This window comes from Protopterus annectens, chromosome 14.part0 (assembly GCF_019279795.1).
Source record: "Protopterus annectens isolate FY-2018-M chromosome 14.part0, PAN1.0, whole genome shotgun sequence".
Taxonomy (NCBI): Eukaryota; Metazoa; Chordata; order Ceratodontiformes; family Protopteridae; genus Protopterus; species Protopterus annectens.
In genome coordinates this window covers 199,512,448-199,800,805 of record NC_056748.1, presented here as the reverse complement: position 1 = coordinate 199,800,805, position 288,358 = coordinate 199,512,448, and positions in this window count along the sequence as shown.

The following is a 288,358-nucleotide window of genomic DNA, read 5'->3' as shown; positions in this document are numbered from 1 at the left end:
CATTAAAAGTGCTGCTCTTACTTACTGCATAAAAAAACTAAATTATACATTAAATTATTATAAATTAGGTTCATAGGTTCATAGGATGTTACTAGGCTATTGACCCAATGGTCTTTACAAGCCAAGATATAATACTATATGAGAGATATGGTCTATGCCCAAGATTTTTCTAGCAAGGATTACCCATGTCCAGGAGAGAAGCAGGTTTAATGCCCAGCAAAATCTATGGCTTCCATCCAGTCATCCAGGTTGTGCTTAAATAGGGTTCTAGAAGTGCTCTGCTTGACATGAATTAGAAGCCTATTCCAAAGGAGTGGCAACCTCTGAGAGATGTATCTGTCTCTCCAGTAGGTCCTTTTTGTGTCACAGGCTAGACTGAGGTCCCTGGAATTGGTGACTCTAGTCCCATTTGACTTATGATGTGCAGCATTTTCATTAGATTTGGGTCAGAGATAGCCCTATAAGCCAGATACAAGTTGTCTCTAAGTAGTCTGTATGCTACTGAGTGCAACAATAGTGACTTCAGTCTGTCTGCATAAGACATGTGCTGGAGCCCCTAAATTTTCTTAGAAATCTCTGAGGTCTTTCAAGTTGCTGCAGGTGCCTGGTATGGTACATACCAAAGGGTGCATTATATTTAACAATAGGCCTAATGAGGGATGAGTACAGTGGAGTTATAACATCTTTTGCTCTTGGGGCGATGCCTTTACTAATCAGGTGAGTGATGTAGAATGCCTTCCTTATCACAGAAGACACATGATGATCTCAGTTGAGGTCACAGTTAGCTTGTGTTCCCAGGTCTCTCACTACAGAATTGCTATTTAGTGTATTATTGTTTATTTTATAATAAGCAGGGACATTGTTTTAACTGAATGGAATGACAATGCATTTTTTTGCATTTAATTTAAGACCATGGCTTTGGCACCAATCATTGGTCTGTGTAAGCCCCTTTTGAAGATCGCTGACATCACTAGGGGATTCAATGATAGTACCTAATTTGCAGTCATCTGCAAACTTGGTTATCCGCAACCCCTATCTTTTGGCCTGAACTTCAAAGAAGTATATGCGTAACAAGAGGATGCCCATCACTGACCCTTGTGAGACCCTACTGGTGATAGGTCTGCTGGTAGAGGTGAAGTCTCACACTTTAACTGAGTGTTGTCAATCTGTGAGCCAGTCTGGAACCCACCTGACAACTGGGTTAGTTTGTCAATGATGCCCAAATGTGGGATTGTGTTGAAGGCCTTAGCCAATTCAAGATAGGCTGTGTGGACAGCTTTGCCTTTGGCTATGGTTCTGGTCACACTCTCAAAGAAGTCCACCAGGTTTAGCAGACATGACCTACCCTTGACACAACTGAACCAGGATAGGGTTTGGAAGTCACCAATATCCTTATTTATGAGATCCATGATGATTCGTTCTATTGCCTTACAGATGAGGTTGGTTATACTTATGGATCTATAGTTAACCGAGTCTGTTGCCAAGGCCACCCTTGTGGAGGGGGACAACAGTCACTGTTTTCCATTCAGTGGGGACAAAGCCAGTACTCAAACTGTGGTTGAATAGGGTACATAGCAGAGTACCCCGAATGCCATCTGGTCCCATGTAGGATTTGTTCTTAGTCTTGGAGATGGCATTGATGACTTACTCTTTGGAGATGCAGGGAGGTGGTGATGTTGAAGACATAGTTTGTGGTATTTTTGGGGGGTATAAGGGGGTGAATTTTTTTCCACACCTGTCTGCTAGCAGGTTTGCAATTTCTACAGGGTCACTGTGTGCAATAGTAAAACACTAGTGGCCAGCATTCGCAGTATATAAACACTTCTACACAAATAAGATGAAAATAATTATTTTCATCTTATTTGTGTAGAAGTGTTTATATACTGCGAATGCTGGCCACTAGTGTTTTACTATGTAATGGTTTGGCCAAGTATACCGTACCTGCGAGGCATTTGGTTTCTACTGTCACTGTGTGCAATACCATCCACAATTAGTTCAGCACACATCTCAGTCGTACCTTTTAAGTTGCAGACATAGCTGAAGAAGGCCTTATGGTTATCTTTGACTGTGCTTGCTGAATTTTTCTCATAATTGCTCTTTGAGGATTTTACGAATCATCTTATTTGCTTATTTAGGCGGAGGAGGGTGCTTTTCCAATTCTGGGTTCTCATATTTGTATTTTTCGCTACCTTCTGTTTAAGTATACATTTGATATATACCGCATCATTTAAACTTGGCAGCATATTGGCTTTAAACCTGACTTGCCAACAAAGTGCCTTAATGGCAACAATATTTGAAACCCCCCTTTTGTAACTTTCCTGACATAATAACACAGAAATTAAATTTCTAATCAGAACACATTTATTTGACTTAAATGCATAACTATGTTCATATAATCTTTGTGACATCTTGTAAGATGTTCTGCTGATGCAGAATGCATCAGTTATCACACATTGTCACATGTATCACACATGCTGAGTTTCAGTCATAGGTTCATAGGTTCATAGGTGTTTACTAGGCTAATGACCACAAGGGCCTTTTTAAGCCTAGCCATGCATCCCAAATCTCTGAGAAATTCTGATACCCTTGATAAGTGTAAGCATGTGCCTGGAGATGAACCATTTACAGGTTACCTCTGTCCATTAGAGACATAGGTGCCAAACCAGGGATGAATTTCCGGTTTCCCATCCAAATGTCTAAGTTGCATTTGAATTGGGTTAGGGAGGAACTCTGCTTCACATGGATGGGGAGCCTGTTCCATAGACAGGGTAGTCTCTGGGATACATACCTATCCCTCCTGCAGGTCCTATTTATATCACAGGCAAGGTTTAACTCTTTAGAACAGGTAATTCTGGTGCTGTTTGTTTTGTGGATAAGCAGGAGGCCCATCAGAGTGGGTTCTGACAATGCCCTGTATGCCAGGCATAAATCTCCCCTCAAAAGCCTGTAAGAGACAGATTACAGGGACAGGGCATTGAGGCGGTCTGCATAGGACATATTACTTATGCCCTGTATTCTTTTAGTGAGAAACTTCTGTGGACATTCCAATTGTTGTATATGCCTGGTTAGGTACATACCAAAGGTGGCATTGTACTCAATGATATGTCTGATGAATGCAAATGCAGTGGAACAATGACTTCCTTGGACTTAGATACCATACCTTTGTTTATAAGTTGTGCAACATAGAATGATTTCCTCACCACTGTAGACACATGATGATCAAAGGTTAGATTATTATCTATGTGTGTCCCTAAGTCCCTGACTTCTGGGTCAAATCTAAGGGGTGTGTTGTCAATATGATAGTTACCAGGGATGTATGACTTCCCAAAGAATACTATTATGCATTTCTTGGCATTTAGTTTTAGTCCATGGCTCTGACACCAGTTGTTTGTCTGTGTCAGCCCCTCCTGGAGTACATTTGTGTCAGTGTGAGATTCAATGACAGCTCCTAATTTGCAAAATGAGTCAGTCAGAGACCACTGACATTGGCCTTGACTTCTGAGAACTAAATGCCAAAAAGGAGCAGTCCAAAGACTGATCCCTGATGCATTCCACTTGTGATTGGCCTCTTTGTAGAGGTGGACTCCCCAATTCTAACTTCCTGGATCCTGTCTGTGAGACAGTTGGCTATCCACCGGGTAACATACGGGTTTGAACCTAGCCTCTTGAATTTGTCAATAATACCTGAGTGAGGTATTGCGTCAAATGCTTAGGCCATGTCAAGGTAGGCAGTTTGAATGACTTTGCCCATATCCATTGCTTGTGTGACCTTCTCAAAGAAGTCCACCAGGTTGAATAGGCATGATCTACCCTTGACAAAATCAAACTGGGTCGGGTCCAGTGTCTGGAGGGTTACTATATCCCTGTTGATCATCTCCAAGATAATTCTTTCCATGGCTTTACATATAAGACTAGTGAGACTTATGGGTCTGCAGTTTCCGGGGTCTGTAGGTGGCCCACCTTTGTGCAGAGGGATGATTGTTGCCTTTCTCCATTCATGAGGCATGAAACCTGTTTGGAGGCTACAGTTAAATAGTAATTCCAGAGGCCCTGATAGGTCATGTTTCATGCTATTTAGAAGGCATCCTCGGATATTGTCTGTGTCCATTGATGCAGTGTTCTTGGTCTTGGAGAGAGTATTAAGGACCTGTTCCCTAGTGATAGTAGGGGGAGTTATATTTGATGTTATTTCCTGAGGGAAGGTTGAGGGGGAGAGAGAAGTAAAGCTGGAGCTGAATTTATCAGCCAGGAGGTTTGCTATATCTTCTGGCTCAGTATAGGTGGCTCCATTTCCAATTAGCTCTGCACACAATTGTGTATTGCCTTTGAGTTTATGGACATAGCTAAAGAATGCTTTGCTTTTGTCCTTGACCTGGGAGGCCAAACCTACCTCAAATTTGGCTTTACTAGACTTTATTTGTCCTCTGAGTTGTTTGTTTAGTTTGATGAGAGTGCTTTTATTCTGCTGGGTGATGCACCTCCTAATTTTTGCCATGATTTTCTTCCTCCTGTTATAAAGCCAATTGATTTTGTGATCCCACCAGGGTGGCTTGTTTTTTGAATTAGTTCTTTACTTCTTCTTGGTGAGTACAGCTGCCTCTTTGCAGCTATTAACATGCTTGTACAGGGTTTCTGTGAACAGTTCTGCATAGGCAGAAGTGTTCTCGGGGTTTATGGAGGCTTGAAATTTTGCCAGGTTCTCACTTAATAGCAGGAGGTTAGCCTTAGAATAGTTCCTGAATATTCCAGGTTTAGCTGGGGGTGCAGGTTTTAGTTTTATTTCAAAGGAGACCATTTTTTGGCCTGACCTTACCAGGAAAGGAATTACATTAGGGGGCGTGCAGCAGTCTCCCATATTAGTGAGGACCAGATCCAGTATGGTTGCACCCCTGGTTGGTGCATTGACAATCTGGTCCAGGGAGTTTGTGTCTAGAAAATCCAGGAATCTCTGTGCATGTATGTTTGGTGTCGTATAGGATTCCCAGTTAATAGTGGGATAATTAAAGTCACCCGTGAATATGGTATTAGGTTGAATGGTTAGTGTTTCTAATAAGTTTAAATACATGGTATGGGTTTCCTGGGTCATAGGGGGGTCCTATAGCTTGCAAGGAAGTAGTACTGGATTTTACCTATGGTGATTTGAACATGGATCGGCTCAAGTACATTGTCATGTTTGAACAGCCTTGAAGTATATTTATTTTTGATGTAAATAGAGACACCTCCACCTTTAGTCCCTACCTGTGAAGTAGCTGGCCTAAATGTGTGGAAGGCATTATAATCTTGTACTGTAGGTGTGCTCTCTGTGGCTTTAAGCCATGTCTCAGTTACCACACAGACATCAGCATTCTCTAGGGTAAAGAGAGCTTCTAGTGAGTGGAGTTTTTTGTTTAGACTCCTAGCATTGAGCAGTAATACCTTTAGATTTTCTTGGTTTTGATTTGTTATGTCGGTAGTACTTTCAGTTTGGCATTGTCTAAACAAGGCACTATGGGGGAAGACAGTGTTTTAGCTAATATTCGAAAGCCTAGAAGGGAGAGATACAGACCATCCCTGTCAAAGCAGCATGGTCTATTGACCATCTCCTTCCATGCTGACAAATATTGCACCCTCTTAAAATGATGCCAGAAACTAAGCCAAGTATTAAAGTCAATCCTCTTTTGTTCATATTGTGGCATCATCCTTAGAGAAGGTAAAATGCTGCTCAATGCTAGACTCATACCAGCCTGAGACACATATTCTGAGAGCTCCATGATGTCTCTCTTCATATAGTCTAGGGAGGTATGTCACATTTCATTTACTACCACACGGACTATGACTTAAGTCATATTGGTAATTGTGGTCCAATGACCTGAATGCATGCGTAATGTGATGGATCCTAGCCGCTGATAAGCAACTGACCATAACTTTCTCCTTAGCCTGAGTGGGACATCAGTGTGTCTCACAATGGAGTCTCCAATGACTAGAATGCTGGATTGTGTGGTAAATTGCCGTATGGGCTTAGAAGCAGAGGCTCCATGAGATGTTGCTCTATGTGTTGATGTGGGTGCTGTTTTGAAAGCGTGCATTTGGGGCTGCTGAGGGTATTTGTTTTGTGTACTTTGTCTAGAAGGTCTTTGGGTTTAGGAAGGTTATATGTAAGTGCCTCAGCATATGCGAGTCTATATGCCTGCTTTGAATTTTACGTGATGGGTGCAGAGTGTGGACTACTGACAACGTTATTGACATTAGGAGTACTTTTATGTGAGAGCTTTGCCTCCAGTGACTATGTATAAATACATCTCTCACATACCATATCAGTTTGTTTGAGAATTAACTGGTTGTCAGTAAACATGAGGCAATTTCTACATTGCCTCAGGATGCCCATGTCCACCAAGCCAGTAATGGAGACAGTAGGAAAGTTCATATCCATGGCAACAGACCTTTTTTTTAATTAGACGGTTGGAGTGAGAATATCAATCACTGTCAGGAGTATCCGGTTTGCAACTATGTCAACAGTATTTGTCACTGCAAACTAGTTGTCCTGTATGCAACTAGGTATTGGAGAAATTTCAACTGTGCTTTTACCGGAAAAATGCCACTAAAGGTGTCTGAGTCTGTACAAAGCACTGACAAACACTTGAGGGGAAACTAATACGTAGACCTAGAAAATTTAAGGATGAAGTATTTAGGCACACATTCTGAAGTTAGAAACAAATCAAGCAGTACTTAATGAAAACAAAGAATTAGCTTGTCAAGTTATATCTTATGTTAATATTGTACATAAGATGGTTACAGAGGGATGTCTCATTAACAAAATAACACCATTTGCAGCAGACACATTTTTAAGTGCTCAATTTGGTCTTCTCTGATTAGCAAGTGACATGTTTGATTTATGCTTATTCTCAAAGATAGACTACGTAGACACATTAAATCTACTTTAAACCTTAAATGTGAAAGCACATTTAACCTACCCTTAACACAGGCAACATCTGCCTTTGAGTGAGCAAGTGAAACAGAACTTAAAAACTCCCTTAATGTTACCAGTGACAACAAGTATTTTAAGTTAACTCCAGGTGTGAGACATAAAGTTCATTTTCCTTCTGTTAACACAAAATTAGGAATCATGCGAGCTGTTAAATGGGGAGGAGTAGTTCTAATGTATCAGGGGCAACAGTTAAGAGATTGAGCAGAGTTTGAATTGCAGTGGCTACTATGAGCAGGTGTGACTATTCAACATTAACAGATCATACAGTGGTATAAACCTGTGTTTACTGTGAACAAGTGTGACTATTCAACATTAACAGATCATACAGTGGTATAAACCTGTGTTTACTGTGAACAAGTGTGACTATTCAACATTAACAGATCAAACAGTGGTATAAACCTGTGTTTACTGTGAACAAGTGTGACTATTCAACATTAACAGATCATACAGTGGTATAAACCTGTGTTTACTGTGAACAAGTGTGACTATTCAACATTAACAGATCATACAGTGATATAAACCTGTGTTTACTGTGAACAAGTGTGACTATTCAACATTAACAGATCATACAGTGGTATAAACCTGTGATTATTAGAGTTGCTGCAGACTGAAAGTATTACAATGGACATTTATGGATTTTGCTTGACAAATCCCAACTCCACCTTTTATATGGATTACACAAAATACACAAGTATACTATGGACTCACCTTTCACACCAAATAGCTTAACAAGGTTAGGAGTTATGTGAATGGTATGATGGTATGGGAATTCACTACTAATATTTCAGTGGAGGTTCTATGGGAAATGTATGACATAGTACTTACAAATAACTTTAGCTTTAACAAAAAATATTACATAAAATGACAGTTGTAGCAATGTCAGGAATACCATCCACATTTGTCAACACTGTACTGACAAAAGGAGAATGGGAACACATTTATGGTTAATTGATTTGAGACAACATTAGATTTTGTCTATAAGCCTGCACCCCCAGTAACACATAAAATACACATAGCCAGTGTGACCATGTTTATTCATGTCAACACCATAATTTGTACTGTCTTCAAATTCAGATATGTTCATAGTGTTCCAACTTCAAATTCACCATGCAACAAATAAATAAATTCCACCAAATATGATGGCTTGGTGCTGGGTGGCTTGTCCCACTGCTCTTTTAACTGGTACATCCTACTAAAGTGCTAAGCATTACACCTTCCCCGAGGTACTTGAGCATCATGGAATGGCACACACTCAAAGCTTCATATGTAAACTAGTTGGCCGAAGAAAGAAGGGAGGAATTAAATGGGGACAACCACATATTCCAAAGAGGAGGGTGGGAGGGTGAAGCAGTCACTTTGTCAAAGTGTTAAACTATCAAGCATAGCCCAGGGATATGTGCCTGTTTGTGAGTGCTGGCTAGTGACAAAGTGTTTCACATGCAAAATCTACTTTGCATGTAAGTCTTTTCCCATGATAATACAGCAAGCAGATAGCTAGTGCAACCATGTTTATTCATGCTGGTGCCATAATTTGTACTTTTTTTCAAATTCAGAATCATTTTCCAGCTGAAATTCGCCATGTAACAAATAAAGAAATTCCACCTAACAGGATGGCTCAGGGCTGCCCACCTATCCAACCAAAATGTTAAGCATCATATCGTTCCCAAGTAATTGAGCCACATAGAGTACCTCTTATTTGGAATAATGCCAAGGTAATTTCCTCCTAGTTAGATAAAAAGCATGCTAACATAATCTAGATGCCATCAAACCAATTCCAGGACCAAAAGCAGGGTTTTCGCCAATGACTGGGCATCCTTTCCAGACTACTGCAAAAAGGGAGGGAATTAGGCCCAAATTGCCATAATTTGGCCAAGCCATCACCACAAAGGATGCTCGGACAACAAAGGAATAGCCCAGCTTCACAATCCCGCTGACACCTATTGGAAAATAAATAAAGTTAGCTAAATGGTGACAAGACAAATGATTAATGCACATAACTCAAAAAGGAGGATGAAGACAAATGTCCAATTTTTTTTGTTGAATTGAAAGGACTTCCTTTTTCTGAACAAGTTTTAGGCCCAGCCAATGAAAAGGGAATGGGATACGTATCACCATTTAGGAAGCCCCTGGTTACTTACAACTACCTCTAAAACGTAATCTAAATCCCAATGAATAATAAAGGTGAAGGACAAGAATGATGAAGTGTAAACAAGAAATAAACAGGGCAAAGTCTGTAAAAGGGTAGCTGTTCTTGACCACTTCTTGACACGTATAGGCCAGATCCATGTTGGATCTGCAGATCCATAGTCTGACAGAATCCTGCATAATCACTACTTTGTCGTAATGTGGTGTGAGGTGATGGTTGGGGGTTGTAAGTTGGTCTTGAGCTCATTAACCCTAAAAGCCTCCAGTATAAGCACAAGAATAAAGAAACCCAAACTATGAGGGTCAAAGTATCAGTATGTAGAAAAAATGCCATGTAGACCGCAATCCCCAAATAAATCCAAGATTTTATTTCACAAAACACTGTAAGCTCTTTCGTTTGGTAGATTTCACCAAACTTCTTCAGACAAAGTAACAGAGCAAATGCAGTCATATTTATACTGAACATACCCTACCTAAAAATCAATTAACACCAATTAATAATGAACACTAAAACCTATATGCATTAAGAAATGTTCAACTTACAAATCAGTACATACATAAATATAGATTTATAAAATTCCAATTTTCAACATATCAAATACAAAAAACTATAAATATAAAAAACACAATAATATTTTAAATTCTAATAAAATGAAGAAATCCATACTATCTTGAATAAATATTATGATGCTTATACCAAATACCAATAACAGAAAAAAAAACTAATCTATCAAAAACTCTTAGTTTTACTTTACTGGAATTAGACACAACATCACTTAAACCTGGTAGCAGGTAAGCATTAAGAAATACCTGCCACTAGGTTTCTTTCTCCTCGAGGAACAGTTTCCAGGGACCCCCTCTATCCCCACATTTCACCTGCTGTAACACTACAGATTTAAAGGAGTGGTCAGGGAAAGCCTGTAGATGCCTAAATAAAGCATTTTTTTCATCACCTTGACGTATATGATACCCATGCTCATAAATTTGCTGCGCCAACTTACGTTGTGTCTTGCCTATGTAAAAGGCAGAACACTTGTTACAGACAGCAGCATACACTACAGCATGGGTATAACAACCTGGTTACTTAAAACAACCTCTAAAATGTAATCTAAATCCCAATGAATAATAAAGGTGAAGAACAGGGTAGCTGTTCTTGACCACTTCTTGACACCTATAGACCAGATCTATCTTGGATCTGCAGATCCATATTCTGACCGAATCCTGCATAATCACTACTTTGTCATAATGTGGTGTGAAGCCTCCAGTATAAGCATCAAAATAAAGAAATCCAAACTATGAGGGTCAAAGGATCCCTTATACCAGTTAGGCCATTTTTATCATGATCTCAAAAACACCCTTTCCAATTGGCCTCCTGTTGTCACCTGCCTAACTTAGGACCTTATCTCCTCCTTTAAGGTCTCTGACAAAAATTCAGAATTGTGTCATCTCAGAGGTCAAATTCATATAAGGCAAGTGAATATGTATAGACCTACCCACCTGCTTGCATCTGGAGGCTATATAGTGGGTGATCAACACCAGTGTATATCCCACTTTCTGGTGAGGTAAACTGAAATAAAACTTCCAAAAAGATAGATGGGGCAAAACACAAGCCTTCATAGTGTTGTCTGCCCAGGATTTACTGACCAAACACATCATCATTGTTCTCCACTCAGCCACAGGTTTGTAGAGATGGCTGATTGTTCCAGCTGAGCCACCAGAAACAAGTTGAACAACAAATGGATCTGTAAATGGGACAAAGAATCAGCTTTCTTACTGAATCTACCAGGGACACACTTACCTGGGAAACACAGTTTCATTTGTAAGCTGTACAAAGCTAATAGCCTGAGCAATGTCTGGACTCTTTTAGATTTAGAAAAAAACTTCTTTTTGAGAACTGGTACCGTGAAAAATTGTCTGATTAAAACATAACATTCTGGTTGGTTAACAAAGTCTACCAAACCATAGAAGCAACCCACATTGGCATTAGTTCCAAGAAGGTGATGTCCTTCTTAACTCCCTTGGACAAAGACCTAAGCCAAGGGGCTGAAAACCTTCCATGTCTAGTGTAAGCCTTCAAGTTCAGGACATCACAAGCATCCATGAAGAAATGTAGGACCTGTAAGCAGAACCACTTACCTTGCCAGAAAAAAGAGCCCATTGATGCCTTGTGAAAATTGGTTGCAAATACATAGGTCCTCCTTCACTCTCATAGACACTCTGACCCAGTGATGTTTCTGTGTACCACCCTTAAAAAAGTTTTACAAGCTCTAATAAAAGTTATTTCAGTTAGTATGGCTTTGTATGTAAAAATGAGGTGGCCCAAAAGCTCCTTAAATTATTTGATTCTGACCTTCCTTGCCTTAATCAAATTCATTATAATGCTGATCATCTTCAAACGCCTCTCTAGGGGCAAATGAAAACACAATGCCCCTGTATCAGCATCTAAACTGAGGAAAATGATAGACTTAGCTGGACCCATCACCTTATTTCCCACAAAAAGCACCTCTAGCTCCTGAGAAAGTTGAATGAAGATCTCCAAACTTTCTTTGGACCCATCATAACTGGAACTGTGCACTAGAAATTTAGGGGAAAATCTATATTAAAATCAACACACACTGTGGGTTTTATAGACTCCAGTGCTTCAGAGATTTCCCCTAACCTACCCACTACAGACACTGATAATGATTTTGGAGATACGTTTGAGCAGATGTTGCCAGTACATAAAAGAACTAAAGGGAGAGAAGGCCCTTTAGGAGAGAGGGGGGGGTGTAAACATCGGAAAGCAACCAGATTTCAGAATAGAAGTGGTGGAAAAGGTGTTCAGGGACAGATTGAAGTTGCCAATGTAACTGAAACTTCTCAGCAAGCTAATTTGATTGTTAATTTAATAAATGTGAAATTAACAGAAAATGAGAAATGTATATTAAATACAGGTCTGAACTATGTACCTTCAACTTTTGTCTCTGAATATGATATTAAAAATGATGTAAAAAGATTTTGCAGATTGTTAAATTTGAAGCACGTTTTGCTAAAACAGAGGGAGGTTGTGTTCCACCCCCTGTGTTTAGGATAAAACAGTCCAATTTTAATCCACCATATGAAGCTAAAGTAAGATTATTTGAAGAACTAGTTTTGAGAGACTTACATAGTCAGAAAACCACTATTTTTAAACATCATGGCTCAAACCTTAGTCTTGATGAGAGACAAGCATTAAAGAGCCTTAGAACTAATAAGGATTTAGTGGTTGTTAAGGCTGACAAGGGGGGTGCTACAGTCATTTGGAATACTTTGGAATATACTAAAAAAGTAATGAAACAACTAAGTGAAAGCAAGTTCTATAGAAAACTAACTTGTGACCCCCATTAAAGAATTTAAAAGAAAGATTGATGGTGTACTCTCTTTTTATAAAGAAAGGGATGTTATTACAGATAGTTTATATAAGGAACTTTTGGTGACTGAGTCAAAAAATCTGAATTTTTATATACTTCCAAAATTCATTAGACAATAGATTCCCCACCAGGTAGACCTATAGTCTCTGGTAGGGGATTTTTGACTGAACCTATTTCAAAATATCTAGAATTTCAGTTAAAACCCCTTCTTACTATGATTAGAGCTAGATTAAAAGATACAAATGAATTTCTTCAATTGATGGATAATTTACAAGTCCCTGTTAAATCCTATCTATGCACCTTAGATATACAATCATTATACAGGAATATTCCTTATACAGGTGGTATTATGGCCATTAGATATTGGCTAAAGGAATATGGGAAATATTCTGAAGTACATTGTAATTTTCTAATAAAGATGATTAGTTTGGTACTAGAACATAATGTATTTTATTTTGGGAATGATTGTTATTTGCAGTTAAGTGGTACAGCAATGGGTACAGCATTTACCCCAACCTATGCTGACCTTTTTATGGGCTTTACTGAATGTAGTTTGCTATATGGAGATCAAAATATACATCTTAAACACCTTAATATGTGGCGTCATTTTCTGGATGATTGCTGGGGTGTATAGACTGGTACGTTGAAAGATTGGCATTTATTTGTGGAATATCTGAACTCTAATGAGTTTGGTATGAAATTTGTAGATAGGATAGAACCATGTACCATTGATGTTTTGGATGTAAATGTGACAAAGGTGTTGGATGGTACTATGGTTACAACACTATATAGGAAACCTTTTACAAAAAATGCCCTTCTAGAAGCCAGTAGTTGCCATCCTAAACATACGATTACTAATATACCGATGGCTCAGTTTCAGAGACTACGCCGGATTAGTAGTAGTGATGTTGATTTCATAAATGAAGCACAAGATATGAAAGATAGGTTTTTAGCTAGTGGTTATGATAGAACTCATATTGATTTAATATGTGATAAAGCTTTGCAGCTTAAAAGGGAGTCATTCTTGTACACTTCACAATTAGATGACACTAAGATGAATTCTTATCTTGCTCCCAAGATAAGATTTGTTACTACATATGGTACCAATACTTACAAGATTAAGAAAATCATAAATAAACACTGGCATATTTTAAAATCAGATGATTTATTGAACCAATGTTTGGATGATACTTGTTCCTTTAGTTATAAACGAGGAAGAAATATTGGTGAATTTCTATCCTGGTATAAAAAATGGATAGAAATTATAATTATAGACAAGGTGGACCTAAAGGAAGCACATATTGTGGTAACTGTACATATTGTAAGGTCATTTCAAAACCGAAATGCTTTACTTCAATAAATACACCTAAAGTATTTGAGATTAGATATCTGATTACCTGTCAAACAGAATGGGTGATCTATATGACCATATGTCAATGTGGTGCTTTCTATGTGGGTCAAACTTCTAGGTCTTTTAAGACTAGAATTACCACTCATTTGAGTGATAGTAATTGTAGAAAACCTAGAAGTGCCCTATTTAAACATAAACTTGAACATGATACAGCCCATTTTTTGTTTGTAGGAATTAATATGGTAGTGGGGTTATACCTGTCGGACAATAATAAACATAAGATTTTAGATACAAAAGAAAGATTATGGATTACAAATCTGGGAGCCTTGTATAAACCTGGATTAAATGGATATTGGGGATGAACTAGGTGGGTTTATATACTGCATTCTTTATTAATTATTTTGCTGTGGGATGCTTTTGTGTATATGATTTATGGTGTAATAAGGAAAAGTATATGCCATTTATGTTTAATATATGTATGTTGGCTGTAGGAGGTTATTTTGTAAGATTATATATATACATGTGCATATATGTATATATGTGCATGTGTATGTATGTGTATATATGGTTTTGTGTACATTAATTTGACTTTTTATAATATATTGTGTCATAATGGTACTGTGATTTTAAAATGCTTGTGTATTTAAACCAAGAAGAAATAGAATGTAATTATACACTGAGGACGCCAGAGGGTGAAACCCGATACCAATCTGTGTTTTTTTCATTAGTTCCACTGCTGAGAGATGGTGTAACAAGTAAAAAAATATAGAGTTATTTTTGCTCATTTAAAAGTGTCTCCGAACTCTTTTTTTTTTTTTGCCTGTACTAGGCATTTTATTGTTGAAAGCTTTGCTGGGTCGAGTGCTGGTATACTTTTTGGTGTTTTATATATATATATATATATATATATATATATATATATATATATATATATATATATATATATAGTTCAGAAAAGGTACTGATGCTATTGTTTATAAAATCATGCCAAAGTGCTCATTGACACTTGTTCAGCGATGTCATAAGTCATCATATAACAAATAATTAAATTTTTAACTGTTTTGCACAATAAATTCTGCTTAGGTGGTATTCTTCAGTATGCACATACTAAAGCTCCTGCAGTGGTATTACATCTAATCTTTCCATTTCATCATTTATTTCTCTATGTATCATTCCTTTATAACATCACAAACCATCACCCTTTATATGCTAACCCTGTACTCTCATCAATTTGGCTTTGTCAAAGCATGGTCTTGTCTCTTTAACCTAGTTAATTTTTTTGAAAATGTCATTGAATCAGCAAATAGTGGTTACACAGTACATTTAACATATCTGAACCTAGCCAAGGTGTTTGACATAATTCTCCATGCAGACATTACTAACAAATGTTTGCATTTAGTCCAAATATTTTTCATATACATTGTAACCACTAGTTACTAAACAAAGTTCCCTAATGTTTTAATCCTGTAGACTGGTACCCTTCTTTTAGGTACTGTATCTGCCTTTAACCACTAGGCTTTACCTCCCCTGCCTAGATAGAAGACCCTATTTACTCTAGTTGTGACTGCAATATGCTACGTTATTCCCAATAATTTTGCTGCATCTTTGGTACACTCTGTTGGAACTCCCGCCATAACTGTAACAGTATTTTGAGTTTAATGTTCTAGCTTACCTTTTATTGCAGTTATCATAGTAGCTATAGTATTTATACTACTGATATTAAGAATAACCCGGCTAATATCTTACACATTTTATATGTAGTTCTATAACTTTCTCTTATTACTGTATCACTGAAGTGACTTGGATACAATTTAATAATTATGTGTAATACCAACTTGTTCATATGAGGGTTGATAAATACGCTACCTAGATTTTATATTCTGTTAAGCAGATTTATGTGTTAGATTGATAGATGTATTTGCTACTTCACCATTGTTGGCCAATGTGAATTTTTTATCTGTTAAGCGGTTTTATGTGTTAGATTGTTTGATATTTCTTCTGCTTTACCACTGTTGGTCCTTGTTGAAAATTTTCGTTTATACCTTTAAAATCGAATACCTATGCTAACTCTGTTATTTTTTTTCCTTCCTACCTGCCTACCTTTCCCCCTAAAGTTCCTAGCTCAATCTCTACTGATTCCTGTCCTGACTTACGCCCTACTGGTGTCGGACGATCCTGGCCCTGCCTACAGTGACTGAAAGTCTGCTTGTCTCCTATATTACTCTCCATTCAAGGAACTGAAAGTAGGTCATGGGCTTTGCATTGTTGGTTTAATAGCCTCCTATCAGGTCTACCTACAGAGTCCTATAGTTTGCCTGCACTTGTGTGCCTAGCATCCAGTACATCTCCTTCTCTTAACCTCTACTACCCCCTTCACACCCACCACTTTTCCTGCTCTTATACTATACTCTTTTTCCCTGTAACTTTTCTCTGTCCTATTTCAGCTTCCCCTTTCTCCCTCTCATTTACCTGCACTATCCACTAGGTGGCACTCTCCTCTCTCTGTTTCTTCTCTGCTGCTTCTTCTGCCTCCAATTAGCCCTTTTTAGTCTGTAAAGTTAGTATTGGTTTTCCTATCTCCCTTAACCTCTATATCTACCTTGCTGTCTGTCTATCTCCTTGCTAACTGTATTGTTTTTACTCCTGTAACCTGCCCAACGTTTTTCCTGCTACACTTTCACCCATTTCCTCCTTACCTCCTACTGTATGATTTTTCTGACCTAATCCTCCTTAACTTTACTTATCTCACTGGTGCACTTTGGTTTCCATCTTACCCCTTCCTTTTATACACTTTCCGCTCCTACCATACTCACCTGCATTTCTGATTGTCTCCTGTTCTAGCCCACCTTCAGTTGTTTCTACCCACTCGGTTCGCCCTGCGGGCTCACTCCACTCCCCATCCCTACCCCCAATTCCCACCCACCCCCCAGGGGTCCTTGCCTTATAGCTCTCTTGACACACCCCTATCCTACCCTTCCAATCCTTCTCCTTCCCGCTCTGACTTCCTCCCACCCACACACACACCCCTTCACCACCACACACTCCCACTTTATTTTTTCCTATCCTCCTCTCTAGTTTCTTTCACTTTCCCATCCCACTTTAACTTTTATTCCTTTCTCTGTTTACTCCTATCCCCTCTTTGCCTATCCTTTTATTTCCATATTTTTACTCAACAGTAGAATACCCCTTTCTACTTCATTCCTCTCATACTTTTTTACATCCATCTCTAATTACTCTTACTCCTCTTACAATGGCTCCCTACCTGCCAACCCAGCTTTTACTCTCATTCCTACTTTTTTCCAACCTATGCTCAGTTTATCTCCTGTCCTTTTATGAGAAATCACTTGATGTCCAACCTTTCCATCCACACAAACACACTACAACATTTCTCATTCCACTTATTTCATATCCATATATTTCTTCTATCCCTAACTATCAACTACCTAAATTCCACAGACTCACACATCTCAACTATGTCTTGCCTTCTGATAACAAAACTAAAATACTAACCCTTCAAAAATGTAACCTCATAATCAAACCTATTAATCCTACCCTTCAAGATGGAGACATCCACCCTAACCCTGGTCCTACTTTCCCTTCTCCCCTGGTGTCTATACCCAAACCCAATAATACCTTCCTAATAGGACATCTTAATACCCAAAGCTTAAACAACAAAGTACCGTACCTACATGCCCTCCTTCACACACATTCATTTGATAGTCTCTGCCTCTCAGAGACCTGGCTAAAACCTATCACTAAAGACACTGAGATTATTCCCCAAGGCTACAATATAGTAAGACTTGACCGTCCCAAATGCAAAGGTGGTGGTGTTGCAATTCTTTTTAAAAATCATCTGAATATCACTACCCTTCCAGCCTCTCCAACTCAAGATAGCAAGATAGAAGCCATCATTACCAAACTCCAATTAAATTCCAAAAAATCCCTTTATATCATCTGTATGTACCTGCCTCCTGGTAACAATATACCTATCCTAGAAAATTATCTTAGTTGGGTATCTGCTACTTATCCACAAGAAACCATCATACTAGGTGACCTGAACATAGACTGGAATAGTATTAATGCTGAAAATCCCTCATCTCATATCAACCTTCATGGTTTTACCCAAACCATTACCTCAACTCCTAGGCTCAACAAATATAGTAATAGAGAAAGCATTTTAGACTGGATACTTATAAACAGAGTCAAAAATAATTACAAAGTAGGAAACTTGCCAGATGATGTCAGTGATCACTCTTTAAGTTTCATAACAAGAGAAAAGGCTGATTGTGTAAACCCCCACATTATAAGAAAAATACACACCATCAAACATTTTAATCTAGACCTGTTTCAGACTGAACTTAGTGCATGTAACTGGAACCCCTTAAAAACACTTCCTCCTGAAAATGCAGTACTATATTTTAACACAATTTTTTTATCCATTCTTGACATACATGCTCCTGAATGTATTATTAGAATGAAATCTAATACAGCCCCTTGGCTCTCTCATTAAACCAAAAAACTTATTCTCACTAGAAATAAAGTCTGGGCCACATGGAGATCCCACAGAAATAACCCTGATCTTCTACACTTCCGACAGCTTAGAAATCTAACTAAAAAGGCAGTAATATCTGACAAAAAAAAATTCTACTTCGAACTACAACAAACTCATCTTAATAATTCTAAACTTTTCTGATCTTCAGTCAATAAACTCCTCTCCCCAGGAACTTCCAAAACACCTTCCCCACTTAATGCAGACCCTGATACCCCACAACAAACTGCAGATGCTTTTAACTCTTTCTTCACTGAAACTATACAAGCTCTAGCTAAACAACTTAATGCCAACAACTTCTGCCCACCAAGTAACCTAACAAACTCCTCCTTTAAATTCTCTCTACAACCTATCTCTACATCTTACATTTACAGACTTCTTCTCAAACTAAAACAATGTATCCCCTCTGCTGATAAGCTCCCTTCACTTTTTCTTCAAAAGGCTGCCAAGGTCATCGCATATCCTATATCTATTCGCATAAATGGGACAATCAAAGAAGGAACCATCCCAGATATCTGGAAGGTCTCTCATATTATCCCACTTCATAAAGGTGGAAACTCCATTGACTATTCTAACTATAGACCTATTGCTCTTCTCTCACCTTTGGCTAAAATTATGGTGAAATGTATCCACCATCAACTTGTACAATATCTCTCTCTTCACAACATAATAGCAAACTGTCAACATGGCTTTAGACCGCATCACAGTACTACTACTGCCTTGCTTTCCTTTGTAGACACTATTAATCAGAACCGTAACAACAACTTACTCTCTTCTGCCCTCTTCATTGACCTCTCCAAAGCATTCGATATGGTCAACCACTCTTTATTAATTAATACTCTTGAATCCCTCTCTTTTGATATCCCAGCCATTAAATGGTTTAAATCCTACCTTACAAATAGAAAACAAGCAGTTCTTTGGGATAACCACACTTCTTCTCTTTTGCTCGTTTCTATCGGAGTTCCACAAGGCTCTATCTTTGGCCCACTTCTCTTTTCCCTCTTCATTAATGATCTTCAAACAATAATCCCTCAAGCAACCTGCATTCAATATGCCGATGATTCTACGCTCATCTGCTCAGCATCTTCCACCCCAAAACTTATCTCTCTCAACCAAAAAGTGTTTAATACCATAGAAACATGGTTCTCAGGTCGATTCCTCTTACTAAATGCTAAAAAAACTAAACTTCTTCTTTTTACCCCCACTTCCAGGACCTCCCCCTTACATTTCACCATCTCCTCCAACAGTGCCCCTGTCATCTTACCCGACACTTCAACTAAATTGTTAGGTATTACCTTTGACAATAATCTCTCTTTCGACCAACACATTAACAACTTCATAAAACTAGTCAACAGAAAAATAGGATCCTTATATCGAATTAGACCATTTTTTACACCATCTACTAGAACTAGGATTGCTCACTCCCATCTTATTTCTACTCTTCTTTATGCTTCACCCATCTTTACCAACCTCAAAAAAACCAACCTTAACAAACTGGCAACCTGCTACAACAACATTGCCCGCTTCGCTACCGGTAACCCCTACAAAACCCATCATTGTCTTAACTTGAAACTACTAGGCTGGCTAGAGTTTCAGAACTATCTTACAATCCATCAACTCACTATTGCCCATAAAATACTGTACCAACCAAATAACACCCCATATACTCTCACAACTCATAATCCCCTATAAGAATCTCAACTCTCTCCGCTCTTCTAGTAAACTCTTGACTAGTTCGAAAAAATCAAATAACACTGCTGGTGACTCCCTATTCACCAATTCTGTAGGTACAAAATAGAATTTGTTACCTACTAACATAACAAAGATTACATCATTGCTTCTCTTCAAACAAAATATTAAACTGCACTTCCAAAATCACTGGCTTTGTTCCTGTAGTAAACCTGATTAACTTTCCACTAGTACTACCTAACTTCAAATCTATCTCTCTTACTCCTTGTTTGACTCTATTCTCTACTTGGCTTTCTTTTCTCCTCCCACTGCATCCTCCCACTGCATCTTTACCTGTTAACTGTCTTAACTTGCTCTCTTTTCCACAACTAATCTCCTATCCTTGTTAACTTTATCTGACAAGTATTTTTTAACTTGTATAATGTTATTTTGGACTGTAATTGTGTGTGGTAGTAATTAACTCATGTAGTAGTAATTTAAATTGAAGAGTTTGCTTGTTTTTTGTTTTTTTACAAACTTTTTTACTAATTCTCTTATTTTTTGTATGCTGGTTTTTCTGTATGTATTTTACTTCTGTGGAGCTTTTCTCCCCGGGCCGCTACTGAAAATGGAAATATCTCCAGCTAGACTAGCCCGGTCAACAAATGTAAAATAAATAAAAAAAAATTATGTCACTAAGTGCATAACTAACTGGCTCTCTGAGTGAACCAAACTGGTTAGATTCACAGGTGCCCCCTTCAGAAAGAAAAATGTTACCAGTGCTGTAGCCACATGGTTCATTGTTGGGCTTTTTTCTATATGGCTCCTCTTTCTTGGACCTTCAGGCCGGCACTCTTGGTCTATAGTTATCTAATTTTGTAAAGAACTGTAAATTGGGAGTTTTTATTCAATCTTCTACTAACTCACAATTGCTCCATAATGGCTTAAGTCATGTTAGCAACTGAAGTAAGGACAATAGTCTTAAATTAAAAGTGAAAAAAATGTAATATAATTACTTTTCGTAGGCAATATATTTTCCCATACTAGATGGGTGACACACTTCTCTAATCAGACACTATTGCTAGATATCCAGGCTTTCTTGCTGATTATTGCTCTTCTTTTGACCATCATGTGTCTGCACTTGCAAGGGCACCATTTATCTGTCTCATCTAATTTTTAGACATCTCCTCTAGATCCCAAAAAGTCTTAATTCCTCTTTACTCATATCACATCAGACTCATTGCAGAATATAATCTCCCTTTTGGCATGTATTTGTCGAAATCCATCAGTCAACTTAATGACATTTGTACTAAGCGCTTGCTACTATTATTTAACCGGGATATACATGACATTTCTAAATCATACTTTAACTGAAGAAGGCATTAGTCTCCATGACAGCATTTTTTTTCAAAACTCTCTACTGTTACTGCTATTATATATGATGTTAATTTGTTACATTTGAGTCTGAACTCTGATGAATGGTACCTTGTTGAATTAGTTAATTACTTAAATTATTATAAGTAAAATCAATGAAAAATGAACAAGATAAGTATTCATTGAGTTCAAGTAGGGGAATAGAATCTTCTATGTTTGTATTATATGTTGCGCTGTTTGGCTTATATATAATATAAATAGTAACCCATCTTGACCTACCTTTGTTTGTGAAGAATTATCAGACTCTTTGAACATTCTGAATAAATCATTACTGTTTCTCAGTTGTTTAAGCTTCCCACCTTTTTTAAAAATAAAAACAGATGACAAGTGATGTACCATATCAGTTGATACTTTGAGAGATGTAGTTGTAAGAGTTATTTTTTTGGAACAGCTATCTTGGAATCATTTTTTTGTTTCTTCTTTCTAGCATCAGTCCAAGGGTTTGTTTCTTCTATTCTTTTAAGAGTAGGAGCCATCCATTCCATTTCGTCTGGGATAGACACTATGTCGTTGTTTTTTATGAATATAGTAGCTTCTTCTAAGTCATTAAAGGTTCTCATCTCATTGGCAAAAGTAATTTTATCTTGGCTAGAAAGGCCAACTGAGCTTTAATGTTGTTTTGTTTCAACAGTTTTATTATTGGCCAGACTTTTTTCCTTTGTTCTAGAATTCTGGAAGAATAATCATTGTCAAACCTTATCAGGTTTTGATTGTATTTTAAGGGTGATTTTCTCCAATCAGATTTTAATAGTTCCTTGTCCAGAAATGAAAGAAATTTTATAACTACGGATCTAGGTGGAGTATTTGTTGAGATGGAAGCAGATTTCCTCAGTGCTCTATGCGCCCTTTCAATCCCAAATCAAAGTCCCTTTTTCAAGTCTAAAAGTTCAGGAATCCAGGTTGGTAAGAATGAAGTAATGTCTTCACCTTCAGTATTTTCAGGCAGACCAAAGATCTTTATGTTGTTTCTCATTTCCCTGTTTTCTAAGTCATCTATTTTGTTAAGCAGCCATGTATTCTGTTTAAGCAGAAATTCTTTTTAAGTTCCTCTTTGAGTCTCCCTTCAATGTCATTTACAGAAGTCTCTATATTTGTTATTTTTGTATGGTGTTGCTGTAATAGTTCCTTAAGAGTATCACTCTGTTTTTGAGAATTTAATTTGAGGTTTTCCAAGTCATTTTTAAACCCATCCATCTTCAAAGACAGTTCCTGTACGGTAGATGTCATCAATTGCAGTTCATTTTTCAAAGCAGCATCTGGATGAGAATTCCTTGAGTTGTTCATATTCAGTGACTCAATATAACTCCAAGTTACCTGACAGAAACATTTTTGTATATCTCCACCAAAATTGATATTTATGTAGTTTAGTAGTTTATCTATAGAGTTCTGATGTTTTAAACTTGAAATAATACAATGTTCCTATATTATTATACTAGTTTATGGAGCTCTCAAAAGTCACTGCTCTCAGTTAGCCATCTAGGATCTACCACCCCCTGTTGAAATTCAGAAGCTCATAAATAAAGGTCCTTGGAGCAGCACAACTGCAAGATCAAGTAAAACAATAGGACTTAACTTCCTTAATCACATGTTTCTTTCCAGGTCAAATACTCTACTAATACTAAAACTAGGGATGTAAATCTCCACTGTCATATAAATAAAACAACCTGGAGATACACATGTATTACCCAGCATCTACCCTCATCTATGGAACAGCCTTGGTCTGAAAGTAAAACAAAGTGACTCCCTCATATAGTTCAGGTTACAACTGGCTGACTAGATGGGTACCCATAAATTTGCTTCAGTAAAAGCAGAGGTCATTTTGGCAGGAGCAGTTCAGTCTAAGACACTCCAGGGGTGACCTGCTTTGTCCTTCCTGAGACAGGGAAGTGCAGCATAACAGTGAGTCTTGGCCAGGTATAAAGGGTCTTGGTAATCAACTGCCTTCTATTTCCTATGATCCTATGAGCATATACTAAGTCTGCTGTTATAGTATCTCAAAACTACGTCCTTTGTCAAAAGATCAGTCATTTAGAAGTTAGTATAGATACATAGAAGGGCTGTGAGGGTACAGAGCTCTTCAAGTAATAGTGTGCAGATTGAAAGACACCTCTGCAAAAACATTGTAATGGTATAACAGAAAGGTTTAAAATTCTCTGTTTGTGATTGAACAGCATTTTTTTCAGAACTGTGGAACCTGTACTTTTTGGTCATGCGCTTAATCGGAAGCTTTTAATAAACCTCATTCAAATAGAGCATATATCATTTTATTAAAAAGTTTAATAATATGGATTATAAATCTATCTTAGCAGACATGAAATATTGGCTTCAACAGTTTTTTTAATTCTAAAATAGTACTGTGGTTAGTAAAAATATCATTTTTATTTCATATCCTCTCAATAATGTAATCTTCTGGCATAAACTTTAAAAAGACATCAAACTCCAAACATAATTTCTTATCTCCTAAGCCCTCTTACCCAACCACAGCACTTGAGAGTGACAAAAAATATTATATATATATATTCAAGAATTTTTATCCAGCAATTCCCAAACTTCATCTCACATTTGCAGATATTAGTACTTTCCTATAAAAAAGTCAGGAAAGCTGTCTTTACTATGGGATGCAGATTACTTTAATTTTGTAATATGCTAATGGTACTAAAATTTGAGAATTGATAAACATATCCAAGTTTAATAATATATCTATGTCTGGTGGTCTACCAATAGAGCTATACAAAAAAAATTCTACCTGAATGCATAGCCTTATTTCATAATTTAATTTCACTCGTCTTGCATGCACAAAAACAAGGTCTTCTATCCTGGAAACAGAAGTATCTGGAATATTACTCAAACCAAAAATAAGTTTTGTTTCCTCTGTGTCATACAAGCACAGTTCCTAATGGACAGCAATTATAAGGTGCTTATGCATATTTTGGCTTAAATAACACAGATGATCCAGCCTACAGTTTTGTAGAGTTGTCACAATAGCTTTATTAAACATTGAACCACACTGAATTGCATCATTAAATATCTCTTAAATATTCCACACATCAGTAAATATCAACATAAAATGCTATTATATTCCTGGATGCTAAAAAAATGATAAGATGTATTTGCCTAATCTCTTCCAAGTTCCAAGATTTCCAAAATTCTTTCATCTTTAATTACTTTTTTTCAGCTGCTGACTTTAATGTCATACCACCTGTCATGAACTGGCAATTTTTTTAAAGCAGTTATTCTAGGGTGCATTGCCATGAGATACTCCTATTTTCCCACCTTTAATTGAACCTAGCTTTGGAGCCAATGTCATATGTCCTTATCTCACTCTTAAAGTCCTTAAAAATGAACCTAAGCCATATCTTATGCATAGATATTATGTTCACTTTTGTTTGTCTGACTACAATTATTCTGTTCTTTTGGGGCATACACATTGCATTCCAAATTACTTCTGTGTATACAATTAATCTAAATCTCTTGCCCTAAGACATAATTAAGTACTTATACAAAACCATAGAGAAACGTATCTGCATTATTTGATTTCTTTAATATCACTCTCTGTTTGATTATGCTAAGCAATTCTTTGACAAAAAAACTATGAGGCTAATATATATATATATATATATATATATATATATATATATATATATATATATATATATATATATATATATATATATTTATTTATTTAACATTTGTTGACCGGGAATGTCCGACTAGGTTCCACAGAGCCTGTTTTCAGCGGAGGCCCGGGGAGAAATGCTCCAGAATATATATATATATATCTATGCATCTACTTTGTTTCATTGAATCTCATTTCACCCTGACCACATTGCTGAAAACTCAAATTACTGAAAACTCATTTCAATTAATCTCATTTCACTAAACTGAACTTAGTATATATGGCACTGTGTAGAGTACTGCAAGGCAAGTAAAAGGTATATGCCCTTTTCCCCACTGTAGTGTGATCCTGGAGTTGGTATACATAGGGGGGGTGTGGCGGGCACAGCCCTCCACAATGTGGGGTGTGGCAGTCATAGTCCCCCACTTATTTTGAGTACATATTGTCTTGGAGAGAGTTAGTCATTGGTGTTGTAACTATGCATGTCTATTGTTTAAAATGTACTGTTTTAAAGTTTTTGGTAAAATACAATGTAAAACAAATAAGATGGGGGGCTACAACCCCCCCAATGCGAGGGTCTGTGCCCTCCCACAACCCCTAACTATATATAGTAACTCCAGGATTGCACTACAGTGGGGAAAAGGGCATATACCTTTTACCTACCCTGCAGTACTCTACACAGTTTCATATATACTAAGTACAGTTCAGCGACATCTGATAAAGCAATCCTTAGTTGTATTGTGAAAGCGCTTATGATTAAACTTTACTTGTGTGATTTTATTATACTGGACTACTATATTTGTTGTCGCATTGGATATATGACTTGACCTATATTGGTACCTTCAGTTATTTGTTTTTTGTAAATCTGGATCTTACTAAAACCAATCCTATCTGCTAATCTCTGGTCTTTTCTCTTCAATTATCTTATTAAAAAAACAACAGGTCTGAGCTTTCACATTTTGAACTTATAGGTTATGACTAATAATCCCAGATGATTCCCTCTGGGGTGAATTCCATCTCTTTAAGAAGTGGAAACTTTAGAAATTGATAAAAATAAAATTCATAATACTTTCCAAATATACTCACAAATATACTAACAAATAATAAAACATTACCTCCAACAAAATATTTAAAAATCACATAAACCTTGCTGTAAAGCATTCATCTTTTTATATGCTCCTTCGTGCAATTCTTAAAGGGTACTCCAAATGCATCTAGATGTCTAGCCCTCATCTGTAAATGTTTAGTCATAATATGGATAGTGTCTCTGAATCTCCTTCCATAAACAAACATGCTTGGGTATTTTTCTTTTCCGCAGAAGAAAACAATTTGAAATTCTACCTTCCAGTTATACTGTAATCTCCTCATTTGAGTACAGACTGTATACCTGGAAAATACTTCAGAGACTGCTTTACACACTCCATAGATTTTCTACGATGTCTCAGATAGTGCATCCTGTATGTCAGAATTGTCACTTTAATGTAATGGAGTCACATGGGTAAATGTTCATGGAATTTCTTAAAATATCACCCTTATGGCAAAATTTGGAATATGCATGAGAAAACTATATGGGAGTCCTCAGCTTCATCTTTTTCATGTGTTGATCTTCATCTGTCATGACACGTTAACGCCATGCCAAAAGATATAGCTGTTGTTTAAAAACAATTATACAAAAATGTAGCTTTTATCAGATCATCTAGAGATGCAAATCTTTGCCACTTCTGTCTGTATAGGAGATCAGATGCACTTATTCCATTGAATTAAATATGTAACCTAAAAGATAAACCCAGGATAAAGCCCTCCAGTAATGGATTCCAGTTATTGACCATGTTGAGAGATTATCTATCAAAGCAGATGTTTCTGTTTATATCCTCAGATTTTGCTTGCCTGACCTGACACATGCATTTTAATTTTAGCTCTAGCACATTTTCCTTAGAAGATATACATTAGGAAAATCTGGGAGACATTATCTCTATTGCCATTCACTGTTTCTTTTTTGTATACTGTATTAGGTTCCATCTCCTTTATTTCTTCATCTATGCATATCTATAATTCAGAACGGAGTACACTACTAATGTTCTATTAGGTATCCTTTGATCCAAAGGAATCATGGGTTTGTGCCACTGTTGGACTGATTCAGGCAGTATATTCTGTGACTGTGGAATCCAATCTAGGAGTCACGGTCCTTTCCACATTCTGAGTAGCGGTAGATAGATGTTGGTCTAGTATCATGGGCATAGATCTTCCTGAGGGCTCTCTTGCCTCTGCTGTCTTTACCTAGGTGGTTTCATACATAGTGAGAGTGTATTCTGTGGCTGTGCAATCCAATCTAAAATTCACAGTCCTTTTCACATTCTGAACAGCAGTAGACAGATGTTGGTCTAGTATCATGGGCATAGATCTTCCTGAGGGCTATCTTGCCTCTGCTGTCTTTGTGTAGGTGGTTTCATACATAGCGAGAGCTTCCTTTATGTCCTGTTTCCAGGCATTCTTGTCTGAGGAGAGGGAACGCCAGATGTTCACACTAATGGAAATAGTGCTGAGTTCATGCTTGCACATTTCTTTGTAGCACAGTTTGGGTCATCTTTTCGACCTCTTCCCATGCTCCAGCATTACATGGAGGAGATTTTTCAGTATCTGGCGATCCATCATGCATGAAACATGACACAACCAGTGCATATGCCTCTATTTCAGGAAGGTGGAAATGGAGGTGGTGTCTGTCCTCTCAAGCACTGCACTGTTGGGGATCTTGTCCTGCCATGAGATGACAAATATGGGCCTGAAGCAGTGCTTATGGAATAGATAGATCCACTCTCCTGTTTTTAGTGCAAGTCCATGTTTCATTGGCATACAATAGTGTGTTCAAAACCCAGGTGGTGTAAACCTGCTCCTCGGTGTGCACAGTGAACTTATTATAAACCCATGCTCGCTTTGATAGCCTGGAAAACACTGTGACAGCTTTTCCAATGCACTTGTTGATCTCGTATTAAGCAACAATTTGTCTGAGATAGACCATAGGTGCACAAACTCATGGACAACCTCCAGGTCATAGTCATTCACCCTGATAGATGACTTACTGCCCATGTCTTTGCCCATAACCTGGCTTATCTTTAAGATGATTGTGAGGCCAAATTGCAATCATGCATCTGTAAAGCGAGTGCACGAGTGTCTGAAATTTCTGCTGAGTGTCAGCAGCAGTAGCTGCATTGTCAGCAAACAAGAACTCCTTTAGACACTTCCTAAGCACCCTGTTCTTTGATCTAAGCCTTGACAGTTTGAATAGGTTACTGTCCATTCTGGTTTGGAGAAAGATACACTCTGCAGTAGTTATGAAAGCAAATTTCAACAGAACTGAAAAGAAGATGCTGAACAACGTTGGATCCAGTAGACAACTCTGCCTCATTCCACTGAGAATTTCAAAAAGTTCAGATTTGGATCCACCGTACACAATTGTCCCCTTCATGCATTCATTTAAGGCCTTGATAATGCTAAGTAGTGTTGAGGACAGCCGATTTGCCAGAATCTCAAACTGACCTTTTTGTATGATGAAGTCGAATGCCTTAGTCAGGTCAATGAAAGCAATATACAGAGGTTTGTTCTGCTCCCTGCACTTTTCTTGTAGTTGCTTAATTGAGAAAACCATGTCTATGGTAGGCTGTTCGATTCTGAACCCACACTAAGAGTCAGGATAGACTCTCCCTGCAAAAATGTGGAGCTTGTTCAGGACAACACATGCAAACGGCTTCCCCATGGTATTGAGAAGGCAGATGGTGTGATAGTTTTAGATAGTAGGGATGTTACCATCCTTCATGTCTTGCAATACCTTGCCTTCTCTCTAGCAATGACAAAGTATTGCATGCAGCTTTGAGATTTGGGTACCAGTTGCAAATTTGAGGATTTCTGAGGGGAACACGATCTTTCGGAGGGACTTTTCCAGAAGAAAGTACTTTTAGCACTTCCTTGAGTTCCTCCATGGTGAGCTCAGCATTGAGCTCAATCATGGTTGGCATTCAGGGCTCTGTCTGTGACTACAGTCTCCCTGGCATACAGCTGTTAGTAGTGTGCCATCCAGTATTCCATCTGCTTGGCTCTGTCCTTCAAGACCTCACTGTGGCCAACCTAAGTGGGGTGATCTTCCTTTGTGATGGACTGATGGCTTGCTTGATCTCATTGTACATTCCTCACATGCTACCAGTGTCCACATCCTGCTGAATTGTGAAGCAGAGTTGGAACCAGTAACCACTGGCATACTGCTGAGTTACTTGTTGCACTTGACTTCAAGCACAACAGAGCTCCTGCAAGGTCCACTCATTGGGAGAGGCCCTGTAGGCAGCCAGTGCCTGTCTGTTCTTCTCAATTAGAGGCATTAGTACTTCATTATGGGCTTCAGACATATCAGCACACTTGACTGTCTTCTTCCCAGAACTAGATTTCAGAGTGTTATACATAACATCCCACAGTTTTCCCATCCCTTGTTGATATCATTGCAGTCTAGGCAGGTTGAGGCCACTTAAAGTGCTTGATCAAACTCACATACTTTTGAAGGGTCACAAGTCTTGTTTGTATCAGTGTGGCCTTTCTTCCTTTTCAGAGTGAAAGAACCTCCATGGCTGCATGCTCACATTACTACATACAAGCAAGTGATTGGTATCCGAGTTCATGCAGTGGTAACTGTGTGTTACCCTGACACAACCTAAACTGCTGCATTGGTAAGGATGAGGTCAGGCTGGTGCCAATGTTTCAGTCTTGGGTCTCACCACAAACCATTGTGTTGGGGATTGATATTGAAAATGATGTTGGTTATGCAGTGATCATATTAGGAACAGAGTTGAAGAAGAAACTATCCATTTTCTTTTATTTTCCTGTTTCAAAATGTCCCAGACAGGATGGTCAACTGTGGTGGTCACTGCCAATTCTAGCATTAAAGTCACTAAGAATGAATAATAGTTCATGGGAAGGGACCTCACTGATGGCAGCACTAAGTTCAATACAGAACTTGTCCTTAACTTCCTCGGCAGAAGTTAAAATAGGTGCAGAGATGCTGAAGATGTTGACCATGTCGACTGGTGTTTGTAGCTGAATTGTCAGCATTCTCTCAGTTCCCATATTTGGTGATATGACTGAGCCAACAAGGTTGCTTCTAAGAGTGAAACCAACAACATGTTCCCTGATCTCTTCTGGATGCTTCCCATGCATGAGACATCCAAAAAATGGCAGCCTTATTTCCTGGAGGGCAACTATACCCATCTGCAGTTTGCTCAGTTCATTGTTAATGACTGTTGTTTTCTGACTACTAACGTTATGCACCCCCTAATCTACTAACATAGCTACTAAGATTATTTAAGATTGTATAGGAACAATTATTTATCAAATAATTTGATGAATAATTGCTTTTATACAGTCTTAAATAATCTAAGAAGCTATATTAGTAGATTAGAGGAAGTGTGAATCTTAAAGATATTCTTAAAAAGAATTAAATTACTGTCTCTCTTTTTGTACTGTCTAGACCTGAAAGCAGTATTCCACGTTGATGTTAAGATGTATTTGCTAATAACTGCCATAATTAGTACTTGTTGCCATGATTTGCCATGGGATAGTTGAGAACTCTGTAATAAAAAGTTATGTTACATAAAACTTTAAGATGAACACCATGCCTTCAGCAGTAAAGTTTGTTTTGTAAAGTACATCTATATGCCTAATAAACTTCAAAATAAGATGAGGACTGTTGGGTACACAGAATGAATTCTTGTTTGATCAGTATCCTCATTTATTTCTAAGGGCAAAGCTGTATTTTATTGCATCTCAATGTTTATTTTCAGTGTCTAAAATTTTAATTAAAAGTTTTAAATTATCTAGATTTATTTATATTTGTTTACGAGGGTAGTGCACTAATAAATACTGACCAATTTCAGGCTCAGCCTGGGAAGACAGATAGATAGATAGATAGATAGATAGATAGATAGATAGATAGATAGATAGATAGATAGATAGATAGATATATAGATAGATAGATAGATAGATAGATAGATAGATAGATAGACAGATAGATAGATAGACAGATAAATAGATGGTTTACATGTCACTTGGTCAGTATAAAAACATGAACAGGTTGATCATTCATTATATTGCACACAAAACACATCAACAGTCAGTACATCAAAAAAGTAAACAAATTTCCTTTTCTGAAGCACTACTCATAACCTGACCATATTCATCTCAAATTTGTCTGAATAGTGGTAGTGTTATGGATAGGGCTATTGTTTTAGTTCAGATGCATGTTAAGGTTAGGGGCAGGGTTAGTGTTAGCACACATTATTAAGGTGGGTGGGAGCTTCTCCCCCCAACTTCACTTAGTAATATATGCTAACGCTGACTCTAAACCTGCCCCTGATCCTAACCATAAAGTGCATCTGAATTTGAAAAAAGCCCTTCCTATAACATTACTACTACATTAGACATCACAGACGCTCACTGCACAATAAATTAAACACAAACACACACACACACACACACACACACACACACACACACGCACACACACACACACTCACACACATATGTATATCTATATTTATATATCTCTATATCTATATATATATATATATATATATATATATATATATATATATGGGTCTACTACACATTGCCGACATCTCAAAATGCTGACAACCATATGGCTGACACCATATGATCGACATTTGAAATGCGGACAATGGAAGTAGACCGCGAAAAGGAAAAACAAAAACTTTCTGTACACTGGGGCTCCACCCCCCACACCACCCGTAAGTTTAATATACCAACTCTGAGATAGCACTACAGTGCAGGAATGGTAATTTTTCCATTCTGCACTGTACTGAGATGCCAGTTCTGCATTGTCGGCATTTCAAATGTCGATCATGTGGTGTCGGCCATATGGTTGTCGGCATTTTGAGATGTCAGCAATGTGAAGGAGACCCATATATATATATATATATATATATATATATATATATATATATATATATATATATATATATATATATTCACTTTAGAAAACTGAAAGCTCATAACACTGAAATTCAAAACACTGAGCAAAAAATCTTGAAAATTCAAAACACTGAAAACTCAAAACATTGAATCCCATAACATTGAAAATATTTAATATATTCCAGCACAACTACATACAGAAACAAATAAAAAAAAAACCATATGATACTTCTCCAACTTTAAGCAGGGAGGCAAGCACCCCTTCACCCCCTGCTGCTTAAATATATCAACTCAGAGATTGCACTACACAGAACAAAACAGTAAACATACCATTCCGCTCTTCATGACTGCCTGTTTAAATTGTAAAAAACTATTTTCAACCTTCTCTTACAAACACTACTTCACTGTTAAAACATTACATATTACTATATATCTCTGCGATACTTAACGGAGTTTCATAGGTGGCCTCAGTCATGTTCCCTTCTTGCTTGCTATACTACAACATAACACATCTTAGTGTAGTGTAGTGCAATCTTGGAGTTGATATATTTAAGTAGCAGGGGGTGTGGGGGGTGCAGTGGGGGCTTGCCCACCTAATTATAGTTGAAGAAGTGCAATATGGTTTGTTTTTTATTTGTTTCTGTATGTAGTTGTGCTGGAATTTAGTACATGCTGATTTCCTATGCATTTTCAGTGTTATGGGATTCAATGTTTTGAATTTTCAGTGTTTTGAATTTTCAAGATTTTGGTCTCAATGTTTTGAATTTCAGTGTTATGGGCTTTCAGTCAGTGTTCTAAAGTGAATATATATATATATATATATATATATATATATATATATATATATATATATATATATATATATATATATGGATCACCTTTATATCCTCAAAATCGCGTTTCGCCGACACACTAATCACCGACACCAAAAGACTGACAACAAAAAACACAGACAACGCAAAACACCGAAAACCATTACACCAACACACTACACGTAAACAACACAGTACACTACATAACATATCCACTATCCCTAACCCAAACCCTAACCCTAAGGTCCGACACTACCGCACACTCACCCTACCTGCACCCTAACCCTAACTCACTTGCCCACCCCTAACCCCAAGGTCCGACACTACTGCACACTCACCCTACCTGCACCCTAACCCTAACTCACTTAACCCACCCCTAAACCCACAGTCCCTCACTATCGCACACACACCCTACCTGCACCCTAACCCTAACTCACTTAACCCACCCCTAAAGCCACAGTCCCTCACTATCGCACACTTACCTGTCCGCTCCCTAACACTAAATCCCTCACTCGATCGCACACTTACCAAGTCCGTCGGGTTCTCACCTTGTCGGTCATCTGCGTTGTCGGTGTTTTCGTCCCGTCGGATTCCGTGTCGGTAAAACGCATTGTCGGGCATCTGAAGGTGACCCATATATATATATATATATATATATATATATATATATATATATATATATATATATATATATATATATATATATATATATATACACATACACACACACACACACACACACACACACACACACACACACACACACATATGTATATATATATATATATATATATATATATATATATATATATATATATATATATATGTACGCAGATAGGGATCCCCTTCATAGGATCAAAATTTCAGAACATCAAACCTCTGATCATCAAAGAAAAGAGGATCAAAGTTCTAAAATATCGAACCTTGTGAATGGAGATCACTGTACAGTGCGTACCGGGAACTTTACCATTCTCTTCACTGTAGTAGTTGGCATATTTAAGTAGCAGGGGGTGTGGGGGTGCAGTGGGGGTTGCCCCCCCTGCAAAAATGTGAAAGCAGAAGTTTTCACATTTTAGGAATTTTTTTGTCATGGGTTTGATATTTCAGAACTTCACTTCTCTGGTCTTTAATGATCAGAGGTTCAGTGTTCAGAAATGTTGATCCTATGAAGTAGACCCATAGATAGACATAGATATATAGATATAGATATAGATATAGATATAGATATAGATATAGATATAGATATAGATATGAATAAACATATGTAAGTTTATAGGTACTTATTAGACTATTAATCTGTGGAAATCTTATGAAGACTAGCCTTACATTCTCATTTTAGTTTTTATCCCTTATATTGTGTGTATGAATAATCCAGAGGTGTGCGGAACAAGGCTTTGTTGTGACATTTACTTTTGCCCCTACCCATGAGGATCATGGGTGCTAAACCAGAGGTGAGATTGTTGTTTCCCATTCATTCATGCAAATTACATGTAAATAGAATAAAATAAGTACTTTGCTTTATGTGCAGTAGAAGACACTTTCATAGAAGAGGTGATCTTACCAGCATGGCACCCCAGTGTACAATGACCACAGTGGGTATAACAGCTGTTTCCATATTCTCCTTTACTTACTGTGGTATTGCTGGGGCTGGTCTAGATTCTAAAGGCATCCTGGGAGTTTGTCTGTTTTTGCATCTGTTCGGGAGATTCTTTATATGCCCTACCCACTGCCTTCCCTGACCCACAGTACTTGTTGGCTATATCCAACGGCAACTCCCCTCTTTTATCCATGCCTCCCTATAGGGACCATCATTGATGAATGGCCTTACAACCAGAATGGGCATGCCAATCCTTTACTGCAGCTCTGTCAGTTGCCTAAACTGCTAACTGAGCCCAGGTCACCTACACATATTTAGGACTTTATTCCTCTATGCCACCGGAGTAGTAAAGAGGTATTCATTTTTATACATAATTATCACTCCAACATAATCTGTTTATGCTGCAGAAGAGTTTGAGATCCCTTTGGCAGGTGTCAGTTCTACTATTGGACTTGCAAATGTAATAGGTTTGAAAGGATAATGTCTTCTGAGGCTCTATACAAAAGGCAGAGGACATATCTTAATAGTCTTTGTAAAACTGAGAACAGATTCAATGTTTGAGATGTTCTGCATTGTTTTTGTGATTTCAGCCATTGATATTTTTAGTGAAAAAGTATTATATTCAGTGATTAACCTGATGAACATCAACTAAAGGGAAAAACTAAGTTCTCTGGACCTGGAAGCCATGCCTTTAGATATAAGGATTCCTCACAATAGTGGATATGTTGTGATCAAAGTATATGATAAATAAAAAAGTCTTGATAAATTAGTTGAGTATAAAACTCAACAGCTTTTCTGCCTTTTGCATTTAGTTGGCAGGAAAACTAATCAACTTTTGAGGAAGATCACTACTTTCTAGTTTTATTCAATATATACATACAAACATAGACACACGGACACACACAGGTATATATAGGCATAAGCACACACTCATACATGAACATGTATACACACACACAGACACACACACACACACACACACACACACACACACACACACACACACACACATACACACACACACACACACACACACACACACACACACACGCGCACACACACGCAAAACATACCTCTATACTCCTAGAGCAAGAAATCTGGACAAAGCCATAAATAAAAGTGGGACAAAGGACCAAAAATAGGGACAATTATTAAATATTTCTCTTAGAAACTTAGAAAGTTGATAGACTAACAGGTTTTGCATTAACATGATTTTTTCTGAAGGATATGGTCTGAAACTCAAAAGTCTGTCATACTTTTCTAACTTCAGTCTTTAATGATTTGCCACTAATTTGCCAGAAAACCACAATTTTGTGAAAAACGTAGAAAAAATATGAGGCAAAGATCTGGGCTTTCTGCCAAAATCTGTACTGTTGAGAGGTGTCACCCACACCCACTTCCACAGATACATTTACATGGACTCAGCCCACCACATCTATGCCAATATTTACTCCATTAATAGACACTGTGATAATAACAGCAAGGCATTACAGAGTGCACAGAATACAACTAAACAATCAACTTCTTGAAGAAATGGGAAGGAAGCATAAATAAATTAGAATGAATTTACCAGCTATATAAAACTCAAGGAAACAATTAACTGGAAAAAGAGCTGGAAGAGAAAACTATTAGTCAAGCTATATAATGAGAAATATTTAAGAAAAATATAATTCTCAGATGACAAGAACAGAAAATGAGCTTCTTTGCATCATTTAAACATCCCTTGTTGGTTGTCAGCAGTTATATTGTTTATTTTCTGTGGGCTTCCAAAACATTACATTTGCAAGTTCTGAAAGATATATTCACTCTTCTGATATGTAATACAAATACCACTATGGAGTAAAACAAGTATTTCCATGTAAGTTTCATAAGTATTCCGCAATCTGTGCCTCAGCTGTTTTAGTCAGCCCTTTATCCTGATTGCCAAGACCAATTTGAGTTGACAACTCCTGCCGGCAATCTGAAATTACATTTTATCTTTGAAATCAGCATGCTCCATTACTGTTCCATGTAGCTGGCTTATAAAACTGATGCATAAATGTTACAGTGCAACACTCCAACTAAAATGTTTTGAGATATTTTCCTATTCTGTTTTCCAAAAAATAAACATTAGGTGAAGAAAAAATATCCATTCTGATGTGTTGAATCTTACTCACATTTTTTTTTCATTTATTTACAGATTTTAGAAATGCAATGTTGACTTATTTGAAAAGTTTCTCAAAATACTACAGCAGCATCTGCTGGCAGAACCTGTGCAGTTTTGCTCTTCTGCAAGTCTTGCCACATTAGTCTTCTGCAACTAGTTTGTATTGTGATCTGTTTCATTGCAGAAGTGTGTGTATGTCTGTGTGATATCTACCTTTCTAACTATCTGTCTATCTATATATCTGGATAAATATAGTTGAGTAAGATATAAACTATAGCTAAGGTAAACATAAAGACAGCATTGCAAAGCCTGTCTTCTAAGCTATGTCACCTAAAAATGACAACATCTCTGTTTTGAGTATGTTTGCATGATACAGTTATAGGCATATAAGTGGAAATATAGGTCAGGAATGTCCGTGTTTTCATTATATGCCCATTTTGTGATATTCCAAGCTTTGTCTCAAACATAAAAAAGTAATGCCTATGTAATTTTTCTAAATAATTTATTATTACATGTATAGAGTGAAAAACAGCATTTTCCCACTGGAATCTCCACAGAGCTATTGTTAAAGAGATTGTCTACAAACTATTTTCTGTAGGAATTTACCAAGCAGTGATTATCTCTTAAAAAGATAATCGGCTGAATTTAGAAACAGAGAGCACATTGCATTATGTGACATAGCAAGGTGAGCGAAGTTTACAGTGAGAGATCAATTCAGGTATGAAGTGGTACAACCACACTACCCTGTGTACCTCTTAACTATCCAGATTTTTTGTAGAATGTCTAAATTTTTGCCTCATATTTTTGATCTGTTATTCATACAATTGATGGTTTTCTGGCAAATCATAGAGGACTGAAGTCATTAAATAATGACTAATATTAAGTTTTATATTTAAACTCATTCAAAAAATACATGCTAACACAAAACATGTTATTCTATCAACTTCCTAAGTTTATAAGAGTACTATTTAAAAGCTGTCCCTATTTTGGGGGCCTTTGTCCTCCCATTGTTTTTGGATTTCTCCAGATTTCTTGTGCTAAAGTTGAGCAGTATGCTACACTGGTTACTAATATGGCATGCTTAACATGTAAGTGACTACATAATGATATACAAATGAGTGTCAACATGCTAATGAAGACAACAGACATGACTGCACAATCCAGAAATGTATAAAATAATAAGACTCGCTGCAGTGATCAGCTTTTCTGTGCTCTAGAATTTCGTGGTCAACATGATTATCACTTGCTAGGTGATGATGATGTTAGGAGTAACATCTACTTTTGTCACTCACAATGAATTAGTAGTCCTATTAAATGCTAGCGTTCATGATGTCACAGTCACCCTACACATCATAGAAGAGTCCATCAATGTCTGACATACCATCACTTCCAAGACATTCATATAGATGAGCCATGTGTTCACCATCCTCACATAGGATCAAGGGGAATGCATTGCATACAATGCCCATCCCAGAGAAATAGAAGTTTGATTTGCTTTTACCATTCTTGCTGTGGGGAACATCCAACATCCATCCGGGGATACACTAGGAATTTCACAGCCATGAGCCTCATGAATTCTGTACCAGATCCTTGATGTGATTCTTGTGCATGTGCAGGAGAAGATGTAGTTCCCCACGTACAGCAAAAGCAATAGCATGTGCTCATTTTATTAGATAACACATTTCTTTGAGGTCCTAGGGATGACTGGATGTACCTACAAGGCCCCAGCTAATACAAATGCATCAGGTATGTCAGTTGATAGAATTTTCACTTCATCACCTGCCAGGTGGTGTGCAGTGCACAAGGTGTGATATATAATGTGCAGTGTACCATCTAAGTAGATCCTATGATTCACACATCTGGCACATATGTGACATATAATGGAATTTCCTGCGTGGGGAATTTCCACATAGACATCTTTTTCTTAGTTGCACAAATTGCCAACGCCAGACTCTATCACACTCCAGTTACATGATAATATGCAGCAGTCTACTTAAATATTGTCTCTTGTTGTGTTACAGGTGATGTCACATATGCCTTGGAGCTATGACTGATGATCCCCATATACATCCCCCAGTCACAGTGAGACAAGATATACAATACTGTACTGGTACAGACATAGAACATCATTGAACATGTGTATGGAGTGTTGAAAACTAAATTTTGCTGCCCGGATACATCTGGCAGTGCACTGCAATACACTGCAGAGACAGGCAGCAAAATATATGTGGTTATGCCATGGTATAGATAGCTAGAAAGCATTGGTTAACACTGGCGTGCCAACAGTGGAGAAGGAATTGTATGAGGATTCAGAGAACGCAGATGCACCTGACTCCTAGGCAGATGCAGGTATGATATGTTGTGACATCAGAAAAGAAGTGGCATCTGGTTCACAACCATTGAATGTGTAGGGACAAACACAAAACAAAAATGATGCATGAATTTACACACCCAAACTATGCAGCATAGTGCACATACTTAGTAATGCTGTGTATCAGATATTATCAAACCCATTTGAGTCACAGGGTGGGCAAACTACAGTCATCATCATTTGCATTGGTTGCGGGCAGTGTGATATGGGACAACAACACTAGTACAGATGGAAGGGGCATGGGTATTACCTGTGGGAAGCCTGCACATGGCTATGGTGTTGTGGGGTGTCAGAGTGGAACTTAAAAGAGTGGAGTGCTGAAAAGATATACCAGCTCTCCCTGCAGTAGCATGTACACAAGGTGATGCCACAGACTGTAGGCTCCTTATGTGAGATTGTGGCCATGATCCCTGCAGTGTGATTATGGCAGGTGGATTGCTTTCAGTACAGTCATCTGACCATTAGTGTGGGAATTTACCAAGGAATATACTGCTCTATGACTCCGGAATACTGGCAGAGATGTGTTGGATGAACTCCCTGAGACTCAGAACTAACATGGTGCACATCCACAGGACCTTCCATGGTCAGGGGATCAAGGTGGTCATGGAACCAAAAGAGTATCTTCCATGTACACATCAGTGACCACAGTGTGGTAGCAACAGTGGAAGCAGCCACATATACAAAGCAGCTGTACTCACCTGTAATATGCAAACCTTTCCCTACATCCACATTGATTGCCATGAACAAGGAACAGCAGGGACATACTAATGGCTGCCAATTGGGCTGTCATTCTCTACAATGCTTGGAGATAGTCATGGAGGTCATAGAGGTCATGGATGTCTTCACCATGTTACTATGTATATTGACCACCTCAGACATGGTCTGAGTAGCATACGCCTCTGCCTAACTTACACTAACTTGCACATTCAATGGCTGATGTCTTGGGTAACACCAACTCCACATAATACCCATGTTTCCGACTGGCAACAGTCTCCCATTTACCTCTCCCCAATGCCATGTGTGTGTGCTCTTCAGAAGATGTGCATCTCTAGAGTATTGTTAATGCTTCTGCCACCTCTGAACCATATTAGGGATGCAAATAGACAGGATGTCCTTCACTAAACTCTCATAATCCAGTCTGGCCATCCTGTTCCCAGCACAAAGGACTACATCCTCCTGTGTTTGGTCAGAGAGGCATGGATATTTACTTCCATCAAATGAACAGCAACTAGTCTGTCTACTCCTGTGGTCTTCATGTTTGGATGTGCCCAACACTCTCCATTATTACGGTATTTGATTCCTTTTCCCTGTGCCCTAACCATGCAGCTACCTTCACTCCTATACAGTGCTATATCTCCACTGTGGCCATTGCATTGTTAGCATACAGCAATCAGTATGGTGTGACAGCTGTGTGAGACAGCCATACATGCTGGGGTTGTCTCTGCAACGGTGTGCATTAACAGTACTTTTGTCCGCTTTCCCTATAGTTATGCATATAGCAATATGTTATGGTTTCAATAATGTTTCCTCTTCTCTTGCATAGTCTCTCACAATACCGTTATTGTAATGCTAATAGAGCTATATATGGGGTCATAACTCAATGGTTATGCTAATGAGGCAGTATAGCATGACATTCTCTGAATCTTCCAATAGTACAATGCATTGTCAGCCTTATTCCATGCTACGTTGGGCTGAAACACTTCCAGATTTATAGTGTGGTAACGTTCATGGGCATTGCATCACCCAGCTGCCTATCAAGAGCATATTCAGGCATGCTAGCCATGTAGGGTGTGCAGCCTGTGGGATATGAATGTGCAGCTGTCACCAGGGATGAGCTACTGATCATATGTATTGCACTACCATATAGATGGCCTTTGCACTACTGCATTGCCCAGCATTGCCCATCATGTGATTTCTGCAATAGTCCGTGTCTCACCTTAGCCTTCACTTTCATTCCTGGGCTTGACCTTGTGAGTGGCTGTGGCTTCTGAAAGATATTTGTGTGACAAGTCTCCATCAAAACACAACAGGAATATCAAATCTTTCTTCACTTGTTGCACACCCAGCACAGGGAGTGCTTGCTGGAGAACTCCTCTGTGATGGTGCCCTATTCAAAGTTGATGTCTGGCACATGCTTACTAAGGTAGTGAGTGATGACACATGGAACATCCACTCTGGTGAGCAGTCCCAGCATAGTTATGGTGATATGAAGAGGCACCACCGTGATCTTTTCTACCAATGAGAAGAGTTTAGTGAGAGACAAACAGACTGCTATAGTGACAATGAATAACTGCTTTGTCATGTTACTGTAGTTCTTGCTATATGTGGAGGGTTATACTTTGCTCATTAATGGTTTTGTTTGTGTTTTGTAGCCCACTGGAAGATTGCAGAGAAATGACTTACCTTCCAGAGGGGGCAGGCCCAACTCAGCTGACATTGGGGTAAATGTAGAATATTGTTTCTAGAACTGCTAATCATAGTACTGATCACAGTCTGATTTCTGTTTAAAAAGTAATTATTTTGTAGGCATTCACTGCTTGCATGACTGATATAGGTTTTAAATGCATTTGTAATTGTTGCACTGACCTTCCTTGTTGCAGTTATTCATGACATTGCCATATGTATGCGGCTGTATTGACCTTCTGTGTGCCAGTGCAGGCAGGGTGATGTTCCCCTCTGTAGCATTTCAACATTTTACTGTTCAGTGCCTGATAGGTATGTGATTACCACTGCATATGTGTGCATTGAGCTTGTTAGACTGCTCTTTTAAATGCATTTGTGCCCATACAACTATCTTTCACAGTGCAAGTTATACCCAGCATATAATGAGTATGACAACTGTCATGAAACTATGTACCATTCCATCAGGGCTTTTAATGTTCCAGTTACACTATTTCTACAGCAATTACCTGTCTGTGTTCTTGTTGTTGTAAGGCATGTTCTATGTAGTACTCTGCCGACTTGCTTGACACATCGATGATAACTCCGTATAGATTTGCTTTCCAGAGGGTTGTACATTTCATTTTTATATTTCAGTTATTTCTCTCTTGCTTCATTGTCAGATACACACACATTTTACTATCCATAACCGTGCCACTGTCATATGCAGAGGTTATAGGGGCGCATCTAGTCATATTAACTAGGATTATCTTCCAGTCTTATCATAGGAGTTCTCCAGGCATTGACAGCACCATTGCTCTGCTGACTGTATTTTTCTCCTTTCAGAATCTGTCATGTGAAAGTGCACCACATCATTCTGACCATTTCTGCTTTTGCCCTCTTCTCTTCCTCCCAGCCATCTTCTTTTTATCATTTTCTGCGTGTTGGTTTGTTTTTCTCCGTTTCTGTTCACTTATTCTGTAGTATCAGCTGAGGAACACGATAAGGTGCAGCAGTTCATCCCACCCTGGACTGACCAAACCAGCAACTGTTGGGTCCTTCGCAGGCCCCTGGCAATCTCTCTGCAGTTTATCCTGTGTGAACTGACCAGGAAGGCTTGCTGGTGGCCTCAGGTGCTGCTTCTCCAGTGAGGGACATAGGCTTCTCATCAGGTCGTAGAACAGAGACGTCTTCTTGAGTCAACCAGTATGAGATGTAGTAGCTGGACAGGACTGAGGTGGATCAGTGTCTCAAGATACATATTGATCCTCTTGACCACAAAATCACATAGATGCAAAGCCATGACCATTCTGACTGATCTCTGGGCAGGTGGACATCACCTCTTCCTATCCCCTATCATGGTATTCTCCTTCATGTCCATCATTGTCTCTTTCTTTTGTTTTCTAGTAATCCCCACCACTATTTATCCATCCTTTGTCTGTCTAAGTATCTTCTTTGTGGCCACTCCTTTTGTATCGCTGCTTCTCCAAACAGTCCTTGGCTGAGATAGTTAGTTAGTTAGTTTAGTTAGTTAGTTAGTTAGTTAGTTAGTTAGTTAGTTAGTTAGTTAGTTAGTTAGTTAGTTAGTTAGTTAGTTAGTTAGTTAGTTAGTTAGTTAGATGTCTTTGTTTAACAGGAAAGTCCAGCTGGGTAATATACATTTTCTGTGGAAGACTGGGCAGAAAAGCTCTGTTTATCTTTACAATGCCATATAATCGGAAAACAAAGATATGCATCATAAGGTACAGTCCAGTCAAACAGTTTTGAGATAGAAGTTGATACACTGGTATAAATACATCTTTATTTGTTTACAGTAAGCAGGGTGTATAGAGAGTAATTACTCCATCTTACATTCATAGGTAGATGTCGCTACATATGGTTGACATATATAAATCGTGTTTCTTCACATTTAAGATAGAAGTAATTATTATTTGCTGTTTTATGTATATATATATATATATATATATATATATATATATATATATATATATATATATACACACACACTCACACACAGACTGAGACTTGACATTTGTCATTGGGGTGTAGTTATGTGAGTTAGTGAGAAGGGGAATTAGGTAGTTCAAGGAAGGTACATTTTTGAGAAGAGTGTGACAGCCAAACTGAGTTGTATTAGTAGTTGGTAGGGCAGAATAATGACACGATTGTCACTGTTGAAGTGACACCACAACCCCATGTGCGAAAACGGGAAGAGAGGCTGAGGATGCATGGATGGATTGATAAGTGGTTTATGCAAGAAATGTGAGAGGCCGGTTTACTAGGATTAGAGGGGTGATGCATTTATTAGTAATATCATCTTAAGTGGATTAGAGGGGTGATGCATTTATTAGTAATATCATCTTAAGTGGATTAGAGGGTGATGCATTTATTAGTAATATCATCTTAAGTGGATTAGAGGGGTGATGCATTTATTAGTAAAATCATCTTAAGTGGATTAGAGGGGTGATGCATTTATTAGTAATATCATCTTAAGTGGATTAGAGGGGTGATGCATTTATTAGTAAAATCATCTTAAGTGGATTAGAGGGGTGATGCATTTATTAGTAATATCATCTTAAGTGGATTAGAAGGGTGATGCATTTATTAGTAATATCATCTTAAGTGGATTAGAGGGGTGATGCATTTATTAGTAATATCATCTTAAGTGGATTAGAGGGGTGATGCATTTATTAGTAATATCATCTTAAGTGGATTAGAGGGGTGATGCATTTATTAGTAATATCATCTTAAGTGGATTAGAGGGGTGATGCATTTATTAGGAATATCATCTTAAGTGGATTAGAGGGGTGATGCATTTATTAGTAATATCATCTTAAGTGGATTAGAGGGGTGATGTATTTATTAGTAATATCATCTTAAGTGGATTAGAGGGATGATGCATTTATTAGTAATATCATCTTAAGTGGCTTACTAGGATGAGGGGAAATGATAAATGTATTGGTAATATCATGGTAAAGGAAAAATGTGTTGCTTATTTTGTGCTATGGTGTATTGCAGAGAGTCTCTAGTATTTGGCAGGTAAACAGATATAGAAGATACAGATATAAGACATGAAATTATAGCAGTTGAATACTGTGCTTAGAACAATATAAGGTGACATGCAATGACTGTTGTAATCAAGGTATAGAGGACAGAGAGGAGACAAGTAGAAGTGTAAAATATATTGTGCCCCTGTAGGTCTCAACATGGTGATAAGCATGAGCAGGCCTACTTTTGGCTAAGCTATTGTTTGAGCAGTAATTTAAAGCTAGAGAATTTATCAGTGAGTTTTATTGGTACAGGAATGGTATTCCAGAATTTAGAAACATAGCGGGAGACTAATGAATCTTCAGCAGAGTTGTCTGACCTATTAGTGTTTAGTAATAATTTTTGACTGCTGAGAGGGTCCTCTGTAGGGCAGTAGGGCAGAAGTATACTTTTTATAGCGGAACATTTCTATAAACAATTAATGAGTTTGTAAGGCGTGCTTAATTGTGAATATGACAAGTAGTTGTGCAGTCTAAGCAGATTTAGCTCCTTTAAGGCATGGAAATGTAGGTCCGATGAGAGACATTAGTGATATATATATATATACACACACACACACACACAGACTGAGACTTGACATTTGTCATTGGGGTGTAGTTATGTGAGTTAGTGAGAAGGGGAATTAGGTAGTTCAAGGAAGGTACATTTTTGAGAAGAGTGTGACAGCCAAACTGAGTTGTATTAGTAGTTGGTAGGGCAGAATAATGACACGATTGTCACTGTTGAAGTGACACCACAACCCCATGTGCGAAAACGGGAAGAGAGGCTGAGGATGCATGGATGGATTGATAAGTGGTTTATGCAAGAAATGTGAGAGGCTGGTTTACTAGGATTAGAGGGGTGATGCATTTATTAGTAATATCATCTTAAGTGGATTAGAGGGGTGATGCATTTATTAGTAATATCATCTTAAGTGGATTAGAGGGGTGATGCATTTATTAGTAATATCATCTTAAGTGGATTAGAGGGGTGATGCATTTATTAGTAAAATCATCTTAAGTGGATTAGAGGGGTGATGCATTTATTAGTAATATCATCTTAAGTGGATTAGAGGGGTGATGCATTTATTAGTAATATCATCTTAAGTGGATTAGAGGGGTGATGCATTTATTAGTAATATCATCTTAAGTGGATTAGATGGGTGATGCATTTATTAGTAATATCATCTAACGTGGATTAGAGGATTGATACATTTATTAGTAATATCATCTTAAGTGGAGTAGAGGGTGATGCATTTATTAGTAATATCATCTTAAGTGGATTAGAGGGTGATGCATTTATTAGTAATATCATCTTAAGTGGATTAGAGGGTGATGCATTTATTAGTAATATCATCTTTAGTGGATTAGAGGGTGATGCATTTATTAGTAATATCATCTTAAGTGGATTAGAGGGGTGATGCATTTATTAGTAATATCATCTTAAGTGGATTAGAGGGGTGATGCATTTATTAGTAATATCATCTTAAGTGGATTAGAGGGGTGATGCATTTATTAGTAATATCATCTTAAGTGGATTAGAGGGGTGATGCATTTATTAGTAATATCATCTTAAGTGGATTAGAGGGGTGATGCATTTATTAGGAATATCATCTTAAGTGGATTAGAGGGATGATGCATTTATTAGTAATATCATCTTAAGTGGATTAGAGGGGTGATGCATTTATTAGTAATATCATCTTAAGTGGATTAAAGGGATGATGCATTTATTAGTAATATCATCTTAAGTGGCTTACTAGGATGAGGGGAAATGATAAATGTATTGGTAATATCATGGTAAAGGAAAAATGTGTTGCTTATTTTGTGCTATGGTGTATTGCAGAGAGTCTCTAGTATTTGGCAGGTAAACAGATATAGAAGATATAGATATAAGACATGAAATTATAGCAGTTGAATACTGTGCTGAGAACAATATAAGGTGACATGCAATGACTGTTGTAATCAAGGTACAGAGGACAGAGAGGAGACAGGTAGAAGTGTAAAATAGATTGTGCCCCTGTAGGTCTCAACATGGTGATAAGCATGAGCCGGCCTACTTTTGGCTAAGCTATTGTTTGAGCAGTAATTTAAAGCTAGAGAATTTATCAGTGAGTTTTATTGGTACAGGAATGGTATTCCAGAATTTAGAAACATAGCAGGAGAGACTAATGAATCTTCAGCAGAGTTGTCTGACCTATTAGTGTTTAGTAATAATTTTTGACTGCTGAGAGGGTCCTCTGTAGGGCAGTAGGGCAGAAGTATACTTTTTATAGCGGAACATTTCTATAAACAATTAATGAGTTTGTAAGGCGTGCTTAATTGTGAATATGACAAGTAGTTGTGCAGTCTAAGCAGATTTAGCTCCTTTAAGGCATGGAAATGTAGGTCCGATGAGAGACATTAGTGATGAAACTTGTTGTTTTGTTGTAGTTGGTGGCTGTTTTTTTTTCTTTGCTCAATATTTAAGCTACTTAGAATAAGGGAGGCATATAAGAGGATTGAAAGTAGGAAGGTGGAAGCAGGAGTTTTTCTTGCAGTGTCAATGAGATATTATTTGTCACAGTAAACAAAATGTAGTTTTTGGTTATCTTTTTGAAGTTTTCTTGTATGTGTTCATTAAAATTAAGATTATTATCTACTGTGATGCGTAGAAATTTACTGTGGGTTATGATTCAATGACAGTATTATTTCCTTATTTTACAGTAAATGATTGATTTTGATTATGACATTTATTTTTTTTTTTTTAGTAAAAAGTATTTTTAGGCTTGAGTAGCAGATTTGACTCTTTAGCCAGGTTTCAACCGAGGAGAATAAGTTTTGGATGATTTCCTGGAGCTTGCTTATTGCTGGGGCTGCACACATTAATGCTGAGTTGTCTACAAACTGGACTATGTAAGCAAGGTGAGTGGTAGTGTGAACTTTATTAGTGAATATTTTGAAAAGGAGTGGGCCTAAGATGGATCCTTGTGGGGTCTTACAGGGAGTGGTTTAAAGGAAGAGTAATTTTATTACCATTTTACTGCTTGCTGTCTTCTGGATAGATAACTGAAGATGCAATGTAGGGAGGGTTATGAGAGTCTGATTGAGGAAAATTATATCAGTAAACAGATCTAAGAACATGGTAGAAACTAGTTGTCTGTTAATTATATACTGGTTTCTTGTACTGGAAGAATGTAGGAGAGTGGTAGTAGCGCTGGGATGGGACCTAAAGCCATGTTGTATTTCTGAGAGAAGGTGCTATTGTCCTATACTTATTGTATCATCAGTGCACAGATACATTTCTCTAGAATTTTGGAAGGTGGGGAATAATTGCTATTATCCTGCACTTACTGAAGTCAGTGGATGTGTCATGTTTATGAAATGGTATAATATAGGACTGTTTCCATAAAGATGGAACATATATTCTGCTAGAGACCTATTTATCAGTAGGAGGATGGGGAAGGCTATTGCTTTTGTGGTTATTTTTAGGTAGCCTGGAGGTAATTCATCTGCAGCTACAGAGGTATGCTTTAGTTTCAAGAAGGAGTTTCATTATAGTAGAAGTGGGAAGTGGACTAAAGTCAAAACGTTGTGAGTGGTTTTGGCCAGGTGGAGGTAGAGCAATGGAGGTGGAGGCATTATTACCTAAGAGCGATAATATTGACTGTATAAAGCAAGAGTTAGACTGTGAGGGATGGAGTTGGTAGTGTTGTCAGTTTTTCGAGAGGGAATAGTTGCTTTTCCAGGGTGAAGTAGTCTAGTTAGGGAAGACCAGAAACGGTTTGGGCTGCTTTGGTGTTTATGTTGCATGTTTGTATAGTATGTATGTTTGTTTGTCCTGTTTCTCTCATTCCTATCTTTCATTTTCTTTCCTATGAATATGACGAACTAGATGCACTTTGAAACGTCAACGTACACAAATATCGAATAACTAAACATTGATTCTGAAAGATTGAAAGACAAAAAAAAACAAACAAAACAAACAAAAAAAAACCCACTATGGTCAAGCCCCCCTACACTCCCTGATAATTACATATACCAACTGCAAGATCACTGTACAGTGTGGAAAGGGCAAATTCCTCAATCCCTGTTGTACACAATGTTGCATGGACTTAATGCAGGTAGAATGAGTTTCGATCACTTTTGCCACCGTAAAGAATGTTCAACATTACAAATGTTCGATAAAGTGTATGATTTGCAATGAACTTATTTCACACTTTGTTGTGGTGCCTGTGTATAGTTTACTCACAACATCATTTTTTTTGCTTTGTTGCACATGTAAATGGGGATTTCATATGGTACACCACTTCCTTGTGACTCTTATACTAGTCACGTCACCGTACATAGTGCAGCACAGCAGAAACACAATGGCTATTAACATGATTGTGATCATTTAATATCCAGCCTGTACCATGGTAAGTCAGAGTTATGTTAGCTGTCATACCTACTTAATCAGCTTTGGACCATAATGTATGACATCTGCATTATTTAATCCAGCATCATCGTATTATGAATCTTTCTGAAAAATCCCAGGTAGCAGTGTGCAAGTAAACCAACCTTGCAACAAAAAAACACATCATTCAAAAAGAAGAAAGTAGCAAGTTGAAACAAAAAATGCATCCACCCTCTCCCCCCAGCACGCACATGTAACACCATCATGTACATAGCAGAAGAGTCACATTCAGAAAATGGTAAATGGGGAAATAAAATAAAATAAAAAATAAGTAGCCATTGCTTATGCATAGTGTTTTTAACTTCAACAAAAATTCATCCTTTTCGCAGTATGCCATAGACTTATTCAAGATCTGCAAACATTACTAGTGTCAATTTTCCTTCTCTTCTATAGTAGTGAGGTTGTCTTAGACAATTCATAAAGAAAACAGTCCTAGGACAAAAGTAGTTCCAGGACACAAATGCCATAACAAATGTTTAATACTTTATGTATTTCTAAAATACACACAAAACAATTGTTAAAAATATTAAATTATACAAAACTGACTTTTCGGCTGTGTGGCACATTTAATCTTCCTCAGACATGATCAAGTATCTCAAGTCAGCTGTTTAAATTCCGTTATACACAGACATTATTTTTTCCTTCAGCGGCAGCTGCCTTGAAACAGCCTGTCTGACACAGTTCTTTCATCACCGAGCTACTTATGAAGTCCAGTGGAGATCATTAAAAAGTTTGAATTTTTTTAAATTGAGTTTGAAAACTGCAGGTTTTGCAATAGTCTGAAACCCCTGAAATCAAAACAACACTGAGTCAGGCTATTTCAATAAAAAAATAAAAGGTGCTTATACATATGACTTTATGAGCAAGAATGTCCCATTACATGAATTAGTTTCCTTCCCACGTGATGCATTCCCAGGAGTTTTCTGATAATTTACTTTACCATGTTCAGTATCACTGGGAAACTGAATCTTGTCAGTACTCACTGGGCATAAAGCATTTTGAAACTAAACATTTTGAAACTAATTTTGAATCCTGACTCATTGGAGCAAGTATGCCACACTGAGTTTTCTAGGTGAAGTGCTCCTAACATTGAAGTATAAGAGGTTTATCCTCTCAAAAAAAATATTGACTTTTCTTGCATACTGTTATTACAAGAAGTTGTTTTATTTCTGAATAAATGCATTTAGATCTCATGTCTTCTTGAATATGTAGTTTTGGTTAATCAAGGTCACAAATTTGTGTTTTCTGTTTTGAGGTATTGCAAAAGATGCCCTTCTAACAAATTGTTAATATTATAGTTCAAATCCCCCTCCCATGTACATTTTCAAAAATGTTTTCTTATAGGTTCTTAGGTTCATAGATAAAGTGCTAGGCTAACTGCACTTGTGGGCCATTTTAAGCCCAACCAGTGTCCGTTTTTGTGCTCAAAATAACCTATCTTATTTAGTTATAGATTGGCCTTACCTATCCCACGGTCAATAATTATATATTATCCTAAATCTAAATTTATTAGCCAGTAAGCTCACTATATCTTCAGCCTAAGTGTAGGTAACATGATCCGCAAATAGCTGAGTGCATTGCTGCGTTGTACTTTTGAGATTACGAACATAACTAAAAAATGCCTGGTGATTGTCTTTGTCTTGGGTAGCTATTTTAGCTTCTTGGTTTTCTCAGATTTCATTAAGCTCCTCAGTTGTTTGTTGATTTCAGTGACAAGGGCTTTAACATTCTGAGAATTAATCTTGTCAGATGAAGTTTTATAAGGAACATATACAAACCGTATTATTTCAATGGCTTTCACTCCCACTGAAAACTACAGATAAATTTCTCTTGGTTCTGACTACAAGTCTGAGACTCGTTTTACTGATTTGGTAGCAGTACAAAAAAGAATATAAGGAAGGCTAGGGTAGCCAAGCCATAGTATGCATTTTACTGTGCATCATGCCTATAAAAATGTCACCTTAAGCTCTCCTAGATGCAGCAAAATCTTCGATATTTTGTATCGGAAAAATATCTGGCAACTTATTTCTTGTCTGGATTAAGCTTCTATACATCAATATTTCTTATATTGATAAATCTACAATTCTTCCACCAATATAATGCACTCATTCTCATGTACATAGTTAACTGTAGATCCAGTAGATAGTTATTTTATTCCTAATATACACATTGTATATACCATTTGTTTTATGTCTTTTAACCACTGATTGCTGTATTAACACTCTCCTAGGGTTTAATTTCTTTAATTGGTTTCTAATACCATGATGGGAATGGACCCCGTTCCTAAGTCAGGGTATAATTAAAGCTTGTGAAATTAGCACTATTTAAATATTTCATGTTAGTGAAGTGTTCTTCTTAGGACATGCAATGTGCCCAGAACTGACTCCTTATGAAATTCATATAAAGATACATGTTTAAACATGATAGTAGATTCTTTTTCATTTGACCTATTGCTCTTACTACTATTGGAACTGTCTAGATGTAACAATTTTGATTACCAACAGTGCTTTTATCTTTTTCGTGGACTATTATATCTGGTTTTCTCACATCTTCTTTTTGATGAGTTGATAATGGGTGAACCCATGTGATTTACACTTCATCATTCTCTATAATGCTTTGTAGTTCATGTTTCCAATGCTTCTCAGCTACTTCTATATTGTAGTGTTTCCACAATCCCTAATGCAACAGTCTTGCAACATTATTGTGTTTTTCAGTGTGCAGGCCCTCTGCCATGAGTATATCACACTTAGCAACATGGTGTGTGACTGTTTCCGATTCTTTTTTCACAGAACCTTCATTGATCTGTTTTTCCCATGTGTTCAATAGATTTTATAGACTAATGTGAACATAATCCACTATCCTTTGATTTCAATACACCTCTCCTTATCCATTTTTGTGTCAAATCCCAATCATCATAAGTTTGTTCCAGGAATTCTTTATACTTGCCACTATATTCGTGGCATTTCCACATTTTTTTCCTTTTCCTCTGATCCGTCTCCTTATAGTCTTTCTTTTTTTTGGCACATTCAGATATCCTATTTTTGTCTTCTTCTTGTCTGTTTTCCATTTCTGCTTGATAGAGAAAAGTGTCTGCTAAACTAAGCACAGAGGCCATCTTAGTTTTCTTTTTCCCTTGTTATTTTCACTATGTTTGGATCTGATGAGGTCAGCAGATACGTATGTAATCCCATGACTGCAGATCCTTACATGTAATCAGTTTTGAGAAGGTGTACACCTCCTTCAGAGGGTAGAATATATATATATATATATATATATATATATATATATATATATATATATATATATATATATATATATAATCTTGGTACACATGTCAATTTTATATATCATTTGATAAGCATGAAGCATTTTTCTTGTTTTTTTTGTTTACCTGATCCAATAGCTTTAGGAGCCAGTCAATCATTCCAACAAAGTAAGTTAGAACAGGAAGAGTAAACTGGATAACAGCTTGGACTTTATTTATAGACAAACTATGTAAAACAACAAAAACAGAGCAAGTTGAATGAATGCTGTACTGGAACCCCCAAAAAACTTTTTTACAAAAGGACTTAATAACGTGAGCACTTTTATTTAATAAGTCAGACAAATTCCCTATAATAAAATGTTCTTAAATACATTTAAAAAGCCAGACAAAATGTATAGAACAGGAAATTATGTAATCAATATGTCCACATATAAAAAGACTTAATGCAGTAACCTCAAAAGCGTAATACATTAAATCTATAATTAATCAACCATTAATAATCATTATGTTCATAACCAAAATTCCATATACTACATGTTAATCAAAATAAAAACCCAACAGTTATTTCTACCAAATTAAAAACTTGTAACTTCCAAAACCAGTGACATTATTAACATGAAAATTGCTTATCTACATTTGAGTTTTAAAATACTGTTAATAGAAATATATTTCTTAATTCCAGGCCATGTATGAGCTTCTTTCATTTAGGCAATGGCAATTACAATATTGAAGAACATCAGATGCCAATTATTGTGCTTAATGATGCTCATGATTTTAAAGTATATTATTTTTCCAATACACATATTGACAGAATAGCTTTTGTTCCTGCAGGAGCTTTAAATATAGAGACAATTCTAATTGATCAGAAATTGTTCTTGAGAAAATTAAATCTTAGAATATGTCTTGGCAATAATATGATGCAAAGTAAAGATCTGCATGTAGCAAGTACATATAACCCACCCCTTCATCCAGTACTATCTATATATGGAAAGGTATGTGAGCTAGATATTAGATATTAAAAAACAAAGAAAGGTACAAGTTTTAAGGATAATCTAACCCATGAAGAGAGCAAAATATTAGAATAATGAAACCGGATAAGAGTGGGGGTCTGGTTATCATGGATGTCTTAGATTATAATAACCATTTAAGAAACATATTGTCTACTGACACATATGACTTAGTAACAAAAACTGAAGTGCTTATGCCTTTTAGGAAAATTGCTAATTTGTTGCAAGACATGATTTTTGAAAAAAGAATAGATAGAATGTTATATAATTATTTTATTATGATATCACCAATGATACCAGCTATGTTTGGAGTGTTAAAAATACACAATAACTTAGGCAATCCCCCGTTGTGACCAATAGTTGATGAAGAAATTCATTATATATGCCTGTGGTAAATATCTGGATAAGAAACTTAAGAGTGTTTATAGAAAAAGAAAAACAAATTTGTAAAGATTCAGGGCAATTTTTACAATTGCTAAATGATACTGAATATTGCGATGATTTTGTTTTCTTAACTATAGACGTCAAAGCTCTGTTTTCCATCATTCTGCAACAGCAAGGTATAGAGGATATTAACAAATATTTAATTGCACAAGGAATATCCCAGGTGGAAATAGATTTATATGTTGATTTATTTGAAATAGTTCTATATAATACTTACATATTTTTTGATGGTAATTATTATTTGCAAAACATAGGGGTGGCAATGGGATCACCATGTGGTAAAGTATTCACCAACCTAGTAATGGTTTGTTGGCAAAGAAGGTTTGTGATGAACAATAAAGAATTTAGCAGGCATATCAAGTTGTATGCCCATTATCTGGATGACATTTTTGTGTATGGACAAGCAGCCAACACAAGTTACAGCAGTTTATGGAATTTCTTAACACTACCATAGAATTTTAAACATTTACTTATGAGGTTGGGATAAATAGCATTGACTATTTGGATGTTAATTTGAAAAAGTATGTAATGAAAAGAAGATTATTATCTAGTATACATAGGAAAAATACTTATTCCAACTCATTTTTGCACCATCAAAGTGCACACCCAATGCATCATAAAAAATCAATAGTAAAGGGCCATTTAGTTTGAGTGGCCAGTTTGTTCACCTTAGACATTGAATTTGAGGAAGAATGTGACAAACATAGAAACATTTTCATTTCTAGAGGTTATCCAATAAGATTATATAATGAATTATATCTGGTGGTTAATACTAAAAGACAGAAGGATTATTTTCTCCCAGTATTGAACAATAGACATATAAATGCTTCAAAAAAGGATAACAATGATAAGGTTAGTGATAACCTCATGATGAATTTTATTAGTACTTTGACTACTGATTATGACAGTATTATAGCTATTCTTATTAAATATTGGATTTTTATTGAGGTGGATCGACAGTTGCGAGAAACATTAAAGGATAAACCAAAAGGGACAGCAAGAAGAGGTTCCAACATAAAAATATATATTAGAAGGGAAGAGCAAAAAGTATAACTATAATATAAATATAGGGGGATAAATAATGTGGGATGTGCAATTTTTGTAGTGTGATATTTGTACGTGAACAATTTCATATAAGGGATATTACATATCTCATAAAAGGATCATTCAATTGTGCTACTAAGAGGGTCATTTATTTGTCTTTTCACATAAAATGCCACTGTTATTATGTTGGAAAAACTGAAAGGAGTTTGAAAGAAAGAATATATGGGCATTAATATGCAGTGGAAAAAAAGGTAAATTGACCAATGCATTAGCAAAGCATGTTGCCAGTAAGCAGGACCACAAGTGAAAGGCAATCCCAAGCGTGGCCCTTGGTCTCTGCAGGTGGAAAAGTATGACTTAACATGGCAGTTAGATTTAGAAGCTTATACATGCCCTGGAATTAATGAATATATTTCTATTAACAATATTTAAAAACTCAAAGCATTATGTAGATAGAAATTTGCGTGTTAATAATGTCACTGGTTTTGGAAGTTACACAGTAGAAATAACTGTTAGGTTTTTATTTTGATTAACATGTGGTAAATGGAATTTTGGTTATGAACATAATGTTTATTATTAATGGTTGATTAATTATAGTTTTAATGTATTAAGCTTTTGATTTGAGGTTAATGCATTAAGCCTTTTTATATGTGGATGTATTGATTACATAATTTCTTGTTCTATACATTTTGTCGGACTTTTTAAATGCATTTGAGAACATTTTATTATAGGGAATTTATCTGATGAAGTTCAATACTTACTAAACGAAAGTGCTCACATTAAATCCTTTGTAATAAAGTTTTTTTTTTGGGGGGGGTTCCAGTACAGCGTCCATTCGTATAGATCTGTTTTGTTGTTTTACACAGTTTGTCCAATTTTATTTTTATTTGTGCTTTATTTTTAGATGTCAAGACTGATGTTGATATTAGTTTTAGTCTTCTGAAGTGCTCCTTACTGAGTTTTATTCACATTTATTCATGTTTTATTGCCGATCCTTCATCAATTTCCACATACTTATACACCTCTTCCTGCTCAAGTTCCTTTATATTACATTCCTGTCCCAGATGATATTTGCTTAGTACAGCAACTTTCCAGCTTTAAGAATTCCTTTTGAATATTTATCAAGAACAAATCTCATTTTATGTCATCTGATGAAGTTTTAACTACTTGTTGTGTTTTCAACTCCTCATCTGATTAACTATATAGTTTTAAGTTATCCACAAAAAGTAGATGAGAAGTCTTTAAGTAATGCTGTTTTCTGACAACCACATTGTAAGAAAGACCTGATCTGTTAAGTAAACAGATTAATGGGTTAAGGGCAATACAAAGCAACAGGGCTGACATAGAATCACCCTGGAATATCACCCTTTGAATTTTTATCCCTGGGATAATAATTTTGCCTTTGTCATGGCTTAATTGCAAGTTATTTGCCACTGTTTTATTGTCACTGAAATGTAATTAATCAATGCAGGGTGTATCTTATACATCTGTGAGCATCCCTTTATCCATGAATGTGAGATACTGTCAAATGATTTTTTTGTAATCTCTCCATGCCATAGATACATTCTTCCCTTTTTTACAATTCTCCTATAAAGAATTGTAAGCACTCCTTTATCCATGAATGTGGGATGCTGTCAAATGCTGTTTTGTAATCTATCCATGCCATACTTAGATTCTTCCCCTTTTCACAATCATCCTATGAAGTCTTGCTCATAATTAAGAATATTACACAGCTGAAATCACTTCTGTACAGTGCGACAAAATTCCAGTCACAAGTCTCCACTCAGAAATAATTTTTGACACTATCATAAATATCCTTAAGCAAAATATACTTGTTGGCTCCAAAAAAGCAAGGAGGTAGGAAAGGCTCCGAAGTGTGTGTTGCTGTACTTTGCACACATACACCTCACCTAATACTGAAATAACAAATTTTGTACATTATTTGTGATTAAATAAAATTTTAACCCTCACATGATCATTCCCCTACCTGCCCTAGTGGCCTACTAGTTATTCATATTGTGAGAGAGGGTGATTGCCTGGACTATTCTGACCTCAGAAAGGGCGAGAGATAAATGACCCAATCATTCTCTGATTGAGACAAGAACTTATCATCATATTTATTCCCTTCTAGAGGTGGGTGGTAGTTGATAGGGACCCAACTATCCTGACAATCATACAGATCCACATCTCAGCCTAATCCCATCCATGGTGTTTTGTAACATGCAGCCTTTACTGTCTGGGAGAATGCATGTATGACTTACATACATAGTCAGCCCAACCAGTTGACTGACAGTAGTGCATGCAGTTGACCCAGATACTTCAAGCTAAACCACACATTCTTATTGTGGTATGGCAAGGGAACAAACTGCCTCATAGCTACAGGGGTGGGCAAGTCAACAAATGCCACTCACTATCAGTTGTTCCAAATTTCTGTGCACTGGTCAGTCATGGGATTTCTGGGTAGTTAGGGCTTTATCCCATTATCATGCTGACATGGACATTTGCATTTACACTTTTGAAAAGTAGGCATACAACAAAATGCATGTTTATTTTTATTTTTGTCTTTGTGCTTTTTATGCAAACAACTAAGCAGAAACATGACGTAAAATTAGTTAGCATCATATCATTTAATTTTTTATTTTAAATGCCCAGTTCAGTTTGCCAGCAATGCCATTTCTGAATGACTGGTTATTGTTCGCCTTTCATCAATAAGCTCATTTTATTTATTTCTAGTTGATTAACTTGCATAATGAAAGTTTTTTGTTTGGTTAATTTTTGTAATTCTTCATAAGGAATGATGACTGGACATTTAGCCTAAAGCACAGTGACTGATCAGGAGTTTTTTATTGACTGGAGGTTTGATGACATGTACAGAATAGTGATATAAATATGGAACATATTTGAATTTGGTAAATAATAAATGAAGTTTGTTGCAGACATAGCTTGAGGAATGAGTAGCAGAAGCATGAGTCCCAAGCTGACTTCACTAATCTTACAATGTTCATTTTTAGTTAACATTTGTTAAGCAGGATACTGTGTGCACCTTATTCTGTCACAGCCCAAGTAACAAGAACAAATACAATGCACATATCATGAGGTTGGAGTAGCCAGACAACCAGCATGTTTTTGAAATGAAACCAGAGTAAACCCGGAGAGACAGTGTAAACAGGCCAGCCAACCAGCATGCTTTTGGAAAATGGAAAGAAAAGAACCTGGCATATACTGACGTTTGAGGAGAATATGCAAAACTAATGTAAACAGTAACCATAAATTATCCAGAATGAACCCCAGACACTTGAGCTATGAAACAAAAATATTACCACTTAGCAACTGTGCTGCTGACAGGCTTTCTGCAGACACACACACACACACACACACACACACACACACACACACACACACACACACACACACACACACACACACACACACAAACACACACACACACACACACACACATATGTATATATATAATATATATATATATATATATATTTATAAATGTATATATAGATATATATATATATATATATATATATATATATATATATATATATATATATATATTTAGATATAAAAGATAGTACACAAATCAAAAACCAATGTATTTCATTTATGTAATTCATGTATTATTCCTGATTAAGGGTGGAGTTACTCTTTCTCCCTGGTATCAATGTCTAAAGCTTTAGGAATTTCATGTTTTTATTTTTATTTATTTGTTTATTTATTTTTTAATAAATAGAACATCTCATTTCCGATTTCCTTCTTCAGTTCTGACACACTATTTATTAATTTTAATAGCAGATCATTTTCCTCACACATTTCATTAAATAATCAAACAGTAACAACAGACCGAAGAAAGAAAAAAGGTTTCCAAATATGAGCTTTTAAAAGTGATACTAAACTTAATAGAAACTATGACAGTTTAATAACCAAAAAGACTAATAATATTAACATGTTAATGAAAAAAGGTATTGAGATGTAGACAGTACACTCTGAGTTACATAAAAGTTCGATCAAGTGATAAAGTCCTGGCCATGTTCTGATATGGCTCATTTCTGTGACATCACTCTTTTTGTTCTTGATTCTGTGGCACACTGTCCCAAGTCAGTGATGGAGTCCATCAGTTCCTTAAGAATTATAAAGTCTGTGAATTTCTTGTCTTCCACCTTTTTGTTATACACATTCTGGCAAGGAATATATGTCCAATCCCCTAGTTCTTAAAAAGAGTACCTCCAGCATGTGGGGCTAACATTAGGATAGATTTTGTAAAGTCAAGATGGCGTGCAGAAATATCTGAGCCAGCACTGCCAGCTGAAAAAATTTAATTTGCATAATCTGGCTGTGAATCCATCTGAGGCAATGATATTATTCTATGTAATCCTTTCCAGCTCAATAGAAAGCACTTTATCCCACATAAATGTATATTTGTTCACTACCTTTGCCTTTGTATATAGGGAACTAATTATTCCTTTATATGTGCTCTCAAGATTTCAGAATGGATCCAAACATTTAAAAAAATAATAATTTGATCCAACCAGAAAATCCACTATGGCTAGTCAGGTCTGGGAACCTTAATAATGTCATTGTTTTTACACTGAACCATTAGTTTGGTACAGATCCATTTCTTTTCATCTGGAAAATTATAAAGATCCCAAGTTTTCTCAGCTCATCAGAGTCCCAGTTGGATCCAGTTGTTCCCAGAAACATACAGAGTGACATAATCTAAGATTGCTATAGATTATCTTTACCTACATCCTCCAGTAAGAAGGATTGCTAATGGGTAACACCTCTTATATCCACTTTAAAGTTCCAGTACCTTCAAAACCTATCCTGACTGGAGGTGCTAATAAAGTAAAGGTCTTGGGCTATCAAATTAGCTGTGATGCCTTTTTATATAATAATGTGCCAAAGACTTGCTCTGTTCTTCCCAGGACATTCGTCAACATCTTTGACCAGGGTATCTGTTTTCTTGGTGCTATATGCAAATCTAAGCTTGGCATTTCCAATTCTCTAAAGAGTTATTGGAGGGAAAGCTGTTCCCACGATACCCTTGTCCACCCTCTCCCCCCATGAAGCCCTAATTGCTTAACTTTAATTCAGAATGATTAGGTGGAATATAGCAATGGCTTTTGAAGCACATAGGATCAGAGGTAGCATCATCTTTGTAACCACCTGTATGCGTTGGGGCATGTCTAGACATAGGTGCTTCCAAGGTCGGCAGGAAGATTTGATTTTGTTGCTTATTTCAAAGTAGGTGGCCTCCATCGTAGAAAATAAAGAGGACTCTGTTTTTTAATGTCCACATATTTAATACAAGTTTCACCATGTAAAAATGAATACTTTAGAACCAAGGCAAGAGACAAGTGAAAATGTATCCAAATTACCTTTATTTTATCTGTGTTTACTTTATATCCTCCCACTTTCCTTAAATCCTTCAACTTCATAAACAAGTCTGACAGTCCCTGTTCTGGGCTGGTAAGGAATACTAACAAATTATCAGCAAATAATGTCACTTATGGGACAGACACCCTAGATGGTAAGATGGCCAACAGAGCTTTCTGAGATGAATCACCAAAGGCTTTGAGTAAAGTCCAATAGGAGTGTAGAAACAGAAGACCTTTGCCTTGTGCCCTGGGACACCAGTATAGGGATAGACAAGTCTGAAATAATTTTAACCTGAACAAATGACTCAGCATATAAGTTCTGCAATAGTGAAATGATTTGGGTGGGAAACTTCATTTGAGCTAGAAGCAGCCAAAGAAATGTCTACCTCACATGATTGATTGCTTTTCTGCATCAAGGCTTATAACATGCAAGGGTTAGCCTGTACTCCCTGTATCTTCTGACAGCAGAATCACCCTAACCAAGTTAAAAAATGTACTTCTATTTTGAATAAGACCAGTTTGATCTTTATGTATGAGCTAAGGTAAAGCCGTAGCCAGTCTTGGAGGCATAAAGGCCATGAAGAATTTATAATCATGCTTCAAAATGGAAATTGGTCTACAAGATAGGACCGGGGAGGGGGTCTTTTCTTGGTTTACATATGAATTTCATGCCAAGATTGTGGAAGCTTACCTACTTAAAGTACATGGTTTGCTAAACTAGCAAATCTAGAAACAAATCCTAGTTCTTCCTATATATAAGTTTCAAGGAGAATCCCAACACTAGTTTTCCCATTGGAAAGTTGTTTTTTTCACTTGTTCTATCTCTTTACAGGTAATCAGTGACAATAATTCTTCCTGTATGAGGTCAGGTGATGGAAGTACCCTCAAGAACTCACTTCTGTTAATTTTTTGATTTATTAGAATAATCCAGACAAGGCTATGTGAATATTTGTTAGTTTTATATTTCTACAGTTGGTTTAATCTTAGTTTAGATAGAACTGAATGCCTTTTACTAAGAGTACCTTTACCAATAGCCACTTACAGTCAGTGGCTGGGATTCAGAAACAGCTACTGCCATTCGTAAGCACTGACATGGTCAGTTTTTCACTTGTGGGCATACCTATCAACTGTACAGATTTTTGCAGAATGTCCAGATTTTTGCCTCATGTTTTTGATCTGTTTCTCGTACAATTACAGTTTTCTGGTAAATTAGTGGCAAGTCATTAAAGATTGGAGTTAGAAAATAATGACAGACATTTAAATTTACAACTTCATACTCTTCAGAAAATTCATATGAATGCAAAACCTGTTATTCTATCAACGTTCTAAGTTTGTAAGAGCAATATTCAAAATTGTCACTATTTTTGGATCTTTGTCCCACTTTTATTTATGGCTTTGCCCAGATTTCTTGCTCAAAAAAATTGAGAGGTATGCTTGTGGGAGCCTTTGTGATTCCAAGACAGACAAACTTTAGTGATTTTGTATGACTGGTAGAACAGTGCAGAATCACTACTGTGGGCTGTTTGCAACAGAACTAAATAGCAATGAGGCATTCCAGGAGAGTAGCTTACGCTAATTAGTTATGTGCTTATTGTTATGATCGTCGTCGACCCCCTTTCTTCCATTTTCTACTTTTGGTTGGGGAGTCGCTTCAACTATCGTCATCTCTCTTGATTCGGTGTTATCTCCTACCTTCTTTGACAGTCATGCTTGACAGTTGCAGGCCTTCTGTCATGCAATCCATCTATATCTTTGCTGAACGCCATTGTTTCTTCTTGTTTTCTTCCTGTTTATCCAAAATCTTCGTTAACACATTGTTTTCTACTTTCCTGCACATGTGCCCAAACCACCATAATCTGTTGTCTTTACCCTTCACTGCAACTGGAGCTACTTGTTTTTCTGCTTTGATGTCATAATTTCTTTGTCTGTCCCTCAGCGAAGATCCTGCCAGCATCTCAGGTACTTCATCTCCATCAGCTTTAGCTTCCTAAACTGCTCTGTCTTCACTCCCCAGGTATCTGTACCATAGAGTATTTCTGGTCACATCACTGTTTTCTACACCTTACTTTTCAACTTTTTTGGTATTCGTCTGTAATACATTAACCCTGAAATTCTGTGTCAGTTGGTTTCAGTCCCTCTGATTCTAGTTTTGACCTCCTTAGTCAGACTTCCCTTGACTTTAACCACCCCTCCCAGGTATTTGAAGCTGTTAACTTGTTTCACTGTTTTACCTTCGATCTCAATTCTCATCTTCTTTTGATTTCCCAGTTTTCTGCCATTACAACTGTCTTATCTATACTCAGTTTCATCATGTGCCTTCAGTTTTACATTCCATTCCCCTAACCTTGTCAGAACTTTTTGCTCAGAGTCTGCCTGTAATGCCATATTGTCTGCATACAGAAATGTTGTTGATTTCTCCCATTCTTCCTCTTAACTAATGAAGTCCATCACCAGTATGACCAGCAGTGAAGCGTTGACCCTCTGATGGATGTGCGCCCACTCCCACTGGGAACCTCTTTCTGAAACCAAACATTGTTTGTTCTTTTGTCATCAGGTCCTTGTACATAACCTGCTCTAATTTCTTGAAATACTTTTGGAACTTAAAATCATCTCAGGGCTGCACAAATCAGCTTTCTTGGGACCTTGTTATTTGTTTTCTCCAAGTCTAGGAATGCCCAGTTGAACTCTTTCCACATCCCTGGCTTTTTCTCAACTATTTGTCTCACTGCAAACATCAGATAGGTTGTACTACATCCTGATCTGAATCCAAATTGCTCATCTCCCTTCTTACATTCTACTTTTCTGAGTGTTATTTTATCAATCATGCAGTGTGACAAGAGTTTGATACCTCTATATAGCCCACAATTGTCAAGGACCCCTTTCTTCTTGTACACTGGCACTTGTATGCTTATTATCCCGCCATCTGAGATACACCTTTTTTCTCCGTATTGCTATGAGTACCCTCAAGATCCATTTCTCTCCTAACACAACCAACATCTTGATTATATCTATGGTGATCTTATCTCAGACAGCTGCTTTCCTTGACTTTATTTTCCTTAATGTTGTTCTTATGTCTTTATTAATCCTGTGCTCTTCCTGGAAATTCCTCCACATAGGATAGTTAACCAGCAGAGTGATTCGGAAAATCACTTGTCTTTGTGAATTTGCATAGCTTGCAATTTTAATTAACCCAGCCAAAATTCTGCATTTACCTATTAAAGTCAGTTGTGGAGACTGCATAAAAGGTAAGTGCGGGTGAGCTGGAGAAGAGGTGGTGTGGTAGTGTTAGTGTGTATGTGTGTGTTTGTAGGATTATGAGTGGTCAGTTGTGTATAGGTGTATGTGTGTCTGTAGCTGTTTCTGAGTTACTATGTTTCTACATTTGTGATTTACTATGTTTCTACACTTCTGGTCTGTGTTTTGCATGTGCAGTTTGAAAACTTTTACTTTAGCTTACAGTAAGTGTCAAAACTATCATAAATATGATTGGATTAGCTGAACGTTACAGCTTAAATTAACTGCCAAGGATGTACAGAAACTACAGTGAGATATAAGAGATACAGATAACACTCTTGATAATGCAGGATATGATGCTAAACAAAAAATATCAAGTTAATGTAAATGACGTGCTTTTGCCACACTTTTATCTAAAGTTTATATTAAGATACCCCTTTATTAATGTATGAAATCAGGATAAATGCATATTTCCCTATTATCTACTTATCTCTATCAATAACTCTAAGTCTGAATGAATATTAAAGTTTTGTCTTAAAGAATATAATAATACTTGTATAAATATCTAGGATCATAGGAGGTTACTAGGCTAATGACCCTGGGGCCCTTACAAGCCTAGCCAAGAGTTTATCCCCAAAAAAGAAACCTTATTCAGCACCTGTCACCTCTGTCAAAGAGGGACAATGTTGGAACCCCTGGGACAAATTTGTGGTTTCCTATCCACTCATCCAGTTTGTGCTTGAAGAAGTTCAGTGAGGGACTCTGTTTGACATGTATGGAGAGTCTATTCCAGAGATGGGGCAGCCTCTAGGAGACAAACCTGTCTCAACAGCAGATTTTGTTGATGTTGCATATTAGATTTAGGCATATTGAGTGGGCAACGTGCGAAGATTTAGACTTACAGATATGGACCATCTCTAGTAGGGCATGGTCTGATATTGCCTTGTAGGAGAGACATAGATCATTTTGTGCAATGTGTATGATACAGAGTAAAGTGATAGTGACTTGGGCCTGTCTGCATAGGACAGGTGTTGGAGACCATGGGTTCTCATTGTGAGGTATTTGCGTGGCCTCTCCAGTTGATGCAGATTTTTGCAGAAATGCATACCAAATGGTAATAACCTCCTTTTTTCTTTTTTATTTTTTCAAATACATTTGAATGAATTCCATTGTATTTATACATAACATCTTAAATAACTATGTACACTATTTGCATTAGCCTGACACTATAACAGATCTTAATGTATACAGCTACTTTATAAGTATGTCCAATCCATTATCAGAGTGTCTGATCAATTATTGTATAGTATCAATCAACGATAAGACTTTTCCCCAAGGGTTGTTGATAAATGGCTTTGGATAAATTCTTAGTTCTTTAATTTTAATTTCCAATAATGCTGTGGTCTTCAGTAGGCTGTAGTATACTTCCAAAGTTGGTATTGTGTTTGTATTCCATCTTCTTGTTATACAGTTCCTTGAAATTTCAAGTATAGTCCATACTAGATACATTTTTGACCTATTCAAATGAGGGCATTTGTTCACATTTAATAATACAAGAGATTTAGTTAAATAACATGATTCATTAAATAAAGCATGTAGAAAGTTATTAATACCATTTCAAAATGGCTTAATTTTAACACAATCAAAGAAAATATGGTTCCAATCTGCATTGTATACTTGCTCACATCTCCAACATATTCCTTTTATGGAAGAACAAATTTTACTGATTCTGTCTGGGGTTAAGAATGCTCTGTGCAAGCATTTCTAATTAAAAATTTTCCAGTATTGTGTAAAGGATGCATGAACGAAAACAGCAATATATCAGCTGTTTTAAAACTAAGAAGCTATCTTAGATAGGTTACCATGTCACTTGTATACTCAAGAATAGATATGTTAAGTTTTAAAATATGTTTTGAACATTTACGTATCATTGATACTTGAAAGCGTTTTACATCAAGTTCCTATCAGTACACACTTACAGGGTTTTATTGATGAAATACATACAAACATTTGGATAATATCCAATTTGTACTTCCTAAAAGTTGTTGATTTTATACTGAAAAGTACTGTACTTTGTTTTTTTAATATCAAGATGTCATGCTGTTTTGTCACTTCCTGTTGGTATAAAAAGCGCATTTTTTAATTGAAATTTATTCTTTCTGAGGAAGTTGCTTTAGTAAGGCGGCGAAAACGCTACTTATTTTTTATTTAATAAATCTGCGTTAAAAGAACTTGAGAGAGACTTCTTTTTGGGCTGTTGACCTAAGGATACCTGCACCTTTCTTTTTTATCGATAATAAGATATTTGTTTTAATATCTTCAGTTAACTACATTGAGTATCCTTTTGTTATATAATTCCAATATGAGGTTTTGGGTGTTGTTTTATAGTTTATCAATATCTTGTAAAATTTCCAAATACTGTTTCCCATTCCAAAGTCATTATATATGATTTCATATATGTATTTTGTAAATGTAGGTATTTCTTTAAATGAAAAATTGTTAATTATTCTACTTAAATCTTGTGAATATGAAAGAATACTCTGTAAAGTTAGCCAGTCATGTTGTGGAATTTTGTATGTTATTTTTATTACTTGCATATCTAAAACTTTTAGTTTTTTGATAGAGTGGAGCCAACAAACAAATCCTTTCTGTTCACAGGAATTAATAATTTCTCTATATAGTTTATGTGAACAGTTCTTTGTGACTATAAATGGTGTTAAAAGACCAAACCAGATTTTTAAATCTATATTTGCGTTAATAATTTTCCTAAATGAGTCAATGTAATCATTTATCATATGAGTTTTAGTGTGTTTAGTTATGTTATATTGCATAGTAATACATAATATGTGCCATGGCAAATTGTTTTTATCTGTTATTTGAAATTTTTTTTGTAAATCAAATTCATTTACGGATATTACAGTTAGTAATTCTTTTCAATTTGCAGAGTAATTTGGACTTAACCAATCTGAGATTGTTTTAGATATTGGTGCTTTTATATATGTTTCTATATCATGAAAGATTAATCCTTACTGTTTCCATGGTCTGATATGATGTATTAAAGCTATTCTGTTTCTTTTGGGAAACCATAAAAAATGTATTAGGCATGAATTTATTTATTTAAGTATATTCCTTTTTGGTAACAATTCTATTGCCAAGGCTATATATAGGATCTTGGGCAGTAAAACCATTTTTATTAACTGTAGTCTATCTTCAAATGTTAATATTATTTTGTTCCATTTTCCACAGAGATTTTAATTGTATTGATGATATTATTGTAGTTTTTGAGAATAATTCATTATTATGCTTGCATAACTCTATTCCTAGATATTTTAAGGTAGATTATTGTTTCCCTATGATGTGATCCACCTTAGTCTGCAGTTCTTTTTTTACTTAAAAATAAAAATGTTGATTTTGATTTATTGAAATGGAGTCCTGAACTCATTTGAAATTTGTCCACTAATATATCTAATTCTTCTAAAGTCTCTTTTGTATTAGATAATGTTAGTAATTTGTCCTCAGCAAATAACATTACTTTAGAATTGTATTGTTCATAAACATCTATCCCTTTGATTTTTATATTGTTATGAATTGAATATGCCAAAATTTCAATAGCCAGAGCAAATAGAATCGGTGATATGGGACATCCTTGTTTGCTGCCTTTTGTGATATGTATAGATTCAGAGATAAAAGATGATATATGCTAAATTATTTTGTGTATATATATATATATATATATATATATATATATATATATATATATAAATATATATATATATATATATATATATATATATATATATATATATATATATATATATATATATATTCTTTAGGAGATGAATAAAGGGTGCAAGAAATTCAAATAGCATTAGGATTTTGAATAAATAGTCCCAATTTAGGGAATCAAAGGCTTTCTCTATATATAAGCCAATTATGAGTGTTTCTTTATTTTCTTTATTAAAATAATCAATAAGAGAAATTATCCTTTTAATATTATCATGTGTGTGTCTGTGATGTATAAGTCCAGTTTGATTATTATTTATTGTTTTGAATAGTGGTATTTTCGTTCTGTTAGTTAATAGTGTCATAAATATCTTATAGTCATTATTTAATAATGATATAGCTCTATATGAGGTACAGAGATTTGGGGATTTGTTTTCCTTTAGGATTGGTGTGATTAAGGAATATCTCCGAGATGGTGGTATTAAAGCTTGTGACTGAATTTCTAGTAGAGTTTTATGGAAGAGGGATAGTATCTTTGAAGGAAAAAGTTTATATATTTCCAAAATTATCAGCAACAACTCAGGAACTAAGAGGATGGTAGTAATACGGAAACTGCTCGTACAACAGGACAGTAGTCACCAAAGATTTATTAAAAAACACATACAACTCCAGGTTAAGTGCTTTTGACTGTATCCCAGTCTTCATCAGAACAATTAAAAGTATGACCTTGTGATATAAATACACATGTCCCTTAATCATACAATAAAATAATTGATGAAATTGATGAAAAAGCCGCCAAAATGTTTAAAGAAACATGGCCATTATTCACATATGCTGTATTCTATTCTCATACATTAAAAACAAAAACAAACCACTAGTTGTAAATTACATACATACAAATTTGTAATAGTATGAATAAATGTATACATTAAAAATATGTAATAAAAAGGAATGATGAAAATATTAAAAACTATTCTGATATCTAAATGCACAATACTAGTAGGGTGCCAACTGGATGTACTAAATGTAATGATGTTTAAAAATGTATTAAGAATATTAAAAATGTAAAGATGTAACAATATAACAATATGTATGCCCATCACATATTCTAAAATATATGAAAATGTTGTTTAGAAAATGTTGTTTAAAAAACAACTAAGCTGTAGGTGGTGTACATCTATGCATTATTCTAAAGCTAAAAAAGGTTTAATGCTAATAAAATCATTGAGACCGGGTGGTCTCATAGAATCTGTTAGGATCTGCCATTTGCTCTCACACAGTGCCAATCTCATTTTCCAGTCACCTCCAAAAGGAGTGACCTCCACCTGTTCAATAATAGAAAATAAAAAGCTGTGTTTGTCTCCCTTCTCTAATATATGCCTATATAGTGCATTTTTGGTATCATGTTTTCCTATTTTATAGAGATGTTCATAAATACGCCTGTTCAGCTGTCTCTCTGTCTTACCTATATAGTGTGCATTACATTTTATGCAGACAGCCAAATAGACCACTTGCTTTGTTTTACAATTTCCTTTCCTGCATTTGATAGAAGTGTGACAGATATCATCCAATTTAATTATCCTATTCAGGTTAATGTATTTGCATTGTTTGCAATTTCCACATTTGGCTGTGCCCTTAAATATCTCATGTGTTTGTGTATTGTAACTAGCTCTTTCCAATAACATTTTCATGTTTGGGGCTGTCTTATATACACATCTTGGTTTGGCACCCAATAAGTGTTCCATGTCCATGACCATTAGTGTCATCCAATATCTTTCTAAAATTTCCTTGATGATATATGTACTCGGGGTATACATGAGTACACAAACCCTGCCTAATGAATCACTGTGCATCCCCTCATGTTTGTCCAATTTATAAGAACCTAATAGGGGTTTGTATTTATTTCCCCATTCGTTCTGTACATAGCTGATTACTTCCATAACCATCTTTTCTGGATAAGCTCTACTAATAAACATTTCCTTAATGGTGTTAAGTTCAGTATCCAAAATCTGCATGTTTGATGACATTCTCGCTGCACGTATACTTTGCCCTTTAATCACATTCTTAAATACGTGTGGAGGATGGTTACTACTATAATGGACATAATCATTGGAGAATGTGGGTTTTCTGTATATTCTGGAAGTGAACCCCCGAGTGTCGTGACTCAAAAGTACATCCAAAAAGGAAATCTCTTTATAACTGTAATCATGAGTGAATTGCAAAAAATCGACAGTGTTGTTTAAATATAGCATAAATTCCTGTAATCTGTCCACAGACGCCTTCCATAAAATAAAAATGTCATCCAAATACCTGACATATAAAACAATATCCTGAAAGTATACACTCTTGAACACATGTTCAGATTCCCACTCAGCCATAACCAAGTTCACAAAGATGGGAGCACAAGCTGCTCCCATCGCCACTCCCTTGGTCTGCCTGAAATACTCTCCTTGAAATGAGATGTAGTTGTAATCTAACACCAGTGACATCATGTCATATATTAAACTAATTTTCTCCCATGAGAAATCGGTATACTTTTTTAGACTTCTTTCGAAGTATTCTAATCCCTCTATCTTAGGAATACTGGAGAAAAGGTCGATGACATCCACTGTCAAATAAATCAAGTTGGTATTCCATATATCATTGGTCATTACACCTAAAAATCTCCAGGAATCCTTAATTATATGGGGGATGCTGTCATATACCTTCTTGAGCCATCTGTCAATCAATTTCCCTATATTGAAGGTTTTTGACATGGAACCTGACACAATTGGTCGAAAAGGGGGGTGTTCGATTGATTTATGTATCTTGGGAATACCCACCATCTTTGCTAATACCGGATGGTCTACTTTCACATAAGAGTATGTGTCATTAGATATCCTGTTGTCAATAAGGTATTCTTCAATAATAAGATCAATACGCTTATGACCGATGTTGACTTGATTAAGTGAAATGTTCTCATAATTTCCTGAATTGTACAGGATATTGTGAATCTCTTGGTTATATTCGTCGGTAGGGAAGATCACAACTCCACCTCCTTTATCGGGTTTCATTACCCTAATGTCTCTATTATTCATGATGTCTAATAAACTTTTTCTTTCCATACAAGTTAAGTTATCTGAGATATGATTCCCTTGATTTTGCATCCTATTATATGTCCAGTAAATATCATTGCACACTAATTGCTCAAAATTATGAACATGGGAGTTAGAAATCGGTATGTATGTGCTTTTTTTAATGAGATCGGTTCCTGCTATGCCTTTGGCCCTAGTGTTAGAATCCATGTTTTTATCAAATTGTAATGCCAAATTCAGCTTCCTGCAGTATTTTTAACCTCCTTAATACTATCAAGTATATTCCATCCTCTCATAGGTATAAACTTCATACCTTTACTTAACAATTTGGCACTAGTGCTATCAATCTCTGTAGTAGTGTAATTAAAAACCTTAAAGCCATCATTTGATATAATTCTAGGTTTGAGAGTATTGGCTTGTTCGTATATCAAATTCAGATTATAGATATCCATCTCCACAAAATTATTAAGCTCAGTCGTCTTAGATGTATTAACAGTCGTCAACCGGGGGTTATCACTTTTGATGATACAGGACAAGCTTAGGTCCTGTGCCATTGTTTTTGGACCTTCCAAGCTGGATAAAATCTTCCCCCCTGAAAATTTTCTTCCCTATAAGAGTTCTTAGGTTCTTTTCTCTTGGGTGGATATTTATTGTGTACATCTGGACCTTTGTAACTTGGCCACACATAGGTCCTGTCATTCTTATATGCCTCCAAATCCCGCTGCATTTTCCTGTTTTTTCTATCTACAATATTATGCACGTTGTTGTCTGCAAATGAGTACTGTTTCATATACAAATCTTTAAAACACTCATAGTCCTTATGCTGAGTGATTGTATGGTTCATGTGTTCTAATTCATCTGCTAATGTACTTAATTTTTCATCCTGATGTTTAATTAATAATTTCATGAACGCATATCCAAATCCATCAAATAACTCATTAAACTCATTCATAACACCAGATGTATAGCTAATACCTAATGGTAATTTGAAGAACCTTAGGCCTTTTGGCACAGTTTTCAACTTGAGACACTTAGATAGGTAACTGCAATCAATTTTAGTATTCTTAAATGCAGTTAATTTTTTACCATAATCTAAAATGTGCTCCTTCAGTGATGAATAACTACATTCAGTATTACAGTTTTTACCATTGGTATATCTCATATCAGATTCAAAATAATCTCTATTATCACCTAAAAATTGTTCGAACAAATAGTCACCATTACACATATTGTCCTTCAAATTCTTTCTACTAGCATTGTGTACATAATCAAATTTACCACTGTATTGCACTCTAGTGGGACTCGTAGTACCCTGCTCCAAGTTATGTATAACAGTACCTTTTTTGTCCGGAGCATACTTGGTTCTGCTACTTATATCCTTTGTTGCTTTGGGGCGGGCACCACCATATTGTTTGTCCATATGCTTCTTGCAAAAACTGTAATCAAATGTGAAATCATGTTCAAAAACGTTGTGGCGTTCGCTCAGCAAATGGTCGTCCTCGGTATGGGCTAAATCCAAAGTCCTAATACTATCCGCCCTACATACCTCCGATGTACCTTCATTGATACGCGGGACAGGAAGTTAATCAAAGACACCATCCGTGTCTTGTAGGGCTTTAGGAAAGCCGCAGTCCGGTGTGCTCACATTGCCACATCCCTGTGGTTTGGATCTAAGGCTTCGCGCCTGCGCATTTGATGCCTTAAGTACGTTATTGACGTCGACTTCCTCGTCAGAGCATATGGGAACCAAGTGAGCTCTGACAATCTCCGAAGATGCTCGAGAATTAACTTCTTCCTTGTTGGTGTTGTTATTGGTGTTAGAAACCAAGTCGGAGATAAGAGTCAATAATTTGTGCACCTCACCCTGAAGTGCTGTTAGATCAGCTCTCAATTCAACAATACCATCCTTCGACAATGAAGCAGAGGATTCCATATTCTCAGCCATCCTAAATGAACTCACTACGAAAACAAACAGCAACAACTCAGGAACTAAGAGGATGGTAGAAATATGGAAACTGCTCGTACAACAGGACAGTAGTCACCAAAGATTTATTAAAAAACACATACAACTCCAGGTTAAGCGCTTTTGACTGTATCCCAGTCTTCATCAGAACAATTAAAAGTATGACCTTGTGATATAAATACACATGTACAATAAAATAATTGATGAAATTGATGAAAAAGCCGCCAAAATGTTTAAAGAAACATGGCCATTATTCACATATGCTGTATTCTATTCTCATACATTGTAGTTTTTGAGAATAATTCATTATTATCCTTGCATACCTCTATTCCTAGATATTTTAAGGTAGATTATTGTTTCCTATGATGTGATCCACCTTAGTCTGCAGTTCTTTTTTTACTTAAAAATAAAAATGTTGATTTTGATTTATTGAAATGGAGTCCTGAACTCATTTGAAATTTGTCCACTAATATATCTAATTCTTCTAAAGTCTCTTTTGTATTAGATAATGTTAGTAATTTGTCCTCAGCAAATAACATTACTTTAGAATTGTATTGTTCATAAACATCTATCCCTTTGATTTTTATATTGTTATGAATTGAATATGCCAAAATTTCAATAGCCAGAGCAAATAGAATCGGTGATATGGGACATCCTTGTTTGCTGCCTTTTGTGATATGTATAGATTCAGAGATAAAAGATGACATATGCTAAATTATTTTGTGTATATATATATATATATATATATATATATATATATATATATATATATATATATATATATTCTTTAGGAGATGAATAAAGGGTGCAAGAAATTCAAATAGCATTAGGATTTTGAATAAATAGTCCCAATTTAGGGAATCAAAGGCTTTCTCTATATATAAGCCAATTATGAGTGTTTCTTTATTTTCTTTATTAAAATAATCAATAAGAGAAATTATCCTTTTAATATTATCATGTGTGTGTCTGTGATATATAAGTCCAGTTTGATTATTATTTATTGTTTTGAATAGTGGTATTTTCGTTCTGTTAGTTAATAGTGTCATAAATATCTTATAGTCATTATTTAATAATGATATAGCTCTATATGAGGTACAGAGATTTGGGGATTTGTTTTCCTTTAGGATTGGTGTGATTAAGGAATATCTCCGAGATGGTGGTATTAAAGCTTGTGACTGAATTTCTAGTAGAGTTTTATGGAAGAGGGATAGTATCTTTGAAGGAAAAAGTTTATATATTTCCAAAATTATGCCATCTATACCTGGAGCTTTATTATTTTTGCCCTCTTTTATTTTATCTGTAATTTCTTTGTAGGATATGGGTGCTTGCAGATCTAGTTTAAATTTTTCTGGTATTTTTTTATATTAGAAAATTTTCATTTTTTCATCTAGATTTAATTGATCAATATGTATATTTTCTTTTTTGGAAATGCTCCATATAGTGATTTCTATAGGCATCAATAATTTCACCTATATCCAAGACATTTTTTCCTTTTCTTTTCATGGAAGATACATTTACCATTATTAGAGTTTGATTGTATTTTGATTCTTGTGGCTAAATTATGTAGATATTTGGGAGAAGTGGCCAAGGTATTAATTTTTAGTTTTTCTAAAGCTAAACTAGTTTTATGTCTTAGAATTTCATTGTATTTGTTGTTTAATACTTCTGCTTTCTTTTTCATCTGCATATGATTTTGATTTTTTTCAGCTTTTACTAACAAAATCTTGGATTGTAGATCTAATAATTAAGAATCCCATTCTCTGATTATTTTATATCAAGTTAGGGTTTTACCATATATGTAAGCTAATGAGTCCCATAACATTATTTTATTTTTCTCTGTGGTGTAATTAATATCTAAGAAGAACTCTTTAATTTTAGTTATATATGCTGGAATTCTGGAGTTAAAGATTAATGGTTTGTACCCATTTTGAAGTTTTAGTATCAATGAATTGTGGTCTGCAAAGGGGCAGGGAGTGAGTGAGAAGTTAATGATTTTAGAGTGTAAGTCAAGCAAATATTTTATCTATTCTAGTTTGGGTATCAAATCTGTGATTATGATAGGAAAAAAAACACAGATTTATCTTCTTTAAATTTGAAAGTATCTACAAGATGAAATGATTCTACCCACTTGTTTAAAGTTTTTGATACAGTAGATGTATGCAGCAAGTTTCAGAAATATCAAATATACAGTTAAAATTTCCTCCTAATATTAAGTTGCCTTTATAATTATTGGAAATAAAATACAAGTATTTTTAACATCTCCTGTTCCAATGTCTGGGAACCAGTATAGTTTGGCTACGGTCCATATTCTGTTATTATATTTAACTATTACTAATGCCATAATGCCTTCTTTATCTTCATACTTATAAATGATTTCTGGGTTAATCACATTTGTTTTCCATAAAATTGTTACCCCTTTTGTCTTTGCTTATAAGTGGTTGTGCCAATATCATATATTCCTTAGGATTTCATTTGTAATTGTCATTTATTTTGAAATGAGTTTCTTGAAGGAAAACAATTTGTGCTTTGTTCAGTTTTAAATATTTCAGTAGATTTGATCTCTTTTTAGGATTATTTATGCCATTGATATTTAAAGATAATGAAGTTAAATCCATCTTAGGTTATTTAGACTATGTATTTTTTGTTTTATTGTGACTATTAAACATTTTCCTCTGATAACTATAAAGTATATGTCTGAGCTTTTAAAGGAAATTATCAGTTCTATACTTTGAGTTTTTACCAATAAAGTAATGTTTTGGTCAGGCATACTATGTCCTCCCCGTGGTCAAGTGGCCTCCGAAAGACATGCGTGAACAGGTGTGCCTTCGCTGAAGGTTGGGCGTCAGGCTGGCAACTTGGCACTGTAAAAATCTAATGCCAATCATTAGCGGACCGGATTTCCGCTGTGGCGACCCCTAACTGAGAAAAGCCGAAAAGACAAACAAACAACTAAAAATGTTTTTGTGAAATAACAAATTTAAATGAATAAATGTTAACAAAACTAAGTTCCGCACTAACCATGGAATGAAAATCATTCCTAATCTGATGGAAAAATCTAAGTCCTTTAGATTATCACTTATACCTTGACAATCCAGAATATCTGAGCTCCATAAATTGAATTATCATATGGAGAATATTTGTAATAGGAATAAGTAATATTTATATTATTTTGAACAGATATAGTACTGTTGTAGAATAGACATAATTCTAATACAATATATATGTCTACTTAATGTAAAAGGAATTAATATTTACATGAAAGATAGATGTCAAACCAATCATAGTAAAGTAGGATGTATCATATATAAAACCTCAGAAAAATATTATAGCACATAGATATTTAAAATATTCACCCTTATTGATGAAGTCTTTCAAAATGTATTACTTAATATAAATAGATGGTAATAATATTTATACCTAATGTTTATAATGCAATGTATTTTACTGGATATATCAGAAGTTATATTTCATTGTTTGCCAGCATTTAAGTGATCACTTTGTTGGTAACTTACTTAAAGCATCAAGTTTGTTTTATGTAAACATTGATGAAAGTTAGTGCATTTTAATTATCAGTGCATCCCTGTTCCCCCATTTCCTACACATAAGGATTTTCATATCTGTCATTTCTTATTATAAAATGAGTGAAATTATAGGTTAAAAACAATTTCACATATTGTGATTAATGATTACAAGTTCTCTTTCCATATTCAAAAATTGTGATTTTATGTTATATACTGAAAGTTTTTAGATTTAAATGGCAACATTCTGTTTTGTTTAATCAGCAAATGTTAAACTGAGTGATTATTTTCAATTTAATACTATTTGGTCAAAATATGATTGTTACATTCTGTGACATCCATAGTTCAGGCTTCTATTGTTTCCCTTGAACAACTTTATCAGTTTGATGTCATGTATAAAATATTAGTTACTTTGGTAACAGCTTAAGTATTAAGTATGGTCAGGATGAGTTACAAAATCAAAATTCAAGTTAAAGCAATTATATGACTTGGACATTTACTTATATGAGAAAATCATCATGCTTCCCCTTGATGTTCAATATAGTGTATGTCATTTATGACAATTTAAAACAGTAGTGTTATTATACACAAGCCCATGTTATCAAACTGAGTGTCTATTGTCAATTTAATACTATTTGTTTACAATATGCTTGTTACATTCTGTGACATTTCAAGTTCATGCTTCTATTGTTTCTCTTGAACAACTTTGTTAGTTTGATGTTGTGTATAAAACAGTTACCTTGGTAACCGTTTAAATATTATGTATGGTCAAGATGGGTTACAAAAACTACAATTCAAGTTAAAGCAACTACATGACTTGTTATGCATATTTACTATATAAGAAAATCATCATGATTCCCTTTGATGTTCAATGTAGTGTATGTCATTTATGACTAGTTAAGACAGTAGTGTTATTATACGCAAGCCCATGTTATTAAAGCCTGTCTTTAATATCTAAATTCAGCAGACTGCTTCATCTTATATGACGATTATATATTTCATGTCTAGATTTACTAAAATGATACATTACATAACTATTGTGTGTGTTTTTCTTTTTTTTTTTGTCTGTTGCTCAGTTATTTGAGAGACCACAAGCTGTAATGCTTATTCTTATTATTAGCTCCTTCCAAGCATGCTTATACAGTCCAGAGACTTTAAATTATGAGACCCTTCTAGTTTCTTATTTGTTATAAGTATATTTCCATACTTACATACACACTTATCAGTACTTCAAGCACAGGCAACAATGCCCATCCAGTTTGGCCACAATACCATTTGCTAGTTTGTGTGGTGTGTTTCCAGGCTGTTATTAAAATATCCAAACCAATATTTGTCCTGTTCCAATTTACCAGCCTGTTCCATGAGTAGTCATTCTGCTAGTGAACCACTCACGACACCTTCCATTCCCACAGATATTTCCACAAAGGAAATCTGATGATGGCCTACCACTTCCCGGCAACCCTAAACACCACTAGAATAAGCTATACCCATATGCCCAACACATCCGAGCAAGCTCACCTCGCATACCACTGCAAAGGGTACTGCACAAAACCAAGTGCTCTTAGTCTTTCACAATAACTCAGACTTCCACTCTTATGTAAGTCCTTAATGTGTTTAGACCAAAATATAAAATTGCGCTTATTTTTTTTTTATCAAGAATCAAATTAATAAGCTAAACGAAGTGTTGGGAGATCATCAGTATGTGTACTTGTGGTTTAAAACAGCTCTTTTATTATTAATATATATATATATATATATATATATATATATATATATATATATATATATATGTATTTGGATTCACTTTATATCCTTGAAATACTGAAATATTGAAATTCAGTATTTCGAAGCTATAAAGTCAAATTTTTGAACCCACAAAAACTCAGAACTGTGAAATTCAAAATCTTGCACACCAGAGATTTTGAATTTCGCACTTCTACTCTTCTACTGCACACACACGCACACACACACACACACACACACACACACACACACACACACACACACACACACACACACACACACACACACACACACAGACACACCAGCCTCCCCACACACAAACACAAGCTCTCTACTACATAAAAGCAGGGGGTGAGCCCCCCTGCACCAACAATGTGGGGGGGCTGCGCTCCCACTCCCCCCTACTTAAATATTTTCACTCTGAGGTTGCACTACACACAAACACACACAAAACACCACCACACAAGCTACATTCTCCACACACACACACACACACACACACACACACACACACACACACACACACACACACACACACACACACACACCACAGCAACAAAACACACTGACACACACCATAGCCCCTACCCAAAATCCTTAATACACACACACACTTACCTGAATCCATAACCACAGTGAAACCTCAGAAGTGTGAAATTCAAAACCGCTGGTATTTGAGGTTTTGAATTTCACGCTTCTGAGCTTTTGCTGTTCTCAGGATTCCACTTTATGGGCTCGAAATACTGAATTTATATATATATATATATATATATATATATATATATATATATATATATATATTTTTTTTTTTAAACCAAAAACTTCATTGCCGAGTATCATCTCGGAGGCTCCTCAGAGCAACTAAGCATTATCGTCACTCTGTCTCCATTACCATAGCAACCTGGGAACATTTGTTTCTGTTAGTGTATCTGTGTACTGCATACCAGAGGCTCACGATGCACCTGAAGCAAAGCTTCACTTCATTGCAACTTCAAGCCTAAATTCCCTCCCTTCCAGTGAGACAGCAGCCAGGAAAAGAATGGAGAGCAAACAGATAAAAAAAAAAAACTCCCAACAAGCTGCCACAACAAGAGATAACACATTCTTCCAGCCTACCCACCTCTCACTCAGCAGATGTATAAACAAAGTATTCTGCCAAAATATCCCAAATCACAGTTTTATCCACCCCCTGGATCCAGGCTAAAACACCAAATATCTCTTCCTAATACACAAGCATCAGTAAACCTTGATCACAAGCCACAACACACAGCTTCCCGGAGACGCAAACGGCAACATACAACAGCTGCCAGATGCAGCTGCATCCACACACACCATGTCAGGCTTAATCAAACAGCACTCACAGATACCTGGCATAATTGATATTAACTATGTTTAGACAGAATAATAATTACCTTAGTACTAGCTGCCAGACACAGCTGCATCCATGCACACCATGTCAGGATTGAGCAAACAGCACTCGTACCTGATATTAACTATATTTAGACAGAGTAATGATGACATTTGTACTAAGCGCTTGCTACTATTATTTAACCGGGATATACATGACATTTCTAAATCATACTTTAACTGAAGAAGGCATTAGTCTCCATGACAACATTTTTTTTCAAAACACTCTACAGTTACTGCTACTATATATTATGTTAATTTGTTACATTTGAGTCTGAACTCTGATGAATGGTACCTTGTTGAATTAGTTAATTAATTACTTAAATTATTATAAGTAAAATCAATGAAAAATGAGCAAGATAAGTATTCATTGAGTTCAAGTAGGGAATAGAAACTTATGTTTGTATTATATGTTGCTTTGTTTGGCTTATATATAATGTTAATAGTAACCCATCTTGACCTACTTTTGTTTGTGAAGAATGATTGGACTCTTTGAACATTCTGAATAAATCATTACTGTTTCTCAGTTGTTTAAGAAACCCTCCTTTTTGTTTTCAAATAAGAACAGATGCAAGTGATGTACCATATCAGTTGATAAATTGTAAGAGTTATTTTTTTGGGACATCTATCTTGGAATCAGTTTTTATTTCTTTTTTCTAGCATCAGTCCAATAATTTGTTTCTTTTATTCTTTTAAGAGTAGAGGTCATCCATTCCATTTCTTCTGGGCTAGACAACCTCCTTTTTTTCTGGATGCAATCCCTTTAATTATGAGATGAACCAAGTACAAGGCTTTTCTGACCCCTGCTGCCACATGATGGTTGAATGTGAGATTGTTGTCAACCTGAGTACACAGGTCTCTCACCACGGGTTGTGTGCTTAGTGGGTTGCCTTTGATGTAGTAATCAGTAGGGGCTGTGTTTTTGTCAAATGGTATGATAATACATTTATTTGCTTTTAACTTAAGGCCATGACATTGACACCAGTTATTTGTAGCTGTGAAAACCTCTTGCAGTATGTTATGGTCATTTGGAGAGTCAGTACATCTGTAGCTAGCTATATCTTTTCACACACACACACACACACACACACACACACACACACACACACACTTATTGTATCCGATGCTGAGAATATCAATCACATTTGCTGCTACTATTTTATTTTGAATTGTCAAAATTTAGAAAAATGGTGGTAGCTGGTTATATGAGATGGAGGTACAGTGGGGAGTAGGATTTTGCCCTTTTCCCATCTGTAGAGCAATCTTAGAATTGTTGTACATAATTAACAAGGAAAGGTGTTTAGCAGGGGGAGGGGGCTTGCCACCCTGCATTAAAGATGAGGTTCTTTCTTGATGTGATTTTCCATTTTTTTCTGGTTTCTTTATTGTGGGGACAGTGTATTATAATTTGGTGTTGTATGTTGTATACACAGACTTACATGCACACACGCACACACACACACACACACACACACACACACACACACACACACACACACACATATATATATATATATATATATATATATATATATTTTTTTTTTAGAGAGAGAGGCACATAAATGTAAATGAAATGCATATACAGATAGATATGGATACAAATGAGTCCAAATCTTTTTTTTGAACTACTGTATTTGTCAAAACAGGTGTGGTGAACATGTTTGGTCAATTCCTTTTTTGTCACTGGGTTTGCAGCAGTTAATGTGTTAAATCAGAGAGCAGTGCGGTTAAAGGAGTTTGTCCTTTCCCCTACTGCTGTGCAATATCTGACTCGGTATATTTAAGTAGCAGGGCTAGACATGGTAAGGCCTTTCTGTGTCTAATTATGGTGGCTGTCAAAAAAGGAATTACTAGAAAATGGAAAATCTAATCCAACTGTATTAGATAGTAACAGAGATAAAACAACTGAAAGTGAGATCTTTCAAAAAGGGTGGGAACAAACTACATGGCTACAAATGGGAATTCTGGGAACAGCACATACAGGAGAGGAATGAGGTTTAAAAGAAGGCAGGACTTAAATGAGCTATGTAATGTTTGACTGAAAATGATTGGGTAGATTATAAGGGATGTATAATGTTTACAAATAGGAGTGTGTCAGTATGGTTTGTGATGTAAAATGCTTGCAACTAGGATTATGTCATTGTAGTTTGTTTTCATTTATATAAATGTATAATTGCTTATGTAGTAAGTGATGGTTTAATAAAGATGTTTCTTGTTTAAAAAAAGGGTGGCAGGAATTGAATAATTTATTTAATGTTGCCTAGGTTATATGCTATATAGCAATATAGCAATATATGTGAAGTATAACATTTGTTAATGTTAATTTGTTAATACAGTTTGAATACATTTGTATAAATGTAAATTTGCCTATGTCACAGGTGATAATTCAATAAAGGTGTTTAATGAAAAAAAAATAACAGGGTTTACCAAAGGTAACAATGATTACCTCTAAGAAAAAAACATATGTTTTAGTGTTTATTATTCAGTTTTCAACTTACCATTCCATCAATTTATTTGACTGACAGAATATTGCTCAACATAATAAGCTTATATATATATAGAGCATAAGACTAGACAGTACCATGTTTGAATACCAAAATATCAGTCCTGAAAGATTAAAACTGTAAATGCCAATAAACAAAAACATGTTTTATGCATGGGATAAGCTCCATTTTGCCACCCACATCCTTTACAACTTAGATATACCAATTATGAAATTGTAGTATAATAGGAAAAAGGCACATTTCTACTATACTCTGTGCCATGATTTTCCACAAATACCTTACAATCAGACTTTTGAACTGTGCACAGCAGTAGCTATGACTACTGTGTGGGTGAGGGGGCTGTCTGTGAATGAAAATAGATGACCCTGTTGTTGTTTTCTCAATTTAAACAGTTATTAATTTGGCTTTTCAGGACTAGTGTATAATTGTGTGACATATGACGGAATACTGTTATGTGTGTGTCTGTACATTACTTGGATATGATTACTATTAATGTATGTTTACCATAATCCGGCATCTGAAGTGCACAAACTCAGTACAGTAGCTGCAATTGATAGGTTCTTAGGTTCAAGGGTTCATAGGAGATGACTAGGCTAATGGCTTAAGGAACTTTATAATCCTCGTCAATATAATCCAGTTTTATCCAACACATCGTCCCTAGGTGTAAGAATATGGCATGGATTTGTGCCTGTGCATTGAGGATCATACAGATTGCCCCTGTTCATATGGGACATAGACACTACCCCAGATGTGAATTTGTGATTCCCTATCCATTAATTTAAATTTCAGGGGCAGGGAAGGGCTCTGATTAGTGTGAATAGCCTGTTCCAAAGAAGGAACAATCTCTTTGACACATATCTTAATCTCCAATATGTTTTGTGTGAATCACTGACTAAGTTTAGATCCCTAGAGCAGGTGGCCCTCATCCTGTCTGACTTGCAGATGTAATAGAAGCTCCATCAGGGCTGGATATGTGAGTGCCTTGTAGGTCAAACATAGGTCATCCTTAATTGCCGGTAGGAAACAATAAAGGGATAGGGCTTTTGGTGTACCCACAAAGTTAGTGTTGTTTTCCTCCTGTATTTTCTTTATGAGAAACCTCTGAGGTCGCTCCAGCTGCTGTAAGTGCCAAGTCAAGTACATGCCAAATGGCACTTTGTACTTTATTGGTAAAATGAGGGGTAAATACAGCGGGACTCTAATTTCCTCTTGAAGGATATCTACATTACTGTGGGATTCAATAATTGCCCCTGACTTGCAGTCGTTGGCAAACTTTGTCATCCAGAGGCCTTCCACATTACCCCTGACTTTAGAGAAGTATATTGAGAACAGGAGTGGTCCCAACACTGAGCCTCATGGCACAGCACTAGTAACTAGCCTCTTGGTGCATCAGGATTCACTCAGTTTTACCACTGGTGTTCTGTCCCTGAGACAGTTGGCTATGCATCTGGTGATGTAGGGATTTATGCCCAGTTTTGTGAGTTTATTTATAATACCCTGAGTAGAGAATTGTGCCAAATGCCTTGGCTAGGTTGAGGTAGGTGGCATTTACTGTTTTACCCTCATCCATGGCCTGAGTGACTTTCTCAAGGAAATCCACTAGATTCAGTAGGCATGACATGCCCTTGACAAAGCCAAAGCAAATGTGGTTGGGTCCAGTGTTTGTAGGTTTCCTCTGTCATTATTTATCAGGTCCATAATTATTCTTTCCATGGCGTTACATATAAGACTAGTCAAACCTATGGGTCTGTAATTTCCCTGGTCAGTAGCTGGTCCCCCTTTTTGCATAGCGATGACTGTTACTCCCCTCCCCTCTATCAGGACAAAGCCAGTCTGATACTTTGGTTAAATAGAGATCCTAATGGCCCTTTAAGGTCCTGATTTAAGCTATTTAAGACACAACCTGGTATATCATCAGGCCCCCTGAAGCCATGTTTTTAGCTTTAGAGAGTGCAGTGACAACTGTTCTTTGGTTATAATTGACAGTGGAGTGATGGAAGATATTTCTTAGGGGAGAACTGGGGGTGATGGGGAGGTGAAGTTTGAGCTGAATTTGTTGGCCAGCAGATTTGCTGTATCTTCTGGATGAGTATAGGTAATGCCATCTACAGCTAATCCTACACATTGTTAGGTGTTGCCCTTAATATTGTGGACATAACTGAAAAATGCCTAATGGTTATCCTTAGCTTTGGAGGCTGTTTTTAAAATCTGCTTTCAGAAACTCGGCTTGTTCCCTGATTTGCTTGTTTAGATTAAGGCGAGACATTTTGCTCTGTTGTGCACATTCCCTCTTATGTCTCAACAGGATTTTCTTTCATTGGTTCTATAACTTGTTAATAAGAGGGGTCCACTAGGGTGGCTTGTTTTTTCAGTTTGACCTGGGTTTATTTTGGTATGGTACTGCAGTTTCTATGCAGTTGTTGTCTATTTGGTCACGCAGGACTTTTGTGTGCACCTCTGCATAGGTTTCTGTGTTTTCCTGATTTGCGGGAGCTTGGAAACTAGCTATGCTATCCCTTAATAGGGGGTTATTTACCTTACAGAAGTTCTTAAAGTTTTTGGGTTAGGTGGGGGGACTAGGTTGATATTTATTTAAAGGGAGAGCTCTTTGCAATCTGATCTTACCAGTGAGAACATCACACTGGGGATGCAGCACTCTCCTATATTTGTGAGTACCAGACCTAGGATATTTTTTCCAACAGTAGACATGCAGACAAGCTGCTCCAGGGCATTTCAATTTACAAAGTCAAGAAATCTTTGGGCTTGCATGTTAGCAGTTGTGTATGCCTCCTAATAAATGGAGGGTATAGTTAAAATCACTCATGAGTATGGTATTGGGCTGGATGGTGAGTGACTGTAGTAACTTTAGGTATGATGTATGGGTTTCCTGGTTCATGGTGGGGGGCCTGTGGCTAGCAAGAACATGGTAATGAATTTTTCCCATGGTTATCTCCCAGATGACATTAGTGACCATGTTCTAACCTACATAACAAAATGAAAGGCATACGGCCCTAATAATAACAATTTTTTAACCTACCATTCTAAAAAACACTTCCAAACCGAGAGCTTTCAAAATGAGCTAAAGACCTGTAACTGGTCACCTCTAAAGCAACTTAAACTGGATGAAGCAGTTTCTTACTTTAATACTAAATTCCTATAAATCCTAAACTTCTATGCCCCCCTCTGCCCTTCCCGAGTTAGGACCAAAATAGCCCCATGGCTAACAAAACAAACCAGAGAAAAAATGTTCCTACGGAACACAATATGGGCCAAATGGAGAGCATCTAAGAGCTCTACAGACCACCTATACTTTAAACAGCTAAGAAATGCTACCAAAAAGGACATTATCTTAGACAAGAAAAACTATTATTCCCACCTTCAACAATCACACTCAAAAAACCCTCAAAAGTTTTGGTCAGGCATTAATAAACTTCTCAAACCAGGACAGGCTAAAACTCCAACCCCATCCTCAATTCCCCATAATAGTCCTATGCAAATAGCCGATGCCTTTAACAATTACTTCACTGAAGCTATTCAAACTCTAGCAAAAACACTTTCACCCATTACCCCCTGTCCTTTACAATATGCAAACAGTTCAGTTCCTTCCTTCCATGTACAACCTGTGCCAACATCCTTTATCTGCAAACTCCTTCAAAAACTCAAATCTTGCACCCCTTCTGCTGACCACTTGCCAGAAGAATACCTTCAAATAGCTGCCATATTCATAGCATATCCCATATCCATCCTTATAAACAGAACAATCACAGAAGGTACCATCCCTTCCATATGGAAAGTGTCCCATATAATCCCCTTACATAAAGGAGGTAAATCCACTGATATCTCCAACTTCTGACTCTCTCCACTAGCCAAAATAATGGAGAAATGTATTCACCATCAACTACTTCAACATCTGCTCCACAATAATTTACTTGCTAACTGCCAGCACGGCTTTAGGCCCTTTCATAGCACTACTACTGCCCTGCTAACCTTTACTGACTGTATAAACAGGAATTGAAACAACAACTCTCTCTCTTCCGCACTATTCATTGACCTATCAAAAGCCTTTGATATGGTCAACCATAACCTATTTATCAGTGTGCTAAAAGCCCAATCTCTTGACCCACAAACAGTTCTTTGGTTTAAATCCTATCTAGAAAATAGACAACAAGCAGTGCTCTGGGACAATAATCTCTCCACACCCCTCCCTGTGAATATTGGAGTCCCTCAAGGCTCTATCTTAGGCCCTCTTCTTTTTTCCATTTTTATTAATGATCTTCATACTGTTTTTCCTCAAGCCACCTGTATACAATACACTGATGACTGTACTTTAATCTGTACTGCTAAGTCAACAACCTCTCTCCAGACCCTTACTCAAACTGTATTCAACTCTGTTGAAAATTGGTTCACTCATCATTGCCTCCTCCTTAACCCCCAAAAAACAAAATTATTACTTTTTGCTCCCACCCAAAAATCACCACAGATCCACTTCACAATTACCTCTAATAATGGAACTAGTATTTCCCCTGATACTACTGCACATCTCCTGGGCATAAGCATTGATCATAACCTCAGCTATGATGACCATATCAACAATACTATAAAAAACATCAATAAAAAATTAGGCTCCCTGTATAGAATCAAACCCTTCCTCACACTACTAGCTAGAACCACCATTGCCCAGACTCATCTCACTTCTACCCTATTCTATGCTTCTGCCATATATACCAATCTATCAAAGCACAATCTTACCAAGCTTGAAACTAGCTAAAATAATATAGTCAGATTTGCCACTGGCTCCCCTTATAGAACCCATCACTGTCTCAACCTTAAACAACTCGGATGGTCAGAACTACAAAACCAACTACTATTTAATAAACTTGTGATCACACAAAAAATTCTTTATCACCCTAATAATACTCCTATCCTCTCTAACCTGATCTCCCCATATAAAAATCTTACAACTCTATGCTCAGCTAATAAGCTACTAATTTCCAACATTAAATCTAATAACAAAGCTGGGGACTCACTCTTTACCAATGTTGTGGGCAGAATCTGGAAAAAGCTTCCTAGAACACTCACATCTCTCTCATCTACACCACTCTTCAAGAAACATCTCAAAGAACATCTAAAAATACATTGGCTTTGTCCCTGCTCTAAACCTGACTGAATCACACTTATCCTCTTATTCTTTCTTCTTGCTATACCCCTTCCTCCTGGGCTATGGCCCCTCTGCAGCATTAATCAATACAAGCTAACCTTATACTAGTACTTGTGTTTTCCTGCCTTTTCTCTTTCTCCTTCTTTGACTTAATGAATGATAATTTTCAAATATTGTGTAAACTTGTACTTGATTGTATCTTAAACCTACAAAAGACTTTGTACTTGACTGTTTCTTAAACCTATGCAAAGACTCTGTACTATTGTTCACAAAAACAATTTTTATATTTATTTCCAAGCATTTTTACTGTATTTGAATCTAGTCATTTTTTAATTATTGTATTCCGTAATTTACTTATGCTTGGAGCTTTTCTCCCCTGGCCTCTACTGAAAATGGACATGTATCCAGCTAGATTAGCCCGGTCAACAAATATAAAATAAAATAAATAAAATAAAATAAATTATTTGAGCATGCAGTAGCTCAAAAGTGTCATATTGTTTGATCAGCCTTGAGGTATGCTTATCCTTCATGTAGATCAATATGCAGGCTATCTGTGGATAAAAGCGACTTACCACTGCTGTTGTCTGATCACTAATAATCAACAGGCATTGATCTGGGGTGGCAGACGTAGTGTCACACAATATGCCATATTTTTGAAATAAGTACAAAATTAGTGTTCATGGACATATTCACTATTAGTATGGATAACATTAAAAAGAGGATTGCACAAATTGCTATCTTTCCAACATAATTCATAAATTGCATCACAGAATATCCAGAATGTAAGAGATTTTGGTGGCCTTGATGCCCCATCACCACAGGCTATGTAAGTGGAATTTGGCACAGGCTAAAAAGTGGCTTATGCTTGAACCCCATCTTCTCTAAAAATGTCCATGTTCAGAGCTGTGTAAACATGGTCAATGTAACTTGTTTGTGGGACTTGAGATGGCATGGTCATTATTTTTTTAATTCCTTACAGACCTCAGAAGTGTGCACAGATTGTCACTGTAGCTTGTCTGGGGGAAGTGCATTGCTTAAGTTGGACTACATTTCCCTGATTGTTATTTTTTTCCACTTTCCTCACAATTAAACATTAGATGCCTATTCAGATGGGTATATTTTTATGAGGAAAGGAGGCATGCTGTTTATGTACGGGTTCATAGGTCCATAGGTACATACTAGATTAATGACCACCAGAGCCTTTATAAGCCTAGCTGTGTAACCAAACCCAATTGTGTCCGTATGTATCATGAGTTTTTATTAGGACGAGGTATGTTAGGAATGTTCTAGAGGTTATGTGGGTGGGTATGTTATTTTGGGCATTGCTGTCTGCCTTTGTCTATCAGAGACATAAGGCCAGACCCAGGGCAAATTTCCATTTTTTCATCCATTGGTCAAACTTGCACTTAAATGGAGTTAAGGATGGACTCTGTGTGACAACAAAAGTTTGGAATATGTTGCTGTGTTCTGTTTGTTCTTAAACTGTTGTCCATGTCTGACATTAGACTCATATATATATATATATATATATATATATATATATAGAGAGAGAGAGAGAGAGAGAGACACACACATATGTGAAAACAGTTACTTGAATTAAATGACTGTGATCATTTGTACCATAACTTTCATCCCAATCTACCATCTTAGGTATACACAGAAGGTGAATATTTTTCTTTGGGCGGTACGGAGGTAGACACAATTCACAAATATAATTTGTGAATCCTCTCAAACATTTGTCTTCTTAATTTATTCAACTTATTTCTTGGATGAAAGAAAAAGAAAAAAAAAGCAAATAATACCTAATTTCTTTCCTTACGTATGCTTTTTTCTGAGCCCATCCCTGGATCAACAGGTTGGAAAAAAAGCCTTAAAATGCCCCACAGAGCAGCTATAACTCATGCCTCCTGGAACCTAGTGTCCCAGCACACGCTTGACTTAATCCGACCACTTATTCCACAGTTGTTCCAGTACTCTCGTGGCCATTTAGGGTATGTTGAAAGGATGTAGAAGAAAGGAAAGTTGTTAGAATGAATTCTGAATTCCTTAACCTTGATCATACTTCCAGTTTATGCTATCATTGACTGAAAATGTTTATTTACAAAACTCTAGAAAAACATGGATATTGGAAGCTCCCAGACCCCAAGCTTAAGTCAGTTATTTGTCTCACAGTTATTACAGTGCAGTCATAGTAAATGTAGTGTGTTGAAAGGACGCAGGAAAAAGATGAAGAGTACAGGAAAATGTGTGGTAGGAGAAAGCAGGAGAAACACCATGCAATATGCATGGCGGGAGAGAGCAGTGGACAGTGTCTGAGGCACCATGGATCCCTTCACTTAGGGTGCCTTTTCACCTAAGGCTGGCCCTGAGTACATGTCTTTCTCTTGGTCTTAACTTGCCCTTCTTCTACATACTGTGCCTAATTGTACAGGTCCTCCATCTACATAACAGAACCAGTACTGCAGAGTGCCTGCCTACAATACGAGTTCTAACATACATGTCAAGCAGCATGGCCATGAGGCCATCCAGGACAGCACCTCCACCTGTGAGAGGACTACTGAATGCAGGCCCAACATCCAGAATGGTTTTCATGCCTGTAGTTACTCTATCCAAGAAGAGGTATGACAAGCACGGCACTACTCTATGAGGTAGTTAAAGATGTATATACATTTGTTTACAAAACAGCAATATGAGCCACCCCCAAGGGGTTCTTGGGATGGTTCACACATCGCACATCCACACATTTGCTTTCACCCCATCTCCAGACACCTGAATTACATCTCTGTTTTTGCATCTGAAACTAGGTGGTGCATGCAGATGCTGCCTGCAGTACCTCGTCTCACATACAAATGGACTGCTACATCACCAACACTTCACCTTCATTTGAAAGGGATTGTCCATTAAGTCAGCCTCATACATTGGTGGCATTCAGTTCCTCCTTTGGAATCAGACAGCAAGCCTTGGTAATTGTCAGTTAGCTTATACTGAGTGAGTACTGCTAGAGTTATCTTGTAGAATTAGACAAGGAGTAACTGCTTGACGCAGAGTATTGAAGTCCATCTGGAATCCAGTCCATAGTACTTCCTGCATGGAATACACATGCAAATGACCTCAGCAGGATTATACATGATTCACAAACATTACACCACTTTATGCAGACTATTCATTATTAACATTTCTATCAATAAGTAGGTATGATATTACTGGCTTTTCTGCAACTGTCCCCATCAGTTAGTATGGTAGCTGCATGTATATCTGTTTACTGCACAGAGAAGATGGTCTGTAATGCCATTCCCATGTAAAATAACAGTTGTATTGTAAATATAATATATAGGTATATATTCATAGTCACATTTTTGAGTGGTTAATGTTGATCATGAAAAGATTTTACTTTCAGCTGTAGCAGATTGCTGTGTAATAAGAGTTGATTTTTTGTGTAATATAGCATGGTTTGCACTGAGTTTGCAGTCTCTCAAGTGAAACAGGCCCTGCTTTAGGAAATGCATACTGATGGCTGTATATGCAACTCTTATCATTCATGTTATCTGATTGATATTTGTGTATCTGCTATGCTTTCACTGGTGAAAGGTCTTTTAGGTGAATAACATAACTCATCTGTCAAAATGATGCATAAAGTAGTGTCGTCTCCAAAATATACATCATGTGCCATCATTTGACAATTACTGCAAACAACTGCAAATACGTTTTGAAATCAGCCATTTACCAGTGTGTTAGCTGTTATCATACCTCTCAGTCCCTCAGCTTTCAAAATTATAGCAGGGGGGGCCACCAAAAGTCATAGCAGGAAGTCCAAAATTATAATGCTCAGCATTTGATCATCTGTACGTTTGCATACCTTACATATCAGCAACATAATGCATTAAATTGCCTGCTGTGGAGGCATGAATGATAAAAGTAAGACTGTGTTGGTGTTAACAGATGCATAGCTACATAGCTGAACCAGAAATGTCTCCTTATTGCACATGTCAAGGCAAGTGGTGGCCACCCTTACAAATAGTTTCACCAGTAGAGAACTCAGCTGGGCATCCATCTAAACTGCAGGTGAGGTCTGATTCCCAATAGTCATATTACTATTATAGTATTAATGGGTCCCTATTAATTATTCAAATATTTTAAAGTTCGAATGTCATATGGTTGACAGCATATGATCAAACTTTAAAAAGTTCAAAGGTGAAAAGAAATGGCTCTGTATGGCACAGAATGGGAAAATTTCCCTTTTCTGCACTGAAGTGCGATCTCTGAGTTGGTATATTTAAGTAGGGGTGTGTGGGGGGATGCAGGGGGGCTTGCCCCCTGCTCAGAGTGTTGAGGTAATTTTTTTAAAAATGTTTTTTTTTATATTTTCAATGTTTCAAACTTCACTCATATGTTGTCGAACATATGAGGTTTGAAGTTTTGAAACTTCAAATATATAACATAGACCCTATTATGAACCTCCCCTTAAACACAGAATATATTATTTTAAACAGGTGGACATCAGAGAGAGAGAAAGGCAGAGTATAACTACCATATGAGAACTATTAAAAGAGCACCAGTGGGGTAAATAATGGTTCACCAAAAAACAAACAGCTAATTCCACAAGAAGATAGCGTAAAAAAAAACCCACTAAAAAACGATGTCACGTTGAATACATCTTGTTTTATGCTGGGATAACGTGGAAAAAATATCTTTAGAGTAAAATGGAGATGAGAGTACAACATCAAACACTCTATATAAAAGTGTTTGGTAAGAGCAAACTTTTACCCACTCATTCTCCTGTTGAAATAGTTAGACGAGTAACTCCCTAGCAAGCAACAGACACTTATGTAGTCACAACTCACACCTGATACTATGTAACCTGAAACAGAATGGTAAATACAAGAAAGCAGAGGAAGATCTTCTCAGTGGTTTTAGATGCCTTTGAGCTAGCAGAATGGAGCATGTGTGGCCCTTCTAATACAGTTAAAGAAAAACAGCTGTGTGGGAATTCTAATCAGCTCAGTGTGGTCACATTTTTGAAGAAACCATTCTATTATTACTGCGTTGTTTTTTTATGTACCATGTGCTATTGGTCTGATTTGACTTTGACAAACTCCTGTAAGTCTCTCTCTGATTGTCATTACAACTGAGCCAATGAAGCACCAGAAAGCACATCTTTCTAAATTCAAATCAGAGCAGCAGGGTTGATATAAATTGTGAGGATAAAAATTGAGCACTCTACCAAATGCTGATCAGTTTAGAGGTATAGCTGCTGCTATCTGTATAAATGTCCAAGGTCTGTACTGCACCTGCGTTGGATCATAGGAAGCATGTTCTGGATTAGCTAATACACGTAGAGATACAGAAGCATGGCATGGTCATTACATGCTAGGTCATGCATCTAAATCTGCACAGTTGTCTCTGTTGAAGCTTTAAGCAAGATGACCCAGTTTTGCTAGGCAATGTAATGATGACTGACTCTAACACTGTTGTCCAAATAACGCAATATGTCTGTAGATGTGCTGTAACAGGTATGTGTTTGTATTCACACATAATCACTTGAGTCAATGTAGATTGCACATGTAAGTGCATATATACTGCATGGGTCTTGCACCTAAACATAGTGGAAGACTCTGCATGTGTAAAAAAGGACTTGTTAAAATTTACCTCATCATCTTTACAATCATTAAAGAGATGTCACAGTATATTCTGAGCATTTTATGTTACCATGGTGATCATGATTGTTACACTGACATTCTCAGATGAGTGCCATCTGCTATTGATGGAATTGTGTGACAAGTACAGTCGTCTATATATTTTAACATTAACATACAGTTGCACTGTTCCAAAGCACCAGCAATTACTAATAGGTTGATATGCCAAGGTCTGCAGTGAATGTCCGAATTAACTAATATATAGAGGATTATGAGCAAATCTCCAACTGTAACCACTTTATTATGCATTCAAGACGTAGATGTTAAGAAAGTCACCTCAAGAGTGAAGCTCCAGTGGTGAATCTAGGCATCCTTGTCAAAAACACATACTGCAGGCTTATGATTGGAAACCTGATCATAATTCTTTGTAGTGCATGGAGCTTTATCTGTTCCATGTGCAACTATTTAGAGTTAAAAAGAAAGCAAGAAAAGAAGAATGTTTTCTGCTGGCTTTCAAAGCCAGTAAAGCACTTAGTGAGGGGCTGCAGCTGGACAGAAACACACATCAGGATAATATTTTGTAAGAAAGTTAGAGATAGATTGCAGCATAGCAGGCAGAAACAAAGCTGTTTTTTAAGTCCCGCACCTGTGGTTTTCTGGCTGGCACTATCATTTGTTAGTGAGCTGTACGAGACCTGATTTTAAAAGTGCTTAAGAAGATTGCATAATAGTGGTTCAGATCAGGTCTTGTGCTGCTGAAGTGCTTATCTAGTTTGTCTTTTTGCTGATATTGGAGCATAATCACAGCACGCCATGCACAGCATACATATTACATAGAGCTACAGGGTATTGTTACTATTCAATGAGTCATTCGCATTGAAAAAGCTGTCTGTGCTGAAACTATAAGCAAGGAAAATGTAAGTATATAGCTGAGAGCAATGGGATTTTGTTTTGGCTGTTAACTGTAACAGTATGTGTCATGACACTGCTCTCTTATGTGTTAAAAAAAAAGCTGGATGTAATAATTCTCAGAAACAAAAATGTCATTCTCCATCAGAACAGACTGCACATTATTCTGTGTATATAGTGTATGGGCCTGCCTGTGTCATAAACCTGGACTTTGGGATATGCTGCATATATTTATGCAAGGGAGTGTTAAAGTTCACATCTGAATATTTGAAATGGCTAATGACATTGTAGAAAGACCACAATAAGTCTATATTTTTGCATCTTTACATACAATATTACTACTGACAACAGAGAGCAGAAAGTGGAAAGATGGCAGTATGTGGTATTATTGTCATATAGCTAATTTATGGATGAAAGGTATGAGGCCTTGTATGTGACCAAGGTCTGTGAACAACCCTGATAACTATGTCCCTACATAGATAGCTGCCGTTATGTTATGCATAACTGAGAATATCCCACAATGCATACATGCCTTAAATGATTCTGGTGTGGAAGGAGCTAAACACAGTTATAAAATGTGAATATTTGTTCCTATGAGTTACAACAGAGCAGGCATTTCTTTACGGGGTGAGAATACACCATTTACATGTGTGTAGGGTGATTACAGGATTAGAACTCTGACAGGTAGATATGGGTGTCAAAACAGAGCACCACTCTCCTAGAGAGTGACATAGCTACATGGGACACAGTAGACATAATATGGCAACAGCTGCAGGTAATGCTAGTATGTCATCTGTCAATGTATTCAGTCAAGGGACAGGTGATGAAAGGATGTAGGGGAGTGTACTGATGCATGGGATTGTGATATACAGAACAGACTGATTATAGTTTATTCATATAAATATGCCATTACCTGTGGAGCAAGCATCAGCAGCACTGGACATGCATGCAATGGAGGGATAAATGTCTTGAGTAATATCAGTGAGCAGCGAAGCTTAGAAATGAAGCACTGTGACCACCCTGACGTTTACTCAGCTTAAACCATCAGATAGTGGACAGAGTCCAACTATTCAGGTCAAAACAATTAGAAAATATATGAAATATTTTTACTGAATATATTTAATATCACTGGGCACACACTGTAATCAGAACACACTTGCATAAAAGGAGTATGTGTGATTAATATCATGCACAGATGATACTCCCTGCAAATAACACCTACAAAGCTGCATTGAATACTATATGCAAACAATTGCCAATTCTGGAGATATATATGTGCTATACATAGCAAGAATATGGCAATATAGATGATATAAATCTTACCCCTGTGTGACTGAAGGGACTCTGTCTATGCAAATTGCTGGTATGATGTTTTACTCTATTATTCAAGGCAAGTCTGTAACAGCCATGGACAAGCATATCTCCATAGCTGTGCATAAATGTTCTGTTGGTCAGTTGTGACAAGACACATTTTATTTAGTTTTTATTTTATTTTATTTATATTTTGCTTATTGGGGTAGAGCACTGATTATGGCATGACCAATCACAGGCTCAGTCCAGGAGCACCTTTATCACATGACACCACTCAAAGGTTAGACTAGCTGGGGTCTTTCACCCAAAATAGATAGCAAAAAGATGCTACACTTATATAGGATGGTTTAGGGACTTGGAGGATTTTATAAAAAAACATGATACTGGTAGAATAAGACATGTTAGCATAACATATTCTTAACCTGTCCACTAACTGCAGTGTATGTGTCTGTCTGTCTGGCAAATGGCACAGAGTACTAAGGCTGTGAGCTGTAGTTCAGGTAGTACAGCCCTTATTGGCCTACTGTGTGACACTGAACAAGTCACCAGACATTGTTCTCAAGTTCAAAGGTTCATAGTTTGTTACTTATCTGTTGGCCCAAGAGACATTTCAAGTTTAGCCAAGCTTACACCACGTTTACTAAAATATTACCGATCTGTGTCAATATCCTAAGGAATTTTACAGTTACAATATAGGCTTGCATACACCATATGTTCACAGGCTGCCTCTGTCCATTAGGGACATAGGTGCCAAACTGGGGTAAGTTTGCAATTTCTGTGGTTGATAGAGGGCAAAATTGGAGCTACATTTATCATACAGCAGATTTGCTGTATTTTCCTTACACATGGCTCCATTCATGATTATACTTGTGGAAGCATGGAGGTGAAATGGCAGTGGAGTTTTTAACTAGATTGTTTAATGAAATCTTGGAAAGTGAGAGGATGCCTGAGGAATGGAGAAAAAGTGTTTTGGTACAGATTTTTAAGAATAAGGGTGATGTGCAGAGCTGTAGTAACTACATAGGGATTAAACGGATCAGTCACAGCATGAAGTTATGGGAAAGAGTATTGGAAGCTAGGTTAAGAAGAGAGGTGATGATTAGTGATCAGCAGTATGGTTTCATGCCAGGAAAGAGCACTACAGATGCGATGTTTGCTCCGAGAGTGTTGATGGAGAAGTACAGAGAAGGTCAGAAGGAGTTGCATTGTGTCTTTGTGGATTTAGAGAAAACATATGACAGGGTGCCTAGAGAGGAGTTGTGGTATTGTATGAGGATGTCGGGAGTGTCAGAGAAGTATGTAAGAGTGGTACAGGATATGTACGACGGTAGTATGACAGTGGTGAGGTCTGCGGTGGGAGTGACAGATGCGTTTAATGTGGAGGTGGGATTACATCAAGGATCAGCTCTGAGCCCTTTCTTATTTGCAATGGTGATGGACAGGTTGACAGACGAGATCAGACAGGAGTCCCCGTGGACTATGATGTTTGCAGATGACATTGTGATTTGTAGTGAGAGTAGGGAACAGGTGGAGGAGACCCTGGAGAGGTGGAGATATGCTCTAGAGAGAAGAGGAATGAAGTTCAGCAGGACTAAGACAGAATATATGTGTGTGAATGACAGGGAGGACAGAGGAATGGTGAGGATGCAGGGAGTAGAGGTGGTGAAGGTGAATGAGTTTAAGTACTTGGGATCAACAGTTCAGAGTAATGGTAAGTGTGGAAGAGAGGTGAAGAAGAGCGTACAGGCAGGATGGAGTGGGTGGAGAAGAGTGTCAGGAGTGATTTGTGACAGACGAGTACCAGTAAGAGTGAAAGGGAAGGTCTACAAGAGGGTAGTGAGACCAGCTATGTTATACGGGTTGGAGACAGTGGCATTGACAAAAAAGGCAGGAGTCAGAGCTTGATGTGGCAGAGTTGAAGATGTTAAGATTTGCACTGGGTGTGACGAGGATGGACAGGATTAGGAATAAGTATGTTAGAGGGTCAGCCCAGGTTGGAAGGTTTGGAGACAAAGCCAGAGAGGCAAGATTACATTAGTTTGGTCATGTGCAGAGGAGGGATGCAGAGTATATTTGGAAAAAGATGCTAAGGATGAAGCCGCCAGGTAACAGGAAAAGAGGAAGGCCTAAGATAAGGTTTATGAATGTGGTGAGAGAGGACATGCAGGCGATTGGTGCGACAGAACAAGATGCAGAGGACAGGAAGAAATGTAAACAGTTGATCTGCTGTGGCGACCCCTAATGGGAGCAGCCGAAAAAAGAAGAAGATTGCTGGGTGTTGCCTTTAAGGTTGTGGACATAACTGAAGAAAGCCCTGTGGCTGGCCTTAGCTTGGAAAGCTTTGTTGGACATGATTAGTCCCCTGAGTTTCTTGTTCAGATTGATGTAGAGGTGTTTACTTTGCACCTTTACCCTTCTTTTTGGACATGATTTCATTTATTTCATTATGCAACCTATTTATAGTAGGATTCCACCAGAGTAGCTTGTATTTGGAGGTTGTCCTATTTTTTTTGGGGGGGGGGGTAGGTACAGCTGTATCTGTGTAGCTATTTACATGACTGTATCTGGATTCTTTGAAAATTATGCCTTGGCAGCTGAGTTCTCAGGGTTTGCTCAATTGTTGCTTTGTGGGAGGTAGGTAGTTTTGGAATTTTGTAAATGTTCCGGGGCTAAAGGTCACTCCTGAAAAGGAATGATTTGTCCAATATTATTATTATTAGCAATGGGTTCAACTGTACCACAGATCTTAATATGTGATGCAAGCTAATGTGCCAGGAGCCCATAGATCATGCTATTGTAATTCCTGTAAAGGTATATGCAGTTACATCATGAGGGACAATCCCACTGTACCTTTACATGTCTATGATGAATGGAGGTTTAGATGAGTACCACAGAGGTACAGGAGGGGTTGTCTTGTCACTATCAGATGCATAGATGTAGTGGCATAGTGTAGAGTATTTCCAATGTGCGAGGTCCTGTCATGTTATTCAACACTAGATATGTACTTTTATGTGACTATGAGTGTGGTATACTCATGTATGACTACTGACAAGTCATTGAACACATGGCACTGTGCATTCCTGTCCCTCCTTGACATAACTGTGCAGAATGAGTTGTTGGGTGACATGCATGTGCTGACTGTGACTCCATACTCTTTCATGTATGGTATTAGTATTACTATAATGTTCAGGCAGGTTTTGTGATAGCACTGTGTAATACCACATGCATAGTAACATAAAGGTAAATAACAAATATAATGATCATATACAGAGCTGTATGAGAGAGATGTTAACAAGTTAATGTCACAAAAGAAGAACAGGGCGGTATGGGAACTGGCAATCCATGGAAGGGTGGAGACTATGAGGTTCATTGAAAGTCACATGTATACAGGCATGCTGAGTACATAGCATAATATGTGATACATGGTACTATGTGCAAAATGCACCACAACCAGGCTGCAAATACTTATAGTAGTACATCAAAAGCCATGTATATGTAATAGAGAAAAAGCAGAAACACAACTGTTGTACTACACAGCCTTGAGGCAGATGAACAAGGCTATGATGGTTTTATTATGCCCATGTCCCTATCACCATTATCTATACAAGCCTAGGAGTAAACTATGTGGTGCAAGGGTGGTGGCACAAAGAGTGTCAAGGAAAGCATGGCAAACAGTGCCATAATGGTTGACATAGAGCATACCAGCTTACCACAGTGATAACACATATTAGTGCAGTCCACCTGTCAATTATCTCCTACAGCAAATTAACTTCATTACAGTAAACATGCAAGGATGCCAGTAATGTAAGATTATAGGGCTACACTATTCACAACAGTACAAAAATACGGCAAAATGACAGCATTGTACACTTAACCAGGCTGTTGTCATTTTCATGAGCTTTTGTCAGTTGGTATCCATTGATATATAATGATATTGTGGACATCAATAACAGTTTTAAATATTGCGTCATATCTCATCACAGAATGTATTCCAGATACCCGTTTTAATGTTGTTAGATTGGTAAGACACTAAAGGACTGTTGTACTTTAGCTGTCTTAGAGTAAGTTGTGTTCTAGTCTGATGCTGTATGGTGTACTTTGCACTATCATAGGTTCATAGGTTCATAGGTAGGTACTAGGCTATCTGCCCAAAGGCATTTATAGGCCTAGTCAGAATGTCTTGGTTTTCACTGCCCCCTTAGATTAGTTCCCTGTGCCTCTGTCCAGCAGAGCCACTGAAGTGATCCTCGGGGTAAACTTTCTGTTTCCCATCCACTCATCAAGGTTTCTCTTGAAGAGTGTTAGCAAGGAGCTCTGCCTAATGTAGATTGGAATCTTGTTCCAAAGCATGGGAAGTCTCTGGGACAGGAATTTATCTCTCCAGCATGTCCTATTTATTGTTGTGGTGAGGTTTAGATCCCTAGAGTGTGTGGCTCGAGGGGATATGGTTTTCTTTAGGTGGAGCATGTCCATCAAATCTGGGTTGGACATGGCCTTGTATGTCAGGCAGAGATCACTTCTGAGTAGGCAGTATGCAACTGAGTACAGCTGGAGTTTCTTCAGTTGAGCTGCATAGGGCATCTGTTTGAGGCCAGTGATCCTCTTGGTAAGGTACTTCTGTGGTCTTTCCAGTTGTTGCAGGTGTCTTGTAAGGTACATCCCAAATGGGGCATTGTACTCTATGATGGGTCTGATGAGTCATGAGTAGAGGGGCCCAATGACCTCTTTCGATCTGGATGTAAACCCGTTTGTGATTAGGTGGGCCACATAGAAGGATTTTCTAACCACTTTGGCAATGTGATTATCAAAGGAGAGATTACAATCTACTTGAGTTCCCAGATCCCTTATTATGTCTTCAGTATTTAGGGGACTACCACCTATGTGGTAGTTTGTGGGCACTTTGTTTTTTCCAAAGGGGATGACTATGCACTTTTTGGCATTTAGCTTGAGGCCATGATTTTGACACCAGGTATCCATCTGAGTGAGACCCTTTTGGAGGATGTCTGTGTCAGCCAGAGAGTCCAGTATAGCCCCTAGTTTGCAGTCATCTGTGAACTTGGTCAGTCATAGTCCTCTTGTGCTTGCCTGTACCTCTGAGAAGTATATGCCAAACAGGAGGGGTCCTAGGACTGAGCCCTGGGGAATGCCACTTGTACCTGGTTTAGAGTCAGACCTAGCTCCCGCAACTCTCACCATGTGGGTTCTGTCCATGAGCCAGTTGGCAACCCATCTTGTGACGTAGGGGTTTATGTTCAGGCTGGTGAGCTTGTCTATAATACCAGAATGAGGAATGGTGTTGAAGGCCTTAGTGAGGTCTAGGTAGGCTGTGTGTACCACCTTTCCCTCATCTATAGCCTTGGTAACTGTCTCAAAGAAATCCAACAGGTTTAGGAGGCATGATCTGCCCTTAACAAAGCCAAACTGAGTACGGTCCAGTGTTTGGAGGTTCCTAATGTCTCTGTTAATGAGTTCCATGATGATGTGCTCCATAGCTATGTAGACCAAGATAGTCAGGCTTATAGGGCTATAGTTCCCAGGGTCTGTTGTGGCTCCACCTTTGTGGAGTGGAATAACTGTTGCTGTGCACCACTCTATGGGTACGTAACCTATGGAAAGGCTGAGTTTGAACAGTGTGTTTAGGTGAGGGGTTAGTTCATCTTTGAGCTTGTGTAGGATGCAGCCTGGTACACCGTCTGGTCCCATTGATGCTGTGTTTTTGGCTTTGGAGAGGGCTGTTTTAACCTGAGTGTCTGTGATTTCAGGGGCTCTACATTCTTCTGGTATGGTTATGGGCCCTTTTGGGGGTGAGAGAGGGGTGAAGTTTCCACTGAACCTGTCTTCCAGGATGTTGGTGATATTGGTCGGTTCAGTGTATTTTGTGCCATTCTGCACTAACTCTGAGCAGATCTGAGCATTGCCACTTAAATTCTTGACATAGCTATAGAATGGCTTGTGGTTATCTTTGGAGACCTTGACAATTTTTCTTTCGAAGCTCGCCTTGGATGATTTTATGAGGGATCGTAGTTTCTTGCTGATACTGATCAGGGATGTCTTCCCTTATTGGGATTTTACTCTTTTCTGTACTAGTTTCCTCCTTCTATTGTATAGTTTGTTTATGGCAGGGGTCCACCAGACTGGTTTCCTTTTCTTGGAGGAGTGAGTCTTGATTTTGTTTGGGATAGCATGATCCATGCATTCTTGTAGGTGCCCATAGAATGCATTAGTAAAGGATTTTGCAGCTTGGACAGCGTTATTCTTTAGCATGCAGTTTTTAAGTTGGAAAATTACTGCCACAGTTTGATTCAAGTTACCTTGCCATGCCCAGTGTAAAGAAGTTAATATATTACTGCAAAACTCATATTAAATACATATTGGCATCACTTGTAAAGATGACTATAATGAGAATGCTCATTAACAGCCTATAGACAGAATCTTTAATTATGGAATGATTGTATGTGGATGATAGTGTACATCTTCTGATGATAGGTAAAATTTCCATATTACCTGTACATATACTTCTGTATAATATACATGCATATTTATTTTGCATATTAAAATACCTGCATACAATCATAAACACATACATTACATAAACCAAACAGTAGCAAGACATGTCTTTCATGGGTTGCTTTGCCCCCACTACCCTGATGTGAAGTTCTAGCCCCACATCCCCATGCCTTAAATATACCAACAGCAAGGTCACTCATCCATGAATGCAATGAATTTTTCAGTACATTGTTATAGTTGTAGAATGTCACTTCATCTATAGAAACTGCGACAAACTGTGTGTGTGTGTGTGTGTGTGTGTGTGTGTGTGTGTGTGTGTGTGTGTGTGTGTGTGTGTGTGTGTGTGTGTGTGTGTGTGTGTGTGAATACATATGACCACAACTGCAGAAGATTTAAACTTTTTTTTTTTTTTTTTTTTGCAGAGGAACAACCCCCTTCACCCCACCAATGTGGGGGATAAGCCCACATACCCACAAACTTGCATTTACCAACCTCTAGATTGCCATACCTCAGAGACAAGGGAATATTCCAAAAAATGGTCATCTCAAACTTGATATATACAAGTCCATTTTTGAGCCATTCAATCTCTTCATTTTGAGACTCACTCATGCGGGTCCCAACATTTCAGATGGTTACTGTGTGTCTGTGTGTGTATAGGCACACACATATTGTCCTCAGACATACTACTGCATGCCAGTACTTGCCATTTATATGGTAATGCTGTTGCCATGGCATGGTTTGCAGTCTGTACATGCTGTCGATAGTTATGTTGGACTGGGCATGCTTATACTACCTCTGTTTACCTTAGAGACAGTTTGCTGACATATTACCATAAGAGTGACTATATTTCTGTGGTTGTTGCTACGTGCTGGCCTGTTGACTTTAAGTGCCTCAACCTTTCAAGCAGGTATACCTATTTTTCTTTACAGTAACTTCATGCTGTCTGTATATAGTCATGTTTATAGCTGTATATAAGGTATCCCACTTAATTACAGATATTCTATCTTATGAAGCCCACAGTTGATGCTTTTGTAATGTCATTTAGCCCACCCAGCATCCAAGCTGTGCCATAATATGGCTGCATTCTCATACTATCTGCCACTTCCCTAGGAAAGCTTACCATGGCTGTCACAAGTACAGTAAATAACCCAGATGGCTTATCCTTTGTATAACTGTTTGCTTAATTAATATGATGCCCTGGGGGCATAAAGCTTGCATAGTAATAATAAACTAAATTATTTGATTGGACAAATATTAACAATGACAGTTTTGTAAATAACAGAGCAGCTAGCATTGCAGCGCTGAACATTTCAACTCAGAGTTAGAGGGCTCATTCTTTGCGGAAATGTTCATTGTGTAATAAATTCAGTGGATTTATCCTATTCATACATGGTTAACAAATTAGTATTTATTTTATTTTGCTATAAGTAAATCATTTTGAATTGATGTAATCCATGAATATGGTCAGGTGGTAGGGCTACATCTTTTATACTCTGATTGCTATTAATGAAATTACTGAGAAGATCAATCTGTTATGCTAAACTGAATGACATAAGCAATATCACAACATGTTTGAAATAATTGCTGTCTGCAATGAATGGCTTGAATACAGGACTAATATGCAGAGACAAAGACTAACAAACTGCAGCTTGTCAAGTTACATACTTATTTTATCTAGCTAGCTAGTTAGTTAATTTACTTTGCATTTGTTTACCAGGAAAGTCTGACTGTGCAAAAGTTTCCTTTTCAGCAGAGATTTCTGGAGAAAAGCTCCAGGAAAATTGCAATGATTTGCAAACAGAAAACAATGAACATTATGGAGTTTATACAGAGTACATAGACAGTGCAGTTGTTACACACTTTTTTCAAAGGTGTAGCAATTATTTCTAACCTCACAGCAAGTTTATAAGTAGTTAACTCAAACAGATACAATTTTCTGATATATTACAAAAAAAAAAAATCTTGCTATAATGTATCTTTGTATAGGTCCTCCATTCGCACAGGATTAATGTGCAGGCAATCACTGCCGACTGATGTGCTGGCAGGTTTTGCAACACATTTTTTCTGACATACCAGGAAATATAGTATGTACTTCAAAAAATTAAGAACTGCACAAGAGGAAAATGTCCACACCTGAAAAATAAAAAGACTTATTTTTCCTGGTGCGGCCATATTCCTTCTGTGCACTTCTTAATTTTTTGAAGTCAGTTCTGGTTCCTGCTCTTTTTTGTGTTCCAAACATAACATGTAACTGAACAAAGCAGCCTGTGGGAAAAAATTGAACACAACTGAGATTGTATTGACTTTAAAAAGCTCTTCCATCCCCATTTCCCTTTGTAAACAAGTTTTAGAAAATTGAACAGGCAACACTGGCTCACTCCTCAGGCGACAGAGGGAGACATTGTTGTTTGAAGAATCATTGCCCCTTGCAGGAACGTGTCATCACAACATGACTAACATAGCATGCCACTGCTGCAAACAGTGTGCTGCTTGCTTAGTAGGTTGTATATGCACAGAAGCACACATGCACCTCCCAAAGCAGCTACAGCAGAGCCCAAAGGCTGCAGATTAGTGGGCATAGAACAGTCTGCAGGATCCATAGACTGGCCTACTCCCTATCTTCCGAATCTCACCTCCTCTGGGAAATGATTGTGCTAGACAGCTCTTGCCCTGATGGAGGAAAAAATGGATCAATTACATGCAAGAAGGGAAGCCATTGGGCTGACAAATACAAAAGCACACAAAAATGACATAGCAGAACCAATATCAGTTTGTCATAGTTGGCTGTAATCTACTGTTCCCCACACTAGTATGTATGTAAGCATATTGTGTTTGATACCCTTTATGTTGGATTATGAACTCATGAATCTTCACTTTTTTGCAAAACCGAATGTAGAAATTTTGCAAGATATAAGTTTTACAGTCTAGGAATGGCAAGCCTGTATCCAGTGTTCAGTCATACATTTTTGTTGACATCATTGTTTTCCACAGAAAATATAATGATGAAATAACTTGAACAACTAGGAATTTAAAACATGGAAAATTCATACTGATCACTTTATCAAAACAAACACTGTAATGGACTCTGATTCTGTGTTTATTAATCACTAAATTGTGAACAGTCACATAGAATATGTTCCCTTTTACCTTTCCATGTTGTTACACTTCATATCAGAGTTGATGTCCTAGTATATGCATCATGGAGATTCTGCTGGTTATATAAAAACAGCCTTGGCCAACATTTTTTATGCAAACAACCTCATACATACAAATACAGGATATATATATACGTATCTGTACTATATAGTTGTGATTCTCAGTGTGAAAGCTTTGTAAACACAAAGTTTTTGTTTTCTTTCTTTTTTAATGTATTTAACAGAGTAAACTTTTCCTCTCTCAATTCTTTATATAGCAAAGAAAACAAATCCTAATGTGATTTCCGCAAATCAGCTTGTGTTTTCACCAATGTACTAATGAACTGTGGAAAGGCAGCTTTGTTCACTAGAATAACCAGCAAATACAAGATTCAATAATGACAATGCTGCTGAACAAATAGAGAGATATTTTGTGACACCTGCCCATTAAATGATTTATATTTGTGACAGTGACACTAAAAATATAAAAAATGGAGCACTGAATGCTTTGGACCAGCAGATGATGACTATTAAGTTATGAGAATACATAGATGCTTATGCTGGGGATATTAAAAAATCCAATATTTTAAGATTAGAATGTCAATAATTGTTTTCCTAACGTGTATTACATTAATTTTAAATCTTCATGTGAATATGAGGTATTCAAGACTCCGTGAGCTTACTAGGACAGGGGTACTTCCCCTTTAACTACACTTCAGAAACTGTTTTGTGAAGTCACACTGCTGAGTCATGTCACATGTTTACAGTCAGTATCAAACATGGCTGATTACTGCTGTCCTATAATACAGAGGTATGTCTACAAACTCCAACCCCTTCCCATTTGCTATGTGTGATGTGTGATACTTATCCTAGACTTAAGATGTGCTATAGATATTTGTACTGCCATTATCAACTTGTCTCAAGTGTTTAGCACTACGAGTTTACTATATCTATACTCCACAGGATTCATGGGATTGATTTCCAAAGCCTCTATTTGTTACTGTGTGATACTGAGAAAGTTGCTCACCTAGACATTGTTCCTGTATTACCCCTAAAAAGGGACTGTGTGTTTAGTAGGCTTGCATGATTAATAAATATTGATGTATATATATTTTTCCTGTACAGACTTTGCTCCTCCACAGGTGATGAGTGCTTACATTTATTTGGACTACAGATGACAGAAAGGTGTCATTCATCTGATTTTCTTAGCTGAAACATTTCAGATGCTGCCGTTGTTTTATTTTGCTGCATCTATAGGAACTTTAGCACCTTGTTTTGTACCCACCCTTTTTTGACTGAGAAAAGTCAGCACCAGTCTATTTGTTCCTGCCCTCTATAAATTACAGCTATCCATTATTCAGATATCTTGCATACTTCAGTGCAGGTATGCCTTCTTTTTTCATATATTCATTAGAGTGAGAGGAATATTAAACTATAACGCATAAGATAGTGTTTGGTATTATTATAAACATGATACTCAGTATTAACCTTTTGATACATGATGTCACAAGATGTATAGTATCATTTAGAAACCTTTACACGGCTACATCTCTCATGTATAGTAACACAAGTGTTTAGCATTATTTATATATAATACTGTTGCTAAGTAGCAGACTGAGATAATCAGAATTCATGATTACAACTCAGTATTCCCCATAAGTCAAAGTAGTATCCAAAGAAGCCCTTTCAATATCACAGTTGAGAGGAATAAATGATAAAGTGACATGACTCTACTAGTCACTGAAAATAATATTCTGTAAGAAAAAATAAATCACTTGTATTTATGCAGACAAAAATGAAGCAGAATTCAAGTATGGTACGCAGGACACAATTCCTTATATGCAGTTGCTGAACATAGCGGCTAAGTAACCTGCATCTATAAAATCAATTCTTATGCTATTTCAGAAGAATTATGAAGTATTGCCTCATAATGAGAGGCATTTTAACATAACATAAACACATACAGATAGAAAGATACTTTACTATAAGAAAGCTGAAACATTGCAGTATAACAGGTTTTCTGTTTGCCTGCTTAGAAAGGAGAGGGATGACGACGAAAATGTAAATAAGTGCTGTATAATTTGTAAAACATGTCAGCTTCTTGCAAATAGAGCCTTTTAAAAAGCAATTCATTCCACCAGAGTTTCTAAACCCCTTGGATGCAGTATCTGCATGCACCTGAGCATTCTAATTCCAAATGGTTAGAGCTGCCTGTGTGAAAACCGGCATGTCCTGGATAGTGACTGATGAATACTCTACCGAAAGATTAACAAGCCATTAGTCTTAAAATCCAGCAAAGTACAATTTCTTTGTAAGAAACTAAAAGACATAAAATAACCAGTTTTAACTAAAAACAGGAAAGCATCTCCCACCTGATACAATGGTGCCATCTAATGGTACATAAATACTAAAAAAAAATATGCCTGGATAAAATAATTGTGCAACTTTAATATAAATGCTTAGGAATTTTACTAATTTTTACTAATATCAAACACCAATGGCATCACTATAGATAGCTTGCACATCATAATATTTCCTTAGCTGTATAAATATATAAAACTATTTATTTATAACAGTTGGATGTAGACAATATGCCCTCCAGTATATTAATGATCACATAATGTGTCTGCTTTGATGTTCAGATCCTACATGACATTGCATATCTCCCACTTCATTTAGTAAGGTTTTCTGATTTATGTTTTAAACTCAGTAAACAAGAAAACCCCCTACAGAATATGTAGTTAAAACTAAAATTTGTAGCCTTCCAGTTGAACCTTGAGCACACTTAAAAGTTTCTCATTGTAGACTTCCTGCTAGTTAATAACAAAGCCCTGCTACAATAAATGTAATATAGATGTTGGCATGAGGTGTGTCTTGTCAGAAGGGAAGCTACAGAAATAGTAAGGTATGGCACATACATGACAGAAGCGATTACTTGTGTGATGAAAGGGCACTGATGGCAATTTATATTTTAGCATTATGTTGTGGGTTTGTTGTCTGTATTAGTGCTGTGTGGTATTTCCATATATAATGCTGTGCCAAGGAACAGGGAAACCACAGAGAAACACATTCTACTTCATAGCTGGTTTTGGTTTTGCAGTTCATAGTCAGTTGTCTTTCCTGATTCGTATTTTATAACTACTAATCTTTTTTTTTTTTTGCAAGCACTGTGCATACCCATTTCACCATTAGCTGGTATGCATAAAATGCAAGGAAGAAGAATAACATGATCATGAAAATGTAGCTAATGGACATTTAATCAGAAAACATTTTAAAAAAGAAATAAAGAGGCACCATTATGTACTTGGCCAAGCTTTCATTTGTAAATCTATATCTTACTCTAAAATTAAGCACTTAAATTGTTAATAATATATAGGGGAACAGTGATATTTAAATGAGCATTTTTTGGATGTATAGTTTAAATAGTTAGTTATGAGGATCTACTCAGTCAAATATAAGAAATAACTGGCCATTTTAAGTAATTTAAATGAGAATGGCACCGCTGACATTAAAACACTCATCAATACAGTCAGCATTTTGAATTTTCTATGAATACATTAAAAATAATAAAACTGTAGCAACAAAACATGAATAACTGGATCCATGTTTCCATTAATGTACTGCTATGATGGGTTTAGGATAAGGGACCATCGGAGAGAAAGATACTTCAGTATAACAATATATGTTTATATGAGGTGAAGCTAGAAAGATAAACAACACAGTGTAAACCTTACACTATGGTATAAAATTGCACAGGGCACATTCATATGCAAATAGGACATGTTGTGATGTACTAAAATGAAGTTAGAAAAAGCCATCCTTCAAATTTGACTCTTTACAGTAAGCGGTGGATGAAGGCATAAACATTAAAAAGTAAATCAAAGCATAATTTACTGGTTTGTGTAGCAATGTATAACTGAGACTATATATGAGATGAAAGAAAAAGAACATTTGAACTTAACCACAGATGGCATATGCAAGTCAGTAATCTCAATTATTAATGCCATTAGAAAATATCATTGCTAAGTAGTTTTTGTTTTATTTTTTATAATTATCTATCCATCCATCCACCACCCTTGCAGCAGTCTTTGGACTCTGTGCCTTTAGAACAGTTTCCACTACTGATTATGAAATATATGATGAGATACCTTATTCTTATCAAGAAAACACATGTAGACTCTGCCGACAAAAGCACATAATGTCACCAATATCAACACAAATACAAAGAAATGATCTACTGACCCATGGCCAAGATGGACTCCACATTGCTGCTTATGAATAAGAGGCTCCATTACAAGAATGACATTTATTTTTAGTTCCCCCAAATTTAGTCTTCCAATGAAGATGAGAAGCATATTCCTTCTATTAATGGAGCATACTGTCCTGTTCACCTTCCTGAAAAAGAGAAAGATTTCCAAGAGGTACAGGCCTCATCTGCATACAACACTGAGAAATAGCATTAATCAAAACAGCTCACATTACCAATGCTTTCAGAATTTGTTGTCACATCTCATCTAAGATAACCTAGCCAAAGCAAAAAAGGTGTAATAGCTGCAATGGCTTCACCTACAGAAATACTTCTAATTCTACATTTTTTCTGTCATTGTCTCCTTTAGCTACTAGTAGTAGTCACAGTTTAAATCAGTGTTTATCCACACTTGTAGAAAACAGATTAGTAATGTCCTGCCATCAAGTCACCTAATGGATTGTCAGAGCCTTTCTGAGGCCATTCAGAAGTCATCCTCTGTGGTTTGACAAAATTCTTCCTATACTTATAATTCCCCACAGTGAGTGTGTCAGCCTCTGTCTTCTCCAACTGTTAACTTAGGAACTGAACCTTGATAGCTAACTGCTAGTATTGCATTAAAGAACATGCTAGTTTTTTATTAACAGTGGTGCCTACTAGCAAGTCTTATGTTTACCATCAGGACAAGCTAGTAATCAATTTTTGGCCACTGATCCTTGCTTCTGTCTCACCTGATGAGGTCATGAGTAAACTCCATTTGGATTTCACTTTCCCATAGTTCCCTGCCATATGTAAGAGGTTCTTCCCTAGGGAGAATTTGTTGTCACCCCACCAGATGAATCTGCTTATTTCCATGACATCCTCACTACACCTGTGTTTCATGGGTATGTCCTGCTCCATCTCTGGCTATTTGATCTCACACAGTACAGTCATTCAGTTAACAGCTCAGCACCTACCTTGACCTTATTGGACAGAAAATATAGTCTCTAGTCTGAAGACAAAAGTATAAACTGATCATCAAACTTTGACATAAGACTGCCTAATATCGGTGGTAGTGTAGTGTACTGGCTCACCAGATGCGCAGTAGCAAGCACTGCCCAAAACCCTCCCCTGTTGTTGTACGTCAGTTGGAATTATTAAATTTTCATCCAGTGTGAATGAATATTTATTGTTTCCAAACTGTACAATGCCACAATTTTTTTATATGCCAAACATGAAATGACAGCAAGTTTTAAAAACAAAGAAAGTATGCCTGTAATCATATTTAGATCTGTATATTTAGGTTGAATTCATTTATTTGCAGTTGTTAGAGGCCTTACTTATTTTGGTCCAAAATATTGCTTAGTTTGAAATGGTGAATGCTGTGTACTGAACAGACAGCAATGGTTTTGCATTGTTCAGAAATATATTTCCCAGTTCCTCGTAACATTGGCGATTTGGGTAGAAAAGGTGGAGGGTTATGCTTAACAAGTAATGACAGTAACTAAAGTTGTACGGTTTCACATTCTATTGTTCTAGCAACTACAGTTAATAGTAATAATATTTTTACAAAAGTGTCCCCCATTTGTCCGTGATTTTGGAAATTAAGATGTTGCTTTCTATGCAGAGCAAAATAAGGAGGCACAGATAGGGAGCAGTAATGCAAGGTAAAATATAATTGTGTTACTTTATCAGTCTCCATGACTGAGAGTTAAATGCAGCAGGTACCCACATCCTCAAGCCCTCGTTCCTCGAAGTTCCACATTGAAAGGATATGAATGGCATGTCAACCATGCTTGATTTCATATGCAATGTTTCACGCCAATCACCGGAGCCACGCCCACTCCTGTGCAGAACTGAAGGTGAGCCAGTACACTATACTATCGCCAAGCAAACTTATGAGCAGTCATGTCACTGTACCTAAAATTTGTTATGGATAAATCATGACTATCAAAGAAGTCTAATAATAATTTTGCACCTGTGCTCATACCAAACAAGACATATCTCAGTTGTGTCGTGAGGTATCTGTCCATTCCACAGATGAGTGGTGAAGGATTTCATTAAGAACTCATAGTTCATTGGTACAATCCAGTTAAGTACTAGTTTTATGGTTTCCAAGAAGTCTGCATACTATGGACAGATTTTTAGTTCATATATACAAATAATAGATACACCTTCTTTCTTTTCTGCATATTTAAGAGGCAAAAAACCTCTCTGCTAGTGATAAAGACAGCAGCAATATGGCACTCAACTAGAGCCATAAGTATAGTCACACCTGTCCAGAGCTTCTCGTAAGAGATAATACTAGACTAGAAGCAAACCACACCCCATCAAACTTTCTGGTTCCAGAAAGAACATTTAATGTATAGGCAAGACTAATGATGCCTAGCTGGTAACATTCTCCCTTCAGTATATGGCCTTGCTCTTTTTTGTAGCAGTTGGGTGACATTATTTTTTATCCAAGGAACATGTTTCTTGTTAATTTCTAATTTATTATAATCTGACTCATTCATACTTGCTACTTGACGAACATACTGCCTGACTCCACTCTTTCCTTTGCTGGTAGTAAACATAATGAGAGTTCCACACATTTGTTTTGATCTGTGACTGACCTCGCTAAACTGGTCAGCTATCATCCAGGTGCTGTACAGTGATCAGCACCTCAGATACTCAAAAGTCTGTTCCAATATTCCCATTTTAGGTGATAGTCTATTCTTCTTCAAACTGAGTCATCAAAGGGCTAATAACCGACTGCAAACCAAGACAGCATATACAATCTCAGAAGCTCTCAAAACATTGTGTTTTCCCTACTGTGCCCATCGTTTAAAACTGCTGTGAGGCAATGAGCCTTTTCCAGACCCGGACTCACCTGCCTGCCAAAATCAAGAGACAACAAACTACAAAAGTCTTTAAAAATGCTATTAAAGATCTTCCTCTCAAAGAATCCATCTGCATGTGTTTCCATGACAATGGTGAAGAGTCTAGAAGTTCAGATATCTACTATTTTAGAATGCTGAACTTCTAATATTATAAATATGTTACTGTGCGTTAATGTTACAATCTAAGACTGCTTAAATGACTTTTTACATCCACTATATGTTGATCAATGTTTATTCTTTGTACTAAATTTTTGTGTATATGCTATCTGAATTCCATTTTGCATTTGTAAATATGCACTTACAAAAAAACAACTGTTTCAGTGCTCTGTGAGCCCAGGTCTTGGCTGAAAATGGTCAGAAGACCACTTCACTTATTTGGTTATCAAAAAGCAGTAAATAAAAAAAAATGCAAAAGAATATACAACTTGGATAAGCAGATAATAATTCAAAGCAGTAAAATGTAAGAAAATTTAGCACATGATCATTGGTGTCTTAAGGGACTACATGTTGCATTGTGATAGTTATGTATTTCAATATAGGAAACACAGGGATTAGCATCTGAAATTAAAACAAAACACAAATGGTCCACATTCATCTAAAAGCAAAGCTTAGAGGGTCTAGCAGTGAAACCTACATAGCAGTGCAACAAGGGTAAGATTAACAATGTTGCTTAATGCATGTTAGAAATAAACATTTAGCAATAGCTGCTACAACTGGAGCCGAAACACACTATTTGGGAAGAGATAATGCAGCATCAAACGTTGATGTCCATTAATCAAATTTATACAGATGTACAGTTGGAAGAGATGTGAGGAAAACATTAGTATGACAGGGAGTGATGTGCAATCAACATGAAGAGAAACTGGGAATGGTTGTCTTCTGTTTCTCTGATAATGAGTATCTTGGAAATCACTTGCATGTGCATCTTTGATTGAGGAGTCCCAGATACCATTTTGGTGTTTTGGGGAGTTTCTCTGGTTCTTATTGCTGTGTGACTAAGAAGCTGGTCTGTATAAGTTAATTGGGGAATTAAAGAGGCCTTGTCCTCGTATAAGGAGGTTAAAAAAAACAACAATTTTTTTGATGTACCATTAGGCACACATTATTTTCGATGATTCATTATGTCATGATCACTGAAATCAGTTTCTAATGATTGCCTCTCAGCATTACATAGCAATGCTTTAGGTATCTTGCATACCAATGAAAAAGTATTCTGCAGGGGAACAGGTAAGTAGTACCTATGTATGGCTGAATAACTTACACATGGCTTTGTTATTGTCTGCCTTAAAGGCCTTTTGACCCTCCTAACTTTAGTTTTATGCCCTTGCAACTGTCAACACATGTGACACATGACAGTCAATGTGCTGAGTGTGCACCTGTGATTGCAAAGCAGACAATTCAGGTCATAAGCCATCTGTGTCCATGACTGAGGCATACCACTTAGAGTTGTAAGGGCTGATGATGCAGCTCCACCCACTATTTTATTTGTTAGTCCATTCCTGTGTGTGCTGTATAATGTGTTCTGCATTGCTAGATGATTGCGGAGGCTACCATTATGTCTGAGAATCTGGGGGGGGGGGGGCACTTTCATGACACAGTAGAATAAATACTAGATTACAGCAATGATGTTTAGGATTCAGTTAAGGGCTTTTGTTCTGGAGGTGTTGACAAATAAAAAAGCAGAACAGTGTGGTAGATGCTGCTGTCCTCTTTGTCTGAGTGAAGGGTTTGGGTGCATTACTGGGGTGTGGACTATATTCTGATTCCCTTGTAGACACTGTGGCTCTATGGATGCATTGCAGAAATGATGGCACTGCTCCTAGCATCTGGCCCTTGCTCCTGGGAAAAAGAATGTTCTATATTACCTTGCTTTTGGTGGAACGAATGGGTCAATAGGGAATGCAGGAAAGAGGTTCGTGGTCACAAAATATCTGGAGAACACTACAGAAGCGGGTGATTGTAGTGCACTGTACCATTTGGTCAGCAGCACCCCTTTCACCCCTAATGCTACCAGAGCCATCAATAGACTGTCCCTATCATTCTCACCCTAATTTCCATCAGTAGACTCTCCCTATAATACTCGCCCTGATTTATAAATAGAATTGATATATAGAGTCTCTGCATTCTGCTCTGTAGAAATAGAACGTCAAGCATAATAAATACCACTGGAGCAGGTAAATAATAACAAGAATAACCTGACATGCCATTATTTAATACTATAAAGTACCTTACATCCAGTGCTGTTACAGAGTACCTTACATCCAGTGATGTTACAGTTGTGCACAATGCTATTACAACACTGCATTATCACTTTAATGGCTCAGCTTAATTTTAAAAAAAAGTTATGGCAGTTGTAAGCACACCACTACAGTAACAGCTGCTGGCCACAGTCCAGCAAACAAAATTTGGTGTGTAATACCCATGTTCCCAATAAGTGTCATAGCCTTAACTTAGAGCAGCAACAGGTCCACCGTCACTTACACACATATTACCATCACTTGGGAAATGACAAAGCCTTTGTGCTAAACATGATAGGTTACACACAATAGCACAACCCTCAACTCATTTTAATTAGTGACAACATCCAAGCATCTTGCAAAGTAGACAACTGTTGAGCAAGTTTTACCAATTTTGTCCTACTGAGAACATGTACACTGGCAATATCAAGCTAATAATTCTCTAGACGCACAAGTACTCAGTAGGCAAGGCAGTACTCCAGCCTAGCCATCCCTTCATCAGTCAGTGTGACACATATTGCTAAAACTGTGCACTCTATTCTGTCTCATACTATTATCAGACTTAACAGCTTGTGAAAAAAGTGCACAATATTTCCTCATTCCTGGGGTATCAGAGAACATTGTGCAGTCCTTCACATGCTGTAGCAGTCAGAAATGTACAGAATCAGTTATTACCAATACATTTGATTAAACTATTCATTACCTAGAGGCTGTTTGAATGCCCTTATGGCTAGGATGCATAAAGGCACTGTTATCCTGGTTTCCGGTAAGAGAGGCCAGCCATGCATTTTTGCAAGAGGAGAGTCTATACAACATTTCACACAAGATACATACCATAGTCTGACCTATCCTTTACCTTTCAATTAATTATTATTGATTAGGTGAGAGAGCTTTTTGTAGCGCAGAACTGCTGGCATTATAAGAATGTATCTGGTTTGGTGCCAGCAGTGTTTTATCAATTTGGCCTCATTTATATTGCACTGTTTTTCATTACATTTGTGCATTCTAAATATATCCTTGCAGAACTGTTTTGTTGTTGTTGTTGTTGTCTCTGTGCAAGTCAGTTTTGAATTATGCATTAGATGTGTGGCATGGAATCAGAAATTTGTTGTATAACTCAGAAAAATCCCATAATATTCATCACGTCCATACATTTTAAAAGCTATACTTAGAGAATGTTATACAAAACCTCGCAGAGTTTAATCACAAATTAATGAAAATTAATGGACACAGCCCTTATAGGTGATATATTCAAGAATAATTGCACAAAATATGAAAAAAAATATTAGAAATTGAAGCTGCAGTACTAAAGTATATTGTTGTTCTTGTGCATCTGCATTCTACAGTTTTTTATTTCTGAGTATAAACCCATTCTGTGATTTTCCCCCATCTGTTGGTCCAGACTTTGCTTATTAGTCTGGTATGTTGGGAAGAATGACAGCAAGCACAGCCCTCCCACACACTCATATATGCTCACAGCCCTCTAACCACTTGATTGTGCATGTACACACACGCACACACACACACACACACACACACACACACACACACACACACACACACACACGCACACACGCACACACTCACACACCACTAACATATCTAACACTGCTTCCCAGGCAGACACACACTTACACATATTCACACTCACACACACACACACACACACACACACACACACACACACACACACACACACACACACACACACAAACACACATGCAATCTCTCGCGTACACTCATGCACACACTTCCTAATCCTTCCTTGCTACTAAACTCCTCAGCGCTTATCTCTAGATGAACACAGTCTTTTTGCCATGTTTACTACTGCAACATGGAAGGGGTGTCCATGCTTATCTACAAACCTGAATGATTCTTTAAGTCACTCAGCGCATAGCTCACTTCCCTGGGACAGTTCTGGGGAGAGAAAGTGCACAGCTAATTATCATATGCCTCTTCCCAGGACTGCCTCCTTAATGTGTAGCATAGTCATGGAGACAATCCACCATGGGGTTGGACATCTTCATGCAAAAGCACCATGGTAAGGCTGTCTATGAATACAGAAAGGATACCTTGAGGTATACACATCATGTACACCTTGCTGTAAACTTTATGATTTCCTCCACAAAATTGTTTAGAGGAACAACTATTTATTTACATTATGGCTTAATTAATAAAGCATTGCATGGGTTAATTTTCTATGTACATATGTACGGCATTCCACTTGTGAAACATACTTGATAAACCAATGTTGCTACACGCAGCATGAAAAAAAGTAGCTTATATACTCATGTAGGTAGTGAGCCACTATGGGTTCAGTCTTTCAGGATGTTACGTCAGGAGTTTTCATATTCAAGAAACGTTTTAAAGGGCTGTCATTATCAACAATATTAATTACAAAAATAACAGTTTTTACATTAAACACTGAAAAATGTCAATAGTGTATATGATAAGGAGATTACTTCCATCATTAAAAGTTTGTTGTGGAAAGTATGTTTTATGTTATGGTAGTGCGTTCAGAGAGCGTACTTCACTAGACTGACGAATATGGCATTCAGAATGATAAGAAGACCGATTTTTTAATGGATGAAAGAAATTCATGCAGGGGGGTATTTGTCTAATAGTGTAAGAGCATAAGAGCACCAGACATGAATGTAATGGAATAAATAAATAATCAGCAGACACAATCATTAACAGAGTACAGATATTGTTATTGTGGCATTCTATACAGGTTTCCTCAAGAAGAGAAAGTAGGTAAATGGGTAAAGTTCAACATATTGCATAAATCACATAATGCAATTATCAGATTCTTTAATGCTTTAAAGAAAAGACTGGATTTTATGAGTATTGGAAGCCAGTTACATTGCAGAGCTATTCAGTCAGACAATCATTCTCTACATATAACCTCTACACTGTACATACTGCAATCAGAGAGTATATTTCTGCACTTGAGATGACTAATCAGATTCAAAGGTAATACACAAAAGCACTCATATATTGCATTATATGGGAGTTCTCAGGCATCTTATGACTTAGATGTTATTGCAGTAAAGAGAAATGTTATCATGTTTTTTATTCTCACAATTACATGCTGAAAATGGTCTTGAGGATATAGACCATTGTTCACTAGGATGCCAAAAAATTTGTCATACTTGCCTCTTTAAATTCATGTTTGCTAGTCTGATGAATCTTACAAATGGGTATCAGTCTGAGAATAAAAGAGAGGAACTTCTTCAAACTAAATATATTCTGAAGAGAAATGTTTTTGTATTAATTTGAATATATTTATTTTAATGAATTGTGTGTTTGTGCATGCACAGGTGTACACTGACTTGTGCAAACTTGTGCACATGTGCTTGTGTGTGCTTGCACCATCTGCAAACGTGTGTGTGTGTGTGTGTGTGTGTGTGTGTGTGTGTGTGTGTGTGTGTGTGTGTGTGTGTGTGTGTGTGTGTATAAGTGTGTGTGCACTTGTGTCTATGATCAAGCATACTTATGACTACTTTAACCAAGGAAATAGTGCACTAAACTTATGTCTATATCTTGACCATATTAGTCTTTCATGGGTGTAATGTCATGTGATATCTGTTTCAATACTATTATCATATATGTGTTGACGCATGTCATATGGTGTAGTTTTGCAGTATCTTAAAGTGTGTATTTTAATGTTGGTGCAAACATTTTGCCTATAAATAAGTACTTATCCCATTTCCATTTTTTATCTGATATTAGTTTGTGGTCTGAGTTATGATTATCCATTTCCCTATTATTGTCGTTTTATGGCTGCATTATTAGTGATGTATTTAATTTCAGATTCATCCACAATTGTACAAAATGCGAAGGTTACATAAAAAAATTAACCTCTAATGGCATCATTTTTTTTCCTTCCTTTCATTTTTAAGAATCTAGTGCTGTGTTGTATCTTACTGTGATTAAATCTGAAACAGGTTAGATGAAAACGATTTAGCATTTTTACAACTTAGAGAGTGCTGCTGTCCTTTTGCATGTGGATTCCCATGGCGTCAGACATTTTGTTTCAGTAAACCACTTGTTCATTAAGTGGCTTATGGTATTGTGGATTTTTCTTTCTTTCTTGTTTGTTAATCACATCTTCTCATTACTTCCTTTATCATTTATTAACCAGGTCAGCATACCAACTGACATACAAAAATGTTCATATGATTGTGCTTTGTAACAAAAATATTTTAGCACCTTAAAAATGTGAAATTTATAGGAACACATCTGAGATATTTATGCAGTTGTCTTTATTTTTGTTTCCAAACAGCAAATACAATTAGCAATTACATAATTTGATGTCTGGAGCAAACCTACTAAAGGAATCTAAACTCTATTAATTATTGGTTTCTTATTAACTGTTGAGGAAGAACTTGACTGGAAATGCATGTTTTTTAATATAAAGTGGTTATATATGGACAGAAAAATCAAACATTTTAAGTTGCCCAAAATCTACACTTAATCAAAACACCATGAATAGTTCAGCACATAGAGCAGTTTCAGTAAATAGGTGCAGACGTGTGCTGCTGAAAGGCTAAGTATTGCCAAAGGTTAATTCTTTATATACAGGTTCATAGGTTCATATGTGATATTATCTAGTGGCTTATTCCAGGTGTTACAGAATAAGAAATGTTTGAATGAATATGGCATTAATTGCTTCAGTAGCTACAAAACCACTTGTTTAAACTTATAAATAACATCTTGTATCAAAAAACATAAAGACCCAGGACATGTGGTATACAATACAGAAATATTTTTATTATTGGACTTCCTCTTCATCCTTGATGATGGTAATAGACTGCTCAATGCTAGGCTCATACCAGCCTGAGACACACACATAGTTGGAAAGCTCCATAATGTCTGTTCATATAGTCCGGGAAGGTGCACCTCAGGTCATGTACACCTGCACAGACTATGATGTAATCATACCGGTACCTGTGGTGTAATAACGTGAATGCATGCATGATTTACCAGATTCTGGGTCCAGATAAGCAACTAACCATCATCTTCTCCTTATTCACCCTGGTTAGAGGGGCATCAGGATATCTAACAATGGAGTCCCCAATGAGGAGAGTCCTGGGAGGGGCATCAGGATATCTAACAATGGGGTCCCCGATGATGAGAGTCCTGGGAGGGGCATCAGTATAACTAACAATGGAGTCCCCTATGACTAGAGTCCTGGGAAATGGGTTTGCTTGTCTGAGGCGCTTAGTGTTTGGGGATCCACTGAGAGTAAAAGTATGTGTAGTGTCAGGTGGTGTTTTTTCCTGAGTGCCTTCAGGCTTCCTGAGACATAGCTTTGACAACGGGTGGTCTAGGCAATCTTTTTCTTTAGGAATATTGTTTTTAAGCACCTCAGCATACATTAGTCTATGTCTGTGTTGTTTGTTATGTGAGGTGGGTGTTGTGTGCATGGCTTTGACAACCTTATTTGCATTTTTATATGAGACTCTAGCCTCCAGCATTATGTCTCTGCTTCTTAAGGATTAAGAGGTTGTCACTAAATAAGAAACAATTGCTATGTTGTCTCAAAATGCCCATATCTACCAAGCTGGCTACAGGGAAGTTAGGAAATTGCATATCCATACTGTCCAGTCCTTGGATTTGTGAGCTAAATTGGGGTGATGTATTGGGGTTAGAAATCTATTAAGGGTGTTTTCTTTGTGCAGAGTAATAAGGGTGCTTTATTGGAGTAGATTATGCTAAATACTACTAAATTTATTGTTTACACAATACAGAATTCTTCTAACTCTGCAGGTATTGCCACTTGATTTCCAACTAGTTGCTATAAGCTAGTCAACACACAAGGTATTTGCACCGTATTGCAGCAGAGTACAGTTTTCTGGACTATTCTACAGGGAAAATTTGCTTTCTAGGTGTTTGGTACTGTATGGGGCACTGCTAATCCACACAAATGCACAAAATTTATAGCAACACAGAAAAAAAAACAGAAAACTATCTACTGAGTCCTCTGGCCAATAAACAGAGTATACTGTGAGTCCTTTTGTGTATTTCCCAACTCAGACCAGAAAAACACCTCCTGCCACAAGATGAATAAATTCAGTCCTCCTAATGTAAAAACACAATAGATGAGATCCACAAGTGCAATGCTATCATAAACCACTTAAATAATTAGCTGTAAATCTCTTGCTGAAGGCAATTTCAAGAGATAGTGTTTCAGAAGTAACAGTGAAGGGAAGAGCAACATTTTTTTTACAAAAAAGTCAGTGAAAAGCACAAATAAAAGCAGGAAATAGTAGAAGTCACTCAAAATAACTTAAGCGTGATTTAGCAATCAAACGCACTTAACTTCGGCTGAATGGCACTGGATACAAGAAAAGCCCTTCTGGAATGCAGGCTAGGACGCCAAGCTTTGCTGAGCCACTGGAAGGGAGTCAATATGAGGCAAAGGAGGTTTCATCAAGAGCAATACTGATTTTCGGGGTGGGTGCTCAGTATTATGGATCTGTGGAAAACAATGGGTGGGAAAAGTACATAAATAGTTTAACCACCAGTCAACAGGAATTAAAAAGAGAAATAATTTAAGTTGAAAATCAGAATATCATAAAGGATGGAAGCCAAAGACAGCCTTGCAAAAGAAAGAGTGGGAGGGTTGAGTAGAATAAGCAAGCTTGCTAGAGAGGCGTCTAATCAAATAAAGGCAATACAGGATTTCTTTCATTAACTTTAGCTTAAGTGTTTGTGGGAGATGGGGCAGATACAGGATGCAACTTTAGGCAGGTAAACGTTAAGCAGAATGTAAAAGCACTGAAGCACAACCTGGAGCAGAGACAATTCTCTCATTATTGACCATTTACTACAGTTTAAGGCACCAGACTATGCAGAAATTTACAACTAACACTGTTTATGGAAAAAAATGATAATTCCATATTTATTGACATGTTCAGTAGCAAAGGAGTTATACTGTTTTTGCAGGAGATATAGCAAGTTTTTTTTTTTTTTTTTTTTGAGGAAGAGAGGGATACCATTGAGAGGTGCTTGACAGGCTGAATATGTGGCTAATAGTCAGCCAAGCATGGGCCCAGAATTCAAAATGATAGAAAGATGTCAAGTCATTAAATCTGTTGTACTGTTAGGCTTTAAGTGATTGCACCGCATCTAACAAGTTTTGGCATTACATTTCTAAAACAGAAAAAGAGCTTTGTCAACACTGCCCCAATTTATACTTGGACAGGGTGGGTTTTTTGTGATGTGTGGAAGGTGTTAACTTTGTTAATATGGTATTTGAGTAATTTAGTAGGCTAGTAGTGGTACTTTTAGTTCTATATTTTGTGCCTTGCTTCTTAACAGAAGCTCATGTTGAGTCAAAAATGGGTGATTTGTTTATAGTATTTGTTTCTTTTTTTGGTGACATAGGTAGATTAACTTACATTAGTTTCTCATCATTTCTTGTAAATAAAAGAAATTCTTACATTCCTTTCATTTTCTCAATACCTAGGGCCATAATCCAAAAGCTATTTGTGAACAACTGCGGACGCGATTTCAGAAGATGCACTGAAAGTAGTCCAAGTACTTAACTATTAAACATATGATAATTATGGATTCTGCACACACCCTTGGGTTTGAAAACACATTGTGCCTACCCAAGGCAACTCGAATGTGACAAACTACAACACTGACATTGTTTCCAAAATCCTTGCCATATGATATTCAGCCTCACAAGGAATGGAAGCTGCTACTATAGATTCTGTCATTTTCAATAAGAGTACTAGACAAAAAAAAAGAAAAGAAAAAAGCAAACTGCAGTGAATGAATTGAAACAAGCTGCAGTAATATAAGCCATGGATGAGGATGTGGTTGTGTGCCCTCGAAGGCAGCCAGCTAGAGTGAGAGCAAGGCTGCATCTAAACCAGTGGTCAGACCAACAAATAATTGACAGGTACTGCCTAGACAGACAGCTTGTGCACGTTGACTGCAATATTTGTGGCCAACATGTCTGTGTGAACCCTGCAAGGAAACCTAATCCTTTTTGAAACCAAATTGTATTTCAGCATGGGTGCACTTGCATTTGGGACATTCCAAAGACACATGGAGGTACTGAGGAATGCTCACAGACATTTGCCAGTCATATCCTGGCAAAATTCCTGATAGGAATGTGGTTGACTACATACACTTTCCATCCACACTTATGGAGTGGAGAACTGTAATGCACCAGTTCTATAACATCGCAAACTTCCCCACATGAACTCAGTGCAATAGATTGCATACACATCCCTATCAAGACCCTAGTACATCCTGAAGCAGAACTGATATATAAACAGAAAGAGCTGGCCATCCCTTAGCAACTGGTTTGTGTGTGCAGCAGATGGCAGTATAAAAAACCTCACTGGAAGTAAGTGTTCATGATGCTGCCATATGGTGGGAAAGTGGTCTGAAGGCTGCATTCTAGCAAGATGATATACCTGAGGGACTATTAGTGGTAAGTACATGAGCACAGCTAGAATGTAAGCTAAGGACATCCCTTCCAATAATATCCATGCTGACAAAGTGTTTGTTTACTCATTACAACAGCTTATTGTGGTTATCCACTCAAGCCACGACTAATGACCCTACACTGTGAACCATGCAACCCTGCAGAGGAGACCTATAATAAATCACAAGCAACAACCAGAAATACCATAGAACATGTGTCTGGTGTACTGGAAGCTAGGTTCAGATATCTGGACACATCCAGGGGTGCACTGAAATACACACCTGCGAAGGCAGCACATGGTGTGTGCCATGCTACACAGTATGCAAAGTGGAGCACATAGCAGTCTTACAACTGCAGCTGTGGGGGAACTACCCCAAGAACCCCAGATGTCTGAAGATGACATCCTGCAGGTATCAGAGGAGGAACATAAGGACATAGAAGGCAGAAGACATAGGCATTCACAACATAGGGTGCAACCACAAGTGGAGCCCCAGGATACATGGCAGCATCTCATCCACAACTTTGAGTCATGGCAATCCACATATACAGAAATGTACAGATTAAACATTAATGTTCAAGTGTTGCCCCACCACAGCAGCATGGGTTGCATCTAATGGCAATTGCCTACTAGATGTACACAGTGAGCATCAGACATAACAACATAATCATAACATATAAAATTATGAACATATTCACAACAGGGATCATCATTTCAGGGCTCAACTGACAGTGGTATGCATACAGACTCATATTGTTGTATCTGTGTATGACACACAGTAAGGAACACACATCCATGCAAACCATTCCTGTCTGTCCACTAAAAAAAAGCTGCAAGCAGGTAAACAGCTCAAGACATAATGCTGAACTGTTGTTGATATCACAAGCCAAATATATCACTGTAAAATATGGATAAAATGATGTAATAAATGGGGTTGTGTATGTTTAGTAAAACTGTCAGACTCCTGTGGCATCAGACTTGTCAACAAACACAGACAGATGACATTGTCAATCCGCTGTACAGCAATCATCATTTGACATGGGATGAGGCTGACACTACCGTACAGAGTGGGGTCAACTGTCTACATTACTCTAATGCAGTTTAGGGCACCTGCACTGACATGTTACATCACAGTCTGGTCTGTCCCTACCAAGTATGGAAACAATTGGCCCAGTCTGCACCATAGGAAGACTGATGGGGTGATGCCAGCATTTGGAGGAGAAAGGCATGACTGTGACTTGACTGCCTTGTGGTGACTGCTGGGCTTATAGCACATGGATCAGCAGTGGAAGTGTGTGTGTGTGTGCACATCTGAGTATAGACATTGATGCCCACTGGACAAGATTGCTTCTGCTGAAAGTGGGCCTGTATCTCCCATGTGGCAATTGGCTAAACATAGGGCACGTAGAACCCCCTCTTGCACTATGGCACTGCTGTAGCACTGTGGAGGCCAAGGATTCTATTGTCCATGCTGCAGATAATATACTTTCATTATGTGAAGCCAATGACACCATTACCTCACCATTGTTATGTTCCTGTTTTTCATGCAGCACACCCAGATGGTGTGCAACATACTCTGTGCCACGTGCAAGTGCATGGATGTCAGATACATGATGTTGATGGGAACATTTATTTTCCTGTAGGAGGAGAGGAGCACTCTTTGACATGTGCCCATGCATACCAACTGCATGTTTATGTATACTGTGATGGGCATTATTAATGTGTTGTGTGGGAACTGTCAGCCTCAGTGGAGCAGTCTCAACATGGGCCTGTTGCTCACTGGCCTCATCCTGTCTACCATGTGGTGTCCCCTCATTGTCAGAGTAGCTGGACACATTTTTCTTCACATCTGAGACTATACAGGTGCATCCACATGACTGCCACCATCTTGGCTGAACTGTATCACCATGCCACTCTCCTGCATGCTAGATGCCATGCTACCATACTGTGACACACCAGATCCCACATGGTGATCAGTGGAAGGGCTAATGGAGGACACAGGTAGCTGATATACTAAAAGGAAGCTACAGATGACACAGAGGGCAATGCACTTACATCACCTGCTGTACATCATTAAAGATATATGATACATATATGATATATGATACACTGCAATCTTACAGATAATACTGACTTACCATTAGGTCTTGTCTGCGTGGGTCACGGATTTTACATAACAATGAGTTCACAATTAGGTTACATATCCAGCATACATGTCTGAAGACAGCATGGTAAAAGAGAGATGAACTTCAACTGTTGTAGGGAAACAAAGTCAGCATTATTCATCCCAGCATGGACAAATCGAACAGTGTTAAAACATACAGTAGGTTATACATAGACATATCACTTGTCTGTGCATTTGATGATGATGATGATGTAGTCTGTCCTATGAATAGGTAGAAGGATACAGTAATGTGGTAGGGCAAGAATAGGTGTAACAACACTTACATGTATGAAATATAGGTACTAGCGTACCTCTGGCAGACTACCACTGTTGTGAGGTTGTGCAATGTACTATGGATCTTGCAGAGGTAAAGTAAAGAGAAAGACAACACAGTCATGTATGCTGGCAGTGGAATGCTGACAGTATGACATATATGGCACAGCAACAGGGGCTGTAGATACTCATGTGATTGATATTGCATCTGTTGGCCAGATGTCCTTGTGTACAAAAACTGTGACATTAATGTCATATATCACAAGTCTGCTACACATTGCTGCAAATTATGGACCTCTTGTAGTAACATACCAAGTCTGTCTGTAGAATGGCTTGGACCCCCACTGGATGTACCTGTAGTGTGCAATGCTAGGGAAATATCAGTGTGACAGTAAACAGCAGTGCCATGACATGAGGCTGAGGCAATAACAGGTGGTGGTCACAGTAACACATGTATGGAGACACTCATCTGCTGTTCCCTGGTGCTGTGCAGAAGAAAATGGTTCAGCATTACACATGCTGGTTGCATTGTTTTGTCTGTACTACAGTTGTAGGACTACATGTCATTACATTTACAATCATCATCATCATGGATCTTTGTGCATGATTCAGATCCACTGCTGTAAACCCAACATGACAATACATGAATATGCATGCAACAGCAATACACCATGAATTACTCTGTAGTCATCCATGTCATGCAATGTAAGCCATACATGTTAATCTTGGAACTCCTGCTTCTATCCCACCCCTGGGTATGCATCATTCCCCGCTCACCATATGCAGTGAAAAGAAATATTGTGATCTAATCGGGGTGGGGGGAGTTAGTGGTGATCCACTACTGGTGGCATACCTCAATCTCTCATACAATTGTAATCATGATGACACGGAGGATCAGGTCAGAGCAGTGTCAACGACAGACCTCATAGGATCTAGCGTGAACTCCAAACTCATTAATCATGTTGGCGATGTCAGCCCACACTTCATTCCTCCATACTCTATTCCCTACCCATTCGAGGCATCACTATCCACATTCATGCAGTGCATCTATTCTAATCTCATTTTCCTGTTGGTAGAAATTGTCACCCCTAGGTCTGTTTGCCATCTGAAAGACAGTAATATGCACATGTACATATTCATGTTGGGGCCCAGTTATGCAAATGATTATGTGGACAGCATATGTGACCATAAACAGTATGCATTCCTGTGCAATGCAAAATTCTACGAAACAATCACTGTGACATATAATAATGTGACATATAAAAACTTACAACAATGCCTGCATACATAACAGTTCTAAAATCAACATAACTTGTGATACCTGCAATGGCTCTTTGTGGGATTCAAATACCTTACAATGCATATTCATTAAATGGAGGTCTAAACACAACAGAATCATATCACAGCAGTAAGCATGCATTTCATCTTAAAATGTGTACAATAGAAATGTGTGTTGCTGTAGCTGTAATGCAATTGCAGCATAAACAGATAAGTATTAAAAAAAACAAAAATGCAGATCAACTCAGTCATTAATGAGCAGTGAATGGCATCTAATTCAGCACAGAGTATCTGTAAATTATCAGTTGAACAGCTTACAGAAAATGTTAGAAAACCTCAGTATATGTATAGAGGCCACAGAAAGTGTAGATCCTTTTTATATTGAACTAGTATTTATAACACCCGTGTTAAGAACTACCAATGAATAAATATCCATAAAAGCAATAGAACATAGTACATACAGATACTGTTGAAATCCATGGGCTTCTGTACATACACCACAGAGTGTATGGAGTCACCCATAAGATACACGGATAATCTTTAAATTCGTCTTTGGGTACTGTTCATTTTTGCTATGTAACTTTGTCTATACAACTTCATATGGAAAATTAATGTATGTCCTTAATGCAGATGGCAACACCTGCATGCATACAGGTAAATCCAAACAGTACTCCACTAAGTTACAATCATTTGTCTTAATGCACACATTTTCTATAAAAATAAATCTAACCAGATACATTTGAGCATAAGTAATGTTAGCAGAGAAAATATTACCCAAAAGAGAAAGGCTAGTAGGTTTCAATTTACCTTATTGCACATGTCTGCATAAGTTCTTGAAATTCGATACATTAACCAATAGCTCAGCATAACGGGAATGTGCTTCACACCAGTACCCAATAGCTATCAGTGATAACATAATGTAACCACTACTTTTAAATATTTATTTTGATACATTTATAGATCAGACCATTGCTACCTGTGAACTGAGTGGGACCTTAGTGAGCAATTTTCAAATTTTAATACATTTTCCATTGGAGTATTGACATTATTGAGATGGCTACTTCCAGGAGGCATCAATGTATCTGGACACCCACTTGATTGAGGAGGAGACTACCCAGATGCCGACAATCTATACTGGAGTTGAGTAGCAAATGAAAGCTAGGCCAGGAAACTTTGCAATGATTGACATTTGAAACTGGATTGTTAGGAAACATCGATGACGTACAGGGATCTACTGGACTGGAGTGCAGGTTTACCACTGCTAGTATGACCTGCATCGGAGTGATGCAGAGGATGTTTGTCAGAGGGTCGCTGAGATGCAGAGATAGCCGCTGGATGCCTACAGTAAGTGTCAAAAATCCTATGTATACCTGAGCATTCCTACGAAATTTTGAGATATTGCTGCGTCCCAAATATATCAGATACATGGCTTTTTTATCCATTAAGTAGCTGTTCTGACAATTAATTCATCTGGATAATTAAGAGAACGTGGTGTCTGCCCTCCATATAAAAATGGGTTCTAATCCCATAATGTTAATTAATTTACTAATACTTAGAATATACATAATACTGTACATTATGTCTGTTTTACAAATTATAACAACATCATTTCACACAACTTCTATTGTTGTGTATCACTGGCACCTATAGCACCTAGGCTGCTGATGTCTATGCATTTCTTAGTTATCGGTTATACTACAAAAGTATTGCCTACTCTACCTGGATATGTGTGAATAGTAACTCATAAATAACTTCTTTATTTCATTCTTCTTAATAAAGAGAACATTCTGACTACAGTGCCATCTGTTTAAGTCAAGAGGAATACCTGACTACTTACACATATGTTTTCCATTATGTGCTGATAGTTGTTATTTCTTTAGATTATAATCTTCAATAAGTGTTGGAAGTTTCTGCATTCATCATCTGCCAGAATATGGGTATACACATGCAGTACCTGTTTACTAAGAGAAATGTGTACTGCCTGTTAGCTTGGCCTATAAAGAACCCAGCCAGCATGTCTGTATTTTAACATGCTGTGGGTTCAAGTCCACATAGGAGAAACATATCATTATATTGTTATCTTTGTGTATTTCACACATTGTTGAATATTCTTCTCTACATAACTGCTTATTAATATTAATATTTATTTTGTGCAAGATTATGAATATCTCAGTTATTCATTGTATTGCTATTAATATCTTCATAATCTGTAATGTTCGGTTAACAGCATCGCTTTAAGTGCAGGGTTATGTATACAGCTTGCAGCAGACTGTTATATGTCTGAAAACAGTTTTATGCAATACAGTGTTATTTTCAAAAGTTCTATCAAGTGCTGTCTTGTCATTCATTCTTGCATTCACTTCAACAACCACATCTTAGCTTTTGAGGGAGTCAGATGGTCAAATGCAGATCAGGGAAATACAGTGATGTATGCATTTGATTTGTGATGTGCACTTTGCCAAGAAATATCTGTAAATGTAGTCCTCCCACATACCTTACTGTGTCCCAGATGCACAGCTCCTTTTAAATCTCTGTTAACAGATGCTATGTGACACATGACACTCTCTCACTGTCCGACTGTATGAGGGATGAAGGTTTTCAATTGCTGCTACTGGTTGTGGCCACAGTGCTGACATGAATTCATTCTTGCAAATGATTTATCTATATGCCTAGTAGATGGTCCTTTTTTGAAACCATAAGCCGTGATCTGTATTATTAGCTCATCTCTGCAAATTCATAACCCAAGTCTTTTCACTGCATTTACAACACATGCTCTCTGACAAGATGGGCTAGCTAAGGAGGTAGGTGTCAAAGTTTTAGTGTGGTCATAAGTTACAATTGCAGGTTTGAACCTCCCATCCTCTGATCTGTTTTTAAAGATGTCAAACCTGTGTGTGTAACATTACAACATGCATATCTGATGTTCTACAAAAGTAAACTATTTAGAACCTGATCTGAGCAACATGTTTCTCACTTATTTGAAGACTACACCATTTACATTTGCCCTTTTCTTTTTCAGGTGATGAGGACAAGACCCAAAATCATGCACTGTACATCAAGTGGATACACAGGCTTGAGGAGTAGGGGAAGGAGAGAGTATGTTGCTTAATCATGTCTGTTTTAATAAAATATATCTGATCCTTGTTACAGGTCCATTTTCTTTTTACATTACCATGTATATGGCTTAGAAAGCCAGAATATCCATTATGCATCAGTAAGGTAAGTGTAATAGTCACACTGTACCTCTGCTTACAAGTCTGATTGAAATGCAAATATGTTGAAATATCCTTTATCAGCAAACCATGTTTTCTGCAGATAGTTTCTGGAATGCAGACCAAACTTAAATGACAGTTGGGTTTGTATCTATCACACATATTTTGAGGTGGATACTTTCCATACACATTTGTAGTGTTTTGAGTGCTGCATATAATGCATGTTGTGATACATTTGTATGTGTTCATGTATTTCCCATTGAATGATCTGCTGGACATAACCTGCCTACTCACAGACTAAATGGGTGTTTGCTGTGTCAGCTTTCACACTATTCTTTACAGATTGTGTGGCATACCTTTCAGTTCAGCATTGGAATTGCATCTGCCTACAACACATTGGGTGGTTTTGTTACAAAGTACTTGTGCCCTGTGTTTGTGGATGCTTGTAGAAATATGCATTTCTTTGCAACATTTCATAATCAGTGATCATTATTAGGATGTTTGCATTTTGCATACTACTGATTGCTAGTAATTGTAGGTAGATCATGCATATGGTTGTACACATAAAAAAATGTTCAGGTCATGTCATGATTTCCACCAATAAGCTATGTTATGCTTGCCATTGCATGGCCTTGATTGAAATGCTTACATCGGTGATAGATGCATTCTCCTTGACATGTTCTTTTATTGGCCATGTTCATAACTACAGATAAAGTGACCTAGGGAAGGCGCTGTGTGCATTAGAAGCCATTCACTAGCAGCAATTGTGTCGATTGTATTTGTGCTACTTGCTAATGATTGCACCATTTCAAACTGAACTGTGTTTTAAATAAGAACTTTGGCGTATGCTTCCACAACTTCAGTCTCATATTTGTATTTGCAGAACTCACATGTGCATAGGATGTGAATTAATGTATGTTAGACTGCAGATGTGCACATCAGTTTCTTTTTAAGGTCAAGTATGATCTTCATGCAAATGTGCGGCGTGATAAACTTGCTTTTCATTGTAATGGTTTTGACTACTGACATACATCACATGTGGCAATACGCTAGACCAAGGCCAGAATGTATTTTAAAATTTCATGAGGGCTCTTCTCTGCCTGTTCATTGTGTCACAGTGGGTATGTTATGCAGACAGGTAGTAAGTATCAGGTATGCATATCTAATTTCTGCCTTGTGCTGCAATTCATCTTGACAGAGCATAGGACCTGTGGACAACTGCCAATCAAACATAGACAATGAGAGCATGCCAGGTCACTACTAGAGTCCTTAGATGATGATGACAATGATGAAGAGAAAACTGGACCCATACCTGCATGACACATTATACCTGTTGCACCCTGGAGGAGATGATGCTAGGAACAACAGAGAGATGATTATCAGGAGTAGATCAGAGAGGTTGTGACTGATGTGTTTTGAACGCAAATGAGGGACATGATGGCATTTTTCTTCAAGACGCAGTACAGGGAGAGAGCCTGAAAGATCACTAATAAGGCTCATTCTCATTAGGGTGGTCCCTCAGGTCCATAAGGTTTATTTATGCTGCCAATATGCTGATTGCCATAAAATTGATTGGACTGTATGTGCACATGCCATGTGTCATCATGTGACATTTAATTACATTTCAATGTATGCATGACACACATTAACACATTACACTTTGCTCCCACATTCAGCTGTCTGTACATTGTGGCAGTTAACCTGCAGCTAGTGCTGCAACCATTACCCTCTAAACATATGTTTTACTGAAGGGAAAATGACAGACAAAATATGCTGTTCATAGTCCAGCACTACCACTGTGGTATGGTTAAGATTTTTGTATTACCATATCATGTATGTACAATAATAGGACATGTCATTACCCATGTGTTTTGGATGACAGTTGTCATGCTGTCCCACTGACATGATGTGTTGTTGTGTGCCATGTGTTGGCAATACTGATGCCATGTGGAGTCATATACGGGTATCTCATACTTAGGAGTAGTCTTTGTTTTCTGTCTGCATTGAATGCCAATTTAACATTAATGTATATACAGTGGTAAATTTAATTTGTTCAGTAACAGTACATTACACCATGTTTGTGCTATGTTACATTTCCATATCTATTGCTTTTTCACATAAGTTCACACCTTCTGGCAATATTTGTACACAGTAACTGATAATTGCACATGTCTCTACACGTAGTTCGATCCATGCTGAAACACCATTGTATCTTTGACATGCAACCATTCACTGTCTTAGCACTGATGTGCTACAATGAAGGTCACAGGAGTGTCCTCTGCTCAGTAATGAGCAGGGTGCATGACATACACCTGCGGTTGTTTATTCCACATTGGCATATTGGCTTGACAGTTTATGTGTATGTGACTGAAATTCTTAGCTTGCTTACCTCTGCATGCTGATGTTACATGATTGCATATTACTGTGTGTGTGTGTGTGTGTGTGTGTGTGTGTGTGTGTGTGTGTGTGTGTGTGTGTGTGTGTGTGTGTGTATGTGTGTGTGTGTGTGTGTGTGTGTGTGAGTTATGCATGCCCATTTTGGTGAACGTCATCATTGCAGTCTGCCCATGTGACATACATTCACTTAAACGTATTTTGGGTTGGCTTCAGCAGTACCCTGTGTGGTGTACCCCTGCATTTACAATGTGTAACCTCACCTTGTTGTCCTGCTTTATCATTGTCTTCCCTGATGTGAGCCCAAGTTGTCCACCTCGTTTCCACCTTCATAGTTTCATAATACATTTTACAGATGTGTTTCTTTTTGTTCCAGGTATTGACCATTCTCATGTATTATTGTGTTGTCATGGTCAACATGTGCCAAATGTATTGCCATTTTACAGATGCAGGACATCTGCACACCAGTCACTGGTTACTGCTTGCAGTACATGCTTGTTCTCATTATAATTGTGTATTAACCACTAAACGTTGAAATTCATGTGCACAACCTGATAATTTTTCGGTGTATTGTTAGATTTGTGCAAATATTCTTACATGTCATTGGTGTGTTTGTGTGTGTGTGTGTGTGTGTGTGTGTGTGTGTGTGTGTGTGTGTGTGTGTGTATGTGTATTACCAAAGCTTTCAGGTACATTCCATTTAGGCCACTGACATTCATACGTAGGATCATAGTATCATAGGAAGTTACTAGGCTATTGGCGCTGAGGCCTTTATAAGCCTAGCCAAGAGTTTAGCCATTGTTTAGACAAGTCAGCACCCAAAGCTCCTGTCCAGCAGGGACACATGTGCAGTGGTGTATTTACATATTAAATTGTCATCTGCAACTTTGCCTCTGATAATGAACCAGATACCATGAACTTTAGAGAATCTGGTCGTTGGTCTTCTCCTTCTCTTACATGGGTGTTTAAAAATGAGCAACTAAACTGATGGCATTTATTTCTTTTGACTCATAAGACTCTTGTGGGAATCTTTATTCCATGTCAAGGGACCTGGATTTATAGGAATATGATGAGAGGATTGGCTACATCATTTTATCCAAGACAGGACTCAGTTTAATAAGTCTGCTTCTAATAATAACTTAATTTCCCTTATCTCAAAAAAGGAATTTATTTATTTATTCTTTGTTGACCAAGATAGTCCCACTGGGGTAGTGGGCTCTTTTTATGGGATACCCAAGGTGGCATTTGTAATACTAGAGGAAATTTGGCCAGGCCATCAGGAAACATCCCTTAATTTTTTGTCAGGGGCTGTGGGTCTTTTGCATCCACCTTAGCTACCACCAACTCAAGCAAATGGGACCTTGGTTTAACATCTTGGCTTAAGGACATCTTCCCTAGATATTTACAGGAGAGGCCTTGTGATGATTAATTGGCCACTGGGTGATTTCTGGACAGTAATCACTTAGAAAATTTGAAATAATGCCAGTATAAATGGACATTCATTTATATTCTTCAATCTGGTTTCTGTAATTACTAAGATAGTCAATTTAATCTGTATTATCAATGTCATTAATAATGTGAAATGTATGTTAATGTTTCTGATATTAATGAGGTCAAACTTAATTCCCCTAAAGTTAAGAGATATGGTTATGATAGTGGAGCAATTACTGTCAGCACCATCATTAGTGAAGTACAATGACATGGAAAGAAAAATATGAGAGTTTGGTTAACATCCCTAACTTAGATTATCTTTGTCATGGAGAAAAAATGTTAATGAAATAAGCTACTCAAGTGCATAGAGTTGGATCCCAGGCACAGGGAGATAAAGTCCTGACTGCGATCCAGAGGACACAAGTTTGATTGGCCTTTGGGTGCTGGGGAGCTGGATGGGGGTGGGCTTGAAATGCTTACATCAGCTGTGTCATTCCTGGTGATATACAGGGGAGAGGAACACTGTCATATACATAACCTCAGCATCTCTAGTCGGGGCCGGGGACATGTGGGGGAGGGTTTGTTTATAAGAAGTACAATCAAATGACTGAGTCACATTCAGGAGTCCGGACAATATGCCACAGTGCCCATTATGTGACTACACCTTGGACAATATATGCATCTGTATGGAGACAGATTAGGCTATAAGTGAAAAACACTCACTCTGCAGCAGTATCTCACTACCCCAGTTTGTTTTAATCTTCTCACTGACCATGAACACAGTTGGAATATGCCTGGGGGATGACAGACAGTTCATGCACTTTTCCTAAATGAGTCAGGAGTGGCATGTTAAAGTGGCATGTTTTTTAATGTAACCATTCTTGCAGTATGATATCTAATGTAGTATATAGAAAGGCTTATAATGATTAATGGACTATAATGATTAGATGTTGATTGTCTGAAGTGCAATTACACTAGGAATACAAAATTTACATTTATTTGTTACTGACTGAGAGAAGAATTGTAGCTCCCAGTGGGTGATAAGTGACCATGAGAATTGTTGTCATGCAGGTCTGGTTGTAGATGAAACAGCAGGAAGTAAATCTAGTGGAACTAAACTACATTGTTATGCTGAAGGTACACCACATTTAATTTAATTAATTCATGGATGCGTATGGTCACATATTTTTTCTTTATCAATTACTCTGGTATCCAAGAAGGGAAAAGTACTTTGCCACCTAGATGTATCTGTTTTAACTTGTTTGGTGAATAGTTTCAACTCTATTTCTTCCAGAAAAAAATAAAACTTTTTAACTGAGAAATCCAATGATCTAGATAAAACATTTTTGATTTTGAAACCCTGTATATTCAAAGACCTAGGGCAGGATTCACAAAGGCTTGCACGGAGTGTAAGAGATGTGTAACACTCCATGCAAGCCTCGCGATCCAGGAACAGCCCCAAACTCTGTGTAAGAGACCAGCTAAAACGTCTCTTACACGGACTGGGCGTGGACATGCTGAATACCTTACTTGCAGCCGAAATGTATGCAAATGAGGTATATTAGTGATCCACGAAGCAGAAACCAGCCTGTGTAAGAGACGTTTTAGCTGCAGAAATGTACTCAGTTGACAACTGAGTACGTTTCTGCAAACTGCACAATGGAGCCATGTCAGCTCCAAATAAAGGGTGCATATGTGTCAGGCAGCATGCCAATGGCCAAATATGTGGCCATTGGCAAGGTAACTCGATGCAAAATAATAAAAATATAATTTTCTTTTTTTCGGCGATCACCGATTTTAAACCCAGTGCAGCCCCGTGCAAACGGGCTGCACTGTATAAAACATAAAAATGAAGGTTATAAACCCACAAATGTGGGTTTTATGCAATACATGGATTTACAATGCAGGGACCAGCAGACAAAAAAAAAACATGGCCACCGTGTAGTGGTTGCTAAGGGGGGAAGCTGAGTCTAAGACATGTAACTAAGCATTAGTAGGCAATCTAATGCAAATGAGTGTTAGGATACTGAATCCCACTGTCACATAGCAAATGAGCACATTCTGAGTAGTGTAAGAGTTACAGAAGGGGGAGGAACAGAGTAGGAGATAGGTGACATCACAGGGGGGAATGGCAGAAAGAAATGCAGTTCATTGGAGGTCAGAGTTACATGACAGATGTCAGACACATATCATGGAAAGAGGAGTGCCACAACATAAGCATGGGAAAGTCAAGAAATGGAAGGTGTACACTGTTGCCTACACCAAAGTTTCTTGCCGGGCGTGCATGCGCACGTGTGCACGCCATGAAGCGTGAGTAAGACAGTGTGTGCGCGTGTAAGGCAGGCTGAGCATGTGGGAGCGTGTTGGTAGCTGTTTAACACTGTTTGCGTGGGTGTGCGTGTGTTTTAACCCAAATAAGATGATTCTGAACTGTGTAAGCATGTGTGCGCGCGTGTAAGCCACTGTGAGCGTGTTTCTGCTGGTGTACACGCTGCTCCCCCCTGAGGAAACAGAAAGGAAAAAGGAAGCAACAGAATTAGTAGGAAGCTATCAGGGAATACTGCTGGAGCTAGCAGGTGAAAACAATTAGAAGCAGGCAATTACACAGGCAGAATAGTAGCTCAGCCCAACACTTAAAAGTCTGCAAACAGCAGTGCAAGATGTTTCTCTCAAGAGACACTGCAAGACAGGAGTAAGCTATTAGAAGTGAAAACTGAAAAAGCTGAACTCAGAGCAGAAATGTTAGGGGCTGCCATAGCTGTCATAATGAGACATAGGCGACTTGCTGAGGGTGGTGACAATACAGATGGTGCTAGACAACCCACAGTGAGGAGACGGAGAAGAGTGTACAGGCCCAGGGTCACCTACCACGGGTTACATGAGCTGGAGATAGTAGAGCGCTATAGAGTGGACAGAGAGCTCCTGCAGCAAATAGTTGAGCTGTGCAGGCCACGCCTCACACACAGAACCAACAGAGGGGAACCCATCCCAGTGAAAACCAAGGTATGTGTTGGCCTAAGAATACTAGCAACAGGTACCTTCCAGTGACCAACTGGTGATATGATGGGGATATCACAGGCATCAGCCTCCAGGGTACTGCACCAGTTCCTGGATGCCATTTCAGCACATGTCGGTGATCATGTATATTTCCCCAATGCCTGTGAGGTATTGGCCAGCAATATGCGTCTCTTCCAGCAAATAGCGGAATACCCTGAGGTAGTGGGTGCAATAGACTGCATGCACATATGCATCAAAGCACCAGCCGGTGAGCGGGGTAGGGTCTACATTAACCGCAAGGGCTTCCTCTCCATCAACTGCCAGGTCATGTGTGATGCCCAGGGCATAATAATGAATGTGTGTGCTGGCTGCCCTGGGAGTTACCATGATTCCCACATCTGGCATTTGACGCAGCTGTACCGGATATTTGCCAATGGGGACATCCCATACGAACACCTAGTGGGGGATGCAGGTTATGCACTGGGGCTGTGGCTGATGACACCCATCAGAAATGCACACACACCTGAACAGGAACGCCATAATGAGGCACACGTACAAACATGTAATGTAATAGAGCGTGTGTTCGGGCTGCTCAAGTCACGGTTCCGGTGTCTGGACACATCTGGTGGAGCCTTGCAGTACACACCAGCTACATGTACCCAAATTGTCATGGTATGTGCTATGCTACATAATATGATCCTGCGAAAACAGCTGCAGCAGGACCAGCATAGGGCTGGGCCAAACAGCCCCCCACCATTGCCAAGGCCATCACAGGCAGAGCGTGACTCAGAGGAGGAACAACCTGAGCCTGCCCCAGTGGGCAGAAGGAGGTGTGCCCAGTATGCCCTGGCCTTGGCAAAGAGGCAACGCATAGCACATACACTGGCTCAGTAGGAACCCTGGGAATGATACCCCCTCTGACTCACTCAAATAATAACATGGATGCCTAGAATGACATGACCTGCTCACAAACATGTTCAGGGAAGTGTAATATGCGCATCCGACAGAGGCAGCCCTGCAGCACCACCTGAGGCACCAACACAGTAGGAGAAAAGTGTCCAGAATCCATAAACAAAGATGCTCATGAACAACGTACCACTCCCACAAGAGGGGTAAGCATACTGGATGTGATAATGAGCAACATGGGTACTGGATGGCAAGATGAGAACTTCACTGGTAAGAACAGACCATAGAGTAATCACACTAGATATACACATCCCGACCTCAGTCCCTGGCCAGAATACCACAGTGAAAAACATGTGTAAAGCATAGGTTGCACCCCTCCAGACCAATGTGGAATCCACGAAAGGCCTGTGCAAGTGCAGAATATGGGACACACCGCAGAACATGCTATACAGGAATTCCATGAACACAGCCAGGAATGCTCGGAGTATGCAATCACAAATAACAAAAAGACACAATGCCATACATGCAGGCATCTGGCATGCTGGACTCCAGCCATTACCAAACCATGCAAGAGAATGAGGAAGCTACCACATGATAGAGCAAACATAAAAAGGGAAGTAATCACTGATCAGTAGTATGGCAATAACATATGTCCACACATACAATCCACTAAGGCCAGCCACAACATGTAGAATCTGTGAATCCAGAGGCAATGTGACACCTGTCCCAAGTACACAGACAACCACAACTCCCCCCAATAAATACAAATATATATGAGAGATGCAACCATGTATCCAAACCAGAGGCTGAGCTCCCCCAACCCAGTACTGTCAAAACTAGTCAGGACGAGAAGGTAACCACATACACCACAAACCCAGTCCCACATAGACCTACCACAACTGTAAACCAAACACATAAACACACAAAAACATTCCCGGAGGCCCAATTACAAACACACCACACCAACAGAAGCCTCCAAAGCAGATCACAAGCAACCACAACCTCCAAACATAGCACATGCAACACATAGTACACAAAGCTGGTGTGCCAAACAGTCACAGGCCAGAAGGAGAAACAACATGCCTGATGCGGTTGTAATAGGTGCCTGCATAGGCAGACACACTGCTCTCCCACTCACCAGACTGAACAAGGGAAAGGGTACAGTAAGCTGCCTGTAGGCTGCCACAATATGCCACATAACACAAGTACGCAGGTCACCCCAAAGCAAGCAGAAATATGATGCACTCAATGTCCATGCTGGTGTGAATGACCTGAGATGTACCTCCCTGGGCTACATGAAAAGAGACATGGATGAGCTCTCTGAGTATGTACCCCAGGCCGATATGACACTGGCCGTGTGCAGCATCCAACCCTCACCAAGAATGATGCCACAGTACAAACACAGAATGATCATGTTTAACAGGTGGCACAGTTACAGCTGTCAGTCCAAGAGGGTCTAATGTCTGTCTGCATGAGATGTCAAGCATGACAAGCCATGCTGCTGTTCCAGGGATGGCATGCACCTGTTACCCCTGTGCGTCTGGATACTGGATAAGGCCTTTGCCACCCCCATAGAGCCATATGTAGGCAAGGCCAAAAAGACTACCCACCACCCTATAAAACATAAGTGGTAAGAAACATAAAGGTAATGCTGACCAATGCCAGATATGTAAACTGCAATATGCATGCCCCTGAGGCACTTCCCAGTATGGAGAACACCGATGTCTGTGCAGTTACAGACGCCTGCTGCAAGCCTAGTGATAGCATACCAGCACTACCAGGTCATACCACATATCATGCGTTATGGCCCCAACACCTGGACCAAAACATCAAAGGAGGGGGAGTATCCATATGCAGCACAGACACTCATACGGCCAGGTAACTGACAATGCAGAAAGCAGCGGAGACCACCCATGTGCACCTAAGTGTAGTCAAACCTGCTGTACAGTCTGTAGCATGCGACAGACCACACTCTCACACACAAGACCTCCACCCAGATATCCTGAAGACACTGGACAGTATGAATGTCCCACCAAATACCAGACAAGGTACACACATATTACCACATAGGTTGCAAACCATTATGTATGCAAGGAGTAATCAGGGACCTAGGGACACAGGTTGACAGTACTCTGTCATGTGACACTCACAATGCCAATGTGGCTAGGAAGATTGTCGATACTGGACACCGTATCATGAAAGGATTCACATCTACATCAACAGAGGTCACTGTGCCGCTGTACTGTACCCTTAGCAGACCCATAATCTAGTACAATGACTCATATGGGATGTACCGTACGTGACACCTGCAACGGTTCGGAATACCTCATAGTCACCCCACCAAAAGGATAAAGGGTGTGAAATATATGTCATATGCTGCCTGGGTGTAGACACCCCAGCTGAATGCAGCCACAGACTGCCCACACAGAGGCATTCTATGTCTGTTGTACAAGGCCATGTCCAACACAGGAGTAATAAACATGCTCCACCACAGGAAATCAAAGCCATTGGAGCTGTGAGAGTGACAGATGTCAGCCCCAACACATAATGAAATAGGATGTGCTGGAGGGACAGATACATAACCCAGAGGCTCCCCACACTGTGAAACAGGATCCCAATCCATGTTAGGCAGAGCCCCTCACTGACACCCCTCAACAGGAATATCGCCAAGTGGACGGATGATCGTACATGTATACTGGGGGTCTTTACTGTGTCATGACCAGACAGAGGCACAGTAAAGACATTCATAAATGGCCATAATAGTCACATAGCAAGGGGTGGCAAAAGACACACACACTCTGGCTAGGCTTACTAATGCCCTAGGGTGGATAGCCTAGTATGAACCCATGAACCTATGAAGATACAAATTGTACAGGGCACTAAGGATAATCACAAGGCTTACTAAACTGATGGTAGGAACCATGTTGGGCATCCACAGATATGCTCCGAATCACACGGATATTACAAACAACATACCAAACACACACACATATTGCTAACATACAACCTGACAGGTGCAGTGCAACCCCCACCCCCCAGAATGCAAAATATCTATCCCAGCAGACTGCTGGTCCCCTGACACTGCAGATGCTGAGGTAACAGCCATTATCTGCAAAGCAAAACACACAGCAGCAAAGGTATGTGATGGTGTCCTGGGTTGAGGCCAACACGGACTCCAAGAATAATGGAATGCAAAATCACACTACTGCCCAATGTCAGCCCTACCACAGGATATGTACCCAAAGAGCAGAGTACAACAGTAGTGGTCCTTCACAACAAAGGTGTTGCCTGAATGGATACTGCAAACTATCACCCCAGGATCCTGATAAGTTTGGTCTGCACAGCTATGGAAAGGATCAGTATGTACCGCAGACATAAAGCTATTGTGGACCTACTGATACTGGACCCTACACAGTGTGGCTGTCGTAACTGCAGATCCTGCCCCTAAACATGTGTGACCCATTTGAAGCAGTCAATAAGGTCATTGATGAGGGCAATGTGGTCCACACAGCGTAGCTGGACCGTGCATATGCTTCTAGACGATGCCCTACGAGTTCAGTATGGATATGTTCACCAGCTGAAATATATACTCCTATGTCAGTAGAGGGGTTGCAAACCAGACCAAGGACAGAACTGACATGGTCAGACATGCTGCATCCATGTCAGACTACAAAGCAGATATGTGTGGGATCCCACAAGGCCTGGTCCTGCCCCTCCCGTTCTGTATATATGTCCCATAGGTATAGACCAACATGGAAGGACAGTGACTGAACATGTATGCAGAGGAGTACAAACAGCCCACCATATCTGACCCCCAGCTGACACAAGCATCCCACAAAAGGGCCACCTAGAAACAGACAACTGGTGCCATAGGCAAATCAGCAAGCTAATTGCAGAACCGTGTATAGACAACCACTGTGGATATACAGTAAGGGCCCACAAAGTACCACACAGGTGTTAACCCATAATGTACCTAACATGTACTGAGAGACCTGGGGACAAAAGGAGATAGATACCCTGCACTGGACAAACATGTGGCTGTAGTGTTTGCACAAACATACTATATACCCACCCAATCATGAAGGTTGTCAGATGTAGATAAGGGGAGGTCACTGTGGCTCTGCAGTCGTCCTTCATCAGTGTCACAATTGACTACAATAGCCCCTGTGGGATATACCTCAGCAGACACCTCCATCAACTGTAAGGTCCACGACAATACCCCACCAGAAGTAGCAAAGAGCATGAACAGATGCCATGTGTTGCCTGAGTAAACAAACTGCAGCCCCACACACTGCCATACTGACCAGCTACAGGCAAGCTGTGCCTGATGTATGAAGCCATGTCCAACCTGGAATCACTGAACATGCTGCACCTTGTACAATCTGAATGGCAGTGAGCTATGCACATGACAGACCTGAACCCCAGCACTGACATACATAGGGCAAGCTGTACAGAATGAACAATAACACAGAAGGCACCCACACTCTTCAGTAAACTCCCGGTACAGGTCAGCCAGAGAGTCATCTATCGACACCCCTTAAGAGGAATCCTGATGTGTGGATGTGAGATGGTAGGCTAACCCTGGGTATCACTGTTATGTCAGAGGTAGACGGAGGCACAGTATACTAACCATGACATATGTCATGGCAAACTCCAGTTACAATGTGTGTCGAAGGACAAACACACCCTGTGACTAGCATCAGAAATGGCCTAGGGAACATCGCTAGTGTTTGCCAATGTCCACCCATGTTGTGGAATACACTACCAATGTTGGACGAGCCTGGTGTAGGTAGTCCATATCTGAACATAATGCAACATGGCCATATGTGCACAACTGGCCCCTACACTCTGTTGTGCTCACTATGAAGATGTCAAGCAGGGATAGGGCTAAAGCCCAGGATACTGTCCACCACAGTGAAAGTACTGAACCAGTACACTACACGGTACTACAGTGTTAGGTCAGTATGAAAGTATGTTGACAACTGTCTGCAAAGTATCCCATGCAATCCCTGCAGGCACAGTATAATCCCTGTTGTGGCAGACACGAAGCAGTTGGCCAGTTAGTACACAACATGACACCCAACACACAACCATAAACGTGACATATTGTTGAACTGCACACATGCCCAAATATGTGGAGGACTTCAGAGTGCAACATATGGAAAGCTCACACTGGGCATGCTCGCACACTTTGATAAATGAGGCATATGTAGGACAACATGCCATGGAAAGGCTGAACTGGGCATGCTCACACACTTAGGCCATATCTCCGTTTAGCAGTTGGCCACACATATCTGGTATTTGTACGTGTCATTCCAGGAACCAACCACAACACATCAATCTGCCCAGTGCACACAGTAAATGACTACAGAGACATAAGTGATATAGTGGATCGCCGTCATATGCAAACATCTTCCACAGATACACAGGTTGGGCATAGGAACAGGGAATGCAATGGCAATAAAGACCTGCAAACAGTAGAACAGCACAACAAATATTGTGCATCTGACAATTGAACATATGGGTGTAGAGGTCAATACTAGGCTTGTTGCCCTAGGGAATGACAGCTCAGCCAGAGTGTGCTTGGCATCTGCATCCCCAGTACAGTAGGCTGCTGTGCCACTGTAAGGTAGGTCACATAAGGCAACGTGTTGGGCTAGTGAGCTGTGCCTCTGTCAAGCAGGGGCACAGTGGAGTTCCCAGGGTTTGAATGTGCTAAGCCACAGCCATGTTGTCGGTGTGTGCTGGAAGAGGGCTGCTGAGGATATTCAAAAGTATGTGGCCATCAATAACAGACTGAGGGGAGCCCTATCCGCATTCTCTGGACAATTCCACTGTCAACACTGTGTTGTGATGATCATGTGTGACTGAAGTGCCGTGCCGGAACTGTTCACAGATGTCCTCCCTCTGTGGGCTACAGCTCTGCAATGTATTAGCTCACTCTGTCTGTTGTATGGCTCATATATGGCTGGTGTACACCTGACAGGTGTCTTGTTGTGGAACAGTCATGGGTATATGTGGGATAGCTTGATCAATGCAAACCATACACATGCTCATAGAATGCAAATGTCAAGGATTATGCTGAATGGCCAGTAAACTCCCCCAGCATGGGTCCTCTGAAGTCGTCCACCCCAGTCTTCACAAGTGTAGAATCTGCATGTGCTAAATACAGTTTGTGTGCAGTGACATCCTTGCCTGGGGGTGGAGATGGATGTCCAGGGAAAGGTGGGTATGGTCAGATATCAACAATGGTGGTCTACCTCTGGCGTGGAACAGTGAGTACCCATGTTGCAGATGGACAGGTGCAATATGTATTCCCCCATGTGGCTGTGGTGTGTGGTTCTGCCATAGCACATGGACCCACAAATTGTAGTGGCTGTAGGGTAAAGTGGTAGAGGCCTGTGTAGTTCTCACACACAATATGCCTGTACCTGATTTAACAACTGGAATGGTGTATGTGAACACATGCATATCCCGGCACTGTTCCCAGGGAAGCTAAGTGTGTGTCCTGGATGTGGGTGTGGTGATCTGGACTGGTTGTGTTGTGTGTTACAGGTCCTGTGGTCACAAAGCATGGTATAGAACATAACCTGCCAGTGCGATGTGCATATCTGACCCTGACGTAGGTGGCTGCAAATGCATATATATGCTATCCCCCACCTGACAGGTAGTACTACATGTATATACCTCTGTAGGAATAAAGATGTCGGCACCCTATAAATACTGCAGGTGCGGAACAGATGCGCAGTAATCCGTATAGTGCGCTTTGCTAATGCATTTCCCTCAAGTGTCATAATATAGTTAGGTAGGGGTTTGAATCCTGCAAATGCTCAGTGTGTGTGTGTGTAGGTGGGTGAGTGGGGTTTGTGTGTATGAAAGTCTGTGTGAGGGAAATGTCCCTTTTGGCAACTGGGAAAACACACTACCTGATGCGCATTCCCCTTTCTAGACACTGATGATGTCAGCACCCTATAAGTACAGCAGGAGAAGGGAAACCTCCCAGTAATGCAAATAGCGCGCTCTGCTAATGCGTCTCTCTCAAGTGCCATAATATAGTTAGGTAGGGGTTTGAATCCTGCAAATGCTCAGTGTGTGTGGAGGGGGTTAGTGTGTGTGCAAGTCTGTATGAAAGAAATATCCCTTTTGGCAACTAGGAGAACACACTACAGGATGCACATTCCCCCTTCTAAACACTAATGATGTCAGCACCCTATAAGTAAAGCAGGGGAAGGGAAACCTCCCAGTAATGCGAATAGCGCGCTACGCTAATGCGTCTCTCTCGAGTGCCATAATATAGTTAGGTAGGGGTTTGAATCCTGCAAATGCTCAGTGTGTGTGGAGGGGGTTAGTGTGTGTGCAAGTCTGTATGACAGAAATATCCCTTTTGGCAACTAGGAGAACACACTACAGGATGCACATTCCCCTTTCTAAACACTAATGATGTCAGCACCCTATAAGTACAGCAGGGGAAGGAAAACCTCCCAGTAATGCGAATAGCACGCTCTGCTAATGCGTCTCTCTCGAGTGTCATAATATAGTTAGGTAGGAGTTTGAAACCTGCAGATGGCATGTGTGTGTGTGTTTGGATGTGGGGAGTTTGTGTGTGTGCAATTATGTATGACAAACATGTCAGTTTTGGCAATCAGGAGATCACACTACCTGATGCACATTACCCTTTCAAAACATTGATGATGACAGCACCCTATGAGTACAGCCAGAGAAGAGGGACCGTCTAGTAATCCAAATAGTGCACTTCGCTAATGCATCTCTCTCATGTGTCGTGACCTAGTTAGGTAGGGGTATGAATCCTGCAAATGGCAAGTGTGTGTGTGCGTGTGGGGGTAGTAGGGTGTGTGTAAATGCAAGTGTGTGAGAACACATCCTTTTGGCAAATACTACAATACACCAGATGCTGCATATTCCCCCAGTAAACACAGGGGATGTCACCACACTATCAGCACAGCCAAACAGGGCTAGTTGGCCAATAATGCCAATAGTACGCTCTGCTAATGTGTCTATTACCATTGTCAGAGTACAGATAGGTATGTTCTGGTAAGCCACAACTGCCACGTGTGGTTGTGTCACACATTATGGCCCTGTGTGGGTCTTTCGGCAAAACAATGCATGCCATTGCCTAAACCAGCAATGGCATTGCACACATGATGTATGTGTGTGACACATACACATTAATACCTGTGACCTGCAGTAGTTACCATGTCTGACACATGCCTCGAGTGGATAAATGGTATTTGCAATGCATAACAATATGACTGTGTCTTACTGTGCAGGGGCCGCACGCGGTATGTGTCTATACAGTGTGGGTGTATATGGTAAAATACCTACAGCAGGGGATACACTTCTGGTCTGGGCCATATAGTCTACATGTAGTCGATGTACAGGTGCTGCATGTTCCCACCTGTTGTGGGTGTAGTAACATGTCATTCCACTGCAATGCAGTGACCACATGCTGGGAACCCTTCAACTAGTGTGTTGTAGCTACAGTAATGCTCACGCACAATGTTCTGCTGGATGCAGTCCAGCCATATGAAGACGGTTCTTGAGACTGTCATATTGCCAGTGTTGTTATGGAGGATAGGTGGTCTTCCTGTGTATGTGAGGGTTGTGTGTGCCAGGCTATGAACCAGACAGCAGTCCAACACACTGTTAGCTGCACATGAATAGGCCCTGATGCTTTGTGCTGTGCCAACAACTTGGAGGTGTGTGTATCTGTGGTGCCTTGGGATACCACCCCCCTGTCCATGTGTGTTACATGTGTAGGGGACAACAGGCATGGTATGAGGCATAACCTGGCAGTGATGGGTTGCACCTGTGAGCCATGACTCAGGAGTGTGGTACTGCACAGACATTGCAGTTCACCATGCCGAGGACAGTGTCCAGTGCATGCATCTTGCGGTGTACACTGCTGGTGTTGTGTAGCAGAACTGTTTGTGTCCTAAACTGTGTGATAGCCGCGGAGGCGGCTATGTCATCCGTGTCCTGCAGCATAAGGCAGTATGTGTGTATCAAGGAGCTTCGCCAATATACATTGGGCCATGGGTGTCATGTGCAAGCTGCCCCTTGCACATCATTGTGGCTCCCCTAGCATGTAAGCACACATTGACAGCCAGCGGATACCCTATGAATGACATTGGAGACTGAGCAGAATGTGGATACACAACGCCCTTCCTACATATAGTGGTAGCATACCTGGTGAGGGTATGTTGGCAACCAGGATCAGGCTCATACTGGCCCGTGCCACATGCTGAGTGATCCCTTCTATGTTCCCTATCATGTAGTCCAGGGAGGTATATCTCAGGTCATCCATAGTGGCATGGTCAATGACTGAGTCATATGTGTCCATTCCTCTGACTGACCTGTATGCATGTGTTTTGTGGTGGACCATAGTGCCCCTGAGGCATATCACTGTGACCTTCACCATATACAGCCTGTTGAGCGGGACCCCACTGCAGCGGCCGAGACAGGTACCTGACACATCTGTAGCAGATGTGTTGTGTAGCCCTACAGGCTGTGAGTGTGTGGCACACGGGATGTGTGTGCCATGTGTGGCATGTGCTCTGTTCAGACGTAACATATGCCTGTGTGCCAGCTGCAGAGGTGTGTGATGCTCAGGCAGGATGCTATTCTGCATCCCCACGTATGCCCCAGTGTGTTCAGCATGCCATCAGTGCGTGTCTATGTCTGACTTGTAGTGTAGTCACTGTAGTATGACATGCCACCTGACAGGGTATGGTATTACTGGATTCAGAGAGCTCAGTCCCCAGATTGGCTATGTGGTGGCATCCCACACATGTGTTGTACATTCCTGGCCAAGGGTGATGGTGGACTGCATACATGTGGCAGCTGTGACATTCCACATGACTCACATAAACCACAACTGGACCATAGAGGTGATTCACAGGTTACCTTTGCACATGCTACCCTAGTAGTGTGATTGTCATGGTGAGTAGCAACACATAGGGCCAATGGGGAACGACATACTGAAGGTGTGTATGTGTGGGTGTACTGCTACTGTTTCATAGCACTGGCATATATGACTGCACATGTGGGTAAATGCCAGGTAAGACATGTGCAATGTGTCACAGGCAACGTACATGCGAACAGGATGGACAGTGACGTTCTGTCATGTGTAAACGTGACATACGTATCGTACACTATGCAAATGTCACTAGGGGTCCACAGAAGCACTGTAACTCTGCATTGCAGGTGGAAGCAGTGTTCCAGGGAACCCCAAGTGAACATGCATGCAAACAAAGCTACAGTAAGCAGGGCTGGAAGTAATTCATTGTACAACAGGGAAGGGGTAACACTAACAGTAAGTAACAGTGCAAATATGTAGGCACTATCAACATGTACCCAGGGATGCACAGTGCAGATGCCCATGGTAGAACTGATATTATGTCATACTTAATTGTGATATGGATTACATTGGTACTGCACACATATCAACATGCACAAACATCCACATTGCATAGTTGTTGTGGGCAACCTGACACCATTACTGTACATGTCCATCATTGCATATCACTACTTGCATTAGCTTCCCCCCTGTGCTACTCATGTATGTGGCTATCTGTTGACATCCTTACCACCGGCATGCAATACTGTGCAGCTGTTACACTTTGGTACATACTGTGGGTGCAGATTACAATTCAGGACAGTCATACGGTTACTGCATCAGGCATGCTGGGATGTACACACAGTCATATCAGCACACTGTACTGTTACCAACATGATACTACTAATACACTTCTATGTAGTCACCCTGTGCATCAGCAACATGTTTACCTGTTCCCACAATGATGTTGGAGATTGCAGGAGGTGGCACAGTGTCATCATATGCACAGGGTGTGAATTAGGTATGCCTGAGACCGCCACTGATACCACCAATTGACATGTGTGTGTATGTGTGTTGGTGAGGGACAGCAGTACAGGGTGGGGCACTGTTGGTGCAGTGTGTGCGTGTATGTGTTAGCCCTAGGTGTTGACATTTCGCATGTGTGTATGCACGCACACAGTTCCACCTCATGGCTGCCATATACAGGGGTTTGTGGACAGCCACAGACTGCACCTGGCAGGTCATACAGATCAGTGTCTGTGGGCATGGACATGGTACCTGTGCCTGGCAGGGGTGCTACGGACCGTATCCAGTACTAAGCCAGACTGAGTACTGTCATCAGAAGTGGGAGTGTGTTGACTGGACACAGGTCCCTGTTGGGAATGTCCAGAGCCACATGCACGTGGTCTCCTGGGGCGTTCTGATGACAGCACAGACCCAGCATTGCTGGGGCTGCTGCTGGCACTATGGGGGCATGCGCGGGCCTGTTGTCGTCCGCGCCAACTGCCAGCTGCTGCTGTTGCTGGCATACGGCCACGTCGATGCCGCAACCGCCCACCATTGTCCTGGCTCATGGACATCTGGTTGTGGAACTGCTGTAATATGTCCCCTCAACATCTGTCTATGACATCGGTGAAATTACGGATAGCATCCGCGATGTCACACATACTGTCAGTCATGGCTGTGCGACATGCTCTCAGCTCCCTCAGACCCTGTCTGGTGTACCTTTCCATACGCGACTGTGCCTGCATGACAGCCCGAAACATAGCTGAGGTTGACAGACCTCTTTGGGCACGTCTGCCAGGGGCAGTACTCCCATGGATGCTCCCATGAGGACCCATGGGTGACCGTCTGTGTGGTACCATCGCAGGACCCTGCCCATGGCTGCTGTGTGGGGAAGCATGTGCCACAGATACCACATTACCCTGGTCAATGCTCACTGTATCCTGTCCATCACCTAGGGACAATGGTGACAATGGATGTACTGGCAGGATGACTGTGCACAATGATGGGGTTGACAGCTGTGTACTGTCAATTGGCTGACCAATGGCGGACCCTGACACACCTTCCTTTACCATTACACAGATATCATCATTACCAGTACCTGTGGCACCAGATTCAGGTTCCCTGCTGCAGGACACCAGAGCAGCACCAGAACCTGTGGTAGGAAGACAGGAAACACAGTTTACAGTGTCCACACATTGTTACCAGTGATGCAGTTATGCACACATGCACACATGCACACATGGACACATGCGCACATGCACACATGGGCACAGGCACACATGCAGACATGCACATGTGGACACATGCACACATGCACACATGCACACAGGCACACATGCACACATGCACACAGGCACACATGCACACATGCACACATGCACACGTGGACACATGTACACATGCACACGTGGACACACACATGCACACGTGGACACAGGCACACATGCACACATGCACACGTGGACACAGGCACACATGCACACATGCACACATGCACACATGGACACAGGCACACATGCACACATGTACACATGCACACATGGACACAGACACACATGAACACATGCACACATGCACACCCCGCAGTATACACACAGAGCACTACTGAGCTACACTAGTGTTACTAGCACAATCAGGACTATTATAGGTATTGTTAAACACACTCACCAGCATGGATGGCCTGCCTTGCTGTAACCCCGGAGGGACCTGCAGAAATGAGGGGATTAATGTCGGTGGGCACAACTGTGCCATTGATACTGCATATGATACAGTGCAGTAGTACACCAGTTGCCTTTCACACGTCAGCTGCTGATAATGCCAATATCACACATGCACATTTACATACTATGTTGACAGCTACATACCACGGACACACCTTACACATGCATAAACTAACAGTGTACAGAACAGTCAAATGTACATATGGCATATTACTTGCACGCTCCATGTCGTGCTGCTGTGTGGATCCAGCCTCCATCATGACGCAGGTGTATTGCTGCTGTTGTTCCGGGGCTGGAGCCACAACACATAGGAGTAGCTCCTCCAGTCTGGTGAGGGGGGGATGTGTGGCCATCCCACCCCCTGTGGCGACCTGTTGCCTGTGGATATCCGATGCACACTGACGGACATTTCTGATTAAATCACTGCAGTGATGTCGTACCTGCTCATATGTCATATTATGTGTGCCAATGTCATTTACCCTACGGACAAGGTCTTGCCACAGTGCAGCCCTCTTCTGCTGATTCTGGCTGGTGCAGGAAAACAGTATGTCATACTTCCGCACCAGGCTCTGGTGTATCTCCTCATCTTCCGCTGCAGAGTAGGTGGGATTACGCTGACATGCCATCTCCCTGGAAGGGAACACAAACAGGATATCAACAGACTCTGTCAACAATATATGGCACACATACTATACATGATACTCAAGTGTAGTGATATACTACTACTCCCACATGTTGCATGTGTGTGTCTCGTGGTGGATACACAAGTACATGGCCAGATAGTGCTCAGCCAACACCTGTGCAACAATACCTGCCACATTCCAAACACCATAGTAGCATGGCCCATTGGTCAGCACACTGCGACAGGTCCAATGCACAACCTCACTCTGGGGGTTCATACCAAGGTACTGTATGTGGAACGCCATCCACTAGTGTGATGTGGACACAAGTTACTCAGCCTGGATATACATATCCCACCACCACCACCAGCACAGTAGACTACTTTGATATGTATGTGATTAGACAGTTATTCACTTGTTAGGACTGGGATGGTATCCATGCAGCCCACTGGGCCAGTGGAAGCCACAACCCACACTGCTGACCCCTTTGTGAATGCTTACCATGGACATCCCACAGATTGCATGGAACTTGCACACACATGTCTAACCCAGACCCTATGCACAAAGGTTAGGCATCCTGTTCGGTGGACCCCAGCCAGAGGCAGATTGTATAACAATAGCAGGAGGCTACTGCAGGACAGATCAGATTCACATTAAGGGAAGGCATCTCTGGTCAGCACTGGTAATACGCTATGGTCTCTCATAACAACAGCCACAGCCTACTCTGGGAGGGGAATGGCCACAAACACTATAGATAACCACTAGGCCTTCTTCAGTTATGTTACACATATGGACCAAATGCCTCAGATATGCTCAGAGTTAATACACACCTACTTCACATTCACTGAACACACACATATTGGCAACATCCCTGCAGACAGGTTCTGTGCACGTATCCCCCCTCCTTCTACCCCACATGTTGAAATACGTATCACAGCTGTATGTAACCTCCCCATCATCTCACATGTCCAGGTGAGGGCCGACCTCAGCAAAGCAGAACACACAGCATCACTGTGACCTGAAGGATATGTACCTGGACACTAGCATACAGCAACAGTGGTCCCACACCACTAAGGAGGCACCTTTACTGACCCTGGGAACTACCACATCATAAGCATATCCAGCCTGGTCTGCTAAGCTATGGAATTATTCAGTATGGGACGCATATACAGCGATATTGGGTACCTGCAGACACTTGTTCCCGGCCAGTTTGCCTTTGTGTTGGGCTGATCCTGCCTTTTGAACCTGGCTGACCTTTCAAGGCAGTCACTACAGCCATTGCTGAGGGCAACGCACAGACAACTGCTGCCAGGATCATGGCCTAACACTGACTGACATGTAATGTATAGTCATCCCCTTTTGATGGAACTACGTACACACAACATATGACATGGGCATACCAATAGATACAGACCTATGACACATTTGGAGGGTTCACAGTATGCAGACTATTAACTTGCTACTTTACATTACCTGTGTTTGTCGCAGCTGGTTGCATTACCACTGCTTCTGCTTCCTGCTGCTGCTGGCACGGCTTGCTAGTGTCACTGCTGACAGCTTAGAGTCACGGTGTGTAGCGTGTGTTATTTTTTCTCTCACTCTCTGTTTCTGTCTCTGTCTGTCTCTCTCCCTCTGTCTGCTTCCAGACAGTGCAATGAATGTATTGCATGTGTGGAGTTTTAGTACAGGCTGCTTTTGTAGGTATCTGCATAGGTCCATGTGATGGCCTCTGCACCAGTTGTAAGCCAGCATTTGCTAATTGCATGCAGCCAGTTGACCACTGATTGCAGTTCTCACTGTGATTTCAGGACAGTGCTATAAAAGGGTATGTGAGATAGGCGTTGCCCTTTCAGATTGTGAGGGCGGGGACCATGCTGGTATGCTGTGGAGACTGTTCTGTGAGTGTAAAGGTTAGTATCTCTCTCATTATTCAGGCTGTGTTGTAGATTCACATTTCTCCATTCCTCTCTCCTGTTCCCTGTAGTAGGTGTGTATGCACAATGGCACCTACAACTTTATATATATATATATATATATATATATATATATATATATATATATATATATATATGTAAATATACATACATTTATATATGTACATTAACTGACATTATTACCTACTAGCTACCAACTAGCATGGCTGTTTCTGTTCACACACTACTATTATGGGAATCCACTAGTTTTTACACTACTTCTAAATGACATGCTTTGTGTACTACACATCCTATATTCCCTTTACATTCATTCCTACTATTACATGATATATTTATTTTAGCACAATGTTCTTGTATAAGAATCATGGCTTAGTGGTAGGTCATACAAACTACTGTTTCCAAGGTCCTGGGTTCGGGACTAACAGTGGGATTTTATTTTGCTTTTGAACTGACTACAGGACCTGTCAATCAGAGTGACTAAGGCACTTTTAAGCAGTTGTAACCGGGTTAGCGCTGGTTTGCGCAGAGCTCACGCATGCGCACTGGCGTTCAGCTCCGCGCACACCCGCTTACAACCGCTTAACGGTGCTTACTCTGGCGCACACCCACGCTATTTTCTTTGAAAGAAATGAAAATGGGGAGACAGGAAAGTGGTGAAAAAGGGGTCACAAAGAGGGTAAGACAGTAGGGAAACAAGCTTGGGATTTGCAGGTGGGATGTAGGTAAGACCCATAGCTGCCCATTTCTTCATCAGCAACAGCTGTGCATATGTATGTAATTTGGTGTGACATTTGAAACCTTCCACCCCTGAGAGTGGTGTCAGGACAACAATAATACTTGTTGTACAGCCAATTGTAATTGATAGTTTCCATGTCCAGCAGACATGTGTGCGGAATGGGCAGCTATGTATGGGGCGTAATTTTTTTTGTGGGTACAGAGTGCCTTTTTTTTGTCAGGTGAGAGTGGTATGTCAGGTGAAGGAAGTCGGTATAGCTGGGGAGGTAGGTTGGGTAGGTCAACAGACAAGACAAACAAGACGCATACAGGGGCGGTGTATGGCACATGTGGGGGGGGTTACACAATTGACGGGGATGGAGGTTTGGATATCCAAAGCCCATGAGCCCACAGATGGCAACAGTGGAACTGATATCCCCACCCATGGGCAGTTGCCACTGCTCCTTCACTGCCCAAGACGGGGCTGTGCTGGGGGCTGTGTAGGCCGGGCAACAGGCATGCCCGTGAGCTGTGCCACCTGTGCCTCAAGCTGGCGTAGGGGCTCAAGAACAGAGTCCCGGATCTCCCTACGCACCACAGTCCGGATGCTACGGAGGGTGAGTGGTGGTTCTCCTTTAGCCACGCTTGCAGAGGGGGGACGGGCCCCATCCCCTGCAGCGCTTCAACCCGCAGGTGGCACAGGGCCACCGGAGGAGGGTCCAGACTGGGCACTAGTGCCACGTGCACTCGCCAGCTGAGGTGGGAGAGGTGGGTCCGCTGGAACCCGCCTTCCCTGTCGTTCTATGTTTTGCATTATGTCATGACAGTTTGGGTTAGTAACATACAATACCATTCGCAATTAGTTGTAACAGCATGCATTAGTATTCCCATTAACCAAACACCCAGATATTCACACCATTGAACAGCGAGCATAACACATGCATAATTTGAACAGCAATACACAGTCCAACAACATGCAGGGTTGATTGATGGCAACAGGCCATCAGGTTTGGATGTATGAACAGGGCAGATGCATCAACGGACATGCAAATATTTATGACCCATCAGGACAAATGTCCAGGGGTGTTAATTGTGATTGCACATACCATTTTCACATGGAATGGATTATATGTGGTTATAGGGTGGGGTGAAGAAAATATTATTAACAACTTCGAATACCAATATATATGCTGTACATTTCTAATAGCTACAGATATATACACACTACTGCTTTAACTACAGTTTCCTATATGATACTACTTCACTTTGGTGATAGGACTGTTACTGCTACATCAATATACATTTTATTGTTATTCATACACATTTTCATATCTGGCTTTGTTCAGCTACATCATCCTGCTACATTTGCTTTATATACCTATAGACAACTGTGGATGTTTGATATTACAGACAATCATACTATCTGCATATTGCAGACTGAGAGCAACATATCCAGATTTTGAGATACACATTCCAGCTGCAGCAACACTTTGGACACATTTCGCAGTTTGGTTCTACTTGTCACATTCATTTCATTCTGTACTGACTGCAGTATACTTTATTCAGGGGTTATTACTACTTTATTGATGGACTCATAACTCTTTCTTACACCCTCTCACTTGTTTTCATTTTACTATTCAGGATGGTACTTACTTCTAGGCTTTCTTGACATGCTTTATCTGTAGTTATTACAATCCTTTCCAGCAGTCTCACTTCTGTCATGTTTCAGTATTTCAACAGGGATATATTTCACACATGTGAGTTGCTCATCTTCTGCAGCTGTACTTTTCAGCCTGCTGCAGGTTGTGCACTATGATATTATAGGTGGGGCATCTTTATTTCATACTTTATTTCAGACATTTTCATTTTTCTGTGTGGATTTCAGACTGCAACACACTTTTGTAATCAAGCAATACTTGCAAAAACGTTTACACTGTTACTTGCACATGTTATTACTTAGTGACTACACTGCACTCCTTTGCTAACTGTCATACTTTTATATTTCTTTACAGTTACTGGGTGTGGATTACTGACCTGCCTGGTGGCTCAGCCGCACCAGCCTATCGCCGTAGGCTCTGCGGTTCGCAGAACGGACACCTGCAGCTGTAATATAAATGAAGTCATATTGGAATACACATCTCCATAATATCAGCTAATTTAATTTCTTACATACATAATTAAATGTAACTTACTCAGTAGTGGGGCGTTGGGCATTTGCCGGGCCTCCTGGATCCATAGGTTCAGTTGGTCTTGCTTGCGTCTCTTCAGGTCCGCATGGTGGTGACGGACCTGCTCACCAGTCCTTGGAATCCCTGTGGCACTGGTAAGATCATGAGCCAACCGGTCCCACGCCTCAGCCCTATATGCTCCCCACAGGACTTGGCCCTGCATGAGTTGGGCCTCATGATTGTGGACTAGGAGCCAGATGATGTATCTGGACTCCTCAATGCCCCACCTCTGTGCTCGAAAGCAACTACCCTCACCTACACCTGACATTCTGGCTGCAAGTCAGTTCTACAATTGTTTATGCTGTGTAATCCCGCCTATGGGGCTTATATATGCCGTTTTTCCCGCACGTATCTGTGATTGGCCATTTTGGAATTGTATCCACTTCACAAAACCTGCTTTGTCATGCTCCACTTTCTATTCATTCCTATATATTTGCTATTACTGCATTTCTGAGTACAGCTGTCGTGGCTTAGTGGTTCAGTACCTTGACTATGGTGCATGGTATCCTGGGTTCGAACCTGGTCACTGCTTTTTATATTTTATGACTGTCTAGACAGGCTAGGGGGTGTGTCTGTGTAAAGGCAGTTTTGTTACAGCTTGCTCAACGTTGCCCGTCGGTTAGCTTGTTTGCACGGTGCGCAGCTCCACGCAAACGGGTTACGCTGGTTTACACTTCATTTGGCTGTCAGCACGCATATTACGCTCAGCTCAGCTAGGTTTGGCTGTTAGCACACATATTACGCTCAGCTCAGCTAGGGGCACACAGTTTCAGCATGTTAAACAACTGTTCAGCTACGGGCACTCATTCTGCCCCTGTTAAACCACTGCTCACCTACAGGCAGATGCACTCACCTTGTTAAACTGTAGCTCAGCTATAGGCACATCTGGCATTGTTTTATTGTTTTGTTACCTCACATTTCTTCAACATAAATGGACTAGTTCATTACATTTTAAATAAAATGTGATTTTATATGTGTACATGTTTGTCAGGGACTTGTTTCGTGCTTATTTTGCTAAAAATAAAAGTTGGTGTTGTGGGGGCTCGAACCATGAGTGTCTGCTCTTCAGCCAATGTTTCTACCGCTACGCTATTGCTTCTTGGCTTACTTTGCATATTTAGTTCTTATATGCTTTCCCACTGACTGCTAACTGTAGCTGCGCTACGGGCACGCCCGCGCACACGAGCGCACTCACGGGCAAACATCTTTACAATTTAAAAAAAATATATAACATGTTCATTTATATCTATTATCTTCATAGTCTGTGGGGGCATGTGTTGTGTTGTGTTTATTCACATTTCCGTGGACTCTGTCGTGGGTGTTTACTTTGGGCACTTTTACTCTTCTGGGGGCATATCCGCTTGCAGGGCTCGGCCTATGGACACGCCCCCTACTGTCTTACACGGACCGTGTTAGACTTAGTTGTGATTCAGCATGCTCTCATGAATATGCAGAGCATGCTGACATCACTCCGTTTAACTGCAGCCTCCGTGTTAGAGTTATAACTCTTACACGGAGGCTTTGTGAATCCTGCCCCTAGTATTTCTGTATGTTCATAGTTAACACTTATCATTGAATATATTCCATACTTATACTTGCTTCTATTGCAAATTCCACTAGGTATAAACAGGAAATTGTCTTTAGTCAGAGATGATGTGGAACAGCAAAATCACTGCAAGTAATTACAGATCTCGCCATGTGATACTGCAGGGTACATCTCTTTACATCAGTTCCTGGTCCTATATTTCCATCATTCAGTAATTGTATTGCATGATGTGATTTGCTGTTGGAATTACAGACTCCTCACAAAGCCTAAAAATAAGTTTATAACTTTCCTTATCTTTAACTTCAGGCTTCTGGTAAATAGCCACTTTATGGCTCTCGGTTTCAAAGCCAGCTTTCCACCTGCCATCTTTTGCTCTCTGCTATATATAATCATTTCCACTCTTCCTTTACGGTCTAGAGAACATTAGTGATTTATTGCATTTTCTTATTTCATTTTTAACCATGAAAACCCACATGACACACCTGTCTTTTCAGGGTAACCAGAGATCACAGCCCGGTGAATTGTCTTGCACCAAATCATGTATTTGTAAAAGAGAGACAGTGAAACTCAAACCCAAGACTACAGGGTGAAGCTCATAAACACTTTTTTGTCTAATTTCTCTGTGCTACACTTCCAGACCAACACAGGTCATTGAAGTTAATGTAGGTATCATGAGCTGCAGGGGTCATGGGCATGATTCAGTACTTGACAATGTGGACAATGGATTTGCTTACAGACATTAAGATATGCATGGGTTCATGGTCATTGTTTTGTACAATTAAACACTAGGTAATGATTTGCAAGCAAGCATGGGTTTGTTTTTCCTCTCTAGTAGCAGAGCTGAAGCTGGCAGATGATCTAAAGTAGTGGTCGACATTAAATGTAGATGGGGAGCTATCACTGGACTTTGACCCCATTTCTGTTAATATAGAAATGTGGATGTTTTCAAGAGTCATTAGATCTTTTAGAGCAGAAAGGTTTTTGCTCTGGTATTCTAGCATTGATCAGAGCTATGATAATATTGTGTGTGTGATTTAGTTTTAGATTGAGATGTCTAGGAAACTACGTCAGCCTAAAAAAGATTGAGTTGGAGTATGGGTGTCTTTGCAAATATGCAAAAGTCCTGTGGAGAGAGATGTAGACCATCTCTGTTGCAGCAGGTCAGATTGTCCATCAACATCCTCCATGAAGACATGCACTGGACCCTCCATGAATTATACTAATTACTAAGACAGTTTTTGAATTCAATTATTTTATACTTGATTTTCAACATCAGTCTTGGTTAGGGATGGATACTGCTCAAGACTAGCTGCATTTCATCTTTTGATATATATGGAGAGTGCACAGGCATGTCCCTCTTCATATCAGTCACGACAGAATGTTAATGGTCATGCACTCTCCATGTGCAATGAACAGACTGCATGTATATTTGGGGTTGAGGGATCTATGCTCTTCACTTCTGTGGCATCACAAATTCTGGCACCTGAAAGACAGCTGACTGTCACCCTGCCTTTGCTCAGCCTAGTGCATGGAGCATCATTATGTCCAGTGAATGAGACTCTTCTGTCAGAGATGTTACCATACATATTATTAGCATTCTCAGTCAGCCTTAGGGGATTATGCATACTGTTTTGGGAACCCATACTTGTAGTAGAAATGTAAGTTTGGTAGAGAAAGTAAGATTGTGTTGCTGAGGTCTAGCTAGGTGCAGTGATATGGTTTGGGGCTGGTTTAGGTTGCATTGGGAGGGATTTCCAGAGTATCACAGCATAGGTTGGTTTAGTGTTAGTGAAGTGATGTGGTGGGCTGCATGGTATGGGAATGAGCATGTAGTGACCACTTGCAAGCAAGTTAAATGAGGAATGTGAGAGGTTTGTCTCTAGTTTAAATATTTACCTATATCTCTTGCTTGTGGAATCATTGACTGTCAGCAGTAAGGAGCTGTCACTGTGTATATAAAGCAGGTCCTAAACTGCATCACAGTATCCAAACCTAATAGGCTGGCAACAGAAGTGGTTCAGGCAGACTCATGGTATCTAGTAAACTATTGGGGTTTGCTGTAATTAGCTGCAGCCTGATGTGATGATCTAGATACAGTAAGGATACTTAAATAATTGCTGAATAGTTTGCTGGCAGTGTGAAATGAGACAATGTTGGTTTGATATGTGAAGAAGAAAAAGAATCACAGGCCTAAAGCAGATGCCCTATGCTGACCATCTAAAAAAACTCCAGCTATACACTGTTGCATATCATCTACACAGAGGCGATCTCTGCTTAACATACAAGGCCATGTCAAACCCAGAGCTGTTGGACATGATACACTTAAAGAAATCCCAATCCTTCAGAGACACATGCTCCAGGGATCTAAACCTTGTCATCACAATGAACAAAACATGCTGGAGGGATAGGTTCCTGACCCAGAGATTCCCCAGACTCTGGAATAGACTGTCCATACATGTCAAGCAGAGCGCCTCTTTGGCCCTCTTCTAAATGAACCTTGATGATTGGATGGGAGATAGGAAATTCACCCCGGGGATCATGTCAGTCACCCTGCTAGACGGGTCCAGGGAAGTAAATAATGTGGGAAGAAATAGCCAGGGAATTGTTATGGCTATGTTTGTATAGGCCCTAGGGCCGATAGTCTAGTACCAACCTATGAACCTATAAGATGAAAACTCTACCAGATGAATACACAGATGAACAGTTAAATGTCTGATGTCTAGCAGAGCAGTAAATTGAAAGCTTTTAAATATCCATCATTATGAAATCTAGACAGCATGTTTAGTTCAGTAATGACAAATGGACAATCAGCATTGAAGTAGTCAGTGCAAACAGTGGAAAATGGGAATGAGTTTTGAAGTTATCCATACAATGTTAATGTTTTCACTACAATATAATAGAAATGACACATATTATATGTGTGGATGACAGAAGTGTTAGCCAGTACTACATAGTCAAAAATAAAACAAGTAATTTTAGTGCTGTGTGTACAACAAGATGAGATATGACACATTTACCAGTAAGGGTGCCACCAGCTTGGGAAGGACTACAATATGGCGGACATCATGCAGTTACAGAAATAATGCTTAGCACTGCAGTATTTTCTTAGTTGGTCGTTTTTGTTTTGGTTGTCCCAGCACTACAGTTAGCTTATATTCAGTGACACTTCTCATTCAGTTCACAAGCAAATTGCAAATGTACTAGAAGACAAGTTTAGTTTAAACTTCACTCTCATTCCCATGAGAAACCACTCCCCACAGCATTGAGTCAGCATCACCTGCTATGATTTTCTCTGACCAGTTCTTAGAAGCCCGATCCATAACTACTATGGGCATGCCAGGATATTTCCTTGTTAGTACAAAACACTACCTCACTGACCCCATTACAAACCTATTATTCAAACTTAGATTCCCTACTGGTTATGTTATAGTGGCCAGAAGAACTGCTTTTGTGCTTCCCCTTCACAGTTATGGTCTGACCCATGACCCTAGGAACTACAGCTGAATTAAGCTTGCCATATCATTTGTAAAGTAATGGAACATATAGTTATGAGACTTGCATATTGATAACCACCATATTGGCAGTTTAAAATGCCCTGGAACCAAAGCTATTTTGCCTTGTGAAGTCAAGGCCCTGGCTACATAACTTAGTTGTTTTACATGAGAAAATCATTATGAAACTAGGTAAAGGCAGTTCAGTGCACACTACCAACCTGGACCTGATTAAGGCCTTTAATGTTATTTTTCATTTTGGTGTTTTAGAAAACTTGACAGAGTTGAACATAAACTGCTAATTAATTCATGTAATGACAAATTGACTTACAGACAACAGACACACTGGCGGCATATTTTCTTCTAAAAGAGTTGTTACTAGAAGTGTCTCCCAGATTACAATACTCAGACCAGTGCTCTTTGAGATTTACTGTACTGGTGACAAAACAAATGTCAAAAACCTATGGTTCACTATGTTTACTTATGACTGCATACTTGAGGATATTGTCAGTTTACTGGAAGATTCCCATATACTCACAAAGGGTTTATCCTTCATTAATGCATGGTTCCAAGACTACAGACTAAAGCTAAATGCAAAGAAATGTAATGTTGTTTTGGGAAACAGGGACACCAATGCACCTATCATGTAAATGACAGCCACAAAATTAGATACCATCATCAACAAATGGGTGCATATATTGACAATAAGCTCTATCTGGCAGCCGCATTTTGACTATCATTAAGAAAGCGCTCTACTTATCCCAGTTAATATGCATTTATTTCATGTCAAAAGGAGTTATTATTCATATTTACTACTCCCTTATCAGGTCCATACTCAAATATAATGCTCCCGTTTGTATATTCCTATCAAGACATATCACTCACTAAAAAAAAACTAAAAAAAAAAAAAACAATTTGGGCTGGATTGGTAAAGGGGTTTAGGTTGGATGGATGGGCTGGATTCCTTAAATTTCATGGAATCTGGTGCATTATGCCAATATCAGCAGACAAATTGTGGATAAACATGTATTATGTAAATATGCCACAGTGAACATAGAATATCTTGCTGCATTACAGTGTATCTCAATGGTAACACCTCATTGTATATCAGTCAAAGCTACTCCGTAAGTCATTAAAAATTATCAAAGTGTGATGTACATTAACAAAGTTACAGAAAGAATCTCACAATCTAAGCAGCTTGACATTCATAAATAAAATTTGCAACATAATCTCTCCAGTATGCTTACAGACAACTATAGAATATCTACATATATTATTATTAAACTATGCACTCTATCACTTATGAATACTTATGAATTCTGACGGAATCCGTAAAATTTCTAATAAAAAAAATTAATAAAGTCTAAGAGCAATCATGGCCACAATGACACAGTTAACATTATCTAAGAATGGGTGCAGTCATGTGTGGGGAACACAGGTAATGCACACACTCAAGAAAATAGGGAGATAGAAAAGCAGACATGGGTTATTGGTGAAGAAGAGGGACACACATGAGGCATGTTGGAATAGAAAAATCCGAGAGTCAAAAGAGCATGGGTATTTTTTTGGGTGGGAATAAGCCCCACTTTTTTTATTTTCTAAGAATCGATATAAATGTAAAGATAGAGAAAGAGGAAGAAAAGGTCATCGCAGCAGGTATATTCATACAACAAGTATTACAGCACATGACAGACAAAGGTTGGAAATAAACAGTAAGGACAAGTAAGTTACACAGATGGCACAATGCACAACACAGGCAACGAAAAGCTGCCAAACATGGCGGGGATTCAAACCAACCAAGGTGAAATCACATTATGACATGTTGCAAACTGTGGCAGTCATATGTGGATGTATATTATTTTCTAAGAATCGATATAAATGTAAAGATAGAGAAAGAGGAAGAAAAGGTCATCGCAGCAGGTATATTCATACAACAAGTATTACAGCACATGACAGACAAATGTTGGAAATAAACAGTAAGGACAAGTAAGTTACACAGATGGCACAATGCACAACACAGGCAACGAAAAGCTGCCAAACATGGCGGGGATTCAAACCAACCAAGGTGAAATCACATTATGACATGTTGCAAACTGTGGCAGTCATATGTGGATGTATATAACCAATGGTAGATGTATATTGTGGGGTAACAAATAGGGATCACAGTATACCTTGAATAATTAAACCAACATCCAAGTAGTCAGTCTATCAGCGATGCAAGTGCAAGACAAGCAACATCACAGATGAATAAATGTCGATCTTGAAATGACGGATAATGGCAACAGACAGAACCTCTAACCATGCATGTGAAAGACAAACGACCAAGCACAGTGCCAAAAAACAGTACTAGAGCACAGCAGCAAACTGGCAGCTACCTACACAAGTAGGTGCATACAAGCCATGTAATGGAATGTATATGTCACACACATATGTCATGTCAAGGGCACCACACAGTTGTAGGAATATATACATAACTTGTAGTGGTCTAACTGGAAATGGGAAGAAAACAATGTCAATACACATGCACATACCAATGGCATGTAATATTATACGCTCACAAATCGAACAGGGCTGCTACATAAACAATATCATGTTGCGCATGCGAATTTCAATAGGAAACCATGTAAAGTAGCAAAAACACAGAAAGACATGTTTACAAACAGGAAACTAGTTCTTTGTGATTGCCTGGACAGACACAATGACTACCATGGCTTAATATAAGGCAATGCATAACGTTCTAACACATTCTAAGAAAGTATAGTCAGTGAAGAATACTGTGAAAACCTGTTTTAGGCATACTGGAATAAAGTTTTAGTGGTGATCATCAAGGGTACAGAGACTACATTATAAATAATTTAGTCTGGCAAAGTGTGTGCATTGAAAAGGGCTACACACATAAATTGTAGGAACAAACACAGGGGAAGAGTACAAGTGAAACATGGTAATGTACAGCAGATGAGAGAATGTCAATGTATGTACACCACAAAGACAAGACAATTGTAGTGTAAACAGTAATAACATATCTACATAATACAGTACATACTGCAGTTTGCACCTCTAGTGTGGGTATAGTCATATCATCACACAGTTATTGCATATTATTGACATATCACTGGAGATGATTTGTTGTGATAGAAGCACCCTGATGTCATCACTGGACAGGATATTTATCAAGGACGGTATACACCCTAGGGAGTATGTGCATATGTGAAGATGTGCAAAATGATCTGCTTGAATATGAAGGTAATGTCTATAACGCAACCAAGCAGCACACATAGCAGCAGGCACATGAACAATATCATGGACACACAATCATGGACAATATTATAATAATAACACCACTCATCTGTGTCATTGCCATTAAATATGTTACTGTGAGCTAATATACATGTTCTTCAAAAGTGATATACTTAAATAAATCATCCCTGGAAGATGTGTCGGGAGGTATATGCAAAGGTTTGCATTGTACCCAAGTATTGGTGTGATGTGGGCTGAGAACAACAGGACTGTAATGCCCTTTGATGTGGACATCCTACACATACTCAGGAGTTGTGCTACATACAAGGGATTGGTCATTACTGTGGGCACATGCTGGTGGACATTCCACATACCCTCTATCTGAGTACAGAGTTCACATACCCCTTTGTCTGCTCATAGGGCTGTGCATTCTATATTGTAATTATCTTGTGTATTTGCTGTCATAATGGAACTAATCTCCCTTTGATCCTAGTTCATCTACTGTGTCTCCATGGCTCTGGCAACAATCCTTTGTGTGTGTGAGAATACAGTCTGCATTATACCAATACAAATCTTGGATTTAATGACTGTCCACAATTTGCAGTCCTTCAGAAAGCTGATTAGACAAAGGATGTGTAAGTCCGTCTTGACTTCTGAGACTTAAATAATGAACAGGAAAGGGCCTAGTACAGAATCCTAAAATATGGACCTGGTCACTGGACACTAGACAGAGGTGACATCACGCACTTTAACTTTATCTGTCATGTATGTGATTCATTTGTCTACTCACTTGGTGATGTAGGTGTTTATGCCCACTTGAGACAGTTTCTCTGTAATACCTGAGTGTGGATTTCTGCCAAATGCACTGGCCAGGGCACGTTATCCAGGATGAGAGTATTTTCCTCATGTATGACTTTGGTGGCTTTCTTAAAGATATCAAACAGATGTGAGAGACATGATGTAGCCTTAACAAACCAAGCATGGGTGTGATACACAGTTGGGAGATTACGTGTATCCTTTTTGATAAAGTCCATGATTACTCATTGTCCTACCTCACAGATGAGGAGAGTCAGGCATATGGGTCTATAATGCCATGCATCAGGTGATGTCACCCCACTGGCCAGATGGATGACTGTTGGTCTACACCCTTCTATGAGAACATAGGTTGTCTGGAGGCTGTGTTGAAGTAGGGATCCAACTATGTCTGCTAGGTCAGGTTTTAAGTCACGTTATAGCCAACCTGGGATGTTGTCAGGACTATTGATTCTGTTGTGTTAGCCATAGAGAATTCACGGATGAGCTGCTCTCCTGAGGAGGACAGTGGTGACAGGGGTGTGAAGTGTGAGACAAACTGTCAGCTAGAAGATTGTCTATTTTCTCAGGTTGAGTATGGCTGGTGCCATACGCAAATAGCTTTGTGCTTAGTTGTGTATTCCACCCAGCATGACACATTTATTGAAATACATGAAGTGTGAAAACAACTCTAAATACAGCCTTGGTCATGCATCACATGCCACACACTGATACTGTTCACACATTCATACGAGTGTATCAATGTCAAGTAATTACATCAATTGCACAACAGATGCTTATATGTGTTTCATGGGAAAGCTGCATTTGAGTGGCCTGATGCCATTTAGAACACATTACAAATCAGTTGTTTGTGGCTCGTACAGAACATTTCCTGACACAAATGCTACTAGTCACATTATGATGCTACTGAACACATTAATAATCCTTGTGAATAGCAACACAACTGTGCATATAATGCATTCCACAAGTTTGCAATTGAATCAAAATGTGATACTTCTGTTTGTATCACAGCATTATGACATGTGGATGAAACAAGATATATATGTGCCCATGTAATCAATATGGATATATATATTGATTTCTGTCACATTTAATGACAGTAGATATAGGTAGACACATGCACGCCTACGTCATACTGCGAGTGTCTCTGTGATGGTAGAAGGAGAACTGTGTAGAATGTTGTTTTGTTCCACTACAACATCACATGTCTTAATAAGCCAACAATATGCATAAAAGTTTATCATAGGTAGATCTCAGGAGAAATATTACTATAGCTGTTTTAGAAGACGTGTGTAATAAAATGGCAGCAGTGGCCATCAGTACATTAGCTCACATCATAAAATGTAAGACCCTCTCATAGGCATACTGCAATTCATGGATCTATATTACTCTACTAAAAAACCTAAATATCATATACATTTTTTGTTGAACCCTATCTGTCGAACTCTTAATCGATCAAAGGATTGTTTAAGCAAATGTTTTCCCAGGGAAAACAAGCAGTGAGCCAGCATCGGGGATTTGAACTTTTCCCATTGTAGCGCAATCTTGGAGTTGGTATATTTACTTAGGGGGGGTTAGAGGTGTGTGGGAGCACAGCCCTTCCACCTGGGTGGGTTTTAAAATTTGTGATTTTTGTGATGTTTGTTTGGTTGGCCAAGTGTATTTTCCCCTGGGAACAATTTCACTTAAACTATCATTCAGTGGATTAGAGTTCGACGGATAGGGTTCAACAAAAAGGTATGCAATGTTTAGGTTTTTCAATAAAGTGATATATACCCTAATCCACACCTCTATTTAGTATATTTCAATGACTGCAACATTGACATGTCAAATATTCATAACATTATAGGACATTATCAAGCTAACGCCTAACATCACATAAAATCCTAGCCATTATTATATGATTTAAAACAAACTCCCTATATGTTTATGATGGAAGACTGTAACTGAACCACATCATCACATAATTAGCAATCACACATGTAGTGGTCTAGAGGTGGCTTGCAGAGGCTCAAGGAAGGACTCTGTTTCATCATGTGTGTATGCATACTTGACACAAGGACATCCTCCACTTATCTGCAAGAAGGATGTAATGTGGCCAATGAAAAAAACGAGGATAGTGGATGTGTGGGGTGATGTTAAAGGCTCTTATAAGTGGTAATGAAAGGAAGACTGATTCAAAAGATCATGCAATGGTCTTAATGTACAAGCAACCACACACACAGCAGTACACTGGGTCTGATTTGCACATTACACATGTAATTATAGAAGATGCATGCCATGCAATGTAACACTAGCACCACCACATATGTCTGATTTTAACACTGTCACATTGCACTTTATAAAGTATGACAGCATCATTGTATGCTGAGAAGAGCATGTCAGGAGGAGTGTCTGATATGGATGTGGAGTCACAGCTCTGTGTAATATTGTCTCAAAAGTAGTACATGGATGTGTACACACTCAAGTTGTCTGCTGTCAGATTATAACCCCAATATATAGGTAAAGAAGCTTGAGAACACAGTACCTAATGTTATTCCCACAGCACAAGTTCATTTTGAATTTTATCAGAGTGCATGTTATACAGGATGACATCATCAGTGTATGTTACAAGAAGATGTTCTGTGGAATAGCTGTGGACTCACATCATTTTAAAATCATCACCATATTGACTGTTAAATACACAAACAAACCAGCTGATTGAAGTGAGAGTGGAACCCCTGACTATTTACAGAGCACAGTATATAACACAAGCAACACAGCACAAGTCTGGTATTTATCATGTCAGACAACATTTTACAGTGTCTGGTGAAAAGAAGATGGTAGTAGGAGTGTCTTGCATTCTGTTCTAAAATGGTCTGTTGAATGTGAACCAAGTGATCACAAACACACAACAGTTGACTACATTGAGATTCAAACCCCTACCTAACTTGGTTTACAAGCCAAAAAACTTAGCGCTATGGCACAAATTTGTTTCTTTCAATGCTGCTGGACAATTTATAGTGGATGATGTCATCACTGGATGTTTGAGAGATGATGTTGTAGGCATGTACGACTGTCAAAATATTTGTATTCAATGGGACTACATTGCTGACAGTAGAATACACAGTTATGCTCTTCTGACTAGACAGACAGACAGGCAGACACACACACACACACACACACACACATTGACTGCTTTGAGATTAGAACCCCTATCTAACTAGAGAATTCAGTACTTATTGCAAGTTCCATGGCGCAAGTCTGACTTTTGCAATGCTGCTGCACAATTTACAGTGGACCACATCATTACTGCATGTTTAACTGATGATGTTGGTAGGCCTGTATGAAATAGATGGGTAGCCATGTACAACTGTCAAAATATTTGTACTCCATTGGACTATCTTGCTGACACCAGCATACACACTTATGATTCTCTGATTAGACATACATTAGCACACCGGTTAACTGCAGTTAGATTTCAATGCCTCCCTAACTAGAGCATCAGCTAGAGAACTCAGCACTTAACACAGGTGCTACAGCACAAATCTGAATTTTTCACTGCTGCTGGACAATTTCTAGTGAATGCCATCCTCAGTGGATGTTTGGGAGAAGATGTTGTGAGGCTTGCATGGCATTGCTAGCCATGTATGCTTGTCAAGATATTAGTTCTGCATGGGACTGGATTGATGGTAGTAGGATGCAGACTGATGTTCTTCTGGCTATGCACACACACTTACACATACACAGAGACACACACATAATGTGGATGTGCTAATTTAACCCATGTGTAATTATTTTGTTCCCATCTGCAAAACAGTATTTAATGACTGCAATACCCCAAAGTATGTTTTTGCCTTGTCATGGTAGTCTTTATATCCTGTTATGAGAGTGGTGTGTAAAGTGTGGATGTACTATTTCCTGTTGGGCTTCCAATATGCAGGTACACTTAAGTGACAGCTTGTCAAACTAGGTGCAAAAAACTGTCAAGAATGCATGCGGCACAAATGAGACATATGCAGCTGTTTCCCAGTATTTTGTGTACATTACTCACATATTGTCACATATAGACACACACATTTTTTCTGAACAGCATGGATGCAAGCATGTATGTACATGTGTTCTTATCTGTAAAGAATTGGCGCCCACATTAATATATGTATAAAACAATCTGAATGTCTATTGTCACTATAAACATGTACATGGTATGTAACAACTCAGTTTTGCTACTTGTTTTGGTAGTGTAGTTGACATTTGGGAACTAGTACTAAAATATCAAGTTTCAACTGCATGGGTGCAGGTAACACATGAGTGAGTATAAATATGTGTTCAGTCCTTAAAAGGTGCCTTCCCTTTGGTTGTGTTTTCACATGGAATTTTAATAGGATGATGACTAACTGGGCAGTAAACATAAATAATACATGCTAATAAGCACTTTCCATAGTGTACCACTGATCAGCTAGTTTGTGAGATTGAAGGCAAAGTGTTTGCACATGTGAGATACACATTTAGGGATTCCTACTTGAAGCTGAGCAGTACTTATCCATACTGGCTATGGTAAACACTGCTAAAAGACACTATGGTGCTCACAACAAGTTCATATTGGATAACCTTAAAAAAGTATTTATACTGCTTTCCCCATTTGTGCATATAAAGCAATGAGCAAACGTGAGTTTCTACTTCACTGAGAAACTTATGAGAGTTCCATTGGTTCACTTTCCTCTGCACAAACACACTAAGGGGAGAGGCATAGCAGCCAGCACTTTGGACAGGGCTGAGTGGAAGAAAAACAGATCCTGCTGTAGTGGCATGTGTAATAATAATGATCTCTTAGTTTGAGCACAAATGGTATGGGGTTTGAATCCAACTCTTTCATTTTTTTTACCTATGTATTCATGATGTAATTAAATAATTACATGTTATAATTATTGGAAATGTGAGAGGGAATGACTGCAGTGAAGTACTGTAAAAAAAAACAAACAGTAGTCAAGTAATTGATGTTAAAAGTACACATACAAATTTACACATTTATGCAGTCATCAGTCTAAATAAATAATTAAATGAAATTGTTAATATAAGTCCCTTTATTCTGCTTTAACTGTGTGTTTCCTTACTGCAGTGGGTTTAAGCAGGATTGTGCAGAGGTAACTGCACCATGCCACAGGCCATGAAGAGCCATTCACTGTGGTTTAGCAAAAAGTAAATGGCTTCATTGAGAATGTATTATTTGTGTGTGGTGTGTGATTCTATTTTCTGACCAGATTAAAGGTGTGAACATGGGATAGATAGGACAGTGGTGAAATGTCAAGCAAGCAGGGGGAAGAACAAAGGGGAAGCAATATAAGAATGTGCAGGAGGGAATTAGGAAAGAACCATAGCTATTAACTTCTCCAGCAGTGCAAAATGAACATGGATAGAATATTGCATGAATTTTGACTGCCACCTCAGCAAAGATGGGTAACAACAATGTAGTAATGTTGTATTGCCAATTGACAAAATCAAGTGTGTCGAGAAGACATATGAGCAAACTGGAGAGTTATGTAAGGGACGATGTATATATTTTTTTATGGACAGTTGCTCAATTTTATGTTTTACTTCAGTAAGAGAGGAATGATGGGTATGGAACTTAGGTATATCAGGGTCAGGTAAGTAGGGTAGTTCAGGAACTGAATGCAAACAAACAGGATAAGAGACAGGGAGTGTGAGGGACACAACCAGTTGGGGGATACCATGACTAGGGATAGGGAGTGGACATTGGATGCCTATTCTGCTCAAACATGGGGACAGTGAGAATCTGGTCTTCACCCTTAGAACTGTCATCAATGTTCCCCTCCTCAGCTTGCTGTTAAAGTGATTAATGCTTTCTTTTGCCAAGCATTCCAGTGAGCATCCTCTCCATCCAGCTGAGGTGTCCACCAATGCCACTTTTCACAACATCATGAACCATGCCTACCATTTCCTGGTGGGTGACAAAATCACCACCTTTGCCAATACTCACTGAGGGTAACAGTGCAGCAGTTGCTGGGATAATGCTGGCTGATATGGAGGCCCCAGGTTGTGTAGGGGCTGCAGAGCCAGTACTGCCAGGTTGGGTCCCAGATGTGCTGACATTGGTACAGCAGTCACGGGGGGGGGGGGCTGAGTTGCACAGGTTGGCCTTCCTTCCTGTGCTGTAACTCATTTTGTGAGCTATCAGAGATTGATGACATGAAAACATTGTGACCACACATATAAAAATAAAAAACAGAGATAAGGGGTGGGGTAAGAGAAAAAAAAAAGATAATTAGTGCCATCATATATGACATACATTAAATTAGTACAATATAGAATTCCATCCAAGGCCAGAAAAGACAATTTAATTACAGAAACATAATTATCAGTATAACCTCAGTCACACATATAATTCATATGAGCTCCAATGCTATATATAGTTATCATCATTTACAATTATGTTTAAATTGTTCTTTTTTTATATAATTGAGTGGACAAGCATTGATAAAATTGGGAGTATCCTAGATTAGAACCCTGGCTCACTTCTATTATCAGCATTAACTTATATCAGTTGTTACAGGAAAGATTGGGCTCCCAGTGTATTTGTTACTGTAGATATTGTTTATTGCAGCTGAAACCTTGTTTGTGAGACGTGCATTAGTTACACACCTACATTAAAGAACTGAAAGTTTAACTGTGTATGCGACATAAAACTTCAGAAAATAAATGTTTAATTGTAGAACCTTAATTCTACTAATACCCACAGTTACACATGCAATATATATCTGATATCCTGTGTGTGCTCAATGCACCTACTATACATAGTTATTTCTATGTTTAATTATTTTTCTAATGTTAATTTTTTAAAAAGTAAATTGGAACAGCAGTAATCAAACTTTGGAATTTACTGTATTAGAACCCAAGATCACATGTATTGTACCCCTTAACTTATACCTGCTGCCAGAGGAACAACTAAGCAGGAGCTGTATATTTTCACATTTATTACTATGTATGTGTGCTGACTGCCATTCAGCACAGCTCAGCATGTTTGCACAGTGGGAAACCACACATGATAGCATGTATCAGTTTTGAAACTGACAAGTGTATACCTGGTTTTTGCAGGTGTTCTGGATCTGCAGGTGTTGTGGAAACTTGCCCACCTCTGCACAATGCCATTTAACGTGTTTGCATGGAGACAAACCACAGATGATACAATGTATCAGTTTGGAAATTGACAATGCCTGCTTGTTGTTTGGGCCATTACTTTGTGTGTGGAGGTGAGCAACATGAAAGCGAGACTGTGGTTACTGCTGCTTCACTACTGGTTCACTGTGGTCATAGCCAAATTGTTGGTGAGGTACCACACAGGAGAGATGCTATTGATGCTTGTAGGAGGCCTGCTGTCTCCCCTCCACCTGATCCCGATGTGTCTGTATGTGCCACTTGACATATATTTAGGGCCATCATGGAGGTACAGGCACATTTCAATAGGGACACAGAGGACATGGCTACGACTGTAGATGTGGCACAGGCTGACATGCGTGATTTCCTCCACCTTGTTGTTGATTCAATGAATTGAATGAATGACACAATGGAAAAGGCAGATCGTGCTTCTATAGTGGCACTACTTCCACTGTTGAGTCAGAGATTGAGGTGCCCACACTCGGACATAGTAAGTCATAGAGGACATGATCCTAGGCATAGTTGTGAGGAGAGCTCACCCAGCAGACATCAGTCATGTTCAGGTAGAAGCAGTGCATCTCACCATGGCATGGACATGTCAGTACAACTCCTGGTAGAGCCAGTTCTCACGGTCGAACTGTTACCTCTAATATGCAAGGCTCACACCAAACTGACATACCTGGATGCAGAGCTAGCACAGAGCTTAGCTGTGTTCTTGCAGACACTCCCATGCATGTTTAACCTTGAGTGCCCATACAGATGCACACACATACACACACACACACACACACACACACACACACACACACACACACACACACGCACACACACGCACACACACGCACACACACACACACACACACACACACACACACACACACACACACACACACACACATAACAGTTACATGGGTCAGTCGAGAGGCTTACAGCTCAATCTGTCTCAGTGGCCATTTGATACTATAGCCAAATTTCTGCCCATCTACCTTTCTTACTCACATGGCTCACTACCGTTTGGGTCAGCCTTGACCCCCTGTCCCCCCTTCAAACAACACCCTGTGCAAATAATGATAACTGTTCCACATCCTTTATTTTCTATCATTTGGATTCAGAAATACATAAATATTTTGTCTCATGCCGAGGGTGCGTAGCTAACTGAGTGCTTGTATATATGTGTTTGTGATGCTCTTTTGAAAATTGCACTGCTTTCTTACAGGTTTTTGTAATGTTGAAATCTTTGATGCATGAGGAGTATTACTTGATAGAAAACATATCTATTGACATAAGTCAGTTGTTGTTGTTGTTGTTGTGTCTTTCGGCTTTTCCCGGTTAGGGTTCGCCACAGCGGAACTCCAGTCTGCTAATGAGTGGCAGTAGATCTTTACGTGCTGAGTTGCCGGCCCTGACGCACAACCTTCAACGAAGGTACACCCATTCATGCATGTCTCCACACAGAAGATGCTCTAGCTGAGAATCTAACAGGACAACATCTTACTGTGAGGCGACAACGCTACAGCAGCACCACCACCGCAGTTCTATTGACATAAGTCAGTGCTGTCATATATTGATGTCATTGCTGTAAAAATTATCCACTTTCTACTTAGTTACATTAGCAAGTAAGAGTATGCAACTATATGCCATTCATTTGAGTTCTTAACTTTTATTTTCCTTTTTCAGGTTCAACACTTACCCTGAAGTGTGGCAGTTAAAAGAGTTTTAATATGGGGATTACTGTGTGTGATGCTAGCAGTACATAGCCATTACATGGGTAAGTAAAGGTTGTGAGTATTGCCTGGCATCAATTTTACTGTGTATATACATAGGATGAAGGTTTCCCCCTTAGATGGGGAACAAATGTGCTATCCATTATCTTTTGGCTACGGCGAGGGCATATTGTGCATATCTACATTTCCCTACACCCACAGCACCACCTGCACGAGGCTGTGGTGACTTTGCCAGTGATTGTGGGATGTGTGCCCCTTCCTCTAGGTGTTCCTGGTTAAGCTGTTTTCTCAAAATAATATTGCGAAGAATGGTACAAACATTGAAAATGTTAGCACAAGTATGGAGATTGTATTGCAGGGCTCCCCTAGATGTATCTAGACATCAGAACCATGACTTCAGCAGCCCAAAAATGTACTCTATATTTCATTTGTCGCATTATAGAGGTTTTCAGTTGGTGTGTTTGTGCATTTCTGATGGGCATCACTAGCTACAGATAAAAGGCATAACCTGCTTTCCCCAGTAAATGACCCTGTGGGACATCCCCCCTAGAAAACATCTGATAGAGTTGAGAGTTGTGGTAACTGCCTGGGTTGCCAGCACACATTTTCAAGATGATTTCCTTAGCATTACATATGACCTGGCAGCTAATAAAGTGAAAACCCTTTCTGTTTATGTACACCCTTACCTGTTGGGTGGTGCTTTGATTGTGTGTGCAGTCTAAGACACCCATCACTACATGGTTGTGTGCTACAGTGTAGCACTCTTGAATAGTTGTGGCCATGTCCTCATGTGTATGGGGACAATGTATGTAATCACTGGCATGTTGTAGCATAACATTAAGGAGTTGAAGGAAGATCAAGGATGCTGATGCCTATGCTACCCTCAACATACACCATTTTGCTCTCTGGAAAATTCTTCTAGCTAATATTCTAAGTGTTACACATATCTTAGTCTCCACAGGTATTGGTTCTGTTCATTTTGCCCTTGCTGTTAGTTGAGGATGACAGAGGTTGCAGAGTTCCTGTAGTGTGTCTCTATCCACTCTGTAGCACTGTACACTTTCCACCTCAAGCACACTATGAAAAGTTAAATGGGGTTTAAACACCATTCTTCTTGGCCAAGGTGTATTAGCAGCAGCAGCAGCATAGTCTTGGCTGTTGCACATACACATGAATGAGACCAATAGCAGCTCCTAACATTGTTTCCTTGTAGAGACATTTATGTGGCTGTATTCCAACAGGTTTTCGAATTTGCAGGTAAAATCTGCACTAAGTCTACACAATTGCTTTATAGCTTGTTGAGTAACTCCTCCATCTTGGATCGGTTGATTAGCATACATTTCAGCTGGTTATGCTCTAATTAGCATGCCACAATGTTTACCAGGTATGTGCAGCTCTACACAGTGTGTACAACCACTTACCGAATACAAAATGGTGCTCTATCGCATGCATGTCGCGTGTTAATATGTCATGGACCCTGTCATCACTAAGCATATAACAGTCCACTGAGCAATATTATAGCACATTAACATTAAGTTAGTGACTGCTCACATTTCAAAAGTGCAACAGCGTTTCTATATGGATCAGTTTATGAGTAGAGGCATGTACATAAATCACTAAATATGTACACCATTTGATGAAAGGTGTGAAATTATGTGAAAAAAGAATGAATGAGGAAATTCAACATAGGCTGAAGATGGCATACTGTAGTGTTACTAAATAAATTATCATTACCACTATGTATACATTAACATTAAATTGGTTGTCTATGCATTCAGAAAAAGAAAACTGCCTAAATGTAAGAGATATAGTTATATGACCCAACATGGCAAAAGTATTGCCAACACATGCCACAAACACAATGTAATCATGTCAGTGGGACACCATGACAATGGTAATCCCAAACATGTCCTTTTGTTGCACATGCAAGATATGGCAATACACAAATTATATCCATACCACTGTGGTAGTTCTGGACTATGGGCACCATGATGTTTGTGAGTTTTTGTCACTAACACACATGTTTACATTGGAATTAATCCAGCAGTAGCTGCAAGTTAACTGGTGAAATTCATAAACTGCTGAATGTTGAGGGAAAGTGTATCATGCCCACATTGAAACATAATGGTAAATGTCACATAATATCTGTATTGTATGTTTGGACCTGTAACATATAAGCACGGCAGTAAAATGGTATGCATGCTGAAGTGCACATATACAATCCAATCACTGATATGGCAAACACCATGGTGGCAGCATTATGCAAGTGGATCACACAGACAATACTTATGGAGCTGAGGGACCACCCTGATCGGTATGAATATCATAAATGATCTCTCAGGCTTTCTTCCTGAATGAGTCACGTATAGTCTGTTCAATATCCTGAAAGAAATTCCCCATCATGTCTCTCATCTATGTATAAAACACATCAGTCATCACCTCCAGGATCTGCTCCTGATAATTGTCTTGTTGTAGTTCATGGCACCATCTTGTCTAGGATGATGGCATATGCATGCCCAGCTTCCTCATTTTCATCCTCGTCTCCTTCATGGTTGTCATCATCAGTGGCCTGGCATCCATACTTTGTCAAGATGAATCACAGCACAGGACAGAAATTGCATATGCACACCTTATACTACCTGTCTGCATAACATAACAAAGGTGACACAATGAACAGGCAGAAATCAGTCAGCAAGAAATCTTACAATATGTTTTGACCATAGTCAACTGTACCACCATATGTGGTGTATGTTAGCAATTAAAACCAAGATAATGGAAAACAAGTGTGTATCAGGCAACACATTCCTGTGAAAATCCTAGCTGACACTGAACTGAAACTGATGTGCACATCTGCAATCTAACAGACATTCAGTAACATCCTGTCAACATGTGAGTTCTGTATATCAGAATATGAGAATGAAGGTGTATTAGAATACATTGCAGGTCTCATTTAAAACACAAACATTATTATTTAGCACAATTGTAATTAACAGATTTGCTACTATTGTGTGGCTCCCCATGCACACAATACCTTCCCTATGTTCCATTATCTATACTTATGGATGTTTTGAATGCTAGAACATGTCAGGGACACTGTAACCATTACACCATGTGAGCAGTTTACTCAAGGCTACATAACAAAGTATGCCAGAGGAAATCATGACATGACCTGAGAAGTTGTTTAGCAGCCAGCATTAAGCATGACAAGCATATGCAAAGCCAGCAGACATAACAAATGCTGACAGTTGAAGTGAAGCATGCCCTGACACTGCCTCATGCAACATTCACATTACTCTACTTTATCAACCAATATTGGGAAAATGAGAATGTAACAGTAGTATTAGGACTTGCACTGTTTAATAGTGATGTATGCTCACTAAATTGTCCAGTTCACTGTCTAACAAAATATCAATATTTGCATGTTTTTTTCCTTGCATGCGTGACCTGAACAATTGTTTGTGTATGAGAGTCAAATGTATTCCATGTGTCTATACATGTATATGCAATATGAAGAGTCACCAATTAATATTATTTAATGAACTCAGAGTGAGATGACAGTGCTGTGGAAAATATAGACATTACAACACAATAGTGGTAATGTTCAGTCCTAAGCACAGGGACAAGCTGTGGTACATGACTATCTAGTATATGTTGTTCAAACAATATTGACTGTCTACAAATGCATGGATAACCTACATATATATTTATTAGCAATAACTAGATGCAAAATACAAACATTCTGATACTATTTGCTGATTATAAAATCATACAAAGAAATGCAGATGTGCATAAATATCTACGGACATTGGATACAAGTATGTTTTAACAAAGCCATTAAAGGTGTTGTAGGCCAATGTAATACCTCTGTTGAACTTCAGTCAGTGATATAGCAGATATCCATTCAGTACATGAATTTCAGAAAAAACATGGCTTGCTGGTCAGTTATATTAAAACACATGTTGTAGGTTCATAGGTTCATAGGTAGATACTAGGCTATCTGCCCTAGGGCATTTATAAGCCTAGCCAGAGTGTATTTGGCTTCTGCCTCCCAATTAGATTAGCCTACTGTGCCTCTGTAAAGTAGGTCAGAGAAGGTACCCTTTTAAGATTAGTTTACTGTGCCTCTGTCTAGCAGGGACACAGAAGAGATCCCAGGAGTGAATTTGCGATTTCCCATCCACGCGTCCAGATTTCGCTTGAAGAGGGTCAGCGAGGGGCTATGTCTAACATGAATTGGGATTCTATTCCAGAGTGAAGGGAGCCTCTGGGAAATGAATCTGTCCCTCCAGCATGTCCTATTTATTTTTGTGCTGAGGTTTAAGTCCCTGGAGCGTGTAGCTCTAAGGTACTTGGATTTTTTGAGGTGGAGCATGTCCATTAATTCTGGGTTTGACATGGCTTTATACGTCAGGCATAGATCGCCTCTGAGTAGGCAGTAAGCAACTGAGTACAGCTGGAGTTTCTTTAGTTGAGCTGCATAGGACATCTGTTTGTAGCCCATGATCCTCTTGGTGAGGTACTTTTGGGGTCTCTCCAGTTGCTGCAGGTGTCTGGTAAGGTACATCCCAAAAGGGGCATTGTATTCAATTATGGGCCTGATGAGTGACGAGTAGAGGGGCACTATGACCTCTCTTGATCTAGATGTGAACCCTTTCGTAATAAGGTGGGCTATATAGGAGGTCTTTCTAACCACTCTGGCAACGTGATTATCAAAGGAGAGATTACTATCTACATTGCTCCCCAAATCTCTAATTACTTCTTCCATACTTAATGGGTTACCACCTATGTGGTAATTTGCGGGCACCTTGTTTTTCCCTAAGGGGATGACTATGCACTTTTTAGCATTTAGCTTGAGGCCGTGGCTCTGGCACCAAGCATCCATCTCTGTGAGACCCTTTTGGAGGATGCTTGTGTCAGCTGGAGATTCGATTATGGCCCCCAGTTTGCAGTCATCTGTGAACTTTGTCAGCCATAATCCCCCCGTGTTAGCCTGAACCTCAGAGAAGTATATACCAAACAAGAGAGGTCCCAGAACTGAGCCCTGTGGGATGCCACTTGTAACTGGTTTGGATTCGGACATGGCACCTGCGATTCTGACTATGCGGGTTCTATCTCTGAGCCAGTTTGCAACCCATCCTGTGATATAGGGGTTGATATTTAAGCTGGTAAGCTTATTTATGATGCCCGAGTGGGGTATTGTGTCGAAGGCTTTTGTGAGGTCCAGGTAGGCTGTGTGGACTACCTTGCCCTCATCTATGGCTTTGGTAACTGTTTCAAAGAAATCAACTAGGTTTAAGAGGCAAGATCTGCCCTTAACAAAGCTGAATTGTGTAGGATCCAGTGTCTGGAGGCTCCCAATGTCTGTGTTTATGAGTTCCATGATAATACGCTCCATAGCTTTACAGACCAGACTAGTCAGGCTTATGGGGCGATAGTTCCCTGGGTCCGTTGTGGCACCACCATTGTGGAGTGGGACCACTGTAGCTGTACGCCATTCTTTGGGTGCATATCCTGTAGTAAGGCTAAGTTTGAACAGTGACTTAATGTGAGGGTTCAGTTCTTCTTGGAACTCATGTAAGACACAGCCTGGGACACCGTCCGATCCCATAGATGCTGTGTTTTTTGCTTTGGAGAGGGCAGCTTTCACCTGTGCATCTGTGATGTCAGGGAGGTTACATTCAGTTGGGATAGGCATTTGCTCCTTTTGGGGGGGAAGGGGGGGGAGACGTTTGTGCTGAATCTGCCTGCCAGGATGTTGGCTATGTCTGTAGGTTCGGTATATTTTGTACCGTTATGCAACAAGTCAGAGCATATCTGGGAGTTTCCACCCATATTCCTGACATAACTAAAGAAGGTCTTGTGATTATCTTTAGTGTCTAGGGCAACTTTTCTTTCGAAACTGGCCTTTGATGATTTTATGAGGGATCGAGTTTTTTGCTAATACTGATCAGAGATGCCTTCCCTTTTTGGGATTTTGCTCTGTCATGTAGTAGCTTCCTCCTTCTATTGTATAGCTTATTTATGGCCGGGGTCCACCAGACCGGTCTCCTGTTTTTGGAGGAGTGAGTCTTGGTTTTATTTGGGATAGCACGATCCATGCATTCCTGCAGGTGCTCATAGAATGCATTTGTAAAGGATTCTGTGGATTGGGCTGTATTATCCTGTGGCCTGGGGGCTTTGAAGGATTCCACCTCAGTCTTGAGAAGTGCAAAGTTGGCTTTTGAGAAATTCTTTACAGTGATTTCCTTGGCTGGGTGTGGGGATGGGATATGTATGTCCAGGGAAATTTGTTTATGGTCTGATCTTACCAATGAGGGTTTACCTCTGGTGTGGAACATAGAGTCCCCATGTTGGTGATGACCAGGTCCAATATGTTGTTCCCTCTTGTGGGAGTGGTGACCAGTTGTTCCATTGCGTTAGAGTTTATAAATTCAAGGAACCATTGGGCGAGGGTGTTTGGGCTTGAGTAGTTTTCCCAGTCAATGTTTGGGTAGTTGAAGTCCACCATTAACATAGTGTTTGGAGAGACCTTCATATTCTCTAGTGTTCTCAGGAATGCCAAGTGGGGTTCCTGTAATAGGGAGGGTGTTCTGTAGCAGGCTACAAACTGAAAGGCAGTTTTTCCCCCTGTTAGTTGCACATGGATGGTTTCGTGCAATGCCACTAACCTGGTGGTGTAGGTATCTTTGATGAATATAGATACTCCCCCTCCTTTTGTGCTTCGGTCCGATTTTTGAGGCTGGAACGCATGGTATGAGTTATAACCTGGTAGTGCTGGGGTGCTCTCAGGACCCTTGAACCAGGTTTCTGTTACTGCACAGACATTGATTTTCTCCATACTGAGGAGGGAGCCTCGAGTGCATGCATCTTGAGGTTTAGACTTCTGGCATTGAGTAGCATTACCTTTAGTTTTTTTATCCTTGGGTTGTCTATGGAGGTGGGTTTGTCCTTTGAGCCTTGCCTAAAAAAGGCACTGTGGGGGTGGCAAGAGCCTTGGCCAGTATACAAAAGCCTAAGGGTGACAGGTGCAAGCCGTCCCAAGTGAAGCAACGTGGCTTGTTGAGCATGTCATCCCAGGCTGACAGACACTGGATCCCCTTTGAATGACACCAATACTTTAGCCAATTGTTGAAATTGATCATTTTGTCTTTATACTGTGGCATCATTCTTGGTGAGGGCAAGATGCTACTCAAGGTCAGGGTCATACCAGCCTGGGCTACATGGTCAGAGAGCTCCTCTATGTCTCTTTTCATGTAGTCCAGGGAGGTACGTCTCAGGGCATTCACACCAGCATGGACAATGACGGAGTCATACTTGTACTTGCTTTGGAGTGACCTGAGTGCTTGCATTATGTGGTGGATCCTGGTACCCGATAGGCAGCTTACAGTGATCTTCTCCTTGTTCAGTCTGGTGAGTGGGACGTCAGTGTGCCGGACAATAGAGTCCCCTATAACAAGTGTATTTGGTGTGTTGTTTGGCCTTAAGGGCTGTGACTGTGAGGCACACTGATTTTGTGAGATATGTGATTCATGGGTATTGTTGAGGGGTGGCTGTTGCTTGGATATCTGCTTAGGAGGTCTTTGCTGTTTAGGCAGATTTTTATTTAGAGCCTCCGAGTATGTTTTTGTGTGTTTATGTGTTGGGTATGCAGATGCAATAGGTCTGTTTGAGACTGGATTTGTGGTGCGGGTGGTTACCTTTTCCTCCTGACTGACTGTGCCAGTCTTGGGCTGAGAGAGCTCTGCCTCCAGTTTTGCTGTGTAACTGCATCTTTCACATGTGTTAGAGTTTGTTGGAAGGAGGAGAGGGTTGTCTGTGTAAATAAGGCAATTGTAACATTGCCTCAAAATTCCAAGATTCACAAGCTGGACTGGAGAGTAACCTTGAAACTGACCCTTGGACATACCAGATTAGTATAGGGAACTGGTTTTGTACTGATCAGATTAGGGAAGTGAACTGATTTTTCACTTGATCAGGAAGGACCAATCGGGAGCCTAATACTTATGAGAAGTCAAGGAGGGTGTAGTGCTTTAGTTAGTTAGTCTTTCCTTATAAGAGCTGAGCAAGTACAGGGCTTTAGAAAGAGAATAGATTGATTACTTTGAGAGTTTTAACAGTTCTAAGGGAAAAAGTGAAGAGCAGACTGGAATAGTTTAAACCTGTTTAGGTGGCGCTGCCCGACGCTGCTCAGTGCGCAAAACCGCGCAAAAAGAGAGTTGTAGGATTTTAAGAGAGAGAGATCAAGGAGATTAGAATTGACCCAAAATGGCCAATAAAACTACAGCTTCTAGGCAGTAACCACTCCTCCAGGGACAGGCAGGCTGTTCAGTGTTAACCACTCCCACTGGTGAACACAGAGACTTCCCTTTAGCCCAAGCAAGCACTGGCCTTCTAGAAACTTCAAAACAGTTCAGAACAGCAAATCTGTAACTGAACTTTCTTAACTTTCAGAAAGTGGGAAAAAAGCAAGATAGTTAAATCGGGCTTGCAACCACAGACATTTTTGTGAGTATTGGACTTACCTTACTGATGCATGATGGGTATCCATGCATTATAAGTTATATGCCTGGCAATGTCAACTATATGAACCCGTAACAAGGATCACATCTATTTTAATTACAAAAACAGGAAAAATAATAAACATACCTCTCTGCCTCCAGTAAGACATTGTCCTGTTTGATTCTCAGCTAGAGCGTTTTCTGTGTAGAGACATGCGTGAAAGGGCGTACCTTCGTTGAAGGTTGTGCATCAAGGCTGGCAACTCGGCATGTAAAAATCTACTGCCAATCATTAGTGGACCGAAGTTCCGCTGTGGTGACCTCTAACCGGGGAAAAAGCTGAAAGACACAACAACAACAACAACAACAACCTCTCTGCCTCCACTGGTCCTCCAGCCCATGCATCTGCTCAATGCACAGGGCATGCTTCCACGTCCTGCCCTAATCACATGAAAAAACTAGCAAGTATAAAAGATGTAGCTCTCACATAATAGTGATATACACTGTTCATGTCAGGTTATCAAACTTTTTATCTAGACGAACATCACAAAAGCAGCATACACATTTTATAATTACACACACATTTCTTTACAACTTGGAACATAATGGAAAACACATTGGAGGACCTGGGATTCAAACCTACAACATGAAGCTACATTCACCCTCAAACTCTGACACCTACCTGCATTGTTAATTCATCTTACATGAGAGTGCATGCTGGGAATGCAGTGAAAAGACTTGGAGTTATGAATGCACAAGTATAGAGTACTAGTACAGATCATGGCTTGGGCTTTACAAACAGGACATCATGTTCTTCATTTATGGAAATAAGTTGCAAGCATGAATGTATGTCAGCACAGTGGTCACAACTGAAAACTCCAAATGAAAACTTTCATTCCTCTGTGAGTAGAATACTGTCATGTAATGCATAGTTGCTATTAAAAGGCAACTACAATGTGTTGTCCATCACAGACACAATAATGTATTTTATGTGAGAGGACAAAATACATGTACAGATATTCAGTGACAAAATGCATATCATAAATCAAGCTCATACATGATACAAGTATATCTTCCTGTTTTGCTTTCTAACTCTATGTCTGATCATCTGACTTCCTTCAAATATAAGGATGAGAAGGCTGTTGAAGTCAATTTAATAAAGAATGATAGCATTATACATGAAATTCAATTTGCAAATGTTAACATATGACACAATAATTTTTGACAGAAATATACCATTCTGTTCCAAACTTTCACATGACACTGCACGAAAAGAGATAATGTTGCCAGAACATTATGAATTATGGAGATATTCATTGAAATCCAACAAAGAATTGAGTTATTCATAAGCATGCTCAAAATAGCCATTAATATGAATAATCAGGTGTGTAGAGCAGCATTTTCAATAATGTGTGAAATGCACAACAACAAGAATATAATGAGAGTTTCCCATGCGAAGTTGAACCTACACCCCACTGAGATATATGCATGCTAGACTGTTTTTTAATATACTGAGCTAACAGCCAGCACGTGTCTTCTGAACAAATTAATACTGCATATGTGTGTATCTGTATTTCTGCAGATAACGGACGAATACAGGAACATCAGGCACATAAATGCTATAGGTCATCATGATCCACACAAATACCAGCTATCATTTATTATTCATTTATGTATTATTTGTATTTATTATTTATTTTACATTTGTTTACCGGGTTTGTCCGACTGAGCTGGTAGCCCTTTTTCAGCAGAGGCCCAGGGAGAAAAGCTCCACAAAATGTGCATACATTGTATTACTCTTGTGTTATACAAATGAGACTGTAATAAGAATGTTCATTTTGTTAAGAGGAACAAATTATCAAAGTTATTTCTGAGTTATCGTTCACACATATACAGGTACACTAGGTGATACTATTAATGTATTACAGATAACTAAAAAATGCATGATCATCAGCAGCCTAGGTGCTATAGGTGTAAGTGATACATGACTATAGTGTATGTGTGAAATTGTTACATGCTGTAAAACAGATATACATCTACAATTAAGCAATAACTCATAAGTGGTTGTGGGTATATCAGGATTTACCTATGGTTGGTGTGGTTTAATCAGGAGGCTAAAGCCAGAGTAATTAAAGAAAGCTGACCATGAGTAAATCTGGATATAATTACATCCTTGAGTGGGCTATTGCTATTATATAATAACATTAATTAAGAAATAAATTATTTACCCTTCTTAAATAATGTCCTCGTATAACGGCACTGTAGTGTTCCTCGTCATTCTTCCAAATTTTCTGATGTAGTTTGCATGCGTATGGGATTTATGTTCCCATACTTGCACAGTACATCAGTGTTGCTCAAGAGAAGCAAAGCAGAAAAGAGAATCCCCATTGATGTTTTTTTTTTTTTTGTTAATGCAAGAAATCTGGACAAAGCAAACATAATTTGAGAGCTGGAGACAAAGGTCCGAGAAAACAGGAAGACTACATTGTTCTTATAAATGTAGAAAATTACTGGATCGAGGGGGGGTTTATTTGGATGCATTTTGTGAAGGATATGATACCTAAACAAAAATTGTCTGCCATTGTTTAATGACTTCCATCCCCAGTGACTTGACAGAAACATTTTTTTCAGCAGAAAAAGACCAAAAGTGTGAGTCTAAAATCTGGACATTCTGGGAAGATCCGGATAGTTCAGATGTATAAGAGTCTGCCAGGATTTAAGGCAGGACACAACAGAAATGCAAGGCAAATCAGATATGCTTCTGTTTCTTTTCTTTTGTAGAAACATGCTTGATATTTTTTTGTATTTTGCTCTGCCCTCCATATCATATGTCAGTAGAAACGTCTGGTCACTCAGTGGTACTTTAGCGGCTGGACTTATTTCTATCGGTATATGTTCAATTTACAAAGGCCATGCTGGTTGGGCTTTTCAATCAGTGTGCAAGTTTTTGAACGCCAATGGTCCATCATTATACAATATGCATTATTATGAATGTTATGTATATTATAAACATTACTGAATAAATAACCCAAATGGAAAACAAGCCCATATTTATAGGGAGAACAGTCACTGTGCCTTCTTAATTATCCAAATGAGCAAATTGTTAGAACAGATACTTAATGATTTTAAAAGGCATGCATTATACATATAAATATATATATATATATATATATATATATATATATATATATATATATATATATGGATCTACTTTAGAAATTTGACAGCTCACAAGATTGACAGCTAGTACAACGAGACCACAAGAACGACAACTCATTTAAATGAAAATACACTTGAACAACACCTGAGAACAATGAAAAGTACAATTGGTACAACCTGCTATGCAGTATAAATTAGTCAGCTAATCATGACAATGCTGTGCTATGCACCACATTGCCATTAGAGTAGTAGTAAACATGGAAGCTCCAGGAGTTGTAGGTAGTTCGTACAAAATTATTACTTCCCAGAAAGGGAAAGAGTTACTGGTAGTAGATAATTACATATACTATTTTGAAAGGTATCCGCAAGACCGAAGATATTGGGGGTGTAGGTATAAAATAACAGAAAGTTGCAGAGATAGGGCTACGACAGTATTAATGTCTACTGGTGATGTTTTAATGATGTCTGTACCTCATAATCATACAGCTGAGCCAGGTGAAGTAGACCGATATAAAGTGTGTCACAAAGTTAAAACACGAGCAATGTATAGCTGTGATACTCCGTGTTTAATTCTGTCAGATGCTGTGGTCTCTAGAGTCAATTTGTCATATACCTCGTAGGAAGGCTTTATTACAACAAGTTAGGCATGTTCGCTGTAAGCAAATTCCCTATCATGGAGGTGAAGAACTGACTGTAGACAATACTGACCTCTCAAAGTTCCCACTGAAAGATGGTGCTTTTGTTAGTAGGACAATGTTTGATAATCGCTCTGACATGAAAGTAATAGCATTCAGTACAGTAAGTAATTTACAAGATTTGAGCTGTGCCACTATCTGGATGATGGACTTTGGTAAAGGTGTAAATATACGGCAGCTGTACTCTATTCATGGATTTATTAAGTATGGGAGTCATAGCCAGGCTATTCCTTTACTTTATGCTTTCTTATCTAAGAAGTCCTTAAAATATTACAATTTTCTGTGGCATTGTGTGTTTAATTTATTGTCAGACCATAACCTCGATGTCAGTGTGAAATTCGTGCTGTGTGACTTTGAAGTTGCAGCCCTTAAAAGCGTTAGGCTGAATGTTCCTAATGCCATTTCTAAGGGCTGTCTCTTCCATTTCTCTCAGAATATCTGGCGAATCGTTCAAGGGTTGGGTTTAAGTCGGCACTAGAACACATCACAGACATTTCAACTAGCAGTAAAGAGCCTAGTAGCTCTGTCATTTTTACATGAAATTGAAGTGGAGTCCACATTTGATTAATTAAAAGAGGGCTCCCCACAGCAGGGACAAGAACTAATAAAGTACTTTTCTGATTGGTACATTCATGGTAGAGCACGGAAGTTTTGTACCAGGAGTACCTGCAAACACTGATTCCCCCCACTATTTCCAATACCATTTTGGAATGTTAGTGAGCTTAACGACCTGTGTTTTCCACGGACACAAAATACAGTTGAAGCGTGGCATAGGAGACTAAAGTGTCTCATTGGGGATGGAGATACAAATTTGTATTTAATCCTTTCCTGTCTTGTTGGCGAACAAAACAGGGTGGATGAGCTGTGGGTTAGGTTTTCTATGGATTATGTACTTCTCTGAAAAAGAGGAAGCTCATAGAGAGGCACAATAAGTTTCAGACAGTTATTTCCAACAGAGAAGAGTATACAGCTGTTGAATTTGTGAGAGCCATTGCTAAACTACTAGAATGTTACTTTACAAGTTCCAAGTCATGTTAGTGGCTAATATTGCATGTGTATTACATGTCACATTTTCATTGTTCTGAAGTTTCGTTCAAATGTATTTTCATTTAAATGAGTTGTCATTCTTGTGGTCTTGTTGTTTTAGCTGTTGATCTTGTGAGCTGTTAAATATCTAAAGTAGATCCATATATATATATATATATATATATATATATATATTTATATATATATCTATTGTTAGAACAGATACTTACTGATTTTAAAAGACATGCATCATATATATATATATATATATATATATATATATATATATATATATATATATGGGACAGAGTTATATCTCTGAATTTCATAGGAATGTTCAGGGATGCCTAGAATTGTGACACTTACTGCAGGAATCCACTGACTGTTGACACACCCTCAATGACTTTCCGACTAAGTTCCTCTGTGTCCCTCCAATGCAGTTCCTCGTAGTGGTGGTAAACCTGCACTCTGGTCCTGTAGATCCCCATACATTGTCAATGCTTCCTCACAATCTGGTTCCAGATGTTGATATAGTGAAGTTCCATGGTCTGGCTTTAATACGATGCTGCACTTCAGGGTAGACAGTCAGCATCTGCATGGTCTACATTTCAGTCCAATTGGGTGCCCACACATGTTGCAGCATCCCAGATACATAATACTTGTCGATAATGTCAATAATACCTATTCAGAAAAACAAAGTTCAGAATATTACTCACTGAGGTACTCACTGAGGTTTCACTCAGTTCGCAGGTAGCAGTGGTTTGCTATGTAAATGCATCAAAATCAATATTTAAAAGTGGCACTTATGTCATGTTACCAGATCATTGGAAGATAACAGGTGCATGCTACACATGTTCCTATTTAATGATACCTATTGGGTAGTTGCGTGGAGCACCGTGCAGTTACGCCAAGCTATTGCTTAATACATCAGTTTTCAAGAACGTATGCAGATGTGCACAAATGGGAATCCAAAACCTTGAATTTTACTTAAACTCATTAATTATGTTTGGAGCAAATGGGAATTAAAAAAGATTCATGCACATAGCTGGTCTTACTTTCAGTTATATCTGACTCATAGGGAGCTGCAAATATAATTGGGCACCTGTTAGCATTGCTGTATTGAGAAATGTTTATCTCTTTACAGACCTATGTTAAAATTACTCCTTATTAATTCTGTATCTCTTTAGACTGATGCATTTATGGAAAATGTTTGTGACTTACTGGAGGAGTGTGGAATTTACCTTTATGAAAGCAAGTGGTAACATTTACATCAGTAACATGCAGTACTTTGCCACATGCATTTGTACAAACAGATGTAAATAGCACAACTGAACAGCACATAAATATGCATTGATATGTACCATATATCTTATGGGTGACTTGATGCATGGAAATCTATGGATCCTGACATTATCTGTATGTTGTTATATAGTGTATATTCATATTGCTGTTGTGGATATTTATCCAACTGATGCTTCTTAAAACAAGTATTAGAACTACTGACCTAATAAAAAAAGGATCCCTATTTATGTCACTTGCCATGTACTGTCTGTGGCCTGCTTATGAATCTTGAGGCTTTCTGATGCCTTCCATAAGTTGTTTAATTGATAATTTACAGATATTCTCTGCTAATGTGCATGCCATTCACTGTTCAGTAATGATTTTGCTGATATAAGCTCAACATGTATAACAATCTCATATGACAGATTATTTTACACTGGTTGTCTGTTTAGGCTGCAATTGTATTACAGTAACAGCCAGCACACATTTCTGTTGTACACATATGTTTATGCAGTATGTTAATGTGAATGCATGCAGACTGTTTGGCTCCTCTGGTACAATGCTGTTGTGTTTGGACCTCTGATATCTATTGTAAGGGGTTTGATTCCCACAGACAGCCTCTACTGGTATCATAACTTATGTTGTTGTTCCAAGTATTATGTATTCAGGCATTGTGTTATGGTTTTATATTGAACAGGCACTATTTCCTAGAAGTTTGCATTGGAAAGGACCGTATAGGGTTTACAGTAGTATTAGCTATCCACATAATCATCTCCATATATGTGCCCCCACATGAATCTAACCATGTGCATATTGCTGTCTTTAAGATGGTAAACAGACCTAGGGGAAAAAATTTCTCCTCACAGGAGAATGAGATTGTGATAGATGTGCTATGCCAACATAGACAGAGACTCCTTGAATGTGCAGGGAATACAGAATGGAAGAATCCATTTGGACTGATCTCACTAACATGATTAATATTGGGGGAGGTTACAAAGGATTATATGAGGTCTGTCACTTGGTCTGACATGATCCTCCATGCAGCCAACAGGGCATGCTGGTATGGGAGATCAGGGAAGGCCACAGGTGGTGTCCCACCATTGACATACGCTGATGAGATCACACAGTTTCTTGCATGACTGCATATGGCAAGTGGGGAGCATAACATACCAGGGAGAGATAGAAGCAGGTGCTCCAGGCTGTACATGTATGTGTTACTTTGAATAACATTAGTGCATGTAGAGTACATCAGTACATATTGCTGTTGATTGCATACTCATGTATTGTCATTTTTGAGTTGCAGCAGCAGAATTGCATCATGCATGCGAGTCCACTCAGGCTGATAACAGTCAATGTAAGTGTAATGCCATGTAGCCATACAACTGTAGTGCAGACATACTTCAATCAACAGGTGTAATGTCTACATTCATTTTCACAGGTCCGTCTACTTCTGCACAACAGCTGGAAATGACAGATGAGTATTTCTATATATTTTTACTGTGATCATTGCCTGTTATTGCCTCAGCCTCATGTCATGCCAGTGTTGTTTTCTGTCATATTGATATTTCTATCACATTGTAAACTACAGGTACATATCAGGGGGCACAAGCCATGCAGGTGCATTTAAAGACAGGCAGATATGGTACAACAACATGCTCACTGGTTGCAGAAATGTGCAACAGACCTGTGCTGCATAAAATTAATGTCCCTGTTTTTCTATACAGGGACATCTGGCCAACAAATGCACCTTTTGTCGCGTGAGTATCAGCAGATCCTGTTACTGTTGTTTATATGACATCATGTGACTATTCCATTGCCTACGTACATGACTGTGTTGGCTTTGTCTTTACCATTGCAGGATCTACATTATGACATATGAACTCATCACATCGGGAAGGTATCACAAGTATGCTATCACCTCTCTTTCATACATGTCATTGTTGTTATTCTGTTGTTGTCCTCCATTAATAATGTGCTCTTCTACCCATTCATACAGCAGCCTACATCAGCATCACATCCACAAATAACTGCTACGTGTATGTACTACCTACTGTATGCTTTAATGCTGTTGGAATGGTCCATGCTGGCATGGATATGATTAAGAGCATTATATTTATGACTTTGTTTCCCTACAACAGTTCGATTTCATCCTTCTCCTACAGTGGCATCTGCTCACAAGGACTTGACAGGTGTGTGTTATGGTTGTACTCCATGCATATGTCATGCATGTTGGGTATATAACATACTTATCAACTCCCTGTTATACAGATTCCATGGTCCAAACACAGACAAGAAGTCATGGTAAGTCATTATTATCTGTAAAATTGTAGTGAGATGTATGTGCCATATTAACTACAAAGAAGTGCAGAGAAATAGGAACCAACCAAGGAAAGACCATCTCCTAGATTTAATAAATTCCATGTAGGCATAGTGTAGAGCCTACACAGAATGTTACCATGTCTGTGTACACAGTTCACCCTTGGCAGCACACCATGCATATTAAACATGGCAAGTTTCCGAGGGAGAGCCGTGGGATACGGTTATTGAATCAGTGTAGGGAGTGTGGTTTTAACTGTGTCTGCAGATAAGTAACACACTCCCTGCACTGTCCAGTGGAGTATTATAATGTAATTACATTTTTTTTTACAAATTATGTTTGCGTGGCATGACATAGAGTGCAGCAGTGGTAAGCGCCACCGAGACACCAGACATCTAAAAATAGAAGCCGGATGTCTTTAATTATTTATCTGAAGGTCAAGTTTAAGTGTAAGCTGAGTGGGTTTGTGTGGAGTGCCGCAGTGCTCAGCACTGCTTAAAGGTAGCTCAGAGGTATATATAAAGTTATAGCAGAATTCCAGATGTCAGCATAGCTAAATGGTTAGAGTTATGGCCTCATGTGCAGTAGGTGCAGGGTTTGAATACATGGGAGGGCAAGTTAGCATTTTTGTTCAAAATAGAAATAATGCAATTTTTTTTTAAATACTGGCCTGCTGCACTCAGCTAATCTCTGCTAAGACCTACTAAGGCCTACTAAGCACTGCATAAACACAATAATGGCTGAAATTGTTTATGCACTGCTTGGCATCTCTTGGCTGGTTAGCAAACTGCTAAACACTGCTAAGCATATGGGTTTTAGCAGAACTCAGCTCAGCTGCGCTGGTTTGCGAGCTGCTAAGCAGTGCACTACATTTTTAAATATTGCCCAATGGTATATAAGGGTGAAAAAACAGGCTATATTAACCCCAGTAGGTGGGAGTACAGCATAATCTGTTGGAGTTCTGTCTCTGAAGGATACAATGGCAGGTGTTGGAGGGGTTTGCACCTTTGGGCACAGCAGTGGAGCATTCAGGAGTCCAGGGTCATGGTTGGACTCCTTGTAAAAAAACATGAGGGACATCGGATACAGGGAGGTTACCATGGCTCAGAGTGCAAGGTGGAGGTCTGGGACCAGCTGGCAAGAAACCTCACCAGTGCAACTCATATCCTCTGCACAGGTGTGCAGCATCATCACCACCATCATGACCTGAAAAGACAGAATGAGGCTCTCTTGGACACCTGGGTCCAAGAATTCCGGGCAGGAAATGTCCCACGTGTATGTAAGTATCATTACCTGTGTTTCACTATTATCTAATCATGAATGTCTGTTTATTAGACATACCTTCATACATAATGGTGTGCTTCTCTCCCAACAGCTATAGAGGAGAGGGGTCACAATACCAAGGTGCATGCTGAGCGCTTGGTGAAGTTATGCCATCAGTGTGGTGAGTACAGATGTATTTTGCTATCTATAGTAAAATAAGCAAGAAAGAGTAAAGCAGTAACTGTGATTACCTAATACAGTAAATACAATAATAGTAATGTACAGTAAATATTGCATTGCAATGAATGTGGACTTACACCTATACTGCAAGAATTGCATACTGCCAACTGTAGTGCCATAAGGAGGGAAGACTAAAGCATTAACAGTAATAAAGTATATGCAATAAAGGTTTGTAGTGCAATAACTGTGTTCCAACGCCTGCATAATGACAACTGTTGTGCAAGAAAAACAGGAAATTATAGCAGTAACTGATTGAAGGTTTCTCTAATCAAGTCTGTTGTGCAATGCTTGTGGAAGTTGGGCTGTTTTGCAAGAAATTAATTATTAAAACTGTTCTGCAATAAAAACACAAAATGGTACCAGTACATGCATGAAGGTATGTCTAATAAAGTCTGTTGTGCAACAGGTCTGTTTTGCAAGAAATCAATTATCACAACTGTTTTGCAATAAAAACACAAAATACTATCAGTACCTGCATGAAGGTATGTCTAATAAAGTCTGTTGTGCAATAGGGCTGTTTTGCAAGAAATCATTTATTACAACTGTTCTGCAATAAAAACAACATACTTTCAGTACCTGCATGAAGGTATGTCTAATAAAGTCTGTTGTGCTACAAGTGTAGGCTCAGAGTTGTTTTGTAAGAAATCACTTATGACAATTGGTCTACAATGGCACATAGAGCAATAGCAATAACACCATGGTAAATTGTGTACAGCAGGATTGTATTGTTTTCACCACTGCATGTCAGTTACAAGCATTCAGGCTGTGAGGTACAATACTAGAGTCAGGTATAACAGTGTACTAGCTGTAGATTGCAAATAATAATCCATAATCAGATATTGGTTGTTGACTTAACAGATATTTCAACACACTAACAATGTATTGTGTGCACCTGAATTCTAAGTGGTAATATATACTTTGCCGACCATGCTTGTCATGCTTGAATGTTATGCATAGGTGTTCAACTGTCACTGCAATAAAGTATAAAACTGTACTACTATTAGCTGTTCATATTCTGGTGCCAAGATTTCTCTTGAAGAGGGCTAGTGAGGTGCTCTGATTGACATGTATAGGAAGTCTATTCCAGAGCATGGGCAGTCTCTGGCTTATGAACCTGTCCCTGCAGCATGTTCTGTTAATTGAAGTAATGAGGTTGAGGTCTCTGGAGCATGTGGTGTGAATGGATTGTGATTTCTTTAGATGTAGCATTTCTAACAGAGCTGAGTCGGACATGGCTTTGTAAGTCAAGCACAAATCACCTCTTAGTAGATGATATGAGACAGAGAATAGCTGATGTTTTTTTGAGTCTGTCCATGTAAGATGTGTTTAAGACCTAGGATCCTCTTTGTGAGGTACTTTTGTGGCCTTGCAAGCTGTTGCAGGTGTCTAGTGAGGTACATGCCAAATGGGGCATTATACTCTATGATTGGTCTAATGAGAGAAGAGTGGATAGAAATGATGACCTCTTTCTTCCTGGATGCAAAACACTTGGTAATGAGATGTGCCACATAGAAGGATTTCCTGACCACAGTTGCAATGTGGGGGTCAAAGGAGAAGTTGATGTCAACCTGTGTCCCAAGATCTCTTATAACACCTTCAGTGTTTAGTGGGCTCCCATCAATGTGGTAATTAGTGGGAACTTAGTTTTTCCCAAAGGGGATGATGATGCATTTTTTGGCATTAAGCTTAAAGTCTTCACTTTCAAGTCTTGAACCCAGGACCATGTGCATTACAATCACAGCAATATACCTCTACACCATCTGAAATAGTAAACTCACAGTACATCAGCCTACAGTACACCTTGGTAGTTATATAGGTCCACCTGATGTACAAGATTTCTGTGCAGTTGTGTACCTGCAGTTGTTACTGCTTGGGCTATACTGTCCCATGCAGATAGCTTGAGAGGTACGTACATGCTGCAGCAGCTATAGGACACTTTTACGCATAAAAAAGGAAAGATCTGCAGAGTAGATAGCAGTACTGTTGTCAATTATATAGACTAAATTGGTATTAAAGAACTGTATTTATCTCTCTTCCCACCCCTTATCTTCAAATATTTATTATTGTTATGCATTGGTTATGGATTACTAGTAACATACGTTTTTCCACATACTTTATGTTGGGGCATGTGTTTTATTGTTGTTATGTATTACAAAGGTTGCATATTAACATATCTTGTTGAATTGCCTATCCTGCTGACCATATGATGTAACTGATACTGGCATGCTGTTAATACAATGACTGTTTTGTTATTCATTGTTGTGTTTCACATAATATGCATTGAAATGTAATGGGGTTATTTCCAATGTTCTGGCATCCGGTTATTACTAACAATGGTTTTGTTCATAACTAACTAAATGTATTTCTTCACCTCCATAACCACAGCACGTCAGGGTAGGCCAGTTCCTGCCAGTATGTCTGGGACCCAAGCCTGTGGTGCCCTCTCTGATGACCCTGGACCACCTTCGGGTGGACCCGCCTCAGGGGATAGGGCCCATCCCCCCAGGAGTGGTGACAGAGGGGTGGTATTCACCCAGGATTGACTACCAGCCATGGTGCGCAGGATTGTTCAAAGGAGCTATGAACATTGCCTGCACCAGGTTGAGGGTAGCCTTGACAACCTGATGGGGCCCACTGGCCCCTGTGCCCAGCCTCCAGCACAGCAGTGTGGACTGCCCATGGGTGGGGACCTCAGTCATGCTGATGCTATCTGGAGGCACATGTACTTCGGATTCCACAACACTCTCCCGATCAAAAGTGTTTATCCCCTCATGTATCACACACCTCCCCTATCTGCTGTCTTTACTGTCTGCAATTGCATCCTCTGCGACCGAACTTACCTCCCACATGTACCTATATCCCTTCCCCAACATCTCTACCTATTAAAATAAAAAAATAGGGCACCTGTCCCTCAAACAAAAATATCACCCCATGCAAAGCTCTCCAGTTTGCAAATGTGTCCATTGGAGGCAACTAACTAATTCGGTCCAATTGGCTTGACAACACATTTATGTTGCCCTCACCTTTCTCTCTGGGGTTTGAGAGTCCAAATACATACACAAAATCTGTCATACTGCACAGTTGTTGCTGTACAAGAAATGGAAAGCTCTGGTCATTCCCTACACCTGTCCTCCACATCCCTACCTGCCATTTACTATGTTTTCCCCCTCCTTGCCCCCATTTCACCACAGTCCTATCACTCCCTTTTTCTTATCTTTTTAAATTTTTAGTGTGAGTTAGAGAGGAGCTAAATGGCACACCATGTAAGCCTGCTCAAGCCCGCTTAAAAGTGCTTTAATGTGCCTTAATGATCTTATGTGTTTTGCTCAGTGTTAAGCACATGTACAAAACAAACACCCCTTTCAAGTCGCAATCCCAGAGCCCTGTCTACTACAGCCTACTGCACTAAGACACACAGTTCTTAACTAAAGCAAGTGTTTCCAGCAATACATACTGATTGGGACTGACAGAGTAAAATCAAACCTAATGTAACAAATGGGAGGGTACCTGGGACTCTGATGTAGAAATATACCAGCAGACAGCCAAATAAATAGTAATGGCAGTATGTGAGGTGTGGAATAGCAGGTAAATGTGCCCTTTTACCTGCAACATCTTCAAACAAACCTATCACGGCATCAGTGACAGAGGACATATTTTCAAATGGGACCCTGCTACAGAACAACTGCCTTTAAAAAGTCATGCACATACTGATGGATGCAGACATGTGTCACAGCCTGTATGTCAGCACATATATCTGGCAAATACACCTTTTGCAGCACTGATTCAGTAGCTCAGCCTGTTAAATGCCTTCCATACAGAGCATTTTTGCCACACACCGTCCTGGGTTCGAATCCAGTGTGTTGTACTTCGACTGCATTGCTTGAACACAGCAAGTAATGACTGACTCGTGCACATTTAATCCCCACATGTTACTGGTATTAAACTGTCAGCCACCCAGCTTTGCAAGTTACAGGCCTGCAGGTAGGGATACACTACACATATTCATATAGCCAACTGTACCTCACCTACTACTCTCCTATTGGCACTGTAGCATAACATATGTTCCTTAAGCACAACCCTCAATTAGACAGTAATGGGTACCCTTACCCTGGTTTTGCTGCCACAGCTGCCACAGTTACACATATAGTTTGCAAGCCTCCAATGTGTTCACCCACCCCCCAAAATTGTGTCCTAGGCTGAAGCAGCAGCTGCAGCCTGCAGCATACATGATGGTATGTTCAGGTAGCTGCTACAGACTGACCATACCTCCCAACCCAATATAACATTTCTACAGTGGACAGTATTTGTACTTAACCTCATGATGCTGTAGTTTCCTCACCTCAGTAATGTCCATTTCAACAACTAAGAAAGGGGCTAAGGCCAATATGAAGGCTCTATGTATTGCACTGTGGTGCCCTGTCATTGGCTAATGATAGTGCAATTCAGCTAGCAATTCTGAGCCACAGATTGTTGCACAGGCAATTACCTGCTAATGAGCATTACAATCAAAAGGCAAGCAACTGCTTATGGCGAACAGGTCTGTATGTGGTTTTAGTCACACAGAGAGCGGATGTGCAAAGCATTTGCAGAGGAATGCTTCAATAAAAGGAATACATTACTCTACCAGGTATGTACTACATTTCCCCATAAAAAAGGGATGCAGATGGGAGGATTGAGGTATGGGGAAAAGGGACTAAAATGGTAGGCTTTTATTAGATCTATGAGAATGGCAAGTCAGTGATACTCTGCTGTCCAACACCTACAGGTATGCCTCTCAATTGTCCCTGCTTTGAGTCACTTCTCAGCTCTGTCCCTGTCAATCCCTCCTACAATGGTCGGCTGTTGTAGTAAAGATAGTGGGTTACATTTAAGACATATAGTGATAATAACTAAGGTTGTATACTCCATAACATCAAATGATGTACTGTAATTCACCTCCTCTCAGTCTGTCAATGTCACACATAATTGGTACTAATATTGTACATGTGTCTCTGAATGTCTCTGATGTACTCTGGCTAAATCCCAGTTTTGTGAACATTCGTCCCTGTCTGCCTGAGAGCTATGCCTAACATACCTCTCAACCTCCTACAGTAAGAAATCAGGACAAAGCCATATGTAATGGGGAGACAAAGGCTCAAACTCAGTGACAGAGTATACATATTGGTCATACAAAGTAAGAAAGTCATTACATTAACATATATTACTGAAACATAAGTGTTGTCTGAGGGGTCTGATGGGTGACAGTTAGATTCTGTGTCAGTTTTCTGACAGCAACCAACAATCAGTGGACAACCATTTGTCAGACATGCACAAGTTTGTGAAAGAAGGACCACATCTATGAGGCAAACATGGTGACATTCTGCAAACATCTGCATAGTTGAGGGTATGATGCCTACAGGGAACATATACAACAGCAGGTTGCATTGCCATCTGTCATTGTGGCACACTGGTGTAGCTGGACTGTCCCCATATAGCTGCTGGAATAGCACACTGTTAGTTGCTCGACAGTGGCCGTGTCACATATTAGTGGTATTTGCCTGTAGGGGACATGCCACAGTACACTGCAGTGATGACTGTAGAGACACACAGCAGTATCTGTCACAGCACACAGGGACATTACCCATTAGTGCTACTATATTGGTGATAGACAGACATGTATTGTGTCACCAAACTGTGGGGTATGACGTGTGAGGGGCTAGTGCAGGCCATTATGGGTGTGTATGGTCTGTACATAGTGGACATCCACATATCTGGTCCTGTAATGTGTTCTCCTGTTTTTATCTTGTAGGAAAAATGTACTGAAGGAGGCATCTTCCATTTTCGTCTGCAGAAAATGACATCATTCTGGATGCCCTCAGACACAACCATCACATCCTGCTGTTAAGAGGTTGCCATAATCATGAACAGTGAGCAGCATTGTGGGATGACCTTGTGAGGGTTGTTAATGATACTGGCCAACAGGACAGGACCTATGAGCAGGTTCGACACCAGACCACAGACATGGTCAATGCGGCATGTCAAAGGGCAGCTGCTGTTGCCAGAGATCATGCTGCCACTGATGGAGGGCCTGGAGCAGAATAACCACTCTCAGCCACAGAAGAATTCCTGGCAAACCAAGGATCAACCCACAGCTCATAGCCAACCATCACGCCATACATCCTAGAAGTGGGTGCCATAGCATCCACATCAGAGGACCGTCCAGGTAAGCTGACTGTTTACCCAGTATAATATATTATCTGTCATTGTGGCAGGCTCTACAGGCTAGTACATGGGTATCAAGTCTATCTGCATTGGAGGGGCACGGGGTTGGCTTTTACCCACAGCTGTGCACACTTACTCAGAATGTCACCAATATAGCCAGTATCACATTAGCTACTGTACATGTGGATATAAGCACATATTACCCTGTAACACTGCAACATTTGGTGTTGCTGATAATACTTCTCCTTCACCTTTTCACAGGTATGTCCTGTGCGGCCAGAGTTTGTGGTCCTGTACCTGATAAGTGTGATACTGCTGTTTTGCCAGATCAGACATACTTTATGAATGTTAAGGGCTGCATTATGCCTTTTGCACAACTGTTGCGCTTATCTAGAGTAGAATAATTGCATATTCCATTTCAGAGCAGTTAACTACAGTGCACAGCCTAAGGAATTACAGGTGTATATTTGTACAAACATTAACATGTTTGCACTTTCAGTTATGAGCAACTACACAGCCTGATATACATGAGGCAATTACTCCAAGATGCCCATTGGAACAGAATAGGGAGAAGGTACCTACCTAAAGCAGTGCTACTACAACTGGCATATCATTGTCAATATAGGTCTACTGGGTTTTATGTGTAGTTCTGTCACATACACTGTCATATTGCATACCTCACAGGTGTATTGAACTGATAACTTTACTCGGATGTAGGTGATGTGCATGTTATAAAGGGCCTGGGTTGTCTGTGTATGTTGTTGTGAGTATGTGTGTTGTGCATGGGATCAGAGATGAAAAGATGTGGGACATGTAATGCAGTAGTGGATTCACATTTATATGAGTCTGTGTGAATTACCATACATAATAGTGCAGGTGGTAATGTACTGTTTTTGTCATGCCTCTCACAGGTGAAGAGGGGGTTGGAGTCTGTCCCCCTCGCAATCTGATGTCAGGGTATTATTGGGTCTGATGATAACAGTGGCCATGGTGAGGCACAGGTGGGGTTGTTGGTGGCTGAATCTGTCCCAGAGGTTGACATCCCTCTTCTGCTCCCATTGTCCCTGCACACAGATTGACAGGGGTGCTCGAAGGAGGGCTGCTGCCCATCCACTTCCTGTTGCAGATATCACATTGTGGGTCACTCACATTGGTGACACCATGGAATGTTTCACTGATGTAGTGGACAGATGGTGGGCTCAGATAGTGTCTGTCTTTGAGCGCATGTTGTCTGTGCTGGAACATGTGGTTGTAGTTGGGCATCAGACATGTGGATGTAGGCCAGCAACACCATCTGCTGGGAGTCCACGTGGTCATGCACACTTAATTTCCCATAGTGGCATTACCTCCAGTGCTACAGAGGGAGGTGTGCTGTCCACACCACAATGTAGCAGGCCATAGGCATGTGGTTCTTGGCAGTCCTGTGGGGGACACAGGCACAGCAGACTGCAGTCACCATTAGGTAGGATCATTCCATCTGACCTTGGGCACGGTACTGCCTGTGCTACTCATGGAGAAGCCAGTTCCCGTGTTCATGACCAGAGATGGTGAAGAGTCCACTCTACCATGTACAGTCCACAAATGTCCATCATATGCATATGTAAGGCTAGCACTGAGCTTCACTGTGTACATGCCCTCATTCCAACACCACTGTCACATGCAGGCCACATACAGACACATACAGCGGTGTTGGAATGAGGGCATGCAACACCACTGTCACATGCAGGCCACCTACAGACACATACAGCACCTCTCCATGGCCCATGTCACCAGCACCCCTTCTTGACTCACACACATGCTGTCAACTGTTTGGTACAGCCTAGACCTGTGACAACCCAACACCACAACCTGTGCATGGGATGATACTTGTGCCACATATCTGCCATCCATGCCATTGATGCGGGGACCTGCATATATGTGTCTGATGCACAGGTTGACTATATACCTTTATATGTGTTTCTGTAGTGCAGTAGTGTTATGTGATGGCAGTTGTTGTGGGCCATGGCAGGTACTGTATGCTGGCACATGTCAGGACTACACATCACACATTGTGTATCTTTGTTGCCTGATGGTAGCATTATAGAATGAGAGGTGTGTCACAGAACTTTGTATGTATTTGTCCCAGGAGTCTGAATGGTGCAGCTATGGACACATGGCAGCAATACAGTGGCACAGGATGGCAAGACAGCACAGCAGAGATATGACGTCAACAAGGAATGCCAGTATATGTGCATGGCTCCCTATCTGCATATGTGTAGGACATTGTGTCAGGGACAATAGTGTCATCATGCTTTCATACCTTGTGACACACTCTACTACCCTTGATACATGTCACCTGGGTAATCTGTACGTACAACTATAGATGGTGGCAGACATCAGTTATGCTAATGTACAGAAGGGCAATTTAGGACCAACAGCTAGTCACAAAGCCTTAAAATCCATAACCTATACACAGGGGTAGGCCACATGGGCATGTCTCTAGTGTTTTCAGGGGACATCCAGTATTTATACAAGTACACAAGTTGGATGCTGTGAGATTAGAACTTCTACCTATCTAGTATTACATTCAATACCTTGCAGCAGTTATTACATGCACTACAGAGTCTGACTGTTGTTAGATAGTCACCCAATGCTGTTAATGTGGATGACATTCACAGGCCTTGTAGAGGAGGGAATTTAGAGGCCAGCAGCCAGTCACAGGGCCATAAAATGCATACCATTGCACAGAGACAGCCCATATGAGCATGTCTGTAGTGCTGTGAGGGGCTGTATTGATATATATATATATATATATATATATATATATATATATATATATATATATATATATATATATACACACACACACACACACACACACACACACACACACACACACACACACACACACACACACAACACCTGGTAATATCCCTATGTGTGTACACTTACCAGTCTCGCCATATGTGGCCAGGGAGAATACAACCTGTCCAAGTACTGCATTGCACCCATTGTACATTACACCACCTGTGTACCTATGTCTGTCTGCAGGGTGACAGCCCGCAGACTCAGGGATATGTGGGTGAGTGTATTATGTTTTGTTGTGGTCTTGGCCTGGTGCCATTGGACAGCTGTTGTGATGTGTATGTGCAAATAACTCCAGCATTCGGGGATGTGTGGGAAGATTTGTACATCCTCGCCCATATCTATATCAATGTGTATAACAGGGTTGTCTCCAAAAATGTGGTTGCGTGTGTCAGTAATGTAAATCTGTTCTGTAGAAGTATGTGGGGAGTCTATGTATCACTGAACTTTATATAGCTATATATACATCTTGTTTTTATATATATATATATATATATATATATATATATATATATATATATATACATATATATATATGTGTGTGTGTGTGTGTGTGTGTGTGTGTGTGATAGGGACACTAATCAAGCATGAGGGGGTAGGGATAGACAGATATGTAAACGTAGCTGTATGTCTGTACAGACATATTTCCACATATCAGGTCTTTGGGTGGTAGAAGCAACAGACTTGGGCTCAAGTTAGCTAAGTGTAGGAGCATGCCTAGAGTGATTGCCAGTACTTACAAGGTGACTCCTGGCCAGAGCTACCTGTACTCCAGTCTGGAATTATTGTGTGCTGCAGGCCTTAGCTAGTGCACCTGTTACCACAGTTCTGCAGTTGCCTGATATTGTCCATAGCATTCCCCGGCTGTTTGCTGACCTTAATATGTGACTCAAACTTCAGAACTGTAGAAAGCTTTAGAGACTGTCTAGACTCTTACTGCATATTTTTGGCCTGTTTCACATAACATTGTTGTTTTATGGCAAATTAGTGGCAAATCAGTCAAGATTTATGTAAATTAATAATGACAGATATTTAAATTTCAGATTCCATGCACAGCAGGAGAGTCATTCTAATGCAGGACCTGTTCTTCTATCCACATTCTATGCTTGTAGGAGCAGTTATTTAAAACCTGTCCCAAGTTGTTGGCCTTGGTCCCACTTTTATTCACTTTATTTCAACAGATTTCCTGCTGTCAGAGTTTGAGAGGTATGATGTGATTGGGGTACATGATGAAACATCACACACAGGGTGACAGTCTGCATACCTTTCCCTGTACATGTTTTTGCAGAATGTCCAGCATTTTGCCCCATATCTCTGCTGTGTTCCTCATACATTTGTAGTTTCTGGTGCTATACTGTACATCAGTTTCTGACTTGTACCTACTGACATGTTTATCTGTTGGCCTTTACATCCTGCAGCTAATCTGACCTTTTGCAGCCTGCTGTTAAACTAGCCACCTGCTAGGTTACTCAGGGTGTGTATAATGTCTGGTATGGCCCTTTGTGCCCCCATTCACTCTGGCTTTGTCCAGCTGTCTTGCAGTAACAGATTGAGGGTTTCTGACAGTCTTTGGTACTACCACCATATGTGTACCTCACATGCAAAAGATGTTTGATGCTGCCAGATTCAAACCATCAACATCATCACACATGCTACTATCTCTGCCCCACTGAGCCACATCGGCTGCCAGACAGAGAGGTTTCCTCCCTCACACTATCAACAAGATAGTGGAATTTTCTTGTCTGCTGCTGTATCATTGCAGACTTACTGTTACAGCAGTTGTATGGCAACACTGATGTTTTTGAGGTGGGAGACAATCAGCCTAAGCTCTGCTGGCATAGACAGTTGTGCGACTGCCCTGTGACCCTACTGTTTGGGATCTCCCTGGACTACTGTTGTGGAGTTTCCAGCCATGTGGCTTAATGGCTATTATGGGGCACATACTAGTGAACAGAGTACCTGTTTTCCCAAGTGTGTGTTAGATCTGTACAAGTAGCCCAGTATCCCACTATAGATCTCTGAAAGTAGCCCAGTAGCACACTATATATAGCCCACTATATTCCCTTGCATACATGCGGCAGGTCCATAAATATGCTACCATATTATAGTACCCCTTACAAGTGGTGACTTACCTTGTGAATGCAGCAGTTGACAGATCTGTAGTTCGGGGCTGACTCTGTCTGATGCAGGCAGTCCACAGCCAATATATGGTGAGGTACAAGTTGTGTGGCCTGGCTGGCATCATTTTTATCCAAATAAAAAGGAGATGAGGGCAAAAAAACTGTCCCGAATAACCTCACACAAATTTGCTCAGAAACTCCAATAGAGGGCCCGCACCACAAACAAATGAATATAACAAAACAATAAACTAACTTTTGATATATTCAATTGTTTGTGGTGTGGGCCCTCTATTGAAGTTTCTGAGCGAATTGGTATAATTTTTACTAATATGTATGTGAGTCAGAGTACAGTGTCAGTCCCTAGGGCCATAGGTTGTCAGTGCATGTGCTATGTGTTGTCTCTTGGCGAAGGCCAAAGCATATTGGGCATGTCTACATCTGCTACAGAGACAGCCTCAGGGGGTTCCTCCTCCGAGTCCCACTGTGGGTGCATCTGTGGTGACCTAGGAACTGGTGGGGGGTTGTGTATCCCTTTCCTTTGCTGATCCTGCTGCAGCTGTTTCTACCTGATCATATTGTGTAGCATGGTGCATACTGTGAACATCTGTGCATATGTGGCTGGAGATTACTGCAAGGCTCCACCAGATATATTGAGGCATGGGTGCTGTGACTTCAACAGCCCCAAAACACACTCTATGATGTTCCTGGTTTGTGCGTGTGCCTCATTATGGCATTCTTTGGTGGGTGTGTGTGCATTTCTGATGTGTGTCATCATCCATGGTTCCAGTGTGTAGCCACTATTGCCAAGTAAATGACTGTGTGGGATGTCTCCCTAGTAAACATCTGGTACAGCTGTGATGCGAGCCAGATATGGGAGTCGTGATAACTGCTAGGGCTGAAAGCACACACATTCATGATAATGCCCTGGGAATTACACACAACCTGGCAGTTGATGGAGTGATACCCCTTGAGGTGGATGTAGATTCTACCCTCTTCATTGGGTGGTGCCTTGATGTGTACATGAGTGCAGTCTATGGCACCCAGTACCTCAGGATAGTATGCTACATGGTAGAAGAGTCACATACTGCTGGCCCTCTCCTCAGGGGTGTGGAGAAGATAAATGTGCTCACTAAAATGTGGTAGCATGGTATCCAGGAACTGGTGGAGTACCCTGGAAGCAGATGCCTGTGAGACCCCCATCATATCCCCAGTTGGTCTTTTGAAAGTACCTGTTGCTAGTATCCTAAGGGCAACACATACCTTTGTTTCCATTGGGATGGGTTCCCCCCTGTTTGCTTTGGGTCTGCACTGAGGTTGGAAGAGCTCACTGAGTTGTTGTAGCATGTCTCTATCCACCATGTAGTTCTCTACAATCTCCAGCTCATGTAGCTCCTGGTAGGTTAGCTCGGGCCTGAACACACTTCTCCTTCTCAGTCTAGGCCTATGGTCAGCATCAGTAGCAGCTGCATTGACCTCAGAATCTAGCATGTGCATATGTATCAGACCTGCAGCAGTCTCTACGATTCTCTAGGCTAAAATTCCCAAGTCTGTACTCCAATGTGCAGAGTATGGGGGAAATCAGATTGTAGGGTGTATGCATACTTTATAGTGCTCAGCTGTAGGTGTACTCTGTGTGATTGGCTAGCTATGATGCATTCTACCTGCCAAGTATTTCATTTAGGGGTTTAATGGCCCTAGTTTAAGTGAAACAGGGCTCACCAGTCATTAATATCTCATTGGCTTTGTCAGCCATTTTTTTACAGCCTTCCTTGCTGAGCACTGTGGTGCACAGCGCAAACCTGCACCACAAAGTTAAACAAAGCATAGTAGTTAGTAGACACCCACCCATGGCAGGTCATGCACAGCACAGCTGTGTGCCGCACAAACACAGTCAAATATGCTCTAACCCACTGAAACACATGCCCCACAGGTAAACAAAGCTTAGCAGTCACTGGACACCCCCCTGCTGAGCAGAGGGGCACGCTGCACAAACAGGAGCAGCTGAGCTCCAATGAGCTTAAATGTTTGTGGACACACACCCTTTAGATGTCAGCTACTTCTTCTGTGACCACCAACATGGTTCTGTGTCTACACGGATGGGATCTGCAGACACAGATACCCATTTGTGCTATTCAGTAACCCCAGCTCATTTGCATACAGATCTGTGCACAGTACCTGGTTACTGCATGCATTGAGGCCCTACCTCGTTAGTGACTACAGCAGTACTGCTATGTGCATACTCCACACAGGGTCCTCTAATGCATTACTGTTACATATTCACAAATTCTGTTTTTTACAATATTTTTTATTTCCTTTTCCATAACAGCATGTTTGCACATTGCAGCTCGCTGCACAAACATACCTAGGATATAAAAAAAAATATTTTGTATTATTTTCCATATGGTGTTGGACACACAGTGGTTACTTTTGTGGATATCTGTGCCCTCTCTCCTATATCTGCCACTGCAACCCCACTTTTACAACCCTGTTGTCATTTTTACTTCCTTTACATGGAATTTTTCCATGTACATTATGGACTCCAACACAGGGTTTGCACAACTGTCTATCTGCTTCTTGGATCACTCTATCTGCCTCATTTAAATGCATTTCACCTGCTTATGAGGTGATTTACATGCCACGGATACTTCCATGTTCGCACACTTGTGCACGCCACTCAGCTTCCTTTACTGGATCGCAGATCTGTTTATTTCTGTGTAAGCACTGTGTCACTATGCCTACATGATAAATCCATCCATGTAGGCTGTATTAAATTCCCCCCAAAAGATTTAAAAATTTTTAATATAAGTGTTAAGCACTTTCATCCCTAAACACACAGGACTTCATCAGAACAAATGGTAAATATTTTCCTAGTCTTTAAATAACCCCACCCAATCACCACCAATAATTTCTTAAAGAGCTACAACATGCAAATGACTAAAATTAGTGCATTTAAACAAGATAATATAAAACAATCTCATGCATGTAAATACAAAATAAAAAATATTAAAATTCAATTTCATTAAAATAATTCTATAATTTAGCAGATCTCATTTTATGAAGGGGTGCAATAGAAACTGTTCCATTAATACCTGGATTGTTATGGGTATTCAAATGAAACTGCCAAAGGAGCTCTGTATATTCTGTAAGGGTTTCACATGCACCACTGTTAGTATCTCTAGGCACAACTTCTAAAATAAAAAAAGGATTTTTTTTAAAAGATATACAACTTAGGGAATGTTTATACAATGCAGTTTATGGTTGGTGACAGCATGCAAATATTCATAAATTCTTTTTTTCAGGGCACGTTCAGTCTTTCCTACATAAAATGACACACATACCAAGCATTTTTCTAAATAAACAACCCCTGATGTATTAGAGATCCCATGCTGAAAAATCACCTTAGTTTTAAAACTATAGTCCAGGGTTAGGTTAGTCAAATTTATTATGTATAAACATTGTGTACGTCTCCTGCATTTGCCTATACCAAGCTTTGGCTTGTAAATAGGAGTTGTAACCTTCCAATTTTCCATCAAATGTTTAAAATTATTATTTACTTTAAAAATAAATGAAAGTTTATCACACAGTTTTCTGCAAATAGCTTCAGTCCCTTTAAAAATGTTCCAATTTAATTTTACAGTACTTTTTTATTTTCTCAAATCCATCACAAAATGGAAACACAAAAGCTATAGTAAAAAATTTTCTGGCAATTCAATAAACTCTGTGTAGGATTCACGTGAAGCCTATATGGAGTCTACTTGTTAGCATGATGATCAGCAGTGTTGATTGCATATTAATTCAGCTCATCATGTTTACACATATGCAAGCATAGTTTCATGGCCAGTAATAGTGTTGCCACTAGAAAACCATGTAGAGCAGCACAGACACAGAAACAAGAAGCACTCAAGTTTGTTTATGAACAAACCTGCTCGTCAAGATTATGCAGACAGCCGCAATGACCAGCAGCGATGAAAGTACTGCATTAACATCAGTATTAACACAGTAAAGAAAAGTGTACTGAGTACTATGTACACTACAATAATTATTTACAGAATTAAATAATGGAGGGGGAACAGCCAGGGCAAATGAAATGAAACATGCACTAGGCAGGGAAGGTATGCTGATGAATATGGGCACAGAGATGTATGATAGGAATGAGGAAAGAGTAAGAGGACATGGTAAATATGACAATGTTGAGAAGTGTGCTGCATAGCTCATGTGGACGACAACACCATTGAGATGTGCAATGTTTAGAGAGTCATAGGACATTACTAGGCTACCAACCAGCAGCACATACAATCATATCTATTATTATACCATTTAAATACAAATCACTATACCTATGTAATGCAAGATAGTAGGAGTATTTGTATATGTGTGTATGTGCTGGATTTAATACAGACTGTCTCTGTCCATATATGACATGTGCACCACTCCATGACAGAATTAACAAAAACACATTCAGTGGTCTGAAGATGGATAGCAGAGAGTCATGGAGAAGCTCTGCTTCATAATATGTATATGCATCTTTAAAATGATGACAACTTCAGTGTTCCACAGAATGGATGTTATGTGGACAGAGATAAAATAGGGGATGTTAGATTCAGGGGGCTATGTAAAAGGTTCTCCTGAGTGGGATTCAAAGCATCATACAATGACTGTAATTTACCACCAACCACATACACACCTGTTGTCTGAGGTCGGATTTCAGCACCACACCTGTGTAGGCACAGCAGCTGCATTATATGCAGTGTAAGACTAGCACCCCCACAGATGTCTGACTATAACTGTACCAGAGTGAACCCTATAGAGTATGACATCATCAGTGTATTCAGAGAAGAAGATGTTGGCACGAGTGTATGACATAGATGTGGACTCATATCCTGGTGCAAAATTGTCCCCAGACTGATAGCTGAATGAAGACACACACATACACACACACACACACACACACACACACACACACACACACACACACACACACACACACACACACACACACACGCACATACTGATTGTTGTGTGAATATAACCTCTGCCTAGCTAGTTACAGATACTGAAGAACACAGTATTTAATGCTAGCATCATGGCATAAGTCTGTCTTTAACACTGTAAGAGTGCTCTTTATAGATGATGACATCATCAGTGTATGCAGAGACGAATATGTTGAAAGGAGTGTCTGACATAGCTCTGGACTCACATCCTGGTGTAAAAATGGCTTCAGACTGATAGTTGAATGAGCATACACACTCAGGCTTACTGTTGTCAGAATAGAACTCCTACTTATCTAGGTTGCACAAGCTGAAGAACACAATATGTAATGCTAGCACAACCACACCAGTCCGTATTTGAGACTGTAAGAGTGCTCTTTATAGAGGATGACATCATCAGTGTATGCTAAGTAGATGATGTTGGGAGGGCTGTATGAAATTGCTGTGGAATCATATAGCAGTGTAGAAGTATCTTCTGAATGCTACTTGAGTGAGGGTTGTAGGACCTGTACTAATGCTTTTATGGCTGCACACACAAGTTGACTGCAGTGAAATTAGAACCCCTACCTATCTAATTGCACAAGCATAAGAGCACAGTAGTTAACACTTAAAGCACTGCAGAAGTCTGATTTTAGCACTGTCAAAGTGCACTTTTTAGAGGATGACATCATCAGTGTATACTGAGAGGAGGATGTTGAGATGGCTGTATGAAGTTGCTGTGGAGTCATATAGCAGTATAAAAGTACCTTCTCAAGGCGACTTGAGTGAGGACAGAAGAACCTGAACTCATATTCTTCTGACTACACAGACACACACACACACACACACACACACACACACACACACACACACACACACACACACATACATGTGCGCACGCACACATGCATACACAGAAACACACTTTGGAAACACCAGTTGTGCAATGATGGAGTTATGTGTCTTCATATTCAGATGAAGGTATGTCCATATTAATACAGGTTACTGACAATATCAGTGGGATATGATTATGGATGTCCCATGTCCAGTGTCACTATAAACCCATCCCACATATAACAATGCAGTTACTGTCTGTAATGCTGGGGTCTGTTTGGCAATAACCCAAGTTCTGATATATCATTCAGAAGTGCATTGCTGCAGGGGACACATGAATATCAGAAAGTATGTGTTCAGTGAAAAAGACATGTCACTGCCCTTCTCTTGTGCTTTTGATTGCATTTCCATGTACTGGAAGATTACAGCCCAGTAACCACAATTTAACCTGCTATACACCTCTTCACAAAGAAGCTGATTTGCGTTGATGATGGCAAAGTATTAACATGTGTGAATCAAATTGCAGGAATTTAACTTGGATGTCTGAAGTAGCAGTGTCCACTGCTGCGCATTGTTAAACTGTGCACAAATAAGTACATACAGTAACTGACCTGATTGGGTTTAACTGCAAAATGCATTTGTTTGTTGTAACTGTTTCATGTATCAGGCTTGCAAGATATGTTATGGGAGATAGTGCTGGCTGCTACTATGATGTGTATGCTGCAGTCTGTCTTTGAAATGTTTGGGCCAAAGTTTACATAAATAACTGTTGCCCTTGCCTTTCCCATTTGCACAATGTTAAGCACTGAGCAAATGCAGTCCTCTGCTTAAGATAAAAAGTGCAACATTTAATTTGGTTCACTTTGCAGCATGACGTGACTGACATAGCAGTAAAGAAGGATTAGTAGAGGGACAATGAGCCAAGCAGAATAAGGTAGGATAAATATGTAATAGTTGAGGTAAAGGATGCCAATGGAAATAATTTGCTTTGGCCAGTATCCAACATATCTCCATACAAACTCATAGCTATGGCAAATGTTAAGATGTGGGTGATTAAACATATCATGGAAATATAACATCACAGTAACAAATGATGTGAGGGGCATCTGGAATCAAATCTTTGAGGCTATGGGTAAAAAAAAAAACTTCAGTCAAGTGATTTATGACAACAGTCCACATATAAAGTTATACTTTGTTACATCTAGCAGTGCATATAACTGCCAGACTAATTGTTTCAAACTAGTGTTTTACTCACCTGTAACTATTTGTTCCTATAGCACAGCAAGTTTAAGCAGTATTTTGCAGAAATAATCAGAGTAGTACATCTGATGGTTGGTGAATAATGCCAAACTCCATGCAAATGCAAAGGACAAAAAGTAAAGGCTTTTAATGGGCCAAATTTGGGCAATGTATATTGCATGTGATTTGAATTTCTGACCAGATTAAAGGTGTGAACATTGGGTAGATAGGAAAGTGGTGAAATGGTGGAGCAAGCAGAGGGAAGAACAAAGGGGAAGCAATAAAGGAATTTCCAGGAGGGCATTAGGAAAGGACCATAGATCTCCAGTTCTTCAACACAGTAATGCACACTTGTAGAGAAAATTTGATGAATTTAGACTGTCACCACAACACAGATGGGTGACAACACAATGATGTTGTATAGCCAACTGGACCAAATCAAGGGTGTCGAAAAGACACGTGAAGTGAAGAGCTACGTATGAGACATATTTTTTTTGCGAGACAGGTAACCATTTTTCTAGTTTGGATTAAAAAAAGAGGAAGGCTGGGGAAGGGATGTATGAATGAGAGCCAGGAAGATAGGGTATGTTAGGAAATAGGTACATACAAACAGGACAAACAAGACAGACACAGGGATGGTGATAGATAGAAATGGCTGGACACTGTGATTGAGGATAGGGACATCAGAGGCTCATGCCTGTCAAGTGTGGGAAAAATGAGAATCTAGCCTCATCCTCAAAATTGTCAACACTGTCTCCTTCCTCAGTTCCTTGTGAGACTGCTTGATGTGGGAGTCTCTTTTCTATTTTAATGAGCAGCTTCTCCAGGTGGCTGATGTGGGCTCCAAGGCCAGTTTCTATATCAACACACACTATCTCAAGCAGCTCCTGGTTGGTAACAGAATTGCTGCCTCCAGAAATACTCCTGGAGGGTACCAATGTACCAGAAGCTGAGACAATGCTACCTGATGTGGATGGACCATGTAGTGGCAGAGCTGTGGAGGCAGTATTGCCAGGTTGCATCCCAGATGTGCTGGGTGTTAGTGTGGCAGCTGGTGGAGGGATGGCAAGCTGAGACATAGAGGTCAACCTACCTCGCTGTTTGTTGTTATGCAATCACAACAGTGTGATTTCAAGAAAAAAAAAAAGATACGTGGTGGGAGTGACAAAAAGAAAAGAGATTATTATAACCATGATATGTCACATTCATGCTATGTTATAGTAAATATCCTTTTATTATGATACCAGCTATAGAGGTTTCACAATCAATAAAAATGACTGTGAATTGTTTCAAGTAATCCTTGTTATATGTACATATTCCATATATACTTTAAAAAATACTATATTTATTACAATCACGGTTAGTTGTACTGCGCACATACATACCCATTTTTCCTCTGAGTCACTCCAAGCTGTTAGCATGTGCCTCCTGTTTGCAAAGATTTCCTCCACAGCTGTAAAATTGAAATGAAAGAAGAGAGATGAAAGCATTATGCATACCAGTCTTGGCTAGCTCCAGCATTCCATGACATTTAAAGTTACTTGATCTGTATACTTACACAACTCGGGGGGGGGGGGGTGTCAGCTGTTCTGAACTTATCCAACCATAGGTTGAGTGCTACCTGCTTGTACCTCTTTAGGTCATTGTAGTGGAGCTTACACTGCTTCCCAGTGCATGGTATACCAATCACACTAAACACAGCCTTGGCTAGGCTGTTCCAAGCCTCAGCTTTGTACAGAGACCCGGTATATTCTGTCTGCAGCAGTCTATAGCTGTAGAGCATCACGAGGAGAACAACAAATATTTTTGACTCCTCTACACCCCATCTCTGTGCTCTGAATTTGGCACCATCTTTCACATTTCCTATCATGTCAGCAAAGTTCCTCCAACAAAAGTTGCAATGTTTTCTGCCAGTTTGTGATATTGCATTTTACACGCACAAACATGGCAACCACATTTGTGCACTAGTAAGCAAAGAGGAACATTACTAAACAGGGGAGGGGAATTTATGAAACAACAATGTTAATTTGAGACTTGGCATTGATTTATAGGCTCATAGGTTCATTGGTAGGTACTAGGCTATCAGCCCTGGGGTCTATATAAGCCCAGCAAAAAAGGTACCCTGGGTTTTGCCACCAAAGAAAATTATTTTCCTGTGCCACTGTCGAGCAGAGCCACAGAGGTGATCCCCGGGGTGAATTTCCTATTTCCCATCCAATCATCAAGATTTTTCTTGAAGAGTGCTAATGAGGATCTTTGTTTGATATAGATAGGTAGTTTATTCCAGAGTATGGGAAGTCTCTGGGACAGGAATCTATCCCTCAGGCATGTTCTGTTTATTGTGGTGACAAGGTTTAGGTCCCTAGAGCATGTAGCTCGGAGGGATTGGGATTTCTTTAAGTGGAGCATGTCCAACAGCTCTGGGTTTGACATAGCTTTGTATGTTAGGCAGAGATCACCTCTGAGTAGGCGATATGTGATGGAGTAAAGCTGGAGTTTTTTGAGATGGTCTGCGTAGGGCATCTGTTTGAAGCCAGTAATCCTCTTTGTGAGGTATTTCTGCGGCCTTTTCAGTTGTTGTAGATGTCTTGTGATGTATATACCAAAAGGGGCATTGTACTCTATAATGGGTCTAATGAGAGATGAGTAGAGGGGAACAATGACCTCTTTTTTTCTGGATGAGAAAACTTTTGTGATGAGGTGTGCCATGTAGAAGGATTTCCTGACTACTGTGGCGATGTGATTATCAAAGGAGAGACTACTGTCCACCTGTGTCCCAAGGTCTCTTATCTACCGCCTATGTTGTAGTTCATGGGTACAGAGTTTTTACCAAAGGGGATAACAATGCACTTTTTGGCATTGAGCTTGAGGCCATGGCTTTGACACCAGGCATCTGTCTCAGTGAGGCCCTTTTGTAGGATGTCCACATCATTAGGAGTTTTGATTATGGTTCCTAGTTTGCAGTCATCTGTGAACTTTGTTAGCCAAAGACCTTCTGTGTTAGCCTGTACTTCAGAGAAGTAGATACCAAACAGGAGAGGACCTAGGACTGAACCCTGTGGTACTCCACTTGTCACTGGTCTGAAGTTGGATTTAGAGTCTGCTACTTTCACAGTGTGGGTTCTGTCAGTGAGCCAGTTGGCAACCCATCTTGTGACATAGGGATTTATACCTAGTTTAGTGAGTTTGTCTATAATTCCAGAGTGGGGGATGGTGTTGAAAGCGTTGACGAGAGCTAGATAGGCTGTGTGAAACACCTTACCCTCATCTACGGCTTTGGTGACCTTTTCAAAAGAAGTCTATCAGGTTTAGGAGACATGGTCTGCCTTTTACAAACTTGAACTGGGTAGGATCCAGAGTTTGGAGATTACCGATGTCATTGTTTATAAGTTCCATGATGATACACTCCATAGCCTTGCAGACCAGGCTCTTCAGGCTAATGGGGCGGTAGTTCCTGGGGTCCATGGTGGCTCCTCTTTTGTGGAGTGGGATAACCTTTGCTGTGCACCATTCAGTGGGCACAAAGCCTGAGGTGAGGCTATGATTGAACATGGTACTTAGGTGGGGTGCCAGTTCATTCTGTAGTTCATGTAGAATGCAGCCTGGGATGTTGTCAGGTCCCATGGATGCTGTGTTCTTGGCTTTGGAGAGTGTGTTTTTTACCCGTGCAGCTGTGATTACAGGTACTTTGCATTCTTCTGGTATAGAGATGGGCCCTTTAGGGGATGAGGGAGGGGTAAAGTTAGCACTGAATCTATCTGCCAGGATGTTGACAATATCAGTTGGTTCTGTATATTTAGTGTCATTGTGCTGTAGCTCAGAGCAGATCTGAGTGTTGCCATTGAGATTCTTGACATAGCTATAGAATGCTTTGAGGATGTCTTTAGAATCAGTGGCAATTTTGTTTTCTTAACTAGCTTTGGGGGATTTTATGAGGGATCTCAGCTTCTTACTGAGGCTGACCAAGGAGTTACTCCAATCGTGGGATTTTACTCTTTTTTGCAACGGCTTCTTTCTTCTCTTATATAGTTTGTTTATAGCAGGGGACCACCAGATTGGCTTCCTTTTTTTAGAGGATAGCATCTTGGTTCTGTTAGGGATTGTACAATCCATGCACTTGTGTAAGTGCTTATAAAGTGCAATTATATAGGATTCAGCAGTCGTATCTCTATTGTCCGTCAGCATGGGTGTCGTGAAGTTTGCCACTTCTGTCTTAAGAAGCATGAAGTTGGCTTTGGAGAAATTTTTTATGGTGGTTTCCCTAATGGGGGGTGGGGGTGGGATGTGGATGTCTAAGGTGATTTGCTTGTGGTCGGATCTGACCAACGAGGAATTGACCTCTGGTGTGGAACAGTGGTTGCCCATGTTGGTAATGACTAAGTCTAGGATATTGCATTCTATCCCAAATGCTAAACTTGTCCAATATGCAGACGACTCTACCATCATCTGCTCTGCTGAGTCTCTCCCCAAACTCATGCATGTAACTCAGGCTGCCTCAAACAGCACTGAGACATGGATGGTAAACAATCACCTAGCACTCAATGCATCTAAAACCAAAATCATGATCTTTACCCTATTTACAAACACCAAAATGGACAAGAACTCCTTCTCTATAGTAAGCCAAAACATGACTCCTATCGAAATAGTCTGCATACTAATCTTCTAGGAGTCCTTATTGATGAACAACTAAAGTTTGACACCCACCTTCAAACTAACATCAAGAAAACTGACCAAAAGCTTGGAATTCTCTATCAACGCAATCCCTACCTTACCTCTTCAACTATGCTTACCCTCTCTACCACTTACCTCTTTCCCTCTCTCATGTATGGGGCCCATCCCTTTACCAATACACAAGCCGCCCTTAAGACTAAACTGGCATCATGCTAGAATAAAATCTCCACGTTTGCTACTAGCTCCAAATCCTCCTCCCACGACTGTGATGCCTTACACTCCTTGAACTGGCTGCAGCTCCCCAACTATCTATTTTACATTCAGCTGTTTACTTCTCATAAACTCATTTTCAAGCCATCTCAATGCCCCTCCCTCTCCTCCATCCTTACTATACATCTTCCTTATCGAACTCTTAGGTCTAATAATCAGAATCTCCTTGAAGTGTACAAACCTTTACATATTCCTGGGTAACTTCTGCTGTCATTTTCCCCAGCATGAAAATGGAACTCACCCCCCCATATCTGAACAACCCAGAACTTCTCCCCTTTCAAGACTTTGCTCCATTCCCATCTCTCTTCTACTTGGGAGTGCTCCTGCTCTCATCCCTCCTAACCTCCACCCAATTACTTTCACTTCCAGCAACCTTTCTCTCTCAAATTTCTACCTAACACTAGCCATGCTTTTTCCTCCTTTGTCTTTCCCTTACAATTACTTCTTCCTTTATATCCTAGATAGTAAAGGCATTTGCATTCCACATAAAACAGAATGCGTATTATCTCATGTTGGTTCAGAATCTATGATTATGGCATACTACATAAATTATTTTACTACTACTCTCACTGTATCAATATGTTTCCATTAATTTTTATGTTGCATAATATTCTGTATTAACTTCTGTTGATTTCGCTTTTGTAATATTCTGTATTCATTTCTGTTGATTTTTGCCTTGTATGCATGTACATGGAGCTTTTCTCCCTGGGACTCCATTGAAAAAGGCTTATCTCAGCCCAAGGGACTTTCCCAGTTAACAAACTGCAAATAAATAAATAAATACATGAAATATACACAATGTTCGTACATAGTAAACACTACTAACCTAACCCTGGACAATATTTTTAAAACTAAGGTAATTTTACTTCAACATGGGAACTGTAATACTTCAGGGCTTGTTTATTTAGCAAAATTCTTGGTATTTGTGGAATTTTATGTTGGAAAGACTGAACATCTCATGAAAAAAAGAATTTATGAGCATTTACATGATGCCACCAAAGCTAACCCTAAAAATATATTGTATTGTACTGTATAAACTTTTCCTGAGTTGTGTATCTTTTAACAAATTCCTCTCTAGTATTTTAGAAGTTGTGCCTAGGGTTGCTAGAGGTAGTGCATGGAAGACCCTTATAGAATATAAAGAGCTCCTTTGTCAGTTTTGCTTGAAGATCGATAACTATCCAGGCATTAAAGGAAAGGTTTCTATAGCACCCCTTCTTAAAATGAAAGCTGCTAAATTATAGAATTATTTTAATAAAATGTAATTTTAATGTTATTGTGTATTTGTTTCATGTTTTCATGCATTAGATTGTTTTATATCTTGTTGTTTAAATGCACTGATTTTAGTAATTTGCATATTGTCGTTCTTTAAATAAATTATTGGTGATGATTGAGTGGGGTTATTTAAAGACTTGGAGAACATTTTACCTTTTGTTCTGATGAAGTCCTGCATGTTTGAGAATGAAAGCACTTAACATTTGCCTAGGGATTCAATAAACTTCATGTAGGCGTAGCGCAAAGTCTTTTTGGAGTTTACATGTTTGTAAGATGAGCAGCAGCATTAATTGCATATGCCAGCAGCAAATTTTAATGAAAATATGACCAGTTTCACGGCCAGTAACAGTGTTGTTGACCAGTAAATCTTGTAGAGCAACACAAACACCTGCAGATATGTGCACCTGTTTACCTACGGGCAAACTAAGTCTGCAGGATTGCGGTGAAAACCACAATGATTAGCGGGGTTATTAATTAAACAATGTATATTGTTCCAACATAATACATGGAAGTATATACAGTGCAGAGTAGCGTAGAAACCTGTTTCAGACATATTGAATAAAGGTTGTGCAAATCATAAACAAGGTATGTAGACTGCATTATAAATAAATAGTCGGGAAATGTGTGTATTGAAAAGGGATACAGAGATGAATTTGAGGAATGAACACAGGGGAAGAGGATGGGTAAAACATGGTAATGTACAGCAGATGAGGGCATGTCAGTGAAGACAGTTGTAGCATGAACACTAATCACATATCAGCATGATACAGTATGTACTGCACAGTTATTGTATATTATTATGTCACTGTCACACAAGGTGACACATTGGAGAGGATTCTTTGTGATATAAACATCCTGACATGAACAACGGAGAAGACATATTTCAGGGATGGCACATGCAGTAGGGGTTAAGTTCATATTGTGAAGCTGTGCAAAATGAATTACTTGAATATGATTGTAATGTCAGTATAGGTCTCAGCCAAGTGGGACACATAGTAACAGGCTCATGGACAATAGTAGATAAAAGCACAAACAATCATGGACAATATCAGCATAATACCAGCAGTAATCCAATGTCTTTGTCATAACATCTGTGATTGTGAGTAATCATAGATGGCTCTGCAAGGACACACTTGTCCAACTATTATGATTTGTCAGCAATCTCTGAGAAGAATCAAGCAGACCTTCCTCAAAATGTAACATCTGCTGGAGCTGTTAGAAGGGATACTGCCACACCTGTATTTGTAATTACAAACAGTCCTGGCTGTTTGACAGGTGTGCATGTCATATATATGGCACAATCCACACTGTCATGAATGCAACCCATGCCATCAGTGTTGTCAGTCAGCTATGTATTTACTGTGGAACCCCTATCAAGGTATTATACAAGAGGCATGTGTGATACATATTCCTGCGATGCACACAGTAATGGTTATGCAGCAAAAAGAATACTTAGGTATGGCCAATAAGATGTGTGGGAGCTCACTGTGGCAAATGTGGTACACTTGAGTAACTCGTCCCTGGAAGATGTATTGGGACATACGTGAAAAAGGATGCATTGTACTCAGTTATTGGTGTGATGAGGGCTGAAACCTATGGAACTATAATGCCCTTTGATGTGGATGTCCCACACATACTCAGGAGTTGCGCTACTTACAAGGGATTAGTCATTACTGTGGGCACATGCTGGTGGATGTTCTGCATGCCATCTACATGAGCACACAGGTCACATACCAATCGGTCTGCTCTTAGCGGTGAGCTGTCTATATTGTAATTATCTTGTGCATTTGCTTTCAGGACAGAACTAATCCCGCCTTGATTTTTCTTCATCTACTTTGTCCCCATGGCTATGGCAGCAATCTTTTTGTGTGTTGATACTGTCAGCATTATACCAATCCCACACTTGGATTCAATGATTGTCCACAATTTGCAATCCTCCACAAAGCTGTCTGGAGAAAGGATGTGTAAGTAGTTTTGTCACCTGAGACTTAAATAATGAACAGTAAATGGCCTGGCACAGTGCCCTGAAGTATGGACCTGGTTACTGGACTCTAGATAAAGGAAACATCACACATTGCAACATATTTCTCTGCCACATATGTGATCCAATTGTCTGTCCACTTGGTATCGTCGGTGTTTATGGCCACTTGGGACAGTTTCTCTGAAATACCTGACTGTGGATTTGTGTGAGATGCCTAGGCCAAGTCAAGTTATGCAGGATGATAGTGTTGTCATAATGCATGCCCTTGGTAACTGTAGATCAGAGTGTATAGTGTGTGTGCGTGTATCTTTATGAAGCATGCGAGGCAGTACATGCATGTATATAACCCACACACATGCACAACCTTTTGTAGATACAGTTAGAGAGTAAGCATGCATGATACTAGGCATTGATTGTATATAAGTTACTTAAGTTAGAGTTAATAGTGAACAGTAGTCATATTGGATGGATTTGGACTGTCAACTCAACAAAGAGGGGTGACAACAATGCAATCATGATATAACAAAAACAGGTGAGTCAATGAAAATAGCAGGCAAATGATTCAAATAAAATTGTTGGTTTGCCTGCTGTTTGTGTTGCCTCACCTGATTTTTTTTTATATCATAATTTTATGTTTGTATTGGATGAGGTATTTACTTGGATTTACTGGGCTATTTTGTGTTTTGTAACAATGCAATCATGTTGCATAACCAATTGGACCAAATTAAGTGTGTTGAGAAGACACATGTGTGAAGTGGAAAGCTATGTATGGGATGATTTTTTTTTTTTTTTTTTGTGGGACTGCTGCCCATTTTTTTATTTTATTTCATTAAGAGAGGCATGTTGGGTAATGGGCATAGGCATGTCAGGATCAGGTAGGTTGGGTAAGTGAGGAAGTGGATGCAGATAAACTGGAAAAACAGGACAAGACTCAAGGATGGTGAGGGATACAACAGGTTGGGGCACACCATGGTTGGGGATAGGGAGGGAACATCAGATGCCCATGACTGCCAAATGTGGAGACAGTGAGAATCTAGTCCTCACTCACAGAACTGTCATCACAGTCACCTTACTCTGCCAGCTGTTGGAGTGCTTGATGTCTTTGTTTATGCACCATAACAAACAGCATCCTCTCCATCCAGAGGAGACATGTAATAGTGGTGCTTCCATGACCTCACACACCAAGCCTGGCATGTCATGGAGAGTTACATAATTTCCACCTCCACCAATACTCCTAGAGGTACTGCAGCACCAGCTGCCAGGGTAATGCTACCTGATGTGAGGGCCCAGGTATAGGGGCAGCAGAGGCAGTACTGCCAGGTTGGGTCCCAGATGTGCTGGGCATCAGTGCAGGTGCCAGTGGAGCAGGGGCAGTGGCAGGCTGAGCCACAATGGTTAGCTTACCTCCCTGTGCTGTAAAGCATTTTGTGAGTTGTCAGAAACAGATGACATAAAAATGTTGCAACCACACATATAAAAATAATAAATCAAAGGATATAGGGGTTGATGTGAAAAAAATAATAGATAATTAGTACCATCATATGTAACCTACAATAAATTATTGCAATATAAAGAATTTTATTTCTACTTTTACATTTAAGTATACTTTTTAACAACTACAATTACACATATTGCACATATGCTTGGTCAAATAATACAGGTTAAGTTAACAGCAGGGCATTTATGCCACATCTGTTGAAATTATTATGTAATATTTTTAAATGATTTTATTATATATATTTGTTACTTGTGGTATCTGAACCCACAACGTCTGACTATAATATTAGAATTGAGTCCTACGGTTGTCTTGTGCTATAGACTGACGCATACATATTTGATTTTACAGTTAAGATATGCATGCTTAGTTTTGTACTACTGTGTAGAAGAACAATACTTTACATAAAACAATAGTTATGTTGTGCTGCATACATACCCCTTGCTTCCCTCGGTCTTTCTAAAGGCTCAGCATGGGCTTCCCTGTTCACCGTTATCTCCTGGTTGGCTGTCGAATAAAACAAAAATAAGAGAAGAGCATTATGCAAACCAATCTTTCCTATATGCAGCTTTCTATCGAATTTAAATTCTCTTTGTCTGTATACTTACACAACTGTGGGATATCAGCAGTCCTAAACTCAGCCAGCCACTGATTTAGTGTATCCTGCTTGCACCTTTTGAGGTCATTAAAGTGGTGCCTGCACTGCTCTCCATTGGGTTTAATGCCAGTCACACTGGAGACAGCCTTGGTCAGATTATTCTAAGTCTCAGATTTGTACTGAAACCTGGTAAAATCTCCCTGCAGCAGCCTTCGGCTGTGGTGCTTTACAAGGAGTCAAATTAAAATCCTGGACTCGTTGACACCCCACCTTTGAGCCCTAAATTGGGCACCTTCTCTTCTACCTCCAGAGATGTCCACTCGGGGAAAACAGCAACAGTTAAGAATGTTTCCCACCAATTCATGTTATCACATTTAATGCTATTCCACAAACCTGAACAATCATGCCAAATGAGTTTGTTCAACATTAAGGGGCGCTAGAATCCGCCACATAACACAAGCACTCGGGTCACTCCACGGCAAGTACAAATATGACACAGTCATTGTCCATGCTGGTGTGAACGACCTGAGATGTACCTCCCTGGACTACATGAAAAGAGACATAGAGGAGCTCTCTGATTATGTAGTCCAGGCAGGTATGACCCTGACCCTGAGCAGTATCCTTTCTTCACCAAGAATGATGCCACAATATAGAGACAAGATGATCAGCTTTAACAATTGGCTTAATGTCTGGTGTCATTCAAAGGGGATCCAGTGTCTGTCTGCCTGGGATGACATGCTTGACAAGCCACGCTGCTTCACAAGGGACGGCTTGCACCTGTCACCCCTGGGATTCCGGATATTGGCTAAGGCTCTTGCCACCCCCATAGTGCCTTTTTTAGGCAAGGCTCAAATTCTAAACCTACCACCCTAGAAAACAAAAATGGGAAGAAACTGAGGGTAATGCTGCTCAATGCCAGAAGTCTAAATCTCAAAATGCATGCACTCGAGGCCCTTCTCAGTATGGAGAACATCGATGTCTGTGCTGTAACTGAAACCTAGTTCAAGGCTCCTGAGAGCACTCCGGCACTATTAGGTTTTACCTCATATCATGCATTCCGGCCCCAAAACCCGGACCACACCACAAAAGGAGGGGGTGTATCCATATTCATAAAGGATACCCACACCTCCAGGTTGGTGGCAACGCACGAAGCTTCGGAAACCATCCAGGTGCAACTAACCATAGGCAAAACTGCTCTACAAATTGTAGCATGCTACAGGCCACCCTCTCAAACTCAGGAACCCTACACAGCCTTCCTGAAGACACTGGAGGGTATAAATGTATCTCCAAACACCATCATATTGGGTGACTTCAACTACCCGAATATAGACTGGGAACATTACTCAAGCCCTAACTTTCTAGCCCAACGGTTCCTGGAGTTCATAAATTCAAATGCCATGGAACAGCTAGTCACTGTTCCCATGAGAGGAGAAAATATACTAGATCTCATTATCACAAACATGGGGACAAAATGCTCCACACCGGAAGTATATCCCTCATTGGTGAGATCTGATCATAAACTAATCTCACTGGAAATCCACATCCCGCCCTCACCCCAAACAAAAAAGACCACAGTGAAGAACTTCTCTAAAGCAAACCTCACACTACTCAAGACTGGTGTGGTATCCTTCAAGGCCCCTGAGCCAGTGGAAACCACAACCCAAGCTGCGGAAGCCCTTACAAATGCCTTCTATGAACACCTCCAGGACTGCATGGCTCAGGCAATCCCAAATAAAACCAAGACTCTTTCCACAAAGGGCAAACGTCCAGTCTGGTGGACCCCAGCCATTAACAAACTTTACAATAAGAGGAGAAAGCTATTACATGATAGAACAAAATCCATAAAAGGGAAGTCACCCCTGATCATTATTAGTAAAAAAATATGAGCACTCATAAAATCAACTAAGGCCAATTTTGAGAGAAAATTTGCCATGGATTCAAAGGACAATCATAAGGCCTCTTTCAGCTATGTTAGGAACCTGGGTGGAAATTCCCAGATATGCTCAGAATTAGTCCAAAATGATACAAAAATCACTGAACCCACAGACATTGCCAACATACTGGCAGACAGGTTCAGTGCAAACTTCACCCCCCTCTCCCCCCCCCCTAAAGGAGAGATAACTATCCCAGCAGAGTGTAGACTCCCAGACATCTCAAATGCGCAGGTGAAAGCTGCTCTCTCTAAAGCTAAAAACACAGCATCAATGGGACCAGATGGTGTCCCCGGCTGTGTGCTACATGAGCTAAATGAGGAATTAAACCCGCACATAAGGCAGCTGTTTAATCTCAGCCTTACCACAGGATACGTGCCCAAGGAGTGGCGTACAGCAACTGTGGTCCCACTCCACAAAGGCGGTGCCTCTACGGACCCTGGTAATTACCGCCCCATAAGCTTAACAAGTCTAGTCTGCAAAGCTATGGAGAGGATCATAATGGAGCTCATAAACAAAGATATAGGGGACTTGCAGACATTGGACCTGACCCAGTTTGGCTTCGTCAAGGGAAGATCATGCCTTTTGAACTTGGTCGACTTCTTTGAAACAGTCACCAAGGCCATTGATGAGGGAAAGGCAGTCCATACATCCTACCTTGACCTTGCAAATGCTTTTGACACAATACCCCACTTGGGTATTGTAGAAAAACTTACCAGCTTAAATGTAAACCCATATGTCACAAGATGGGTTGCAAACTGGCTTAAGGACAGAACCCACAGGGTTAGAGTTGCTGGCGCTATGTCAGACTCCAAGCCGGTCACAAGTGGTGTCCCACAGGGCTTGGTCCTTGGCCCCCTGTTGTTCGGCATCTACTTCTCAGAAGTACAGGCCAACATGGGAGGACTTTGGCTGACAAAGTTTGCAGACGACTGCAAACTGGGCGCCATAGTGGAAAGTGCATCGGACACGGATATCCTTCAGAAGGGACTCACGGAAACAGATAGCTGGTGCCAGAGCCATGGCCTGAAGTTAAACGCCAAAAATGTATAGTCATACCCTTCGGGAAAAACAAGGTAACCCCAAGCTACCATATAGGTGGCAATCCACTAAGCACAGAAGAGGTTATCAGGGACCTGGGGACCCAGGTTGACAGTGGCCTTTCTTTTGACACTCACGTTGCTAAAGTGGTTAGAAAAACCTTCTACATTGCCCACCTGATCATGAAGGATTCACATCCAGATCTAGTGAGGTCATTGTTCCCTGTACTCTTCACTTATCAGACCAATGATCGAGTACAATGCCCCATTCGGGATGTATCTCACCCGACATCTGCAGCAATTGGAGAGACCCCAAAAGTTCCTCACCAAAAGGATAAAGGGACTCCAAAATCTGTCATATGCTGCCAGATTGAAGAAACTCCAGCTCTATTCAGTCGCATACCATCTGCTCAGAGGTGACATGTGCCTGACATACAAGGCCATGTCCAACCCGGAATTAATGGACATGCTCCACCTCAAAAAATCCAAATCCACCAAAACCACTAGAGCAAGCGACTTAAACCTCAGCACGGATATAAATAGGATGTACTGGAGGGATAGATTTATCACTCAGAGACTCCCTATGCTGTGGAATAAAATCCCGGTCCATGTGAGGCAGAGCACCTCGCTGGCTCTGTTCAAGAGAAATCTTGACCTGTGGATGGGAGATCGTAGGTTTACCCTGGGAATCATCTCTGTGTCACTGCTGGACAGAGGCACAACAAACTAATGGGCACAGTATTTTTACATATAAGGGGTGGCGTAAGCCACAAAAATTTGGGCTAGGCTTATAAATGCCTTAGGGCAGATAGCCTAGTATAAACCTATGAACCTATGAACCTATGAGAGCAACAGAGCCAAAGAGAGAGGAAAGCAGTTTTTGAAATAGGAGGGTTAATCTGCCACTTGGCATTACTTTATGGGTTGGTTGCTGCTGTGCCTGTTACATGATTTAACATTGCAGCCATGTGTTGGGGGTATAAAGTATATGACCTGACACAGTTTTGGGTGGCTTTACATCCTGATAAAATTAATTTATATAATGTGGAAATCAACTTTACACAACATAGAAAAAACATATTTTTACACGTAAGTGCTCCTTCATCCATGCCACAAAAAAAGTACTTGCCTGATATGCTCATTCATTATAAATAAATACACATGACAGGGTGAAGGGTCATCCATATATGTGTGTGACCTGGCAAGGTCTGGTTTATACATTCACATGTGAATGAGTATCATTGAAGTATGAAGTCCATCCAAGACCAGAAAAGACAATTATAATTATAGAAACATACATGTCAGTATACCCTCAGTCAGACATAATAGTCATATGAGTGCCAGTTCTATATATACTTATTGTTATTTGTAATTGTGTTTACATTGTTTTATTTTTTATAAAAGTAATCAGACAAGAATTACTCTGGCTCTGTAGCTGTGTAATTGAACTACCATAATTGTACTGATACCATTTTACAAGTAATATTTTTCTGTTATCCCGTGTATGCTCATTGTACATGCTATAGATATTTATTCTAATGTGTAAGTATTTTTATACTGTTAATTTTTAGATGAAGCAAAGTGGAACATTAGTAAGAAAAGTTTGGGCTTAGCTGGATTAGAACCCAGACTCCCCTACACTAGTGCCCTTAACTTACAACTGCTGCTACAGGAACAATTAGGCAGCAACTGTATATATATATATATATATATATATATATATATATATATATATATATATATATATATATATATGGTTTACTATCAAAATTTCGAACCGCACTCCGTCGACTGTACTATCGTCGAACACGGAAGTTCGGAAACAGGAATGTCCAAGTCAAAAAAAATCTAGGATTGGGTTTTAACATGGGTCGAGGTAGGTGTTCAGTATTATTCTGAACTACAAACATCTCCCTACGACCCATGTTAAAACCCATTCCTAGATTGTTTTTTTACCGACATTCCTGCTTTTGAACTTCCGTGTTCGATAGTACAGTCGACGAGTGTGGTTCGGAATATTTGATATATATATATATATATATATATATATATATATTTATATATATACATATATATATTTATATATATATATATATATATATATATACACATATATATATTTATATATATATATATATATATATACATGTATATATATAAATATATATATATATATATATTTTTACATTCATTATCCTGTATGTGTGCTCTGTAGATGTTCTGGACCTGTAGGTGTGGTGGAAGAATTGCCGCTTAGTGGGTTTGCACAATGGTAAGCAAAAAATGCAACAATGTATCCATTTTGAAATTGACTATTGTCTGCAGGTATTCTGTCTGTTTCTTGTGTGGGACATTAGACCATGTTTGGGCAAAGGTAAGAGATGAGCAAACGTGAAAGGCAAAGCTCACCTTGATCTATCCTTCTAAGCAGCGTTTATTAGGTGTCGTCCTTAAAAGAAAAACATGGGATTTGAACCATGATCTACAGATGGTATATACTGGGCAATTCATTCAGTTTACCAGGTGTGCTACGCACACACTTTATGCAACCTTTGTCATAGAAGTGCATTACATGCAATTGATTTATGTATTTCAATGTGTTTGCGCTAAGCTGTGTACCACGCAAATACTAATAAAAAAACATAAACAACATTACAAAATACATTTTAGCACAAATTACAGAATTTTACACAAGTTCTGGATTTGAACTCACACCAATGAACCTACAAAACACAGAAAGGGTGTCATCCCTCTTTGCCACAGAAACAGCTTTGTAGCAGGAATGCAAATCAATATGCATACAGATAAGTCCCATTCCATCTACAGTATTAAGACATATAACACTTGTACACTCTCAGTTGTTTTTACATGTGTTAATTACATATATATTGTAATGACTGAGCACACAACCATTTATGAGCATTGTTTGCAGCAATGCAGCTCTGTCTCCTGTTTGTATTGTATTCATTCTTCTGTTATCCGAACAGTAATCTCAGACATGCTGTTGTAATGCATTGTATCACTGTCCTTAAAATAATAATATACAATTTTCAACAAAGGCATGGAAGTTTGGATATTAATCAACAGAAATTGATAAATGTGTACTGCTCATTTCCATTTAAAACCTTGCTACAATTGCATCTACACTTTGTAAGTGTATCTTGGCTGACACACCCACTGCAGGCAAGGGAGTCTTAATTGTTGTGTACTCCTTCTCCCTTCCACTAAACATTCCCAGTTGCAATCCATTAGCAACAAATGCTGATGCAGTGCCTAAACTATGTTTACATCCGCTGCACAAATCCAAAAGTTTGGGATTCAGCAATTCTAATGAGTTCACACCTCATTTGCATCTTCACTGTGCTCAGGAGAATGAGTCTGCACCATACCCGTGTAGCTAGGGAACTGGAAGTTGAGAGGACCTATGTTTTTGTTGAACACAGAAGATTAACATTCTTTTAGATTTATTTGCACAGAAGGTTTCTGATGCTAAGGTATACTTGTATTTTTGATGTACTTACTGGATTTGTTCACATGTTATGAAGAAAACTGTTTTTATATATATATATATATATATATATATATATATATATATATATATATATATATATATATATATATATATATATTAGGAGATTAAACTGCTATCTGTATGCATTATTGTGCTTCACTCTTAGCATAGGCATTTTTGCCATGCATTGACTTTCACAGATAGACAGCCTTATTAACTCTTATAACAAGTGTTATTGTTAAAACTAGTTGCCTTATAGTCTTTTCTGTCTCATTCCATGGCAATGTAAAGTACTATACTGTCAATGACACAGGAGTGTAATGCTTCTAAGATGTCCCATAGACACCACTAGGGGTGTGATGGGCACAGTGAGAGGTTCAAAGGTTCATAGTTGTTTACTAGGCTATTGCCCACAAGGGCCTTTTTAAGCTAGCCATGCATCCCAAATCTCTGACAAGTTCTGGTACACTTGATGAGTGTAAGCAGAGGCTTGGGAGATGAAACATTTACAAGCAAGGGCCTGGGAGCTAAACCATTTGCAGGCTGCCTGTGTCCATTAGAGACATAGGTGCCAATCCAGGGATGAATTTCCTGTTTCCCATCCAATTGTCCAAGTTACAATTGAATTTGGTTATACAGGAACTCTGCTTCACATGGATGGAGAGCCTGTTCCAGAGACAGGGTATTCTTTGGGATACATACCTGTCTCTCCAGCAAGTCCTATTTATATCACAGGCATGGTTTAAGTCTTTTGACTGGGTAATTCTGGTGCTGTTTGTTTTGCTCATATACAGGAGGTCCATCAGAGTGGGGTTTGACAATGCCCTGTATGCCAGACATAGATCACCCCTCAACAGCCTGTAGGAGACAGAATACATGGATAGGGCCTTGAAGTGGTCTGCATAGGATATTTTACTTATGCCCTGTATTCTTTTAGTGCAGAATATCTGTGGATGTTCCATTTGTTGGCTATGCCTGGTTAGGTACATACCAAAGGGGGCATTGTACTCAATGATAGGTCCAATGAATTTTGAATATAGTGGATATATGACTTCCTTGGACCTAGATGACATACCTTTGTTTATAGGTTGGGAAACATAGAATGATTTCCTCACTACTGTAGACATGTGATGGTCAAAGGCTAGATTGCTATGTGTGTCCCTAAGTCCCTGACTAATGGGTCAGCTCTAAGGGGTGTGTTATCAAAATAATAGTTACCAGGAATAGATAACTTTTTGAAGGATGCTATTATGCATTTCTTGGCATTTAGTTTTAGTCCATTGCTCTGACACCAGTTTTTTGTCTGTGTCAGCCCTTCCTGGAGATCATTTGTGTCAGTGTGGGATTCAGTGACAGCTCCCAATTTCTTGCTTTTTCCGTTGCTTTTTTCAAAACTGTCTTGCTATGTTAAATGGGTTTAACATACCGAGATAGCTTTTTAGATTCTCCGTTGCTTTTTTTAAAGCTGTCTCGCTATCTTAAACCCATTTATCATAGCGAAAACAGTTTGTAAAAAGCAACGGAGATCTTGCTTTCTCCGTTGCTTTTGCCCACAGTTCTGATGTACAGCATAGGCATACACATGCACAGTACATCAGAACTGCCGCAGAATACCAGACAGCTGTGGAAGGGCAGCAAGGAGTCATTATACAATGCCATTATTTAAGAAAAGTAATTTTTTTTTTCTTAAATAATGTCATTGTATAATAGCTATAACCCACTTCTGGGTGTGGGCAATGTTGGATTTACCTACAGTTGGCTTTGTTTGGCCATTTGGGTTTCACCCTCATGACCAAATCATGCCAACCGTGGGTAAATCCAGCATTACCCACACTCAGGCGTGGGTTATTGCTATATTCTTTGGATTCTACAAACTGTCATTTTTCTGCTGTTCGGGGGTTGGCAGCCAAGTACTATTTGTTTCCACATCACAAGTTGGGTTTTAATAGTTTTCCTCTTGGAATTGTGTAGTCATCCTGGTATTTCCATATATGTATGGCGAAACTAGTATATAATCAGTAGCATGTCGTAGCATAGCATTCAAGAACTGATGTAGGATCCTGAATGCTGATGCCTATGATATCCCCAGCATATGCCCTGTTGGCTCTGAAAGGTTCCTGTAGCTAAAACTCTTAAGTGCTACACATATCTGAGTCTTCACAGGTATTGGTTTTCCCCTTGTTTTTCCTTTGCTTTCAGTTGTGGACTACAGATATTGCAGAGTTCCTGTAGTGTATCTCTATCCACCCTGCAGCGTTCTACAATTTCCACATCATGCAGACCCTGGTAAGATAACAGGGATCTAATACCACTCTCCTTCTTGGCTGGGGTCTATTTGCAGCAATAGTAGCACAGACTTGTTCTTGTTGCACATACATATGTATAACAGCAACTTCATCCCCTAACAGTGTTTTTGTGTAGAGTACCTTCCTTGGCTGTATTCCAACAGGTTTTGTAATTTGCAGGGAAAACCTACATTGAGTCTATATGATTGTTTTATAACTTGTTGAATAGCTCCTTCCTTTTTGAATTGGTTGATTATCATACAATTCAGCTGCTTATGCTGTAATTAGCATGTCACGATGTTTACTGTTTTGGCGCAGCTCTACACACCATGTACATACACTTACTGAATCCAAAACGGTGCTCTACCATGTGTGCTTTGTGTCGCAAAGTTCATGTGATCTTAGCAGACCATGTAGGCTTTACTGAATCTGCACCTTGGATTAAAAATTTTAAAATCTTTTGGTCTTTTCTTTTTTGCTTCCTGTTTCACTGTACTTTTTGTGGCTAATAGTTGTTTTTGTGCAGTACTCTCCTGGATTTTGAGATATGTGCATCATATATCATGAATGATATACAGGATGTGATGTAAGCATGTTCTCCTAACTTGTGTCATCTGTCTCTTCTTTTAGCACATCAACTGCCTTTATCCTCCATTATCCCACCACTGATCCCGATGTGGGATCTGATATGCCTCAGTACAATAGGATGGCCCCTGGCAAACAGGACACTGACATGGTGATACAGTTTGGCCCAGCTGGTAATAGTTATGCATCTATGGCTGTAGCCTCAGATGTGTAAGAAAACTTGTCCAGCCATTCTGACAATGAGTGGACATCAGGTGGTGGTGGACAACAAACCCTTGTTGAGTCTGTTGGTAATGTTGACAGTTCTCAACAGCACATTGATACTGCCTGTCACAGTAGACATAGGCATGAAGTTGGTGTCCATGGACATGTTTCAGAGGGTGTCCAACTATTCCTACAGGCAAATGAACATTTCCAGTGATGTCATAGATCTGACATCTGTACACTTGCCCATGCAACAAATCATGGTGCACACCAGCTGGGTGTGCTGCATGAAGGACAGTAGGGCAGACACTGTGAGGTCATGGCATCATTGCCTGTACAGAACGAAAGCATATCATCTGTGGCATGAGCTGTTTAATACCTGGCTATGGCAGTACTATCGGAATGCCACGTAATTTATTTCAAAAGAGCAAAGCTTTCAGGATAAGTCCCTTCTTCAGTGCTGATATATCACATAATGAGGATCAAACCTTATATAAAATACAGCCATATCATATGATCACAGCCAACCAATAGGAACAATGAGAACAATTAAAATATCAATGATTAAAAAAAAAAAAAAAAAAAAAATATGTGTGTGTGTGTGTATATATATATATATATATATATATATATATATATATATATATTACATTTGTTTTTTTTTTTTTCATTAACACGAGTTTAATGATAACAGCACTATTCAAACCTGTTTTTGTATCAGCTTTCAATCTAAGGATCCGATATCTAGTATGTTGTTTATATCACCACCCCAAGACGTTTTTTTTTCACTGTAGCGATCACCCTAAACTTAAATTCATGGCCAGTATCAGTCTCTAGAATATGTTTACTCATAACATTTCTCTCTATAGTGGCCTTGAGCAGAAGCGCTAAGTCTTTAATAAATTTATACAGATTTTTTATGGTACATGGCCTTGTTGTTTTTTACTTATTTTTTTGGTGTGGTGATTTTTGCATTTGTCTCTATACGCCTACATATTTCTTGACCTATGTTCAATAAACTGTTCTCTAAATTTATGGCTACATTTGCCTACATAAAAAGAGGAACATTTTATACAAGTGGCAAGATAAACCACGTCCGTAGTATTACATGTAGCATGACACTGAAAGGTATATGTCCTATTAATACTGGGGTGTATGAATATATTGCTAGTGGTTATGTCTCTACAGCAGCTGAAGTTGTGGCATGGAAAGGTTCCAGACTTAAAATGATCTTTACTATCATTAATAATACCTGAATCAAAATCTTTATAACATAATCTTCTCTTCATGCTTTTACAGTTTTTGTATGCAAACCTTGGCTGTTCTCTCAATATGGATTGCAGTTCAGGCATAGAGTTTAAAATGTGCCAGTTTTGACATATTATGTTCTTTACATCATTAGTTCTTCTATTACAAGTGGTGATGTATCAAACTGTATTTACTTGTGTGTACATATTAGCATCTCTAAATTGCTCATTAGCTCCCTTAAACAGCGGTGCACCTACTCCATCCCTACTGTGGAACACTTAATTTAATATGTTCTCTACAGTTGCTGTGTCATAACCTCTTGCTTGGAATTCCCTGGCCATTTCATGCATCTGTCTTATACACTTAGTTTCATTAGAATTCAACCTACTGACCCTAAGAAGCTGGCTTTGAACAATTCCCTTAAAAATGTGGGGTGCATGCATGCTTCTTCTATGAACATATCTATTTGCATGCACCTCTTTCCAATGGACACTTGTATCCAAAGAGTGCCCATTCTTATTTATGCCATCATCTAGGCAAGTAATATGAACACTAGAGCAAAGCATTTTAAACTTCAAAAAGGGAATAGTGCTGTCTAAATCTTCATCTTCTTCTTTTGGCTTTTCCCGGTTAGGGGTCGCCACAGCGGATCACTTGTCCGCTCATGAATGGCAGTGGAGTTTTTTGTAGTGTCAAGTTGCCAGCCCGGCCTGCAACCTTCCACATAAGACACACACATGCACACACTCATGTCTAGGGCCAATTTAGAGTGTCCAATCCACCTACAGCATGTCTTTTGGATGTGGGAATAAAACCGGAGCACCCAGAGGAAACCCACATGACCACAGGGAGGACATGCAGACTCTGCACAGAAGGAACCCCAGCCGAGAATTGAACCAAAGAACCCTTTGCTGTGAGGTGACAACGCTAACCACTGCACCACTGTGGCTGCCCAGAATAGTGCTGTCTAAATATTTTACATAATCACTCAAGGTATCCTCATTCCCTTTACAAATGAGGAAGCAATCATCTACAAAGTGTTTATACAATAGTACACTACTATTATATTCACTAATATTGCTGGAAACAAATTCATTCACCCATTCATTTAGAACCAAATTAGCATGGTGTTGGCCATGGGTGCACCCATGGCCACACCTGCAACATGTAAATATGGTTAGTTATTGAATTAGAAAATATTCTTAGTAAGTTTTCTAGTAAGCACAATGTCTAAAAGCTGACAAATATTTTCAACTTCCCTTGCTTGCATGCTTGAATTCCTATTAAGAAACTTCCATATGGCATTAATACCATAATCATTAGGTATAACAGCAAAAAGTGAATTGATATCAAGTATGACCAGGAAAAATTAATTTCAGTGTTACCAGAATACCATTCATAAAACATAACAAAAAAATCACCTGTATCCTTAATAACGCTATGACACTGTGGAAGGTATTTACTCAAAACTGTTTGTAGGTATATGGAAATGGGTTCGGCGACTCATCCCCTACCTGAGATAATAGGTCTCATAGGGGGGATGGGTCTTCGATTTATGTATCTTTGGCAGTCCATAAAGTTGTGGCATTACAGAACACGGAACTGTAAAACAATTAAATAGTTCAATGGATGTATCATTATCTATTTGCATATCATAAATAACCACACTGACATCTGTAATATGTCTCTTAACTTCCAGAAAAGAAATTGGTTTAAAAGTATTCAAATCAGACAAAAAAATTAAGCATTGAACATATATAGTCATCTTTACACATAATCACAATTGTGCTGTTACCATTAAATGTGTATTAATGAAAAACCAAATGCAATATCACTAATGTGTATATATGGGTCTATATGACTTGGTCGACAGTTCATTTGATTGACACTCATTTGGTCGACAGTTCATTTGGTCTACAGGCATTTTAGGTGGGGGGCTTCACCCCCCCACACCCCCCAATGTGGGGGGCTGTGCCCCGCACACCTCCCCTAACTATATATATCAACTCCAGCGTTGCACAACATTGGGGAAGGGGGCAAATCTGCTTGTCAACCAAATGAACTGTCGACCAAATGAGTGTCAATCAAATGAACTGTCGACCAAGTCATATAGACCCGTATATATATATATATATATATATATATATATATATATATATATATACATATGGGTCTACTTGAAAACACCGACACGCAAAACACAGACGACGAGAACACCAAGACCGGAAGATCGACAACTGAGATGACCGACAGTTTAAAAGCCCGATGCTGAGAACACCGACATGTTAAGGTAAGTGTGCGATAGTGACAGACTTTAGGGTTAGGGGCAGGTTAAGTGAGTTAGGGTTAGGGTGCGGGTAAGGTAAGTGTGCGATAGTGACAGACTTTAGGGTTATGGGCAGGTTAAGTGACGTAGGGTTAGGATGCGGGTTAGGTGGGTGTGCGATAGCGACAGACCTTAGGGTTAGGGTTTGGGTTAAGGTTAGTGCATAGATAGTTGTGCATATAAGGTTTAGTGTAGGTTTGTAAGGTTTTTGTTGCGCTTGTGTTGTGTGTGTGTTTTTCGGAAAAGGTATTTGCTTTGTTTTGTTGATTGTTGGGATTGTGGTTTGTTGGGCATGTGAAGTTTCATGCTTTTAAACTGTCGGTCATCTCAGTTGTCAATCTTCCGGTCTCTGTGTCCTCGTCATCAGTGTTTTGCATGTCGGTGTTTTAAAGTAGACCCATATATATATATATATATATATATATATATATATATATATATATATATATATATATATATACATATATAGATAGATAGATATATACACATATATATGTATTGTTGACTTAAAATATATTTTTTGCATGTTTTTATTTTATTATGTGGAAATATATATATATATATATATTATATATATATATATATATATATATATATATATACATATATATATATATATATATATATATATATATATATATATATATATAGATATATATGTCTATGGATCTATATTTTAATCATTGCTGATATTTTAATTGTTCTCATTGTTCCTATTGGTTGGCTGTGACCATATGATATGACTGTATTTTATATAAGGTTTGATCCTCATTATGAGATACATCAGTACTGAAGAAGGGACTTTATCTAGAAAAGTTTGCTCTTTTTGTAATAAATTATTTGGTGTTCTGAAGTTGGAGTTTGTTTTTCCTGTATTTGTTTTTCGACGTCTGTTCATCACTGCAAGTCCTTGTTTTGTGTTTATGACAGTACTATATCAGTGCTGTAGTAGAAACAGGATTCTTCATGCCCTGACTGTACTTAACAATAATTGCTACATAGTAAAGGCAGGCCCCCTCGCAACAGATGAAACCTTGACCATCAGGCATTGTTGTCTATGCTGCGACATGCACACACTTCGGATTCTGGTCCATCTGATGTAGGCCCATCAGCCAAGACCAGAAAGGCAGCTCACACTCATGCTCTTTCCCAAATTATATCTCCACAAGTTCGTGTCACCCCATCAGTCTCCTCTGTGGAGCAACCTGGTACAAGTGTTTTCATACGTGGTAGAGGCAGACTGGACCATGGTGTGAGCTGTCAATGTGAGCATGCTAGACTGCACTAGAATAACACTGACAGTTGATCCACTCTGTCTAGTAATTATCAGTCTCATCCCATGGTGATAATGATTGCAGTGCAGAACACTGACAATGTCATCTGTCTGTGGTTGTTGTGAAGTCTGATGCAACAGGAGTCTAAAATTTGTACTAACTGTAGGTCACTCTATTTAGTATATTAGTTTATCCCTACTTTACAATGATATATAAATATCTAAATATTATTACTGTATGTCAATCTGTTTCCAAAGTGTAACATACAAATTGTATAGTGGAGCCTTTCTCCCTGGGCCTCCACTGATAATGGGCCTCTGGCCTAGTTAGACTTTCCCAGTAAACAAATGGAAAATAAATTAAATAAATAAATAAGATATGTTGCTTGTGATATTGATAACAGTTCTGCATTATATCCTAAGTTGTTTTCATGTTTGCATTTTTTGATAGTGGACAGATAGGAATGTGCATCACAGTTGTGTGTCCCTTCTGCTATACACACATATACTGATATGAGTACTGTTTGCATACCTGTGTCATTCATGGCCTGTGTTGATGATCCATTTTGGGATAGAATTCTATATGCTCGTACTCTTATATGTTATGATTATGTTGTTATGTCTGATGCTCAGTGTGTACATCTACTGGATAATTTCCATTAGATGAAGCATATGTGTTGTTGTGCTGGGACTGCAGCTGAATATCAGTGTTTAATATATGTACTTCTGTACATGTGGCTTATTACGATTCAAAGTTGTGTATCAGATGCTGCTGTGTTGCATGGGTCTGGGCTTGTGGTCATACCCTCCATTGCCCACACCTGTGTCTTCTGTCTCCTGTGTCCTCCTGTTCCTCTTCTGATAGCTGTAATGTAATCTTCAGACATCTGGGGTTCTTGGGGTAGTTCACCACACTTGGAGCTTGAAGTCCACCATGTGCTATTGTTAGCATATATTGTAGCATGGCACACATAGTTATCATCTTTGCTGCTTTCTCAAGTGTGTATTGCATTGCACCCCTGGATATGTCAAGATGTCTGAAGTTAACTTTTAGTACACTAAACACATGGTCAATTGTATTTTGTATTGTTGAGTGCAATCTATTGTAGGCCTCCTCTGCAGGGTTTGATACTTCCCTGTACGAGGTCATTAGCTCTGGCTAGAGTGGATAATCACAGTGGTCTTTCATGAGAAGTAAACACATTTGCTCTCATTATGGATAATGTTGAGAAGGATGTCCTTAGCTTACTTCCTAGCTGTGTTCCTATTCTTACCCAGCAGTATTCTCTCAGGTATTTCACCTTGTTGTAAAGCAGCTTTCAGACCACTTTCCTTCCATATGGCAGCATCATGGACACTTCCAGGGTGTGTTGCCATGTTGTGTGTTATACTACCATGTTCTGCACACACGAACTGGTAGTTTAGGGATGGACACCCTTTTCTGTTGATGGATCTGTCTGTTTCATGATGAACTGGGGTCTTAACAGGAGTATGGGTGCATTCTGTTGTACCAAGGACATGTTGGAAGTTTGTAAGGTTATAGAACTGGTGCATAACAGTTCTGTATTCCATGGGGTAGATGGAAAGTATATGTAGTCATCCATCTTGTTGCACAACTGATAGCTGTCTGTGACACTCCTATGGTATTCCCCAATGTGTCTTTGGAATGTCCCAGATGCCAGTACACCCAGGCTGAGACACACTTTTGTTTCAAGAGGGATGGGATTGCCTCTCAGTGACTGTACAGACATGTGTGGGGCACACATGTTGCACACAGCCTGCACCAGCTGTCCGTCTATGCATTACCAGGCAATGATTTGTTGATTTTCCTGTTGGCTGAGTTGCAGCCTTGCTCTCTGTGTAGGTGGCTGCCTTCTAGGAAGTACAGCCACATTCTTCTACATAGCTTGCATTAATGCAGCATGTTGCAATTCATGCACTCCAAGTAGCATTTTTTGTTGGTCACAATTATTATGGATTCCGCTATATTCCATAGTAATAGCCAAGGATGTTGGAGACAAAGATAGCATTGCAGTTTTTCTCATTTAATTTTTGTTGGGCAGGTGAGAGGTGTTTTGGAATCCAAAGGTCATGTGCAATCTGTAATTATTCTACACTGAATAGTACTCGGACTGCTTGCTGTGTGTCTTCTGAAATAGAATCCACAGCTGGTGCTCAGAAGTCTTCCTTTGTCCTGCTACACTGTCAGCAAATAACTTCTAGAATCCAGCCCAATATCTCCTGACAAAGAAAGTCAGACATGAGATCTCCAGGTACACAGATTGACTAAGAGCCCTGTATTTATACAGATTCACTTCTGTCTGACGTACAGTGCAGCGAATGACCCTGACATCTTGGTCTCGTACATTTGTAAAAGTTTAGCATTACAGAGAACCACTCCAGAGATAATAATCTGAATAGAAACATACACAAAATGTGTTGGCAGGCTCAGATTCTCTCCCAGAAAATCCCCTGCCTTACCTTTGGAATACACTTTCATTTCAAGTCAAATGAAGCAGCTTTCTATCTCCAAACAGATGGCTGAGGTTGCAAAAGTTCACCCTTGACATGACCCCGGGAACCTTATAGATAAGGGAGTGAGTAATGAAAATTGCAGTTGCTAGGCTACTAATTGACTGTTTGACAGTTTTTGTAGTAACTACCTATGAAATTATATGTCCATGACAAATGTTTTTCATGAGTTCATTGGTAAGTACTAGGCTAGCTGCCTTTGTGGGCCATTTTAAGCCTAACCAATTTACCTTTTTTGTTCAAATTAACCTATCCTGTTTGGTTCGAGATTTGCCTGACCCTAATGCATGCTTTAATCCATCCATGAGTCTCCTCAAATTATCTATTGTATGATCCCTAATGAGAATAAATGGGATCATACAACAGATAATTTGAAGGGACTCATGCACGGAATAAAGCATTTAGGAGCTGCCTCTATCCATTAGTAACACAGGAGGCAGTCCTGGGTATATTTTCTGTTTTCTATGCATAGATCTAAGTTGTGCTTGAAATACGGACAGGGATGAACTTTGTTTTATGTGGATGAGGATTCTGTTCCAGAGCAGTGGTATCCTCTGCAAGATATACCTGTCCCTCTAAACCATTCTGTTGATGTTGCAGAACAGGTTTAGATCCCTAGACTGAGGATTTCTGATGCCATTTGACTTGCTGATGTGTAGTAAATCCATCAGTATTGGGTCAGAGGATAACTTGTCATCTCTTAGCAGTCTGTAAGATATGGAGTATAGTGACAGGAATTTTAGTCGGTTCATGTAGGACTTGTAGTTTAGGTCTTGCATCCTTTTTTGTAAGGTATCTCTGTGGACGTTCCAGTTGTAGCATGTGTCTTGACAAATACATGCTAAAGAGGGCATTATATTGAATGACTGGTCTAATGAGGGCTGAGCAAAGGAGGAGAATGACACCCCTATATCTAGACACAATCCATTTGTTTATAAGCTTACAACAGTGGACACATGAGACAATTGCATTTTGAGCATCTCTGCATTTTAGCCAAAGTAGAGAAGACTTTGAATAAAAAATTCTTCGGTAGATGAATGTGCAAGCTCCTACGTATGTATAAAATGTTAGTGTGTTGTCCTTTTGAAGACCTGCTTCCATGCTGAATGCCTGACTTGTTGATAACCATTCAAGTATATTTGCTACATCCTTCATACTCTTTCCGTGTTTTTATTCCAGCTATTTCCCTCAAGTAGTTGTTGTTGTTGTGTCTTTCAGCTTTTCCCGGTTAGGGGTCGCCACAGTGGAACTCCGGTCCCCTAATGATTGGCAGTAGATTTTTATGTGCCGATTTGCCAGCCCTGATGCACAACCTTCAACGAAGGTATGCCCATTCATGCATGTCTCCATACAGAAGATGCTCTAGCTGAGAATTGAACAGGACAATGTCTTACTGTGAGGCAGCAACGCTACCACAGCAACACCACCGCATCTCCCTCAAGTACTAATATAGTTTATTAGACATAGCAACCCGAATCATATGCTAGGAATGTTTCATTTTCATTTTGTTTTATTGTATGTTTACTAGCATGCCACTGTGGCCACACTTGAGAATTTGATTATTCTGGTTGCAGAAGTGAAATAAGTAAATGACTGTCTCACAGCTACATTGTCTTTAAAAGCAACAGATAATTAATTTACAAAGTAGCATCCTGAAAGATTTCAGATTATGAGAAACAGATCTCTCTATTATTCTGCAAGGAGAATTGATAAACGTTGTTGTTGTTGTATTCTTTTTTTTTATTTTAATAAAAGTATATTTCCCCTAAGGGATCAACACTGATTCTATCAGTTTGTCCTTTAATACAGGTCATCAATCACTCTTCATGACAAATGGTTTTATGTGAAAGAATGAAAGGTTTTAATGTGTTTTTCTTTATTATTGTGTACTGGAATGCATCCAGACTTGAAGAAAGCTAGAAATTAATTGCATAGCCACAGAATATTTTAATATCTTAATTATTCTTTCCTAACCTACCCTTTTTAATGTTACATTAAAAGAAGCTGAAACATTTTAATAGTTCATAAAGAGACAAACTCTTAGTTGGTAATTTCACGCTCGTCATTATTAATGTCATTCTTCATACTGAAATGCTAATTACATTTTGCTGCCTTCATACTGAAATGAAATAGAATTACATGGAAAAATGGTATAGCAAGTTCACTGCAAAATATGAACTTCCCCGTTTCAATATGGGGATTTTCATTTTAGAAAAATAGTGAAAACAGATTTCATAAGCTAACAAATGAAAAAAATATCAAAACACCTACACTATTCTGTATTATTATTAGTATTGTTATTATTACTTTAACCTGTAAAACGTGTCTCAATTAGGTGCTGGGAAACATTGTGCATAAATAAAAACCTGCTATAACTTGAACCTTTATGTACTAGCAGAGAAGTAAGCAACAGCCATCTAAAAATGTTCAGTTATGTTGTGTTTTGTTTAGCCTTCTTAGAATATATTCATTTAATTAGGCATCTGCCATTAATTGTTACTCATAAGTCCAAGTCATTGCTGAAAAATTCTCATTGCAAGCAAGTCTAACCATCTGGTTAACAAATGAAAACTTCAACATTCAGAGAAACTGATTATTCCTGTATAGTGCCTGTGATGTTAATATTTTTGTTATAACTCTGATTTAGCTGAAGGCTGTAATTTCACATCTTAAAAGTAAAATGTACTAAAGCAAACTGAGAAGCCAATAAAATGAAGTGATTTCTGAGCTGAGCAAAGCTCACTGTTTGTAACAACAGCCACAATGGATTTAAAAATAAGAAAAATATCTACAGATGACCAGAGACACACAGACAGAGGCAGAGACAGAGATGAATACTCAGAAAGAAACACAGCACCATCATACATCCATAAATTTCACAGAGAAATTAATGAGGCATGGCCTGATGCTAATTTTATATATATAAGTGCCGGCATTGCTCTGAAACAGTGAAATGACAGCATAGTGAAATATCACAACCATTATAACAGTAACTGTGATGCTAGAACATCTGTGAAATAGACAGTCACATGACCAAAGAGAAAGTATCTGGCAGGTGGCATATCTGACACTATGCATATTCACAACGGCTACAAAGCACCACATAACTGCAACACAGGCACGGATGGTAGCCTACACAAATGCAAAGTGCCAAGTCATCATCATGTAGAACAGATGGAAAAGAAAGAGAAGAGTATACTTTTTATGGATGGGAGACAGGTGTCTCTTTTTAATGTTGTCAAGAAGATGCAAGAAGTTAGATTAGAAGGAACAAGTATGGAATAGAAGAAAGGTATAAAGAAGGAATGAGGAGCAGACAAACAAACATGCAGAGTCAGACTGACAGATGAGAGACTAACATATGAATGTGCAACAGTGGAGAGAGATGTGGAGTGGCACAGGGTGCACAACTGCTGATGGACTGCGAGCAGGATATGGGGAGTTTCATATAAGGAATGAAAACACAATAATGGTGCATAGAAAGGGGTATGGAAGACATACCACACCAGCACAAACAGGAACTGACCCACATGTCAGTCAACACCAAACCTGATATTGTGGGTGCATTCCAGTTCTGGTGGACTGATGAATAGGGCAAATCAGCAATGAAACTCCATCAGCTACACAAGGATTTGCTGCAGGTTATCAATGTGTGCATGCAGTTGCCTGTCCAATTTTGTCCTGAACAGCAGCTACACCTCCCACTGAAGGACCAAAAAGGACCCCTTTGGCTCCTTCACAGAGAATAAGACTTTGACCCCTTTGTTAAAGAAGGCCAAAGATGTCACCAGTGCACCCTCCAGGTCACTTCATGCAGGGTAACCATCACCCAGCACAGAGACAGGCCTAAGGACTAAATGGGGCGCAATGTCAGCCGCAGTGGCTGTTGCAGAGCATGGAAGCCACTGCCTCATGACAACCTGCACCATGGCTGACCTTGCAGAAAGAGGGACATAAAAAGAAAAAACAGGGAAGCAAATTCAGTACATTAGTACATGTGTAGGGCACTTTATTGAAATATTACAGTATAAACAACAATAAATTACATGTACTGTGTCACCTACAGACCCTGTATTGCTTACCTCAACAAACTAAACTGTTGGCTTGAATCTCCTGAGCTACTATAAAATATAAAGCAACAATGGTCAGTGCAGCATATCTCTGACAACCGAGGACAATTTGGCTATAGGTTATATGATGGATGTAAAGTAACAAATCAGGTACAGAATAATTACAGTAATAACTTGGCTCCATCTTCCTAATATTTGTGTTTCACTGGTGAAGCAGGTGTAAGTGGTACCTCTGCAAGTCACTGCACTTGTGCACCTGTGCTTGCACTGAGATGGTGAGGCTAGTGACATTATGCAATGCCCCAGCAAAGTGGTACAAGGCATCATTTTATATATGGGGGTCTCATACTTCCCCAGCAAACATTTCATATGGTACCTGTTCAGGAGATATAAGAAGATCTTGTTTTTTTGGATGCAACAGGCAGAAGCCCTGCTGAATTCAGTGCCTGAACTGGACTTGACCATGCTGTAGGCTACAAGGAGGAAGAAGATGCTAACTTTGTGCTCATGGCTAAAAATCCTAGATACTACATGATGTGTGTTTGCTGACAGCAATGTTGCATGATGCAAAGGAACACCAGCATGGTCATGTGTAATATGCACTTCATAGTAGCATATTACTTCCCCAACTCATGAATGGACAGACAAAAGCACCAAACTGCAAAATGTGGTTGATAATGCTACATTTACAGCTGCAGTTCAGAATCAGCCACAATAAATTACCTCATTAACTTAATTACTGCACTACATGAAATATTTTTTCTTGATAAAAAATGCAGTTGTCATACTGAATGAGACCATGTCATAGTGAACAACTTAGGAATCAAAATATAGTGAATAACAGAGTATACTACTGCATACACTAACAGTCAGCAGACAAGACTATTGGCAATGGACCTCCAGACTGTAATGACTACACAAGGGTACATGGAGGTGACAGGGATAGTGAATGACCAGAAGGTGGTATATGATAAAACAGCACAGGGCATACCAGGGGACCAGCATGCAGGTAGGGAGGGAACTCACCCTGAGAGGGAGCACAGCAGGAAAAGTTGTTGAGGGGTACTCTGTCTGACAAGGAACATGGAGCTTGGTCATGCCTGGTTGTTGTACTGCATGGAGGGTTTGCAGTAGTATACTATATGCACACAGGCTACAAAACATGGTCCAGGAGAAATTTGATTTCTATAACATTGGGTACTGACTGTGCTGTTATCACAGTTCTGATGCCACACTATAGCAGAGTCTGAATGGTAACAGCGCAGTAGCACGCATTTCCGTGACCACCAAATAGTGGCTGTGGCAATATTGAGACAATTATTGACTGGCATGACCAGTTATGCATGCATAGATAAACACACTGATCCACATGTGCAACTCACAGGTGTACACACCGAGCCATGAGACAGAAGGAATGGTCATGACTAGAAAAGATCACAGCACCAGAAGCAGTTGTGTGACTACAGTCCCTATGTCCACATGGCATCTGTATCCTTGAAAAGGGTAAAGCAGGCAAGGCTTTCCATGACCAGGTGTGGCAGGGACTGCAACATGACATCAATTCAATGGGCAATGATAATTGGACATCAATTAGCGGATATGCAGGTAAATGACTTAGGTATGAATGACAACTACTTACATCATGTAAAGCATCCTGAATGCATTGTATGGCCTGAATGATGAAGCAAAACCACATCAGGGACTGTGAGACACCCTGCAATGCATACAGAGTGACATGGAACATAAGGAGCTGGAGTAGACCTGGAGCAGACATGCCTTTGAGGATAGTAGTGGACAAGGAGACAGCCATGGTAGCAGTCATGAAAATGTAGGCAACTTCTTGCTATGTCTGTGTTAGATGATCGCTGTATATTGGTTGTTGACATGTTAGGCATTCACTGATAAATAGAATGATAGTGTGTTACCAGATATACTCAATTATCATATATAGGTCTTCAGAAGTCTATACAAATGTTTGTTGATACCTGCATGTCTATGACAGTGTGGTATTGTATGCCATCTCTACCATGGTCATGGATTCAGAATGGGAACATCAGCCATGATTCAAAGGAAACACCTACATCACCTGCAGCACACAACAGGGACACCATTATGAGTAGCCTGATGACTACATTAAGAGGACCAGCATATTGAGGACTCTCTGGGTAACAATGTGTGCATCTATCAACAAGACAGGCCAGTGGAAAGTCACCCCAGATGAAATGCTAGCATAAATCATACCTGTGCCAGATATAGAAATCATTGAAGCTCCCTGGGAGGCTTACAGATGCATTGCAAGGAATACTGTACTGTATGTTATATATTAATAGCTAATGTAATTTATACAAAGCCTATGTTCATTGTCTGTTTTATCTTTAAAATACTCTATATTAATATTTTTTGTGGGGATTTTCTCTCCAGACTTCCACTGGAAATAGGTTTCTTGCTCAGCAAATTTCAATAAATAAATAAATAATTAATAAATACATACATACATGAATACATAAATAAATAAATACATAAATAAATGCAAAGTGCCTGGAATGTAAACATGGTGCAAGGACCTAAATGATTACATGTACACACCCTAGCAATGCACGGTCAAACAATGAGAAGTGTGCTCTGTTAATGACTTGCAGATGTCTATGATTACTCTGACTGCAGGAACAATCAGCTTTCACAGCCTTCCATCTTTGCTGTATATCTATAGAGGGTAGGTCAGGGAGAAGAAAATTACGAACATGTCTGAAAGCACACTGAGTAATTTATTAGAGTGACAGCCCTAACATTCAAATGCTGGCTTTAATGCCCACAATTTCTGCCCCTTAGAAAGAAATGTTCATATTAAAGGGAGTGCTTTAGTTATTGTTAAAAATAACATATGTCAATAAAACAGATATGGACTTACTATTAAGAAAGCATAGATAAGAGAATGAGGCGCCATTCAGAAAGAAAGAAAGGACACACCTGCTATGTTTGCAGTTTGTGTTTAATATTGTGTGAGTACATGAATACCCTAATTGTTTGCAATATTCCAATCATTAAAACATTTATTGTCAAATGAGAAAGGACAACTTTCATAACTTATTTCTGTTGTGCTTTCAATGTGACTTGATACGATATCACATTATCATTACACCTAAATTCTTTTTTTCTCCTTACAAATATATGTGTCTGTGGTAACTATGAAAATACTCTTAAATTATTGTTGGCAATACCATTGTTTCAGTGTTCAAATCCATACAGGTCCCTGCTGCAACATAACAAAGTTACTTAAACATGTAACATGTACATTTAATGAGTTTCATCTACCTTTTTTTTCTTTGTACCATTTGCAAGCTGTTTGGAATTGGAATTGTGCTCTGTTGACTGGTGGTGTTCAATAACATTGAACTACATTTTATTGCCCAAGGTGAAAAATGACACATTTTATTTTGACTGCTATCAATAGCACAATGAAGATAGGCATTGTTACACTTTCTTCAGCAGTCTGAACAGTACTGAGTAAAAAAATTAAATTTGTCACATTCCTGTCTCTGTGGCATAATGTGTAAAGGTATTGACCTTAGAGAAACAGTACAGGTGGTACAAGGATTGAAACTTGTTCACAGATCATTTTATTGAGGCAGTTCATACTAAACCTTGACATTCATTTGTTATATGAATGTGTTGATGTGGGAAACACATGTAAGGTCTGTATTGACTAAAACAGATAGATAAGTCATTTGAAAGGATATACATCTGAATTGTGTTTGCTGTGTGAATAATGAAAGTGTGTCTGCTGTCCTCTGTGCCTTTCTCCATTCCCATGATGTTAGCTAAACTCCTTATATTGTAAGACATGATGTAAGCTAAAGTCCTTATATTGTAAGGCATACATGATAATACTGATGCAGCAATGAGATCTGTGACAGCTGAATGCATCACTGGAAAGCAGCACTAGCTGTGCTCATTGATACATATACATGTACATTGTGATTCATTTCATGCATCTTTAAGTTGTTATTCCCAAAAAGCTGTTTGAATATTTCTGATAAATATTGCCGAATACATTTGTATGCCACTTGGCAGTGTGAAATTCACATTCACAGCTTAAGGTAAAAAGTAAAACGTTTAGTTTAAGCTGTCTTACATAGTGCAAACCAGCCTGACAGCATTGTGTGGTTGTCAGCACTCTGGATAGTACTCAGGAAAGAAAATACACATGATGGGTACTTTTCTCTGTGGCACAAGATGTAAGTGCAATGGGGTTAGGCAGTGCACAAACATAGTTCACTGTCTAAGGGAAAAAAAAGTGAAAAATTTAATTTAGGCTACCTTATGTAGAGCAGATATGCCTGACATCTTTGAATGGTTCTCCACAACACGGATGTTATTTACTTCACAGAATGCACCTGCCAGATGTCAAATTCTGTGGTGCAAGGTATACCTCATGTGAACTGAGAGAAATAAAGCATGTGAAGCATTGTTTGAATTCTGTTTAGAGACCCCATTGCAATTATTCATAATATGTAATATTTAATTTTTTTACTTTAATTTGCATTTGCTCTCTGCTTGTCAGCACACAAACATGGTTCACTACATATGGAAAAAAGTGAAAAATTTAGTTTAGGCATCCTTTGTTAGCACAAACATGTCTGGCAATGGTGTGCTTTCCTCAGGGCAGTACTGAGTGGAGAAATTCTACCTATAACATACCTATCTCAGTGGCCCAAGGTGTAAGTGCTGTGACGTTAGATAAACAATACAGCCAATTAAAGGTTTGACTACAGCTACAAGATGCTTTTATAAAATGTGTAAGAAACTCATTTACCACCACATTTTGATTAAGATAGCAACACTAAAGAAAAATGATTAAACTTATTTCATACTAGCAATTTCTTAATAATCTTTGCATAACTAAATATTTCTATTTAGCATATATCATTAATGTTTCACATATAGCCTCAAGATAATGTGTGCCCAATTTCCTATTCATGACAATGATGACAATTAATATAACATTCACTTGCATACACATGATGGGTACAATAATTTTGTTATAGTCATAATGACTCATCACACGTCCCAACTATGTGTTGGGAAGTGGGGGGGGGGTGAAGCCCCCTAATTGGGTGGGTATGACATGTTTTGGTGTAGTTTTCTAAATGTTGGCCAACTGCCTCTTTTCCTGGATTAAAAGTCTGGTGATGTGAACATTTGTTGAATTGAAAGTTCGGTGTTGCCATCGCAAGTAAAGGAAATTCGTGTAAGTGAACTTTCGCTCATCTGACATAGACCTGAAAAAATACAGGTTTATTTAGTAATGCACAGATCAAAATAGCACTTGGCAAAAAAAAAAAAATAAAAAAAAAAAAAGCAATCAATACCTCAGTTGCTTCTCGATAGCAGAGTAAGGTCAAACAGCCTCAAAAGGATAAGGGCGGTCTTTTAACACAACAAAAGTCAAATGCTGCAAGCTTCTCCCAGGCCTACCTTTCAACTTAAAGAAACAGATAAATTCACAGGTAGCTGTGACTGGGCTCTAAACCTATGCATATAGTATCTTCATTCAAATGATCCTTCCATGAGGACAGTAAGGAACTAACTTCCTAATTTGCTGTTTTTAGAAAATTTTCTTTTATACAGAATTACTGGTCACTTTAGACCTTGTTACTCATTTAACTTTAATTCAGACCGATAACATACTCTCTAAAGTGGATAAAGGAAATCATACCATTTCCATTAACCAGACCCAAGCTATTGACATGGTGGACTGTTCAGTATTACTAGCTCACTTCCTAGACATTGGCATCAACATTGGAACTGCACATTGGTTCAATGACTTCTCAAATAACAGACTCTTGACCGTGAAACTGGCTCCTATTTATCACATATGGGCTACACTTGCTCAGGTATATCACAGGGATCAACACATGCTTCAGTACTTTTCCATTTTTATAAAAAAATATCCCTCTTATATGCTGATGACATGGTTATCTACATATCAAAACCCAATGACAAACTAACCTTCTAGACATAAACCACAGGCTCATCTCTAAGAAGTTTTTCATTAACACACAAAAAAAATAAATAAATCAGTTGTGCTTTTTGGTACTAAGAAAATGTTTTTCACATCTTCCAGCTTCTTAAATCTTTTGGGCCAGCACAAAAATTTTATTGTCACTATCACTTCATTCTGATTCCTAGGCATCTGGATTGACATTCTCTTACTTTTCAGGAGCAATTTCAAGAGGGTAGATCAAAAATCAACTACCGCCTTTTGTGGACTAAAAAATATCTCAGGTCCTTTCATGAACAGCTAAAGAAACCATTTGGAAAGATGTCCTGATTGCACAAGTTGAGTATGTTTTACCCTTGTTTGCCACCTTCTCAAATAAAAACAAATCAACACTACATGCCTTAACTAATAAAACATACCTCCTTATCAACATTTCCTCTTGCCTTGAGCTCTTTTTACCTTACTTTATGTAAGGCAAACTGCCTCCAACTGGAAACCAGATCCAACATACTTCTGGGTTCCCATATGTTCAACTTACCTTACCAAGATGCCCCTTTTCCACTTACAATGAAAGTAATCACTACCACCTCTCAACCTCAACTTCAGAACTAGAGTATAGTAGGCTGTACTCTCTAAACTCCATCTGTGAAACTACAAAGCTTTGACTCTGTTTTCCTGTATTTGCTCCAAAACTGTGAGACTCCCTTCCTCACTATCTCATTAAGTATACTAACTAGATTAAGTTCAGGCCCTAACTCAAGCAGTACCTGTTTCAGAAATGCAAATGCTAAACACAGGACATATCAAGTAATCAATACTACTAAGATCTGAGCTAATTTACTGTGATGTCACCTCACATACACCTCTACTCTTTTGGTCACTGTTATGTTTCAACTTCCTGTAAGTATGTACATAGCATCTCTTTCTCCTTGGTCATTGCCATCCTGCAATGTTTACCTTTCACATGACCTCTGTCTCATTGAAATCTTTACCCTTACTTAACTCTTGCTTTGCCCTCTAAATAACCTGTGTTATGTTTTACAATTACCAAAACTAAGCCTGCTCGTTATTGTTTTCTTGTTACTTCTCTGATTTCACATTTCTGCTTGCAAATATTTTCAGCTCAATGTGATATGATGTCTGTCAATAGTATCTCTTTTTGTGACTAGTTTCTGTTACCTTTGCTATGCCATTGCTGGCTGTAATTGTTACATTTTTTTTACATCCATTTTGAATGTAACCTGAGCTGAGCCTGCAATTAGTCATGCTATGGTCAGTGCTCTATCACAGTAACCAAAATATAAACAAACTAACAATAAATAAATAAATCTTTAATCTGAATATGCACTGCAACGCACATTTTAAAGGTGCACATTCCCTCTTTCAGAGTCAGTATATTACAATATATACATATATACTCTCTCACACACACACACACACACACACACACACACACACACACACACACACACACACACACACACACACACATAACATGTGCCTGCATCAACATATGCATCTTCGTGTACAATATATGTTTGTAAATGGGTTTATATTTATGATAAATAGTTGAGATCACTCTATCCAAAGAACATTATCAAAAAAGAAAACAAATGAGAAAAAAGTATTCAGAGTGAAAACAACTCAAATAGCTAGATCAACAATTTTCTTCAGCACACATCTTTATCCACTGTTTCTGAACATAGAGTTTGTGCTGGTACAAAACTTTGCTCCACCACATCCACACTAACTTAAATAACCATCTCCAAGTTTACACTGTACTAGAGAGAAAAAGAAAATGTCCCAATCTTTGGTATCCTATTGGTAATTAAAATAAGAGGGTATGAAAGGTGTCTGAGTTAATGTGAGTCTAAACAATTGCATTTCAGATTGTGCATTAAAATGGGGTTTGGGGAGCAACACTTCATTTAGAAACAATTGAATGAAGTTGTATATGACTGCTCATTCAGTATTGCTATTTAAAAATGTGTGGTGAATAGTGTTACAAACGTGGAGTGAGCTTTGCTTGACTAAATACAGATCAAAATATAAGTTGTAATTTATAACATCTTAAGTTGTACATAATAAAACTATTAGGCTTTTCTTTGTCTCTTCAGAAGAAGAGAGAAATGCAAGTTTGACTCTGAGAATGAAGTAATAAATAATTGTCAAACTGAGATAAGAAACTAACAACAACAAAAGCAGTAATTAAGTAGCAGGGAATGATGAATATTTTAACAAAGGGTCACGGAATTATTGTAAAGTTGTTTACCAAAGAAGTAGGTAGTAATTTGCAGAAATATCCCCTGGGATTCATTAACAATAATGAAGGTACGATGCTAAGCCTATATGAAGTAAGTGCATTAGCATGATAAACAGAAGTGCTAAACGAATATGCAGGCTGCTTATTGCACCTACTGAATTGCAAGCACTTTTCTGTGGCCAGCAAGTGGATGCAGCCACAGAAAGATGCTTGCAAGGATGAGCACAGAATGTAAACAAAATGGTTTTCATATCAGCAATGCCCACATGCAAACACCTGCTGTAGCCCAGACATATTAAAGGCAGGTAGAGGGAAAGAATACAGCAGGAGGGAAAGTTAAATGGGGGAACTGTATACAGATTGTGTTATACTGCATAATTAACCAATGCTGAAGGGGAAATGTTTAAAGTGTACTCATATAACACAGAAAGTTGTGACGAAGTGCAGAAGAAGCATTTCTGACACAAATCCAGCAACATTGATGGAAAGATAATTAATATTAATGCAAATACCACAGCTAAGCACATAAATAAAAACATACATGCTAATAAAGGTTGTGATAGAGCTATAAAGCTACAGTGTAACAAAGGAGAGTAAAAACGTGATATGCATGTTAATTAAATGCTGAATTCTCATAACAGCAAAGATAGAAGATGCATTTTGTGTTGAATGCATGGACAGCAGTTATTGCATATGAGATGTACGTGCAGGGAATTTATGTATGGAAGCCGATAGCACTGCTGTAATCTCCAGCTCAACATGTGGAAAAAAAGGATATTGCAGCTGCAATGCCAGATACATCAGAAATGGACATGTTTTTGCAAAGAAATGTAGTAGCACTTACAGGAAATGGGTTCATCACTTACGGCATGTAATAGGCAAGAATGTGTTGTATATGTATGTAAATGCTAAATGGTAATCTAATAGTACACAACAGACAAAAGTTGCAAGTGACAAGACAGATCAGATGACATGTTATGAGCTCAGTTTTTCCATTGGTGATATGTAAAGATCTCCGACATTGTTATACTGGGCATGCTGACGTACAGTGGCATGGAAGAGTAACATAACAGCAATTGAACAGCATGAACACAATAGAAAGTGCTGTAATAGAAGACCAGTCACAGTTTTTCATGATCTGACAGCAGGCCATACAGTAAGAAATGTTTATGGAATCCCTCATCTGCCATTAAGATGTATAGTGCGACAAAACAATTGTAGTAATAAAGACATATCCAGATGAAGACATGCAATACAGAATGTAATTATCTTATGAATAGGTAATGCATTTGAGCAATGAATGACATAAGAACTGTTCACATCATGTCATTTTCAGACACGTCAGGACAGATATCAGAAAGATGCTTAACAGTCATGATCACCACAGAAATATGCATATTGGTCATGTCATGAATACCCATGAAGGGCTTACAGCACTTTCCTATCATATAAGATATATCGATGACCTACCTTGTGGGACAAGGCCTGAAAAATGCAGCTTTCTGAGTGTGCCATAACTATTGTCTGAGTTTAAGCCACTGTTGTCTGACACATTTATCTGGCAGGCAGATGATACCAGATTCAAACCCCTGCTTATTATACAAGGCTCTCTCCAGCCCTCTGCCATGACTGCATGTGCCATATCAGATAAGAATGGAGGGTGCACAAATAACTGAACGGAACTGGTTCATTAATACAGGAGTTTTGAATATAATTTGCATAATCAGATTTAGTCACAATGCTGGAAAGAAGCTACATGTTACTATCCACACAACAGTGGACATTACAATATCAATGCTTCCTTGACAAGAAAGCTGTTTCCATCATGTATTACACACACTGTTCCAGAATGTATTTATTTTATTTATTTATTTATTTATTTTACATTTGTTGACTGGGATAGTCCAATTGGATATATGTCCATTTTCAGTGGAGGCCCGTGGAGAAAAGCTCCACATACCAAAAAAGAGACAGTACATACATCACTGAGTGATAAACTCAGGCAGACATGTTTAGAAAAATATAGACAAAGAATACAGGCAGATATCAATATACACAATGTGCAGACATTACATTTGATTGGCAAAGACATATCAGAAAATGTGAACATAGAATACAATCAGATCTCATAATTCACAATGCTTAAACATTTAAATGCTATGAGGCATAGATACTTGGCTAAACAGCAGGTTGGGTAGCAAAACATATATTAGTGAAGTTGTTAGGTTTAGAACAAGAGCACAGACAATGAGATGTGAGGTATTTTTTGAGTTCTCTTTTAAATAGGGGTAGTGAGGTTTTCTTGGTAATGGTAGTATGGAGTAGATTCCAGATTTTACCAGTTGAGTTGGCAAATATAGCATTGCCGGCAGAGTTGTTGGATTTTTGGGACAGTATCATTAGTTTATCAGCTGAGCGTAATGGCCTGGGGGCACTATGATGGGTGAGAATATTTTTGGGGGTAGGGATGTTATCAGGTTGATGTAGTATTTTATGCACCATTATAAGCTGGTTGAACTGTAGAAGGGTAGGATACTCTAGCCATCCTAGTGCTTTGAGGTTCTGGCAATGGTGGGTCCTAAAAGCCATGCCAGTAGCAAATATGGCTATATGACTGTAACAGCTTGATAATTTGCTCTGTACAGGGAGCCAAACTTTTTGTTGATCGACTTAATAGTGTGATTGGCATGTTTATCAAATTTAAGGTTGTTGTCTATTATTACTCCTAGAAGCTTTGTATGGTTATCAGGGGCGATAATGGTGTCATTGCTAGATTTGATGTTGAAGGAAAGAGGAGAAATTCTATGGTTAGTGGAGAAAAGTAGTAGCTTGGTTTTGTTAGGATTTAGAAGCAGGTGGCGATTAGCTTATTATTATTATTATTATTATTATTATTAGTTTATTAGATTAGTTAGAATTGAACCACAGTCTGTCTGTGTAGGTATGGTATACAAACCAGAACTCAATGCACATACCACAGGAGCACTCACAGCAAGGCATGCCTTGAATAAATGTTTTGCTGCCATACAATCACAACATGTGATGACATATCATTGTTCAACATAAAAATGGATAACATAAGTAGATACAATTTTTAGTATGTGTAACATCAGTACATTCATATAATGTTGCCCCTTTCAGGAGGTGAACAACAAGCTATTTGACTCTACTGCCTAATAACATGTAAATCAACCACAAGCACCACAGTGGAAGTCTAAACATTATTGTGACACTCCAGCTATGCTAACGTATTACATCAGATGTATGTGTAGTAAACAATATCTGAGATAAAAGCGATGGTGGAGGCCTCTGTTACTGTAAATGGACACTTTATAACTCTGGCAGATGTTACTCATGCAGTGTAGTATAAGGCCCATCAATGCTAATAGGCACTGGATGTGAATGATGAATACAAGACCATTTGACAACAGAAAATACATGATACTGTACATAATGAATGCACCACTGTAGAAATGTCACTACAATTGTAAGATATGTCCATATGTGAAGGAATTACATCATGTTATTGTTGCAAGGGATATGTGTGCCTGTCACTGCTGTTCTAAGTCAACACCATACAGAATGTAATCTTATTCCCTTATGCCAGTGTAACTAACTCTGGGCAAAACTGCAATCCAAACTGTAGCTTGCTACAGATCACCCACCATGCCCCAGGATTCCAACTCCTCTTTTCTTGATGTACTGGAAAATATTAGGGATCAACCAAACACCCTAATAATGGGTGATTTCAATGACCCCGCCATTAACTGGGAAAACTACTCATGTACCAACTCCTTCACTCAACACTTTCTGGAATTCATAAACTCCAGTGCCCTGGATCAACTTATCCACAACCACACCAGGGGCAACAATATCCTAGATCTAGTCATTACGAACATGAGTGACCGGTGTTCCACACCTGAAGTCAACGCCTCATTGGTCCGACCCAACCATAAGCTAATTAACCTAGCTATCCACATCCTGCCCCCACCCCCATTAAGGAAACCATGGTAAATAATTTCTCCAAAGCCAACTTCATGCTTCTTAAGACAGAAATGGTGAACTTCAGGACACCCATGCAGATGGACAATGCAGTTACGACTACTGAATCCTACACAATTGCACTTTATAAGCACTTACATGAGTGCATGGATCATGCTATCCCAAATAGAACCAAGACGCTATCCTCCAAAAAAGGAAGCCAATCTGGTGGTCCCCTGCCATAAACAAACTGTACAACAGAAGGAAGAAACTGTTGCAAAAGAGAGTAAAATCCCATGAGTGGAGGAGCTCCCTGGTCAGCCTCAGTAAGAAGCTGCAATCCCTGATAAAATCCTCAAAGTTAGTTACGAAAACAAAATCGCCACTGATTCTAAAGACAACCACAAAGCATTCTATAGCTATGTCAAGAATCTCAATGGCAACACTCAGATCTGCTCTGAGTTACAGCACAAAGGCACTAAATATACAGACCCAACTGATATTGCCAACATTCTGGCAGATAGGTTCAGTGCTAACTTTACCCCCCTCTCACCCCCCAAAGAGACCATCTCTATACCAGAAGAATGCAAAGTTCCTGTAATCACGGCTGCACAGATAAAAACCACACTCTCCAAAGCCAAGAACACAGCATCCATGGGACCAGACAACATCCCAGGCTGCATTCTACACGAACTACAGAACGAACTGGCACCCCCACCTAAGTACCATGTTCAATCATAGCCACACCTCAGGTTTTTTGCCTGCTGAGTGGCGCACAGTGATGGTTATCCCACTCCACAAGGGGGGAGCCACCACGGACCCCGGGAACTACTGCCACATTAGCCTGATGAGCCTGGTCTGCAAGGCCATGGAACGTATCATCATGGAACTTATAAGCAAAGACATTGGTAATCTCCAAACTCTGGACCCCACCCAGTTCGGGTTTGTAAATGGCAGATCATGTCTCCTAAATCTGATAGACTTCTTTAAAGCAGTCACCAAAGCCCTATCTAGATCTTGCCAAGGCTTTCAACACCATCTCCCACTCTGGAATTATAGATAAACTCACTACATTAGGTATAAATCTCTATGTCATAAGATGGGTTGTCAACTGGCTCACTGACAGAGCCCACACTGTGAAAGTAGCAGACTCCAAATCTGACTTCAGACCAGTGACAAGTGGAGTACCACAGGGTTCAGTCCTGGGTCCTCTTCTGTTTGGTATCTACTTCTCTGAAGTACAGGCTAACACAGAAGGTCTTTGGCTAACAAAGTTTGCAGATGACTGCAAACTAGGATCCATAATCGAAACTTCTAATGATGTGGATATCCTACAAAAGGGCCTCACTGAGACAGATGCCTGGTGTCAAAGCCATGTCCTTAAGCTCAATGCCAAAAAGTGCATTGTCATCCCCTTTGGTAAAAACTCTTTACCCATGAACTACAACATAGGCGGTAGTATACTTAACACCGAAAGTGTGATAAGAGACCTTGAGCCACAGGTGGACAGTAGTCTCTCCTTTGATAATCACATCACCACAGTAGTCAGGAAATCCTTCTACGTGGCACACTTCATCACAAAAGGTTTCTCATCCAGAAAAAAAGAGACCATTGTTCCCCTCTACTCATCACTCATTAGACCCATTATAGAGTACAATGCCCCTTTTGGTATGTACCTCACAAGACATCTAGAACAACTGGAAAGGCCACAGAAATACCTCACAAAGAGGATTACCAGCCTCAAACAGATGCCCTACACAGATCATCTCAAAAACTCCAGCTTTACTCTGTCGTATATCGCCTACTCAGAGGTGATCTCTGCCTAACATACAAAGCTATGTCAAACCCAGAGCTGTTGGACATGCTCCACTTAAAGAAATCCCAATCCCTCTGTGCTACATGCTCTAGGGACCTAAACCTTGTCACCACAATAAACAGAACATGCCGGAGGGATAGATTCCTGTCCCAGAGACTTCCCATACTCTGGAATAAACTACCTATCTATATCAAACAAAGCTTCTCATTAGCACTCTTCAAGAAAAATCTTGATGATTGGATTGGAAATAGGAAAGTCACCCCGGGGATCACCTCTGTGGCTCTGCTCGATAGTGGCACAGGAAAATAATTTTCTTGGGTGGCAAAAGCCAGGGTACCTCTTTGGCTGGGCTTGTATAGGCCCCAGGGCCGATAGCATAGTACCTACCTATGAACCTATGAACACTTCTTACATATGTTATAGTAGGAAAATGTAATCACATGTCATTATAACTATGGATAAAAGCATTGATATGTGACATTATCATATCTTTTTGTAAGAGGGTTAATACCTATACATGCACCCAGCACATGAGTTTGACAACAGTGTTAACGCCATGGACATTCACAGTAAGGCTGACAAAACATACTCTGAGCAATAATGTCTGGATTTGAATGAACTACCCAAGATCATAAGTGAAAGATTAGTTCCTGGATCACAAGCACCACAATACGCATTGAGGGACAACTGGAACACTGCACAATTAAATGGATGACATCACATCATCTCTGTTTATTAGTGGATGTTTATGCTAAAAAGAGGTTGAAGAGCACATTAACACTATGCAGCTACACATCATATACGTATTTGAGGAAGAGTATAAACAGTATGAGGGGAAAGACACACACTCACTGCTGGCGTCAAACATTTTATTTTTATTTATTTAACATTTGTTGACTGGGAAAGTCCGACTAGGACAGAGCCTATTTTCAGCATAGGCCCAGGGAGAAACATTCCAGATGCATGTCTTTGGATCCTACTTATGTAGTTATACAATGTACAAAGCATAGCATTAAAGTCACGCAACACAGGAGAGTTTGCACTAAAAATGTGAGATACTGCAGGTATGGTAGCATTGTGTAATACTGTGTGGCCAAAAAAGATATTTTTCCTGTGAATGCTAGGATTTGCTAGTGTCACAGAGTGCTATCGTAAATCCATCTCATAATTATAAGTATACATTAAGGTGGTTGTGAGGTGACCAGTGGTACGTGACAGTAATCACTGTCACACTATTTAAGCAGTGTTGGACTCAAACTACCTATCCTTTTACACCATGTATACAGCACACTATCAGCAGCCAATGCCAGAGGAGAATAATGATTTCAAATGAGACATACAGCATCTATGGGATGACATTAGCTGTGTATTGCCAAGGAGATGTGTCTCGCAAAATTAGTTTATATTCATCTAGGGTTGAAAAAGTTGACACTGCAAATGTGTTTAAAACAGTCCTGAATTTATTTATTTATTTATGTATTTATTTAATTAATTTATTTTATTTATTTTACATTTGTTTATACGGGATCGTCTGGCTGGATACATGTCCATTTTCAGCAGAGGCCCGGGGAGAAAAGCTCCACATAGACAAACTTACATAGATTACACAGAAGACATAGATTACACAGAAGCTAGCAAACGATTATAAAAACAAAGTGATTATATAAAATGGCTTAGTAGTGTTCCCTAGTAGGGACTCACAGTTTTCATGGACAGACGCAATTAAAAGTAAGAGGCATCAGAATGGAAGCAGAGCTTGGTGACTAATACAAACAGGAACTGCAACATGAAGTGAGGGAAAAACAGGCTTATGGTATATTTAGAGAAAAAGTCAGAGAAGAGACTTTGTTGGAAGTAAAGGAAGTAAGTGAAGAAGGGAGAGTAAGAAGGTATAAGGAATGAAAAAGTACTTGTTTATATAATTTACCCTGATTTTGTGCAACAACTGAGCCACATTTTAGCTAGGAAGTCTTTCAGAGTGGTTTTGAAAGATGGGAGAGAGGGTATTGACCTGATGGATACTGATAAGGAGTTCCAGGACTTAGCAACCTAGTACAAGTACAGACAATGCCCAGTGGACTTCATAGGTTCATACTAGGCTATCTGCCCTAGGGCATTTATAAGCCTAGCCAGAGTGTGTTTGGCTTTCGCCACCCAATTTAAATTAATTTTGCTATGCCCTTTTTTGAGGTTAGTATACTGTGCCTCTGTCTAACAGTGACACAGAAGTGATACCCGGGGTAAACCTACGATCCCCCATCCACTCATCAAGATTCCTCTTGAAGAGAGTCAATGAGGGACTCTGCCTAACCTGGACTGGGATTTTATTCCAGAGTGAAGGGAGCCTCTGGGTTATGAATATAGATTAGTACTAGGCTAGTTGTCCTTGCGAGCAATTGTAAGCCCAGCCAATTATCCCTTTTGAGACTCAAACCCTGCACCTTGTGTTTGTAAGGCAAACACCTTAACCATTAGGCCACTCTCCCAACTTGATAGGTTTATAAACAGATGGAAGTTTTTGGTAACTGGATCACAATGACTGACTGGGAACATAGTTGTATAGAATGTTTTTTAGTGCTGGACAGGCAGATGAATGCTGAATAAGTTTATAAAGGGTAAAAAGCTATGTATGTGATAGTTTATGAGGTGATTCTAACCAATTTAGACTGTTTAGTGCTATATGGTGGTGGGTTCTGAAAGGGGTATTTGTTGCAAATTTTGCAACTTTGTTATAATATTGTTCAAGTTTACATTTTTGTGAAGCCTGGAGGTTATTAAGTATGGGAGCACATAAACAAAGAATGGGGAGGAGATAAGTAGTGGCAAGTGCAGTTTTAATTGTGTCAGTGGGAACGTTTTTTGTTCTGTAAACCATCCCTAGTTTTGATGATTTTTTTCTTATGCAGTTTTGTATTTGAGGGTGGAATGTAAGTTTACCATACACTGTCAGCCACTATAATTTGTTATGAGAAGTGACTTCAACTACTATTGTATTATCAAGAGACATTTTTTTTTACATGAGAGAGGGATTTGGGGGGAAAAGCGATTGGTCCTTTTTGGGTTGAGCATGAATTGTGTTACAACGGCATGTTTCAGTGGCTGTTAAAGCTTCCTGAATAATTTGTTTGGAGGTGTACCATGTTGTCAGATGTGCAAATAAGAGTGGATTCATCTGTGTATTGCATTAGAGTGGCTTGTTGTGTGGCTGTATATAGAGTGCTGGTGAAAATATTGGAGAGGAGGGGACCAAGCATAGAGGCTTATGGTACACCGGTGGTGGCAATGATGTTTTTCTCATTGCCTAATGCAAGCGGCAAGAGGTATTGTGGAAGACATGCATGCCTGAGAAGAAGGTTGAGGTATGCTTTACACTAGTGCTGAGGGAATGAAAATAAAATTCTGTCTTGAATTTGCACCTGAAACATACTTATCCTGTACCTCTCAAAGGCAAGTTAATCTCTCCTCATGCACCTCATGGTTTGCAGCTATCTCCTCTGCAGCTGTACAGTACAAAAAGAAAAATATATATGAAATCATAATGAGTACCTGTGTTGTCTGGCTAGACTATTAATTCCATATCAATAGACAGTATACTTACACAAATGGAGGTTCTTGCAGTTCTAAATTCAGCCTCCCATCAGCTGAGGAGGTCCTGCTTGCACTTCTTAAGGTTGCTATAATGGTGACGACATTGTTCCCTGTTACATGGAATGCTTGTTGCATTGGTGACAGCCTTGGCTTAGGTATTCCAAGGCAAGACCTTATGCTGACACCCAGTGTAATCTCCCAGCAGCAGCCTATGGCTATAGCACTTCACAGGGAGTGCCACAAGTATCCTGGATTCACCAACATCCCAACTTTGTGATCTAAATTTAGTATCATTCACTCCCTCACCAGCCATGTCTGCAAAAGTCAAGCTGACAAAATATGTCTGAATCATTGCCCAGTTCACATTTCATGTATAACTGGTATTGTGCAAATATGCACAGCCTTGCCAAGTGCTTTTGCAGAATTGATAGCAGATGGATTCCTTGGCAGACACATTAGCACTATTTACTATTTACATTACACAGCAGTAAAGGTGTGCAACATAGCATTGAGCGTTGCCATGTGTGATGCTCAACCTATTGACATGGGTTGCAATATTCAACAATGGAATGCGTAATGGCATGGCTTTTAATCCTTGCAGTTTGGAAGAAGAAAGGGGATGAATTGTGGCATATTGTGATGGGAACCAAGGCATTGGTATAAAGCATGCAAAATTGCTATGCAAAAGTTAGTATTTACATTTATAAATATATTTCAGGTGTATGCACTTGAATGTCCTGATTCATGCAGGTTGGGTTATGTTGCACAAATATTTCACAAGACATAACTCTCCTAAACACCCCCCCAAACTAAATATACCAACTCCAAGATCGCACTATAGTGGGGAAAAGGGCAAATTTCCCCATGTTGGCCAGCTGCCTCTTTTCTTGGACTAAAATTCCAGTGATCTGATTATTCATTGAATTAAATGTTTGGTGTTTTCATCTTGGGTAATTGAAATTCGATTAAGTGGAATTTTGGTCTACTCAAGTAGACCCATTTTTTTCATATGCCCTTCCTCTGGTGCATTTTAGGATTTGAACTGGTGGTGTGTGCACAAGCAATTTGGCCTGAGACTTGCTAATATTCCATTCCTTGCAATACCTCTGCAGCCAAGGGCAAATCATATTTTGGGCTATAATGTCACTACTGAACTGTGAGTGTTTAGTTCCTAACACAGATAGCTGATGTTCATAGCCAGGGATGAATTACTGGGAAAAATCCTTCCACCTACTGGCAACATATTGAAGAATGTAATCTAGAGTTAGTGCACTTACAAGTAATAAATCCAAAAAAGTGCAGATGGAGGGAAGATGAGAGTAATCCAAAACCGTATTTATTGAAATAAAAGAACTTCCACAACCACGCCAGAAATGAAAAATAAGTAATAAAACATGTAATGTAAGTAAGCTACATACATTTTAAGAAAGATATGATACCTTAATTAGGACAAGAGAAAACCTGTCCAAGGTTGTAGGGTAAGAAATTGAACAAGATGTTCCTAGAATACCTTTCTTCTGTTTTAAGTAAAAAAAATGATCTCTTATGTAAAGTAAAGAAAGGGAATCAGATCTGCATTAGTTAGTAAACCTTAATAAGCACTCATAATGGAACTAGTATAATATCATGGGCATACCTCTCAACCTCCAGATGAGAGAATCGGGGCCAAAGGATCATAAAATCAGGGACACCTAATTGACATAATATATGCATATGCAAATAAGCATATTAATGGGCACGCCCACACATGTTTAACTACACAAAGGCATGACATCGTTTTAGATAATTTATTTAAAAAGGACTTCTATACATACACAAACTCAGTATGGGATTATTGGTATTTTCAGACAGCCATATAAAATTCAAATGGAAAAGAAATACAAGTAAATAAAAATAAAAGCAATACATGCTCACTCACCTTCACACTTAAGAGAGTTAATTTTAAGACAGGTGCTTAAACCTTTGCAAAACACAAATAATTATATGAAAGCAATACATGCAATAAGGCAAATCTCTCAACCTGTTAGCACAAGAACTCTGAGCAAAGCATAAAATAATGAGGGGAACAAAAGGCCCAAGCATTATGGGCAGATTTTCAATATTACTCCAATAAACATGCTAGAATAACAAGATATGTGTTAGAATTAAGTTTTTGAAAGATACCACCATCTGAATCACAAATGTCTTTCATTATTTAGGGACTTCAGCCATGTATTTTGCCAGAGGACAACATATTTTGTAAGAACAATCCAAAGATATGCGTCAACATATGCGTCAAAAGTCAGGAATATATCTCTCAACCTGTTAGCACAAGAAATCTGTACAAAATATAAAATAATGAGGGGAACAAAAGGCTAAGCATTAAGGAGAGATTTCATATATTGGTCTTATAAACTAATAAAAATGCTAGAATAACAGGGTATGTGTTAGAATGCACTTTCTGAAAGATACCAAAGTCTGAAACTCAAATGTTTGTCATTATTTAGTAACTTCAGTCAGTTGTTTGCCAGAGAACACCACATTTTATGAGGACAGATTTCAAATATTACCTATAAACTTAGAAAAATGCTACAATAGAAGGATATGTGTTAAATGTATTTTCGGAAAGATATGCAGGCCTAAACTCAAAGGTTAAAGACTTCAGTCCTTAGCCATTTGCCAGAAAACATTAACTTACCTGTCACGAGAAGGTCAGCACAGAACAAAGTATTAAAAATCCAAAAGTTAAGACCTGAAGAGTGGCAGAAAAACTCAAGACCTAATGAGCACAAATATTCCAGCATCTTGGCCTTGACTTCAAATGCAATGCGAGGTACAGCTCACCTCCCAAAGCAGAATAATGGTCCACAGTCCCTTGAGTTTCTGCAAACAGGCGGTTCAGCACTGAGGAATCCCAAGTTCTTCATGCTTCTTCCTTCTACCTACTTTCAAACTTGTTGTCCAAACCACAATACGTTTATTCACCGCTCTTCAGAATCAAATCAACTCCATTCCTGTTGCTTATATGCTGACCGAACGGACCTAATTGAAGATCAAAACACATCAGGTCTGCACTTCTGCATGTAAGCAACAGGATGTTAGAAAAGAAATTAGCCAGCAGCATGTAAATGAGCTGCAGTAAAGCAACACTCTGATTGGCTAAGACATCTACAACCAGAAAATAGGTTGCTTTAATGCAAATCTTGGGGGAACAAGCACCCAAATCGGGCAAACAGGGGATTAAGTTTATTTAAGCATAAAAACAGGTGGTCCAGTGGAATTTGGGATGATTGAGAACTGTGGTCATGGGTTAGGAGGTCACATCTGGTGAGATAGTAAAGCAAGGGAAGAAGTCAGATTTTGCTGACAAGGCATTATTATTATTTATGCTTTGTGGAATGGATTAGTCTAACAATGTCAGTGACTTCTTTTCACTGGAAACCTGAGACAGCATTTATATTGATTAGGGGTGATTTTCTAGCCACAACACTGGGAAACTTCCGCTATTCTGTCATTAAGTGGAGAAGGACTTATCCACATTGCATCTGAGCAGGGGGCTGTAGCAGGTTGAGAAAAGGTGATTGCAACTAATTTGCAACCTTGTGGTTTGAATACCCATCTACGGGAGATGGATGTAAAGCGTGCAGATGAGTATCAATATAATCAGCAGAATAATTATGATAAAAATGTGAAAAATGTAAAAGTAATAAAATTCCAGCATCTGATCCAAGTCAGGTGGAGTTTTCTTGGTGTGGTACTCCTCAACCATCAGCTGAGTAGTACATCCCAAGACATCAGGCCAGATTCATTAACAACTATACTAAGGGCAGCTATCATTTAGGCAGCATGCCACGCATGCAATAGCATGTTATTTGGTGTTCATTAAATAGCTCTACACTTACTGTAGAGCTGCCAAAAAAAAGTCATTGGCAGAGTATGCTAATGACAGCACGAGTAGCCAAATTACATGCTAATTAACCAATCCAACATGGCAGAGCTATTCAGGAAGCTATAAAGCAATTGTGTACACTCAATGTAGCAATTTGCCCTGAAAACCTCTTTGGATATAGCCACAATTGCACTTAGAAAAAAAAAAAATGTTAACAGTTGCTGTGGCCATCAATAACCTGTATGTCATTCAAGGTGGTGCTGCTCCTAGATCTCGGCCAAGAAAAAGGAGGATGATTAGACCCCATTTGAATTATCATGGACTTCATAAAACAGAAATTACTGAGCAATATCAGGTGAACAGGAAATCACTACAGGAAATATGCAACCTGCCACCTTCACTTGAGGCCCCAGAGAAATAGTAGAGTCAGTACATACAGCTTATCTTGATTTGGCCAAAGCCTTTGACACAACCCCCCCACTCAGGCATCATTGAAAAGCTAACAAAACTTGGAGTAAATCCCTATCTCATAAGATGAGTGGCTTACTAAGGTCAAAATAGGCTCCTCTGCCTCCAACAGCAGACCTGTTACTAGTGGTTTTCCCCAGGGACCTGTCCTGAGACCCCTACTGTTTGGCATCTACTTCTCAGAGGTCTAGGCAAAGACAAAAGGCCTGTGGCTGGCCAAGTTTGTAGACAACTGTAAGTTGGGTGCTGTCACTGATTCCCGAGATGATGTAACATACTACAAGAAGGTCTCACAGGAAGAAATGACTGGTGCCAAAGTCATGACCTTAAGTTAAACGCAAAAAAATGTATTATTATATCATTCATCAAAAACACAGCCTCTACTGATTACCACATCAATGGAAACACCATAAGCACGCAACCTGTGGTGAGAGACCTGGGTACACAGGTTGACGACAATCTCATATTCGACCATCATGTAGAGGCAGTGGTCAGAAAAGCCTTGTACTTGGTTCATCTCATAAGTTAAGGGACTGCATCCAGAAAAACGGAGGTTATTACCTCTCTGTCCTCCTCCCTCATTAGGCCAGTAATTGAGTACAATGCTCCATTTGGTATGTATGTCTCCAAACACCGGCACCAACTGAAAAGGCCTCAGAAACACCTCACAAAGAGAATCCATGGCCTTCAACACATATCCTGTGTGAACAGGCTCAAATCACTATCACTGTACTTGGTATCATACAGATTGCTCAGATGTGATCTGTGTCTCTCCTACAAGGAAATCTCTGACCCCACCCTACTAGAAATGCTCCATATCTGTAAGTCTAACTTCTCGCACATTATCCACTTGAAGGGCCTAAACCTAATATGCAACATTAACAAAACCTGCAGGAGAGACAGGTTTGTTTCCCACAAACTGCCCCATCTCTGGAATAGACTTCCCATTCATGTCAAACAGCTCGCTGACCCTCTTCAAGCACAACCTGAATGAGTGGATAGGAAACCACAAATTTGTCCTAGGGTTTCCACCTGTGGCTCTCACTGACAGGCACAACAGGTGCTGACTAAGGTTTCTTTTTTGGGAGTAAACTCTTGGTTAGGCTTGTAAGGGCCACATGACCATTAGCCTAGTAACCTGCTATGATCCTATGAGAACCCATCACAGTGGAAACAAAGGTATGTGTAGCATTATATATATTAGCTACAGATACATGTCCGAGACCCACAGAGGATATACTAGAGATATCACAGGCCTCAGCTTCCAGAATATTACATTAATTTCTAAATGCAATGCCACAACATGAAACAGAGCATATCTGTTTCCCACAAACCCTACAGGTGAGAACAAGAACCATGCTAGAATTTTATGCAATAGCACACTTCTCTGAAGTTTTGTGGGCCATAGATTGCACACACATGGAAACAAAAGCTTCACCTTTTGAACAGGGAAGGAGGTATATCAACAAAAATGGATACCATTCTATAAACTGTCAGGTTGTCTGTAATACCCAAGGGATCATCTACAATGCCTGTGCAGGTTACCTAAGCAGTTTTCATGACTCACACATATGGCACATTTGCAAGCTATGCACAAGGTTTGCTGGGGTGACTTTCCACAAAGGCATCTAGTGGTGGATGCAGGTTATGCCTTAGAACTATGGTTCATGGCACCCATGAGAAACCCGCAAAACCCTAATGAGGAAGGATACAATGATTTTCACTCTCAAAATAGAAGTGTCATAGAACGTGTATTTGGCTTACTCTAATCAAGGTTCCAGTGTCAGAGGTGTCCTGCAGTACAACTCAGCCACTACTAACAAAATACTTACGGTCTGTTCAATTTTGCACAATATTATTTTCAGGAGACAGCTTCAGCAAGGACAAATGTGCAGGCCCACAGTTACCAGTATCACAGGGAAAGTAATCAGCTCCGGCAGATACAGATGAGGAGTCTGAGAAAGAATCACCAGCTGCAGATGCTGTCAGTGGATGTAGGCATGAATAATATGCTATGGCCCTGGCTAAGAGGCAAAGGAAAGCACACACACTGAATACCTAAAAGAAAAAAATTACAGCTTTAGTTCATACAAATATTAAAAAAATAATGCCTGATGAAATGCCCAATCTTTACTAAACCATGTAATGGCTGTATTTGTTTAACATCAGAAGCAGGCAACCCCAAGGAGAGTTTGCACATCTGCATAATTACATAGGTAAGTCTGGAACATGTATTGAAAAAGCAATATAGTTGTAAAAAAATATTGCTGTGTTATGAAAATTCTCACCTGTCCCTAAGGTGGAACATATTGCAGGTGTACAGTAATGTCAGTACTGCTACATGATTGATATTTGCAATACACAGCTATGCAGAGGTGCTGGAAGCTGTTGAAGACTGAGGGGGCGGAGGGTGACAGGGGCACTTAGTGATCTATAAAGGACAATTTTTTTAAACTATTTACTACCACAACATAGGTTCCCTTGGAGGACATTTTAAACTTAGCCACTTTCCATTTTGGTGCTTGAATTAACATTTCCTGGTTGGTCTTACCTATCCCATGGCTGATAATAGTATATTAGCCCTAGTGAGAATAAATGTGATCACACTATAGATAATTTGAAGGGACCCATGTAAAGGATGCAGCATTTAGAATGTGCCTCTATCCATTAGTGGCATGAGGGGCAATCCTAGAGTACATTTTCTATTACCCATTCTTAGATCCAAGTTGCATTTGAATATAGACAGGGATGAACTTTTTTTTTTACTTGAATGGGTAGTCTGTCCTGGATATATATCCATCTCTGCACAACATTCAGTTTAGATACATGGATTGAGTATTTCTGATGCCATGTGACTTGCTGATGTTCAGTTGGTCCATCTGTATTAGGTCAGAGGATGCCTTATATGCCAAACAAGTCACCTCTAAGCACTCTGTAGGATACTGAGTATAGTGATAAATCTTTGAGATGGTCCATGCAAGACCTGTTGTTTAGAACTTGCATCCTTTTAGTAAGATATCTCTGTTGGTATTCCAATTGTTGCATGGGTCTGGACAGATACATGCCAAAGTGGGCATTATACAAAATGATTGACCTAATGAGGGCTATGTAACATCTCTATATCTAGTCACAATCAATTTGTTTATAAGTTGTGCAATATAGAAAGACTTTCTTATGACTCTGTGCATATGTTGGTCAAAAGTTAGGTCACTGTACACACAAGTTCCCAAATCCCAAAAAACTGGGTCAGTTATTAGGGGGCATTATCAATTTGGCAGTTCACTGGAGTAGAAGACTTCCCAAAGGATACAATAATGTATTTCTTGGAGTTTAGTTTCAATTCATGATTCTAGCATCAGTTATTGTTTGGGACAAAGCTTCCTGCATGATGGTTAAGTCATCTGAGGATTCAATAGCTGTTCCTAGCTTGCAGTCATCTCAAACTTAGTCAGCCAAAGCCGTTTGTTATTTCCTTTTACTTTTGAGATGTATATGCCAAACAGAAAAAGTCTCAGCACCAAACCCTGGGGGACTCCATTGGTGACTGGTCTCTTCCCCTGCATCTTGTGAGCAAGCATACATGTATACGTTCTTTGATTCACCTCCCTGATTGTATTAAATTATATTCCTTGTATAATACAGCACCACTTGTTAGAATGTGTTTTAGATTTGTAGTTTGGAACAGTCTTCTAGTAAGCAATGAAACAAAATGTATGAACCAATAATGACAAAACTACAATTTCAGAAAATTTCAACCATAAAAGGCCATTCAAACTTCTGTCATTACAATCCACAAATATCAGTAAATATGCAAAATCTCTGCAGAAGTAAGTCATCTAAATAATTCCACATTAAAAGGGTCTGTAACTAATGAAGAGGTTGCTGCTAGCAAACAACTGTATATTTCATTGTTTCCTCTACAAATAAATTGTCTGTTACCCCTAAAGAATAAATTGCCTATTTTACATTAAAAAATGATAAGCTAGTAATTTTGAAATGGGGAATGGATGGCAAAAAGTAACAGGTTCATAGTTACTAGGTAACGCCTCCAAAGGAGGACATTCATAGGACTGCAGCATCCACTCCCATTAAAGTACAACACAGTGCAGTATCAGCGATCCATCTGCATACTATGAGAGTAGAACCCACAGCCATCTGCATCAACAGCAAGTATATTATCTGTTGTGCTACTGACAATGCAAATGACTTAGCATAAGTAGCACTAAACTTCTCTTCCCCTGAAGCTCTCAGATCCTTGTAAAATCCACTTGACGATCAACTAAATCTCTCAACTTCGCAGCACAAGAAATCTGGAAAAAGCCAAAACTTATTGGGGGGGGGGGGCAAAGGCCCAAAACCAGGGACACATTTTAAATATTGCTTGTATAATCTTTGAAAGTTGCTACAATAAAGTGTTTTGTGTTATCATGTGTTTCCTAAAAGATGGGAAGACTGAAACTTAAAGAGATATCATTATTTAGTGAATTCAGTTCTCACTGATTTGCCAGGAACACACAAATTTTAAGAGGAACTGACCAAAAGTCATCATCATTATCTTTCGGCTGTTCCCATTAGGGGTTGCCACAGTGGATCATCTGTTTCCATTTCTTCCTGTCCTCTGCATCTTGCTCTGTCACACCAACCACCTGCATGTCCTCTCTCACCACATCCAAAAACCTTATCTTAGGCCTTCCTCATTTCCTGTTACCTGGTAGCTTCATCCTTAAGCATCTTTTTCCCAATACACTCAGCATCCCTCCTCAGCACATGTCCAAACCAATGTAATCTTGCCTCTCTGGCTTTGTCTCCAAACCTTCCTACCTGGGCTGACCCTCTAATATACTTATTCCTAATCCTGTCCACCCTCATCACACCCAGTGCAAATCTTAACATCTTTAACTCTGCCACATCCAGCTCTAACTCCTGCCTTTTTATCAATGCTACTGTCTCCAACCCATATAACATAGCTGGTCTCACTACCCTCTTGTAGACCTTCCCTTTCACTCTTACTGGTACTCATCTGTCACAAATCACTCCTGACACTCTTCTCCACCCACTCCACCCTGCCTGTACTCTCTTCTTCATCTATTTTCCACACTCACCATTACTCTGAACAATTGATCCCAAGTATTTAAACTCATTCACCTTCGCCACCTCTACTCCTTGCATCTTCACCATTTCTCTATCCTCCCTCTCATTCACATCCATATATTCTGTCTTAGTCCTGCTGATCTTCATTTCTCTTCTATCTAGAGCATTTCTCCATCTCTCCAGGGTCTCCCCCACCTGTTCCCTACTCTCACTACAGATCACAATGTCATCTGCAAACATCGTAGACCACCAGGACTCCTGTCTGATTTCGCCTGTCAACCTATCCATCATCATTGCAAATAAGAAAGGGCTCAGAGCTGATCCTTGATGTAATCCCACCTCCACCTTAAATGCATCCATCACTCCAACTGCAGACCTCACTGCTGTCACACTACCCTCGTACATATCCTGTACCACTCTTACATACTTCTCTGACACTCCCGACTTCCTCATACAATACCACAACTCCTCTCTAGGCACCCTGTCATATGCTTTCTCTAAGTCTACAAAAACACAATGCAACTCCTTCTGACCTTCTCTGTACTTCTCCATCAATACTATCAGAGCAAACATCGCATCTGTAGTGCTCTTTCCTGGCATGAAACCATATGGCTGATCAGTAATCATCACGTTCCTTCTTAACCTAGCTTCCACTACTCTTTCACATAACTTCATGCTGTGACTGATCAATTTAATCCCTCTGTAGTTACTACAGCTCTGCACATCACCCTTATTCTTAAAAATTGGTACCAAAACACCTTTTCTCCATTCCTCAGGCATCCTCTCACTTTCCAAAATTTCATTAAACAATCTGATTAAAACCTCCACTGCCATTTCACCTAAACACCTCCATGCTTCCACAGGTATGTCATCTGGACCAACAGCCTTTCCATTCTTCATCCTCTTCATAGCTATCCTTAATTCCTTGATAATCCATTGCACTTCATGATTCACTATCCCTACATCATCCAAACTTCTCTCCCTCTCATTCTCTTCATTCATCAACCCCTCAAAGTACTCTTTCCATCTGCTCAACACACTTTCCTCACTTGTATGTTTCCCTCATTATCCTTTATCACCTTTACCTGCACATCTTTCCTAGCTCGGTTACTCTGTCTAGCCAATTGGTACATGTCCTTTTCTCCCTCCATAGTGTCCAACCTTTTATACAACTCTTCATATGCCTTATCCTTAGCCTTTGCCACCTCTCTCTTTGCCATACACCTCATATCCTTATACTCCTGTCTACTTTCTTCATCTCTCTGACAATCCCACTTCTTTGCCAACCTCTTTCTCTGTATACTGTCCTGTACTTCCTCATTCCACCACCATTTCTCCTTGTTGTCCTTCCTCTGTCCAGATGGGAGTTCCTTTCAGCTGACCGAAGACGCAGGTTAGCGAATGCGACTTGGTCAGCTGTAAATGCCGAAACTGCAAAATATCAAAGCTGCATGTAAGGGAATTCTTTCCCTGGGAAAGAATTTACTTGGCCACTTCAGTAGTTTGCCATTATCGGCACTGTAGTCCGGTCCCGAAGTTGGTATATTTAAGTAGGGGGGTGGGTGGGGAGGTGAAGCCCCCCACTTAATATCATGTATTAGGGCGGCACAGTGGTGCAGCGGTTAACGTTGTCGCCTCACAGCAAGAGGTTCTCCGGTTCGATTCTCGGCTGGGGTGCCTTCTGTGTGGAGTTTGCATGTTCTCCCTGTGTTCGCGTGGGTTTCCTCCGGGTACTCCGGTTTCCTCCCACATTCCAAAGACATGCATCTGGAGCATTTCTCCCTGGGCCTCCGCTAAAAACAGGCTCTGTGGAACCTAGTCGGACATTCCCGGTCAACAAATGTTAAATAAAAAAATAAAATAATTAAAGTGTTTTTTTTTTTTTTTTTTTTGTTGTTGGAGCAGCGATTTTTTTCCCTTGGAAAAAAGTCGCTGTTCTGACAGTTCAGATTTGTAAGCTTTCACTTACATGGGGTCGATTAATCACCGTTCACTAACCTAAGCGTTCGGTGATCTAATATAGACCTGTCCAGATGTCATACCAAGCACCTTTCTAGCTGTCTACCTTACTGGCTCTGCTGTAATTAGCCAGCTATTTGGTAACTCTTCACTGCCACCCAGTGCCTGTCTTAACTCTTCCCTGAACTCCACCTCACAATTGCCCTTTTTTAATTTCCACCATTTGATCCTTGGTGCTGCTCTCACACTCCTCCTCCTCTTCTTGATTACCATCATCATCTTACAAACCACCATCCTATGCTGCCTAACTACACTTTCCCCGGTCGCCACTTTACAGTCTCCAATCCCCTTCAAACTGACCCTCCTACATAAAATATAATCCACCTGTGTGCATCTTCCTTCACTCTTGTATGACACCCTATGCTCCTCCTTCTTGTTAAAATATGTATTCACTACAGCCATGTCCATCCTTTTCGCAAAATCCACTACCATCTGACCTTCTGCATTCCATTGCTTAACACCATACCTACCCATCACTTCCTCATCCCCTCTGTTCCCTTCGCTAACATGCCCATTGAAATCTGCTGCAATCACCACTCTCTCACCCTTGGGTACAGTCATCACCACTTCATCCAACTCACTCCAAAATTTTTCTTTCTCGTCCATCGCACACCCAACCTGTGGAGCATATGCACTAACAACATTCATTATTACACCATTAGTTTCCAGCTTGATAAACATCACTCTATCCAACACTCTTTTCACCTCCAAAACACTCTTAGCATACTATTCCTTCAGGATAATGCCTACACCATTTCTCCTCCCATCCACACCATGATAAAACAATTTGAACACACCTCCACTACACCTAGCCTTACTCCCCTTCCATCTGGTCTCTTGCACACACAATATACAATCCTTCCTTCTGTCCATCATATCGGCTAGCTCTCTCCCTATACCAGTCATGCTGCCAACATTCAAAATTCCGACCCTCACTACCACAGTCCTAGCCTTTCTCCTCTCTTCCTGCCTTTGGCCATGCCATCCACCTCTTCCCCTCCTTCAGCCAACAGTAGCCCAATTTCCGCCAGCACCCTGTTAGCTAACAGTACTGGTGGCGGTCGTTTTTACCCGAGCCTCGATCAATCTGGTATGTAAATATTTACTGGTGTCCGCATGAATGAGTTGGCCAAGTTTTACACCGGATGCCCTTCCTAACGCAACCCTCCCCATTTATCCAGGCTTGGGACCAGCACAAAGAAATGCACTGGCTTGTGCATCCCCAGTGGCTGGGTTAGGAACTGACCAAATGTATGAACCAAATATTCTTTGAAAATCTGGACAGTGGGGAGAGCTATGGACTCAACTCCCTGAATCACAAGAGGTGGTGTGGGTACAGAATTCAGGCTCTAGTTTGAGCCTGAGTAACACTAACCACCAGGTATACCTAACTGGGGCATTTTATACACACACACACACACACACACACACACACACACACACACACACACACACACACACACACACATACACACACACACACACACACACAGACACACACACACAAAGGAGCAGCATAACTCCTGCAAATCAAAGAACCAAACTCTCCTTACCGGCATGACTCTGGCTCTGGCAGCACCAACAGAACAGCGGCAGCATAATTCCTGTAACGCAGAGCAATAAGAGAACAAGAACAGCTAGTTTAGTTAGTTTAACTTCCCCGTGTGAGTCCACATTAGTGTGAAAACTCCACTTCATTAATTTTCCCCAACAGGTCTTGCAGCTGTAAAAGTGTGTGGGGGGGGGGCTCTCCCTCACCCTGGCTCTATGGTTCCGGCACCCATGCAGCTATGAGTTTTGCCCAGTAATGTACATCAGACCTTTCATTTGGCCATTGTATATAAACTAGTGAGTAGGTCAAGGGTAGCATCATTTGCAAAAGTATAACAGTAAGCAAGACCTACACATGTACTTTGACTGCATGAGTAATGACAGTAATACAAAAACAGTGAGGGTCAACAATTTCAAAAGCAATCATACATAACTGATTATGAACTATGAATAAAAGCATTTATTCTGCAATACTGTTTCATTAAAGGAAGGTTCTGAGTAAGCAAGCATTAACTATTCACTATGGGCATCAGACATATATGTAACCCAAGGTAATAAAGAAATGTGTAAAGGACAGGATACAATCATCGCCATTTGCACAGGGTGGGAGAGGGGAACAGGGGGGCCAGCCTGACACTAAACAAGTGAGTGTGTGCATGTAAAACAAAAATACATTTGTTAAGTATTTATTTTGCAGGTCCAGTAGCAAGATATGCTTATCAGTCAACAGTACTGCTTACATAACTCGAGTATGTCTGAGTGAGGTGGTATGGGCAAGTATTTGTTGCTCATGTGTATGTCTGCATGAGCACAATCAAGAACTGTGCTAGCACTACATCCTGGCATTTCAGGCAGTTGAGACATGAATAGTCAGCTAGTCAGTTCAGCTTTATCATACCCAGCCATGGACATACCTCTGCCAGGTGTTGCACTGCTAGTTCCATGGACCTGTCTAGAGTTTGGGGTGCTACCTGACCAAGAATGATGTCTGTTGGATGAGCTGTCATCATGAATGCATCCAGGATAATAATCACATGGCCTGCCATGTCTGGGTGTAGACACCACAATCACTGATGGAACAGTGGAAGAAGTGCCACTACATTAGCAAGATCTTGTACAGCCATGTTGGCTAACACTGGACAATGTAGTGGCTCTACGGCCAAATAGATGAAGACCCTACTTAAAAGGCATTCCATTACAGACATTGCCCAATTCAGTGTGTTATTCATCCTGTCGAGGGAGTCACCCACATAGTTAAGGCAGTCCCACACATCAGAATGCACAATGTTTAGTGCTCATACCATCTCTTCTGAGACCCTTGTGGAATGTGCATCTGCCTCCCTGACAGTCCAACACATATGTTGTGTGGCACCTACTGACACACCGTTAGAGGTAGGGTAAAGAGCAGCCCTCCTCCAAGTACCTCTAACAACCCTCCTGTCTGTACCCTGCCCTCACAATGTCTATGGATTGAATTGACCAGTTCTGCATCTGTAGTAACTGCACTACTCTGATCAACTGTATCACCCTTAACCTGTCCTGTGCCTGAGGACTTTGTGTCATGGGTATGTGTAAGCATATTTATTGGGTCCAAAAAAAAAGGGCAGGAGATGTTTGAGGCACAACCTCAATGTTAAACTGACTCTCGACACTCCCAGTCTGTACCTCCTCTTCACTGCCATCATCATCAGAGGCTACCAATACTCTGATATTAGGAGTCAGGAGTTCCACTGTGCCATTTGCAGGATCAGCTGTGATAGCAAGTAAGGAAAAAAGAAAAAAGAGAATAAACAACATTCAAACCTATATTATGTGAAATTTACAACTTAAAGACGTTAATGCGATGAAATCAAATAACTTTAATTTGCACATACACCTACCTTTTGGATACTAATAAGAATACAGAAGTGTGCTTACCATGTGCAGGTGGTCATGCAATGGCAGAGATAGATGTTGCTACACATAAAAAACAGAGATGAAGACAGGGCTGATAAGCATTACCAAGCAAATGACAGAAAAAAACAGAAGACAATTCACTTTACATCTGCAGAATAAGATACATCTGTTGGAAATTGTTACTGTTACTGGACTACTCCCCATTCTCCACTTATCTCTCTTTCTCTCTCTCTATTTATATATATATATATATATATATATATGGGTTTACTTAATAAGATCGACAGACCATTTGATCGACATTCATTTGGTCGACAGCTCATTTGGTTGACAACCAGTATTAAGGCAAAAACCTGGGATTTGCCCCCTCTCCAATGTTGTGCAACCCTGGAGTTGATATATATATATATATAGTTAGGGGGTCTGGGGGGCACAGCCCACACCTATTTTCATTTAAAATGTGTATTTTTTGTTGTATTTTCATGTTTTAAATGGAAATAGGTGGGGGCTTTGCACCCCACACCCTCCAATGTGGGGGGCTGTGCCCCCCACACCCCCCAACTATATATATCAACTCCAGGTTGCACAACATTGGGGAGGGGGGCAAATCCCTGTTAAGTGCCTTGAATACTGGCTGTCGAGCAAATGGTCTGTTGATCTTATGAAGTAGACCCATATATATATATATATATATATATATATATATATAGAGAGAGAGAGAGAGAGAGAGATTGTGGAAATCATAAATGATAATGAGTTCACTCACACATAGATACATATGTACATTAACCCCAACATCAAGGATTTTGTGTGAACCCTGTGCTGACCTTTCAGGATCTCTGACAGTGGACAGGACTACTCTGTTTTGGTCAGTAGTGGCTCAGTAGGAGGGACACCTTCTGCTGACATATGTTAATAGGTAATTTCAGCTACACAAAATTTCAGGCTACTGTAATCATGTCACTGACCCAATGTCTTATTTTGGAATATAAACATCTATGGACTGTAACTGCATTGCCATCATTTACCACCTGGTCCCAGATATGGTAATTGGAGGACTTGTTATCTCCGTCTCTATCTAAGAGGAATGACCCATGGTGACATAGTGCTTGAATGATCACATCATTCTCTGTGTCCATGTATGGAGGATTATGGAGTGCAGATGTCTTGGGTGCCACAGCCCTGTATGACAGGAACATAATGGGAAAGCAGAACTCTATAAGTATGAAAACAAAAGATGGTTAAACACAAACAAATATGAATTTATCTATCTGTCTTATACAAAATACATGAAAAAGTAAGGCTTCAGATCAGTGCACACAACTTAATACAGTTTCCCTTTCCCCCCACCCTAACTGCAAAAAAAGAAAGAACTTGATGAAAAATTCATAGCAGGGATAATATTTCTGTCACTCTGTAGTGCATTGCAGCATTAAAAAAATAAATGTACACCTGTCAAGGAAAAATAGTTAACACATTTTCATCTGATATGCACATCTGTGGAGATCAATGAATTACAAATCTGAGCATTTACAAAATTGTCACTGCTACTAATACCAGAACACCTGACCCTAGTAATAATTAATACAACAGTCTTCTGAACAAAATGTTCAGCTTTCAAGATTGAAAATTCCCATTAAACTGTTATCATTATGTAGAAAAATATTGCATGGTCAAGAAATAACTGTGGCACACATGCCCATGACAGCAGCTAGTGAGAATAATGCTGACAGTACAGCAATACTTGTATTGTGAAATGCAAACTATAACTAAGGTTCAGAAATACATAAATGTGTTCATAAAAGCAACTTACCTATGTAGCAAGTCAGTTGTGATAGTAGAAAACAGTTCATAAAGCAAGTAGCAGTAAGTAGCAGTATCACGTTTTCTGTTGTCCAGTCTTCCCTACTACAATACAAGTTCCTTACCTAGATTATTACCTTTATATAGTGCAGATTCAGCCCTCTCATCACTGTAAATATGCAGATGATGTGTGAACTCATTATCATTTATGAATTCTGGATTATGTACTAAGTGCAGGGAATGTAAATATGATATAAGGACCTGTATGACTGCATGCACTCACCCTACATCTGTAACGATGAGCACTGAGAAGTGTTACCTGCTAAGTGCTTGCCAGTGTGAATAATTAGTCTGACTGCAGTATCAATAAGGGTGTGTCAGGAAGAAGGGACTTACAAGAAATCTGGGAACTAAAATCAACTGATTCTGGAGATCAACATTCCTGACATTGATATGAATTTTTTCTAAGCACAGTTACTGTCCCTGAATACAATTGTGAATGCAATTCTAAAGAAGTCAATTACTCATTGAATCATATATCAACTGCAAAGCAAAGCACATAGCAGTCGTGCAAGGGAAGCATATATATGGGAAAGATGTTCACTAAATAAATAAATGCAAATTGTTATAGTGTTCACAAGTTTTTACACTGTGTGAGGAAAGATTTGCCTTCCCTTTTGCCAGTATTACAGAAATCCACACATCTAATTGCAAACTGCACAGGACAAATGTTTAGAATTGTTGCTGTTGCATCTGTTGTGCCAGGTTAAACTATGTTGCATATTGCATATAGCTAACCTCTTTGTTATCTTCACAGCATACTCTGCGTGTGGCACATACTGATAAGATTCTAAACTGTTTTTTACAAATGCCTGGTGTTCTGGTGTTCTAATCCACAGATGGATTTGTTTGTGTGAACATAATGATGTCTGATGAAAACATGTTCATTCAAAAACATAACAAAGTTGAGGAAATAAAACTGTCCATCATAACTACTTATTTTGTAATGTTTCCCCTATTTCAGTACCTTATTTTTGTTTTCTCTTCAATATTTGCATGCCATTTGGCATTGCACAATGCGGACTGGCACAGTCCATGACATCAAAATACACTTCACTTCTTGAGAAAGAAAGTGAAAATTTTGATTTAGGATGCCTTCTTAGTGTAAACAAGCCTGGTGGTGATCCACAGCCTCAGCGCTCGAGATAATACTCAATGACGAAAATGCACCTGACAGTTAACTTTATTTCTGGCACAAGGCATAAGTACATTGAACTTAGAGAAAAAAGACAGCTTATGCAGGGTTTAAAACTAGTTAACTGATAATTTATAGAGGGTGCCTGAATACATATTTAAACACATGTTGTGATAATCTTGTGTTGTTGCTGTTTAAAAATCAACTTCTCAGTATTGCTAACAACATGTGAAATATTGTCTATCTACTTTCATATTATTTAGCATTAACTACAGTTCTGATAAATGTGCCAGAAATTAATTGGTTGATTGTCAAGGAGATGTGAGAATGATGACATTGTCACTGTAATGCACTTCTTGTCCTGGCTATTACTAGGTATCATCTATGCTTATGTTAAGTTTTCATTTCAGCTTTTTGTCTCTGCCATTTTTTTTTTCTAATGCCTTTTTATTTGCTCTCCCCTTGTCAGCACACAAACACAATTCACTTCCTAAAGACAAAAATGAGAAATTTAATTTAGGCTACCTCCTGTAGTGCAAACCAGTCTGGTGCCGGTGCATAGCAATCAGCACTCTGGGTAGCACTTAATGAATAAATTTTACCTCTGAGGTAGCTATCACTGTGGCACAAAGTATAATTAAAATGAATTTAAAGAAAAAGGATAGGTGAGTCAGTGTTCATATCCAGCTCACTGATAATTTTACAGGGGGTATCTGAATACACATTTTCACATATATTGTTAGATCACTGTGTTGTTATGTAAAAGTCTCCTATTCTCAGAATTGATAATAGCATTTCACACTGAACTGATCAAAGGAAGGACACTGAGGAAACTCGGAGCTATAATATATAACATTAAGTATCCTGTTTTTTGTTTATTTTGTTCTTTATTTCTTTGTTATTTATAGCACTTTGTGTACTGTGTATTTTTCAGCTAGTTTCACTGTGTGTGAGTTATTAACTGGAAATTGTCCACTTTTATTAAGCATCTGTTGGGTTGTTTATTTCTGATAACTTGTTGCAGTTAAACTCTTTTTTCTAGAGGCTCCTTTAGCTGTTTAAAACTTTCATTTAAAGGCTCACTGCTGCTTTTCAGCTGTGAGATACATTTCTACAGTTTGTTTCCCACCCTCCCTCTCTGTTGGTGTAGTGTTTTTATAGTTCGTGGCTTTGCAGTTGCCCACCCCTAGTGTAAATTTGATCTGGGACCCTCCTCCCAGTCTAGTGTCATTACCTCATTCTACCCAGTACAGGGAGAACATTTGAGAATGCCAATCAGCTTAGTTTCTACTACTCCTTTCTCTCTTTCCACTATAAAAAAAAAAATGTTATCTGCTTTTACTGTATTTGTGTTTCTTCCTACTGTATTTTGCTTTTGCGTCATCTTAAAAGTACTCAATTGTATTTATTACTGCTTGGCGTAACTCATTCTAAGCCTTTTAGTTTAAGCACTTGGGCTTCAGACCAGCTGTTTTACATTAGGAAGGTTTGTGGTCTGCACTGTAGTGGCAGAACAGGTAGCTCACATCCTTCTAAGTTGGGAACTGCTGATTGAGGGCTCAGTGTCTGTTATTCTAAAAGTGTATTAATTCTGGTTTAAGCACTTGGGCTTCAGGCCAGTTATTTTACATTAAGAGGGTTCGTGGTCTGCACTCTTGTGGGAGGAGAGGCTGGACTCTGCCCTTCTGAGCTGGGAATTTCAGGTTAAAGGCTTGTAGTGCCTGCATATTTGAACTGCTTCTTACTGAAATTGGTACACCTTGTTTGCTGTAGCATAGACTAGATCCAGGCCTGCTGAATCTAGCTTTGTTTATATGCTTGTTTGTTTGCTTGTTATTTCACTGAAAAGCTAATTCCACCTAAAACGTGGCTTTTCAGTGCTTTTCTGTGGATCCCTAGTGATATCTGTATTGCTTACTGTACTTATTTCCTTGTTTCACTTGAAAGAAAGTTACTGTTTGACGTTTTTGCATTTAAGTTACCTGTAACACATTGCATTTAAGTTACCTGGCACTTGCTCACTAAAGCAATTATATAAGTCAGCACTTAAAAAATTAAAAGCACTACACCCTCACAAACTCCCCTTGAGTACCTTGTTCCTCACTGGCCCTTTTTTTCAATTATAAAGGAATTCCCAATACAATTCTAGCATGTCCAAAGGTCAGTTGTCAATCTCCTCTCAGGTCCAGCAGGTGAATCTGGGAATCTTGAGGCAATGTTACAACTGCCTCATGTACACAGAAAACCCTCTCCTCCTCCCAACAAATTCCAACACATGTGAGAGATCCAACCATATAGCCAAACTGGAGGCTAAGCTCTCTCAACTCTGTACTGGCGTAACCAGTCAGGAGGAGAAGGAAACCACACTCACTACAATTCCAGTCTCACATAGACCTACCACGACAGCAAACCAAACACATAAACACACAAAAACATACTCGGAGGCTCTAAATAAAAATCTGCCTAAGCAGCAGAGACCTCCAAAGCAGACACCCAAGCAACCGCTACCCCAAAACAAAACACGTGCAACACATAGCTCACAAAGCCAGTGTGCAGAACAGTCACAGCCCTTAAGGCTAAACAACACACCTGATACACTTGTAATAGGTGACTCTATCATCAGGCACACTGACGTCCCGCTCACGAGGCTGAACAAGGAGAAGGTCATGGTGAGCTGCCTGTCAGGCGCTAGGATCCGCCACATAATACAAGCACTCAGGTCACTCCAAGGCAAGTACAAATATGACTCAGTCATTGTCCATGCTGGTGTGAATGACCTGAGATGTACCTCCCTGGACTACATGAAAAGAGACATAGAGGAGCTCTCTGAGCATGTAGCCCAGGCCGGTATGACCCTGACCTTGAGTAGCATCTTACCCTCACCAAGAATGATGCCACAATATGAAGACAAGATGATCAATTTCAACAATTGGCTTAAGTATTGGTGTCATTCAAAGGGGATCCAATGCCTGTCAGCCTGGGATGACATGCTCGACAAGCCATGATGCTAGGGACGGCTTGCACCTGTCACCCCTGGGCTTTTGGATATTGGCAAAGGCTCTTGTTACCCCCATAGTGCCTTTTTTAGCAAGGCTCAAAAGACAAACCCACCTCCATAGGTATCACAAGGGATAAGAAACTAAGAGTAATGCTACTCAACGCCAGAAGTCTAAACCTCAAGACGCATGCACTTGAAACTCTCCATAGCATGGAGAACATTGATATCTGTGCAGTAACAGAAACCTGGTTCAGGGCTCCCGAGAGCACCCCAGCACTACCAGGTTATACCTCATACCATGTTTTTCGGCCCCAAAACTTGGACCTAACCACAAAAGGAGGGGGAGTATCGATATTCATCAAAGATACCCACACCTCCAGGTTGGTGGCAAAGCACGAAGCATCAGAGACTATCCATGTGCAACTAACAGTGGGTAAAACAGCCTTCCAGTTTATAGCCTGCTACAGACCCCCCTCCCAAACCCAGGAACCCCACTCGACCTTCCTGAGAACACTGGAAAATATGAAGGTCTCTCCAAACACCATTATATTGGGCGACTTCAACTACCCAAACATAGACTGGGAGCATTACTCTAGCTCCAACACCCTAGCCCAAAGGTTCCTAGAATTTATAAACTCAAATGCTATGGAACAACTTGTTACCACTGCCGCAAGAGGGGAAAACATACTGGACCTGATCATCACCAACATGGGGACTCTATGCTCCAGACCAGAAGCATATCCCTCACTGGTAAGATCAGACCATAAACTAATCTCACTGGATATTCACATCCCGACCCCACCCCCTGCCCAGAAAACCACAGTGAAAAACTTCTCTAAAGCAAATTTCATACTCCTCAAAACCGAGGTGGAATCTGTTTTCAGAATCCTTCAAAGCCCCCGGGCCTGTGGAAAATACGGCCCAGACCGCAGAATCCTTTATAAATGCATTCTATGAACACCTTCAGGAATGCATGGATCATGCAATCCCAAATAAAACCAAGACCCAATCCTCCAAAGGCAGACGTCCCGTCTGGTGGACCCCAGCCATAAACAAACTATACAATAGAAGGAGGAAGCTACTACATGATAGAGCAAAATCCCAAAAAGGGAAGGCATCTCTGATCAGTATTAGCAAAAAACTATGGGCAGTCATAAAATCGTCTAAGGCCAGCTTCAAGAGGAAAATTGCACAGGCCACTAAGGATAATCACAAGGCTTTCTTTAGTTATGTTAGTAACCTGGGTGGGAATTCCCAGATATGCTCAGAATTAGTCCAAAATGACACAAAATACACCAAACCCACAGACACTGTGAACATGCTAGCTAACAGGTTCAGCGCAAACTCCCCCCCTCCCCATCAAAAGGGCAAATATCTATCCCAGCAGAGTGATGCCCCCCTGACATCTCAGATGCTCAGGTAAGAGCCGCCCTCTCCAAAGCAAAAAACACAGCATCAGTGGGACCAGACAGTGTCCCGGGCTGCGTCCTACATGAACTCCAAGAAGAGCTAAACCCAAACATAAAACTACTGTTCAATCTCAGCCTTACTACAGGATATGTACCCGAAGAGTGGCGTACAGCAACAGTGGTCCCTCTCCACAAAGGTGGTGCCTCAACGGATCCTGGAAACTATCGCCCCATAAGCCTGACTAGCTTGGTCTGCAAAGCTATGTAAATGATCATCATGGACCTCATAAATAAAGATATTGGGGACATACAGACACTGGATCCTACCCAGTTCAGCTTTGTTAAGGGAAGATCCTGCCTCTTAAACCTGGTCAATTTCTTTGAAACAGTTACCATGCCTTTGACGAGGAGAAGGTGGTCCACACAGCCTACCTGGACCTCACAAAAGCCTTCGATACAATACCCCACTCTGGCATTATAGATAAGCTCACCAGCTTAAATATAAACCCCTATGTCACTAGATGGGTTGCAAACCTTATCCTTTTCTAATACCATCAATAACTTCAGAAACAATAATAAACTATCATCTGCTCTTTTCTTAGACCTCTCCAAGGCCTTTGATATGGTGAACCACATTCAACTCCTCCATACATTAAAAAAACTATCACTCAGCAATTCCACACTGAAATGGTTCCAATCCTACCTGTCCAATAGGCAACAGGCTGTTCTATGGCAGGACAAATTATCTACATGCCTACCTGTTACACTTGGAGTTCCCCAAGGATCTATTCTTGGCCCTCTTCTCTTCACCATCTTTGTTAATGACCTGCCCACAATCACCCCCATGCCACATGCATTCAATATGCAGATGATTCGACTATCACCAGCACTGCCTCCAACCTGGCAGACCTCACTGCTTCAACCCAAGACACCTTCAACCTAATAGAAAAATGGTTCTCAAGTCGACAACTAGTTCTCAACCCCAACAAAACAAAACTACTTACTTTCTCACGCACTAACAAGACTCTTCCCCCCACCTTCTCTATTACATCCTCCAATGGAATCACTATATCACCAGAAGCTCACACTAAGCTATTAGGTGTTACCATTGATAACTCCCTTAAATTTGACACCCATTTCAATCTTACCATCAAAACCGTCAATAAAAAGCTTGGCTCTCTCTATAAAGTAAAACACTTTCTCACTCCTCACGCTAAAATTACAATTGCCAGCACACACCTACTATCAACTCTTTTCTATGCCTCCCCTCTTTACAAACCTAAACAAGACAACCCTTAACAAACTTACTTCTTGTTACAATCACATAGCTAGATTTGCCACAAATTCCACCTTTAGAACGCACCACTGCACTAACTTGAAGCAACTAGGGTGGTTAGAGTTTTCCAGCCAACTCCATTTCAACCAACTCAAAACGGCTCACCAGATACTGTATCACCCAGAGAAAACACCAGCTCTGAAAAACATCATTCACCCCTATATTAACCTGCAATCTTTACGCTCCTCCAATAAGATCTTAGCTCAAACTACCAAAGCCAATAATTCTGCTGGGGATTCTCTATTCTCAAACTTTGTAGGTAAAATGTGGAACTCCCTACCGACCATGCTCACCTCAGAACCCTCACGCCTACAATTCAAAAAAAAGCTTAAACCCCATCTCAATACTCTCTGGCAATGTCCCTGTTCCAAACCTGATTAACCACTATCATTTACCCTTCTCTTACCTCACTATCCTTAACGCTTTTTAACAAGGCGCCTCGCCTTTGTAACTGACCTATGTTTTTTTATATGCTGCTGTTGTTTTTTTTTCCCAAGATGTGATGTATCTTTATATTGTATTTAGAACTCAACTATCTTCCTTTTTTTGCATTAACAATGTTCATATGTCTGTTATTTACTTGGAGCTTTTCTCCCCGGGCCTCCGCTGAAAATGGACATGTATCCAGTCGGACTCTCCCGGTTAACAAATGTAAAATAAATAAATAAATAAATAAACTGGCTCAAGGACAGAACCCACATGGTTAGAATTGCTGGAGCCATGTCAGACTCCAAACCAGTTACAAGTGGCATCCCACAAGGCTCAGTCCTGGGACCTCTCTTGTTTGGCATATATTTCTCGGAGGTACACGCCAACACGGAAGGACTGTGGCTGACCAAGTTCGCAGATGACTGCAAACTGGGTGCCATAATAGAATCTCCAGCTGACACAAGCATCCTCCAAAAGGGCCTCATAGAAACAGACAACTGGTGCCAGAGCCATGGCCTCAAGCTAAACGCCAAAAAGTGTGTAGTCTTCCCCTTTGACAAAAACAAAGTGCCCACAAATTACCACATAGGTGGTAATCCATTAAGTACAGAAGAAGTAATTAGGGACTTGGGGACCCAAGTTGATAGCAAGCTCTCATTTGACAACCACGTGGCCAAAGCGGTTAGAAAAACATTTTATATAGCCTACCTAATCATGAAGGGATTCACATCTAGATCAGGGGAGGTCATCGTGCCTCTTTACTCATCCCTCATCAGACCCATAATTGAGTACAATGCCCCTTTTGGGATTACCTTACCAGACACGTGCAGCAACTGGAAAGACCCCAAAAGTACCTCACCAAGAGGATCAAAGGGCTCAAACAGATGCCATATGCTACCCGGTTAAAGAAACTCCAGCTCTACTCAGTGGCATACCGCCTGCTCAGAGGCGATCTATGCCTGACGTATAAAGCCATGTCCAACCCAGAATTAATGGACATGCTGCACCTCAGAAAATCCAAATCCCATCGAGCCACGCGCTCGAGAGACTTGAACCTCAGCACTGAAATACATAGGACATGCTGGAGGGACAGATTGATAACCCAGAGGCTCCCTTCACTCTGGAATAAAATCCCAGTCCAGGTTAGGCAGAGTCCCTCATTGACTCTCTTCAAGAGGAATCTTGATGAGTGGATGGGAGATCGTAGGTTTACCCCGGGTATCACTTCTGTGTCACTGTTAGACAGAGGAACAGTATACTTACCTTGAAAAAGGGCATAGCAAAATTAATTTAAAACGGGTGGCCAAAGCCAAACACACTCTCGCTAGGCTTATAAATGCCCTAGGGCAGATAGCCCAGTATGAACCTATGTACCTATGTACCTATGTGAGCTGCTGTCTGTCCACTTTCACATTACTTGGCATTAATAACAAGTCTAAAAATGTGTACCATACATTAGATTTCTGATGTTGCATGAAAATGTGAGAAGGAATGATGTGTGACTTGAATCCACTCCTTGCCCTGTGCATTGCAAGGTAAAGTCATTAATTTAATTCATTTTCCTGTCAGCTTTTTTATCCTGTAATTATTTTTTTCCTAATGCCTTTTTTATTTGCTCCCCACTCAGCAACATACAAGCATGGTCACTGCCTAATGAAAAAAATGGAAAAATTTATTTTGGTTGCTTTCTATAGAACAAACAAGCCTGTCGGTGGGCAGCCATTAGCACTCTGGATAGTACTTAGTAAATCGATTCAACCTCTCAGATAAGTATACCTGTGGTGCAAGGTATAAGTGAAGTGAATTGAGAGAAATAACACAGGCGATGCAGGGTTTGAATCTAATCAAATGATAATTTTACAGAACAGGGTCTGAATATATACTTTCACACAGTTCTAGATCAATGTATTGTTATGCAAATCTCAACAATTCTCATTATTGCTAACCATTTGAGCTGTTGTCTGTCCATTTTCATATTATTTGTCATTAACTACAATTCTGATAATGTGTTCCACAACTACATTTCTGATGTTGCAAGGAGATGTGAAAAGGCTGAATGTGTCACTTAAATGCACCTCTTGCTCTGGTTATTGCTAGATATGCTCACTGACTGAATTTATTTGTCAGCTTTTTTCTGTCATATATTTTTCTAATGCCTTTTGGATTTGTGCTCCACTTGGCAGAGTGCAGACATAGTGTACTGCCTAAGGGAAAATATAATAAACTTAATTTGGGCTGCCTTCTCTAGTGCAAACAAGCCTGGCACCAGTGCACAACTGTCAGCACTCTGCATAGCACTCACTGAATAAAGTCAGCCTATCAGGTAACTTTTCCTGTGGAACAAGCTGTAAGTACAATAATCATAAATACAGAAAACAGCTGTTGCAGGGCTCAAAGCTGGTTTACAAATACTTTTATAGAGGGTTTCAGAATGCCATTTGTCACCACATTTTGCTCATGAATGTCACAGTAAATGCACATTATTATCATAACTCTTTGTTTATTGCAAGAAATGTGTCATTACGGCTTGCTATAGAAGCTTAATATAATGTGTGTAAATTATGTAAAACATGACCTTGATGATATTTAGTGCAGAATCCAAATACATTACTATGATGTACACAATATTTTAGTTGTAATTATTGAGTTCTCACATATCATAAGTATGTGTTTGTGACAGAATGTTTTCTAAAGTGTGTATATAACCTAACCCATCATGTCTTACTCAGATCATGCAAATGCATGCATTTGAAATGTATTGAAACACAATTAATGCCTTTCACATAAAAATGCAGTCCCATTACTAACTAAATGCACACACATGCGGGCATCTCTTAAGTATGTGTACAGTCAGTCTTAAATTACTATAACGGTAATTAGGATGCTACTAAATGCTTTCTCCTGTGTCATTCGCAAGAAATCAGTAACTTGTGATATATTATTCTTTAACTTGTAACATTTTACTCTTTACCTTGTCCTGTGTTCAATTTCCCCCTGGTACTATTCAATCTTACCAGTGTCTAACCTCCAACATGTCAATATGTCACAAGTCATAACATTTTTCCTCAAACAAACCATGATTTTAACCACCATAAAGTATATCAGGGTTTAATATCAGAACATGTCTCAAGATTCTGAGCATCTTACATGGCTGTGCGTATTGAGGTAATCATTGCCAGCATACATGGCTGTGCGTATTGATGTAATCATTGCCAGCATACATGGCTGTGCGTATTGAGGTAATCATTGCCATCATACATGGCTGCGTATTGAGGTAATCATTGCCATCATACATGGCTGTGCGTATTGAGGTAATCATTGCCATCATACATGGCTGTGCGTATTGAGGTAATCATTGCCAGCATACATGGCTGTGCGTATTGAGGTAATCATTGCCAGCATACATGGCTGTGCGTATTGAGGTAATCATTGCCACCATACATGGCTGTGCGTATTGAGGTAATCATTGCCAATATGTCTGGCAAACCATTGCTGTGCTTCCAATTATGCAAATCCAGTTGGCAAGGAAGTGCATCTTTGCACAAAAGCTGTTATATGCAAGATCTGAATAGGGAGCCAATTCAGACCTATGTTTCTGGTTTTACTGCTGCAGATGTGACTGATGACAGTAGAGGTAGTGCACATTTACAGCCCAAAGGTAAGGTGTTGAAGAGTTCAGGATTTTTGTGGTGCTCCTCATAAAATGCTACAGGTGGAAGCTACTACAAGGGGAATATACCAGGTCTCAGTATAAGGGTGAGACTTGGGATAACTTAGCCAAGGATGTCCCATTGCAAAAGGCATCCATCCCACACACTGGGGGGCAATGTTGCCACCACTACACTGACATAAAGAATACATCCTTAGCTGATGGAAGGATGAATTTAGGACTGCAAACACCCCTCAGTTGTGCAAGTTTAGTGACCCATAATCTGTTTTTAATAAGATATTAGTCATCCAGCCAGCCAACACAGTTATTCATTATGCTTTCACACACACATGTGTATATGTATATATATATATATATATATATATATATATATATATATATATATATATATGTGTGTATATATATACACACACATGTGTATTATATATATATATATATATATATATATATATATATATATATATATATATACATACACATATATGTATTTTTTATTTATTTTTTTTTACTATAGAGTTGCAGCAGAGATTGCAAAAAACTGTGAGGTGCATCAGGAGAGACTAACTCACCTCAGTAAGTATGCATTTGTCCTGATTGCAAGGCAAAGACGTTTTCTCAGTCCATGACTGCATATTATATTGAGCAGGCTTTTAATTTTTATATCTAGTCTACATGCAGGCTCCAATTGCTCTTGGTTATTGCATTAGGCAATTGGTACATTGGATTAATTGTGTGTGGGTTCAATACCTGTAAAAAGATCTGCAACATTTTTACTTCAGTACTGTTTGCATTAACAATTCAATATTTGCCAATGCAGTTATTACCATAGAAAGCAGTTATCTGGCATGGCTCATTGAAATACGTGATTTTATTATTATATCATACCATTGTGATAGATTGATTTTGGGGCACCTTCATACCCTCCCATCATATGGGGATGTGACTAAGATGTAGTTTTGTATTTCTCATAGTGTTTTATGTATTGACATAATTAAATAATGAGACAAGCCATGGATCTAATTCTCTTTTTTTGTCTCTGCCCAACCTTTTATTTCCATTTCTTTTGTTTAACACTGCTGCTGAAAGTAAACTGACCATCAGCACAGGGAGCTAGACTGACCACTGGGGTGTGACCCACTATAACTCCACTGGTAGCTGTGGCAGCACCACCACAGGCAGCACAGGTGCCCAACACATTTGGAACACATCCTGCCAGAGTTGCTTCCACAACTCCTGCCCTGCCTGCTCCACCTGCATCAGGTAGCACTGTCCTGGCTGCTGGTGCAGTGACACTTTCCAAGAGCAGTAGAAGTGGAGGTGGCAATTTTGTCACCCAACAGGAGATGACAGGGTTGGAAGAGGGCATTATGCAGATGGGCCTTGGTGCCTGAATTGACAAGGTTAAAAATGTCCTGTGTTGTACTGCCAAAAATATACATCTGTCACTGACCCAGGCAACTGACATAGGAGACAGTGATGACAGTTATGAGGTTAAGGACTAGATTTCTATTCTTCTCAAGTTGGACATGGATGCACCTCAAGTTCTCCTACCTATCACTAAGTGTGGTGCCACCCAACCATACATAACCATCTCATTCCTAAGCACCTTCCTCAACATTCTTCTCTCTCTCTCTCAAAAAAGAATGGACACCTGTCCCTCAAAAAAAAATGCACCCAGTGTATAGCTTTCCAACTCTCCCATGTGTCATCTTGACACACTTGATCTGCTCCAGTTGGCTATACAACATCATTCTGTTGTCACCCATCCCTGGTGTAGTGACTATCCAAAATCATGAAATTGTGTGCACAATAATACACTTATGTAGTGAGGAAATTAATATCTATGGTGCTGTCCCACCACTCTACTGCAAACTCCTGCATTCTTTTCCATGTCCTGCCCTCTGCCTGTCACCTCCATTTTCACTATTGGCCTTTAAACCTCTTTTTCACATGTTTAATCTGGTCAAACATAGAATCATGCAGAAGACACATGACCAGAAATGGCCCAGGGAAAAACCTTCACTTTTTGTCCTCAGCATCTACATGGAAGTTGGCATAGTTTACCAATTCTGACTAACAGTGAATGATGTTCAGTTTCCTATGGCAAAATTTGAAGACTTAATTTCATCGTCAGTGGGCTAGTTACTTTCATGTAAATAAACTTAATTCCGTTGAACTTTGGTAATACAGAGTAAACTCAGGCGAAAGACAGTACTGTGAAACAATTACTGTAACAGTACTTAGGCTGCTGGATGTAATAAACTAGGAATCCATATGTGGTGTGTTGAAATAATTCTCCTTTTTGTAGACTGATATTTTTTCATAGTGTCTTGCATTCAATTACAGCTGTAGGTCAAATTACTTCATGACATTTTATATTCCTATCATGCAGTTAGCTGCAAACCTCTGTATTTCTTTCCATTTACAGCATTTATTTTGCATTTATGTAGCACAACATCATCAACAGGGAGATGTAGTAGCCCTCCTTATCCTGTTTATGTCTTAATCTTGTTTCTACCCTTCTACCCCTTCTTGCTCCCCATAGCAAACACTTTACTGTACAGTGCATGAGCACTTAATAATGAGGAAGTATGTAAGAGTAACACGCATTACGGATGGTCCTACATGTCACCCAAAAAATACTGCTGCTATTCCTCTCTCCATCTGTCTCTGTCTCTCTCTCTCTTCACCCATTCTGCTTCA